Genomic DNA, 281,402 nt, shown 5'->3' on the forward strand with positions numbered 1-281,402 from the left:
CAAAGTCTTCCACAGGCCTCCTTCCTTGTTTCAAGGATCTTAACTGAAGATCAGCAGTACTCTGTCTATTGGGGTCATCATATAGGCTAGTGAGCTCTGCCAGGAACAAGGCATAGGAGTTGAGAAGCTGGTCGTTTTTCTCAAAAAGAGAATCTGCCCAGGCTCGAGGATCGCTTGATAGGTAAGAAATAATAGTACAAACCTTAATGTGATCAGTAAGGTAGGTACGAGGTTTTAGCAAAAAAAGTAACTCACATGCGTTTTTTAAATTCGCGAAATTTTTTGCGATCGCCTGTAAATACCAAAGGGGGATTTATCTTGGGTTCAGGGGTCTGAGCACAGGTAGGTGCTAAGTAAAGGTATAGTGGGCCTTGTCTGCCTAACAGCAGGGCTGTGATTTGTTTAGTCAGGGTGTCATGGTTCCCAGGTGTGCCTGCTGAAGGGGGAGTCACCCCACTGGCTCCTGTGAGAGGCTTCCCATAGGGCAGTGGAGGAAACCCAATCAGGGGACACATCCAGGCTTGTAACTACCCCAGAGGCAGATTATGCTGCAAAGGATTCTGGGAGTGGGTATAAGTCTGGGGGTGGCGCATGACACAATGTCTTTGTCCGGAGCAGAGTCCCAGGAGGGAGAGAGCGGCTGTCTCTCCTCCTGTCTGAGGAAGAGTATCTCAGGGTGTCGCCTGCAGATCCAGAGAGTGCTGAGCTAAGCTGAGGGGATCCGGTGTGCCGAGAGCCTGCGGAGAGTGAGAGGGGTCCAGTCCCAGGAAAGCCTATATAGGTCGTGAGTACTGAGGATTGCCCTTGGGGGTCTGCTTGAAGTTAGAGGGGACCACTCCAGTGGAGGTTCGGGGATCCAGTGCAAGCTAGTGGTGAAAGGGGGTACCTAGGTTGAAGACCCTGAAGTGACAGAGGGGGTACATAATCAGTGGACCCTGAAGAGTTCAAGGTTAAAGGGGGCGCCTACAGTTGGGCCCTGAATTGTACAGAGTGTGCCAGTTGGAAGTTGCAGTTTTTCCAGAATCCTACAACATACTACCTCAAGCCGGTGCATGGTGAGGGAAGTATTCAGTGACTTTGCAGTGCAGCAGTGTCAGCAGTTCTACAATTCACAGTCCTGTATCTTCTGGACTTCAAGTTGAGGATTCAGCACTTCTATTGAGGGACAGAGTGCTCTCAGAGTCAGTGAGCGTTGGCTGGCGCCGGCCGGGATCAAGGAGCGCCAACGGGCATTTTTCAGGAACCAAGTCCCAAGTGTATAAAGTTGAAGCCCAAAGGAATATCCCACTCATTCCCTTCTCCCATCCCCTTTAAATCAAATAAAACTACAAAACAAAGATGCCGGAGTTGTCGATGTCTCAGTGCTCACACCCAGGGTCGCAGCTCACATGGGAAGGAGAGGTAACCGGTACCGGTGGCAGACCCACATCAGGCCACAGGCCTGGAAAACCTGCTACAAATGCAAAAACAGATGAAAAACTGACCAATTGTCAGTTTAAATCCGTTTTTTGTCCGATTCGTTTTTTTGACAGAAGAAAAATAGAGCTTTGATCAGTTTAAAAAAATGAATGATGACGGATGCCGATGTAAATGGATGATCATCCATTTACATTAGTTTTTTCCAAAGAGATGCATTGATATCCGTTTTTCATCCATCAACAGATGGATAAAAAACGGACAAATGGACAGCATGTGTGAAAGGGGCCTTAGAATATACAAATGCAATTTTTACCCAAAATAAATATAAAATATATAAGATAAATAAATACCCAATATGTCAATTTTAGAATTGCATGTACCAGCAAAATGACAACAAATTTTAGTTGTAACGCTCCTGCGTTTCTTATATGGTGTGGATTTTCAGCTGCAGAAATAGTTCCACGTCAGTAGTCATGTAAGAGATATGCTGAGATACCATTCCCAACCTCAATGACTCATCATGTGTGGAAGGTCTTATTTCAGCCAGTAAATACACACAATTAGCAAGCTGGTTCCTAGAGTGACTTTATGTATGTGGTAACACAATGATGAAGGTTGAGGGATAGGTTGAGTGGAGGTGGTAGGTGATAGACACTTGAAGGTGAGACAGTAGCAGATGGATGCAGGAAGGTTTAGCAATGTTGTATGATAGCAGATGATAGAATAGCAGGTGGACATACAAAAGAGATCAACCCAGTGCAGAAAAGTAGCAGTAGTCTCAAGAGCTAGCAATCTAGTTATGCAGATGTGATAAACAGTCTTTACTATGCAGAGCTAGATAGTGTAAGCTTAGTATAAGTTTATAGAGAATTCCCCTGCGGGGTACTTAGCACTATTAGCGATACAGCCGAAGGGTGTTTCAGGAGAGGCGGATGATCCAGTAGCGGGATACAGGGATCAGCGCAGCGAGGTTCCGTCAGCGAAGTAAGCTTGCAAGCATGGAAGCTTCAAGCAAGGTTAGCATCCAGGTAAAGGTGTTTGAACGAACACATGTGAGTGAGAACCGGCGCTTTAAATAGCCATCTAGTCCGGCGCTGGGTGATGACAGCTCCAGTCTTAAAGGTGTATGCGCACCTTTCCAAAAAGTAAATGGTGGGGCGCATACACTTGTGGAAAGTGTAATTTAGGGTACCAAAGGTACCGGAACATTACATTAGTACCCTATATTCTTCCATTGGCGACGCTTTAAAAACCCTACAGGTCATCACTTTAGAGTTAGCCATGAATAATGGCCCTGCAATTGTTTTCACTCATGTATGTAACATGGGTAGTGCATTCAAATCAATGGGCTGAAATCGCACTGCACCCTATGAAACCATAGTGTGAACCAGCCCTTACACAGGCAATTCCACCTTCAATCTATAGGTAATGCTGATCAGACTCATCCACCTTACCAGCCGCTTAGTGTCCTACCCCTCTGCGTCAATCCCTCCACTGGCTTCCACCTGCCCACCGAATAAAATTTGAAATGCTAACGTCAACATAAAAAGCCATTCACAACTCTTCAACCAGATACATTACAAACCTAGCCTTGAAATATTGCCCTCCCAAGACCCCCTGCTCATCATGTGCAGAACGAAAAAATTTGTTTTATTTCATTTTCTTTTGATTTGTTTTTTTTTCCATCGGTTTATTAAGTTAAATTAAGTTGAATGCATTTAATTCATTTTGTTTATTTGAATTTGAATAGACTTGAACTCAATTTGACTGATTCAGAGAATTTAAATCAATTCAAATTCCATTCAAAATCAAATTTATTCTATTTGAAATTCTAATTTTGGAAGATGGTTAAATTTCTTCTATTTCCTTCTATTCTATTGTTTTTTTTTTCTATTCTATTCTTTTCTTTTCTATTCCTTTCTATTGTATTATATTCTTTTCTATTCTATTTGAAAATTAATTTATTCTATTAGAAATTCGAATTTCGGAAAACAGTTATATTGTTTTATTCTTTCTATTCTATTTGATTCTATAGTTTTTTTTTCATTTCTTTTCTATTCTTTTCTTACCTGTTCTGTTCAAATTCAAATTTATTCTATTTGAAATTCGAATTTCAGAAGGTGTATATATTCCTTCTATTTTATTCTATTCTATTATTTATTTTTATTCTATTCTATTCCTTTATATTTTATTTTATTCTGTTCTTTTTTTTTCTATTCTATTTTGTTATGTGTTACTCTATTCTTTTCTATTACATTCTTTCATTTTCTATTCATGTCCTTTATTTTAATTTCTATTCCTTTATTTTCTATTCTATTTTTTCTATTCTTTTATTTTCTATTCTGTTATTTTCTATTCTATTATTTTCTATTCTGTTATTTTCTATTCTATTGTTTTCTATTCTGTTATATTCTATTCTATTTTATTCTGGGAATTCAAATTCTAATTTGATTCTAAAATGTTTCGAATTCGATTAGAAAACATTTTTAAATTCAATTTAAAAAAGTTTCGAATTTGATTAGAAAACTATTCAAATGTGATTCTAAAACTGTTCGAATTTGAATTTCACCTGAAAAGAAATTTTTTCGTTATTTAGGAATAATTTTAATCCATTAATATTGGGATTCGGAAATTGGGATACATCCGAATTTCTGAATAACGAAAGATTGGTGTGAATTTCAATTCGGAACAAAATGAACCGCAGATGTCTACACCCTGCTCTCCAGCTCCCTTGTCACCTTCTCCCATGGTTGCCTCTATGACTTCTCCAGAGCCTCTCCTATCCTCTGAAACTCTGACTTTAGGCAATCCCTGAAAACCCATCTTTTCAGGGAAGCTTATCCCTACTCTACCCTAACAACTGAAATTGTACTTTATCTATCAGCTCATCTCTCGCCTTTTTTGTATCACTTGACCTTTCCTTTTAGATTGTGAGCTCTCATGAGCAGGGCCCTCCTAACCCTCACAGATTGAATTGTATTGTAATTGTACCATCTCCCATTATTTTTTATAATCCTGTGTAATAATATCAAAAAAATAATGAAAATTGCACTTTATCAAAAGCTGATTTAAAACCACAAAACACAAATGAACACAATAACCTCTTTAATTAAGAGCGCAAATGATAAAGAACAGCTTATTCTCTGTATAGGCCATAATAACAAAATACTTCCTCATTCCCTGTGTGCAGCCATTTATTTTACCACTTTCAATATCACATGGAACAAAGAAAAATCCCCTTTGTGGAAAGTGTGAGGTCACGGCGGTGAATATATCAGCACTGGGCCAACTGAAGTCCCTGAGCAGGAAGTAAAGCCCTACACGGTGGGCGAATTTAGGCAAATATGTTGGCACTTTCGAGAATTGTTACTATTATAATAAAAGGAAAACACAAATTTTAAAGTGACTAATATGATGGAAAAAAAAGAAATCAACAACACAGTGCTGTTCCATGAACACAGCTAATGCCTCATGCAAATGGTCCCTTTTTGGCATGCAATGTAAATTGTGGGTGTATTCCTGTGCCCAGTATACACATCTACTCCGTACAACTGTAAAAACAGCTATATGTGGGTTTATGCTGCTACGTGCGCCAACTTGCGTGCACAAATGGAGATACATCCCTAGGAGCACACAGTCTGCATCAAGACTGGAAATCCATGGAAATGCTCTTTCAATTTACTTTCCATGCCAAAAGAGCTTGTACACATAAGCCCTCCAGGCACACAGCTAAATACACAGTTCAAATACATATTTAAATGCCGGTTCACACACATGCGATGACAGACATTGCATGTGATTCACAGCGCACTGCTCTACAAATCACATGCGATGTCTGTGCGTTGCGAATTCAGCCACACAGACTGTATGGCTGAATTTGCATCGCATTCGGTCCAAAGTTGCACAGGACTCTTTTTTTTAGTCCGCACCAGAATCGGATCGCATGGATGTTCACACCTATGCGATCCGATTCATGTCCGAATTGATAGTTCGCACTGATCTGGGGGTGTCGTTAATTTTGTATTGACACCCCCACTGATTCACATATACCAGTGTGAACTGCCTGCGAGTCGAGTGCAATGCGGGAACCCGCTGTGGATTCGCAGGGTTCCCGCATTGCATGTGTGAACCGTCACCAAGGGTTGTTTTATTTGTCACAGGATTTGTATTTCTGTCTATGCATTTCTGACATTTTCACAGCTCTGCCATATAGCATAGCTCTGCCTGACCTGATTTTTGTCTGCTCCAGTCCAGTAAACAGTTACAATGCCTTAAAAAAGTATTCATACCCCTTGAAATTTTCCACATTTTGTCATATTACAACCAAAAATGTAAATGTACACAAATGTACACAATGTATGTGATAGACCAACACAAAGTGACACATAATTGTGAAGTGGGAAAAAAATGATAAATGGTTTTCAACATTTTTTACAAATAAATATCTGAAAAGTGTGGCGTGCATTTGTATTCAGCCCCTTTACTCTGATACCCCTAACTAAAATCTAGTGGAACCAATTGCCTTCAGAAGTCACCTAATTAGTAAACAGAGTCGACCTGTGTATAATTTATTCTCAGTGTAAATACAGCTGTTCTGTGAAGCCATCAGAGGCTTGTTACAAAACCTTAGTGAACAAACAGCATCATGAAGGCCAAGGAACACCCTAGACAGGTCAGGGATAAAGCTGGGGAGAAATTTAAATCAGGGTTAGGTTATAAACAATTACAAGCTTTGAACATCTCACAAGGCACTGTAAAATCCATCATGTGAAAATGGAAAGAGTGTGGTACAACTGCAAACCTACCAAGACATGGCCGTCTACCTAAACTGACAGGCCGGGCAAGGAAAGCATTAATCAGAGAAGCAGCCAAGAGGCCCATGGTAACTCTGGAGGAGCTGCAGAGATCCACAGCTCAGGTGGGAGAATCTGTCCATGAGACAACTATTAGTCGTGCACTCCACAAATCCGGCCTTTATGGAAGAGTGGCAAGAAGAAAGCCATTGTTAAAAGAAAGCCATAAGAAGTCCTGTTTGCAGTTTGCATGAAGCCATGTGGGGGGACACAGCAAACATGTGGAAGAAGGTGTTCTGCTCAGAATAGCCCAGTCAAAGTCCAGACCTATACCCAATTGAGAATCTGTGGCAAGACCTGAAAATTGCTGTTCACAGACGCTCTCCATCCAATCTGACAGCTTGAGCTATTTTGCAAAGAAGAATGGGCAAAAATTTAACTCTAGATGTGCAAAGCTGGTAGAGACATCCCCATAAAGACTTGCAGCTGTTATTGCAGTGAAAGGTGGTTCTACAATGTATTGACTCAGGGGGGCTGAATACAAATACACACCACACATTCACATTTATTTGTAAAATTTGAAAGCCATTTATCATTTTCTTTCCACTTCACAATTATGTGTCACTTTGTGTTGGTCTATCACAAAAAATCCCAATAAAATACATTTAGATTTTTGGTTGTAACATGACAAAATGTGGAATATTTCAAGGGGTATGAATTATTTTTCAAGGCACTGTACAGGTTATGTCTCTCCTCCAGGCTGAGACTAGACAGTGAAAGGAGAAGCAGCAAAATGATTAACTCCACTATAACTCAATCTTCTCTCTCCTCTTATTACCTTGTTTCTTGTAAGCAAATGAGAGTTCTTTGTGCTGCTTCACTCTTTACTAGACTGAGCTCTGCTATTCAGGGAATTGCATAAGGCTGATACCAAACCAAATTTAGATAATTAAACTGTTTGAGTTTAAAAAAATAATAATTTAATAAGGTATTAAAGATACAGAGCTTTATCAATTTGTCTTTCATATCTGCCTGCGATTCAGCTATAATACGAACTACCTGTCTGGCTGTCTCACTGCCTGCATTGCTAATCCTCTGCCCCCCCCCCCCCCACTTTAGCTCCGAAACATTTACTCCCCTTTATGACCAGGCCCTTTTTTGCGATATGGCACTGCATTACTTTACCTAACAATTGCCTGTTTGTGCAACACTGTACCCAAATAAATTTGTCTTTTTTTTCCTCACAAAACAAAAACAAAAAAATGTCCGACAATTTTGAAAAAAAGAAAAAACATTTTTTACTTTCTGCTATAAAAAATATCCAATAAAAAAATGTAAAAAATCAAATTTCTTCATCAATTTAGGCAAATTTGTATTCTGCTACATATTTTTGGTAAAACAAACAAGTTATAGCATCTACAAACTATGGGACATATTTAGGTAATATTTATTTATTTTTTCACTAGTAATGGCGTCGATCAGCGTCCTATAGCGGAACTGCAATATTGCGGCGGACAAATCGGACACTGACATCTGACAGTTCTGACACTTTTTTGGGAACCAGTGACACTAATACAGTGAACAGTGCTAAAAAAAATGCACTGTCACTGTACTAATAACACTTGCTGGGAAGGGGTTAACATCAGGGGCAATCAAAAGGTTAACTTTGTGCCTAGCTGGTGTTTTAGTGTAGTGGGGGAGGTGCTTTGCAGGAACACAGGATCCATGCCTTCTGTATTGACAGAACAGCAATCTGCCTTGTTTACATAGGCAGATCGCCGTTCTGCCTGTGTACAGAAGGATCAACGGGGGCCAGTGGACATTGGGACTGCAGGATGGCAGGACCGCAGGACCCGCTGTGCAGAATGACAACAGGAGAGAGTCACCAGTGGCGCGCACTCGCACCTAATACCCAGAAGTGCAGGATCACATATTTATATACATTGTGTGTGTGTGTTTATATATATATATATATATATATATATCTATATATATAAATTCATGCACAGCAGTAAATGTGCTATGGGGCAGTCGGCAAGCAGTTAAGTGCTGTGGTACCTTCCACCTCTCCCAACATCACTACTTTATCCTGTTGTAATGTGTGGGGGTACAGGGAGCATACAGTAGGACTAGATATCTGATTTGTCCAAAGTGTCAGATAGAGAAGTTTCCTAAAGTGTATCTAAACCCAAACACTAACATTGTAATATAGTGTGACTTACAAGTCCTCAGATGTGGTGGCTGCATTCGTTTTTATTCTTTGGGGGCTTTGATTCTCTTTATTTTTACCTACTGAACTAGTCACACTTTTTTGTCTTAGGGTGGCTATACCCATTCCTTCACTGTAACTATGGAGGAACAGTGTAGCAACCCTTGGACAGCAGCATTGTCACCCTGTGGAGAAGGCAATGTTAGGCTCCATGTACATGGGACGTTGTTAAAAGTCCCTTTGAATGCTGGAATTTTTAGGACGTTTGAAACGTCCGTTCAGTCGCGTTTGTACCCGCGTTTAGCGGGCGTTTAGCAGCTTTTGCGGGCGTTTGCGTTTAGAAGCGTTCCTAGAGGTCAAAAAAATTATTCCCCTTTAAAAGTGGAAAAACGCGAACGCTAAACGCGGGTCATCGCGTTCAGACGCGTTCGGACGCGTTTAGACGCGTTTGGACTCGTTTGTACGTTTGAAACGCCGGGAAACACACGTTCGAACGCAAATAATTGCGTTCTAAAAACAGTCCCTGAACGCAACTGCCTGCAAATGACTGTAAACGACCTGGTGTACATGGACAGATAAGATAAAATGTAGATGGGTTCAGGGGCTTCTGAAAAAAACGCCCAACTGCTCCTAAACGGCCATTTCCAGCGTCCCGTGTACATGGAGCCTTAGATGGAAGAGTAGAACATTATCTATTTCAGTCTTTTTACATAGTTACATAGTTAGTCAGGTTGAAAAAAGTAACAAGTCCATCTGGCTCAATCAATGAAAAACAAAAGAAAGTAAAGAAATCACAACCATACAATCCCATATACACAATCCTATACCCGCAGTTGATCCAGAGGAAGGCGAAAAACCCCAGCAAAGCATTATCCAGATTGCTGCAGCAGGGGAAAAAATTCCTTCCTGATTCCCTGAGAGGCAATCGGATATTCCCTGGAGCAACTTTGCCTATAAATATTAGTACCCAGTTAACTTATTTATACCTAGGAAAGAATCCAGGCTTTTTTAAAGCAATCTAGCGAGCTGACCAGAACCACCTCTGGAGGGAGTCTATTCCACATTTTCACAGCTCTTACTGTGAAGACACCTTTTTGTTTTTGGAGACAAAATCTCTTTTTATTCAAGTAAGACAAAATTCTCCCATCAGCAGAAAAAGTATAAACCACTGACTAACATTTTAAAGCTGAACTCTAGATCGGGTTTTTCAACAGGGGTGCCGCGGCACACTGGTGTGCCGCAAGGAGTCCTCGGGGTTGCCGCAGCAAGAGCACAACTAAGTAAGGCAGTTAAACATAATATTCTTTACTACACCTTAAGCTTTTTTTAATTACAGTGCTGATCTTGTGCCTTTTAAACATGCATAAAATCTGTTAGTGTACCCTGTGCTGTGTGGGCTCCCCGCCCGTGTCCTTCTGCAGGTCCCCTCTCCTAGCTTTTACCCATGCACCAGGAGGTGTTGGGCGGGACCGGAGGTGTGGCCATTTCGCACTCCTCGCACAATGACCGCTACGGCTGATGCAGCAGAAGGAGCAGAGAAAACAGCCCTGGAAGTCTCCCTCCCTCTCATCTTCAGTGGTGTGGTAAGTGTCAGATTAAAGAAGGGGAGGAACCGAAGCGCCTGAGAGGTCCCCTACGAGGGCTGTCTGGTTTGGTCTGCTGAGCCAGTTCAGTGCCGCTGGCTCCTGCTCTGAGGTGAGGCTGAGAGTCTCCTCCAACAGCTCAGCCTGAACCCGCACCCAGTGATCCTGTGGGAGGAGCTCCAGGAGCCCGGAGCAGGAGGCTGGATTCTACACTCCCATGGCGTTACTGAGAGCCGCAGAGTGGACACTCCCTGCCAGAGACTCCACTGACTGCTGCTACCATACCACTCATTGACCACCCTACCACTGTCTACTGCCTTGTCATGTCAGTACATACAACCCACATACAGTATATCTACAGCTACAAGGCAACTCTGCACATATGGCAACCTATTGAAAGATGCAATGTGCAGGAACGCACAAAAAACATGCATGTGTTCTTAATTTTGCAGAATTCTAAAGGGTGCCTTGAGTGAAAAATGTTAAGAAACACTGCTCTAGATAACACTATTTTTAGCACTTACAGAAACTTTTTTTTCACACTTTTCTGTGGCGGCCGTGAAGCAGATTGCACAAGAGTCCTGTGCATCTTTGGCTCAGTTTCAGGTTCAAATTCAGGCAAAAATTCAGGCCCGATTCGTCCCTGAAATGGAGAACAGGGATGCATCGGACCCCTGCTGTGAGCTGCATCCAATTTAGGTGTGAACCCAGCCTTTAGGGATTCAACTTGTGAGACCCCAAGTCACATGATGTGTGAAATCCCATGTTAGTCCATGACAGCTGTCATAATTAGCATTACTGGAGTTGCTCTGACTTTAGAAAAGGTTCCTGTACTACTTTAAGACGACTTCTATCCAACTTGTGCCCATAGACTTTAATGGAAGTTGCCTTCAAGTCTGATCCTCATTTTAACTGATGTGATTTGGATCCGACATTACAGGAAGATTACACATGCATTCTCTAAAATTGCTTCAAAGTCGCGCCCAAGTCACGCCAAGCGTGCAAAGTCGCACTATGAATTTAGCCAAAACACCTAAAGGTGGGCTGCAATATATTACATTTTTGGTTTTGGATTTAGATATGCTTTAAAAAAATAATAATAATAATAATAAGTTTGTGAGCAAAGTCAGGCTTTTTAATGCAGAAAAGATAAACAGAGTCTCTTCTGCCGTAAAGTATTCTTACCTGCTTGCTGGCAGTATATACTGAGCTCTGCATGCTTCCAGTACCCCTATGGTTACCTTTTCAGTACCATGAGCCTGGCACAGTGTCAGGTATTAAAGTGTATCTATAGCAAAAAAAAAAAATAATTTTGTTTTGCATAGAGTGGGAAAGTATTGGAACTCCTGCCAGGTTTTTCTACAGTTACAGGAGAGATTCCTTTACTTCCTGTCTGGTAAAAAAAAGGTTGTTCCCAGGGCAGGAAGTGAGGGGAAATCACTCCAACAGCAACACACAGAAGAAATAAATATTTTTAACTGCTTCAGGACTACCCACGGCACTTATAATGTGGCAGGGCAGCCCTGCAGCACTGGTTCATGTACATTTATGTGATTTTCTCTCGTAAAGGGAAGTCTCATGTAAGGAGGAATCTGCTGTGAAGGGTGTGATGGACATGGGTATCAGATCGCTGTCCTTCTCCCTAACTCATGACAAAGGACCAGCCAATCTCACACCATGATGTCACTTATGTAACAAAGTCACTCTCAGCTGCACCTTGCACAAATATTTTCCAGCTCGCGGGACCACAATCTAGGTGCCAGCAGGCTGAGAGTGATTGTCACTGGGCTAATTAAGCAATTAACCCTTTAAATGTCACCACTCCCGTTTGGTCTGAGCAGGAGGAAGCTCGTAATCCCAGCAATACCAATTATGATTTTAGAATAATCGTCTGTAACACACACTGTCACCACTGACAGGTATGTTCATAGGATTTATTCTGTATAGTAGCACTCTTTAGGCGACAGGTTCTTTGTTAGATTGCATTAAGAGCTTAGGGACAAGGTTAACACTTTTCAAAATATGGTTTTAATCATGAACAGGTCAAAGTTGGTGCAAATTAAATATTTACAGAAAAAACGTTTTTTTTTAAGAAATAGAGACATATATAAAGCAATTGAAAAATAAGGTAGAATTGAGGCGGAAGAATACTTGCAGTCAATGTCCTGGGTATTATCAGAGTTCAATCGAGGAGCCAGGTGTGATCGGTTCTGAAACTTGATAGATGTTCCTGCTTTGATGTTACCATGAGAACTCTAACTGGTTAGGGCTCTCTCTTTTTCTCTGGATTGACAGATGCCCCTGACCAATAAAACAGAGTGGCCATAAGCTGTCCTGAGTTTATAACAATATCAGGTCCCTCCTCTATAGACCACTATTCATATCCTCCAATATGTAACAGTTACATTTGTTAAACTTATCATTCAGCATGAAATTTCGCATCCAGGGATACTACACACGGAATATCTCAGATAAACTTGTCACCCAGGGAATATCTGACAGCTATCTTCCCTTCTATATGTGCTAGTGTGGTCATGTATGACCTTATTTCGTTAAGTACAACATTCCTCATCCAAATATATACTTATTGTTAATGTGTCATGTTCCTGTCTGAGTTTATGAATCATGTGTAGATTTGTTAAGTTTTCAATTGGGCAGGGCTCTATGATTGCCTTTTACAATCCCCATTAGTTCTGGGTATCCTTAATGGATTTGGTCATAGTTTTACGATAAATGTATATGTGGTGTGGGGTGCGCTAAACAACAAATAAATAATGAATATATAACATATATCTATGTGTGAACCAAATCAACAAAAGTAAATATATATAACATATATCAATCTGTGAAGCCAATTAATAATGCAAATCCATTGGTGCATAAACATAAAAGTTCATAAGTGTCCATAAATATTTTGCAGGTGAGTAGAATTGTATTCTATCCGAATAATACGTGTATCCACCACCGAGTGAAATTCATCCTTACCAAACGGAAATAAATAAGGTGCAACTATATTTTCTTGTGCTGAAAAAATATCCAATCTCCTTGTGAACAAACACCACGTGTAAATCACCAAGAATTAGCCTCTTACCAGATGGTAATAGGTATGCACTTGTTCAGTGAAACCACCGCCTTGCTTCCTCTTTAAAATCCTGAAGTGGGATGTAGAACCGCTCTACCTTTCTTTCTCCACTAGATGGCAACGAGTACCAGCAAGAAACACAGCCTCATCCTTCTTTACAAGCTCACAAAACCACCGGGTATTAAAGGAAAAAAGAGGGCTAATAGTGTATTACCCTTGAGATTTATTCAAAAAACAGTTGATAATGCACTTACAATTAGATGTCTTGTATTCAGCATAAACATAGGCATACGAATTCCTGCAAAGGCTTGCGGCCGGCTGCAGCACGGACCGCAAGTTGTGTGTGACGTGTGCGCCTCCTAATCTGACCGGTTTCTTCCCATAGGACTTCTACTGAAACATAGTTTTACGATAGGCCTGGACAGCAGAAACAGACATCCTGCCAGGACTCAATTAGCGGTTTACAGCTCTGCATAGGTCTAAGTGCTGGTTTTGATGTCTCTGAGTTGAGATAGTGGCTCTTTTGAAGCATAAAATCTATGCATTTCATAAATTGCAGGAGGTGGGGAGGGGGATAATATTGCTGCGTGTATAACTGTTCTGGAAGACTGTCATGGCTGACCTATAATGACTGAACAACTGGGGACTCTGATGGGAAATTTCATGTAAGGAGGTACTCTCATATAAAGGAAATTCTCATATACTGTAAGTAGGACTCTGAAGTAAGGGGGACTTTTATAGGTACTTTGAGGTAAGGGGGCTCTGATAGTTACCCTTAGGTAAGGGGAGATTGTGATGGAAACACTTATCTAAGATGGTACTTTCATGTAAAGGAAACTTTCATGTTAGGAGAACTCCAATGCAAGGGGGCTCTGATGGGGACTCTGATGTAAGGGGGGATTCTAATGGGCTTGTTCTCTGATGTAAAGGGGGGTTTCTAATGAGCTTGTTCTTTGCTTTGTTTTACTGGAGTTTTTTTTTTCTGCTGTTCTAAATCCTATCATGTACGTAGATTGCGGAAAAAAAACCTCCAAGTAAAATGTATGTATTAATTTAAAATGGATTTGTTCACTTATAAAACTTATTTTTTTCATGCCCCAATTATTTATAAAATATACAATGTGGTCATCATACTGAAAAGCTACAGGAATACAGACTCACACGGCCTCACTTTAAAGAAAGTCAGACCAGTATCCGGCTTCTAGCTCCAACAAGAATGTTGCTGCATTTTTACGATTGGTCAGTAATGACATTCGAGTCCTAAGAACCCACCCTAACAGCAATACCAACTTAAGCCCAAATGAGAAGTGAGCATTAAAAACACTGGGAGATAACAACAGGATTACCATGATGCCCTCTGAAAAGGGGGGCAACATCGTCCTTATGGACAATGATATTTACACCCACATGTGCCTACGCCTACTGACTAACACAGATTGGTACCGTCCGTTCAACAAATCCGTAGTAGCAAATTCAACCAGGAGTTTTATCTCTTGATTCATGGTGCCTACTATGAGAATATTATTCCCAAATCACATGGGACTTCATACGAACCAACTTTCCTAGAATTCCCACCTTCTACTCCCTTACATAATACCACAAAGCCCCCCGGCAGACCTATCATCTCAGGGAGGGGAGCTTTTACTGAGAATCTTAGTCGTTTGGTCAAAGAACATTTGAGACCCTTTGTCAATAGCCTACCATCGTATAGTCGCGATACCATTCACTTACTCCAAATGTTGGAGGGCATTCATGTCACGGCCAATACCATCGTGACGACGATAGACGTGGAGGCACTCTACAGCTCAATTCCTCATGACCAAGGTATCTCAGTCGTCAAACATTTTCTTTCTTAGAGTAGCCATCACCAGAAACTATACAATGATTTAATCTATGCATTGTTGGAATTCATTCATGCTGTACTCCGGCTTATGCCAACTTGTACCCGGGGAAGTGACTACTATTCATGGATGATGATTTCACGGTGTATGTGGACCACATTTTAATGTGGTACTGCTACATTGATGACATCTTTTTCTTATGGGATGGGCCAACAGAACTCTTACAAGAGTCAACCCTACTAGGACAACCTTCCGTCCTAAACACTTTGGTAACTGTAAAACCTCCAATGTTGTTTTTCTACTACAATGTAGCTGTTGATGTTTCTATGTTGGCAAAACCCAGCAGCAGTTCTGGAAGTGCATCTACCTTGTGCTTATTGTGCGTAAGCACGACCCAGAGTTGCCCCTGGGCCGCCATGTATCTTTGGTACATGCAGGCTCCTTTCCCACAGTTTGCTTTTTGGCCCTCGATCAGATACATCCAGGCTTCCGCTGAGGTGATCTTAACAAGCTTCTTCTCCAACGGGAGCTATGCTGGATTTTTGAACTTGAGGCCACCAGACCACCTGGACTTAATGAAGCCTTCAATTTTAAATCATTTTTTGAGGGCTTCTCATCTGGGGCCTTGGATAGGGACTTATAATGACCTCAATAAAGAAGATACTTACTACATTGTGAGGGTTCTCTATACCTACAGTAGGAATGTTCTCCATTGTTGTCCATTGTTGCATCTCCCTCTGTTGCAACCCCTCCCCCTCCTTTTTGCCTTCTTGGGTTCTTTCTGCTTCTCTTCTCCCAATTATGCCCTGCTCTGTCCCTGACTGAGATGACTGGGTACATACTCGTAATGTAACATTTATTTGCTTCTTTCCTCCAATAAACTGTAGGATTTCATGTTTAAAAACATTGCTTCTTTTTTTCTCCCTTGTATACTTATGTCTTTACAAAATTTTATATGTATGAATCTGTGCTCACTAGACGTAGTTGCCGCCCAGCTGCCAACCACGAGATGTCGATATTTTGCTGTTCCCCTGCACTGCCCAGCACACTAAGGCTCTCCTGGTCTTAGGGCAGTGGGAGCTGTTTGGATGGCTCAGGAGACGATGGGTGACTGACGTGTCGGCGCCTTCATGGTTGTGTATGCACTGTTACCCCCCACCCCCATGCATCGGATGACATACATAGCTAAATACCATAGCTCAGGAGATGGCTGGATACTCAACCTTCTCTTTCCTGAGCTTTATGTCATGCGCATCGCCTCTGTTTTTGTAATGGATGCTTAGCTATTCACTATAGTGTTGTGTGGGCTGCTCTGCTTGCTGACCTGTTTGCCATAGTAAGTATTCCATACATTTTGATGCAGAGCTTTTACTTTTCTACTTTCCTCTAGTTATGGTGGTTATTTCATTCCCTCTTCTCTTCCCCCCCCCCCCATCCTTATTGCTGCTGAAGGTCCCTGTATGTGTGGGGATTTACAGCTAGGCTAAATTTATATTGGCTTGCTGGGCGTGCAAATACAGCGTGTTGGAATATGCTATTGTCATACATATGTTTCTTTTACTTATGATGATCACTTGTAAGTATTGTGATAGGAAGTCAGGTAAATCTGGGAATGTAGTCACAGGCAGGAGATACATTTCCACCTGATTTAGAAAGTTCACTAATTACTATAGGGTGTTGGCTACAGAGCTAGCCAGCAAGAAGTTGAAAGGCCTTCAGCTGTTCAGAATGAGGAAATGAAGGCCTCTATAATTGTCCAAAGGAAGTCTAATGGATTGCTGCCTCCTGTCGCCGTGTGGGCTCGGAGAGGAAGGCAGACAGATGTGTGCCTCCCAACGCTGAGGACGCCTGGGAGAAGGACTGCTGCCTCCTGTCGCCATGTGGGCTGGGAGAAGGAGGACAGTCAGATGTGTGCCTCCCGACAAGCTGGTGAGCATGGGAGAAGACCCCCTGAAGTGATGTGTGCTAAGGAGGGTAACCAAGTGTGAAGACTACTCGAAGTAAGGTCTTGGATCGTCTCAAAGGTGAGAAAACAAACTATTTCTATGTGAAAGAAAGAAAGGAATGTTTGCCCTGTGAAGAGACAAGCCAAGAGACATTCTCATTGTGATGAGTTAAGCGACATGTTCAATGGACATTTGTGCTGTGTGAAGAGATTATAAATGGACTATTGAGAGTCTGCTGTATGACCAGCCAAGTCTGCCCAACAGTAGGTTGGGGACAGACTTCATTAGATAGGTTCCAGTGTGTGTGAAGGTAGCCGCCCACCGTGGCAAGGATTTATTTTGTTTTATTTTATTTTGCTGGTTTTGCCGCTCGCAGTCTGGTGAAGAAAAAATGCATTAATAAACCAAACTGTTGTTTGCAACCAATTCTCGGCTATCTTCTTGTGAAAACGCACCCCCCAAGGGGTCATCCACGCCTACCACCGAGCTAATCCCTCACATATGGTGGAGGATGCGGGCATAGAAATGTGCAGGCTCAGGTGTTCCAGTGGGAAGAATCCACTGCTCTTCTTTTTTCCGAGTTGCACAAACGCAGAGAGACTATAATGGAGAAAGATACCATCCTCATGGAAAAGGAAAGTGAAATTCAGACTTTGCAGAAGCAAAGTATGTGTGATATGTTGGAGTTGCGTAATCAGCAGGAAAAAAGTCTTCAGTCTTTGGAAGCTACAAAAATAGACCTGCAGGAGGCGCAGGAACAGAATGTCGCTCTGAAAACGACATTGTCTCTCAGCGACAACGAGAAAAGTGAAAGAGAGGCTAAATTACTGAGTATTGTGTGTGAGCTCACCACTTTGAGCAATGTGGTAGATGAATTACGTGCAGACTGTGAAAGTTGGAAAGGTGAAGCCCAACATTTCCAGCAGCAGTTAAAGGAGAAAGAAGCCTGTGTGGCAGAATTACAGTCTCATTCCCAGAAACTAGCCAATGAGGTGAAGGCTCTTCTGCAGGGAAAAGGAGATTCGGAACACAAGAGAAAAAAAGTAGAGGCACAGCTGCAGGAATCGCAAGTCAAGGTGTCAGAAGGTGACCGAGTGTGTGCTAAGCTGTCAGAGAAGGCAAACCGACTGCAGGTTGAGATGGACAATGTTACAAATCAGCTTTCTCAAGCAGACAGCAAATCTAGAGAAATTGCGGAAGATTTTTCTATCTTGGAATCGCAGCTGCAAGACACGCAGGAACTCTTACAGGAAGAGAGGTGTCAAAGGCTGAGTTTTAGCACAAAGCTCAAACAAATGGAAGGTGAGAAAAATGGATTCCTGAAACAATTAAAAGAGGAGGAGGAAGCAAAGAAAAACCTATCAGAGCAAGTCGCAACATTGCAAGCTCAGATAGCGGATGTGAAAAAACGCATGGAAGAAAGCGTTGGTTCATTAGAGTGTGTTGAAGATGTGAAAAAGAAGTTTGATCAGATGCTTGGTGAGGAGAAGACTGTGTCTGCAAAGTATGCAGAAGAACGCGACCGTGCAAAAACGGAGGCGCGTGATAACGAGAGCAAAGCCCTGTTCTTGGCTCGCTCCTTGGAGGAAGCTCTAGAGTGTAAGGTTGAACTAGAAAGAGTTAACCAACAGCTGTGTACAGAAATGGAAGAATTGGTCAGCTCCAAGGATGACGTTGTGAAAAGCGTTCAGGAGCTAGAAAAGTCTAAGCGAGCCTTAGAACAGCAAGTAGAAGAGATGAAGATTCCGTTGCAGGAACTGGAAGAGGAATTACAGGCAACAGAGGATCTGTCCCAAAGAGGGGATAGTGTGCCTGATGCAGTTTTTAAAAGGATCAGTGTTTTGGGGTCTGTCCTGAGTGAGCCTCAGAAATGTGATGACATGTGGCTTGAATCACCCCTTTGGAATAAACCGTTCCTTCAAAAACTTCAAGCATTGGAAAAAGTATCATGACGTTCAGCTCCCAGGAATCATCGCGAGGCAGGAAGTGACGGGGTGAGCTTCGGCGCTGGAGGAGGAAGTACCCTGAGGTGAGTATTTACGATCTTCGATTACAAGGTGAGTATACAAAAAAAAATAACTATCCAATTCCTTTTCAGGTTATGTGTAGCTAGCGGAGGGGCACAAAAAAAAATACCGATTTTGTGCCCGGAACTCCGCTTTAAGCGACATGTTCAATGGACATTTGTGCTGTGTGAAGAGATTATAAATGGACTATTGAGAGTCTGCTGTATGACCAGCCAAGTCTGCCCAACAGTAGGTTGGGGACAGACTTCATTAGATAGGTTCCAGTGTGTGTGAAGGTAGCCGCCCACCGTGGCAAGAATTTATTTTGTTTTATTTTATTTTGCTGGTTTTGCCGCTCGCAGTCTGGTGAAGAAAAAATGCATTAATAAACCAAACTGTTGTTTGCAACCAATTCTCGGCTATCTTCTTGTGAAAACGCAACCCCCAAGGGGTCATCCACGCCTACCACCGAGCTAATCCTTCACAGTATGTATTACATGTCTGTTCCATTGTGACATACCTGTTCTGTTTCCATGATCACATACCTTATCACCTTATTTTGAATACTGTACCATTGTATTGTAGATCTTTGCACCCTTCTCTCTACCCTCAGATAGGAATAAACACTTGTCTACAAAACGTGTTGCGTTCCCTGGTGAACAACTCTAAGAATCTGGCCTCCTACACTGTGCTTGCCAGCCTGGTGTCCCAACAGATCCGAGTCTCAGGGTGCTTTTTGTTTACAACAATATGTGTCATTATGTTTTGTGGTTTTATGATGTGATTTACTATTTGACCTTTATGCTCATGTTTTAGATTGTACAATAATAACATTTTGGTAAGTTTTATTTTACTCTTTGTCATACCTTCTTACTATTCTTTCTATCTGCCTCTAAAAGTCCCAATTGGGGTAATGTTGTTTTCGATTTGAGTTTTGCTGGGATGTTGGCAGAATTTTTTACATTTGACATAGACCAGTACCTATTCTGACTTTTCCCCCTATATCATACTGAAAAGTTTGACACCTCTCATCTGTGCTATCTAAAACTAAAAAAAAATAAAAAGTTTGCTGTATACACCTTTATAAAAAGCTTGCCATGTTAAGTCAAAGTGAAGCTGCCATTAGATCTCTATTTTCATACTAAGTGATGTGTAAGGGGAATACTTCTCCCAGAGATCACAGGACTCCCTCTGACAATGCCTTCATCTACTTTTCTCTTTTCTTTCATCTTTGTTCAGGAATTATACAGGATCAATATCTGCTTCTTGAATTGAGATGCTAACTCACAGTCCTGTAAATCCTGGTGCCTGTACAATTCTTGGTTGTATTTGCTTATGTCTGACACAGCTGCAGCTTCTCACTTCCCGACCTGCTAAAGCTACAAACTGACAATGGTGCAATCTGATCTGTGGAGGAAAGGAGACTGAGGACTTGCTTCCTCCTGCTCTGCAGCAAAGTCACCTGACTGGAGCTTAAGGACTGTTTTTTATCCACTTGCTGCCCATGTGATGTATATTTGCAGCGGAAGAGAGGGTATAGGTATGCTTTAACAATCACATGTCAAGCATACATGTCCATGGACAGCTGATGTTTCTGTACTGAGAGCATGCTCGCTGCACACTCCCAACATAGTGACCAAGTGTCATAGACAGCTCTTGGTCTCTAGTGATGATCAGGAGCTGATGGGACGGGATCTCAATCATCTGTAGCACCCTCTAGTGTTAGGTGTAATATAGGTTGGTTAGAGTACATTTGTTAGTGTAGAAAAATTCCATTTAGCTCAAGGCTTAGCCTGAGCTGTGAATCTGGGTCATGGTTCAGTGACTCAGGGCTGGATGACTCATCTGGCATCTCTCTCTTGCACTTCTCCCTGGTCTGGAAGTTTTCAGAAACTTCTAGAACTAGAGGGTGGGAGTAAGGAGGGGCTGCCATGCATATTTATGAGGCCTCGGCCAATTTCCAGCGGGGATGGGCCGGCAGGGGGCAAAGCTTACCTCATAAATTGTCATGGGCAATGCCATCAGGGGCAGTCGGTGGGAGATGGGCATATAGTGCTATGGAGGCTGTCGTTGGCCCTCTGGGCTACCCCCTAGTCTGGGGGAGGGGTACCCTTGGGCTTGGGCTAAGTTGCTGGAAGGATCCTCCCTCAACACATGGAGGAAACCCTTCCTAGAGGCACAGAGGCAAGTGAGAGAACAGCCGGAGCAGGTGGCACTACTGGGGACCTACAAAGGGGGAGACTGCCACATGTAGCCAGTTCTCCCTGAAGACAGCAGTGAGTTTAAGTCTTTATCCCTTCCCTGGGAAATCTCCTGAGAGTCAGCTGGGTGGGCTGGTGATTGTCAGTCAGGAGGACTGCAGTGGAGATGTTAGCCTGGAGGGCTAGTGAAAGGGGGCAGCTGCAGCCAGGTAGGTTGGCAGTGGCTGATAAGGCCGTGCTGAGATCTGTAGCCATAGGATGAAATGTGCAAGCTGTTTCACTACATTTTTGCTACAATACAAGGTGCCTCAGGTTCCTGCCTGTAATGGGCCATCGCTAAAACATCTGACTGTGAGCTTTATTAGATATCCAAACAGTGATTCAGTTAGGGTTTGCAAGTGTGCGCTGGAGGAAGATGTTGGACTTGGATATAGACTGTATTCATACCCCTTGAAATTTTCCAAATTTTGTCATGTTACAACCAAAAACGTAAATGTATTTTATTGGGATTTTATGTTATAGACCAACACAAAGTGGCACATAATTGTGAAGTGGAAGAAAAATGATAAATGGTTTTCAAAATGTTTTACAAATAAATATTTGAAAACTGTGGTGTGTATTTGTATTCAGCCCCCCTGAGTCAATACTTTGAAGAACCACCTTTCGCTGCAATTACTGCTGCAAGACTTTTTGGGGATGTCTCTACCAGCATTGCACATCTAGAGAGTGATGCCAATTCTTCTTTACAAAATAGCTCAAGCTCTGTCAGATTGGATGAAGAGCGTCTGTGAACAGCAATTTTTAAGTCTTGCCACATATTCTCAACTGGATTTAGGTCTGGACTTTGACTGGGCCATTCATGCCCTTTACTGACACCCATCCACTAGCCCCTTGACACAGATCTATACTCACTGTATGCAGAATCAGATCCTTTCCAGTGTCTCCCTTCTAGTCAGCTCTGCAGGAACTCCAGGTTCAGCTCCTCTCCAACTTCAGGCCCTCAGGTCGACCGGCCGAAGCCGCATGGCAACTTCTACAGAGGAGGCGCAGCCGCCCCATTCCTTCAGAGACCCCCTTCTCTAGCTGAAAAACCCAGAGCACATGTGTCCTTGACATTTATACACTATCCTAGCATGCATGAGGCACTTTCCTCTGCCAATCACCAGGGCTTTATTTAAAGCCTGTGCACTCATTTGTCAGGTTTCCTCCCACTGTCCAATATGCCTCCCTATTGGACCAATGTGAAACACTTCTAGCAATCTGAGCTGCACCTGAGCATCATGAGCAGACTTCACTAGCAGATCCTGCTCTCTGGTAGGCAGAGAACAATATAGATTTATCTTACAATCTTTCTGGTAAGCAGAAAAGATCCAAAACTATACTCTCTCTCTCTAGCACCTACCTAGAAGGGTGCTACATTTTTATACCCTGACCCTGCTTTAAACTTCTCCACAACTTTATCCCTGACCTGTCTGGTGTGTTCCTTGGCCTTCATGATGCTGTTTATTCATTAAGGTTCTCTAACAAACCTGTGAGGGCTTCACAGATCATCTGTATTTATCCTGAGATTAAATTACACACAGGTGGACTCTATTTACTAATTAGGTGACTTCTGAAGGCTATTGGTTCCACTAGATTTTAGTTAGGGGTATCAGAGTAAAGGGAGCTGAATACAAATGCACATCACACTTTTCAGAAGCTTGTGAAGATTTGGTGTGCCTGGCTGTGCTGGGTGGGGGATCTCAGTTCACCTGAGATCCCCTTAAGGGGGTGAGCTACACATGTGACAGCCAAATCATAGTGGTCATGTGACAGGCTGCAGAGCTTGATAGGTGTCACCACCTGTCAAAGGTCCTCTTCATGATCAATGAGGCTGCACTGCAACCCATATGCAAAATGCTTGGCTCGCAGTTCCAGCGCAGTCCCGCAATGTACAGTTTCTGCTCAGCTATTCAAAAAATATAGAATAAAAAAATAAAATAAAAATGTCCTGTCCCATAGCCAAAACAGGAAGTGGGTTACCAGAACTATTGTCCCATTGGAAGATTTCCCCTCTATTTCCTTCTATTCTTGTTCCGGGGACAACCCATAACTTGGGATTTTCTTTTACCCACGGTGAACAGGATAAATAGAGAGAGTGAATCTCCATAACAGCATAGCTCCCAACTGGATTAATTAAGTCCATCTGTCCCTCCTTACTCCTCATTTGTCCCTCATTGTGGTTTGATCTCTATAATTGTATATAAAATGCACTTTTTACCTCTCAAAAAGTGTTTCCCAGTGCTAAACCTTTCATCCAATTTCTAAACTGCAGCAATTGTAAATTTCAAATACCCATATTTTTTTTAATCTCTCTTTTTTATTGAGCTTTTAGGTATGGGACACATGTAACAAATGTCAGAGTAAATCAAGAAAATACAATCATATCAAAAGAACATTGATATATCCAAGCCAATACATACGCTATATTACCAAAAGTATTGGGACGCCCGCCTTTACACGCACATAAACTTTAATGTCATCCCAGTCTTAAGCCCCGTACACACAATCAGATTATCGAATGATCTGTCGTCCGTTTTTTGTGGCATGCTAGTCTGATGTGGAAAGTGAAGAGGTTATTTTTATACGAATTTTCCCGTATGACAGAATTCTACTTCAGAAGTGATTGGCTTGTTTTGTATGTGTTCTTTCGTCTCTGAGCATGCCTAGTCTTGCTCTTAAGATTTTTTTCCGTCTAAATCTGTACTAATGAGACTAAAATCGGACGTTGTTTTGACGGACGACTAAAATTATATAGCCTGCACATCAGGATTTTGTCGGCCGAAAAGTCGGAGTCGGCTGTCGAAAGCACCATACTAACAATCCGAAAATCGGCACATCGGTCGTCGGACGAAATTCCCCTTCAGATTTTCTTATTGTGTGTACGGGCCTTTAGTCTGTAGGGTTCAATATTGAGTTGGCCCACCCTTTGCAGCTATAACAGCTTTAATTCTTCTGGGAAGGCTGTTCACAAAGTTTAGGAGTGTGTCTATTGGAAAGTTTGACCATTCATCCAGAAGCGCATTTGTGAGTTCAGGCACTGATGTTGAAAGAGAAGGCCTGCCTCGCAGTCTCCGCTCTACTTCATCCCAAAGGTGTTCTGTTGGGTGTAGGTCAGGACTCTGTGCAGGCCAGTCATGTTTTTCCACACCAAACTTGCTCCTCCATGTCTTTATGGACCTTGTTTTGTGCACTTATGTACATTTATGTTGGAACAGGAAGAGGCTATCCCCAAACTGTTCCTACAAAGTTGGGAGCATGAAATTGTCCAAAATGTCCAATGGTATGCTGATGCTGTAGAGTTTCCTTCACTGAAACCAGGGGGCCAAGCCCAATATATATAAAGTGAAAGTGCAGCGCTAAACAATAGGACCAGTAAATATAAAATGTATCCAAACACTATATATCTTATAAATTATAAAGTACAAAAGTGCTGATTGTAAAAATAAACAATAGTGGTAATGAAGTCCATGTAATAACTGTAAAAGTCCATAGAAAGAGAATAAGAGTCCCAGTACAAACACAGTGATGAGAATTAACTGTACCACCGTCCGTGCTTCAATCACCAATGTGTGACAGTCCGCCACCCAATGGGGATAGTCTGCTTACCAGAGAATGTGGACTCAAATACCATCGTACTGAGTCAACAACACATGGAATGGAACCAGAGATGGTGTTCAAAAGGTAGCTCTGAGAGTCTCCAATCGTAGCTATACGATAGGACCGCCGTTCACAATGTTGTATCATACAATGCGTTGGACCGTAGGGATAAAAGAAACCTCCACATAGTGTAAAACTGTAACTTTTAGGTTTTATTTATAAAGTTAAACACTTACATCACATCCAAGGTACAAGCACCTTTAACATAATCCAACAAGAAATAATCTAATGCAATGGCCTGAGTAACGAGAAAACCTGGCCAGGCCATGAGGAGGGCAGAGGCCATATAATTAAATTTAATATAAAATTATTAGTCCAGGCAGTCCACCACCAGTCCACAGTCGACTGGTCAGGCACAGTAAGCCTAAAGAGTGAAGCAGCACAGGCAGATAGACGGGCCTGGAGGATGGAGCCAGACAGACCCCAGTGCGCCTGGGCAGGACACACCACCACCAGCCAGCCACCAGCAGCCAACCAGGCAGCACTGCAGCAGCAGCAAAGGTACCAAAAACAAAAAAAATACAAAATACGGTTACTCACAGACTCAGTCAGGACAGGTGGACTCAGGACTCAGACCCCCACCACCAGTGTGCCACACCACCACCAGCCACCACCACCAGGTACCAAAAAAAAAAAACATAAAATAGCACAGTCAGGACTATAGTGGACTCAGGAGTCAGACTCAGGTCAGGTACCACCGTACCACACTGCCAGTACCCCCACCAGTGCCTCACCACCAGCCACCACTGCCCACCACCACAACCACCAGCAGCAGCAGGTACCACTCAAGTTAAAAAAAAAAACACCACTCAATCAGGAGTCACTCAGGAGGACTCAGGTCAGGTTCCACTGCCAGTACCAGTGTACCACCACCACCACCCCGCAGCACGCCGGTAACAATCAGCAAATACCACTCAGGTACCCACTGCCAGTGTACCACGCAGCCAGCCAGTACCACTCAGCAAATACCACTTAGGTACCACCAGTGCCACTTAGCAAATACCACTCAGGTACCGTACCAGTGTACCACACAGTTAGTGCCACTCAGAAAATACCACGCAGGTACCACTCAGCAAATACCACGCAGGTACCACTCAGGAATCAGGATTCACCTCACCACATAGGTGTCTCATTGTCCCACAGCAACATTAAAATAGTGTAGATTACTGTACAATGTTTTATAATAATAAATGCTTCTATTTAGTGTTCATTTCCATCATTTAACATATTTAATATTGGGGGCATCCAAGTTATTTGACATATTTGATTATTTTCTAAAGTAACGCAATAGTTAATTTCCCTGGTAATTAGTTACTATTTTACTGATGTAACTCAGTTACTAACTCAGTTACTTTTTGTGAGAAGTAACTAACAGGCCTGGATTGGCTAATCAGGAGAACCGGGACTTCTCCCGGTGGGCCCGTCGGTGCGAGGGCCGTTATGATTCCTGTAAGTTAGTAATTCACAGCATAGTCTTTTAAGACTGAAAGGGCGAAATTCATATGTCCTGGGGAGGCGGAGCCGGAGCGCAGAAGGCTGGAGGAAGGTGGAGGGGCGGAATTCATATTTGCTGGGGAGGCGGAGTTCCGATCAGTTGCCTTAGATTTAAAAATGGCGCCACCCGGCGCCAACATGTCACCGCGCATGCGCCGCCGCCACTCAGGAAGGGCCGTACACGTTCCGCTATTCCCAGGAATAGCCATGCGCATACGAGCTTTCCCGAGCGGCGACGGCGCATGTGCAATGACGTGTTGGCGCCGCGTTGCGTCATTTTTTAATCTATGGCACCTCGGGAAAAGGTAAATGAGACTCCTCCACAGCCACACTACCTGCCATTATACAGGGCTGCAGGCATACTACAAGAGATGCAGTGCTGCGGCATGGTACACCTGTACCATGCCCACAGCACTGCATCTCCTGTAGTATGCCCGCAGCCCTGCATTCTCCTATACAATGCCCACAGCCCTGCATTCTCCTGTACCATGCCCGCAGCCCTGCATTCTCCTGTACCATGTCGGGCCACCCTGCTATTCTCCTGTACAATGCCCACAGCCCTACATTCTCCTGTACCATGTCCCCCACCCTGCATTCTCCTGTACAATGCCCACAGCCCTGCATTCTCCTGTACCATGTCCACAGCCCTGCATTCTCCTGTACCATGCCCGCAGCCCTACATTCTCCTGTACCATGTCCACAGCCCTGCATACTCCTGTGCCATGCCCGCAGCCCTTTCATTCTCCTGTACCATGCCCGCAGCCCTGCATTCTCCTGTACCATGTCCACAGCCCTGCATTCTCCTGCACCATGCCCACAGCACTGCATCTCCTGTAGTATGCCCGCAGCCCTGCATTCTCCTATACAATGCCCGCAGCCCTGCATTCTCCTGTACCATGCCCGCAGCCCTGCATTCTCCTGTACCATGTCGGCCACCCTGCATTCTCCTGTACAATGCCCAAAGCCCTGCATTCTCCTGTACCATGCCCGCAGCCCTGCATTCTCCTGTACCATGCCGCAAGCCCTTCATTCTCCTGTACCATGCTTGCATCCCTGCATTCTCCTGTACCATGCCCACAGCCCTGCATTCTCCTGTACAATGCCCGCAGCCCTGCATTCTCCTGTACCATGTCCACCACCCTGCATTCTCCTGTACAATGCCCACAGCCCTGCATTCTCCTGTACCATGTCCACAGCCCTGCATTCTCCTGTGCCATGTCCACAGCCCTGCATTCTCCTGTACCATGCCCGCAGCCCTACATTCTCCTGTACCATGTCCACAGCCCTGCATACTCCTGTGCCATGCCCGCAGCCATTTCATTCTCCTGTACCATGCCCGCAACCCTGCATTCTCCTGTACCATGTCCACAGCCCTGCATTCTCCTGTACCATGCCCGCAGCCCTGCATTCCCCTGTACCATGCCCGCAGCCCTGCATTCTCCTGTACCATGTCCACCACCCTGCATTCTCCTGTACCATACCTGCAGCCCTGCATTCTCCTGTACCATGTCCACATCCCTGCATTCTCCTGTACCATGCCTGCAGCCCTGCATTCTCCTGTACCATGCCACAAGCCCTTCATTCTCCTGTACTATGCCCGCATCCCTGCATTCTCCTCTACCATGCCCGCAGCCCTGCATTCTCCTGTACAATGCCCGCAGCCCTGCATTCTCCTGTACCATGTCCGCCACCCTGCATTCTCCTGTACCATGCCTGCAGCCCTGCATTCTCCTGTACCATGTCAGCATTCCTGCATTCTCCTGTACCATATCCGCAGCCCTGCATTCTCCTCTACCATGCCCGCAGCCCTGCATTCTCCTGTACCATGTCCACAGCCCTGCATTCACCTGTACCATGCCCGCAGCCCTGCATTCTCCCGTACCATGCCCACGGCCCTGCATTCTCCTGTACCATGTCCACAGCCCTGCATTCTCCTGTACCATGCCGCAAGCCCTGCATTCTCCTGTACCATGCCCGCAGCCCTGCATTCTCCTGTACCATACCCGCAGCCCTGCATTCTCCTGTACCATGTCCACAGCCCTGCATTCTCCTGTACCATGTCCAAATCCCTGCATTCTCCTGTACCATGTCCGCAGCCCTGCATTCTCCTGTACCATGTCCGCAGCCCTGCATTCTCCTGTACCATGCCCGCAGCCCTGCATTCTCCTGTACCATGTCCACATCCCTGCATTCTCCTGTACCATACCCACAGCCCTGTATTCTCCTGTACCATGCCCGCAGCCCTGCATTCTCCTGTACCATGCCCGCAGCCCTGCATTCTCCTGTACCATGTCCGCAGCCCTGCATTCTCCTGTACCATACCCGCAGCCCTGCATTCTCCTGTACCATGTCCACAGCCCTGCATTCTCCTGTACCATGTCCAAATCCCTGCATTCTCCTGTACCATGTCCACAGCCCTGCATTCTCCTGTACCATGTCCGCAGCCCTGCATTCTCCTGTACCATACCCGCATCCCTGCATTCTCCTGTACCATGTCCGCAGCCCTGCATTCTCCTGTACCATGTCCACAGCCCTGCATTCTCCTGTACCATGTCCACATCCCTGCATTCTCCTGTACCATGTCCGCAGCCCTGCATTCTCCTGTACCATGCCGGCAGCCCTGCATTCTCCTGTACCATGTCCGCAGCCCTGCATTCTCCTGTACCATGTCCACAGCCTTGCATTCTCCTGTACCATGTCCGCAGCCCTGAATTCTCCTGTACAATGTCCACAGCCCTGCATTCTCCTGTACCATGTCCACAGCCCTGCATTCTCCTGTACCATGTCCAAATCCCTGCATTCTCCTGTACCATGTCCACAGCCCTGCATTCTCCTGTACCATGTCCGCAGCCCTGCATTCTCCTGTACCATACCCGCATCCCTGCATTCTCCTGTACCATGTCCACAGCCCTGCATTCTCCTGTACCATGTCCACAGCCCTGCATTCTCCTGTACCATGTCCACATCCCTGCATTCTCCTGTACCATACCCACAGCCCTGTATTCTCCTGTACTATGCCCGCAGCCCTGCATTCTCCTGTACCATGTCCACAGCCCTGCATTCTCCTGTACCATGTCCACAGCCCTGCATTCTCCTGTACCATGCCTGCATCCCTGCATTCTCCTGTACCATGTCCACATCCCTGCATTCTCCTGTACCATGTCCGCAGCCCTGCATTCTCCTGTACCATGCCCGCAGCCCTGCATTCTCCTGTACCATGTCCACAGCCCTGCATTCTCCTGTACCATGTCCAAATCCCTGCATTCTCCTGTACCATGTCCACAGCCCTGCATTCTCCTGTACCATGTCCGCAGCCCTGCATTCTCCTGTACCATACCCGCATCCCTGCATTCTCCTGTACCATGTCCACAGCCCTGCATTCTCCTGTACCATGTCCACAGCCCTGCATTCTCCTGTACCATGTCCACATCCCTGCATTCTCCTGTACCATACCCACAGCCCTGTATTCTCCTGTACTATGCCCGCAGCCCTGCATTCTCCTGTACCATGTCCACAGCCCTGCATTCTCCTGTACCATGTCCACAGCCCTGCATTCTCCTGTACCATGCCTGCATCCCTGCATTCTCCTGTACCATGTCCACATCCCTGCATTCTCCTGTACCATGTCCGCAGCCCTGCATTCTCCTGTACCATGCCCGCAGCCTTGCATTCTCCTGTACCATGTCCACAGCCCTGCATTCTCCTGTACCATGCCTGCATCCCTGCATTCTCTTGTACCATGTCCACAGCCATTGCAAACTTATATTCTGAGGTTTTTAATTACATTATTTTAATATAGTCAGTCGTGAACTAAAGTGGGCCGGTCTAAGGCATGAAACTCCAGGGCTGAAAATGAGTCCCACTCCGGCCCTGGTAACTATAACTAATTACTTTTTTTAACTTACATGACCAACACTGGTCAACAGAAATGTGATTTTGGGTACAGCGTTGCATGTAATTGTCAGGTAAAGTAGTACAGTGCTGAATAGCCATTAAATGGCCTGCTCATGAATGGGGTAAACTCTTCCGGAGGTTAAAGGATCGGTAAGCTGTAATGTATTATGTTTTCGCATTGGGAAATGTTATATTCCCTTTGTTTACTCCATATGGGGGTTTATATTTCACACAGTGATTGGAGGGAGTGATTACTGCAGCCTGGAAGCACAGTTTACAGATTGATGGTGATAATGATAATAATAATGATGATGATGGAAGCACAGTTTACAGATTGATGGTGATAATGATAATAATAATGATGATGGAAGCACAGTTTACAGATTGATGGTGATAATGATAACGATGATGATGGAAGCACAGTTTACAGATTGATGGTGATAATGATAATAATAATGATGATGATGGAAGCACAGTTTACAGATTGATGGTGATAATGATAATAATAATGATGATGATGGAAGCAGCCGCTGCTTCTATCCAGATTAAAAAGGCGTGGTTGTGGCTGGGTCATGTGATCAGCAGCGCTACACAAACCCATCACACTTGCGCACTACAGACACAAGTTACGCGGGCACGCGGACGGGAGGCGCGGGAGTGTGCACGCTGAGAGGGTACCCGGAGCTCCTACAGAAGCCCCGCTGCAATTACCACCCTCGTCAAATCCCGCCCACCTGTCATTATGCGCTTCGCCAATTGGCCCAGCATTCCCTGTCTGATCCCTGATTGGTTGCACTTGCGGCGTTCATGGCTCCGTCCCGCTGTCACCGGTTTGGCTTTTCATAGGCGGATGTAATAATCAATCTGTTGAACTCAGCCACGTCATTGGTTGTCTCTATTGCACGTCAGAAGTAGGCGGAGACATGCCGTGTGTCTGATTTCTCCGCCGCTCGGTGGTGTCGAGCCCCGGGGAGGGAGGAGCTGCGTGACAGCGGCGGCGGGGGCCTGGGGCTATAGGTGAGACCGAGTTACCTACCGTGTGTACCTAGTGTGATGGACGAGATGTCTGTGTGTGACAGGACGTCCCCGGGAGGAGAGATGCGCAGAGACTGGGAGTGTGTCCGTGACGTCATGTGTGGGAGCATCCAGATGTGTGTGTGACCTCATCCGGTGATGTCATCAACCCTGAGAGCGATGCTGTCATCCTTCTGCATCATGTATATATACCTAGTGTACCTACCTCACTGCACCCCCCTCCTCTCTCTATACACACCTGAGACACTTGCCTCCCTACACCCCTCCTATATGTATACACCTGGGTCACCTACCTCACTGCACTATATATATATATATATATATGAGGCACTTACGCCCCCCCCCCCTCCTGCACCTTTCCAATATGTATATACCTGAGGCACCTACCTCACTGCACCATTTATCTATATACACACCGGAGGCAATTACCCCCCTCTTCTGCACCCCTTCTTTATGTATACCTGAGACACCCAACCCCCCTATATGTATATACCTGAGACACCTACCTCACTGCACCCCTCCTATATGTATATACCTGAGACACCTACCTCACTGCACCCCTCCTATATGTATATACCTGAGACACCTACCTCACTGCACCCCTCCTATATGTATATACCTGAGACACCTACCTCACTGCACCCCTCCTATATGTATATACCTGAGGCACCTACCTCACTGCACCATTTATCTATATACACACCGGAGGCAATTACCCCCCTCTTCTGCACCCCTTCTTTATGTATACCTGAGACACCCAACCCCCCTATATGTATATACCTGAGACACCTACCTCACTGCACCCCTCCTATATGTATATACCTGAGACACCTACCTCACTGCATCCCTCCTATATGTATATACCTGAGACACCTACCTCACTGCACCCCTCCTATATGTATATACCTGAGACACCTACCTCACTGCACCCCTCCTATATGTATATACCTGAGACACCTACCTCACTGCACCCCTCCTATATGTATATACCTGAGACACCTACCTCACTGCACCCCTCCTATATGTATATACCTGAGACACCTACCTCACTGCACCCCTCCTATATGTATATACCTGAGACACCTACCTCACTGCACCCCTCCTATATGTATATACCTGAGACACCTACCTCACTGCACCCCTCCTATATGTATATACCTGAGACACCTACCTCACTGCACCCCTCCTATATGTATATACCTCAGACGCTTACCTCACTGCACCCCTCCTATATGTATATATATGAGACGCCTACCTCACTGCACCCCTCCTATATGTATATACCTGAGACGCCTACCTCACTGCACCCCTCCTATATGTATATACCTGAGACGCCTACCTCACTGCACCCCTCCTATATGTATATACCTGAGACACCTACCTCACTGCACCCCTCCTATATGTATATACCTGAGACGCCTACCTCACTGCACCCCTCCTATATGTATATACCTGAGACGCCTACCTCACTGCACCCCTCCTATATGTATATACCTGAGACACCTACCTCACTGCACCCCTCCTATATGTATATACCTGAGACACCTACCTCACTGCACCCCTCCTATATGTATATACCTCAGACGCTTACCTCACTGCACCCCTCCTATATGTATATATATGAGACGCCTACCTCACCGCACCCCTCCTATATGTATATACCTAAAACACCTACTTCACTGCATCCCTCCTATATGTATATACCTGAGACGCCTACCTCACTGCACCCCTCCTATATGTATATACCTAAAACACCTACTTCACTGCACCCCTCCTATATGTATATACCTGAGACGCCTTCCTCACTGCACCCCTCCTATATGTATATACCTGAGACGCCTACCTCACCGCACCCCTCCTATATGTATATACCTGAGACACCTTCCTCACTGCACCCCTCCTATATGTATATACCTGAGACGCCTACCTCACTGCACCCCTCCTATATGTATATACCTGAGACGCCTACCTCACTGCACCCCTCCTATATGTATATACCTGAGACGCCTACCTCACTGCACCCCTCCTAGATGTATATACCTGAGACGCCTACCTCACTGCACCCCTCCTATATGTATATACCTGAGACGCCTTCCTCACTGCACCCCTCCTATATGTATATACCTGAGACGCCTACCTCACTGCACCCCTCCTATATGTATATACCTGAGACGCCTACCTCACCGCACCCCTCCTATATGTATATACCTGAGACGCCTACCTCACCGCACCCCTCCTATATGTATATACCTGAGACGCCTACCTCACCACACCCCTCCTATATGTATATACCTGAGACGCCTACCTCACCGCACCCCTCCTATATGTATATACCTGAGACGCCTACCTCACCGCACCCCTCCTATATGTATATACCTGAGACGCCTACCTCACCGCACCCCTCCTATATGTATATACCTGAGACGCCTACCTCACCGCACCCCTCCTATATGTATATATACCTGAGACGCCTTCCTCACTGCACCCCTCCTATATGTATATACCTGAGACGCCTTCCTCACTGCACCCCTCCTATATGTATATACCTGAGACGCCGACCTCACTGCACCCCTCCTATATGTATATACCTGAGACACCTACCTCACTGCACCCCTCCTATATGTATATACCTGAGACGCCTACCTCACTGCACCCCTCCTATATGTATATACCTGAGACGCCTACCTCACTGCACACCTCCTATATGTATATACCTTAGACGCCTACCTCACTGCACCCCTCCTATATGTATATACCTGAGACGCCTACCTCACTGCACCCCTCCTATATGTATATACCTGAGACCCCTACACTAGGGATCGACCGATTATCAGGGGCCTATATTTACTTTTTTTGAAGTATCGGCTACAAACTTGCCGATATTGCTTCAAGTGGTTGTACCGGAGTGATGCCTGCAGCTACAGGTACCACCTCGGTACAGTTTTTAAAGACCTGACAGTCGACTTCCTTGTAACACCAACTGATGCGGCTAATCAACCGCTCAGCTGTTTATTACAAGCAGTGGGAGAGGACACCTTCTGTCGCTCCGCCCCGGTCTCCCGTCCCAGCCGGAGGCCCGAGCGACCAGTTGGCACCAGAATCGGCTCTGATCGGGTCTCCGATGTAGTAACCCGGAAGCAATGTCATGACATCACATCCTGTTATTGAAACCCTAAAACATGACAGTTTCTCTTTCGTTCGTTGAGGGACACAGCTCCTGATTCAGAGAGTATTGGTTAATGAGTCTTCTTCTGAATAGTTTAAGGTTATCAATGGTGTACCCCAAGGTTCAGTGTTGGGACCCTTACTTTTTAATATCTTTATAAATGATATAGGGTCTGGGATTAACCACTTTACCACCGGAGGATTTTGCTGTCTTCCGTCCAGGCCACTTTTTGCGATTCGGCGCTGTGCGACTTCAACTGACAATTGCGCGGTCGTGCGACGCCGTACCCAAACGAAATTTACGTCCTTTTTTTCCCACAAACAGAGCTTTCTTTTGGTGGTATTTGATCACCTGTGCGATTTTTACTTTTTGCGCTATAAACAAAAAAAGAGCGTTTATTTTGAAAAAATAACAATATTTTTAACATTTTTTTATATGAAATTCCCCCCAAAAAAGATGTAAAAAACAATTTTTTTAAAAATTTTTGGCCAATTTGTTTTATGCTACATATGTTTGGTAAAAAAAATCGCAATAAGCGTATTTTGATTGGTTTGCGCAAAAGTTATTGCGTTTACTAACAAAGGGAAAGATTTCTGTCATTTTTGGTGTTTTTTTTTTTTAACGCGTAATGGCGGCGATCTGCGATTTTTTTTTTTTTTGCGGGACTGCGACATTGCGGCGGACAGATCGGACCCTTGACTGACATTTTTGACACTTTTGGGGGTACCAGTGACATTACTGCAGTAATCAGTGCTATATATATGCACTGTTACTGTAAAAATGACACTGGCAGGGAAGGGGTTAATTTTATTGGAGAGGGAGGGGTTAATGTATGCCTGGTGCTTACTGACGTGTAGGGGGGGAGGTGACTGTGTGAGTCATGGACAGATCGGATGTCCAGCTATGCTGAACAGTCCGATCTGTCACTCCCTGTCACTATGGAGATCCCCGACGATCGGGTAAGAGCAGCGGCGATCGCCGCTGCTCCTCCCCTGGCCCGACTCCCGCTGTGAATGAAAACAGCGGGAGCGAGCCTCCGGCGGCGCGCAAGCGCCGCCCAGAAGGGGGAGTGTCCAACGACGTTAATACTACGTCGCTGGACGATAACGAACCACTCTGCCGCAGTAGTATTACTGTGAGCGGTTCTAAAGTGGTTAAAAGTACAATTTCAGTCTTTGCAGATGACACCAAGATTTGCAGTGAAATAACTTCTTTACAGGAGGTCTCCAACTTACAAGATGACCTCAATGCAACTCATTGGGCAACTATGTGGCAAATGAGGTTTAATGTTGATAAATGTAAAGTTATGCACTTGGGGGCTAAGAATATGCATGCATCATACATACTAGGTGGAGTAGAACTGGGGGAATCCATAGCGGAGAAGGATCTGGGTGTTCTGGTAGATCATAAGCTTAATAATAGAATGCAATGCCAAGCTGCGGTTTCCAAAGCAAAGTCCTTTCTTGTATTAACAGAGGCATGGAGTCCAGAGAGAGAGATGTAATTTTGCCCCTGTACAAATCATTAGTAAGACCTCATCTGGAATATGCAGTTCAGTTTTGGGCACCAGTTCTTAAAAAGGATATCGGGGAACTGGAGAAAGTGCAGAGAAGGGCAACCAAACTGATAAGAGGCATGGAGGAGCTCCGCTATGAGAAAAGATTAGAGGAACTGAATTTATTCTCTCTTGAGAAGAGGAGATAAAGGGGGGATATGATAAACATTTATAAATACATAAGGGGTCCATATAGTGAACTTGGTGTTGAGTTATTCACTTTAAGGTCAACACAGAGGACAAGGGGGCACTCTTTACGTCTAGAGGAAAACAGATTTCGTCTCCAAATACGGAAAGGTTTCTTCACCGTAAGAGCTGTGACAATGTGGAATAGACTCCCTCCAGAGGTGGTTTTGGCTAGCTCACTAGATTGCTTTAAAAAAGACCTGGATTCTTTCCTGGGTGTACATAATATAAATGGGTACTAAAATTTATAGGTAAAGTTGATCCAGGGAATATCAGATTGCCTCTCGGGGGATCGGGAAGGATTTTTTTCCCCCTGCTGTAGCAAATTGGATCATGCTTTGCTGGGGTTTTTTCGCCTTCCTCTGGATCAACTGTGGTTATAGGATTGTGTATATGGGATTGTATGGTTGGGTTTTTACTGTTTTTTGTTATTGGTTGAGCCAGATGGACTTTTTTCAACCTGACTAACTATGTAATTATGATCTTCTTAACCATTGTGTTATACTGCCCCCTACAGGAGTAGGACACTGCATAGAAAAAAAAGTCTGGCTACGCCTATGGGCAGTCCTGGGGGATATGCTCCCTCTCTCTGCGATAGGTACTTTTTTCTGTTGGTAGTTTTTTCTACCTAGTCAGGAGTAAGGACCTAGTTCCTTGCTGGGATCTCTGGTCCTGGCAAATTTTTTTTCTTTTTTAGATTTTTTTTTTTTTTTTCCTCCTGTTTTTTTTCCTGTGAGATCTACAATCAACTACCAGACTTGGCGACGGGCTGGATAATCTAGATCCAGTGGTCACCCCAATCTGGTGAGTGAGCGCACGCAAATCTCAGCTCCGCGCTAGGTCAGCCACAATATAGCCCAACCGGACGGGAGCTGGCCTAAGAGTTGAATTTCTTGCGAGGTTGCATATGACTGGATCTCGGCCCGATTTGCAGCATTCCTCCTGGCCAACTGGTGCTGACTCCTGGATCCTTTCATTCACTGATCTCCGCTTGTGCAATGCAGATTCTCCTGGTGGTTGCGGTGCCTGGTTTCTGTGGGGTGGTGAGTCTGTTGGGGTCCTCTGCCTCTGCTGAGTCTTTGGAGTACATCTCCCCACCTGATCCCCTCTCTGAGGCTATGAGGCCATCCGGGTCCCCACCATCCATTGATGCACTGACGACAGTCCTAGAGTCCTTTGTCTTTGAGGTCATACACTCCAGCTGCAAGATTGCATTTCGTTCTTACCCTCCGGTAAGGTTCTTCCTTCCAACGTGCGATTGTCCCCGGTCCGCTTTCTGACCCTTTTTACTTCAAAGGGTAATTGTCCCGGTTTGCAGCTTCGATATGTTTTCAGGGGTTTTACTCAAACCTGTTTACAGTCCCCAGGAAGCAAGGCAAGGTGCGTCCAATTCTGGACCTCAAGGCGCTGAACTGCTTTGTGCAGGTGCAGAAGATCAGAATGGAGTCCATTCGCACAGTGGTGGCTTCCCTGAATCAGGGGGATTTTCTTACCTCCATCGACATCAAGGGCGCTTACCTTCACATTCCAATATGTGTCGGTCACCAGCACTTCCTCCTCTTTGCCATGGAAGAGGAGGATTATCAGTTTGCGGCATTACCCTTTGGTCTTGCCTCCGCTCCTCGGGTCGTCACTAAAGTGTTGGCCCCTGTGCTAGCATTGTTACGTCAGTGGGGGATCGCAGTCCTGGACTACTTGGACGAACTTCTTCTGCAAGCAAAGTCTCCTACTGCGCTGGTGGAAAACCTGGTAATCCCCATACGAACCCTTAAGGAGTTTGGCTGGATTCTGAATCTTCAGAAGTCTGCCTTAATCTAGCTTCGTGGAAGGAACTATCTGGGTCTGACTCTGGACCTCGGCTTTAGCCAGAGTACTCTTTCCTCTGGACAAACTCCAAAAACTGCAGACTGCAATTTGCCTCCTGCTGTCCAGCAGATGGTCATCCCTCTGGACTTGCATGCAGGTGCTGGGCCTGATGGTGTCAACCTTCGAGGCGGTCCTGTTTGCACAGTTCCATACGAGGTTCCTGCACAGGGAGATTCTGATCAAATGGGACAAGAATCTGCAATCTCTGGACAACCAAATTTAGCTGAGCTGGGGGGACAAAAGGGCAAAAGGGTCCCTGATCTGATGGCTTCATGCTCCGACAGGGCAAATCCTTCCTCCCCTTGTATTGGACGTTTGTCACCACAAATCGTCTCAAAGGATGTCCAGTGTGTATTCAATCAGACAATGCCACAACCGTGGCTTATGTCAATCACCAAGGGGGCACAAGAAGTGTCCTGGTGGCTCTGGAGGTAGCCTGCATTCTCAGGTGGGCAGAATGTTTGTTCCAGCCCTTTCCGCTGTATACATTCCCGGAGTGGAAAACTAGCAGGCGGATTGCCTCAGTCAGCAGACGTTGGACCAGGGGGAATGATCTCTTCACCTGGAGGTGTTTCATCAGTTGTGTCTCCGGTGGGGCACCCCGAGGTGGATCTGTTGGCGTCTCGGTTCAACAGAAAGGTGCAGAGGTTTGTGACCTGGTCACGGTATCCTCTGGCGAACGCCACAGACACGCTGGTGGCCCTGTGAGGTTAGTATCCTCTGATTTACGCCTTCCCTCCTCGCAAGCTTCTGCCAAGACTTCTATGCAAGATCAAGGCAGGTGGGATTCCGGTCAGTTTAGTGGCCCCGGCGTGCCTGGTTTGCTGATCTGGTGTGGCTGGTCGCCGATGTTCAATGGAAGTTTCCTCTCAGGAAGAATCTGCTGTCCCAAGGGCCAATCTTCCATCCTGCTTTAGTTGCTGGCTTTGACAGCTTGGCTGTTGAAAGCCAGGTGCTTGGGGGCAGGGTTTTTTCTGAATCAGTGATTCCAACGCTGTTAAAAGCTAGGAAATCTACTTCTAGCAAGATCTACCATCGTACGAGGAAGATGTACATTGCGTGGTGTGAATCTCTTGGGGTTCACCCTCGCTCCTTCTCGGTGACTCAGATCTTCACCTTCCTTCAACGGGGTTGAACAGAAATTGGCCTTGAGTACCATCAAGGGCCAGGTGTCGGGTTTTGCCGCCTTGGGAACTAATTTTGGTGCTTTTGGTCCTCCAGAAGCCTCCCTTTGAGAAACTTCAGGAGATTCCCTTGCTTACGCTGTCTCAGAAGGTGTTTTTTTTTTTTTTAATTGGTGGCTATAATCTCTGCGTGCAGGCTGTCAGAATTGGTGGCTTTATCCTGTCGCACTTGGTGATTCACAGAGATAATGTGGTTGTTCGCCCCTGTCCGTCAATCCTTCCAAAGGTTGTCCCTGATTTCTTTTTGAATGAAGACATCGTGTTGCCTTTCCTGTGACCCAGGCCAAAACATCTGAAGGAAATTGCCTTGCGCGCTTTAGATGTGGTTCAGGCAATTAGGGTGTACCTGGCATCTACGGAGTCTTTTAGGAAGTCATACTCGCTATTTGTGCTTACGGATGGGCCTCAGAAAGGGTTGTCCACTTCTTTGGTTACCATTTCCAGATGGATCAGAAGGAGGGTGATTCAGGCCTATTCCATTAGGGGTCAGGTTCCCCCTTATATTTGTCCCCCTTTCACTGTCGAGGCGCACTCTACTTGGGTCCTCAGTGCCTCCTGGGCCTTCCGTCATCTGGCGTCGGTGATGCAGGTTTGCAAGGTGACCACCTGGCTGTCTGTGCACACTTTCACATAGTTCTGGTGGATGTGTTGGCATCTGCGGATGCTTCTTTTGGCCGCAAGGTTTTGCAGGCTGCTGTTTAGAGGACCTGGTCCTCTTGAGGGTGTATTGTTTTTTTCAGGTGGGCTTCAGTTGTTTTGGTTGAGCCCCTGTTTACCTGGTTGGTTATAGTTAGCCTTGGGAATTTAGTTTTCGTTGTTCCCAACCCTCATGTTTAACACTGCTTTGGGATGTCACAATGGATAAGAAGATCAGTAGCTATGTCAATCAATGAACGAAAGAGAAAAACTGGATTTTTTACTTTTACGGTAAAATCCATTTCCCTGATGTTCATTGACGGACATAGCAGGGGAGTTGTAATTCTTCTGACACTGCTTGTAACAAAACGGAGTACCTATAGCAGAGAGAGGAGTATACCCCCTGAGACTGCCCAAAGGCGTAGCCAGACTTTTTTTTTTTTTTGCCTAGTGTCCTACTCGTGTAGGGGCAGTATAAACCAATGGTTAGGATGATCAAGAGCTGTGTTCATCAATGAACATCAAAGAAATTGATTTTACGGTTAGTCAAAAAATCACATTATTCACAACAGCCAAACTTGGCGTTTTTGAATGCTTTTAAGCACAGAGGAGGGGTTTGTGGTCTTATAGACCCCAGATTCCTCCATAAAGAGTAGCTGTCACTGCGTCACATGGGATGTTTACCCCCTGTGATATTTTTTTTTTTTTTTTTTGTCATCTGTGTCCCATTACAGGGGTTTCCCTTCACTTCCTGTCCCATAGCCAAACAGAAAGTGAGAGGAGATCCCTGCAGAATAGAGAGTTTTTGTGGACCCTGAGGTCACCAGAACTAGGGTCTCCATTGGAAGATTTCTCCTCTATTTTTTGGGGACAACTCGAAATTTGGGGTTTTCTTTTACTTTCACTTTCAATTATAATGGTAAACAAGACAAATGGAGATGGCGAATCTCCTTAACGGGAGCACAGACAGCAATAAAAACTGACAAGGAATCCAATCCATCTCCACTCCATCCAAAACTAAAAAAAAGTTTTGCCTTTTAGTTATACTTTAATACGGCATTTCCACGATTTATGTAACAGTGCAGAGCTGTTCCCTGCTCAGGGCTGTCAAAGAAAAAAAAAAAAAAAGGCAGCTGGCAAAGTTTATCACGACTTTGCTAAGCACTGAGAGAAAAAGAGACACATTGTATAATTTCGTTCTTTTAGATCATGGGTGTCCAACCTTTTGGCTTCTCTGGGCCACATTGAGTGTAGAGAAATTTTCTCGGGCCGCATATAAAATATATACTATAGTTAAGGTATATAAGTAATAAAATGCCGTTGCTCCCTTCCCGCGCCGCCATGCCCCCCGCACTAATTTAACACAACTAGAGGATGATCAAATGAAATGGAATCAGTATACAGAGGTTTGCTTCTTCTGAGCGATAATAAAGGAACACTCTAACCACCATGACCACTTCAGTGATTTAAAGTGGTCATGGTGGTAGGAGTCAGAAACACTGCACATGCTCTCCTCCCCCCCTCCCCTCTGAGGCAGCCTCTGCCTACCATTAGTTGGCAGCTGCTGTGGCCGTGCCCACGACCTTCCTCCCCAGCAAAAAAAAAGTCAGGGGGCAGTGGGCCGCATTGCCTGAGGTTCTGGGCCACATGCGGCCCTAGGGCCGCAGGTTGGACATGCCTGTTTTAGATCAAAGGGATGAACTTAGGTCTGCAAATGAGTTCAGTTTGACTTGCAAGTTAAAATCAGTATTTTTTGCTAGAAAATTTACTTAGAACCCCCAAACATTATATTATATATATATATCATATACACACACACGTGTATGTATGTATGTATATGTATATATATTTTATTTATTTATTCTTAGCAGAGACCCTAGAGAATAAAATGGCGGTCGTTGCAATATTTTATGTCGCACTGTATTTGCGCAGCAGTCTTTCAAATGTAATTTTTGGAGAAAGAAAATACACTTCAATGATTAAAAAAAAAAAATACTAAACAGTAAGGTTAGCCTAATTGTTTTGTATAATGTGAAAGATGATGTTCTTAGAATCGTGATGTATATTTTAAGCAAAAAAAATCTTAATTCTCATTTTATCCAGAATCGTGCAGCTTTACCCTGTGTAGGAGAATCAACAACACAAGTGCAGCGCAATCATAATCCAAGCATATACCACAAGAAATTCCACAGAATGAACTTAAAAATGGAACAAATCAGAGCAACACTGTAAAACATATACAGTCAGGTCAATAACTATTGGAACATCTACACAATTCTAATCTTTTTGGCTCTTTACACCAACACAATGGATTTGAAATGAAACAAACACAATGTGCTTTAACGGCAGTCTTTCAGCTTTAGTTTGAGGATATTTACATCCAAATCAGGTGAAAGGTGTAGGAATTACAACAGTTTGTATATGTGCATCCCACTTTTTAAGGGACCAAAAGTAATGAGACAATTGGCTGCTCAGCTGTTCCATGGCCAGGTGTGTGTTATTCCCTCATTATCCCATTTATAAGGAGCAGATAAGAGTGAATACAGAGGGTTCACCACAAGATGTAAACCAAAAACAGGAAGGCCAGATCAGAGTTTGCCAAACAACATCTAAAAAAGCTTTACAGTTCTGAAACATCCTATGGACAGATAAGACCAAGATCAACTTGTACCAGAGTGATGGGAAGAGAAAAGTATGGAGAAGGAAAGGAACTGCTCATGAGCCAAAGCATACCACCTCATCAGTGAAGTATGGTGGTGGTAGTGTCATGGCGTGGGCATGTATGGCTGCCAATGGAACTGGTCCTCTTGTATTTATTGATGATGTGACTGCTGACAAAAGCAGCAGGATGAATTCTGAAGTGTTTTGGACAATATTATCTGCTCATATTCAGCCAAATGGTTCAGAACTCATTGGACGGCGCTTCACAGTGCAGATTGACAATGACCCGAAGCATACTGCGAAAGCAACCAAAGAGTTTTTTTTAAGTGAAAGAAGTGGAATGTTATGCAATGGCCAAGTCAATCACTTGACCTGAATCCGATTGAGCATGTATTTCACTTGCTGAAGACAAAACTGAAGGGAAAATGCCCCAAGAACAAGCAGGAACTGAAGACAGTTGCAGTAGAGGCCTGGCAGAGCATCACCAGGGATGAAACCCAGCGTCTGGTGATGTCTATGCGTTCCAGACTTCAGGCTGTAATTGACTGCAAGGGATTTGTAACCAAGTTTTAAAAAGTGAAAGTTTGATTTATGATTGTTAATCTGTCCCATTACTTTTGGTCCCTTTTAAAAAGTGTGAGGCACATATACAAACTGTTGTAATTCCTACACCGTTCACCTGATTTGGATGTAAATACCCTCAAATTAAAGCTGAAAGTCTGCAGTTAAAGCACATCTCGTTTGTTTCATTTCAAATCCATTTTGGTGGTGTATGGAGCCAAAAAGATTTGAATTGTGTCGATGTCCCAATATTTATGGACCTGACTGTAGGACTGTAGCTTAATAAAGAAAGCAGATTTCAGTCTATAGAAATTGCAGTCAGGTGTGTGGAGGATTCCCCAGTGTGTAGATAGATCAAGGGACAGAATGCTGATATCAGTTCATATGATGACTTCTATAGTGCTCCTATGATCCCATAACCAAGGCTTTTTCTGCCTCTCCCATCCAGATCCAGACCCTACAGGGTCGGACAGCATGTATGAAATCAGGTCTTCATCCAATTAAGATGGCTAATCCAGACCTCTTCTGCATTCTATACATGTAGGGGAAGGAAGCAAACATCTAGTGCTCTCCGTATGGTAAACGTATTTATTTAAAAATCAAAAATAGATGCACTTGCATTAAGAAGATGTATAGTAAGCGAATGGCAAACAGGGTGTACAACTGCAACGCTGGTGTACCAAGATGGCCGCGGGTCACGTGGTATCCCCCCGTACGCGTTACGTCCTGTATGGGCGGGACTTCATCAGCCCCACCTTGTTGATGAGATCATAGGAGCACTATAGAAGTCATCATATGCATTGATATCAGCACTCTGTCCCTTGATCTCTCTACACACTGGGGAATTCTCCATACACCTGAATGCAACTTCTATAGACTGAAATCCGCTTTCTTTATTAAGCTCAGTTATAGATAGATAGATTGGCACCTATATGTTTTATAGTGTTGCTCTGATTAGTTCCATTTTTAAAGTTCATTCTGTGGAATTTCTTGCGGTAAATGCTTTGATTGTGATTGCGCTGCACTTGTGTTGTTGATTCTGTTAGAGGCTTTATGTGATTGTCCAGCCAGCAATCCCATTTTATATCAATTGTGAGTTTAGCGCTGAATATATTTCTCTATACCTGTATAGGAGAAGCCTAGCCATTTGCCCACAGGGATGGCATCCTGGTGTTGACATGAAGTGATGACTACTATACCAGCCACCTTGGGAGAGCTTGTGTCCTAACTAGTGACTTCTTAGCTAATCCCACTGCTTTATTGTTTTCACCGGACTGTAATTCTTTCTTATAGCAGTTAGATTGCAGAACTAAAAATATATCCAATCCGCTCTCAATGTGTTTAAGCCGCTACTAGAAAGAAAATTTACAGGCTGAAAAAAAAAAATGACATCTCAGCAGGGCTGTTAGAAAGGAAAAGTAGCAATTGTATAATTGTTAGGGCCCATTCAAATCTACTATGGTATGGGATTTAACACCCATCAACATGTGCACAGGTTAGCAATTGTTTTCAATGGGGCTGTTTGCGTTGCATCAATGCGCATTGTAGAAAAAAAAAAAGCTCTTGTCTGCTTTGTAACCTATGTTCATGTTGTAGTGAGTTGAGGGTCCTTAATGGAAACATTGGACTTTCATAGTACTAAAACTGAGATATCAGAAACAATTTATTTTAATACATAATTTTATATGAATAATAAAATAATTTGTACAAGGTAGGATATCAATGTTTGAATTATGGCCTCCTAGTCTACACCGGGGGTCTCCAAACTTTCTAAACAAAGTGCCAGTTGGAGGTGGAATCGTCTCTCATCATTGAGAATAAGCAGGATATACACGTAGAGTTTTTTGTTTTTTTCCATACAAGCAATATGGATGCAGGGATCTCTCCCTCTGCGCTATTTTATTCTGATATTATATCCTGCCAATAATTTAGGTGGTACTTTATAGAATCTATAAACAATATCTTTCTTGAATATTGTTTACAGATTCTATAGGTTCCACCTAAATTATTGATACATTATTATACAGGCTATCCTATTTATTTTTTGTTTCCTGAGCAAATAATTACATTCAATTGTGTGCGCCATTGCTGGGGTCGTGGGAGAACTGGTGCCCCGTTGCTGGGGTCGGTGGGAGAACTGGTGCCCCGTTGCTGGGGTCGGTGGGAGAACTGGTGCCCCGTTGCTGGGGTCGGTGGGAGAACTGGTGCCCCTTTGCTGGGGTCGGTGGGAGAACTGGTGCCCCATTGCTGGGGTCGGTGGGAGAACTGGTGCCCCATTGCTGGGGTCGGTGGGAGAACTGGTGCCCCATTGCTGGGGTCGGTGGGAGAACTGGTGCCCCATTGCTGGGGTCGGGGAGAGAACTGGTGCCCCATTGCTGGGGTCGGTGGGAGGAAACTTGCCCCAGGGGCCTGACCAAGTCAAGAAAGGGCTGCATCCAGTCTATTGCCTGAAGAAGTAGATCCTTGACCTAAAATTGTGTTGACGTTTGTATATGCCATCATGTGGACCTATCCAATCTACAGGATTAAATCCGTAAAAATTAGATGTAGCATCTAGGCCCTAAACATCGATTCCCGGGCGTAGATTCCCAAAGTCTGTGTGTTTTGAGAAGACATGAACTTGAATCAGAAAAAAAGACCACTCCAAGGGTCCCCCAGGCACACACCTCCAAAAGAGTAGTATTCCCTTAAAAGCCAGGGCCCATAGTCAGTGGGTAAGAGGCCACCCTGCAGTCCCCTCAAAAAGCCCCTGTCCTGGCTGGGTCTGTCACAGGGTTAAACGGTGGAGCATTAAATACATTTTTTTTTTTTTTTTTTCTACTTGACAGGTTGCTTTACTTAGATCTACAGATCTAAGTTCATCACTTTGATCTGTAGATGAACAGAAAGATACAAATATAACCATGTTTCTTTTTATCTTTGTTTCAGCGACTGAGCAATGTTGTTGATAACATTGCCCGGCTACTTTTTTTTTTTTTTCTTAGGCAGCTCTAATTGCTGGACTTCTTTTACACTTCAGCTGTCAACAGGGGAACCCCACTGACAGCCTAATAAGTCATCGGTTTTTAAGAATGCGGCTAACCCACTTCTTAACAACTAAAAATTCCCGTTGTGTTTTTTTTTTTTTTTTTTTTTTTACATTTCAGCTGTCAGTGGGGTAATCCCGCTGACCGTTGAAAGAACCAGGGCCTGAAAGTGTCAGTTTCATGTATCGGAGCATTCGCACGACTACCGATATTCGTGCTAATGCTTAGTATCGGCACCCATAAAGGAACCCTAATAACCGACATTTTGCAGTTTTGTCCATAGCTTGGAAGGAGGAATCTGTTAGATGAGATATCTATGCATGGCCAATCTTAGACTGCGCAAGGAACCCCAAACAACATCAGGAGGAACCCTGGTTGAGAGAGTCTGGATTGGACCTTGCCAAATTTTTATTGTCTGTGTCCCGTCTATTTTTCCCATGACCGTTGCAACCACGGCAGATGAAGTGTAGAAATCCCTAAAGAGTTGTTGGAAGCAAGAAGTGATGGGACAGAATGGGAGTCCAAGATCCAAGACCGAAGTAAAAGAAAATCTCCCCAGCAGGACATAGACCGCATCCCTTCCATACTCTACCCAAAACGGAAAAAAAAATCTTTGGTTTTACACAGTTTAACAAAGCACTGTGCTAGTAGCTTCCATCTCCAAACAGTCTCCATTTCTTCTTTCTGTTTTATATTCTCCTGTGTGTTTGTTGGCCATTCAAATGTTTATGTCCTCTATTCCGGTATACATACAATGGTAATTGATTTGCATCCAGCCCCATTGCGTGTCATCAAATGCCTACCGTGTCCCTGCAGTTCATTATAATTTTAAACTCCTGGGTTTGTCTCTCACTGCAATGTGTTATGGAATCCTCAATCCTGTACTCTTTGATGTCCGTAATGCTGTAAGTGGGTCATACACGTTATCATGTGATGAGTTTGAACGGAGTTGTTGCTATGCAGATCACTGTGGTTGGGATGAGGTGAGACTGGATCCTGGCAGTCATTCAGGTGAAAGCGAGTGAAGTCCATTGAAATGAATGATATGTGATTTATTACTAGTTTGGAGTGCACTTTAATTGCATTTTGGATGCATTCCACAGGTATGATTCCAGTGTCTATACATAATGGTATAATGTCATTCCCAAAGTGGACCTATGCTTGGCCAATGCAGAGCAATGCAACGGGCACACTTCTTTACACCTGCAAGCGTTCAGAGAAAAAAGGGAAGCCGCTCACTGTTTAAAGCCTTGTTCAAGTTTTTTGAGCTCTCCAATATACAGACTTTTCCATTTGGTTACTCTGAGTAAATTCCAGATGGAGTAAAACACCACTGGGAACCAGGTGGAATGTCCTGTATATCGGAGAGCACAATTGATTTGAACAAGACTTTTAATTAGTGAGTGAGTAGCTTCCCATTTTCTCTGAAAGTTTGCAAGTAGAAGCTATAAAGTGGGCAGCAACCATTGAGAGCCAGCACCCTTAGTCAAACCTACATACAACCAAAAGTTGTATGTAGCATCTCTGGCAGTGCGTTGCCATGCGCTGCAGGAAATATCTGTCAGCATGGTGCGGTAGTGTGCCATTTAATATTAAAGCACCACATCGCACCAAAGTATGTAACGCGCATTACTGCATTTTGTGTTTAAGGCATGCTTTGCCAAGACAAAGTTGTGTGATAGGACTCTGAAAGTCTTGTAAATACGAATTGTCATGCTGATCCAATGGCTTCAGTGCTTTGAATCACTGATGCAGATCACATATGCATCCTGCACGTTATGATTATGTTAGCTGTATGCTTCTTCCAGGTAAAAATGCAACAATCAGACCCAAGGCGCTCAACTATAGAATCGGCTAGCTGTTATATGTAGTAGTAACATGCATCCTGTTGGCCCAGTACTGTGCGGCATGCAATCCACTGGAGGAATGGAGATCCAAAACAGAAAGGCAAAGGCTATATGCTGTGCACTGGTAAAATCAAGATATCCATGAGAAACAACATTTTAGAAGATGATGAATAACTGAATAAAACATAGTTTATATGGAATCAAGAAGTAACATTTATTGTGTGGCCATAGATAAAGCACACAGTCCTGATAAAATCACAGTCATGTGTGAACGACCGTCTAATTTAAAAGGTAAAAGCCCAAGTCTCATCCATCCTGAAACACTAAATGGAGGGCTTTGTACTTGTGATGGAAACAGACTCAAGGTTCACATACCAGCTGGAAGGCTCACTGGGATCAGTTGTTGGCGTCCCGCAGGAAAAGCACACATCAGTGTGGTGTGTAGTGAGACTAGAGCCCACCAAGAAGATGGCCCACTGCTTACAGGATGGAGAGAATATTGCGGCAGGGAAAGGGAAATGGCGAGGCCACTTCAGCAGCCCGTGTCAGAGGAAGGGGAGGGACCAGGGGGGCTGTGTGTGTTATTTTTTTTTTTTTTAAAGTTTTTTTTGTTTGTTTTTTTATACATGAAATATGATATTTTTATATGGATGTTTATTCAACTGTGTATTTATTACACTCCATCGGCATTTAATTATAATTTCCTTCCTTCATTGTTTACTTTATTGTTTTATTGGATACACTTTATAATATATTTGATAATAGTATATACTGTTCTACAATTATATTGCTTCCACACTATTTTTAGATGTGTGTTTTATTAATCTTTGTGAACAGCACTTGAGGTGATGACTGAAGGGTTTAGAAAACAAATGAGCCGATGTTCTCCCGAAAACTCCAGCTCGCCAAAATCTCCAACCACATCCTTTACGGTGGCTCTCCAGTAGCACTAATTGGAGATTTTGACCAGTTGGTGTTTTCACAGAACAGCGGCAGCGTATACACTACAGTACATGACCAGTTGCCTCTTTTGACAGAACACCGTGTAAGAAGGAAAAAAGTTGCCGCCGCCTTGGAGGTGGCGATGTTGGTTAGTAGCGGGCGGAGTAACTGTCCCCTTATTAGATCGTGTACTGTAGTGTATACGCTCCCACTGTTCTGTGAAAACACCAAATGGTCGAAATCTCCAATTATTGCTGCTGGAGAGTCACCAGAAGTGACGTGGTTAGAGATTTTTGGTGAGTTGGAATTTTTGGCAGAACACTGATTCCCTTGCCCCCTACATGTAACCTCTAACCACCATTTGTCCTCTTTGCTCCCTCACCAAACTAAGTTTGATAAAGAAGCCTGGGAGCTTTGAAATGCAATATCTGATTGGAGAGAGAGAATCCCCCGTCCTCTGACATTGTCCACCAGAGTGGCCACGTCACCTCCCTTGCCCTGCCATATTATTGTCTCCATCCTGTGAGCGGCCATCTTCTTGGTGGGCTCTAGCCTTATTATGCACCGCACTGATGTCTGCCTTTTCATGCACGACACCAACAGCTGATCCCAGCGAGCCTTCCGGCTGGTATGTGACCCTTGAGCCTGTTTCAATCACAAGATGCTGGGCCCTCCATTTAGTGTTTGAGGGTGGATGAGACTTGGGCTTTTACCTTTTTAAATTAGTCTGTCGTTCACACATAACTGTGTTTTCATCTGGACGGTGGGCTTTATCTCTGGCCACACAATAAATGTTACTTCATGGTTTATATGGAAGAAAGTTTTATTCGTTAATTCATCATCGTCCAATTTGGATATCTTGACTTTTATCGGTGCACACCATATAACCTTTGCATGCTTCTTCCAGGTCAGAGGCAATTTATCGAAATCAGAGACCGCCTGAAAACTACCATTTTCCAACAGAGGCCAGCAGTTTTTTTTTCTTTCTCATGAAAGGTGTTCCTTAGCTAAATCAACAGTATAATGTAATCGTCAAAGCAACAAGGTGGCTGTTTAATACCTTTTTAAAAATGTAGGACCCGTCTGGCATTCCAAAGGCAGGATAGCTCCTCCAGAGGCAGGGTGGGCTAGCATCTCACCTCAGGGCTGTGTCCATGGCTAAAATGGGGGCTAAAATCTGTTATAAAAATAAATAAATAATGGGGGGACCGAGAAAGCATTGTATACTTTTGTCTTTTACTGCGGGATGGTTAAGGAGATGAGGGTTAGGGGTCCCAGACACCATGCAGGTCACTTACAGACTCTCTGGATCAATATCCAGCTTCACAGTGGCAGAACCTTTAAGCTGACCCAGCAACACTGTAAGCACATTCATGAATTTTAGTGTGTCCTCCAAGTGATTTACCAGGCCCTTCTGAGAGACCAGCCTTCTTCCTGGCTCTCTCCAGCTAAGGGCCTTCCATGGGTTTTCTGTTTTGCACAGCTTCCTCCAGGCCAGGCAGGACATCTTAAGGACCACTTCAGCACATGTTAAGCCCCAAAACAGGCTGAACAGCAGAGCTCCACCCAGCAGCACCTCCAAATATTTATATCCTCCCCCAGAATGCACCAGTTGCCTAAACTTCAAACTTCATTGGCTGAAGGAAATGTAAATATTTATAACCTAGTTTGTGAAATCCCATGCTATGACCAGTGATACCAGTGACGTCTATTGGCGACTGTGAGAAATGAAAAGCAAAATTAAAGTGGTGGTAAAGCGTCTTCTGTAAAAACTGCAAGAGACCCTAGAGGTCGCTTCTGCCATAAATGATCCCCCTGCCTGTAAGCATGTAATGTGATCTGAGCCACACATACGCAGCTCAGACCGCATTTACGGCCCACCCTGCATGACGCAGTGAAGTGACTCCTGTGTGCATGTGCGGGTTGATATCACTGTAGCCCTGCCATTTAAGTGGCCCAAGTTTTGCAACCCCGAAGAAAATGGAAGCTCCATGGTCCAGAGAGAGCCATGACAACCCAGTGCTGAACGGCTCCCCCTGCAGGTAGGTCTCTGATAATATACAAGTATGCAGTGCATACTCGTACATTATGACTTAAAGTGGAGTTCCACCCTATTTTTATACTTACCTCCATCTTCTCGCTCCGGGTCACCTGAAAAAGAAATGGATAATCGCATATTTTTTTTTTTTTTTACTTACCTCGTAGCGAAGAAAAAATACTTACCTTACTTCCTTCTTCCTCCTTCCTCGGCCGCGGCCCGTCGTCACTTCCTGGCTCTGCAATGATTCCTGGGAGCTGAACGTCATAGCTCCCAGGAATCATTGCGCCTGCACCGGGCCCGACGTCAGTTCCGGGTCGCGCGCGTCATCCCCTTCTAAACAGCTTCTGGGCATGCCCAGAAGCTGTAGAGGGATGACGCGCGCGACCCGGAAGTGACGTCGGGGCCGGCGCAGAGCATCGTGGGACCAAAGAAGGCGGAAGAAGACGCCGAAGGGGATCTCGCTGGCTTCAAGCTGCCCACATCTGAGATGGCAGCGCTGGACAAGACGTTTGCAAGGTAAGTATTTGTCCTAACAGGTAAGCGCAACCCGGGACAGATCAGAGGCTAGCCATTGTGGAATGCACTAGCCCTGACTGTCCCGGGGGTATTAAAAAAAAAAAAAAAAAATCCACGGTGGAACTCCGCTTTAAACGTGCAGTAGGTACGGTTTTTTTAGCCTCTTAATAAGACTTTACTACCACTTTAAGCTTAGGAAAAACCAGGTGAAAAACTAATGTTAAAAAAAAAAAAAATGAAATTGAAATAGTAGCCCCTGTTTAGGACAAGGAAGCTACACGGATAAAGCTTCACTTGAGGAGCCCCCAAACGGGACATCTGATCTGAAATACCAAAGCCATGCACAACCATCATTACACACCCCACAATGCAATGTGGGGACCTCTTCATAGTTAATGAAACCATCTGTTTTTCCTCAAAGGATATGGGGGGTGGGCATTTGTGAAACGACTGGATGAATTTCACCATGATCTTAGCCAGCGTACCTAAAAATGTAACTTGTATCTGACTTGTTACTGGAACAGCATGCCCTCCATCCCTCAAACTGATTGGATCCTGAATTTTATTTTAATTTGTCCAGTCTTTTTTTTTAAATCCACCATACCTTTTCCTTTTAATAAGTCTTGTGCTTTACCTGTCACTTTTTGTTTTTAAACTCAGCCAAGTCATTCATGTTAGTCTCTGCCATAACTTCCACTGGCTTTGTTCTACTCTTGCTCAAGCCACTGACTTGATAAATTTCCTGTTATTTCAGATGAGCATTCTGGCCCCGCTCCCTCTCGCAGACATGGCCAGTCCAGCCCTAAGCCCAGATGATTCATCTTTGTCAGCAGCCGTCAGCATCTCCCCCTCAGACTCCGAGAACCTCAGTCCAGATGAACTGGAGCTGCTCAGCAAGCTGGAGGAGCAGAACAGGTACATAATATGGGGTTGTGGTCGGCATATGTGGTTTCCTGTGCAGTCAGTATTCCTTTGTACCAATTTTCTTCTCTTTTGTCCACAATGGATTATTACATATTATGTGTTTCAAAAGTTGTTTTGTTTTACGAAGAAATATGAAGATTCTTAGATTGCTTAGGGTTATACGTACTCTCCTGTCAAAACTGAGAATTAATTTAATGCATACATAGAGCACCGCTGTCCTACTCGGGGCACCAGTTTTTATCCAGACTTTGCTGTAATTCTTCCACCTATCTGAGTCCCTTTTACCTGGAACCTCTTGATCTGGGAACCTCTCTTGCTGCAATGCAGGAGAAAAATCCCCAAACCCACCAACTCCTGGATCTGTTTTCTTTCTTACACAGAAACCTAATGTTTAAATTTTGTGAGTACTAAGAAGTTTATCACAACCACCAATCCAATTCAAGCTTAGTGGGGGGATGGGGGAGATGCGTAGTTTGGGATTTAGGAAGCAGACCCATCCATCCCAAATGTAAAGGGAGATCTCTGACATCTAGCTGTACTTGCCACATAGAAACTAGTTTGCAATGAATTGGCTGGACTCCAAAAAGAAATGTGGGATTTCAAAATAAAAAACCTACTTACCTAGGTGGATGCAGCATCGGTCCAATGTCCCCTGCTGCCTCTAAGACTCAGAACTGAGCGATCAAAGACCTCAGTTCTCAGTCTCTAGTGAGCAGAGGGCTGGTGACTGTCAGTGCCTGGCTATCGAGGGAGTTCATATGGAGCCTTAGGAGGCTGCTGACAGCCTGAGCCAGCTGTGCCTCCTAAGGCTCTCAGCAACACGCTGAGAGGCTGATCCAGCTGCCAGTCAGGCTTCTGGGTGAAGCCTGACATTTTTGGGGTCCCTGCAAAGCCTGGACTGGCTCTGTGACGTCTGCCAACAGTGGACTTTAGTTCCCAGGATTGCAGAAAGAAGTGCCTCCTGCCTTCCAAACTGTTCTGAGCAGACAGAGAGCTAATACCAGCCCTTTTTACCCCAATCATCTTCCACAGGCAAGATGTGGGGATAGAACCAAAGGAGTGACTTTTTATTGAAATTTAGACATATACTTTATACCCCACAAGAGGAGATTCCCCTCCTGATCCTATTACCCTAACAATACAAACTGTAAACAGCCAACATAAACCGTATGCTACTCCCCCCTCTAGCAACTCATGACATCACTTCTGGGTTTTTTTGCATGGAGACCCGATCAGAATGCAGCTTTGATCGGGTCTTCGGCGTCCGTGCAGGCTGGTTGCCTGGGTCTCCCAGTGGGACGGGAAACCAAGGCGAGCCACGGAAAGGGGGCGGGAGAGGGGGGCGTCCCCTCCCGCTCCTTGTAATGACAGCCGAGTGGCTTCTCAGCCGCATCGGTTGTCTTTGCAAGACAGCCGACCATCGGCTATGCACGCCAGTACTGGGTGATGCCTCTAGCTGCAGACATCACTCCGGTACAAGCAGTTTCCTGAAATATCGGCAATATCAGTAACCTCCGGGGGCCGATTCTGCTATATAGGAAAAAGTGCATATCGGCCCTCGATATATCGGTCGATCCCTAGTGTGTGTATGTGTGTGTGTGTGTGTGTGTGTGTATATATGTATGGAGGTAGGATCCTTTTTTATGTGTTCCAGCTTCTTCTTACCTACTATTGTAAAAATCCTGTTGTTCACAGAGTTTAATAGCTCAAGCAGAAATGTACACAAGGCAAAAAGTGAGAGCAGTGACTGCTCCCCTCTCCTCCCCCTCCTTACGTTTCTGACAACATGCTTGAAAGAAAGGGGCAGGGTCCCTGAAACATGTCAGTACAGTGGAGGCACTTTTATTATGTAATCTAAAACTTCGAAGCCCCCCACTTTGCACCAGATTTTTAAAAACATTTTTTTCGTTATCCGTACTATTAAGTGCACTCTGTGTTGTTGTGTTTTTTTTTTTTTTTTGTTTTTTTTTTTAAGGTTTTCGGTTTCTTATACATGCACAAACGCCCATTTGGATGTACAGTTCATACACAGAGCTTGCAAGGATATTCTGACCTGCCTTGTTGCCAGTAAAGGATGTGTTGCTTTAGATAACTAATGCAACTAACTTCTATAGAAGGCATCTTTCATCTTTCCCATATACAGTATATGATAGTGTTTGTTTTTTTACACCAAAGGGTCTGTCGTCATGAGTTTTACACAGCTCTACCAGACAGCAGAGCCATGTTTGTGACTTCATTTTTCCTACTTCAGTTAAAGTAGGGCTCCAGCTTAATTCTATGGATTCCCTCCATTTCTTATAGAACTTCCTCTTTGGTCCAGAGCTGGCAGTCCTCTTCCGGCTTATTTCCTTTGAAACCCAGTCGGCTAAAAGACTGCACTTTAAAAAGTAAATTTTAAAAATTAGGGGGGTGGGGGGGGAGAGAAGGACACAGCTAGGAGGGGTAAGCCTTAGAGTTACACTTGGAGGGCAGAGGAGAGCAACTTTAAAGGGTAACTAAAGGAAAAACTTTTTTTAAGTTTTGTATAGCCTGGAGAGAGATTAGAACACCAGTCAGTTTTTTTTTTTGCTGTCTGTTTCCCCCTTTAGGGAGATAGACCCTCTCTTTTTATCCTGCTTACTGTTAATCATCAAGGGTATAAGTAAAAGTAAATCCGAAATTTTGGATTGACATCAGAACACTAATAGTGGAAATCTTCCAAAGAGGACACTAGCTCTGGTGGCCCTGGTGACACACCAGGATTTTCTCACTTTAGAGGGATTTCTACTTGCTTCCTGTTTTAGCTATAGGATAGGAAATGATGGCAAAAAAAACTGACAGGGTTAACCCCCTTAACCCCTTCACACCTAAGGGCAAAACAAATCTAAAAGCCTAAGCACAATTTTGCAATTCTGACACGTGTTAGTAAAACACATATTTCTCTTTCGTTCATTGACGGACACAGTTCCTGTCATTCTTTACCATTGGGTTATACTGCCCCCTACAGGAGTAGGACACTAGGCAGAAAACACTTCTGGCTACACCCATGGGTGGTCCCAGGGGGTATACTTCCTCTCCCCGCTATAGTCACTCAGTTTTTGTCTGCCTTGTCAGGAGTAAGGACCTAGTTCCTTGCTGGGATCTTTGGTCCTGGCGAAAATGTTTTCCTCCTGGATTTTTCCTGTGAGATCTACTATCAACTGGCTCAATAATCTAGATCAAGAGGTCACCCCAGTCTGGCCAGCGAGCACGCGCAGGCCTCACCCCTGCGCTAGGTTGGCCGCAACATAGCCTCACTGGACAGAGGCTGGCTCTGCGAGTTAAAAGTCTCTCGTGAGGTCGCATACAACCTGGCCTTGGCCTAAATCGCAGCGTTCCTCCTGGCCGACAGCCCCCCCCCCCATTTCGATGCAGAGGAGGATCTGTCTTGAGCGGTGCCCACCTGGTTCCTGGTTTGGTGAGTAGCTGCACCCCTCTGCTCCTGGAGGGTTTTGGGCTGGACGTGGGCCCCTCCTTGGGACTGTCAGAACCCTGGGTTCCCCTCCTTCCCACAGGCACCCCCTCCTTGTCAAGTCCCTCATCCTGTCCCCCCCCCCCCTCCACCTACTCTGAGGATGTATTTTTTTTGGGTGGTCTGGCCACCTTCCTGGAGTGGGGGCAGGGCGCTAATGGCGATGGGGGCCGGGGGGGTAGGGTGTGCCACCGGTGGCCAAGCAATCAATTGTGCGGGGGGGTTGTACTTGGTGGGGGCTCCTGCCAGGGCCCCCCATTCTGCCTGGATCTGTCCTGAGGCCTGGTCCCCCCATTCTGGGTCCCTGTATGCCTCGTGGTGCCACCATTTTGTTGTAGCCTGTGTTTCTATAAACGACGGCCATGTTTGTGTAGTCAGGTGGCCATTTTCTTGTGGTTTACCATTGCAAATAGCGGCGGCCATGACAGTAAAGCCCTGTGGATGGCGATCCTGGCAGTGGGAGCCCCTCCTTATCCCCTGGTGCTGACTCCTGGATCATTTAGCTTCCTGATGGCCGCACGTGTAGTGCAGAATTTCCTGGTGCTTGCAGGTACCTGTGTCGGCCTTAATTTTGGTGTTCAGCTCTACAGCTCTCCCTTTGAAAATATTTGGGAGATTCCCCTGCTTAAGCTGTCTCAGAAGGTGGCCTTTTTGGTGGCTATCCTCTCTGCGCACAGGGTGTTGGAACTGGCTGCGTTATCCTGTCGTTCACCTTTATCTGGTGATTTACAAGGATAAGGTGGTACTTCGTCCCTGTCAGTCGTTCCTTCCTAAGGTGGTAGGTGGTCTCTAACTTTCATTTGAATGAAGTCCTTGTCTTCCCTGTGTCCCAGGCCTAAACATCGGAAGGAAATTGCCTTGCATGTGGTCCGGGCAATTAGGGTGTACCTGGCAGCTGCAGAGTGTTTCAGGAAGTCAGACTTTCTCTATTTGTGCTCATAGATGGACCTCGCAAAGGGTTGTCCACTTCCTCTGTGACCATTTCCAGATGGATCAGACAGACGGTGGTTCAGGCCTATTCTATCAGGGGTCAGGTTCCTCCTTTCCTTGTCAAGGCACACTCTACTAGGGCGCTCAGTGCCTCCTGGGCCTTCCGTCATCAAGCGTCAGTGGCGCAAGCTTGCAAGGTGGCCAACTGGTCGTCGGTGCACACTTTTTACAAAGTTTTAGAAAGTGGATGTGTTGGTGTCTGCAGATGCTTCCTTTGTCTGCAAGGTTTTACAGGCTGCTGTTTAAGAGGACCTGATCCTCTGAGGGTGTATTGTTTTTATTGTTTTTGGTGTACAGTTAGGCTCCAGTTATTTTGGTTCTGGTTGGCTAATGTTTAGCCTTGGGAATTTTTTACTGTTTCCCACGCCTCATGTTTAACACTTCTTTGGGACATCCTAATGGTCAAGAATAACAGGAGCTGTGTCCGTCAATGAACTAAAGAGAAAATGGGATTTTTGACTTACCGTAAAATCCATTTCTCTAATGTTTATTTACGGACACAGCACCCACCCCTCTGTGGAGTTATAATTCTCCTGACACTGCTTGTAACAAAACAGAGTGACTATAGCAGGGAGAGGGAGTGTACCACCTTGGGATTGCCCATGGATGTAGCCAGAAGTTTTTTTTCTGCCTAGTGTCCTACTCCTGTAGAAGAGGGGAGTATAACCAAGTGGTCAAGAATGACAGGAGCTATGTCAGTCAATGAACATCAGAGAAATACATTTTAGAGTAAGTAATTAAAAAAATCCCATTCTCTCCACAACTACTTTGTACATCCAGGTGGTTTATACCTTGGTTGTTGTGTTTTTTTTGGACAAATTTAGTTTTTATTTGGTAGTAAATAGTTATGGCTATCCCTTGATTTTATTATCAAAGGAAAACTGCCCCAAAATAATTATTTATTTTTTTAATATAGATGTGTATTTCTTGTTACCACCATAACCTACCACCACAGAACAAACTAAAATAAATTCTCCTGCTCCTGCCGATTGCAACAATGCCACATATGTGTATGTTATGAAATGGCGCCAATTTCTTTTTTTTGTCCTACCTTAAACACACGGACACTAACTGACACTGATGCTATTTAAAAAAAAATAAAAATACTCCTCAAAATATACTGACTTTTACCTTTTTATCCCTAAGGGCTCTTTCACACGGGCGATCCGATCAAATCCTCCTGTCAGTTTTTTAGGCGGATCTGATTGGATCCTCCATCCCCGCTGCCATCCGTATCCAATCCTGTCCATGAAATCCGGACGGATGGAAACCCTATTTTTCCATCCGTTCAGGGATCGGATCGGATGAGAGCGGACAGGCTGTCTGCTCTCATCCGATCCCCCATGGAGAGCAGCGGGGCTGTGACACCTCCCTCTCCGCACTGCAAGCGGAGACGGAGCTCTCATCCGCCGGCTCAGCGGGGATCGGCGGATCGATCCTTGCTGAGCAGCACGGATCCGCCTATGGAGGCGGACCGTGTGATAGAGCCCTTACTTGACTCAACAATAACCCTGGCACTGACCTATATCAAACCTTGATCTAGGTATTTTTTTTTTTTTTTTTTATCTTCTTTTTGCGTGGAAAGACAAAGATACAATGTATCTCTCTCTCTTCATAGAAAAGAGAAAAAAAAAACAGAGGCGGGCTTCACAGTGACAGGTCACTGTGGTTAGCCAATCGGAGGCTACCACAGCAATCATGTGACCGGAAATCAGGAGATCCAGGTCCCGTTTGTTAGTACAGGGCCTGGGGCTCTCGGTGAGACCCCGGTCTCTATGCTGGGAGCACGCTGTGCAGCACACTCCCAGCACAAAAGGGAAAAACACATTTATGCGGCCCCACAGAAAAAAGCCCAGTTCCCTGTGGCCGCATATATGTGTTACGTCGGCGTGAAGGGGTTCATTTATTCAAAATGTAAAATGTCTTTTAATTACACTTTAAGAAAAAAAAAAGTGGAAGGGGGCAAAGGTCTGCTTTTCACTTAAACTAAATATATTTTAATGATTTATTAAAATTAAAAAAACTTCACCTGTCTTAATAATTTAATGATGATGATGATAAACACTGTCTTGGGCTGTGTGATACTTGGCACTGAAGCATTCGAATGGAATGTGTGCCTGGGAAAAGTCACCGTGATTCTCAGTAGGACAATGATGTATAGATAGCTGAGCCAGGATGCTTTTACTTTCTGCACAATGTCCCCATTCAAACACACACCAAGCTGCATGAATAGCACAGACTGCCTTCTCTTCCAGTTACTGTCACTTTGTATTCAAGGCAAAATGTAGCTTCCTATGTTTGTCATGTATTACCCTTTTACTACCACTTTTAACTAAAACTCATATTTGTGAAAGTAAGTGTTTAAAGCCAAAAACATTTTTTGGTTAGTGACCCTTTTGAACTGTTTAGGAAGTAAGGAAACATCTGCAATAAAGGCATCGGCAGAAAAAAAAAAATGAAGTCAGATTATATATAAGTTACCGTGGAACAAAAACTATAGTGACCACCCAAGAGTGGCTAGAAAAAGAAGTCATTTGGGGCACCATGCAGTATAAAAGGTTACAAATTTAAAAAAAAGAGAGAGCGCCTCTAACTGGCTATTACAGTGATTATTCACTGTACAGTTCTTCCCTGTGTGTTTTATCCCTCTTGAATGCAGAGTAAAATAAATGTTAGTGGAGAAAAATGTAAATAAAAGTGAGTGTATAAATATTAAAATAATATTAAAGAAATAAAGCTAGATCAGGATTTGATGTAGGTTAGAATAAGGCCCCATTCACACTTGTGCGACTTGGGACTTCAAAGTCGCATGACAAGTCTTACCCCATAATTTCCAATGAGTACTGTTCATATCTGTGCGACTTCAAAGTAGTCCCTGCACTACTTTGGTCTGACTTTGATGCGACTTGAGGTCCACAGACCTCCAAGATTTTTTTTTTTTTTATTAAGAGAAAAAAAAAATCAATACAAAACGGAGCCTGTTGGGCATACCCAGGCCCAATATATTTTCCCATTTCTTGTCTCTTCTTTTTTTTTTTTTTTAATCAAGAAAAAAAGCTTTATTGAGAATGGCATAGGTTATTAAAACATTGCACTACAGGGAAAATGGGTCACTGTGAACAAAAGGTACAGCCACACGTGGTCACAGAATACAATGCTTTACAATACAAAGTAAACATAGTAAGAAAAAAAAGCAATAAAGCCATTCCATAAAGAACTCATAGTCTCTTCTTTATTAACACATAATTTTGCTACACCACCAACAAAAAAAGAAGAAAAAAAGATTCCCCAGCATATTATCACATCATAGTAACATTTCGTTATTAGCTAATTTTTATTTCCTATTTCGTCAGGCATTACTTCAAGTCGTGTCACTTTCAGGTCGCACAAGTGTGAATGGGGGTGTAAGTGTATTTTAGGTAGGATTAAAAAACATTTTTGATTTAGGCTCCATGTACACGGGACGCTGGAAATGGGCGTTTAGGAGCAGTTGGGCGTTTTTTTCAGAAGCCCCTGAACCCATCTACATTTTATCTTATCTGTCCATGTACACCAGGTCGTTTACAGTCATTTGCAGGCAGTTGCGTTCAGGGACTGTTTTTAGAAAGCAATTATTTGCGTTCGAACGTGTGTTTCCCGGCGTTTCAAACGCACAAACGCGTCCGAACGCGATGACCCGCATTTAGCGTTCGCGTTTTTCCATTTTAAAGGGGAATAATTTTTTTGACCTCTAGGAACGCTTCTAAACGCAAACGCCGCTAAACGCGCGTACAAACACGACCGAACGGACGTTTCAAACGTCCTAAAAATTCCAGCATTCAGAGGGACTTTTAACAACGTCCCGTGTACATGGAGCCTAAGTGTGAACTTGGTAAAAGCTTCTGTTCCCCACTCCGCCTTTTACAGCTATGTCTGATGGATTCCATCCTGGGTGCAGGCTGGGTAAAGAGTCCGTCTAAACTGCTTACAAGAGAGCAAAAGTAGTGAGCCACACACCGAGCAATCCTTTACAATAAAGAGATCATAGCAGGCTCAACCAACTTCACACCTCTCAATGCATTTTGCCCTGCCCATGGGGCTTATGACTAAGCTCCTTGGGCAGGGCGAAATGCGTCAAAGGGTGTGGCCGGAACAGAGACAGACTGAGGCTGCTATCATTTCTTTAAAGTATAGATAGCTCGGTGCCCGGCTTGTGGTTCACTACTTTTGCTCTCAGACAATGTCAGTGTGTTTGAGGTATGGATAAAAAAACAAAAACAAAATGCACACCATCATTTTTGGACTCTTCTATGGGTACAAATAACATGCACAAGTGGTGTTGCTGTGATCGTCAGGAGCAGGAGAATTTTTGGGGGTTTTTTTTAAGTTGCAATGGTTTTTATTGAGTTTTGTGAGAAAAAGAGTTTACAGCGCACAAAAGAGCCAACATGGCTCAACCATATTCTTTAAAGACCTTAAACTGCACGGAATACATAAAATACAGCGGTGCCAATTCAGAAAGTCACAATAGCAAAAATGAGAAACCAACAAATCAGTACAAGACATTGTATGCTCAGGCTAGTCATCCAGCAAATGAAGCGAAAATATAGAGACAGCGCCCCCTCCATATTACACTAAAGGGCAGGCGGTCCGGGCCCGAACCCCCCCCCCGGCGCCCCTACGGGAACATACTGCGCCCCTGGGGGAGGACGGCCCCCGACCCCAGTACCAAGCCCTCAACTAGTGGGGGGCGTAGCCTGTCATCCGTGCATCAGAAAGTACCAAAGGAAGAAAAGAAGAAACAGAGGGAACAGAATAAGACCAGGGAGAAAAGAGGAAACAGCAGAGGAGGGTAGCAGGAGTGGGAAAGTGGGAAAAGGATAGAAACAACAACGGCTGGTGAGAAAATAGAGGGTCGACACCCAGGTCCCGCTCACCCCTAAGGGGGAAGTTTCCCCAACATCACGTCCAAAGCGACCGAGGCGCCCGACCACCCCTATGAGGGGCCCGCCAGGTACCTTATCCAGGGGTCCCATGTTTTGTCAAACATACTCATCCTGTCATTCAACAACGCCACCATCCGTTCGTTTATCATGATCCAGGTCAGTTTGGCTTTTAAAAGCTCAAATGGCACCACTGGGGTCCGCCACGAGCGGGCTATGGCTATTTTGGCGGCCGTAAACACGAAAGCGATAAGGCGCTTAGCGGGTTTAGATGCCCCCTCCACCGGTTTACCCAAAAGAGCATTTAGGGGATCCTTTATCAAGTTGACTTGGGTCAAAGAGTAAACAAAATTGTAGACTCGGATCCAAAAGCGTCGGACTTTTGAGCAAGTCCACCATGTATGGAGTTGGGGTTTTTTTTTTTAATGGAAAGGTATGGTAATAGCAAGAAGTTATACAGCTAAATTAAAAAAAAATATATATATATATATGCTATTTTGGGCCAGGTTTCCCCGGATGATAAAAAAATAAACAAGAGATTTTCATTACCATTTTGTTTAAACCTTTTGTTTAAATTTTGGACAAAGTATGGAATAATTCAAACTCCTGGCAGATTTTTCTTCCATCTGTGTCTCATCAGGAGATTCCCCTTCACTTCCTGTCTTACATAACCGGAAGTAAGAAGAATTCTGTCCAAAGTAAGGAAAACCCCCTTTTAGTTGTCACTGGATTTATTCCCCTTTTGTAAAATCTCACCTCTATACTTTCTCTGGGGACGATGAAAAATCTTGGATTATCCATCCCTTTCAGTCCTGATCACAAAACAAGCACATATCTCTAATAGGGACACTGACAGCATTAAATAAAATGACTAGGGTTCTAACCTCTCAACGCTCCATCCAAAACTAAAAAATATACTTTTAAGACAGTATGTTAGGACATGCTTTTCCTTTTTCTGTTTTTATTATTATTTATTTATTTTTTTTATTAAGATGAAGTTCCCCCTATAAAAAACAAATCTGCCATGCTTAACCCAACCATAAATAGCAAAATGGGTGTTTCTGCGCTAAAAAAGTGATGAATCAACCTATGATAAATAAATAATAAGTGAAAAAAGCAGCTAACACAAAATCAACAGACAGTGATCAATAATGCAATAGACGACATCTTTTGATGACGAAACGTTGGCGACTCCAGACGTAACGTCCACACGCCCCCTTACCGAGCCGGCCTTTTGCTGTTTGTCTATGCTGATTGGATACACGCGGGACGCCGCGGTCGGATCTTCAGCTGTTATGTCTATGTGCCTGCTTATGTCCATACCATTGTGAGTAGTATTTTAATAAATTGTATATATGTGTTTTACGGGATTACACTATGGTCCTTTGTTTCATTTTCCTCCATACACCTATTTGATTATAACGGAGTGATTAAGAGGATTTGACTGCTTCCATGGTGTTACCTACTTTCCCTTAGATCCATTGAATCTAGTGAAAACCTCTTTGCTGGGCGAGGCTTTCTCATTCATTTGAGTAGCCATGGTGTTCTGGTAAGCTGCTCTTATTATTTGTGCACCGAGGTGTCCCCATCCTACACATTCCTTGGGTGTCACAGGAAGGAGTGTTTTTCACAACATTTTCACTTGGATTTGTTTGGACTTATACCACTTTTCTTATTGGTTGAGACTTTATTCACCATAATTCCCTTGGATTTTTTCTTACACTGTTTGAAGGATGATGCTTCATCAGTATTATATTCAATTATATTACGTTTAGCGCTACACTTTTTTATCATTATTAACCTAACCATAACCTTGACCCACTCTTGCCTTATCAGTTGCCAAAAGTACACTGTGAACCAAGATCTCAGCACCAATAACCACTAGTTCTTAAACTGATCTGGAATGATGTCCTTTTACAGCGTGTTGTTTATAGCTGATTTGAAAACCCATAAAACCAATGTGGATTTCAGAATGCAGGTAGATGTTTTTCCATGCCACACCTTTCCTCTAAACCTCTGCAGACGGAAGTGGGATCCTGTCCAGTTGGCCATTATATTTGGATACTACCCACACCGCTATTATATGTGGATTTTTAAAGATCCTGGAATAAAAAATCATATTTATTTCTTTTGAAATTAAATTTCAGGAATACTTTACTTTATGGTTTGATCAAATCTAGCATTTTAGACCTGCAATTGTCACACCATACTAAAAATACATTTTGGCAGAACCACCACCTCTGATTAATATGAACCTGTACTCTCCTTAAAGCTCGTACGGTGACCTTTATCTAAATCTGTGGTTTAAAAGGTGCCTGTAAATGCAATTTGACATCTTATGAAGAGCATGAGTTGTCATGGTACCTTGTGCAAATCTCGACTACCTACTGTGCTAAGAGCTTGCTTGGTAGCCGTGATCCTTCCTTTTAATACAAAACTGTGATTGGCTGCTTCACTGACCAGTAGTGCAAAGTAGTGGGCCTGGGTCCAAAATCTTGACCATAAAAGCTGCTCAAGACTTGCATAATTGCATACCCCAAGTTTTGTGACTCCTGGGGCACCCTGGAAGTCATTTGATGCTGGCTATAGAAACTGAAAGGTGTTTTCCTACATTTTCAGCTGCCGGTTTACTTGTTTTAAAGGATTACGCCACCAATATATGATGATTGATTTAGTTAAAGTTGGGGAATGGTGAACTGAGTTGACACCTAGCTTTATAAATACCTTTAATGCCCACACATTGAGATTCTCCTACAATAATCCTTGTTTTTGGATTCAATCCACTTTTGCCTTTAGCCTGTTCCTGCAATGTGTGAGCGTTCCAATCCGTCTTTTCTTGTTCCAGCACATGCTGGTAAATTCTCCATAATCCTTATCCTAAGTTCTATTAAAAGGGATTCAGGAGATAGCAACTCCCTGTCTTGTTGGTGAAGGATTCTGTTTCCATTTGTAAATTTAGCTGAACAAAGCTTGCTTCACCAGTAAAATACCACTCCGCAGCCGTTTTGACTTCTCTATAGTATCCAGCGGTCAGCACATCCTTTGTGCACTTCTCAATAAGATCAGAACTCCAGCATACACAACTCTTTTCCAAGAGTCCATGTTACCAGTGGAACACCCTACCCCTTTGTCACTAGTGAGATCTGCACCCCAGTGCACACAACTAACTTCATTCCATGTCTGCATGTCAGCACGTCTCTCAATATCGATATCTCCAGAGAGATTTGCACTTCAGTATACATTGCTAATTTCCCAGTATCCATCACACCAGCAAGATCTGTACCTCATTACACACAGCCCACATCCCAGTACTCGCATGACCAACGAGATCAGTACATCCAAGTTACTTCCTGATCCTCATGTCGCCAAAATGATCTACACAGCTGCACACAGCTCACTACCCAGTATCCATGTCACTGGTGGGATCAAAACACCAACACCCACAGCTCACTCCCCAGTCCATACTACTAGTGATATCTACCCCCAGCACCACAGCTCACTCCCCAGTCCTTACTACAAGTGATATCTACCCTCCAGTAACCACAGCTCACTCCCCAGTCCATACTACAAGTGATATCTACCCTCCAGTACTCACAGCTCACTCCCCAGTTCATACTACTAGTGATAGCTACCCTCCAGTACTCACAGCTCACTCCCCAGTCCATACTACTAGTGATTGTCTACCCTCCAGTAACCACAGCTCACTCCCCAGTCCATACTACTAGTGATATCTACCCCCCAGCACCACAGCTCACTCCCCAGTCTGTACTACTAGTGATATCTACCCTCCAGTAACCACAGCTTACTCCCCAGTCCATACTACTAGTGATATCTACCCTCCAGCACCACAGCTCACTCCCCAGTCCATACTACTAGTGATAGCTACCCTCCAGTACTCACAGCTCACTCCCCAGTCCATACTACTAGTGATGTCTACCCTCCAGTAACCACAGCTCACTCCCCAGTCCATACTACTAGTGATATCTACCCCCCCCCCCAGCACCATAGCTCACTCCACAGTCTGTACTACTAGTAATAGCTACCCTCCAGTACTCACAGCTCACTCCCCAGTCCATACTACTAGTGATATCTACCCCCAGCACCACAGCTCACTCCCCAGTCCTTACTACAAGTGATGTCTACCTTCCAGTAACCACAGCTCACTCCCCAGTCCATACTACAAGTGATATCTACCCTCCAGTAACCACAGCTCACTCCCCAGTCCTTACTACTAGTTATATCTACCCCCCAGCACCACAGCTCACTCCCCAGTCCATACTACTAGTGATATCTACCCTCCAGTACTCACAGCTCACTCCCCAGTCCTTACTACTAGTGATATCTACCCCCCAGCACCACAGCTCATTCCCCAGTCCATACTACTAGTGATATCTACCCCCCCCCCCCCAGCACCATAGCTCACTCCGCAGTCTGTACTACTAGTAATAGCTACCCTCCAGTACTCACAGCTCACTCCCCAGTCCGTACTACTAGTGTTAGCTGCCCGCCAGTACTCACAGCTCACTCCCCAGTCAGAACTACAAGTGATATCTACCCTCCAGCACCCACAGCTCACTTTCCAGTCTGCACTACTAGTGATAATAACAAAAGCAGAGAAGCGCCTTTTAAGTACAGTAAGGCAGTGTATTTTAATAAACCCCACAACGGGGCTACTTACAATAGATGGGTAAAAAACAGGCACATCAATAAGCGTAGGTCCGGAATGCCAGTTAGAGCGGGCTGCGGGAGCTGCTGGTACCACCAGGTGAAATGTGACAGGAGTCCCCGTTTGGAGGAGAATGCCGGCCCAAGTCCTTCCTGAAGTGGTGGAACACAGCCAGGAGCAGGATGACGTGGGCAGGGCTAAGGACCAGAATGCAATGCGTTTCAGGGGCATGCACACTCCCTTTTTAAGCAAATGTCATGCCCCTATGTGGTACAGCGCATGCTCCGAAACGCGTTGCATTCTGGTCCTGAGCCCTGCCCGTGTGATCCTGCTGTGTTCCACACTGTGCTCCACCCACTTCAGTAAAGACTTCGGCCGGCTTTCTCCTCCACACGGGGACTCCTGTCACATTTCACCTGGCGGTACCAGCAGCTCCCGCGGCCTGCTCCAACTGGCATTATGGACCTACACCTATTGACGTGCCTGTTTTTTACCCATATATTGTAAGTAGCCCTGTTGTGGGGTTTATTAAAATACACCATCTTACTGCACTTAGAGGCGCTTCTCTACTTTTGTTTTTGTCTGTATATATATATATGCAGAGTCTGCTAAACTCCACCAAGAAGCCTGCCCTAGTGCCTTGGACATTTTTGGACTTACTATAGACTAATACCTTATAACTACATTTCTTGCATTTTCGGTATTATGACCAAGCCTCTGCACCTATAACCTCCTTTTCTTGTTTGCATACTACTAGTGATATTCTACCCTCCAGTTAATACTACTAGTAATGTCTACCCTCCAGTACCCACAGCTCAACCCCCAGTCTGTACTGCTAGTGAGATCTACCCCCCAGTCTGTACTGCTAGTGAGATCTACCCCCCAGTCTGTACTGCTAGTGATGTCTACCCTCCAGCACCCACTGCTCACCCCCCAGTCTGTACTGCTAGTGATGTCTACCCCCCAGCACCCACAACTCACCCTCAAGTCTGTACTGCTAGTGATGTCTACCCTCCAGCACCCACAGCTCACCCTCAGTCTGTACTGCTAGTGATATCTACCCTCCAGTACCCACAGCTCAAACCCTAGTCTGTACTGCTAGTGAGATCTACCCCCCAGTCTGTACTGCTAGTGAGATCTACCCCCCAGTCTGTACTGCTAGTGATGTCTACCCTCCAGCACCCACTGCTCACCCCCCAGTCTGTACTGCTAGTGATGTCTACCCCCCAGCACCCACAACTCACCCTCAAGTCTGTACTGCTAGTGATGTCTACCCTCCAGCACCCACAGCTCACCCTCAGTCTGTACTGCTAGTGATATCTACCCTCCAGTACCCACAGCTCAAACCCTAGTCTGTACTGCTAGTGATGTCTACCCCCCAGCACCCACAACTCACCCTCAGTCTGTACTGCTAGTGATATCTACCCTCCAGTACCCACAGCTCAAACCCCAGTCTGTACTGCTAGTGATGTCTACCCTCCAGCACCCACAGCTCACCCCCCCCCCCCCCGATGGTTGAACATATCCTGTAACCTGCTCTGATACCCCCATTCCCCAAACAGAAGAACACATCCGGCACCACACTCTGCAATCTTTACCTCTGGTGTATTACTTTTTAATATGTTGCTGAGTGTATGCATTAAAAAAAAATATTTTATACTTTCAAATTGTAAGTCCCACAGTGTTGGTTATGATTGCTACATACTGTACATACATTACTTAGGCAGCCTATAGACAAGTCATTTTAGTTCTTTCCTTTTTTTTTTTTTTTTTTTTTTTTTTTTTTGTGTTAAACCAGCGGTCCCTGCTGAACCGGATGAATTTTGATCCATGTATGGCCAGCTTTACTCCAAATGCCCCTCATACCTTCTCTAAATAAATAAGTAGATTAGATTACTTTAAAATAGGGAAATCTATTATTTCCAGCCCTCCAGAATGACCTGTCCCTTCTATTTCTGAAGCATGTGATGTGTAACTTTCTCCCTGTATGCTGCGTGCTTGCACCATCAGTCGTGTTCTGTCTTTTATGGCAGGGTTAAAAGTGATTGCTAAATGTGAGTAATTCTCAGGTACTTGGCATTTTTTTCCCATGTAAGAAGCAACAAGGAGCCCGTAGGGGTGTTCCCAGATCACCAGAAAACAGACAAAAGGGAGAGGCATAGGCTGGCACCATGCAGTAATGTCGGGATGAAAAATTGAAGAACTTGCTCCTTGTTTGCATCATAAGAACTTGTTATCCCTTATCAGTTGGTTTGAAGTGTACCTTTTCAGCTTATCACCGGTCAACATTGTTTATAGTTGTTATGGGTCAGTGCAATTTCCATTTTATCATTGTTTGAGCTACCTTATTGCTTTATTCGTTCTGGTCTTCAGGAGGATTTCACTGTACATCATTTTAAAAGACTGATTTAAACAATGATTACATGTTTCCTTGTATGAAACACAACATTTAAAAGGGGGAAAGCCCCTCATAATGACATCAGTAGGTGTGCAAACCCACAAAATTGGCACAGAGATTTCATCAAGGGTCCCTGAGACACAGAAGAGACTGTCGGGTGGTTTAAATCTCCAACATTCCCTTTTCCCTGACTTTTATTTGCTGCATGCGTGTTCTGAGTCTTCATTGAAGCCGGGCATAACTAGGCAACTAGCATTTTCAGAAGCAGGCCAGCAGTGGCAGCCTAAAGAATTGCTCTGCGGACAGAGTAGAGGATAGGGTGGAAGGTGTTCTCATTGTGGAGTTGGGAATAAACAAAGCATCCAAGTGCAAAATCTGTAATGCATATTCAATGCAATCTAATTGTATGTCTGGTTTTAGTACAATGTGTAAACATTGGATTTCACAAAGGAATGCTTTTGCATTCATCAGCTGGGATTGTCCATGTATGCAAGCCATGTTTTCTTTTAAGTAATCTGGAACATGTCGAAATCTTGGCTGCAGTGGCCAATAGTCAATTACTTTTCCAGATAATATAATAAACAGACCATTTTAGTTGCTTTATACTTGGAAATACAAATTATCTACACTTGTTATATTGTCTAAGGCTGTAATTGTGTGTCACAGGCTCCTGGAAGCTGACTCCAAGTCACTGCGAAGTGTTACTGGATCCTGCAGGACCAGCGTTACCTCCCCGGGGCCACCACCTTTGGACCAGGACAGCTGGGAGTTATGGGGACGCATTGTCACCCACTGGGAGGAGTGGACCAGGAGAAAGGAGAAGCTGCTGAAGGTCAGTAAGAGGGGCAGGTGGTTGGAGGCTTCAGTTATGTGTGTCTACTCAAGAATTCTGTTCTGCGTTCTGCCTGATGGGTTATACACAATAGCAGAGTAATTGGTTACATCGCAGGCAATCATTAACGTGGATCATTTTAATGCTGGAGACTGGCACGTTGTACACTAACTCCTACTTGTTCTTTGAAGCAGAACTCAATTCAAATATTTAAAGCAAATTTAGTAATTTGTTCATTAAACCAATAAAGATATTTAAACGCCCAACTCCTGTAAACTGACTCCTAGCAATTTTTTTAGATAAACTGTGCCTCCAGCCTGTGAACTAAAAAAAAAAATCAGCTTTGGTTGCAGTTTTTGTCTTCAGTCTAGAGTAGTCCCTTGCAGTACATCTTTTTTTCTCTAGCGCTCATTGACAGACGTAGTCCTCGGTGATACAGCACCTTCGGGTTATGTTGCCTCCACAGGAGCAGGACTAGACAGGAAATTAAAAAGCTCTGGCCACACCCTAGGGGCAGTCCCAGAGGGTATATCCTCTCTCTCTCTGCCTCAGCAAATCAGTTATTTTCTGTCTAGTTAGGAGTAAGGACCTAGATACCTTGCTGGGATCTTAGGTCCTGGCAAGATTTTTTTCTTAAAGGATTTTTTAGACAGCTTTTTTTCTCCAGTGTTTCTGTGAGATCTTCAAGCAAGAAAGCTGAACTGGGCGACGGGCTGGATGTTGAGATCCGGTGGTCACCCCAGTTCAGCCTACGAGCGCGTGCAGGCCATAGCTCCGCGCTGGGTCGGCCGCGACAAAGTCCCATTAAAGGACTGACCCCGCGAGTTAAACGTCTCGCTGAAACGCCAAAGACCATGAGTCACGGCGTCCATATCGGTCGACAGCCCTCCCGCCCCGGTGGAGAGGGGTACTGTCAGGAGTTGGTGCCCGCCTGGTTCCGGTATGGTGAGTAGTATGTTCCCCCTTTTCCCCTGACGGGTCTTGTGGTGAACGCGGGCCCCTCTCTGTATGGTAAGATAGAGTCCCTCTCTATCCTATAAATGACACAGATCCTCCTACTTTGAGTGTGATTTTATGTGCAAAAAGCCAGGAGGCTTGGTTTGGGAGCTAACAATCTAATTGTATACATGTTAAAAAGATTATAATCTGTGGCATTCTGGGAATCTTACGGTGATAAGAATAAGCTACCTACCAGTCAGAAGCCACGGACAAGTAGACTGCCTTCCTAATCAGATCTCCAGCTATTAGCAGGCCTCCCGTATGGCCATGCGGTCCGCCAGGGCCGGTACCGCCAACCACGCCAAATCCCCATGCAGAGAGAGTGTTGTGTGCCCTGCAGCACACTGCTATTCAGTACAGGCCGCCGCCATTTTTTTTGCTGGATCGCACGAGCCGCCATTTTGGCGTAGCCTCGTGTCTCCAGCATGGGGGCGGCCATGTTTGAGGTGATCCAAACACCTCGTGGAGCTAGGGGAGGCGCCGGAAGGCGTGCAGAGGGGCGGAGCCGCCTCCTTTCTTCCTGGGCAGCCAGCCAAAAGACTTCCTGTTTGTCAAGACAGCGCTGTAACCTGTTGCAGTTAAACTCTGAGCATCAAGTGGTGAGCCTGGGGGTCTATCTCTCTCTCTCTCTCGATCGATAGGGATCCCTAGCAGGTAACACTAAGGGGCTTTTTGTGGCGCTGGGGGTCTGAAAAAAAAAAAAAAAAGTTTTTTATTTTTGAATTATATTATCCAGGAAGTGACTGGAATTATCATGGACCCTGCCACACATATTCCCCCACCTGTTTCCCTCGAGGGGGCCACGGGACCCGCCGGTGCACAGAGTGTAGAGTCATTTACAGCAATTTTGGAGTCTATGGTGGCTCGGGTGGAGGCGGCCTGTCAGGGACGGGGGTCAAGGAAGCGACCCCCGCCTACCCCTATACTATCTGACACCTCTGACTCTGATTCAGAGATGGTCACTGCAGTTGCAGGTTCCTCTGCAAGGGCTGTTATCCCAGGTAAAGCCCCCTCAGACAGTGAGGAGGACGCTTCTTCTCCTGCTATAATTCAGGAAGAAGCATTGGTGGACGCACTAGTTGTGGCAGTGCAGGAGACCTTAAAACTTGAGGCTTTACTGGCAGAGGCAACTGAAACAGAGATTCCTTTTGGTACTAATAAGCCCATCAAAACGGTGAAGGTTTTTCCTGTACCCAAATGTTTCGGTAATCAGATTAAAGGAGAATGGGAGCATTCTAAACGTACCTTTACTATTTCCAAGCGTATTGCTAGACGCTATCCGTTTGAGGAATCCATCATTAAGAAATGGACGGTACCACCAGTGGTGGATCCACCTATTTCCAGGCTGAATAAAGCCACGGTTATCCCAGTGGAGGACACTTCGTCCTTTAAGGATCCGGTGGATCGAAAGATGGAAGCAGAGTCCCGCACCATCTTCTCTCTGATAGGGTCAGCATTTAGACCAGTAATTGTTATTGGTCTAGTTTCCCAGACACTTACGGAATGGGCGAAAATGGTACGCCAAGACCTTAGGGGAAAAGATATTCCCCAGGAGACATCTGATTTGATGGAACAGATTATACAAGGGCTACAGTTTATCTGTGACGCAGCCTTGGATACTACTCCCTTATTAGGGCATGCATCTATGTCAGCGGTGATCCTCAGACGTGTGCTGTGGTTAAAATGCTGGTCAGCTGACCTAGGTTCAAAAAAGACCTTGACAAATCTCCCTTTTCAGGGGAATCGTCTATTTGGGGCCAACATAGATGAAATCATTAAGGATGCCACTGGGGGCAAGAGCACTTTTTTGCCACAGGCTGCTAAAGCTAAGGGACCTCGCAACAAGCGAGGACCTTTCTTTACCGCCCATAAAGGGCGCCCGGCTGGTACTAGCGGGAAAGGCAAGACTCCTCCAGGAGGGTTCAAGAAGGGCTGGTCGGACAAGCAGAGGACCAACCCAGCCAAACCCGAAGCAAAGGAGTACACAGCCTGAAGGTGCGCCCCCACCCGGTTTCAGGGTGGGGGGACGTTTTCACCGGTATTCAGGACATTAGATCGAGCTTCAACCACTACTACCGGTGCGATTCTTCCCTTCCAACATTTAAGTACTACAGGAAGCGGTAGTTTCCGTTCCCTGAATAGATCTTTTCCTTTACCTTTTCCTAAGTTTAGTCCCTATACCTCACAGGAATCGGATCTGGTTGACCAGATAGGCCAAGTAGCCTCTAGTCGGGTGACTTCGGTCCCTGAAGTTCAACCAGAAAAGATCACCCTTCCTGATAACAATCAGGTATCTGATAAATGTGTGGGAACAGAAAACGACCAGACTTTCTCGGATGGTCGGGGCCAGATACCTCTAGGGACGCCTGGTTCAGATTCTATCAGCGCCAGTGGTCCTAGAAATTCTAGGCTGGCCTCCTCAAGCCGGCCTGGCCGACTTGGACATGCTAGTCGCAGACGTTCCGTGGGAACTTCGTCTCAGGGAGTGTCTGTGGTCTCAAGGACCAATTTACCATCATGCTTTACAGTCGCTGGGTTTAATGGCCTGGCCATTGAGACCCAAGTACTGAAGGACAGAGGTTTGTCTACTTCAGTCATTCCTACCCTTATTAAAGCAAGGAAAGCGACTTCCAGCAAGGTCTATTATCACACATGGAAGACTTATATTGCGTGGTGCGAATCTTTAGGATTTCCTCCACGTACCTATTCGGTGACTCGAATATTGGCCTTTTTGCAACAAGGGGTTGAGCAGAAGCTAGCCTTGAGCACCATCAAGGGTCAAGTTTCAGCATTAGCAATCTTCTTTCAGAAACCTTTAGCTACCAAGTCCTTGGTGCGGAATTTCATCCAGGGGGTGCGGCACCTGGCTCCTCCAGTCCGCGCGCCCTTACCGCCCTGGGATCTTAATTTGGTTTTGTCGGTTCTACAGAAACCTCCCTTTGAAAACATCAGGGAGATTCCCTTGCTTACTTTATCCCAGAAGGTGGCCTTCTTGGTGGCTATTACTTCTGCTCGCAGGGTGTCAGAACTGGCTGCATTATCATGCCAGTCCCCATACCTAGTGATTCATAGGGATAAGGTAGTACTTCATCCTAAGCCATCTTTTCTTCCTAAGGTGGTTTCAGATTTTCATCTGAATGAAGATATTGTACTACCTTCCTTGTGTCCTCAGCCCAAGCATCATCGGGAACATGCGTTGCATTCCTTAGATGTGGTTCGGGCAATCAGGGTATACCTGAAAGCTACGGAATCATTCCGTCAGACGGATTCACTTTTTGTGATCACGGATGGCCCCAGTAAGGGTTTGCCTGCATCTGCCGCGACCATTGCCAAATGGATTAGACAAACGGTGGTACAGGCTTATTCTATTAAGGGTCAGAGTCCTCCGTTCCCTGTTAGGGCGCACTCCACTCGAGCGCTCAGTACTTCCTGGGCCTTTCGCCATCAGGCGTCAGTGGTCCAGGTATGTAAGGCGGCCACCTGGTCGTCGGTACATACCTTTACAAAATTCTATAAAATTGATGTGACGGCATCGGCGGATGCCTCATTTGGCCGCAAGGTTTTGCAGGCCGCAATTTGAGGAGACCAGTGGTCTACCTCGAGGGTTTTTTTTTCTGTTTGAAAAAAAAAAAAAAAAATTTTTCTCTTTTTTGTTGAGTCTCATCATTAAGGATGAGCATTGTAAACTTCTAGTTGGCACCGGTTGGGCCTTCTAGATTGGGATTTGATTTCATTTTCCCACCCCTCATTTGTGATACTGCTCTGGGACGTCCCGAAGGTGGTGTATCACCGAGGACTACGTCTGTCAATGAGCTAGAGAAAAATGGATTTTTGTAAAATCTTACCGTAAAATCCTTTTCTCTTAGCTCATTGACAGACGTAGTCCCCGCCCCTCTGTTTTTGAGTTGGGTTGGGTTAAAATCTCTAAAGACTGCTTTTTCACATAACTGATTTGCTGAGGCAGAGAGAGAGAGGATATACCCTCTGGGACTGCCCCTAGGGTGTGGCCAGAGCTTTTTAATTTCCTGTCTAGTCCTGCTCCTGTGGAGGCAACATAACCCGAAGGTGGTGTATCACCGAGGACTACGTCTGTCAATGAGCTAAGAGAAAAGGATTTTACGGTAAGATTTTACAAAAATCCATTTTTTACCACAAGGTGTCCTCATTTGTTTGGCATAAAGCGGTGTTCCAGCATTGGCCAGTTCATCACCTTTACCCTCAGCTTCTTTAGCAAGGCATTGGTAGTCTTGGAGGTGTGTTTGAGGTCGTTGTCATGTTGAAATATTGCCCTGTGGCCCAGTCCCTGAAGGAAGGGGATCTTGCTCTGCTTCAGTATGTCACAGTACATGTTGGCATTCGTGGTTCCCTCAATAAACTGTAGCTTCCCCTTGCTGGCAGCACTCATGCAGCCCCAGACCATGACACTCCCACCACCATGCTTGACTGTAGACAAAAAAACACACTTGTCTTTGTACTCCTCACCTGGTTGCTGCCACACACGTTTGACATCATCTGAATCAAATAAGTTTATCTTCGTCTCATCAGACCACAGGACATGGTTCCAGTAATCCATGTCCTTAGTCTGCTTGTCTTCAGCAAACTGTTTGCGGGCTTTCTTGTGCATCATCTTTAGAAGAGGCTTCCTTCTGGGATGACAACCATGCAGACCAGGTTGATGCAGTGTGCGGCGTATGATCTGAGCACTGACAGGCTGACCCCCACCCCTTTAAGCACTGCAGCAATGCTGGCAGCACTCATACGTCTATTTCCTGAAGAAAACCTCTGGATATGACGCTGAGCATGTGCACTTAACTTCTTTGGTCAACCATGACAATCCTACGCGCCCCACTTCCCACCCCACTTCCCTTCCCCTTCCTGTTCCCTTCTTTTCCTTATTGTCTTTTGGCCAATGTTGCCTAAAACATTTTTACTATCTACTGTGATTATACTAAAGCAGAGCATGATCCCCCTCCCTTCTGAGACCGGGCCGCAGGGCAGTATTCCAACATGATAACAACCCCAAACACACCTCCCAAGACGACCACTGCCTTGCTAAAGAAGCTGAGGGTAAAGGTGATGGACTGGCCACGCATTTCTCCAGACCTAAATCCTATTGAGCATCTGTGGGGCATCCTCAAAGTTGGAGGAGCGCAAGGTCTCTAACATCCACCAGCTCAGAGATTTCGTCATGAGTGAAAGAGGACTCCAGTGGCAACCTGTGAAGCTCTGGTGATCGTCATGCCCAAGAGGGTTAAGGCAGTGCTAGAAAATTAATGGTTGCCACACAAAATATTCAAACTTTGGTCCCAATTTGGACATTTTCACTTAGAAGTGTGCTCGGTTTTGTTGCCAGCGGTTTAGACATTAATGGCTGTGTGTATGTTGAGGGGACCGCAAATTTACACTGTTATGCAAGCTGTACACACTAGTTTACATTGTAGCAAAGTGTTATTTCTTCGGTGTTGTCACACGAAGATATAAAATATTTACAAAAATGTGAGGGGTGTACTCTTGTGAGATAGTGAGTGTGTGTGTATTTATCTAAGACACAAAAGGCCTATTTCTCTCAAATATTGTTCACAAATCTGTCTAAATCTGTGTTGGCACCTCTCCTTTGCCGAGATAATCCATCCACCTCACAGGTGTGGCATAGCAAGATGCTGATTAGACAGCATGATTATTGCACAGGTGTGCCTTAGGCTGGCCACAATAAAGGCCACTCTAAAATTTGCAGTTATATCACACACCACCATGCCACAGATGTCGCAAGTTTTGAGCGAGCATGCATTCGGCATGCTGACTGCAGGAATGTCCATCAGAGCTGTTGCCTGTAAATTGAATATTCATTTCTCTACCATAAGCCGTTTTCAAAGGTGTTTCAGAGAATTTGGCAGTACATCCAACCGGCCTCACAACTGCAAACCACGCCAGCCCAGGACATCCAGCATCTTAACCCCAAGATCGTCTGAGACCAGCCATTTGGACAGCTGCAGCAACAATCGGTTTGCATAACCAAAGAATTTCTGCACAAACTGTCAGAAACCGTCTCAGAAGCTCATCCGTACGCTCGTTAACCTCATTGGGGTCTTGCCTTTACACCCCCAGATCCATCCGATAGTGAGGATGATTCCTCCATGGTCGCAGCAGCGAATTGGTAGACACACTTATCACTGTAGTGCATGAGACTTTAAAAATGGAGGATGCAGCTCATGTAGTCATGGATGTGGCTGTGTCCTTTGGAACGTATAAGTCACCTCGCACTCCAAAGGGGTTTCCTTATGTGCCTTATTTTAAAAGATTTTCCTGTAAAAAATGGGAACAACCAAAATTACCCTTTGTGGTCCCCAAACGTTTTGCTGTACATTACCCTTTTGACGGGTCCCCTTTTAAAACAGTGGTCCCTCCTGTTTTCAAGGTTGAACAAGGCTACCATGATCCCAGTAGAGGAATACCCGTCCTTTAAGGGCCCGGCTGACGGGAAAGCGGAGACTGTGGCATGAAGCATATTTACTATGGCTGGTTCAACATTGTGGCCAGTCTTTGCCTCAGCCCTGGTGTCTCAGACCCTAACTGAATGGGCCAAGCTTTTGCGCCAGCGCCTGGGGGGGCAAGCAGGTCCCCACTGCTTATGTTGATTTAGTGGACCAGTTGGTCCATGAGCTGCAGTTTATTTGTGATGAAGCTTTGGATACAGCTCCTGTACTGTCCAAACTTTCTGTTTCAGCGTTGGTGATTAGGTGCGTGCTGATGTGGCTTAAGAATTGGTCCGCAGAGACCAGTTCTTGAGAAAGCTCTCATTAATCTGCCCTTTCAAGGTGATCGCCTGTTTTGGGCTACCCTGGGTGATCATTTAGGGTATCACGGGGGAGGGGGGAAGAGTACCTTCCTGCCATAGTCTAGGAAATGTAAGGAGCCTCGTCGCAGACGGGGGCCCTCCTTAGCACATGGAAAATTATTTTGTGCTTTGGGGATGGAGAATAAGGGAAATGGATCTTTCAAATTTTCCCCAGGAGGTTCCAAGCATCCTTGGTCTGGTAAGCCCAGAGCTAGCTTCTCTGAACCTGCAGACAAGACCCCTTCAGTATGAAGGTCTGCCCTCACCCATTATTGGGGTGGGGGGACATCTTCGCTGGTTTCTGGCCTCGTGGACCTCCTTCATGAGCATCAAGGGGATCAAAAAAATTATTCTTTTGGGGGTACCCAGAAAGGGGAACAAAGCTTTTCCTTTTTCAAGTTTTTTTTTTTTTTTAGGTCCTGAGTCTCCTTGTGCGGATTTAATTCCTGCAAAAGTTCAGGTGATGTCCAAACTACCTAAGGTCCCCCCTATCCCTGTCCAGGGCATTCATTTACCAAGGTCTGATTCGAATTCTGACCAGGGTGGTCTTTCCTCAGGTCAAACTTCAGGAACCACAGGCCATGATTCACCAGCTGTTGTCATACAGATAGTTCTCTCTCCCATTTTGCATACAGGTTCTGAGTCTGGTGGCATCCACCTTCAAGACAGTTCTGTTTGCACATGCAGCTCCTTTTTAACAGGTTCGGCTCCACAGAGGATACCAAGGTTTGTGGCGAGATCACTGGTTCCTCTAGCAGATGCCACAAGCACCCAAGGGCCACGGTAAGGCCAGTGTCATCCTCGACTCCGGCTGCTTCCGCAATTCCTGCAAGGAATCAAGTGCGAGGATCTTCCAAACGAATCTGGTGGCCATAAACAGCCCTTGAGGGCTTCCTATCAGAGAAGACCAATTGTCCCAAGGGCTGATCTACAATCCTGCTTTACATTCGCTAGTTTTAATAGCTTAGCTATTGAAAGCCATGAAAGATAGAGGTTTGTCTGGATCCCTGATCTCTACTATGGTGAAGGCAGGGAAGTCGTCTTCCGGCAAGATAAACCTTTTTACGTGGAAAGCGTACATTTCTTGGTATGATTCGATTGGCACTCATACTTGATCCTTTTCTGTGGATCAGATCTTAACCTTTCTTCATCAGGGCGTTGATCAGAAGTTGGCCTTGAGTACCATCAAGGGCCAGGTGTATGCCCTGGCAATCTTCTTTCAGGGACCCCTAGCCATGCACTCTTTAGTTGGTTCCTTCATTCAGGGCTTCGACATGTGGCTCCACCTGTACGGTCTCTTTTGCTGCCATGGGATTTAAATTTGGTACTTTTGGTTCTCCAGAAACCTCCATTTGAAAATATTCAGGAGATTCCCTTGCCTACGTTATCCCAGAAGGTCACAGTCTTGGTGGCTATTACCTTTACCCGCAGAGTATCGGAATTGGTGGCATTATCCTGTCGCAGTCCCTATTTAGTGGTCCATAGGGCTAAAGCGGTTCTTCGTCCCTGCCCATCATTCCTGCCCAAAGTTGTCTCTGACTTCCATTTGAATGAGGACATTGTGTTGCCTTCCTTGTGTCCCAAACGGCTCAGCCCAAGGAATTTGCTTTGCATACCTTGGATGTGGTTGGTGTGATTCTGGTGTATCTGGCAGCTAATGAGTCCTTTTGATGGTCAGACACGATTTTTGTGGTTACGGACGGACCAAGAAAAGGGCTGGTCGCTTCTTCGGCTACCAGCTCCAAATAGATCAGACAGACGGTGACTCAGGCCTATTCTATTAAAGGTCAGGTTCCACGTTTCCCTGTCATGGCGCATTCTACTCGGGCGCCGAGTGCTTCTTGGGCCTTCTGTCTTTAGGCATTAATATCGCATGTTTGCAAGGCGGCCATTTGGTCATCGGTGCATACCTTCACAAAATTCTATAGGGTAGATACTTTGGCATCTGTGGATGCTTCTTTTGGCCACAAGGTTTTGCAGGCTGCTGTTTAAGAGGAGCTGTTCCCTCTTGAGGGGTGTTTTTTTTCCTTTTTAAACTTTTTTTATTTTTCAGATGGGGCTTCTGTGACCTGGTTAAGGCTCCTATGTCCTGGTTAAGGGCTCTTATGTTTAGCCTTGGGTTATTTTCCCCACGCCTCAATTTTGCATTTGGCACTGATTTTGGACGTCCCAGTAGTTCTGTTTTTATGGAGCGCTGTGTCCATCGATGAACAAAAGAGAAAATGTGATTTTTGTACTTGCCGTAAAATCCATTTCTCTGAGGTTATCGATGGACGCAGCACCCACCCCTCTATGGAGTTCTGATACTTCTAATACAGCTTGCTACTAAACTGATTACCTAGCGCAGAGAGCTGGGGGGGGTTATATACCAGCTGAGGACGGCCCATGGGCGAAGCCAGGTGTTTTTTGTTCTGCCTAGTCCTACTCCTGGAGGAGGCAATCTAAACCCAGTAGATGTATAGGGGTAAGGAATTGGCGCTGCCCAATGGGGGTAATTGTGGTAAGGTGCAATCTGGTAAGTATCACTGGTAAAATAATATTTAATATAAGTGAAGTCCATCCACAAAGAATAAATAAGCAATATATACAAGTATTTCATAAAACTAGTTAATAACCACAATATAAATGAATAAGTACATAAAAGTATACTAAGTGTGGTGATCCAATCGGATAAAGTGCCTCTGTGGTATAAAGTGCAATAAATAGGGTGATACAGTGACTTGTGGGAGATACAGATCAATAAATAATTTTATGCCAGTATTAAAAGAAATGGTAAATAACGATGATAGTGGTGTTTGGTATAATAAACCAGATGACAATATGTGAATAAATAAATTTATTAATAAATAATATAGTGGTACTTGTAACAGTGTTCACCTAAATGGGTGTAAACACTGGGAAAGGTGCAAAGTGAATGGTGGGTAAAAGGTAAACAATATTAATTTCCAGTGTATCAAAAAAAGGAAGGGGGGTGCAAATTAAGGTATGCACAGTAGCCTCTCCTGGATTATAAGTGCATAGTTCATAAAAATTAGAAAATTCTAAAAATAAATATAGAAAATTCTAAAAATAAATATAGAAAATTCTAAAAATAAAGTTCATAAGTGAGAGTGCTTGATCCTCAAGTGGCAATCCCAAAAATCTTCGTGCACAAAAGAAGAGTGCCCAGGGTTGTTGTAAAAAAGATTGCATTCACCAGAGTGCCCAACCCCACACAGGGTTATTAGGCAGGGTATATTAAAGCTGTATACCACAGCATGGAGGTGAATGCTCCTATCGGTCCTCTGCTTCCGTGCTTCTCTGTATCAGAGGGAAGGGGAAGGGACTGTGCTGTTCTCCAGTATTCAGCTTGTTCCCAGATTAAACTCCGGTGGTGGTGTGTATGAAATGAACAAGGGGGGACATATAGTGTGATACCGTAGGGTACTTTATTAAAGCGCATAAAAAAGGTACTCACATTCATGTAGTAACATTTCCGCATATACAATGTATCCCTCTGCGGGGAGAAATTATGCAGGCAGCCAGCAGTAATATGTGTAGTTCCTGGAACGCTATGCGTTCCACGACAGCTCCTGATCGGGAAGTGTTGCAACTACGCTGTACGCGTTTCTTCATAGACGTCCTCAGCAGCGTCACTTCACTTCCCAATCCTATCCGTATATACGCTGCGGTTGCCCGGCAACTAACCAGGGAGGAACGCATAATGCGGAAGTCCGTGGTTATTGACTCTGTGGAAGCCGGGCATATATTTTATTAGTGTTTGGGTAATGTCAAAACGATGTATATGATGCCAATACCCAATAGCTGTATATAATAAATAGTCCAGATAATCCTGATAGTAAAGTGTCAAATGCATATATGTATACACTATTGCAGCGTACATAAGGTCGGCCCCATGAATTACATAATGGGATACGTGATGGATATACATTAAATTATTAAAAAATATAACAAAGTGTATATAAAATGTATTTTTATACAAAAATCATATTTAAAGAAGTAAGAAATATGGAAGTATTGTATTGGGAATATGGAAGATGGTGATTGTAATTTAATTTGAAATATGCTAAAAAAATATATAACAATTAATTAAAATATAGGTATAATATAAAATGAATTAGTTAATGAATAAGGTAGGCGGTGGGCCCACAAATAGGTGTATAAGCTATATTGGTAATGTGGGATTATGGGATCAATTGGACAATGAATATATAATGAAATTATACCCAATATATAAAGAGTGAATAACTTTTATCGTATATGTATATGGATGTACATTAATGAAATGACAAAATCTATTTTATGGAAATTATTATTGTTAGAACCTCCATCCATTTGCGATTCTGGTGTTTGATTTAGATCAAAGAGACAGGAGGAGAATTGGTAACAAGTCTCTCTTGGAGGAATTGTACTACGAGAGAGAATAATTATTATTATTATATATGTATAGGGAGGGCCCTATTGGGGGGATGATGTAAATGGGGAACCCCATTATTTAGATGAGGAGATGTTCATATGCTCATCTTTGGTATGTGGCGCATAACTTAATCTGAGGTTATTTTGTGTAGGCCTCATGTGTAAGTGGAGTAGGAGGAAAGGAGGAATAATTGACAGTTTTATAATCAAATAATATTCAAGGAGTTTAAAATGGGAAAAACCCCACTTGTTATATGAGGAGATGTTTATATACTCATCTCTAGTGGTGGCGTATAATCTAATATGAGGTTACCTGTACTTGGGCTTCGTATGTAAATTGGGTAGGGGGAAGGAGGAACAAACGGCAATTGTATTGTAATCAAATTGATAATAGAACTTATTAAAAGGTGGCGTTGTGTACTAGATCAGGTAAAAATTAAGGATATCACATGTTACGTTTTGTTAAAAAGGTATTAAAAGTTTGTGACGTATTATTAAAAAGTATTAAACTTTAAAAATTTGAAATAAACAGTTAAGATCTATATCTATATTCATTCCTTTCAGTTGTAGGGTCTCTAGTTTAAAAATCCGCGCTGTTTCGTTTCTTGAAATGCTGATTGTTTTGTTAACACCTCTCCAATGGGGTTTTTAGTGTCTATCCCATAAAATATTATTCCGCTTGGGTCTCTGTTATGGACTTCTGCGAAATGTCTGGAGAGACTATGTTTTGGGAACCTTTTGCGGATGTTGTTAATATGTTCTCGGATCCTTACATATAGAGGTCTGGTCATCCTGCCCACATATTGGAGTCGGCAGGGACATTCTATGACTTATGTAACGTGAGTGGTGTTGCAGGGGATCAGATTTTTGATGTGAAATGTTTCGTTGTTCCATCTGGATTTAAAAGTAGTCATTTTTCTTGGTAAATCTTTGTTCGTCTTACATGGTAGACAACGTTTGCACCTGACGAACCCTTTTGTATGTGGGAACATTTTCACTTCTTTGGGGGGGGGGGGTTCACCACATTGTGTACCAAATGGTTCCTTAGCATGGGTGCTCTTCTATACAATAATTTTGGCTTATTCGGGAGAAGTTTGGATAGGACCCTGTCCAATTTCATTGTAGGCATACTTTAATTTGCACCCCCCCCCTTCCTTTTTTTGATACACTGGAAATCAATATTGTTTACCTTTTACCCACAATTCACTTTGCACCTTTCCCAGTGTTTACACCTATTTAGGTGAACACTGTTAAACGTACCACTATATTATTTATTAATGTATTTATTCACATATTGTCACCTGGTTCATTATACCAAACACCACTATCATCGTTCTTTACCATTTCTTTTAATACTGGAATAAAACTATTTATTGATCTGTATCTCCTGCAAGTCACTGTATCACCATATTTATTGCACTTTATACCACAGAGTGACTTTATACAATTGGATCTCCACACATATACTTTTATGTACTTATTCATTTATATTGTGGTTATTAACTAGTTTTATTAAATACTTGTATATATTGCTTATTTATTCTTTGTGGATGGACTTCACTTATATTAATATTTTACCAGTGATACTTACTAGATTGCACCTTACCACAATTACCCCCATTGGGCAGCCCCAGTTCCCTACCCCTATACATCTACTATCTAGATATAGCTCCTGCTATATTTTAGGGAGGCTGCAGCCCTTTCATCCCTTTGTAACTCCATAGTGCGGGATTTTCTCTTTATACATATAATTTAAACACAGTACTTATGATTTATGGAGTGCTGTGTCCGTCGATTTAAATCAGAGAAATTTGTTTTGCAGTAAGTACAAAAATGCAGTTTTTTGTTAAGAGTGGAGGATTGTGTAAGAGTTTACAGATCTTGGAGTTTTTTTTTTTTTTTTTTTGCTGCAGAGGAACGGGAAATGCTTAGTATAAAGTGTTGGAGGAGGTTATACGTACAGTAGCGTATAACCCCATAGTCCCCATATCACAAGCTCTCAAGACATTTTATTATTTAAAGGTCATATTGTTTCGGTGAGTCATTTGTGTGCACAGTGGGTGAAGTTTTGCACAGCATGTATTAGGAGCACAGAGAAGATCTACACAGTATTAAAAGGATTTAAAACTGATGCACTTAAATCATGAACAGTCAATTCATGTTTACATTGAATTGAAGGCATGTTAAACCTTCCTACCTGCACCTTGTGTATTTCACCTGCATAAGATGATGATTGATCATGTAGTTTCAGTTTTGCCTTTTTGTTTCCCTGTAAGCACAGCCTAGATTAGAGTAAATCTTCACATACTGGTGCCAGAAGTTTCTGTTTGTGTTCAAACATGAGGCATGGTACTACACAAGTTATTGAATGACCTCTGTCTGTAGTCTAAGAATTCACACTTCCTACATATCCTACAATTCCTCGGTCTCTCATTCTAGTGTTCTGCAGGTGAGAGAGACACCGTAATTAGATTTGACCCATAGACAAACAGGGAGAGCAATAATGGAGGGATTACCATGCAGTCGTTCATCACATTAGCACTCCCACGTTGGTAATGCAACGCAGAGGAAATAGCAATGCTTGGATTTGACGCTGTGTGACCCAGAAAAAGAGGTCACCTGTCCCTTTAGTGAATGGGGACAAGCTGAGTCAATAAATACATGGACATAGGAGAATCGATCAAACGTGACCCTGCAAACTGCAGGCACAACATGTGAGCCCATCATTACTTGGTAAGGCAAATAAACAGCACAGGGAATATAACTACACCAATGTTTAGATATACCAAAGAAAATAATTGAAAGTGTACACTGCCTTTAAATGTTTTGTTTAGTTTTGTTACACGTGTTCATTTGTGTTATATGTCAGCCATACTGAAAGAGAATCCCTAAAGTGATTGTAAAGTCTCATTTAAAAAAACAAAAAAAAAACAAACAAGTTATACTTACCTCCTCTGTGCAGTTGGTTTTGCACAGAGCAGCCTTGATCCTCGTCTTCTCGGGTCCCTCGTTACTGCTCCTGGCCCCTCCTTCCTATCGAGTGCCCCCACAGCAAGCAGCATACTGTGGGGGCACCAAGCCAAGCTGCAGCTCCATGTGTCCATTCAGACACGGAGCTGCCGTTCGGCCCCGCCCCCTCTCTTCTGTTTAGCTAACTGGCTTTGTTGACAGCCACGGGAATGGTGCTGCTGCTGTGTCCCTGGCGGCCGAGGGACTCGTGGACATCGCTAGACAAAGAAGGACCTCGGCTAAGTATTAGGGGGTGCTGGGGGGGGGGGGGGAAGCTGCTACACCCAGAAGGTTTTTATCTTAATGCAAAGAATGCATTAAGATAAAAAAAACCTTCTGGCTTCACAACTCCTTTAAAGCGGAACTTTCCCGTAAAGGGCGCCGCTGTAAACGAGTCCTTAAAGTAAGTATACATTGTGCCCCCTGTTGTGTATTTTCTTTTTTTTTTTCTTTGAACTTGGTATTTATTACTATGCTTTCCTTACAGGAGCTGATTCGGAAGGGGATCCCACATCACTTCAGAGCCATGGTATGGCAGATGTTGTGTAACGCAACAGACATGCCAGTGAAGAAGCAATATGCCGACCTACTGAGAATGTCCTCACCCTGTGAGAAGCTTATCCGCAGAGATATTGCTCGAACCTATCCTGAACATGACTTTTTTAGGGGACAGGACAGCCTAGGGCAGGAGGGGCTGTTCAATGTCATGAAGGTAATGCTGTTATTTTGATGATCTATTTGCCACATTCCCATTCCTGGTTTTTCCCTGGTGGTCTGGCAATCTGGGTGAATTACATCAGTTTCCCATGTTCTGGCTGTCCTGTCATCCAAGTATAGAAACGCACATGCTTAGACATTTGCACCTATTCGCAGTTTCACAATTTTGTTTTTTCCATTACAGGGTGCAGTCTGTGGTAGGTTGATTATTGCCTTCTGTATCGCCGCTGGGGATATTTGCCCCTCACTATCTGCCCATTGTTCACACTAAATGTCTGTACAGGTGTGGGAACTTTATATGTACGGCTTTAATCACAAGACTGCATAGTCTTCAGTGCTTCTAGATTCACAACGTCAAATGTGTGGGGTTATGAAATATTCAGCTGTTGTGAGATTTCCTCTGAAACAAAAGGAAGTAAAAACAAAAGAAAGTAAAGCCTCATGAGCTTAGACCGTTATGCAAAAAGACATCCAGAGAATCTAAATTAACCACATCTGGACCGGAAGATTTCCCCCCTTAATGACTAGGCCATATTTTGCGATTTGGCACTGCGTTACTTTAAAGGACAATTGCGCAGTTGTGCGACGCTGTACCAAAATAAAATTGATGTCCTTTTTTCCCCACAAGTAGAGCTTTCTTTTGGTGGTATTTGATCACCTCTGCGATTTTTTTTATTTTTTGCGCTATATATCATTCTCAAAAAAAAAAAAAAATTTTAAAATCAAAATTTTTTAACATTTTAGGCCAATTTGTTTTCTGCTACTTATTTATGGTAAAAAAATTGCAATAAGCGTATTTTGATTGGTTTGTGCAAAAGTTATCGCATCTACTAACTACGGGAAAGAATTATGTAATTTTTATTTTATTTTTTTTTCTAGTAATGGCGGCGATCTGCAATTTTTAGCGGGACTTCGACATTGTGGCAGACAGATCGGACCCCTAACTGACATTTTTTACACTTTTGGGGGGATCAGTGACATTACTACAGTAATTAGTGCATATTTTTAGCACTGTTACTGTAATAATGACACTGGCAGGAAAGGGGTTAACACTGCGGGTGATCAAGGGGTTAAATTTGAGCCTAGGGGAGGGATTCGAACTGTGGCGGGGCGTGGCTTGTGAAACGATCATAGAGACCTGTGATCCTATATAGAATAATCACAGGCACTCTGTGATCATTCCAGAGAGAAGAACGCTCAGCTGTGTTTACAACAGCTGACCGTTCTTCTCTCTCAGCGGGGAGCGATCGCGAGTGGCAGGCGGCAATCGGAGCCACCTGCCTCGTGCATCGGAGTCCCCGCTGCCGATTGGGGGTGGGAGCGCTGCAGGCGTGCGACTGATGTAGACTTACGTCGGTTCGCGCAGGACGGCCAGCCTGCCGCAGTAAATATGCGGTGGGCGGTGTGGAACTGGTTTAAGTGGAATTCCAGCCTAACACTAATTATGCTTAAAAATGTAACCCCCCGCCCAACCCCCGCTGCCTATTCTGCTACCCTGTGTAAAAATGTCTATGTATGCTTGCCTATTTTCAGTCTGGTCCGGTCACGTGATCCCTTGAGTCAGCAGTGAGCAGCGGCTACAAGGGAATGCAAAGAGTGCCTGACAATGACTGGGAATTCTGGGAGGCTCTTGTATCCCAACCATTGTTGGTGCATGCTCCTCTCCTGCAGCTGCTGCTCACTGGAGCTTCAGTACAGGTGGGGGAACTTGTAATCACATTGTTGTGAATATTATTAAAAGAGAAGTATGGAAATTAAAAAAAAAAAAAAAAAAAGTATACTCCCCTAGGTGGATGAGGCATTGATCTATGCTGCACGTGTGACCTGCCAGCTCTGAGACCGAGAACTGAGCGATCAAAGACATTTCTCCGTCTTTAGTGAGCAGAGAGCCTGTGACTGTCAGTCACCTGCTCTCTGCTCTGCCCCTCCAGCACTCACTGGAGCGCTGGACTGAGGAGGGGTGGAAGCGGTTGACTCAGGCTCTCAGCAGCTCGCTGCCATTCCAGGCATCTAGACTTTAAAGTCTGGATCTTTCCTGAGCCTGGACTGGCTGAATGATGTAGCCCGCTGTTGACTGAAAATGGGCCACAGGAGTGCAGAACGAAGTGCACTCCTGACACATAGGAGGAGTATAGTCAAAATAGCTTTGGCCATACTTCTTCTTTTAACAGTTTTTAGGGCTTGATCACACCAAATACATTGAGTTGCGCTGATCAGCAATGTGAACATATACACAAAAATTCAAGATGCCGCTTCAGGCTCTAGTAGGTCCTTATATGCTGACAATTGTTGGGAGTGCAGGTAGGAAAAGAGCTTGTCTCCGCTCCAGGGAGCTGCATACCACACAAAACCCACCCGTGGGGCTTAGTCATTGGAAGCACCATAGGCGGGGGAAACAGGAAGGAAAAGAAGTCCTAGGAGCTGCATATCACACAAAACCCACCCTGCGGGGTTTAGTCATGTGAAGCACCAATGGCGGGGTGAAACGCGTCAGAGCGTGGCCTGGATGGGTCTAAGCTGAAACTGCTTCCACTCTAACATGTGGGTTTTGTGTGATGTGCGGCTCCTGGGACTTATTTCCCTCCTTCATTGATCAACACAAATTCAACGCAAGTACCCAAAGAAAAAAATTGTTTTCTTTGTGACTGTTCACGCAATACGTGTGTTGGTGTGAGTTGTTTAAAAATGCAGCATGGCTGCATATTTACAGAGTGCAAGACACAAAATTGTGCGTTGCTGCACCACAGTGCATCAAAATACGCTGTTGAATATAATGTCGCTTAGCGTCCTTTGTGATATTTCCAGAAAAAAAAAATAATCACTGCTTTACTCCTCCTCCTTTTGCATCTTCAAAGTAAATGCAAGTCTTAAAGGGATATTCCAGCCTAACACTAACTATGATTAAAACTGTTTAAGCCAGCGGTGTCTGCAGGGAAGAGGAGGGACCGTCGACAGCTGCTGCACCATTGGAGCCTATGGGTGACGTCATCGCTCTTGGCTTTCCCAGTTGTCGTTGGGGGCTCCCTCTCCACTGGCTGACACAGGCTGATGTAGGCTTGAATTCTACTTGAAGCTGGAGTTCATATATATGTGAACCGGCAAGCTGATGTCAGACACTGCTCTGCAAATCACATGCGATGTCTGTGTGTTGCAAATTCAGCAATACAGATTGTATGGCGGAATTCGCATCGCATTCGGCCCAAAGTCGCACAGGACCCTTTTTTTGGTCTGCACCAGAATTCACCCCTATGCGATCCAATTCATGTCCGAACTGACAGTTTGCACTGCAATATGCAAAATGATCTTGAGGTGTCGTTCACTTTGTATTGACACCCCCAACGATTCGCATATGGCAGTGTGAACTGCCTGTGAGTTGAGTGTGATGTGTGAAACCACAGTGGATTCGAAGGGGTTCCCACATCGCATATGTGTGAACCAGCTCTTAAACTAGATTTTTCAGTGCCTGTACTTAAACTAATGTTGGCGTCAGGTTCTCCTTAACTAATCAAAAGAGAATAAATAAAGGAAGTGTGTTGTTAGGGTTTATATCTGCTTGAATATCTGAAATGAACACAAACCACTTATTGTCATTACATCACCGCTTCTTCTTGATAGTATCAACAAATAGTGAAGTGCTTCTAAAACTCAAAACCAACAACAAACGGATGTGCAATCCTATAAAAAGATAGATAGATAGAAAGAAAACACATATACTGCAACATCAGCACATTTAGAGAACCACAAGCCTAAAACGTGCATATCATAAATAGAACACGTGTGCAGATAGTGTACCATAAACTCTATGTGATCCAAATAAATTGACAGACGTATAGATCCTTCAGTGTCCCAAAACATACCGTATTTTCCGGCGTATAAGACCACCCCCTACTTGTCAAGTTTAAACATAGGTTTTGGGCTATACTCGCTGTATAAGACTACCCCCCTTCCAAAGCAAAGCAAGGCAACACCATATACGCCAGGCATAAAAATCCCAAAGGTAATTAAGTAAGTGTACCGTAATCTATGAAAGCCCTGGCTGTCTGTGTCCTATTCATCTGCATGTGTTCTCTTATAAATCTCCAAGGTATTGTAAGTACTAAGTATTACTGGTAGATGTCCTTTTGTACTATACTGGTCTGCTGGCCCCTGTCGTTATTGTCATTTGGATTTTTACATTGAGCATTAATGTTGGTTTAGACGGGTTTCGGAGTGGAGCACAATGTATAATTGTCACGGGTAACCACTATAGCTGTGTTTTTTGTTTGATTTCTTGTGTTGTCATGCAAAAAACACAATGAAAAATACATTTTAAAAAATTTGCAAAAAGGAACTTGATGACTGCTCCTTCATGTTTAGGAGTGTCCGAGATCTCCATGATACCTAGAAAAATGGAAATCTGTAGATGCCTACAGTTACTCACCAGGGGATTCTCCAGCACAGGACATACAGTGAAGAGGAGCTAAAGATGTATATCGCGCTCCTGTCAAGGTGCTGGCTGTGCGGGATTCCTGTACCGGTATACGGTATGTGCCGTAGCTTCGGCTACATACGGTATACCGTACTGAGCCAATCACTGTGAGCGATGTATTCTAATATTGAATGCAAAGCCTGCTCAGATTGGCGGAGTCAGAGAGGCGGGATTATGTTACTCTCTCTGACTCCACCAATCCGAGCAGGCTTTGCTTTCAATAATAGAATAAATCGTTCACAGTGATTGGCTCAGTGCGGTATACTATGTAGCCAAAGCTATGGTACAGGATTCCCGCACAGCCAGCGGGAGAAGATTATACATCTACCGGTAATACTTTTACTTACAATACCTTGGAGAGTTATAAGAGAATACATTTCGGATACTTACGGTACCTAGATTACACTCACTTAATTACCTACTACTACTCAGCAACATTGAAGGAGCTGCAGGAATATCTGGCAAGTACTGGCTGTGTGGTACATGTGACAACAATCTCCCGTATTCTTCATATGTCTGGGCTATGGGGTAGACTGGCAAGACGAAAGCCTTTTCTTATGGAGAAAAAATCAGTCTGGCTAAATTTTTCAAAAACGCATCTGAAGTCTCCCAAAAGCATGTGTACAATCAAAGGGTGCTTCAACATAGTATTAGTTTAAGGGTGTGCATACTTATGCAACCATATTATTATAGTTTTTTTTTTTTTTTTTTTACTTCCCCCCCCCCCCCCCTAAAATATTTCAGTTTGCTGTTCAACTAAGTTGTACAGTTTATAGGTCACATTAAAGGTGGAAAAAGTTCTGAAATGATTTTATCATTTTTTTTTTTTTTTTTTTTTACATCACAGGAACCTGACATTTTAACAGGGGTGTGTAGACTTTTTATATCCACTGTACTTTTCAGTAAGCCAACATTTCTGTATTAAAAAACGTTTTTATTTTTTTATTGGTCTTATGTAATATTCTAATTTACTGAGATACTGGATTTTGGGTTTTCACTAGCTGTAAGCCATAATCGACAAAATTTTTAAAAGAAATGCTTTCACTTTTTTAATTGAATTAATGAAATAAATTAACTTTTTGATGATGTTTGAATTTTATGAGGTGCACTTGTATGTGTGTTCAGATTGTGCGGTAGCAGCTCCTTAAGAACAATTAGTGCACTTTTGTGTAGGAGTTGGTAGTGTTTATTTTTACACTTGGTGGACAGTATAAGGGTGTGACAGTAGCACAGAGATTTCCTGTATATATTTTTAGTAACAATAAATGTCATTTTATTTCTGTACGAATATCAAAGTTAACATAATCATGTTTTCAGTATTTTAAAAGAGTTGACATCTATAAATCTATTTATAAACCACATTTTAGAACCCTACTTGGATAAATAAAAGACCCCCCTCAGTCTTAACAGACCTTCAGGGCCAGTTAATACCACAAAAACGCCCTTCAGATCCGTTCTAGATGCGTTTCTACATAAGCTTTTTTAATGCGTTTTGGCTGCATTCCAGATGCTCTTTTTCCTCCTCCTTTTGGGGGTGTGTTGGGGGTCTTTTTTAATTGCAAAAAATTTTTTTTTTCATTAAGACAATTCTTCCAGGCCAATTTTCCAGTCAGATCACTTTCTGTTTATCCCTTGGAAGTGTCCCTTGTGTGGTGCTGTGTAGAGAAGATGGCACTGGCAGGCTTATTCATGGTGTATGGCCATTGCACTGCTGAGACTGCATGCCCGCAAGAGAAGGCGCTATTGGGTACAGCCATTGTTAATGGAGCCTATCCGTGTCCAGATACAGCCTTCTATGGTCTGCCCATCTTGTCCAGATGTGCATGAGACCAGAAGAGGAGCAAAAGAGGAGATACAATAATTTATTTTCCTATTTTCTGTTAGTGTACTGGGGTCCAGTGCATTGATGCTTTTGTGATGTGTTCCAGTACAGTTCTGTGCTGGAAAAAAGCAGCATGTTTGTACTTTTTATTTATTTTTTTCTGGCACTGTAATGCTCTGTACCTTACTGCACTGGTGTGAACTATACCAATGGAACCCATGTAACATACGTTCCATGTTTTTTTGATGCAGGAAAAAAAAAGCACTGCGCTGCATGCGGGATGAACTGTTGTGAATATTAAGATGGCACAGACCTTGTATGGAATATGTTTGCAGCTGTGCCAAGTCCCTTTTACATTTTTCCCCAGATACTCGGGTATCATTACTTCCATGTACAACACTGGCAGTTCTTATCTAATCTTCTGCAGAGAAGGATTATTCCTAGAAGTTGAAGCTGAACTCTACGCAGATATAAATGACACAAACTAATGCAGCTCTGTAATCAATAAAGTAGAATTCCAGCCTTAACCTAAGTACTTCTAAAAATGCCCCCCTCCCCTTTCCTCCTAACACCTATGCTAAAATAATCTGTGTTTTTTTACATACTTACCTATTTTTGGTCACGTGATCCCCTGTGTCAGCCAGCGGTGGCTGCAAGGGAGAGGAGGGAACATCAGCAACAATGAAGTCACTGCTTTCAGATTTCCCAGCTGTTGTCAATCGCTTTCTCCTCTCCCCTGCAGCTGTTGACTGACACAGAGGATCACGTGGACGGATTTTTGCAGGGTGAGAATAGGTAAGTAACACAGGTTAGTCAGCATAGGTTATAGGACGGAGGGGGGAAGAGACACATTTAAGAGTAGTTAGGTTGAGGCTGGAATTTCACTTTAATACATCTTTAAATGCATGGTATGAATACAAGCAGTAAGTACCTAAATGTAAGCTGGTATTTCCTCTTGTAGCCTCTGTACAGCAGGCCTAGAATGTGAGCGGAAGAACCAATAGAAGGAGCCAGTGTAGTGTATAGTAAGTACATGTGCTTACAAGAAGCTTGCGGATTGGGAGAGAAAGCAAAGTGACAGAAAGATGAGCTTATAATTGTGCTGCTTCTCCTTTTACTATCCAATTACAGGTTAGGGGTGGGTTCAGGATGACCTGGGCTCAGAGGAAGTGGGTATAATGATGCTGGCAATTAGCCTGAGGACATCTAGCTGCAGAAAAAAAAAAAATGGGATAGGGAGTGTAATATTTGCATTGAAGGTTAATGTGACCACAATTTTTAAATTTGAGTTGATTTTACGGGCAAAGATTATGACCCTGAATTATGTAGATGTGTATTCCTTTCTTCCACAGGCATACTCACTGATAGACCGGGAAGTGGGTTACTGCCAGGGCAGTGCCTTCATTGTGGGCCTTCTTCTTATGCAGGTAAAATTGTCCAGATTCTATAGATCATATTATACAGAAGCTGCATCCCACATCATTGTAATTGGACTTGTATTGTCATCTATATATAATAAAAATCTTATCGCATAAAATACAAATTATCTAGGTCAGTGGTTCTCAGCCTTAGAGAGGCCAGTGCCTTGTAAATTCGTCCAAAACCTTTCATGCCTCAAAAAAAAAAAAAAAAGGGGGGAAAAAGATTATGGCTCCCAGGGTAGAATAGTCCCTTGATTCATCTTCGATCCTCCAGCAGTCCAGTTTGAACCTGGTGTGGCATCAGCAGCTGTCGGGACAGATAGGAAGCCACAGCCCCATGGTTGACAGCCACTAATCTAGGTTCAGTATACCCATTACAGTCTGATTGTACAGTTCTAAATGTATATATATATATATATATATTGCACATATCTGGTGAATTGCATTTATAGCCATTTTTATCCAGGGGAAATTCTAATGCATGATCATAAACATAGGATGTTGTCATAAGAATACATTTTGGTAGGATGGACTTCCTTTTGGTTGTTGCTCTCCTTGAAGGACTGTTCCTCTTTCCCCTTGTGTTTTCCATCCTCCATTTATAGGAGTATGGACTATGGTGAAAATTTTGGGGACAATTTACTAATATGGTGGAACAAGGAAGGAACCAGTTATGATGCAGATTACTTACCCGACTTATAGAAACTTGGGTGTAATACCAAAGGCAATAAATAAGGATCTTGACATACAATTGTGTTATCTGTATGGGGTGTGGTTGGACAAATTGTTTACACTTTGGCTGTCCAGGTTATTTCTTAAGCCCCGTACACACGTGTCGAAAATTGGCAGGGAATTTTCGGCCAACGTCTGATCTGCCGATTTTCGGCTTGTTAGTATGATGCTTCCGACCACCAACTCCGACTTTTCGGCCGAAAAAAATCTGGTGTGCAGACTATAAAATTTTTGTTGGCCGTCAACACAATGGCCGATTTTCGTGAGTACAGATTTCGACAGGGAAAAATCTGCTAAGCAAGTCTGGGCATGCTCAGTGAAGAAAAAACACAAAGAAAAGAAAACAACACATGACATCACTTCTGAAGTAGAATTTTGTTGGCCGAGAAAATTTGTGTGCAGTCTAGGCACATTCCAACCAACAAAACACAACTTGGACAGAAGTCGGACGATCGGTCGGCCGATAATCGTTGCTTGTGTACGAGGCTTTAGAGGCAGCATTGATCCAACTGGGGGTATTGGGTTGCTCATCTCCTGGGCTGCTGTCACCAATGTGTGCTTTTTAACTATGGCTGGCTTTTCCTTGGTGACATGGTAAATTATGCATACAATGTTATACTCCTGAGGAAGTGGCTGATGTAGTCTATGAAATGCGTTGAGGACAATCTTTTCTTCCTCACTGTGTACATGGAAGATTTGTGGATATGCTTGTAGATAATTGAATTGTGTAATTATTATTCAGGAGGGATAAAAAGTGACTGGATGAAACTATATATACATTTTTTGACGTGGTTTAACAATATTGTACCAGCTTCCATACCTTTTTTAACAAAAGTCTTTTCTCTGTCGCTCATTGACAGACGCAGTCCTCTTTGATTAATATCAGTAGGGTTATACTGCCCCCTACAGGAGTAGGACACTAGGCAGGAAAAACGTTCTGGCCACACCTTAGGGGCAGTCCCATAGGGTATATCCTCTCACTTCCTGCTACAGGATGTCAGTTTTTTTCTGCCTAGTCAGGAGTAAGGACCTAAGTTCCTTGCTGGGATCTCTGGTCCTGGCAAGCTTTTTTAGATCTTCTTTAGTTAGCTTTTTTCTCTCCAGTTTTTTGTTCCTGTGAGATCTTCAAGCAATTATGCTGGAGCTGGGCGACGGGCTGGATGTTGAGATCCAGTGGTCACCCCAGCCGGCCTACGAGCGCGTGCAGGCCCTAGCTCCGCGCTGGGTCGGCCGCGACATAGTCCCACTGGACGGGGACTGGCCCTGCGAGTTAAACGTCTCGCCAGGAGGCCTACGACCAGTCGGAAACTGAGTCGCGGCGTCCGTATTGGTCGACAGCCCCCCCACCTCGGTGGAGAGGGGTTCTGTTAGGAGTGGGTGCCCGCCTGTTCCGGTATGGTGAGTAGAATGTTCCCCCTCTCCCCCTGTCGGGTTTTGGGAATGGATGCGGGCCCCTCTGTGGATGGTCGGACCCTCATGATCCCGGGTTCCCCTCTATCCTGTGACACACTCCACATATCTCCCTATTTGCAGGTATACCACTCCAGGAGGCTTGGTTTGGGAGCTGACTATCTACATGAGTCACTGCAAGGAGCCTGCATTGTAAGAGGAAGGAAGCCATGTCTGAGCTCAGTCAGGGATGGAGACAGGGCGCCGCTGGCGTTACTGTTTGAAACAGCCATGCAGAGGGGTGATACGATCTAAACACCTACCTATCGCATAGCGATGCATCTGCATGGACCGCCGTCCTTCCGCAGGCCACACGGACCGCCATCCTTCTGCAGGCCGCACGGAGCCACCATTTTGGCGTAGCCTAATGTCTCCTGCATGGGGGCGGCCATTTTGGATACACCCAGCTACCTTGTGGAGTAGCGGTGGGAGTGCCAGAAGGCGTGTAAAGGGGCGGAGCCGCCTCCTTTACCCGGGTAAATCGATCCACAAGACTTCCTGTTCTGTAAAGACAGCGCTGAGAGCAGTTCGGTAGAAGCTTCTTTGCATCAGGTGGTGAGCCCTTGGGGTCTCTCTCTCTCTCTCTCTCTCTGTGGGGGTCCGAAGCAGGTGACACTGAGGGGCGCTGTTGCGCTGGGGGATTACACAAAAAAAAAACGTTTTTTTCCTTTTGCAATCCTTGGTTGCTGGCAAGTGTTCCTGGAATTGTCATGGAACCTGCTACACATGTATCCCCACCTGATCCCCTCGAGGTGGCCGCAGGACCCTCCAGTTCCCCACTAACTATTGATGCATTGTCAGCGGTTTTGGAGTCTTTTGTATCCCGGGTGGAGGTGGCCTGTCAGGGACGAGGCGCAAAGAAGCGACCCCCGCCTACCCCTATTTCATCTGACACTTCAGATACAGATTCTGAGCCTGTCACAGCAGCTGCAGGCCTCTCTTCTGGGGCTAGTGTCTCATATCCCATCTACTCGGATAGCGAGGAAGACATTTCTCCCTCTGCTATAGCGCAGGATGAAGCGTTGGTAGACGCACTGATTGTGTCTGTGCGGGAAACTTTAAGACTTGAGCTTATACCTACGGAAGCAGTTGATATTGAAATTGCTTTTGGTACTCGCAAGCCTACCAAGATGGCAAAGGTGTTTCCTTTGCCCAAATATTTTCAAGATATAATTAAGGAAGAATGGGTCCGTTCTAAACGAGCCCCTGGTATTTCCAAATGGATTTCTAGACGCTATCCATTTGAAGAATCCCTCCTTAATAAATGGACGGTGCCACCGTCGGTGGATTCACCGATTTCCAGATTAAATAAAGCTACGGTTATCCCGGTGGAGGACGCTCCGTCCTTTCGGGATCCAGTGGACCGTAAAGCGGAATCTATATCCCGCTCTATATTTTCCCTGATAGGGTCAGCCTTAAGGCCAGTGTGTTCACCATTGCTCTGGTTGCACAAACATTGACAGAGTGGACCATGTTGTTACGCCGAGATCTGGAGGGGAGAAGTCTCCCCCCGGCAGTATCGGACTTGCTGGAGCAGATGGTACAAGCGCTACAGTTTGTCTGTGACGCCGCCCTGGACGCCGCTCCATTAATGGGGCGCGTATCGATCTCGGCGGTGGTCCTTCGGCGTATGCTGTGGTTAAAATGCTGGTCGGCGGATCAAGCTTCCAAAAAAGCTTTGACTAATCTCCCCTTTCAAGGGGATCACCTGTTTGGTGCCACCTTGGATGAGATCATCAAGGGTATCACTGGTGGCAAGAGCACCTTTTTACCACAGACTACTAAGGGGAAAGCACCGTGTCGCAGACGGGGACCTTCCTTTTTCGCTCATAAGAAGTTTTTTCGCTCCTCTGGGGCGGGCGATAAGGCGAAATCCTCCAAAGCCCCCCCAGGGGGATTCAAAGGGCGCTAGTCGAGTAAACAAAGGTTCGGCCCTGCCAGACCTGAAGATAAGACCAACACAGCCTGAAGGTGCGCCCCCACCCATATCTGGGGTGGGGGGACGTCTTCACCGGTTTCCGGACCCATGGCTCTCCAGGATTCCAGACAAATGGGTTCAAGAGGTCATACGGTCGGGATACAAGATCGAGTTTCGATCACTTCCACCGGTGCGGTTCTTCCCTTCCAATATCCGACTATCCCCGGACCGCTTAGAAGCTTTGCGGGGGGCAGTGACGGATTTAATGCAACAAGGAGTGGTGGTCCACGTTCCTTGGACAGAACGTTTTCAGGGGTTCTATTCGAACCTATTCACAATACCCAGAAAAGAGGGCAAGGTGCGTCCAATTCTGGACTTGAGAGCACTCAATCATTTTGTCCAGGTGCAAAAATTCAAGATGGAGTCCATTCGCACAGTAGTGGCCTCCCTGCATCAGGGGGATTTTCTGGCATCCATAGACATCAAGGATGCCTATCTTCACATCCCCATTTACGCAGGACATCAGCGTTTTCTTCGCTTTTCCATGGGAGAGAACCATTATCAGTTTGCGGCGTTACCCTTTGGTCTCGCCTCTGCTCCCCGGGTCTTTACAAAGGTCTTGGCCCCAGTTTTGGCACTGTTGCGACAGAGGGGCATTTTGGTTCTAGGCTACCTAGACGACCTTCTACTCCGTGCGGAGTCTCCGCAGGCTCTGTTGCTAAACTTGGAGATCACGATGATCTCTTTGGAAGAGTTCGGGTGGCTGGTGAACCGGCAGAAATCATCCCTAGTTCCCACCAGGAGACTGAACTATCTGGGCCTAACTTTGGATACATCCTTGGCAAAGGTGTTTCTCCCGGTGGAGAAACTCCGGAAGATTCAGTCGGCGACTCAGTTATTATTGACCGTCAACTGGCCTTCCCTGCGGACTCGCATGAGGGTTCTGGGACTGATGGTGGCCTCCTTCGAGGCAGTACCGTTTGCCCAGTCTCATACCCGGATACTTCAAAAGGAGATTCTTCTCAAATGGAACCGGAATCCCGATTCCCTGGACAATCGGATCCGGCTGAGCGAACGGACCAGGGAATCTCTGGTTTGGTGGCTTTGATCACCAATGCTCAGTCAGGGGAAGTCATTTCTTCCAATCTATTGGACGATTGTCACCACGGATGCCAGTCTATCCGGGTGGGGTGGGGTTCTCGGCAGACGATCTGCTCAGGGGCTCTGGTCCCTGGAAGAATCCAGGTTACCGATAAATGTATTGGAACTGAGAGCGATCAGACTTTGTCTGATTCACTGGACCGAGCAGCTCCGGGCAGCCCGTTGCGGATCCAGTCGGACAATGCCACGGCAGTGGCTTACGTCAATCACCAGGGGGGCACCAAGAGTGTCCTGGCGGCCATGGAAGTGGCCAGCATCCTTCGGAACGATTTGTTCCAGCCCTCTCCGCGGTATTCATTCCAGGGGTGGAGAATTGGCAGGCAGATTTTCTCAGCCGTCAGATTCTGGATCAAGGGGAATGGTCTCTTCATCCAGAGGTATTTCACCAACTGTGCCTTCGTTGGGGCACCCCGGATGTGGATCTGTTGGCATCTCGGCTCAACAGGAAGGTGCGGAGGTTTGTAGCTCGCTCCCGAGATCCTCTAGCAGACGCCGCAGACGCGCTGGTCGCCCCGTGGGGGCAGTATCAGCTACTGTATGCCTTCCCTCCTCTCAAGTTGCTGCCAAAACTTCTTAGCAGGATAGAGGTGGAGGGAATTCCAGTTATCCTGGTAGCTCCGGACTGGCCTCGTCGGCCTGGTACGCCGACCTAGTCCGACTGGTCGCGGACGTCCCTTGGCGACTTCCTCTCAGGGAGGATCTGCTGACTCAGGGACCGATCTTCCATCCTGCTTTACGATCGCTGGCTTTAACGGCCTGGCTGTTGAGACCCAGGTGCTGAAGACCAAGGGTTTGTCAGCTTCAGTTATTCCTACTCTAATTAAAGCGAGGAAAGCGACTTCCAGAAAAGTCTATCATCGCACATGGAAGTCTTATATCGCGTGGTGTGAATCCCTTGGGTTTCCTCCACGTTCCTACTCGGTGGCCCGAATATTGGCTTTTCTGCAAAAGGGGGTTGAGCAGAAACTGTCCTTGAGCACTATCAAGGGTCAGGTTTCAGCGTTAGCAATCTTCTTTAAGAGGCCTCTGGCTACTCATTCCTTGGTGCGGAGTTTCATCCAGGGGGTGCGGCACCTGGCTCCGCCAGTGCGCGCACCCTTGCCGCCCTGGGATCTTAATTTGGTGTTGTCGGTTCTTCAGAAACCTCCCTTTGAAAATATTAGGGAGATTCCCTTGCTTACTTTATCCCAGAAGGTGGCCTTTTTGGTGGCTATCACTTCTGCACGCAGGGTGTCAGAACTGGCCGCATTGTCCTGTCGTTCCCCATATCTGGTGGTTCATAGGGATAAGGTAGTTCTTCGTCCGAATCCATCCTTCCTTCCTAAGGTGGTTTCAGATTTCCATCTAAATGAAGATATTGTGTTACCTTCCCTGTGTCCTAAGCCCAGTCATCCTCAGGAGTTTGCGTTACACTCCTTGGATGTAGTTCGGGCGATCAGGGTGTACTTGACTACTACGGAATCTTTACGTTAGACGGATTCACTTTTTGTGATCACGGATGGCCCTAGAAAGGGGTTGCCTGCGTCTGCCGCGACCATCTCCAGATGGATCAGACAGACGGTGGTACAGGCTTATTCTATGAAGGGTCGGGTTCCTCCGTTCCCTGTTAAGGCGCACTCCACTCGGGCGCTTAGTGCTTCCTGGGCCTTCCGCCATCAGGCGTCAGTGGTTCGGGTTTGCAAGGCGGCTACCTGGTCGTCGGTTCATACCTTTACAAAATTTTATAAAGTTGATGTGCTGGCATCGGCGGATGCCTCTTTTGGCCGCAAGGTTCTGCAGGCCGCTGTTTGAGGAGACCGGTGGTCTACCTCGAGGGTTTTTTTCTGTTGGGTTTTCAGTTGAGTCTCATCCTTTTGTCCGATGAGCCTTTAAGACTTCTGGTTGGCACCGGTTGGGCCTTCTGGATTGGATTTTGATTTCAGTTATCCCACCCCTCATTTGTGGCACTGCTTTGGGACGTCCCTACTGATATTAATCAGAGAGGACTGCGTCTGTCAATGAGCGACAGAGAAAGTTGGATTTTTGTAAGAACTTACCGTAAAATCCTTTTCTCTGTCGCACATTGACAGACGCAGTACCGCCCCTCTATTTTGAGTTGGGTTGGGTTAAATTCTCTGACACTGCTTTGTGACATAACTGACATCCTGTAGCAGGAAGTGAGAGGATATACCCTATGGGACTGCCCCTAAGGTGTGGCCAGAACGTTTTTCCTGCCTAGTGTCCTACTTCTGTAGGGGGCAGTATAACCCTACTGATATTAATCAAAGAGGACTGCGTCTGTCAATGAGCGACAGAGAAAAGGATTTTACGGTAAGTTCTTACAAAAATCCAATTTTATGGAGGAGACTAAAATAATGAATTTTATGAAGTACCAAAGAAGTCTCAAATTGTTGTATTGGTGCCATAATTTCTGTAATGAATGAGAGTACCTTTCCTATAATGGATCAGATACCCTCCTGAGGTTTCTTTTTTTTTTTTTTCTCCTTATCAAATTTGCTTTTCATTTTGCTGTGATCTGTGGGGATCCACTTCTTTTTTGGAATCTCCTATCCATAAAAAAAATGACTTGCCAGAAAAATTGAAATTTTTGGGGCTGATGCATTAAAACCGTAAAATTGAAGATGTTGTCAATAGCAACCAATCAATGATATAATGTGTATAAAATATTAATGACTGAAAAGCTTTGTGGCTGTAAACCCTTACCTATACCCAGTGAAGGGACCATCCTCAGGTGATACACAAGAGATGAAACAAATTCTCCTACGTAAGTTGTACCTGTTTATCTGCAGTCTTCTCTTTTCTACATCCATTCAGTGCTGAATTTATAAGTTTGACAAAAAGGGGACGGGGAGCTGAAGTTGCACTCTACAGAGCTCGGCGAGGGGAGTTCTGAGAGCTGATTGGAGGGAAAGAACTCACCCCCCTTCACACAGCTCACTGGAACTGAGCTGAGACTGTCAATCAGCTGGAGCTCCCTACCCTGTCACCTTTTCTCTTGGTGTCAGAAAAGCTTGTCGGAAGTGATCCATGGTGCTAGCAGTGGAATGAAGCAGCAGACAGAAATTACACTTAGTGCTTTTAATTGGGACAAGTACACACTATAGAGCAGGATTTCTCAACCTGGGTTCTGTGGAAGCCTAGGGTTCCTCCTGAGGTTTCTAGGGGTTCCTTGAGCAATGGGCAATTTCTGCCTCTCAGATAAGTTTCCAATGACACCTTTGTTCCTTTCAGCTCTCTGTAAGGGGATAATTCTTCCCAATGATGACAAGAGTAAGGAGCATTCTTTCCACTGACTGTCGCACTAATGTGTCATGAGTTGTAGATTTAAAATTTTTAGCAGGGGGTCCCTGAGACCAGAATTTTATTTCAAGGGTTCCTCTGTGTTGAAAAGAGAGGCTGCTATAGAAGATTGGGCTTTGTTCATATTTCATGTCTGAGGTTTACAGCCACTTTAAAGCCCCCTCTGTCAGTTCTGCGAGCAACACTGATATGTCATTTGTCCACTCTCTGATTCAATACACTATGCATGAAAAGTGTGGTCGGAAGACCGCCTTACGGGGCGGGGGTTATGATGCCATTCATTCAAAGCAAGTACTCAGTCCAGATTCAGGACATCATGTGGAGAAAAAGTAGTAGTGTGGCTTCTCTGCATTGACTCCAAATATTGCAGTTTGAGATGCATTTTTAATTTCTCCCATGCTTGTATTTTATTATAAAAATAATCGCTGCAAACAAGAATTCAGATTGGTTGCTTAGGGCAACAACCCAAGTTTTGTGCTAATTTTTTCTTTCATCCGTGTTCAGGATTACAATAGAGTCCCAGGTGTCAATGGGGCTGAGTGTCTGAAAGTCATAAATATTTTAGTGTATTCTAATGATCTTTAAAATAACCTTTTATATGTAACCTCACACTCTTATCCCTTTTCATCATTCCCAATTATATTTTGCTGCTTTCCCTGTCAGATGCCGGAGGAAGAAGCCTTTTGTGTGTTTGTGCGGCTGATGCAGGAATATCGATTACGGGAACTCTTTAAGCCCAGTATGGCTGAGCTGGGCCTATGTATATATCAGCTGGAGTATTTGTTACAGGTGCGTTCTTTTGATTTCTTTCCTAAATAAAATTTTACTAATTGACATTGAGCCAATTAAAACGTTTTGCTAACCGTAACGATGAATTCAGCATTAAAGTCTATGGTCTGGTTCACACCTATGCCTTTTTTGGTGCTTATTGCAAAATGCACTACAGCCTATTTAACATGGTTTCCTATGGGACACGTTCTCATCTATGCTTTTTTCAGCCACTGCCTTTTTGGAAAGGGTCAGGAACTATTTTTAAATGCAACGATGCGTTTTTGGTTCAATAGACTTCAGTCAAGATGCTGCATAAAAACATGTAGTGTGATTTGATGCGTTTTTTTTTTTTTTTTTTTTGCCCAACAACAAATTGAGCAAAAAAAAAAAAATTATGAAAAACACGTGCAAAAAAAAAGCAAAACAAACCTCAAAAAGCACTGCAGAAATGGATCAAAAGCAAACTACATGGGTGTGAACCAGACCTACATGTCCTTTTGCAGCAGATGATGATCTGCAAAGGATTGGTGAATTAGGAAAAATTCTGTATTGATTATTACAGCGGTTTTGGTGTCCACCACATTTACAAGGAAGCACTGTGCTTGCAGACTAGGTTGTGAAAAGTTTGTCCATGGTAGCACTGTTCTAGAACTAAAAAATTCTACAGCACTCTGCAATGTTAACAAAGTCTAGGGATATTGTCATTAAGTGAGGTGTTTTAATATTTAGGATTTATATAGGGCCTACGGGTTGTGCAGCACTTTATTATATAAAGGGAAGACCGTACAGTTACAATACAATTCAAGGCAAGAGGGTTTGGAGGGCCCTGCGCATAAGAGCTTACAACCTGAGCGGTTTATTAACGCACATCCATTTGAACGAAATAGGGGTTCAACTCCGCAAGATGGACGGTCATATAATTCTCATCCGGATTACTATCAGGTACTTCCCCAATATCATGGTAATAGTGGTTATATGGACAGGAATGGGCAATATTCGGAACAATATCAATGGGGAACGAATCAACATTTTTTTCCCGAGGTTACCCCCAAAACAAAGAGGCCAAAAAATCTAAAAGCGGGACCCGAGGGGGGAGGAGGGTCCGAAACAAAAAGAAGGCGGCTCTGAAGGATGGTGGTCTCTTTAATCTAAGTTCCGCTGTCATGTCCTATGACGAGAGGTATGTTCTTAATCATGGCCTAAAATTTGCACCTTCCAAACCGCTCAATAAATTTGACACATTTATTGATTTGCAAAAGTACGTCCGGAAGATGAACATTAAGAGGTATTTGATGACTAACCTTTTTAGCTCTAGGCAGGATTACACCATGGGCGTTAGGACTACCACTGCTGGAATCTGCTGCTGGACTCTGCAGTATATGATACTGAAATGTGTAGACTTTTGTCAGATACGGATACCTATGTCCCTTTGGAAGGGTGACCCAACAAAAACCTATAAGAAAGATTTGGAGGCCTTGGTAAATAGTGATTTTCAGAGGAAACTTCTTACCAAAAAAGAAAAAGCATTCCTTGTGCCCTCTGCACCTAGAATCCCCGTCATCTACTATTTGCCGAAGGTGCATAAGGATCCAGTACACCCACTAGGGAGACCTATTGTCAGTGGCATTGACTCGGTCACCTCCCGGGTGGGTAAATACATAGATCGCTTTTTGCAACCGTTGGTTGTTAAAACGCCTTGCTTTCTTAAGGATTCTATGCAGGTCATTAACGAGTTAAAGAACATTACATGGAAGGATAGCTACATTCTGGCCACAGCAGATGTATCATCGCTGTACACCATCATCTCCCACCAGCATGGGCAGGAGGCAGTTTCTGATTTCTTGGGACATGATACTCTGTTGAGTTTTCAGAGAGAATATATGTTGGCTTTGTTGGATTTCGCCATGGGCCATAATTATTTTTGGTTCAAAGGTATGTTTTACCTACAGAACAGGGGGTAGCCATGGGCGCAAAATTTGCGCCCGGTATGGCTAACCTGTTCATGGCCAAGTGGGAGGAGGATGTCGTGAGGGTATAGCTAGGCCCGAACTTGTGCTCTGGCGTAGGTATATCGACGACATCCTCCTCCTATGGGATGGTGACTTCGAATCCTTGAAACAATTTATGTCCTTCTTAAATACGAATGACAGGGGCATTAGTTTACAATATGAATTTAGTAGCTCGGAAATCCACTTGGGGGATGGTCAGATTGTGACCTCTACTTTCTTTAAGGAAACTGACAGAAACGGATTTATTGATACCACCAGTTGCCATCATTCAGCATGGCTGAAATCCATTCCTGTCAGCCAGTTTTTGAGGCTCAAGTGGAATTGTTCTCACAGAAGTGGTTTTCTGTGGGAAACCTCTTTATTGAGAACTAAATTTCTGGAGAGGGGTCACAAAGAGGAGATAAAGATAAAGCATTGGTACATGCTGATCAATGGAATAGAGAGGATCTTTTGCGCCCTAGGGTTAGGGAAAGCAATGAGTCATTCCGTTAAGCTTTTTTCTCCTCATATTCAGCTCAGCATTTCTCCATCAAGAAGATCTTGTGTAGGCATTGGCACCTACTAAAGAATGATGGAGTACTTGGTTCTCTTATCCCTGATTTGCCCCAGGTAGTCTATAGGGGGGTTCCCCCTTGAAGCTGCAGGTGGCTCCCAATATCAGAGACCATCCTAGAACAGTGTCCTTCTTTCAAGAGAGAGGGGGTTTTATCCCTGTAGAAGATGCGCTACATGCAAACTTAATGTTAAGAGCAGAAGAGTGGATTTGTTTCAATCAGGTTCAACAGGCCAAAAATTTAACCTCAAACCATTTACTTCTTGCTCCACCAGATATGTTGTTTATCTTATCAGGTGTCTTTACGACCTTGATTATGTTGGCCGCACGATCCGAGAGCTACATGTTAGGTTGAAGGAGCATGTGGCCAACATAGGTAAGGGCTATCCCAAACATAGTGTGTCGCGTCGCTATGATTTGTGTCACCAGAGGGACCCTAAGGGCACTATGTTTTTGGGTATTGACAGATTCTCTGGCAGTTGGAGGGGTAGTAATATGACCCGAGGAGTGTCCAAATTAGAGACCAACTGGATATACAAAATGAAATCATATATTCCTCTTGGGTTGAACATAGATTGGGATCTGAATGCCTTCATTAATAACTCTTAAATATTTAGATTACCATCAGAGACACTGCTGGCATTTTGTTTTATCTGATTTGTTTTTTGTCTAGCCTTGGGGGTTTTATTGGTTTTATATGGAGCATGTTTTATTGTTTTGTCTTTTTCAATTTATGTGCTCTTTAGAAGTTTAAATTATTCATATTAATGATGCATTAATATTGTATGTAATTATGGAGAGACTGGAATCCGTGTTGAAGTGTTCCTCCGTGCGGTCTGATCTATGGCCACTAGATGGTGCCGTTCTCTGACCTGGTGGTTAGTAAAAGTTGATCTGGCCCAACTAGATCAGACATTACCAATCAGTTGGTAATTGTCGTGTAATAGCACTATTTTTCTAATAGGACAGATTGTGAGAGATCATTGTACTTTTTATATGGTTAAAAGAGCTAGCAGCTATTTCTGTGATCGAGTGGCTGATAGCAGTCTCTATTGTTGCATCCGGTGCCTGGAATGCATTCATCTGGCTTCCGGCTTCCTGGATATACGTATGTGCCCCGCCTGCCTCTATTAGTATAAATGTAGCGTCGGCGCCGTGAGGCCACACCCCTGACAACGTCAGCATATGACGAAACTCGTTGGGAGGAGCCTACAACGGCGGACGCTACCATGAGGAGGAGACGCGGCGGCCATCTTTTTGGTGGGTAACACACAGATGCTGACCACATACGGAGGAATCGTTCAAGGCTATCCTGACTACTAACATGTAAGCAGTTTACTTTGGCGTGTGCCAATAAATCTTTTAGACTTAATACGCTATGAGGATTGCTTTTTTTGTCTCCACCTGAGCCATCCACTTCTAGAGGGGAATTTACCTGTCACACTGTGATATTGGAGAAGTTGTGTGATCACCGGTCTGTCTGCTTTTAATAGAAATGCCTGATTTGAGCGTTTTATGAGCGTTTTGTTGCTCATAAAAAAAAATGTGACTGAATGTACACTTTAAGGGCCTATTCAGACTAGGGTTGCTACCTCATCCCTTTAATCAAGAAAACATATTAATTACACAGGTTCTGAGGCTGATATAATGCACATAAGGCACCAAGTGAGTTTAATTACCACCTTAATCAGCCACAGAACCTGTGTAATTTATATGTGTCCTGGTTTTAAGGGATGGGGTGGCAACCCTAAGGCCCCTTTCACACGGGCGGTTGTTCTCCCATTGGTAAAAGCATGTTTTGTTATTTAGAAATTCCAACACTCCTGGCACAAAGATTACTCACATTTTGTACATTGCCATTATGTGCGATTACGTGCGGCTGCGGTAGTAAATTCTTGCCTTTTGCACCTGGACGCTGTCAACTTTATTTTTCCTAAATGCACAAAACCGTATGTTATCAAAACTTTGCTAAACGCAGTGTGTGAACGGGGTCATAGGGATGCATTGTCTGCATTTAGCTGCGGTAAATAAGTTCCTCTTTCCGCAGCTAAAAGCTAAATTCTAACCATTTGGGTGAAAGGGGCCTAATTCAGACAGCAGATTACCGCTGCGCTCTGTGCAGAGCCACTGGCAGAGGAGTGTTCATCCACCTCAGATCTGGGTGCTGGCAGCCCATAGAAGTGGATGCACACACAGCACCGGAGCGAACACAATCGCATGGCAGTTTGGCATGCAGGCAGAAGCGGGTGCACAGCGCAGAGCAATTTGTGTCTGTGCCAGCGCTGCATGTGCATCCACTTCTATGGGCTGCCTGCATGCAGCTCCAAGGTGTATCTGTAAGTGGCTCTGCACAGAGGAAGGCACTAATCTGCAGTCTGAATGAGCTCTGAAACACTATTTACATTTAAACTGCCAACATCACATAGTCCCAATTTGAAATAAAAGCTAGTAGGCTACCCCAATAACCCTAAGCTCTGATCACTATTTATACTCTTTTACCTTACCTGAGGGGAAAATCTCTTTAACAGATCCCTAAACAGCTGTTAAACCTAACAGCAGTGATTGTTGTCCTTTCCCACTCTATCAATAAAAGAAGCTTTAAACGTTTGCACCTAAATAGCAAATTCTGAATATTTAGTGTAGCCCCCTTCCCCCTTGCTAAAATGCTACATTAAACTGCAAAACAAAACCTGGAGGTGGGGTGGAATTAGATAATACACCATATTACCAAAAGTAATGGAATACCTGCCTTTACACAAAAATAAACTTCAATGGCATCCCAGTCTTAGTCCGTAGGGATCAATATTGAGTTGGCCCACCCTTTGCAGCTATAACAGCTTCAACTCTTCTGGGAAGACTGTCCACAAGGTTTAGGAGTGTGTCTGGGAAAGTTTGACCATTCTTCCAGAAACGCATTTGTGAGATCAGGGACTGATGTTGGACCAAAAGACCTGGCTCACAGTCACTGCTCTAATTCATCCCAAAGGTGTTCTATCGGGTTGAGGTCAGGACTCTGTGCAGGCCAGTCAAGTTCCTGAACCCCAAACTCGCTCATTCATGTCTTTATGGACTTTGCTTTGTACACTGGTCCAAAAAATTTGGTGGAGGGGGGTGGTTTTTTTATTGGTTTAGCTTGGCCCCTTAGTTGGCCCCAGTGAAGGGAACTCTTAAGGCGTCAGCCCCGGAATGGTTTTACTCTTAAGTTCTTCGTCCAGATCAGTTCAGATAAATACCACTTTTCTGCCCTCTCTAGACTGGGGATGTCTTGATACACTGGAATTAAGAAATAGACGGCACAGCGGTTTAGTGCATTAATGTAAATGTAAAAAAAGGCTTTATAGTATAAAAAAATGTATTCACAAACACTTGGCAAAGGCATATCACCTCAATAATGGCTGCAATGTCCAAAGTATCACATCATGGATTTAACGTCCACGATGATTGGCTAACGTGTTTCGAGTTCCTGCTTCTTCTTCAGAGCCAACTGAGCAGTGCCTTAACTCTTCTACTTTTACTATCAGATATGATAAGGCAAAGGAGTGATCGGATACTTAGCCCGCCCCTATGTGGTGTATGTTCACATGATGCTCATTTGCATACTGTTGCCAAGCAACCCACCACCTCAACCCAACTCAAGTTTATGCACACAGTCCTAGTAATCTAGTGATATGAGAAACATGCTAAAAAGTATTGATATTCAAACCTCATTAATGAACAATATGCAAAATAGCAGAGTATTTAAAACATGATTGCTATTAAAAGCAAAGATGTATACTTCCTCCAATCGTGATCAGGAATGGGTGGGGGGGTTGTTGGTCGTCTGGTAACAGAGGGTATGTTACCTACCAGACGACCGACACCCCCCTTCCCCCCATTCCTGGTCACGGTTGGGGGAAGTATACATCTCTGCTTTTAATATCCATCATATGTTTTAAATACTCTACTATTTTGCATATTGTTTGTTAACGAGGTTTTGATATCAATACTTTTTAGCATGTTTCTCATATCACTAGATTACTATGACTGTGTGCATAAACGTGAGTTGGGTCGAGGTGGTGGTGGGTTAGCATAACAAGACATTTTGGACCATTTCATGCTTCCAACTTTGTGGGAACAGTTTGGGGATGGCCCCTTCCTGTTCCACCATGACTGCACACCAGTGCACAAAGCAAGGTCCATAAAGACATGAATGCTTCCATCCAGGACTCTCCCTTATGATTGGCAACGGCGCCATTGGCTCCCGCCACTGTCAGTCAAATCAGTTAGCCAATGAAGCGAGGCGGTAGGGGCTGAACCGCAGCTTCATGTCTAAATGGACACAGAGCAGTAGCTTGGCTTGGGTGCCCCCATTGCAAGCTGCTTGCTGTGGGGGCATTCGACAGGAGGGAGGGGCCAGGAGTGCAGGCGGGGGAATCGAGAAGAGGAGGATCCGGGCTGCTCTGTACAAAACCACTATACAGAGCAGGTGTTTATAACATATTTGTTATTTTTAAAGATGCAAATATGGGAATTTAGTATCACTTTAAAGGTATAAAAAGCATAAAAGAAATGTAATGTATAGAACATTTATTGGAAGAGGATAACATGCTTTTACTTCCTTGACTTTAAGGCCTCATCCATGTGTATTTCACAGGAGCAGCTCCCAGAGCTGAATCTACACTTCCGCTCGCACTGTTTCCACACATCAATGTATTCCTCTTCCTGGTTTTTAACCCTGTTTCTCACCACCTTCCCCCTGCCTGTGGCGACACGTATCTTTGATATCTTCATTTATGAGGTAAGTGGCAGCCCTTATTATTTGGTGGTAGATGGAAGCTATATGCAAGACTTGGAATTTTATGTGATTTAGCATTTTGTCAATTGTGCAGGGACTGGAGATCATATTTCGAGTAGGGATGGCAATACTGACTGTAAACCAGACGGAGCTCATGCAGCTGGACATGGAAGGGATGTCACAGGTATGCAATACATGGAGAAAGGGTAAAGAAGCCAGTCTACAGCCACACAGAAGCCAGATATATTTCACAGCGAAGTGGAAAAGTCCTTGCCTTAAAGGGATCTTTTTGCTATTTCAAAAGAGTGAAACAAAGGCACCCGGTTTTATTTAAAGTGAAATACTCGTGAGGCCTATTCTCGTCTAAATGGGTACGGCTATTGCAGCTTTCCTTATTAGAACACTGAGATTGCGTAGGTGGCTATGAGATCCTCCCATTCAGGAATCAGTGAAGATATGATAAAACAAAAAGCTGTTTCTTTAGAAAAAAGGAATAAATGAATATGCAACAAAGTTTGCTTAAGTCCTTGCATTGTATATAAATCACTGTTGCTTGTATCTTTTTGGCAACTTTGTGGTAAAGTAAGGAAACAAAATCCTGTAGTATATTGTGCTTTTACTAAAGAATGTTATATATACACAAACTATTTGCAGTTTTAGAAAAACAGTACAGGACATACATAGTACTAAAAATATGCATGCAGCGCACATGCACATGTTACCTAACATTCCTAGCATTGACGATTTAAAGTCACTTGGTTTGTGTTATAGCTGGTCCCCGATATTCGTAGTAAACAGGACTCCAAGTGTCTCGGGCAGATTGCAGGAAACTAGGTTCTTGGTATTGTTTCTCTCTTGTAGTTTATGGCTTCCAGTGTTATTCCCTCTGGCAAAGCCCTTCCTTGGTCTTGTGGAGGGGGGGTCCCCCCATTCTTCCTCGTTTGTCCCCCCCAGTCTTCCTCGTTTGTCCCCCCCAGTCTTCCTCGTTTGTCCCCCCCAGTCTTCCTCGTTTGTCCCCCCCAGTCTTCCTCGTTTGTCCCCCCCAGTCTTCCTCGTTTGTCCCCCCCAGTCTTCCTCGTTTGTCCCCCCCAGTCTTCCTCGTTTGTCCCCCCCCAGTCTTCCTTGTTTGTCCCCCCCAGTCTTCCTCGTTTGTTCCTCATTTTGTTCTGATTTGTAGGCCTTTATAGAAAATGCACTATTTATCTATCAAAAAGCGTTTTACTGAGCAAAAACGTTCATCCTGTTTCTAAAGTGTTGCATTTGTAAGTGTTAAAAGCCAGTATAATGGAACTGTAGTGGTAAAAAGCACTTGTGGGTTTAGCCAATAATTTTTTTTATTTTAATTCTCCATGTAACGGGGATGTGGCACGCGCAAATTCTTTATTTGTGAATAGTTGTCCCTTTTTTCCAACTCGGAGAGTTGGGAGGATATGCATTACCACATGGGTGTATCCGTTGCTGACTCTTCTTCCTTTCTACATCAACTTCTACGAGAGAAGCATGTTCTAACTCCAAACTCTAGATGGCACTGTAATATCCTACATGCTATAGTTCAAATATATCAAAAGCTCAAGTTATGGTTAATCCCTATTGACATAGCTTTGGGTCCAATATTTGAAAAAGCTCCCCTAAAAAATGGCAATAATTAAAAATGTGTACTTTTCCCCATTGTGTTAGATGAGAGTGTGTGCAAACATTGTTCCAATGGCATTTGTTTGAGAGATGTTCCCACAAGAAAACTGTTGTGGTTTACTCTTGTTTATAAGTCTGAAAAATCTCAGAACCTATATCACAATCACTTATGGCACTTTTCCACTGCTAGTACCAGCTCGGCACTGCTTGGCCCAGCTCAGCTCAGTTTGCTTTTCCACTGCGTGGTACGAGTCGGCACGTTTCAGCACTGTATAGACTCTACTCGGCTTGGTTTGCTTTTCCACTAAAGAAGTAAGTGGGTGGGATTACAACAATTCTCTGACCAATCAGTGGCTAGTAGTGACAAACAATCAAGGCTGCATGCAAAGGATTGTGGGATAGGGTATAGGTACGGCCCGCTTGGAACCCCAACCGAGGTGATACTGTTTAAGCGAGCCGTACCATGTAGTGGAAAAGCGCCGCTGTACCAAACTGTACCGAACCGTTCTAACACGTACCATGCAGTGGAAAAATGCCAAACCGAGCCGTACCATGTAGTGGAAAAGCGCCGCTGTACCAAACCGTTCTAACACGTACCATGTGGTACCATGCAGTGGAAAAGCGCCAAACCGAGCCGTACCATGCAGTGGAAAAGCGCCTCTAGAGAGTTTTCTTTTAGGTTCCACTTTAATGGTTTGCGTCAGAGCTGCTAAATTCATCTATGGGGAATGCAACTTATGCTTGAAGTAAACATCTAAAACTGATGTCAAAGCATGCTGCAGATCCCATTGGCACAAGCCCAAAGCCTGCCAACACAGGACTTAACGTAACCCTATCTGTATATAGTAAGAGGTCCACATGTTCATTTACAAGGTCTCTACTAGTGACCTATTTGTTAAATATATTCTTGTGAAACACTAGAGTACATTAAAGGCGAAATATGTCTACTGAGGTTTTTTGATCATTGCCATTATCCACAGATATTGCAGCCAATACAATCAAATCAGTATTTCATTTCTGTTGACCCATGATGTACTGCAGATTCCATGGAACCAAAGTTTAATTTCTGCATGTTTTCAGTATTTTCAGAAGGTTATCCCACACCAGTTTGACAGCTGCCCTGATAAACTGATCCTCAAGGCCTACCAAGTCAAGTACCACACAAAGAGAATGAAGCGGTATGAAGATGTGATTGAACTATTAATGGGGTAACTTGTTGCTCTAGAGTAGGCTTTAAAGCTGAAATATTCTGTCCTTCCCTATTTAGACTGGAAAAAGAATATGCTGCTATTAAAAGTAAGGAGATGGAGGAACAAATTGAGATTAAGGTGAGTACCTACTGGAAATTACCAAATGTGTTATCCTCTTCCCATTTGCAGTCTGTAGGTTACTGTTCTCCTGCACGATGCTACATCAATCTACTTTTCAGCATGGAGTGTGCAGCACTGGGTGCACCTAGCTTTCAGGCCACACTATCCCTGACAGTGCTACTGGTCTCAAATTTTAGGAAAGCGGCATGGAGTGTAGCACTACATAGCATTGTGCACACCTAGATTGCAGACCACGCTGTCACTGACAGTGCTACTAGTCTGAAATGTTAGCAAAGCTGGGTGGAGTGTGTAGCACTGCATAGCATTGTGTACATCTAGCTTGCAGACCATGCTGTCACCAACAATGCTACTAGTCTCAAACGTTGGGAAACCATACTGATTAGTGATCGACCAATATTGTTTTTTTAACCCCGATACCGATATTTTGGTCATCGGATATCGGTATCGGCCGATATTGGACGATATTTTCGGACATTAAACTTTTTTTTTTTTTTATGTCTACAGGTACTGTGGTGGAGGGATCTGAGGGTCTAAAAGACACCAAACCCCTCCTCGGCACTTAAAAGCATTCAAAACGCCAAGTTTGGCTGTTTTGAATGCTGTAAGTTTTTTTGAATTTGGTGATGACATGACATCGCTTCCTGGTACTCTGCGGCGCCGAATTAAAAAAAATGGAGACCCGATCAGATGTCGGCGGTGCAGGTAGGGTGGGACGGGAGACCCGGGCGAGCCGCGGGAGGGGGGGACTTCCTCTCCCGCTCCTTGTAATGACAGCCAAGTGGCTTCTCAGCCGCATCAGTTGTCATTACAAGTCAGCCGACCATCGGCTATGGACACCGGGGTGATGCCTCTTGCTGCAGGCATCACTCCGGTACAAGCACTTTCCCAAAATATCGGTAAATCCAAAGGCCGATTCCGATATATCGGGGAAAGTGCATATCGGCCCTCAATATATCGGCTTTGCCGATAATCGGTCGATCTCTAATACTGATTGTCAGTCTTTACCAACGTCAAGCAATTGGTATGGTTCTTCAGCATTTTATCACCATGTAAACTAGAACTTGGTGGTCACACGGCTTTGTAAAGGGACAGCTGCCAGTGCCTTTCTTTCTCTTTGCACTCACTGTGAACAGAGAAGCAAGGATTTTACTCTGTACAATGTTTTAAAGGGTTAGTTCACCTTTACCAAAACAAAATGCCTTTATAGACAAGGGGTGTCTGTAGATAAAACATACAATGCAGCTCTGACTAAAGTTGAATAATGTTCTTGCTGTAGGTTTAGGCCATTCATTTACCACACCTCATGAAGCCTGACTGGAATACTTCAAGGATGTTGCTAAGAGAGGCCTGCCTCTTACTGTTCACAATCACAGGACTGAGCTCTATCTCTGATTTAAACCCCCTCTCTTCCTTGATGTAGTATCTCTGAGTTCAGCATTTGAGAGCTCACTCCTGTGATGGAGGTGAGCAGTAACGAACAGGCCTCTCGTAGCAACATCCTTGCAATGTCCTGGAAGTATTCCAGTCAGGCTTAATAAATGGCCTACATCTACAACAAGGGCATTATTCAACTTTTGTCAAAACTGCATAATTTGTATCTAGAGATGCCACATATCTGCATAGGCATTTTTTTTATATTAAATAAACCCTTTTATTATTATTATTATAGGCTGAAAATAGTTTTAAAAAAAAAGAAAATGTACAACATACTGCCTCTTTAAATAAATAAATAAATAAATATATATATATATATATGGTGTGCAGCAATCCTGTACTTTTTATTTTTATATATATATATATATATATATATATATATATATATATATATATATATATATATATACACACACACACACACACACACACACACACACACACACACACACACACACACACACACACACACACACACACACATACATACATACATACTATATTGTCAAAAGTATTGGGATGCTTGCCTTTACACACACAGGAACTTTAATGACATCCCAGTCTTAGTCCGCAGGGTTCAATATTGAGTTGGCCCACCCTTTGCAGCTATAACAGCTTCAACTTTTCTGGAATGGCTGTCCACAAGGTTTAGGAGTGTGTTTATGGAAATGTTTGACCATTCTTCCAGAGGTGCATTTGTGAGGTCAGGCACTGATGTTGAAAGAGAAGACCTGGCTCGCAGTCTCCACTCTAATTCATCCCAAAGGTGTTCTATTTAATCACACAGTAAATAATTGATCTTTGTGGCCTTGAACTTAAAGGAGAAGTAAAGCCAAAGCTTGTTTGGCTGTGCTTCTTCTGTGGTTCTCAGGAGTGCAGTTTGTTCTGCACTCCTGTGACCCATTTTCTGCAGACGACGGGGGTCGGCTGACGTCACAGAGCTGATCTTGGCTCTGGCAGCATCGCTACAATGAAGTCGGGATTTGCCCACATGCCTGGACCGGCACCCGACTCAGCCTCTCAGGGAGCTGCTGAGAGATTGAGCTGGCTGCTTCTACCCCCCCCCCCCCCCCCACACACACACACACACGCAGTGCTCCAGTGAGCGCCGGGGATGGGGGGGTGGGTCGGTGACTGAGAGCAGCTCCCTGCTCAGGGAGCTCCTGGAAACCGAGAAATTGGCGGTGTTAGATCACTCGGTTCTCATAGGGGCGCCGACGGGACAGATACCACATTCGGACCGATGCTGAATCCACCTAGGTATGATTCTAAAAAAAAAAAAAACATACTTCTTTATTACATTTTTTCACCTGACATCTATTCTGTCTGTCACCACTATATGCAGAGATTAAGAACAGAGAATAGACTTCTGAAGCAACGTATTGAAACTCTAGAAAAGGTAAGATTTGTGGTGTTTTTTATATTTAGCTGTACCCTTTTTGCTCATCACGTGGTCTATGGTACTGCCATCTTGCTCCTGTCCCCTTTTTCCCTCCACACATCACATTTAAAGATGGCTGCTTAACCCTATTTGTTGCAATTTGAACTTTAATTTATCAAGCTATCAATAGCATTTTTTCTTAAATATTTGTGTATTGTATTAGAGAACAATATTCTCGTTGCCTACTCTCCCACATATTTATGGTTTTCACTCAGACCATAAAACAGCTGGTGCAAGCAAATATTGCAGTTTATATATTTAAATATAAAAGCTTACTTTAAGACCCTTTACATGATATAGATAGATTCCACCTGTCGATGTGTAAACCACAAAATGAGGTCCCTTTCTTGCCTATGAGGGGAATGTAGGAAAGGATAACTTTGTATGAAGTTGGGTCACATTTTAAAATCCAGCAAAGGACCTCAATTAAAGCAGCCATTTTTAAATCCTTTAAGGGTGATATTTCAATAATTTAATGTAGTAGCTTTTTTAGAAAGACCTGTCTAATTCAGTCCTGCTTCTTGTAGTGCGGTGGTGGTTACCTTTTTCTTTCTCTCTCTCTCTTTCTCTCTTTTTCTCTCCCCTCTGCTCTTTCTCTCTCTGGTTCTTTCTTGCTTTACTTCTTTCCTTCCCGTCTCCTCGTCCTTGTGGACTGTCTCATAGGAGAGCGCTGCATTAGCGGACAGGCTCATCCAGGTACAGTGTTCTATCTTCTTGCCTTTTAGGGGTTTAGGATCATCCCCCTATAATTTCCTTCTTTTCCCGGTGTATTTTTTCCTGTCATAACAGTAGAAAATTGGGAGCTGGGTGGCAATTCTTCCTTTAGAGCAATAACCCCACCAATTGTTAAGAGGATATAGGAAAGAAAATCTAGACATCTCAAATGTAGGCAATACTACCAATATTTACACATTTCAGACCTAGTAGGTTATGGAAAAGTGGTCAGCATAACAGCTTGGGTACCAGGGGCTAAACAGATGTCTCCCAAACATGGGCAGTGTGCGGAGTGACCATAAGGACCTATTCACACTGGTCTGCAGCCAAATCGCAGAGCAGCTGAAGCGATTCAGCGCTCTGGCTGCCCTGCGTTGCCAGCTGGCTTGGGGGAAGTAAAAAAAAAAAACAGGGACTGTGTGCTGCGCTAAATCGTGCACAACACCGTCCCCTTTTTTTTTTTTTTTACGTAAACTATGTTAAGTGTACAAAATGTACACTTCATACACTGCAATGTCGGGTGGCGCAGTGCAATTTAGGCCAGTGCTTGGTGCTCTGTGATAAAATGCAGCAGGTCTGCATTTGATCACAGCGTGCTGCAGCGCAACACTGGGCTGCATTGCAGTGTGAATGGGACACACAGGAAACATTTGTTTCCTGTGTGTCCCTCTGGTGACATGTTTTACAATGCAGTAAAATGTCTGTCACTTCATATAGTGTGGATTGTCCCCAAATCTTAAGGATAGTCAGACCAGGAGGTATGGTCAAATCTCCCTTAGACAGGATGGATACCAACATGTTTAATAGATTATAAGCTTATCTTAGCCAAAAGTAGTAAAGAATGGGAAGACCAATTTAGCATCAGCTTACAGTATCTCACAAAAGGAACTACACCCCTCACATTTTTGTAAATATTTTATTATATCTTTTCATGTGACAACACTGAAGAATTGACACTTTGCTACAATGTAAAGTAGTGAGTGTACAACTTGTATAACAGTGTAAATGTGCTGTCCCCTCAAAATAACTCAACACACAGCCATTAATGTCTAAACGGCTGGCAACAAAAGTGAGTATCCCCCTAAGTTAAAATGTCCTCCCCGGTGTCATGTGACTCGTTAGTGTTACAAGGTCTCAGGTGTGAATGGTGAGCAGGGGTGTTAAATTTGGTGGTATCGCTCTCACTCTCTCATACTGGTCACTGGAAGTTCAACATGGCACCTCATGGCAAAAAACTCTCTGAGGATCTGGGAAAAAAAAATCTTGCTATACATAAACATGAAAGAGAAAGCTTATGCACTCACCGAAACCTATAATAAGCTGACCCAAGGGCTGAATGAGGACAAATAAATATAGTAAGAGATGGCAATGCAGCTACTTAACCTACATAAATGTACACAATGGATAAACAGAAGGTATTCCACAATAACTTCTAAATGAACCAGTAGCGCAAACTTAGCAAAAAGTAAGTGCCATAAACATATATGTATAAAGATACAACTAGTAAGACTACACAAAGTCAAACACTGCACAGATGTCACAATAGCATCAGGAAATAATCATATTGATATTAATCAGTCCATGATCCTTCAATATTTCTCCTGGGATAATTTGATATACAGGTGTAGTTCTCAAAAGGGTCACCACCACCACCGTGCTCCAAGGGGGGAGGAGAAATGCCCACTCAATAAATGCTGTGGCCCAAGACACTTTCGTGTTTGAGCACTAAAGCCTGTAGGGTTAGTCAATGATCCGTGTCATCCACACCGGGCATCACACCAACTCAGACCGTAAAGGCATCATAAGCTGGATCTGCAGACAGCAGCTAATTTGTTCACCTGAGATGGAATGAGTGATCACAAAAATCTGGACTGGTCATGTCTTCAAAGGATTGCATTGGACAAATCACCTCTAAACGCAACACATGAGTGTATAATCACTTGTCTTAATGGATCACATTCCCAACACACGCATCTCACACTGCCATATGTCATATGTCACATATGGCAGTGTGAGATGCGTGTGTTGGGAATGTGATCCATTAAGACAAGTGATTATACACTCATGTGTTGCGATTAGAGGTGATTTGTCCAATGCAATCCTTTGAAGACATGACCAGTCCAGATTTTTGTGATCACTCATTCCATCTCAGGTGAACAAATTAGCTGCTGTCTGCAGATCCAGCTTATGATGCCTTTACGGTCTGAGTTGGTGTGATGCCCGGTGTGAATGACACGGATCATTGACTAACCCTACAGGCTTTATTGCTCAAACACGAAAGTGTCTTGGGCCACAGCATTTGGTGAGTGGGCATTTCTCCTCCCCCCTTGGAGCAAGGTGGTGGTGGTGACCCTTTTGAGAACTACACCTGTATATCAAATTATCCCAGGAGAAATATTGAAGGATCATGGACTGATTAATATCAATATGATTTTTTCCTGATGCTATTGTGACATCTGTGCAGTGTTTGACTTTGTGTAGTCTTACTAGTTGTATCTTTATACATATATGTTTATGGCACTTATTTTTGCTAAGTATACATAAAGATGGCCTAGGTTATAAGAAGATTGCCAAGACCCTGAAACTTAGCTGCAGCACGGTGGCCAAGACCATACAGCGGTTTAACAGGACGGGTTCCACTCCGAACAGGCCTCTCCATGGTCGACCAAAGAAGTTATGTGCACATGCTCAACGTCATATCCAGAAGTTGTCTTTGAGAAATAGACGTATGAGTGCTGCCAGCATTGCTGCAGAAGTTGAAGGGGTGGGGGGTCAGCCTCTGTCAGTGCTCAGACCATACGCCACACACTGCATCAAATTGGTCTGTATGGCTGTCATCCCAGAAGGAAGCCTCTTCAAAAGATGATGCACAAGAAAGCACACAAACAGTTTGCTGAAGACAAGCAGACTAAGGGCATGGATTACTGGAACCATGTCCTGTGATCTGATGAGACCGAGATAAACCTATTTGTTTCCAATGGTGTCAGGTTTGTGTGGCGGCAACCAGGTGAGGAGTACAAAGACAAGTGTGTCTTGCCTACAGTCAAGCATGGTGGTTGGAGTGTCATGGTCTGGGGCTGCATGAGTGCTGTCAGCACTGGGGAGCTACAGTTCATTGAGGGTACCATGAATGCCAACGTGTACTGTGACATACTGAATCAGAGCATGAGCCCCTTCCTTCAGAGACTTGGCCACAAGGCAGTATTCAAACATTACAACCCCATACACACCTCCAAGACGACCACTGCCTTGCTAAAGAAGCTGAGGGTCAAGGTGATGGACTGGCCAAGCATGTCTCCAGACCTAAATCCTATTAGCATTTGTGGGGAATCCTCAAACGGAAGGTGGAGGAGCGAAAGGTCTCTAACATTCACCAGCACCGTGATGTCGTCATGGAGAAGTGAAGGAAGACTCCAGTCGCAACCTGTGAAGCTCTGGTGAACTCCATGCCCAAGAGGGTTAAGGCAGTTCTGGAAAATAATGGTGGCCACACAAAATATTGACACTTTGGACCCAATTTGGACATTTTCACTTAGGGGTGTACTCACTTTTGTTGCCAGCAGTTTAGACATTATTGGCTGTGTGTTAAGTTATTTGGAGGGGACAGCAAATTTACACTGTTATACAAGCTGTTCATTCACTACTTTATATTGTAGCAGAGTGTCATTTCTTGAGTGTTGTCACATGAAAACATATAATAAAATATTTACAAAAATGTGAGGGGTGTACTCACTTTTGTGAGATACTGTATATGCAGGGGTAAAGTAAAAATGAATCCTTCATTGCTAAGGCTTTCAGAACATGCCACAGACATAACGTTTGCCTCGCTTTTTGTTAGGCATTGGCTAGATCAGAAGTGTATCTCATGTTTACAACCAGGTTCATGGATATAGCCGTTCTGGATATTGCTAGAGCAGATTCAGATAGTAGGCAAATAAACTCCAGGAATTATACTAGGAAAATGAGTGGGACACTAGTAACCTGTAAAAAGTCCACCATCCTAAAGCCTTGAACACATGGGCTTTATTGCATATATGCATGTAGGAAATATTTGTACAATGCACTCAAATGAAGCATTTCTTGCATTGCATATCAGACCATCAGTTTCCCACAAACAGATCTTTGGTAGGGATGCCTTTTCAAAAAGGGGTAGTTGGTGATCTGCAAAAAAATGATAAACTTAGGAAAAATTGTTGCAGAATAAGGCGAGTCAAATCCTAATGTACTGTATCAGGACTATAAAAAAAAAAAATTTACTTGGTTTTACTGGCTACCTCCATCAGGGTCAGGTGACACGGGCGCAGGAGGCAGAGGAGAACTACGCCATAAAGCGAGAGCTGGCTGTAGTAAAGCAGCAATATTACACAGCAACTGAAAATCTACAGAGTGCCCAGAACCAAATCCGCCAGCTACAGGATAAACAGGTGAGACACACATCGGAGGCAAGACTTTGTAACTAGACTCCCAAGTAAGTGGGTGAACTGTCATTTTATATAAAGAAGCGTTTTTTTGTGTAAAATCAACAAATAACACAGCACATAATATATATTGTTTTTATAAAACCTACAAATCAGTGAAAAATACATTGATTATGCTTCTTACATCATAAACTGTATACCCGCAACCTACACATAGTACACCCTGTACATCATAACCGGTATAATTACAACATACACCTAGTTCACCCTGTACACCATAACCTGTATACCCAAACCTACACATAGTGCACCCTGTACATCATACCTGTTAAAATTGTCAACATACACATAGTGCACCTTGTACATTATAACCTGTATAACTACAAAATAAACAAAGTACATCCTGTACAACAAAAATTTGTATAACAATACCCTACACATAGTGCACCCTGTACATCAAACAATGTATAACAACATCATACACAAAGTACAGCCTGCATGCTATAACCTCTATAACTACAACATGTACAATTTATGATTTACAGGGTGAACTATGTATATGTTGTAGTTATACAGGTCATAATGTACAGGGTACACTATGTGTAGGTTGTAGTTAAACACGCTATGGTGTGCAGGATGTACTTTGTTTATTTTTATAGTTACACAGGTTAAGATGTAGAAGGTGTACAATTTGTGGGTTGTGGGTATAAAGTTTATGATGTACAGGGTGTACCAAGTGTAGGTTAAAGTTATACAAGTTATGATGTACAGGGTGAACTATGTGTAACTACAACCTACACTTGGTACGCCCTGTACATCATAAACTCTGTACCCACAACCCACACATAGTACACCTTCTACATCTTAACCTGTGTAACTACAAAATAAATAAAGTTCATCCTGTACACCATAGCCTGTATAACTACAACCTACAGGTTGTGTACCCTGTACATTATGACCTGTATAACTACAACATTTACAGGTTATAACGTGCAGGGTGTACTTTGTGTAACCACAACCTACACATAGTACATCCTACACACCATACCTTGTATAACTACAACCTACACAAACTACACCCATATATTATGACCTGTATAATTACAACATACACGAAGTACACCCTGCATGTTATAACCTGTATGCCCACAACCTACACCCAGTACACATTTTACACAATAACTTGTATATCTACACCTTGTACATCATAAGCTGTATAATTACAACCTACACACAGTGCACCTTCAACCTCATAACCTGTAGAAGTACAGCATGCACCATGTACATCATAATCTGTATAATACCCTACACATAATACACCCTGTACATGCTATAACCTGTATAACCACAACCTACACATAGTACACCTTGTACGTCATAACCTGTACAATTACAACCTACACATACTGTACACCATAACCTGTATACTTACAACATACACATAGTACATCATACCCTGTATAACTACAGCCTACCTGTATTACACAATATAAATCATAACGTAGTACATAAGTACAGCATACACTATATACTTCAAAACCTGTATGATTACAGCATGCACACAGTGCACCCTGTACATCATAACCTCTTTACCCACAACCTACACACACATAGTACACCCTGTACATCATAACCTGTATAACTTCAACCTACACATAGTACAAAACAATACCAGAGAAATTCCCTGCTCAACTTGCCGACCAGCCTGCAACCAACCAAATTATCCTGTCTTCCAGTATGTGTTAAAAACAGGGGTTTACTCTGCACACATTTGCGAATACATGTGTAAGCTACAGAGCCCCGTCAAGACACCCCAGTATTTTTTGTAGCCCTACCTCTAAATTTTGAGAGCCTCCACAATGGAAGCACATGCATTATAATTGATAGGTAGAGGGCAGGTTAGCCGGAGGGGGCCCACCCCTCCTTAACCACTTCTGGACCGGAAGATTTTCCCCCTTAATGACTAGGCCATTTTTTGTGATTTGGCACTGCTTTACTTTAATTGATAATTGCGCGGTCCTTTTTTCTCACAAATAGAGCTTTCTTTTGGTGGTATTTGATCACCTGCAATTTTTATTTTTGCACTATAAACAAAAAAAAAAAAAAAGAGAGACCATTCTGATAAAACAAACAAACTATATTTTATCATAATCTGTATAATTACAGCCTACACATAGCACACCCTGTACATCATAACCTGTATAATAACCACAACATACACAAAATACACCATGCATCTAATAACCTGTATAACTATATCCTACACATAGTACACCCTGTACATGATAACCCTTATAATTACAATATAGTGCACCCTGTACATAATGATTTGTAGAAATATATAATATATATATATACATACAAGCACTGAACTTATTCTCTCTGGAGAAGAGACGATTGAGGGGGGATATGATATCGATGTACAAATACTGTACTGGCGACCCTAGCATAAGGAACAAACTATTCAGAGAAAGGGAATACAATAAGACACGTGGCCACTCACTAAAACTAGAGGAAAGGCGGTTTAACCTTAAAGTACGTAGGGGGTTCTTTATTGTCAGAGCAGTAAGGATGTGGAATTCTCTTCCGCAAACAGTCGTATCAGCAGGGAGCATCGATAGTTTCAAAAAACTATTAGATGGGCACCTTAAAGACCAAACATACAGGGGTATACAATTTACGGTTAGCAGCAAACACACACACATCACAGGTTGAACTGGATGGACTGATGTCTTTTTTTCAACCTCACTAACTATGTAACTATTGTTTATAATGTGCAGGGTGTACTTTGTGTAACTGCAACCTACACATAGTACACCATGTTCATCATAACATGTAGTATTATTATTATTTATGTAGCACCAACAGTTTGCGAGGTGCTTTAGAACATGAGAGAACACAGTACAGTTACAATACAATTCAATACAGGAGGAATCCAAGGGCCCTGCTTGTTAGAGCTTACAATCTAGAAGGGAGCGTCAAGAAATTCAAAGGTAGTAACTGTTGGGGGTGATCTGATGGAGAAAAGAAAAGTACTGTTATTAGGTAGGGGCAGAATAGGCTTCTTTAAATAGTAGGGTTTTCAGGGATCGTCTAAAAGCAAATGGAGTAGAATATAGTCAGACAGATTGGGGTAGGGCATTCCATAGGATGGGAGAAGCTCAGGAAAAGTCCTGGAAAAAAGCGTGGGAGGAGGTGACGAGGGAGCTAGAGAGCAGGACGTCTTGGGAGGAACAAAGAAAATGAGAAATTGTTATTTTGAGACTAAGTTAGTGATGTTGCTGGGGGCCGAGTTGTGGATGGGTTTGTAGGTTGTTGTTAGTATTTTGAATTTAATTTGTTGGGTGAGTGGAAGCCAGTGGAGGGATTGGCAGAGAGGGGTGGAGGACACTGAGTTGTTGGTAAGGTGGATGAGCCTAGAAGGAGCATATATGATGGACTGAAGGGGGAATAGCCTATGTAAAGTTAATCCTGTAAGGGAGTTGCAGTAATCGAGGCGAGAGATGACCAGGAAGTGAATTTGGCGCTTTGTAGTGTCATTGGTTAGGAAGGGGTGTATTCTGGAGATGTTGCAGAGGTTGAGGCGGTAAGATTCGGGTAGTGATTCGATGTGGGGTTTAAAGGATAGTTCAGAGTCCAGGATTACACCTAGAATCTTAACATGCAGGGACGGGCTGATGATAGTGCTATCGATCTTGACAGAAAAATCAGGGTAAGAGGCACATGTGGGAGGAAAAATTATGAGCTTGGTTATGGATAGATTAAGTTTGAGGAAGTGGTGTGACATCCAGGCTGACATGTCTGTTAGTAAAGTAGTGATACCTGAGGAGACTGAAGGATGGAGCTGAGGGCTGGGTGTCGTCTGCATAGAAATGGTTTTGGAAGCCATGGGAGGCTATTACCTGACCCGGGAGGAGGTGTAGATGGAGAATAAGAGAGGTCCAAGAACAGAACCTTGGGGAACCCTTACTGAGAAGAGAAGAGGAGAGGAGGAAATAGAATTGTAAATAACGCTAAAGGTGCGGTTTGATATTAGGATGACAATCAGCGAAGAGCACAGTCACTGAGACCAAAGGAGTACATATATTTTTGTGAGGAGGGGGTGGTTCACCATATCAAAGGCAGCAGAGAGGTCCAGAGGTGGGAGTACAGAATAAGGTCTATTGGATTTAGCCATTAGTAGATAGTTTGAGTTTTTTTTTAAAAGCAGTTTCAGTGGAGTGTTGAGGGTGGAATCCAGACCTAAAGGTTATTCTCTCGATGTGGTCGCTTGTTGGTTGTAGACCAGCCATTTACGGAGTTTGTATAAAAAGGGGAGCAAGGAGGTGGGGCCCAGGTTGTTAAGACTGCTGGGGTCTAGTGAGGGCTTTTTAAGTATGGGGTTGACTTGTGCATGTTTTAGAGAGTTGGGGGAAGATGCCAGAAGAGAAGGAGAGATTGAAGATGGGAGTTAGAGAGTGTAGGATAGAGCCAGAGGGTGACCGTAGCATTTGTGAGGGAACAAGGTCCAGGGGGCAGGGGGTTAGGTGGTCGTTAGAAAAAGTTTAGCAACCTCGTCTATAATGGTGGGGTTGAATGAGGGAAGTATTGATTGTACCTGTGGACATGGAGTGTTAAGTGGAGAAGGTATCTGTACAGTGGAAATCTCCTTATGAATTGTATCAATCTTATGTTTGAAGTGATTGGCGATCTCCTGGGAGTTGACAGGGACAGGATAAGTTGCTAATGAGAATGATAAAGTAGGTCTGCTTGACAGTGAGGAGGCAGGAACTGTACTTTTGGAGGGCAGATTTATATTGGTTGAAATCTTTGAGTCTTACGCCACAGGCGGTCAAGAGAGCTGCTATATTTTTTCAGACTTCTGATGTCATATGTTTGCCAAGGTTGTAGGGTTTGGACCTGATTCTGTGTGTAGTAAGGGGGGCCAGTGTGTCCAGGGAGGATGACAGTGAAGTGTCGTAGACCGAAGTGGCTAGGTTGGGGCAGGACAGGGGTGAGATTTTGTCATAGAGGTGATCAGTAGAGGAGTAGAGAAGAGGATTGAGGTGGGGAAGGTTTTTATACAGGTAATTGTTAGACGGTTGGAGGTTGAGGAGACGGAGAGAGTAAAACTGATAAAGTAGTGGTCAGAGAGGGAAATGTTTGTTGTAGAGGTTGCACAAAGTGCATAGGTGGGAGAAGGTCAAGGGTATTGCTGTCAGAGTGATTAGAAGTCTGTATCCATTGCTTCAGGTCAAAGGAGGATGTTAGATTGAGAAGTAAGTAGCAGGAGTGTTAGTGTTAACAGGGATGTTGAAGTCACCGAGAATGATGGTGGAGATTTCAGAAGTAGGGTAGCCAGGCAGAGAAGTCAAGAAAGGCTGATACCGGTTCAGGGGGGCCGTAGATCACAGAGGTCCTTAGAGAAACTGGAGAGAAAAGATGAATGCAATGTGCCTCAAATGAAGAGGGTGACAGAAAGAGGTGGGTGAAGTACCTGAAAGGTGCTATGTGGGGCTAGAAGTATTCCCACTCCCCCTCCCTTCCATCCACTGGGTGATTCCAGAGCGGGCAGCAGGAGAAGCAGTGTCGGATTCATGAAGCCAGGTTTCAGTAATGGCGAGAAAATTAAATGGGTTGGCGATAAAGAGGTTGTGGAGAGAAGTGAGTTTGTTACAGACGGAGCAGGCATTCCAAAGGGAGCAAGAGAATGGGATTCTGGTCTTGGGAAGAAGAGGAATGGAAACTAAATTGTGTGGATTGCGACTGCTGCCAGAGGGTGCAGGCCAGGTGATGGGTGCACCCTGTACATCATAATGAATAAAAGTACTGCATACATCATAACCTGTATAATTACAACATACACATAATGCACCCAGTATACCCACAACCTCCACATAGTACACCTAGTACATCATAATCTGTATAACTAAAACCTACATAAAGTACACCCTGTACATCATGACCTAATTTAGCTACAAAATATATGGGTTATAATGTGCAGGGTGTACTTTCTGTAACTACAACCTACACATTGTGCACCATGTACAACCTAACTTGTATGATTACAACATTCACACAGTGCACCCTGTACATCATAATCTGTATAACTACAACCTACACATAGTGCACCCTGTACATTTTGACCTGTATAACTACAACATATACAGGTTATAACGTGCAGGGTGTAATTTGTGTAGGTACAGCCTACACGTATGTACAACATAAACTGTATAATTACAAAATAAACAAAGTACATCCTATACACCCCAACTTGTATAACTACTATACACAAAGTACATCATGTACAATACATCATAATCTGTATAATTACAACCTACACATAGTATACCCTGTACATTATAATCTGTGTACTTATCTACACATGGTGAACCCTCAGCATCATAACCTATAGAAGTACAGCATAGATCACGTACATTGTAACCTGTATAATTACAACCTACACATAGTACTTCCTGTATATCATAGCCTGTATAATTACAGCCTACACAAAGTGCACACTTTACATCATGACCTGTGTAACTAGAACCTACACAAAGCACAGTCTGTACATAATGATCTGTATAATTACCACATATACAGGTTTTAACGTGCAGGGTGTACTTTGTGTAACTACAACCAGCAGAACACCATTTACATCATAACCTGTATAATTACAAGGTAACCATAATGCACCATGTACAACATAACCTGTATAGCTACAACTTACACATAGTACACCCTGTACACCATACCATGAATAATGACAAAATAACAAAACACCCTGAATAGTATAACCTGAATAACTACAACCTACACATAGTACACCATGTACATCATAATCTGTGTAATTACAACATGCACATAGTGTACCCTCAACATCATAACCTGTATACCCACAACCTACACATAGTACACCCTGTACACTATAATCTTTATAATAACCTACACATAGTACACTCTGTACACTATAATCTTTATAATAACCTACACATAGTACACCCTGTACACTATAATCTTTATAATAACCTACACATAGTACACCCTGTATACTATAATCTTTATAATAACCTACACATAGTACACCCTGTACACTATAATCTTTATAATAACCTACACATAGTACACCCTGTACACTATAATCTTTATAATAACCTACACATAGTACACCCTGTACACTATAATCTTTATAATAACCTACACATAGTACACTCTGTACACTATAATCTTTATAATAACCTACACATAGTACACCCTTTACACTATAATCTTTATAATAACCTACACATAGTACACTCTGTACACTATAATCTTTATAATAACCTACACATAGCACACCCTGTACACTATAATCTTTATAATAACCTACACATAGTACACCCTTTACACTATAATCTTTATAGTAACCTACACATAGTACACCCTGTACACTATAATCTTTATAATAACCTACACATAGCACACCCTGTACACTATAATCTTTATAATAACCTACACATAGCACACCCTGTACACTATAATCTTTATAATAACCTACACATAGTACACCCTTTACACTATAATCTTTATAATAACCTACACATAGTGCACCCTGTACACTATAATCTTTATAATAACCTACACATAGCACACTCTGTACACTATAATCTTTATAATAACCTACACATAGCACACCCTGTACACTATAATCTTTATAATAACCTACACATAGTACACTCTGTACACTATAATCTTTATAATAACCTACACATAGTACACCCTGTACACTATAATCTTTATAATAACCTACACATAGTACACTCTGTACACTATAATCTTTATAATAACCTACACATAGTACACCCTTTACACTATAATCTTTATAATAACCTACACATAGTACACTCTGTACACTATAATCTTTATAATAACCTACACATAGCACACCCTGTACACTATAATCTTTATAATAACCTACACATAGTACACCCTTTACACTATAATCTTTATAATAACCTACACATAGTACACCCTGTACACTATAATCTTTATAATAACCTACACATAGCACACTCTGTACACTATAATCTTTATAATAACCTACACATAGCACACCCTGTACACTATAATCTTTATAATAACCTACACATAGTACACCCTTTACACTATAATCTTTATAATAACCTACACATAGTGCACCCTGTACACTATAATCTTTATAATAACCTACACATAGCACACCCTGTACACTATAATCTTTATAATAACCTACACATAGCACACTCTGTACACTATAATCTTTATAATAACCTACACATAGCACACCCTGTACACTATAATCTTTATAATAACCTACACATAGTACACCCTTTACACTATAATCTTTATAATAACCTACACATAGTACACCCTGTACACTATAATCTTTATAATAACCTACACATAGCACACTCTGTACACTATAATCTTTATAATAACCTACACATAGCACACCCTGTACACTATAATCTTTATAATAACCTACACATAGTACACCCTTTACACTATAATCTTTATAATAACCTACACATAGTGCACCCTGTACACTATAATCTTTATAATAACCTACACATAGCACACTCTGTACACTATAATCTTTATAATAACCTACACATAGCACACCCTGTACACTATAATCTTTATAATAACCTACACATAGTGCACCCTGTACACTATAATCTTTATAATAACCTACACATAGCACACTCTGTACACTATAATCTTTATAATAACCTACACATAGCACACCCTGTACACTATAATCTTTATAATAACCTACACATAGTACACTCTGTACACTATAATCTTTATAATAACCTACACATAGCACACCCTGTACACTATAATCTTTATAATAATCTACACATAGTGCACCCTGTACACCAAACCCTGTATAGTAACAACACACACAAAGTTCACTAGTACATTATGACCTGTATAACTGTAACATACACAAAGTAACACCCGTATATCTTAACCTCTATTACTGCAACCTACACATAGTGCACCTGCACCCTGTATAACTATAACTATAACCTATGCATAGTGCACCCTGTACCTACATTGTGTACCTGTATACCTACAACATAAACAAAGTACACCTTGCATGTTCTAACCTGTATACTACAATAACCTATGCATAGTGCACCCTGTACATAATAACCTGTATAATTACAATCTACACATGGTACACCATAACCTGTATAACTAAAATATAAAGAAACTACATTTTGCAAGTTATAACCTGTATAACTATGTGGACCATGTATATCATAACCTGTATAACTACAACCTACACATATTACAACCTGTACATTATGACCTGTATAAATACAGCCTACACATATAACACCCTGTACATTATAACCTGTATAATTACAACCTAAACACAGTACACCCTGTACACCATAACCTGTATAACTACAACCTACACATCCTACACGCTGTACATCATAACCTCTTTACCCACATCCTACACCTATATTTTTACAAAACTACACTATAAACAAAGTACATCCTGTAAACCATACCTTGTATAACTACAACCTACACGTAGTGCACTCTGTACATCATAACCTGTATAAGTGCAGCATACATCATGTACGTCATTACCTGTAACGTAAGAACCTACAGATAGTGCATCCTGTACACCATAACCTGCATATTAGTGACTGTGTTTGGTTGCTGTTGTTTAATTAGCATGTTAAACTTTGTGTACGCATTACAGATTGATCCAAGGGTGACTTCGGAGTTAGTCAGCCATTTGGAATCGGAGCTGGAGAAGTCACGGCTAAGAGAATCAGAGACTTTGGAAGCCCTGAGAGAAATGCAGGAGAAAGTGGTTGAGCTGGAAAAGGTAAAACACTGTCACAACAAGTACATAATAGAGATTGACAGAAATTCCCCACTGCCTCCATTATACAATTTTAGAACCAGATGGTGTGTCAGACCTCTACACAGAGCCGATCTCTACAGCATGCCGGCAGGGGATTGTGGCTGCTTTCTAAATAAAATGATCTGTAAGGCTTAGCACATCTTTTGTTGTGATGCACCTGGAATTTATCCTTTACACAAGTCTAATTGAGATTTAAATGTTTAAAATGGAGTTCACTTTTATAATCTCATCCACATGGCAAACCCATCTGCTGGGCCCAAAATACACCTGGAAGCTTTAGTGCAGATGCTCAGCATGCTCCTCTGTTGTCACAAAGTGCTGTAGTAGAGCACAGTAACTTTTTTTTTATTTGCCTTTGTTCTGGAATAAAAGACAATTGACAAATCGGGAGGATTATATAGAATACGAACATTCTAGATTATTAAAGTAATCTGTGGCCAGGCTATAGAACTCCTACATACACTTACAATGAAGTAAATGAGCTATAAAAATGAGCCCTTACTGACCTGTGTGGCTGCAGACACTGTCGACTAGTTCATAGTAAAATGTTTGGAACAGAAGTTGTGCAAGTCAGAAGCTCTGCTTTTTGTGATCCCTACCTTCTCAGTACACCTACTGTGTGTCTACATTGGAGATTAGAAGGCTTGAAATCAGCTGATTGATTGCTGAGAGGGCTAATCAAGTTGTCTGGGCTGCAAATTCACTGCTGAAAATTGGAAACAGGGTGAGCCAAGCTGCCTGAGTCTTTGCCAGGGTGAGCCGAGCTGCCTGAGTCTTTGCCAGGGTGAGCCGAGCTGCCTGAGTCTTTGCCAGGGTGAGCCGAGCTGCCTGAGTCTTTGCCAGGGTGAGCCGAGCTGCCTGAGAACTTCGAGAGTGAATTTCTTCACAGAGCTTGCAGCTACAGAGGTTGGTGAGGGCTTATTTTAAAGCTCATTTATTGCTTGTTAAGCTCTTCCTTCCAGCTGAACTCCTATATGTGGCAGTGCAGAGGGGGACCTTATTCCATGCTGCCACATATGTGTCTATATTGTGTGCTTGGAGCACCACAGCGGCAGCTCCCGATCACACAATGACCATCAGGAGCCAGAATAACCAGTTGTAAATGCTAACAATTAAGCGTGTGTACGTGTGACCAGATTTATACTCCGCCTCCTGAATGTCAGGAGCTGGTCATTTTAGCTTCTAAGTGCTGATGACTGACAGCCATTGGTTCCAGCGCTAATACTTGAATGGGTGGGAGATTTGAACCTCTGTCAGGTTTTTATTGCTTCCTTTTGTCCTCTCTATTGGCCCTAATGACTATTGCCACTGGGACAGAAAGTGATGGGAAACCTCCCTAACATGACGCAGATCACATAACAACTAAACTAAATACACCTAATGGAGTTTTAACGCTTTACTACTCTGTTCAAGACTAAAAATAAATATATATATATTTTTTTGCTTTAAATATAGATAATTAACTAACAAGCATCTGACTAGTGTGAGAATGTTTAATTTCATTTCTGCCTGACCCTTTAACCTTGATAGAAAAATTTACTTTTCTGCAGCGGAACAGCGCTCTCCCAGATGAGAACAATGTTGCGCTGCTCCAGGAGGAAGTCCAGGTTCTGCGGAGAAGAGAGGCCCATGCTCTACAGGTCATGCGTGAGGGACAGCAACAAGTGACTGAACTGACAGACCGTTGGCAGGCAAGTTCTCCGTTATCGTATATTCCAGTACACCGAACCTTCCACTCTCATCCACTTAAATAGATACAAATGACTCCCTAGTTATAACGGAAAGAGGATATTGCTGTCTACTTTGCTGGCTTGCAGGCACCTCAGTCTTCATTTTACTGCCCATTCTTTAAATGCAGACCATTGTATGGAGTCTGCAGTGCCCCACAGAGCCCTCTCTGCCTTACGTAAGACAGCAGAGAGAGCTCCATTATTGGAGAAGAGCCAGCCATGTGACGTTGACTGGCTTTTTCTTTTGTTTGTAAACTGTCTATTCATTTTAATAGTCTCCACTGGCATACGAGTCCTTGGCAGGCAGAGCAGTAAGCACATGGCTGTGCTTTTATAAATATGTGGTATTTTATTTTTTTGAAGGAGCTGTATGACCATGGTAAGGCTATACCACTGCTTTGTAGACAGTCCTCTGAATGACATTCATTTTAGAATCTAAATGTACCAACAGACCTCACTCCAGACAGTCTTTTGGCTAAATCGGGCCCTTTTATACCCGATGCACCAAATGTAAACATACAAAGCCACATCTCTGTCATGGTTTTCTTTTTTTTTTATTTCAAAAGCTTCATTGGCACTTGAATAGATGTATAGCAAGTCAAGGCACATAGCACCCCATGGGACCTCCCCCACTACAAAACTCAAATTTGTACAGGGGCAACTGTTCAACTGTTACCAGACCAACCCCTTTCCCCCTCCCCGGTGAAAACCAGAATACATAGAGCCCCTCTAAAAGGAACACTAACCGCTTACACTCACCGGGCCACTTTATTAGGTACACCTGTTAAATTGCTTGGTAACACAAATTACTAATTAGCCAATCACACGGCAGCAGCTCGGTGCATTTGGGCATCTAGACGTGGTGAAGAGGACTTGCTGAAGTTCAAACCAAGCATCTGAATAAGGGGGAAAAAGGGGATTTAAGTGTCTATGAACGTGACATGGTTGTTAGTGCCAGATGGGCTGGTTTGAGTATTTCAAAAACTGCTGATCTACTGGGATTTTCACGTACAACCATCTCTAGGGTTTACAGAGAATGGTCCGAAAAAGAGAAAATATCCAGTGAGCGGGAGTTGTGTGGACAAAAATGCCTTGTGGATGTCAGAGGAGAATGGGCAGACTGGTTCCATTTGATAGAAAGGCAACAAATAACCACTCGTTACAGCCAGGGTATGCAGAATACCATCTCTAAGCGCACAACACATCGACCCTCGAAGCAGATGGGCTACAGCACCAGAAGACCACACCAGGTGCCACTCCTGTCAGCCAAGAACAGAAAACTAAGGCTACAATTTCCACAGGCTCACCAAAATTGGACAGTACTGACTGACCACCTCATTAAGAATAACCTTCTTGATCCTCTTCAGTCTGGATTTCGCCCTCAGCACTCCACAGAAACTGCTCTTTTAAAATTCACAAATTACTAACAGCAAAATGCAATGGACACTATTCTGTACTCCTACTTTTACTTCTGGACCTTTCGGCTGCCTTTGATACAGTTGACCACCCTCTCCTACTCAAAAAATCTTTACTCCTTTGGTCTCTCTGACTGTGCTCTTCACTGGCTCTCATCCTACCTATCCCAGCGCAACTTCAGTGTCACAATTCTACGTCCTCCTCTCTTTCTCCATTGGGGTCCCCCAAGGTTCTGTTCTTGGTCCTCTCCTATTTTCAATCTACACCTCCTCCCTGGGTCAGCTGATAGCCTCCCATGGCTTTCAATATAATTTCTACGCTGACGACACCCAAATCGATCTCTCCATCCCTCATCTCATTCCATCAGTCTCCTCACGTATCACTAACTTACTTAGACATATCTGTCTGGATGTCACACTACTTCCTCAAACTTAACTTGTCCAAAACCGAGCTCATAATATTTCCTCCCCCACATGCCTCTTCCCCTGACTTCTCTGTCATGAGCAATGGCACAACCATTCACCCATCCCCGCATGCCAGGGTGCTAGATGTTAACCTGAACTCTCCTTTCTGCCCCACATCCAATCTTTTTCCAAGGCTTGCCGCCTCAGCCCCCCACTACATCTATAAAATACGTCCCTTCCTAACCAATGAAACCAAGCTCCTGGTTCAGTCCCTGGTTATCTCTCGCCTCGACTACTGCAACTCCCTTCTCATTGTCTTACCTTTAAATAGACTATTTTCCCTTCAGTCCATCACGAATGCCTCTGCCAGACTCGTCCACCTTACAAATCGCTCAGCGTCTGCTGCCCCTCTCTGCCAATGCCTCCACTGGCTTCCACTCACCTAACAAATTGAATTTAAAAAAAACTAACAACTTACAAAGCCACCCACGACTTGGTCCCCATCTACATTACTAACTTAGTCTCAAAATACCAACTAAATTACTCCTCTCTGTTCCTCCCAAGACCTTCTGCTCTCTAGCTCCCTCAACACCTCCTCCCATACTCACCTCCAGGACTTCCCCCGAGCCTCTCCCATCCTTTGGCAATCCCGATCCTAATCTATCCGACTATCTCCAACTCTATCCACTTTTCAGAGAAGCCTATCCTGCCCCTACCTAACAACTTTTATTTTCATTAGCTCATCCCCCAAAGTTATTACCTTTTGTATCACTTGACCCTCCCGCTTAGATTGTAAGCTTGAACGAGCAGGGCCCTCTGATTCCTCCTGTATTGAATTGTATTGTAACTGTACTGTCTGCCCTAACTTTGTAAAGCGCTGCGCAAACTGTTGGCGCTATATATATATAAATCCTGTATAATAATAAAAAGTTGCCTGGTCTGATGAGTCTTTCAGCTGCAACATTCATATGGCAGGGTCATAACCAACATGAAAGCATGGATCCATCCTGCCTTGTATCAACAGTTTGGTCTGGTGGTGATGGTGTAATGGTGTGGGGATATTTTCTTGGCACACTTTGGGCTTCTTAGTACCAGCTGAGCATCGTTTAAATACCATGGCTTACCTGAATATTGTTGCTGACCATATCCATCCCTTTATGACTACAGTGTACCCATCTTCTGATGGCTACTTCCAGCAGGATAATGTCACAAAGCTCAAATCATCTCACCACTGGTTTTCTGAACATGACAAGGGGTTTACTCTACTCCAATAGTCTCCACAGTCACCAGATCTCAGTCCAATAGAGCACCTTTGTGATGTGGTGGAACGGGAGATTCGCATCATGGATGTGCATCCGACAAATCTGCAGCAATTGCGTGATGCTATCATGTCAATATGGACCAAAATCTCTGAGGAATGTTTCCAACACGTTGTTGAAGGAATAGGCAGTTCTGAAGGCAAAAGTGGGTCCTACCCGGTACTAGCAGGGTGTACCTAATAAAGTGACCGGTGAGTGTATGTCATAATTGGGGTTACATACAGTGTAACTGAATCTTTATATTGTACCCTATGGTAGATGTGTTCCCTTATATGACTGAAGTTCATGTATACTTTTTTTTTTTATTCGGATTATATAATACGTGATCAAAAAAATATATTGAAACAGAGAAAGACTAGACGGTGGTGTGGCTTTTTTAATTTACTTAGGGTTCATCTACTTTAAGATGCCAGTAGTATGCACCTGGCGGTGTCTTCTCTCCCTGTGTATGGTAATTTATGAAAATCATTTTGGCGACCGATTTGATCTAATAACTATGTTCTTCACCAATCCACAAATGTGTGATTTTACCTGTAAGTTGTCTCTTAAATAAATTCTATGTTTTTCTACAACACTTTTTGTAGCATAATTCTACTTGCTCTACTGTTTTGTAGTTGGCTTTCTGTGTTGGCAATTTATTGAGATCAATTTATTGAGATCCATTCCCAAAACAAAAAGAAAATGTTCTCTGCTGAATAAAGGAAAAAAGTCAATACAAGTTTTAAGCGATTCCATAGCTGCAAGGAACCTGGAAACATTCTTTATTCATTCTTTAATTCTTTTATCTATTTATTCTCTTTCTCTTCTTCATGTAGGCCCTGTCTTCACGGGGAGGTGGCATTTGGAAAGACTCGCCTCGTAAGAGCGCCACTGGGGACCTGCAGGATGAAGTCATGTCTTCTCGGTTACGAGAAGTCCAGGCTCAGAGTGAAACACGTGAACTTCGCCAGAGGGTACTCATTCTGGAAAGTCAGGTGACCTCGCACTTCCCGTCAGTGGTCGTCTGCTGTATTGAACTCTGTGTAGTATATTTCATTCATGCAGGGCTCAGACGGAATTACATGGACAGGTCAAATAGGATTGATTTTGTAATAAGCTGCTGCTAAGTAAAAGCATTGGAGCCAGAATACAATACATGAACTTGTTTATTGGATTAAATGTGCAGGAAATTCATGCAAGTTTAAGAAAGGTATACAACTTGGATAACCATAAATAAGTGATATGCTAAAACAGGTTGCTTACACATAACATACACTATGTGGGCAGAAGTTTGTAGGTTTCTGGACCTCTTCCCATCACTTATTTGAGTTTGTTGGACATTCCGTTCCAAAGCAGTAGGTATTAATATAGAGTTGCATCCGTCCCTGAAACCCATATTGTGGTTACTATAGGCCTTTCAAAAGTTTAGGATGACTTTCCACAGGATTTTTTAGTGTGCCTGTAAAAATTTATGGCTATTCAGCAAAAAAATAAAAAATCTGCAAAAATTTGTAAGATCAGGTACTTGTTATCTGAGAAGGCCTGGGCTCACAATAAAGACTTCAATTCACCCAAAGGTGTTTAGTGGGGTTGAGGTCGGGGCTCTCTGCAGGAAAGTTGAGTTTCTCCACACCAAGCTCATCAAAGCATGTCTTTATAGATCTAACTTTGGGTAAAAAAAGCACAGTAATGCTGGGACAGAAAATGGGTTCCCAGGTCTCCAGCAAAAAGGAAGTCAACTGGATTGGTGCTCTAAAACAATGCATGGATAGAAAGGGCCCAGAAAAGGCTCAATTTAAAGCCGTAGTAAAGTCCTATAAAAAAAAAAAAAAAAAAGTGGGCCCCTGAGTGGTTTAAGCCACAATTTGCCAGTATGCAAGGCCCACTAACACATTATGACAGACGACGTCATACCATGGTGCACGGTCACCGCTGTCTGTGCTTCCATCTTCACCTGGCCTTACTTCCTGGTTTGTGCTCTCCGGCTGTTTGAATGGCTGGGCTGCCATGACGTCACTGTCGCTTCATATCGCTCTCAATGGATGGCTTATTTGAGTGTTCCATTCATTCAGAGCATAGTGCTGCACATGCATTGGTGATGTCATCAGTTGCTACAAATTTGAATATCTCCTAACAGGTACCCGTTTAGGAGATATTCACTGTAACTACAGGTAAGCCTTATTATAGGCTTACCTGTAAGGTACAAGTCATAAAGCTGACTTTACTACTGCCTTAGGCAGATGTCAATCTTTAACCACTTCCCAACCAAGGACGTACCCATACGTCCTTGGGTTTCAGTGGTTCTACCAGGCTGATGTCTGCACCTACAGGCATCATCCCGGTAGCATTATTTTCAGTTGGCGATTCTGTAGAAGGCAAAAGTGATCTAAGTGGTTAATTAGCCACCCCCCTCCTGCCGCCATCTCTCCCCGCTCTCCGGTCCCATCGTGGAGGCCAGGAGTGGTGCGGCTGGCGGCGGTGGCATCCTGGGACAGAGAGATGGGGAACGACAACATTATGTTTAAAGCCTGAAATGTGGCAAAAGGTCGCAAAGTTCAAGGGGGCCGAATACTTCCGCAAGGCACTGTATATTGTGTATATTATTTATATATAGTAACATTGCCCCATGCTGTACCTAAATAACTATGTAAAAATATACCATGCCTGAGATTTTTCTTTCCTAAGATAAGTCATGCTGACATGGAATGGTTGTTACCAGAGGTACTGTGATGGGTACCTTTTGTAGCATCATCTCCCCAACAAGCATCAAGCCTTGGAACTGGTAAAAATTCCAAAATTCCTCGTAAAAATTCCATAAAGATGAAAGATAAACTACCTGTTTATAGTGTTTATTCTGTCTGAACTCGGTAAGGATGAAATCCTTCCCACTGATGTAACTAGTGTGAAGCAGTTCTTGAGTTTGGGTCTGATGAAGCAATTCAATTGGCTGACGGTCTGTGCTCTTTTCAGGAGTTGATGCATGAGAAACAGCTATCCCGGCTGGAGAAGGAGTGTAAGGAGCTCAGAGAGCGGTTGCAAAGTGAGGCAGCACAGAACAAGACCCTGCAGACGCAAATAAATGAAGATAAGAGAAGACATGCAGTGACCGAGTGCAAGGTGAGACACGATATAATGGGAACTCTGTAGAACATAGATGTATGTCTTTGGAGCAATTCTGTTTAATTTATTCATAAATGAAATAGAGGATGGAATAAATAGCTCAATCTCAGTGTTTGTGGACAGCAGAAAAATAAGCAGGGCAATAACATCACATCAGGATATAGAAATGTTACAGAAAGACCTGAACAAAAAAATGGGGTGGGCAATTACATGGTAAATGAGGTGTAATGTGGAGAAATGTAAGGTAATGCACTTTGGGGCTAAAAATATAAGTGCTCACTAGGGAAGAACCTATGGGTGAATCAAGGATGGAGAAAGAGCTGGGGGTCCTTGTAGAAGGTAGACTAAGCAATAGCATACAATGTTAAGCTGCAGCTACCAAAGCCGGCAGAATATTAGCATGCATAAAAAAACGCTATTTACTCCAGAGATAAAATTATAATCCTGCCACTTTATAAAACTCTGGTTAGGCCACATCTAGAGTATTCCGTACGGTTTTGGTCACTAGTCCTCAGAAGGGATGTGCTGGAGAGAGTACAAAGAAGGGCAGGGGCAGACTGGCAACTTTCAGCCCAGGGGGCAAGTACAAAAACCAGAGGCCCATGGTGCAGCGACTCAGCCCCCCTCCCACTCTCCCTCTTCCTGTCCTCCTCCTTACCCCCATTCCAGGCTAAAGCCCTGCTCACCACTCTACTCACCGGCTGCATCCGGGTTCCCAACCTGGACAACAGGGGGCTATTGGAGGGAGCTGGGACAGCTCAGATGGGACTGGCCAGGGGAGAAGAGTATCAAGTGATGCATGGAACCGACCTCTGCTCAGACACAGTGTACACCATCCATGCTAGGGAGAGAGGCCTGCGCTCTGTCCTTGTCTTCATCCCGCACTCAGTAGGTCAGTGGCAGGGACTTTTTACTTCTCTTAACCAGGAATCCTTTAGGCATATCTGGGATAGAAGTGGTGAAGCCTTTTTTACAGGACGTCAGAGCGGCCCAGGGGGCAATTGCCCTCCTGCCCCCTGGCCCAGTCCTCCCCTGAAGAAGGGCAACAAAATTAATAAGGGGATTGGAGGACCTCAATTACGAGAAATGACTACAAGTACTACATTTATTCTCCCTGGAAAAGAGACGCTTAAAGGGGGACATGATAGCGATTTTACAAATACCTTAATGGTGATCCCAGTTTAGGAAAAAACTTTTCAGTCTCAGGGAGTGTAAGAGGACACAGGGCCACACAATAAGATTGGAGGAGAAGTGGTTTAACCTTAAGCTGTGCAGGGATTTTTCACTGTCAAGGCGATAAGGAAGGATGTGGACTCTCTTCCACAATTGGTGGTGTTAGTGGGGAGTATTGATATTTTTAAAAGACTCTTGGACTTGCATCTTAAAAACACAACTTACAGGGATATAGGAAATGATTATCGACATGTACACCTACACAGGTTGAACTGGATGGACTATTGTCTTTATTCAACCTTATCAAGTATGTAATTATATGTATGCAATATTCATTAAAAAGACCACATTGCTGTTTTTAAATCACAAGCCAAAGCCATGCCTGCAAAAAAAATGGACATGTGTCTACCCAACCCACTACTAATATGTCTTCAGGAGCTACACTGACTGAAAAATGTTTTGCATCCCACACTTATGACTGTGTTGGATGACTGGTCCCTTAGTGTGCACCCTGTTTCTATCCTCCAAGCTCTGTGTCACGAATGTGTCCTGTAGTGATGGAGGTCCAAAGGAAGAGTACCAGGCATCTGACACACCCAGAAGTGTAAGATGCAGAAGATTTTTTTGTTGCCGTTGCTGCTCCTTAAAACAGCAGAAACACTGGCAGGAGGAGTGGTAATTTTTTTTTGTGGGCATGTCTTTCGTTTTGGGGTTTGAACATGGTAACGGGGTCTCTTCAGGAGGAAATCCAGGTAAATGGCTAAATACACAAACATGTAAGTGAACTGTTACTATCAAAGGCTTCTACTGCTTCCTATTTCGGTATTGCAGCTGCATACTCATTGGACAATGAATGGGTATCATCACATTGCTGCAGGCAGGTTAAACATGAAGCTGAATAGGAAATGGACTTGTCTGCCTGGCTGTGCAGTATGTGAAGAGGGTGTGCATTTTAGGCTAAATGTACATGGGACGTTTGTAAAACTCCTTTGAACGCTGGAATGTAAACGTTTAAAACGTCTGTTGTGTCGCGTTTGCTTGCCGAGTTTAGCGGGCGTTTGCGCTCATATCCGTTTTTAGAGGTCAAAAAATCATTCCCTTTTAAACACGCAAGCGCTGAACGTGGGTGACTGCGTTTCGTCGCATTCGGTTGCGTTTGAAACACCAGTAAACACACGTTCTGCACATCCTGAACGCAAATAATTGCTTTCCTAACTACACTGAACTCAACTGCCTCTAAATGACTGTAAATGACTCAATGTACATGGACAGATAAGATAACATAGAGGAGGGTTCAGGGGCTGCTGAAAAAAACACCCAACTGCTCCTAAATGTCCGTTTATCAGCAGCAGTGTACATGAGGCCTTAGGATTAAACAGAATTACACAGATATGAACGGTTGACCTGCCCAAAAGTTTGTTTCTCTAGCGCTCATTGACAGACGTAGTCCTCGGTGATACAGCACCTTCGGGTTATGTTGCCTCCACAGGAGCAGAACTAGACAGGAAATTAAAATGCTCTGGCCACACCCTAGGGGCAGTCCCAGAGGGTATATCCTCTCTCTCTGCCTCAGCAAATCAGTTATTTTCTGTCTAGTTAGGAGTTAGGACCTAGATACCTTGCTGGGATCTTCGGTCCTGGCAAGATTTTTTTCTTAAAAGATTTTTTAGACAGCTTTTCTTCTCCAGTGTTCCTGTGAGATCTTCAAGCAAGAAAGCTGAACTGGGCGACGGGCTGGATGTTGAGATCCGGTGGTCACCCCAGTTCAGCCTACGAGCGCGTGCAGGCCATAGCTCCGCGCTGGGTCGGCCGCGACAAAGTCCCATTAAGGGACTGACCCCGCGAGTTAAACGTCTCGCTGAAACGCCAAAGACCATGAGTCACGGCGTCCGTATTGGTCGACAGCCCTCCCGCCCCGGTGGAGAGGGGTACTGTCAGGAGTTGGTGCCCGCCTGGTTCCGGTATGGTGAGTAGTATGTTCCCCCTTTTCCCCTGACGGGTCTTGTGGTGAACGCGGGCCCCTCTCTGTATGGTAAGATAGAGTCCCTCTCTATCCTATAACATGACACAGATCCTCCTACTTTGAGTGTGATTTTATGTGCAAAAAGCCAGGAGGCTTGGTTTGGGAGCTAACAATCTAATTGTATACATGTTTGAAAGATTGTAATCAGTGGCATTCTGGGAATCTTACTGTGATAAGAATAAGCTACCTACCAGTCAGAAGCCACGGACATGTAGACTGCCTTCCTAAATCAGATCTCCAGCTATAAGCAGGCCTCCCGAACGGCCATGCGGTCCGCCAGGGCCGGTACCGCCAACCACGCCAAATCCCCATGCAGAGAGAGTGTTGTGTGCCCTGCAGCACACCGCTATTCAGTACAGGCCGCCGCCATTTTTTTTTGCTGGATCGCACGAGCCGCCATTTTGGCGTAGCCTCGTGTCTCCAGCATGGGGGCGGCCATGTTTGAGGTGATCCAAACACCTCGTGGAGCTAGGGGAGGCGCCGGAAGGCGTGCAGAGGGGCGGAGCCGCCTCCTTTCTTCCTGGGCAGCCAGCCAAAAGACTTCCTGTTTGTCAAGACAGCGCTGTAACCTGTTGCAGTTAAACTCTGAGCATCAAGTGGTGAGCCTGGGGGTCTATCTCTCTCTCTCTCGATCGATAGGGATCCCTAGCAGGTAACACTAAGGGGCTTTTTGTGGCGCTGGGGGTCTGGGAAAAAAAAAAAAAAGTTTTTTATTTTTGAATTATATTATCCAGGAAGTGACTGGAATTATCATGGACCCTGCCACACATATTCCCCCACCTGTTTCCCTCGAGGGGGCCACGGGACCCGCCGGTGCACAGAGTGTAGAGTCATTTACAGCAATTTTGGAGTCTATGGTGGCTCGGGTGGAGGCGGCCTGTCAGGGACGGGGGTCAAGGAAGCGACCCCCGCCTACCCCTATACTATCTGACACCTCTGGCTCAGATTCAGAGATGGTCACTGCAGTTGCAGGTCCCTCTGCAAGGGCTGTTATCTCAGGTAAAGCTCCCTCAGACAGTGAGGAGGACGTTTCTTCTCCCGCTATAATTCAGGAAGAAGCATTGGTGGACGCACTAGTTGTGGCAGTGCAGGAAACCTTAAAACTTGAGGTTTTACCAGCAGAGGCAACTGAAGCAGAGATTCCTTTTGGTACTAATAAGCCCATCAAAACGGTGACGGTTTTTCCTGTACCCAAGTGTTTCGGTAATAAGATTAAAGGAGAATGGGAGCATTCTAAACGTACCTATTACTATTTCCAAGCGTATTGCTAGACGCTATCCGTTTGAGGAATCCATCATTAAGAAATGGACGGTACCACCAGTGGTGGATCCACCTATTTCCAGGCTGAATAAAGCCACGGTTATCCCAGTGGAGGACACTTCGTCCTTTAAGGATCCGGTGGATCGAAAGATGGAAGCAGAGTCCCGCACCATCTTCTCTCTGATAGGGTCAGCATTTAGACCAGTAATTGTTATTGGTCTAGTTCCCAGACACTTACGGAATGGGCGAGAATGGTACGCCAAGACCTTAGGGGAAAAGATATTCCCCAGGAGACATCTGATTTGATGGAACAGATTATACAAGGGCTACAGTTTATCTGTGACGCAGCCTTGGACACTACTCCCCTATTAGGGCATGCATCTATGTCAGCGGTCATCCTCAGACGTGTGCTGTGGTTAATATGCTGGTCAGCTGACCTAGGTTCCAAAAAGACCTTGACAAATCTCCCCTTTCAGGGGAATCGTCTATTTGGGGCCAACCTAGATGAAATCATTAAGGATGCCACTGGGGGCAAGAGCACTTTTTTGCCACAGGCTGCTAAAGCTAAGGGACCTCGCAACAAGCGAGGACCTTTCTTTACCGCCCATAAAGGGCGCCCGGCTGGAACAAGCGGGAAAGGCAAGACTCCTCCAGGAGGGTTCAAGAAGGGCTGGTCGGACAAACAGAGGACCAACCCAGCCAAACCCGAAGCAAAGGAGTACACAGCCTGAAGGTGCGCCCCCACCCGGTTTCAGGGTGGGGGGACGTTTTCACCGGTATTCAGGACATTAGATCGATCATCAACCACTACTACCGGTGCGATTCTTCCCTTCCAACATTTAAGTACTACAGGAAGCGGTAGTTACCGTTCCCTGAATAGATCTTTTCCTTTACCTTTTCCTAAGATTAGTCCCTATACCTCACAGGAATCGGATCTGGTTGACCAGATAGGCCAAGAAGCCTCTAGTCGGGTGACTTCGGTCCCTGAGGTTCAACCAGAAAAGATCACCCTTCCTGATAACAATCAGGTATCTGATAAATGTGTGGGAACAGAAAACGACCAGACTTTCTCAGGTGGTCGGGGCCAGATACCTCTAGGGACGCCTGGTTCAGATCCAATCAGCGCCAGTGGTCCTAGAAATTCTAGGCTGGCCTCGTCAAGCCGGCCTGGCCGACTTGGACATGCTAGTCGCAGACGTTCCGTGGGAACTTCGTCTCAGGGAGTGTCTGTGGTCTCAAGGACCAATTTACCATCGTGCTTTACAGTCGCTGGTTTTAATGGCCTGGCCATTGAGACCCAAGTACTGAAGGACAGAGGTTTGTCTACTTCAGTCATTCCTACCCTTATTAAAGCAAGGAAAGCGACTTCCAGCAAGGTCTATTATCACACATGGAAGACTTATATTGCATGGTGCGAATCTTTAGGATTTCCTCCACGTACCTATTCGGTGACTCGAATATTGGCCTTTTTGCAACAAGGGGTTGAGCAGAAGCTAGCCTTGAGCACCATCAAGGGTCAAGTTTCAGCATTAGCAATCTTCTTTCAGAAGCCTTTAGCTACCAAGTACTTGGTGCGGAATTTCATCCAGGGGGTGCGGCACCTGGCTCCACCAGTCCGCGCGCCCTCACCGCCCTGGGATCTTAATTTGGTTTTGTCGGTTCTACAGAAACCTCCCTTTGAAAACATCAGGGAGATTCCCTTGCTTACTTTATCCCAGAAGGTGGCCTTCTTGGTGGCTATCACTTCTGCTCGCAGGGTGTCAGAACTGGCTGCATTATCATGCCAGTCCCCATACCTAGTGATTCATAGGGATAAGGTAGTACTTCATCCTAAGCCATCTTTTCTTCCTAAGGTGGTTTCAGATTTTCATCTGAATGAAGATATTGTACTACCTTCCTTGTGTCCTCAGCCCAAGCATCATCAGGAACATGCGTTGCATTCCTTAGATGTGGTTCGGGCAATCAGGGTATACCTGAAAGCTACGGAATCATTCCGTAAGACGGATTCACTTTTTGTGATCACGGATGGCCCCAGAAAGGGTTTGCCTGCATCTGCCGCGACCATTGCCAAATGGATTAGACAAACGGTGGTACAGGCTTATTCTATTAAGGGTCAGAGTCCTCCGTTCCCTGTTAGGGCGCACTCCACTCGAGCGCTCAGTACTTCCTGGGCCTTTCGCCATCAGGCGTCAGTGGTCCAGGTATGTAAGGCGGCCACCTGGTCGTCGGTACATACCTTTACAAAATTCTATAAAATTGATGTGACGGCATTGGCGGATGCCTCATTTGGCCGCAAGGTTTTGCAGGCCGCAATTTGAGGAGACCGGTGGTCTACCTCGAGGGTTTTTTTCTGTTTGAAAAAAAAAAAAAAAAAAAATTTTTCTTTTTTGTTGAGTCTCATCATTAAGGATGAGCATTGTAAACTTCTAGTTGGCACCGGTTGGGCCTTCTAGATTGGGATTTGATTTTCATTTTCCCACCCCTCATTTGTGATACTGCTCTGGGACGTCCCGAAGGTGCTGTATCACCGAGGACTACGTCTGTCAATGAGCGCTAGAGAAAAATGGATTTTTGTAAAATCTTACCGTAAAATCCTTTTCTCTTAGCTCATTGACAGACGTAGTCCCCGCCCCTCTGTTTTTTGAGTTGGGTTAAAATCTCTAAAGACTGCTTTTTCACATAACTGATTTGCTGAGGCAGAGAGAGAGAGGATATACCCTCTGGGACTGCCCCTAGGGTGTGGCCAGAGCTTTTTAATTTCCTGTCTAGTCCTGCTCCTGTGGAGGCAACATAACCCGAAGGTGCTGTATCACCGAGGACTACGTCTGTCAATGAGCTAAGAGAAAAGGATTTTACGGTAAGATTTTACAAAAATCCATTTATTTCAGTCCTGTGTTCAGAAGGTTGCCAGGAGTTTTCATAAAATCCAGTTTTATACATTCATTTCTATTTTATATACTGAAATATGTTTAACCCCTTCACACCTAAGGGTAAAACAAATCTACATACGTAAGCTCAATTTTTCAACTTTTACTGACGTGTACAGTAAAACTGTACATATCGTCACAACTACTTAGTGTAGCCAGGTGATTTACACCTTTGTTTTTTTGTTTTTTTATAAGGACAAACTGGGCTTACTTTTAGTTGTATATGGTAATGGATAACTCCTTTTTTATTTTATTTTTTATCAAAGGAAAACTGCCTCAAATAGTAAAAATAAAAAAAAAATAAAAATTTCTCTTTCGTTTGACGGACACAGCTCCTGGTATTCATAACCATTGGGTTATACTGCCCCCTACAGGAGTAGGACACTAGGAAGGAAAAAATTCTGGCTATACCCATGGTCAGTCCCAGGGGGTATACTCCCTCTCTCTGCTATAGCCACTCAGTTTTTTTTCTGCCTAGTCAGGAGTCAGGACCTAGTTCCTTGCTGGAATCTTTGGTCCTGGTCATTTTTTCTTTTTAGATAGAAATTTTTTTCTCCTGCGAGATCTACAATCAACTACTGGGCTGAATAATCTAGATCCAGTGGTCACCGCAGTCTAGCCAGCGAGTGCGCAGACCTCAGCTCCACGCTAGGTCAGCCGCGTCCTAGCCCCACTGGATGGGGGCTGGCCTGCGAGTCAAATACCTTGCGAGGTCGCATACAATCAGGTCTTGGCCCAAGTCGCAGCGTTCCTCCTGGCCGACAGCTCCCCCATTTCAATGGAGAGAGGTTCTGTTTGGAGCGGTGTCCCTCCTTCCCAAAGGCAACCCCCCTCCCTTGCTGAGTCCCTTATCCTGCCCCCCCTTCCGCATACGCTGGGGCTGTTTGGGTGTCTCTGGCCACTTTCCTGGGGTGGGGGCAGGGCGCTGACTGGCGATGGGCGCTGGGAGGGTGCACTGCCAGCGACCGGATGTTTGACTGTGTGGGGCAGGGTGTTGTACCTGGTGGGGGCTCCTGCCAGGGCTCCCCAGCCTGCCTGGATTTGTCCTTGAAACCTGGTCTCCCAATCCTGGCTCCCTGTATGCCTTGTGGTGCCGTGATTTTGTTGTAGCTTGTGTCTTCTATACACGGAGGCCATGTTTGTGTAGTCAGGCAGCCATTTTACTGTGATTTGCCATTGAAAACAGCGGCGGCCATGACAATGGAGCCCTCAGGGCGTCGATTTCGGCGGTGGGAGCCCTTCCTCATCCCCTGATGCTGACTCCTGGATCATTTTACTCCCTAATCGTCGCACTTATGATGCAGATTATCCTGCGGGTGGTGATTCTGGTGGGGTCCTCTCCCTCTCTGCTGAGGATCCCTGGTGCTTTGTGCCTGGCGTCTGGGTGGTGCTACCAGCGTGGTGGAGGTTGTCCCTTGGCAGTGTCTTACACTTTTTTGTGGGGTCCCCCTGGTGACTCATGAAGTCTTTGGAGTGCATTTCCCGCCTGATCCCCTCTAAGGCTGCGGGGCCCTCCGAGTCCCAACCATCCATCCATGCACTGGCATCAGTACTTCAGTCCCTTTTGTTGCAGGTGGAGGTGGCTTGCAACAAAAGCTAGCAAAAAGCGCCCCCCACCTTCCCCCTGCCTCATCTGTATGATCAGAGCCTGAATTTGATTTGGCCGCCGCGGATGTTGGTCACCATGCTGGGTCTGTACCCCACGCGCCTGCACGTCTGCGACCGTGCACGAAAGGCGCTGGTGGATGCACTGATTGTATCTGTGCGTGAGACCCTGAAGATGGACCTATCTGAAGCTGCGACAGAGGCGCAGGTACCCTTTGACACTCACAAGCCATCCAGAGCGGCAAAGGTATTTCCTTTCCCTACCTATTTTGACAGAATTGTCGCTAAAGAGTGGGGACAACCAAAGCATCCATGTGGGGTCCCTAAGCGCTATACCATTTGAGCAGTCCCTTTTTAAGAAGTGGACTGTGCTCCTGGTGGTGGATCCTCTGGTTTCCAGATTAAACAAGGCAACCATGATTCCGATTGAAGAGACCCCGGCCTTTAAGGATCTGGCTGCCCAGAAGGCAGAGGCTTTGGCCCGCCATATGTACACTCTCTAGTTGGTTCCGCAATGCGACCGGTATTCACCATTGCTCTAGTGTCGCAAACTCTAACCGAGTGGGCTAAGCTCTTACGCCGTGACGTGACCCCCCCCCCCCCCCGCCTTTGCCGAGCTGGCGGACTAGCTGGTCCAGGGGCTGCAGTTTATCTGTGATGCCTCTTTGAATGCGGCTCCCCTGATGGCTCGCCTCTCTGTTTTTGACAGTGATCCTTTGGCGTGTCTTTTGGCTCAAGTGCTGGTCTGCAGACCAGACTTCTAAAAAGGCCTTGACTCATCTTCCTTTCCAAGGAGATCGTCTGTTTGGAGCTACCCTGGATGACATCATTCGAGGTCTCACAGGGGGGGAAGAGTACTTTTCCTCCCGCAGGCTACATAGGGCAGGGAACCTTGTCGTTGACATGGGCACTCCTCAGCTCAAGTTTTTTTTCGTCCCTTAGCTTGACTGACAAGGGCTTAAAGACTTTCATGACCTCTTCAGGAGGATCCAAACTAACCTGGTCTGGCAAGCCAAGATCAGGCTTCTCCAGACCCGTGGACAAGGTTTCTTCAGCATGAAGGTGCACCCTCACCTGTATCGGGGAGGGGGGGGGGTGTCTTCACTGGTTTCCTGGCCCGTGGACTTCCCTGGTACAAGTCAGGGTACACAAAGTCATTCGGTCCAGCTACAAGATCGAGTTTAGCTCGGCAAGATTTTTTCCTTCCAACTTGCGCCTGTCCCCAGACCGCTTACAGGGCCTGTTTGGGGTGGTACAAGACCTGTTCCTTCAAGGGGTGATTGTCCCGGTTTTTACTCAAACCTGTTCACAGTCCCCAGGAAGGGAGGCAAAGTGTGTCCAATCCTGGACCTCAAGGTGCTAAACTGCTTTGTGCGGGTACAGAAGTTCAGAATGGAGTCCATTTGAACGGTGGTGGCATCCCTGCGTCGGGGATTTCCTTGCCTCTATCGATATCAAGGATGCTTCCTTTCACATTCCAATATGTGCCAGTAAACAGCGTTTTCTCCTCTTTGCTGTGGGAGAGGAGCATTATCAGTTTGTGGCGTTACCCTTTGGTCTCGCCTCTGCTCCTCAGGTCTTCAAAAAAAATGTTAGCCCCGGTGCTACCCTTGCTATACCAACGAGGGGGTCGCGGTACTGGGCTACTGGGACGATCACCTTCTGTGAGCCGAGTCTCCCTTTGCTCTGGTGGACAACCTGGAGATCACAATACGAACTCTGCAGGAGGTCGGCTGGATTCTGAACTTTTCAGAAGTCTACTCTGGTTCCATCCATGAAGCTGGACTATCTGGGCCTGACTGGACTAGGCCTTAGCCAAAGTGCTCCTTCCATTGGACAAACTCCTAGAATTGCAGGCTTCTGTCCAACAGATGGTCGTCCCTCCGGACTTGCATGCGGGTGCTGGGCCTGATTGTGTCTACCTTTTTGAGGCGGTTCTGTTTGCACAGTTACATACGTGGTCCCTGCGATGGGAGATTCTGACCAAATGGGACAGTCTCTGGAAAATCCGATCCGGCTGAGTTGGGGAACGAGGGAGTCCATGATGTGGTGGCTTCATTCCCTGGCGCTTCGGCTGAGAAAATCCTTCCTCCCCTTGTAGTGGACAGTGGTCACCACGGATGACAGCCTGTCCGGCTTGGGAGGCGTCCTCGGCAAGTATTCTGCTCAGGGAAACCGGACGCTGGAAGAGTCCAGAACACCGATCAATGTCTTGAGACTCCGAGCGATCAGACTGTGTCTGGATCATTGGACGGATTGTCTTCAGGGTTGTCCAGTGCGCATTCAATCGGACAATGCGACGGCCGTGGCTTATGTCAATCATCAAGGGGGCACAAGAAGTGTCCTGGTGGCTCTGGAGGTAGCCGGCTTTCTAAGGTGGGTAGAACGGTTCGTTCCAGCCCTCTCTGCCATACACGTTCCTGGGGTTAAATATTGGCAAGCTGATTATCTCAGACGGCAGGCGTTGAACTAGGTGGAGTAGTCCCTTCATCCGGAGGGGTTTCATCAGCTCAACAGGTGCAGAGGTTTGTAGCTCGGTCAAGGGATCCTCTGGTAGACGCCACAGACTTCAGTGTCGGCTAATTTACGTCTACCCTCTTCTCAGGATTCTGCCCAGACTTCTACGCAGGATCAAGGCAGAAGGGATTCCGGTCATCTTAGTGACTCCGTGCTTGCCTCGCCGGGCTTGGTACGTCGATCTGGTGCGGCTGGTTGCTGACATTCCTTGGAAGCTTCCTCTCAGGGAGTATTATCTGTCCCAAGGGCTGATCTTCCAACCTGCTATACAGTCACTGGCTTTGACAGCTTGGCTGTTGAACACCAGGTGCTGAAATATAGGGGTTTATCTGAGTCTGGGATTTCTACCCTGTTGAAAGGTAGGAAATCTACTTCTAGGAAGATCTACCATCGTATGTAGAAGATGTACATTGCGTGGTATGAGTCTCTTGGGGTTTCTCCTCGCTCCTTCTCGGTGGCTCGGGTCTTAGCCTTCTTTCAAGGGGGGTTGAACAGAAATTGGCCTTGAGTATCATCAAGAACCAGGTGTCGGCCTTGGCAGTCTTCTTCCAACGACCTGGTGGGTACCTTTTCTTCAGGGTGTCCGACATTTGGTTCCTCCAGTGCGGGCTCCGTTGCTGCCTTGGAATCTTAATTTGGTGCTTTCAGCTCTGCAGAAGCCTCCTTTTGAAAATATTCGGGAGATTCCCCTGCTAATGTTGTCCCAGAAGGGGGCATCTTTAGTGGCTATTACTTCTGCGCGCAGGGTGTCGGAAGCGTTATACTGTCGTTCACCCTACCTGGTGATTCACAGGGATAAGGTGGTTCTTCGCCTCTGTCCGTTGTTCCTTCCAAAGGTTGTCTCTGATTTTCATTTGAATGAAGACATTGCGTTGCTTTCCTTGTGTCCAAGGCCTAAACACCAGAAGGAAATTGCCTTGCATGCCTTGGATGTGGTCTGGGCAATTGGGGTGCACCTGGCAGCTACGGAGTCTTTCAGGAAGTCTGACTCTTTGTGCTCACAGATGGACTAAAAGGGTCCTCTGTGACCATTTCCAGATGGATCAGACAGATGGTGGTTCAGGCCCTTTTCCATTAAGGGTCAGGTTCCTCCTTTCCCTGTCAAGGCACACTCTACTAGGGTGCTTAGTGCCTCCTGGGCCTTCCGTCATCAGGCGTCAGTGAGGCAGGTTTGCCTCACTGGCTGGTCATCGGTGCACACTTTTATAAAGTTTAAAAAGTGGATGTGTTTGGCATCTGCGGATGCTTCCTTTTAGCAGCAAGGTTTTACAGGCTGCTATAGGGAAGGAAACTCAGGGGCGGGCTTACAGTGACTGATCACTGTGATAGCCAATCAGAGGCTATCACAGTGATCAGGTGATCTGGAAACCGACAGCCCCAGTCGTTAGTACAAGACCCGGGGCTCTCAGTGAGACTCTGGTGCTCCCAGCACAAAGGGAGGTACGCATGTATGCAGCCCCACGGAAAAAAAAAAAACCCACTTCAGTGAGGCTGCATATGTGTGCAGTCGGCGCATAGGGGTTAAATGGTGAAATGTTGTGGGATTTCTAGTGCTTGAATAAAAACATCAGTAATCCTTCTTCCTCTATGTCACAATATTCTTTTCCCTCAGGTATGCATCCATTCGCTCAAATTTAGAAATGTTTGGCTGCCTTTTAGGGCTCATTCACACTTCTGTAATTAAAGAGCATATGAAAAAAAAAAAAACGTTGTGGTTGTAAGTGGCAGGCAGCAAGGGGTATGCATACATGCAACCCCTTCCAAATCTCTCTCTGCTAAAGCCTAGCTATCTTGGTAGTCAACGCTTCAGCACTTACTGATCATGCAGAAGCTTGCCTGCCCCTTACTGCTTTCTCTGCATTCCTACTGAGCAGTGAGACTGCTCATCACACTAATGGGCCAATAGGAATGTGAGGGGAGGGTGTATCAGAATTGCATACTAACAGCTTTTTCTAATTTTATTTGATGACAGGGTCTCTTTATATTCTTTGGTGGTAAAGTATGACAATAGCAAGAAATTATAAAATATATATATATATATATATATATATATATATATATATATATATATATATAATATACACAGTATCTCACAAAAGTGAGTACACCCCTGACATTTTTGTAAATATTTTATTATATCTTTTCATGTGACAACACTGAAGAAATGACACTTTGCTACAATGTAAAGTAGTGCGTGTACAGCTTGTATAACAGTGTAAATTTTCTGTCCCCTCAAAAAAACTCAACACACAGCTCACAACTCACAGCCATTTATGTCTAAAACGCTGGCAACAAAAGTGAGTACACCCCTAAGTGAAAATATCCAAATTGGGCCCAATTAGCCATTTTCCCTCCCCTGTGTCATGTGACTCGTTAGTGTTACAAGGTCTCAGGTGTGAATGGGGAGCAGGTGTATTAAATTTGGTGTTATCGCTTTCACTCTCTGATACTGGTCACTGGAAGTTCAACTCTGAGGATCTGAAAAAAAGAATTGTTGCTCTAAATACTGTAAAGATGGCCTAGGCTATTAGAAGATTGCCAAGACCCTGAAACTGAGCTGCAGCACAGTGGCCAAGACGACTATACAGCGGTTTAACAGGACAGGTTCCACTCAGAACAGGCCTCCCCATGATCGACCAAATAACTTGAGTGCACATGCTCAGCGTCATATCCAGAGGTTGCCTTTGGGAAATAGACTTATGAGTACTGCCAGCATTGCTGCAGAGGTTGAAGAAGTGGGGGGGTCAGCCTGTCAGTGCTCAGACTATACACTGCATCAAATTGGTCTACATGGCTGTCGTCCCAGAAGGAAGGCACTTCTAACGATGATGCACAAGAAAGCCAGCAAACAGTTTGCTGAAGACAAGCAGACTAAGGACATGGATTACTGGAACCATGTCCTGTGGTCTGATGAGACCAAGATAAACTTATTTGGTTCAGATGGTGTCAATCGTGTGTGGCGTCAACCAGTTGAGAAGTACAAAGACAAGTGTGTCTTGCCTAAAGTCAAGCATGGTGGTGGGAGTGTCATGATTTGGGGCTGTATGAGTGCTGTTGGCACTGGGGAGCTACAGTTCATTGAGGGAACCATGAATGCAGACATGTACTGTGACATACTGAAGCACAGCATGAACCTCTCCCTTCGGAGACTGGCCCCAGGCCAGTATTCTAACACGATAATGACCCCAAGAAGCTGAGGGTAAAGGTGATGTTCTGGCCAAGCATGTCTCCCGACCTAAACCCTATTGAGCATCTTTGGGACAGCCTCAAATGGAAGGTGGAGGAGTGTAAGGTCTCTAACATCCACCAACTCCATGATGTCATCATGGAGGAGTGGAAGAGGCAACCTGCGAAGCTCTGGTGAACTCCATGCCCAAGAGGGTTAAGGCAGTGCTGGAACATAATGGTGGGCACACAAAATATTGACACTTAGGGGTGTACTCACTTTTGTTGCCAGCGGTTTAGACATTAATGGCTGTGTGTGGAGTTATTTTGAGGGGACAGCAAATTTACACTGTTATACAAGCTGTACACTTATTACTTTAAAGGGTGAAGGGTGTTCTCACTTTTGGGAGATACTGTGTGTGTGTGTATATATATATATATATATATATATATATATATATATATATATATATATATATATATATAATATACAGCTCAGCCTTGCATGGTATTGTTTGTCAGAAAGATCATTTTCCGTTACTTTGTGTGTTTCCTATTAGAATAAAGAGGAGGTGATGGCGGTACGGCTGAGAGAAGCAGACAGCATGGCCGCCGTGGCTGAGATGCGTCAGAGGATAGCGGATCTGGAGATTCAGGTGAGACATTTGTACGATAAGTTTCCTAGATCTATGACAATTTCCCACATTTCCAACAGATCATAGAGCTAAGATAAATATATGTCATCCACAAGTGATTGAGCCATTGATTGTTCATTTAAAGAATATACAATCTTTGTTGGTGATTCTCTTCACAGCTAGTACTTTTTTTTTTTTTTTTTTTATAACACTTGAAAAAGGAAGCGAGGCACACCACATGCAAATGTAGTCAGCAAAACCTGAAAATCAGGTCATTATTTATTTTCTTTGTTAAAAAAAATAAATTCCTGAAATTATGAATCTTCACAAATCCCTTCAGTAGGCAGTTGTTGGGAAGCAGTGATTGTGGTATGGCACTGCTGCTACTGCTCTGCTTTCAACCACCTGCCTATCTTTAGTCTTTCGCTGTAAGTGCAGAATGATCATTCCTTAACCACCTCCTTCCCAAGCCTATTCTGACACTTCACTCCTACATGTAAAAATCTACTTTTTTTGTTTTGCTAGAAAATTACTTGGAACCCCCAAACATTATATTTATATTTTGTTTAGCGGAGTCCCTATAGAATGAAATGGTGTGTGTTGCAATCTGTCATACGGTATTTGAGCATCGGTTTTTCAAATGCAATTTTCTTTATCCTACATCATCACGGGACATAGAGCTGGTAATAATGACTATCTGGGCTATACGCTACCTTTAGGTGATTGGACACTGGCAACCAATAGAAAGGAAGTTCCTCCCATATAACCCCCCCCCCATACAGGAAGAAGCTCACTTTATTTACCAGTGTCTTGAAGGTGGTGGTCATGGCTGTTAAAGCTCTTCAATCCTAAGAATGATGTCCCAGTTTAGGGGCATTCTGACCGTATCCAAGCGCTAAAAGGATGGTACCCTGAAGAAGAACCAAGGTTTTGCCTGTAATGTGACCCATCTGGGTGCTGGACCCTGATAAATGAAACCCTGGTTATTTATTATCCCAAGGAGTTTTCTAGCAGGGTGCTCTACAGGTCTGAGGGTGTGGGCCCCATTAAAAAGGGGGAACCAGTCCCCGAAGGTCCAATGACTGACAAAGCCCAACGTGATGGGTAGAGTTTGGGTCCTTTAGGAATCCTGCGGCAGGACTGGTAAGTTTTCCCTCTCTTTTTTTAGAAAAAAAAAAGAGCTGTCATTCTTGTCTTTCTCCCAGTGGCCACTGGGGGCAGTGTACTGTTCATGCCCTGTGTACTTCTCAGGAGTATTGGACTGCAGTGTCTCCTCCAGCCACTGGAGGGCGCAGGTTTCGCTCAGTATGGCCTACTCCAGGAAATAAAAGGGCGGCCATTTTTGGTGGACCATGTGGGCTAAAGGATCAGCAAGGCCTCTGAGACAGAACTTCAGCCCATGGCTACATTTCTATGGGAGAGCTAGGTGACCAGTCAAGGCATAAAGGTATACTTGTAAACTTACTGCTTAATCCGGGGGGCTTGTACAACTGTCTGTCGATACACCCCTGTACGAGTATCAGTGCACTTTAAGGAGTTATGTCTCCAGAATAGTGTGCATTTGGTCTGCAGGGATTTATTTTTAGGCTGTTTTGAAGCAGAATTAAGGCTGTATTGGAGCCTATATGCTTGGTGTATCCTGCAAAAATCAGTTGGGGCCAATAGCAGTTGATCTGGTGCAGCATAGCAAACATGTTCATGCCTGCTTACCTGCATAAACACATGCCTGCTTACCTGCATAAACACATGCCTGCTTACCTGCATAAAATACATGCCTGCTTACCTGCATAAAATACATGCCTGCTTACCTGCATAAAATACATGCCTGCTTACCTGCATAAAATACATGCCTGCTTATGTGCATAAACACATGCCTTCTTGCTTGCATAAGTGCGTTATTTCATAGGCGAGTGTTTGCATGGGCACATGCTTACTTACATACATGTTTGCATAAATTCATATTGCATAAATGCATGGCCATGTGTTTGTATAAGCGCGTTTGCATAAGCACGTGTTTGCATAAGCGCGTCTTTGCATAAGCGCATGGTTGCAAAGACGCATGTTGGCTGGTCCTCAGCAACCTAAGCAAGGGGAAATCTCTTCTGCCTGTGACCTGGAAGGTAGTAACCACAAATGCCAGTCTTGTCAGCTGGGGAGCAGTCCTGGAGGAAATCTCCTATCCAGGGAAGGTGGTCTCAGGTAGAAAAGGTTTTACCCATCAGCATCTTGGAGGTCTGAGCAGCCCGTTTGGCGCTGGTTTCTTGGACAACCAGACTGCGGGGTTGTCCTGTCAGGATTCAGTCTGACAACGCGACTTTGGTGGCTTATATCAACCATCAGGGTTGAACCAGAAGCCAATCGGTGCAGAAGGAGATGAACCACACCCTGTCTTGGTCAGAGAGACATGTTCCATGTCTGTCAGCAGTTTTCATCCTGGGGGTGGACAACTGGCAGGCAGACTTTCTAGGTTGCCAGCAGTTGTTTCCAGGGGAGTGGTCCCTGCATCCTGAGGTATTTCAGCTGATCTGCCAACGTTTGGGTACTCCCGATGTAGATCTATTGGCGTCCAGGTTCAACAACCAGCTCGACAGGTTTGTTTCCAGAACCAAGGATGCGATCGTGATCAGAATGGATGCCTTAGTGATTCCTTAATCTGATCTATGCGTTCCCTCCGGTCCAGCTTTTGCCTCGTCTGTTGAGCAGAATTCAGGTGGAGGGGGAAGCCTGGTATCCTAGTGGCTCCGGCTTGGCCCAGGAGATCTTGGTACGTGGAAATCGATAAATTAGCAGTAGGGGAGCCATGGTTGCTTCCATGTCATCCAGACCTGCTCTCCTAAGGTCCCATGTTTCACCCTACCTTAGGGCAGCTTGATTTGACGGTTTGGCTATTTAAGACCAGAATCTTAATAGATTGTGGAGTTTCTGGTCCAGCTCTGGCTACGTTGATAAATGCCAGAAAAACATGATAGGGTCTGGAGATCCTAAATTTCTTGGTGTGAATCCAAGAGATGGCTTCCTTAGTAAGTATGTCATTGGAATAATTATTTTCTTCAAATAGGAGTGGACTTGAAGCTGGCATTGAGAACCATTAACCTCCCTTAACCTCTATTGGTTGCCAGTGTCCAATCACCTAAAGGTAGCGTATAATCCAGATAGTCATTATTACCAGCTTTTTGTCCCACGATGTACTCCAAGAAAAGGATTTTACAGGTAAGTTGAAAGAAAAATCCTTATTTTTTGGGGGGAAAAAAACACTGTAAAGTTAGTCCAATTTTTTTGTATAATGTGAAAGATGTTACGTCGAGTAAATAGATACCTAATATGTCACGCTTTAAAATTGCGTCTGTCTATGGAATGGCGGCAAACTACGGTGCTTAAAATTCTCCATTGGCGACACTTTAAACGCCTTTATCGGTTACCAGTTTAGAGTGTTATAGGAGGTCTGGTGCTAGAATTATTGCTCTCACACTGATGTTCATGACAGTGCCTTACATGTGTGGTGCGATCACTGTTTACATATGCGTGCTGGAGTAATGTATGCGTTCGCGTGTAAGCACGGTGGGACAGTGGCGCTTTTAAATTTTATTTATTTTATACAAACTTTTTTTACATTTTTATTTTATTTTTTTTGTACAAACTTTATTGCTATCACAAGGGATGAACAACAACCCTTGTGATAGCATGGACTGTGACAGGTATTAGACCCCAAATCTCTCCTCTGGCCCCCCATACAGCGGTCAGATCAGCTGCTTCTCTGGTGGTCAGGTAAACAAAGGGTTTGAACCAGAAGTGACGAATACTCGTCACTCCCGATTTCCAGGGTTACAGAGAGAGGGGAACGATGTCAGTTCCTCTTTCTCCGTCCCAGGCAGCCATCGCCACCGGCCGCATCGGTCTCAGCCTCTGAGATGGGACCGAAGAGTCGGGACCCCCTTCTGCCACCCGCAGAAGTGATTGGGTGGCTAATTAGCCACTCAGATCACTTTTGCCTGAAAGGGTATCGCCGGCGGAAAACAATGGTACCGGGATGATGCCTGTAGGTGCAGGCATCATCCCGGTATAACCACTGAAACCCAAGGACATACCCAAGGTGGTAAGGGGTTAAAGGGTAACTTCACTTTTGTGGGGAGAGGGGAGCAAATAATAAAAAAACAAGCCATATTGTAATTGAATGTTATCCTAAAAATTATCTTTCCTTTTACTGCTGTAATTTTGCAATATTGCAACCATACACCATTTGGTGTACAGAACATCCTCCGATATGTCATTTCCTGCTTGTGTGATAAATTGTGGGATAAATTAGAAAATTGCAAGTGCATCAGCTGAATAATAATGAAAAAGTCACACCGATTCAATCTGCAGGCAACAAAAATCCGTGCAATGTACATGATCACCCAGTGGGGTTTGTTTGTTTTTTCTCAACAAAAGTGCAGTTACTATTTAACCATTTAAGCCCCGGAAGATTTTACCCCCTTCCTGACCAGGTCCTATTTTGCGACTTTAACGGACAAATGCGCGGTTGTGCGATGCTGTACCCAAATGAAATTGACGTTCTTTTTTTTTTCCACAAACAGAGCTTTCTTTTGGTGGTATTTGATCACCTGTGCGATTTTTTTTTTTTTTTTTTTGATCATGTGCTATAAACAAAAAATGAGCGACAATTTTGCAAAAATAATATTTTTCTCATTTTTTTATATGATATTCCCCAAAAAAAATGTAAAAATCAAAATTTTTTAATTTTTATTTAACACTTTTGGGGGTACCAGTGACATTACTACAGTAATCAGTGCTATACATATGCACTGTTACTATAAAAATGACACTGGCCGGGAAGGGGTTAACTTTATTTGAGAAGGAGGGGTTAAGTGTGTCCCTAGGGGCGTGCTTCTAACTGTGATTGGATGTGTCTTGTGATGTAACAGCAGAGATCAACAGTCCTACATAGCAGGACCGTATGATCTGTGCTGTTACTCAGGGGAGAATGACAGGCGGCTTTGTTTACATTAGCCGCCTGCCTTTCTCCCGGCGTAACCAACGATCGCGAGTGTCCGGCGGAGATCGGGTCCGCCGGTCACTCGCGCGGGGGGGGGGGGTCTGTGAGCGAGCGGGAGCGCGTCTCCAGCGGCGCACACTCGCTCCCTAGAGCCATAGACCTACGTCACTTTGCCTGTGAGGGGCTGACTGCCAACGTAAATCGTCATTAGGCAGTCGGCAAGTGGTTATTAAAGTCAAGCTCCAGGGAAAATAATTGCAGTGGGCCTCCCCTTCAGGATTAAATGCTCATTGATGCCCAGGGTACCTTTTAAAAAAAAAAGCAGGAATACTTACCTTACTCTTCACTCCCACAGGATGCTCTTTCTGTGACTGGTCTCCTAAACCCACTTCTCTTCGGTGCTCTGTAAGTCGCAGACACTCTGATGTCATTACATACAATGCAGAACCAGCAGTCCAGCATTGTAAGTAAGGACACCGAGAGCTTACTCACATCCCCCTTTGTCCGAGAGAGAAGGAGAGTGCCGGCTAGAAGGGATGGGGCAAGCATTACTGCTTTTAAATGGTAACCTAGACAAAAATTACCATTTAACCTTACATTTTGGGGAATGTAAGAGTAACGGGAAAAGTTCTGCTTTAATTTAACCACTTAAGCCCCAGCCCTATTTCGGACACTTTTTGTTCACAAGTTAAAACCAGTATTTTTTCCTAGAAAACTACTTAGAACCCCCAAACATTATATATATTTTTTTAGCAAAGACTCTGGAGAATAAAATGTCGGTCATTGCAAAATTTTTTGTCACGCGGTATTTGCGCAGCGGTCTTTAAAACGCCATTTTTTTAGAAAAAATTAGAAAAATCACATTTCACTGCATTTAAAAAATACTAAACAGTAAAGTTAGCCCATCTTTTTGTATATTCTGAAAGATGATGTCACGCCGAGTAAATAGATACCCAACATGTTACGGTTTAAAATTGCGACCCCGCCCCCGTGGGATGGCGACAAACTACGGTCAATAGAGATCCTAATCTGCGACGCTTTAAATTTATTTAACAGTTACCAGTTTAGAGTTAGAGTGTAGCTCTTTTTTTAAAATTATTGCCCACGCTCTGGCGATCGCGGCGATACCTCACGTGTGGTTTGAACAGCGATTTCATTCGCGGCTCGACTTGCGTATACCTTTTTTTTGTGCGCGAGCTAACGGTGACGGGGGCGGCTAAATTTCTTTTTTTTTTTCCTATTTATTTTTTCTTTTTTTTTTTAACTTTATTACAGGTTTAAAAAAAAAAAAAAAAAATCTGATCACTTTTATTGCTGTCACAAGCAATGTAAACATCCCTTGTGACACCAATATGTAGTGACAGGTACACTTTATGAAGGGATCGAGGGTCTAAAAGACCCTAGACCCCTCCACTACACTTCCCTGTATGCAAAACGCAGAAAACGGCATTTTTGCATACAGCAGTTTTTCAAATCTGCCGCCTTTTGCAGCACAGTAACCTGGAAGTGACGTCATGGACGCCGCCTCCGGGTTACGTCATCGGAGACCCGATCGATGCCGTTTCCGGCATTCATCGGGACTCCATCCAGCCGGCGGACGTGCCGGCTGGGTGCTCGGGGCTCCCGGTGGGACGGGAGCCCCGAGCAAAGCCACGGAAGCCGGGTAACGATCGAGCTGCTCCCGAGCCGCATCGATCGTTACCGACGGAAAGCCGACCGTCGGCTTCAAACAACGGTACCGGGATAAGTGGTTATACCGGGATAGAGGCATCATCCCGGTATAACCACTCAAAGTCAGCCGACGTAGATCTACGTGGCTGGTCGTTAAGTGGTTAAGACTCTCATTCATGTGCTGTACGGTGCATCAAATGGACATACAAAGTTATCTAACTGGATGACTGACTTTTATTAAAGTGGTTCTAAAGCCTAAATTTTATATTTTTACCAAAGTGATTGTAAACCTTAGACATGAAATATAAACAAAGCATATCCCTCTATAGTGTGTAATTGTTTCCATTAAGAGCATTAAGTGTCAATTTTGTCTGCTGCTTTGTTCCTCTGCTATCGGCATGAATCTCTTCTGACAAGTTTTCCTGACCGCAATAGAAAAATGATGAAAAGGGAGGGACCTCCAGTAGATTGACAGCCTTAGCTTTCTTCCTGTATGGAGGGATTTGTGTCTCTTTCCTCCAATCAGCTGTCCGAGCTCTCCTCACTGAGCTCTGCAGTGTGTAACATCAGCTCTCCGCCCCCTTTTTTCTGAACTCTCAAACAAGCTTTAAAATTCAACACTTTGAACAGATGTAGAGAAGAAAGGGAAGCAGATAAACAGGTACAACCTATGTATCAGGATTTGTTTAATCTCTGTGTAATGCCTAAGGCCAGTCACTTTACTGGGTATATGTAAGGGTTTACAACCTTCTTAATGCATTCCCTGCAGTAAGTTAAAAAATGTTTTAGTAGTAATATTGCACCCCCTCACCTTATACTTACCTGAGTCCTCACTTGAACCTGAGCTGTGCCTACCTGTAGTGGCTCTCCCTCTTCTCACAGGCTTTGCTGAAGCAGTGGGTGCCATTGGCTCCCGCTACTGTCAGGCAGCTCCTGAGGAAGCAGGGGGAGGAGCCAAGCCGCGCTCTCTGTGTCTATGGCATCGCGGCTCGAGATCGATTCTGCAGGTGTGCCACAATAGGAAGCGGCTTCCTATAGTGGCACACCAAGAAAAGGGGCCAGGAGGGGGGAAACCAGAAGAAGATGATCTGGGCTGCTATGTGCAATTCTATTGCACAGTGTAGGTAAATGTAACATGTTTGTTATTTATTTAATTCAAATTTTACAGTCACTTTAAAGTCCTTTATGGCTGCTCACATCAGGGGCTGACTGGCAACTTTCGGCCCAGGGGGCAAGTACAAACCAGAGGTCCATGGTGCAGCGACTTGACTCCCCTCCCACTCTCCCTCTTCCAAGCCTCCTCCTGTCCTCTATTTCAGACTGAAGGTCCGCTCCAGGTACTCTCTACTCACCAACCAAATCTGGGTTCTGACCTGGCCAGCAGGGGGCAGTTGGGGCGAGCTGGGACAGCTTGGTTGGGGCTGTCTGGGGGGAGGAGAGCCTCCAGTGCGGCATGGAACAGGCCTCTGCTCAGTCACAGTTTACACCATCTATGCTGGGGGGGGAGGCCTGCGCTCTTTCTTTGTCTTCATCCCGCACTCAGTAGGTCAGAAGTGGGGACTTTTTACTTCACCAGGAATCCTTTAGGCATGTCTGTGGTAGAACTGGTGCAGCCTTTTTACGGGGCATCAGAGCGGCCCGGGGGGCAATTGCTCCCTTGCCCAGTTCTCCTCTGGCTGACATGCTATACACACGGTGACAGTCATCGATCTCTCCTCTTTCATCTCCTGTCTTTGGGTTCCTTTCACTCTGTTACACTAATTTCTCCCACCTACCCTAGTCTCATTTCTGACATTCTCTTGACGTTATCTTCCAGAAAGAAGAGGGGATGATCCAGGGAAAACTAAATGACTCCGACTTTTCACAGTACATCCGAGAACTGAAGGATCAAATTGATGAGCTGAGGCACGAGGTGAGCACCTTGAGAAACCTCCAGAGTGGAACCAGATAGAACCAAAGTATTTGGCAGATTAACAGTAGCATATTCTTCTGTGTGGGTTTCTATACTCACTGTATATGAGTAGCAGACAAGCTGTAATTGTCAGTGGGAAGCAACAAAAATCTTAAATACGGATTGCAAAGTTCTTTCAGCCAGATGGTCTTGTTAGAATGCAATCATAAAAAAACAAAACAAAAAAAAAAATCGGGCTTGTCGAAGAGAAAGCAGTTATTTGAAATTATGCACTTTACCATTGAAGGAAAGATATTCTCAAGTGAAAAAAGCTTTCCACAGTCAAGTAGTTATTGGATCTCACTAATTATGAAAGTTCTCTTTGAACTGATCTAGTATCTGGATAGAAAGCACAATAAGCCAGTCTAAACTGACCAGTCCCAACTTGCCAGGTTTCATGATTATACTGGCAGTAGACTAAGGGTCCTTTCACACGGGTATGTCCGTTTTTCCTCCCATCCGTTTGTAGATGAAAAACGGACATAATTCATGTCAATGGGATTGCGGATGTTAGCGGATGACCATCTGCTGACATCCGATTTGCGTCCTTTCCGTTCAGTCTCGTTTTTTGGAAACGGAAGAGAACCCTATTTTTCTTCCGTTTAAAAAATGGAACGGACGCAAAAACGGATGTCAGCGGTGTCATCCGCTGACATCCGCAATCCCATTGACTTACATTATCTCCGTTTATCATCCGCAAACGGATGGGATGATAAACGGACAAACGGAATGGACCCTCCAAAAGTGCTTCCATGTCCATTTAAAAAAAAAAAAAAAAGTCACCGAGCGGAGGAAAAAACTGAAAGGACCCATAGGGAGATTGGATGTGCAGACACAATTTGACCCTCTGATGGTTGGCTGTGCCATGAAAATTTAGTGTGTGGGTAGGTGTGTACCGCGCTCAGGAAAAATTGAATAAATAGTAACTGAAATAATAGTGAACTTAAATGCAGCTGTTCAAAATGGTAATGACCAAATCTGTTAAAGTGCAGTGCAAATACAGCGCAAAGATAAGTGAAAAAACTAATGACAATATTAAAATTTCTAGAATGCAGCTGTTCATAAATAGTGGTAACCCAAAATTCACAAATACGAGAAAAATAAATCACAGCGCAAACAATAGTGAATCATGTATAATAGTTAAGTGATTACGTTCTACTCAAAAAACTCATAAAGTGCACCGTGCAATTATGTGCAAAAAATGGGGTGTAGAAACCATGTAAACGTATACTATATAAATAAAGTATATAAATATAAAGTGCCAGTCCAGATGTAATAGTTCTTTAAGATCTCAGTAGATGATAAGATGTACACAGTCCCAAAAAATATCTCACGAAAGTGCTGGAGTGCCAGGAAGAAAGTGCACAAAACATGCAATCTTTTGTGGTGCAGTGAGCAAGTGCCGGACCTCCCCCTTTGGGTGTTCACTTACCGGACAATGGTGACCCCTATGCTGTATAGCAATAGAGATCGACAGGGCTTATGTCCTAGTAAGGAACCGGCTATCACAACTCCTCCAAGGCGAATGTATCTCCACAGATGTAAATGCCCCGATACATGTATTGGAGAAAAGGATGCTCATATAGTGTAAATCCGATATAAGGTTTTTATTGTGCAAATAATAAAAATAAACTCACATTTTGTTGCTAAGTTAAAGGCATATATGATAAAATTCTCGTCCTTCCTGGTAGCTGGTGCCGCTAGAACGCCCCGTGGTTTCAGCGTGCGTTCCACCGCACCGGAAGTGACGTATCGCTAGGACGTAGACCGGAAGTGCGTCGACGCGTTTCGCCCTCCTCTTCCGGGCGTCTTCACAGACGTATTTCCGGTCTGCGGCGATGGGCAGTGTTTAAGTATTGCTCCATCTGATTGGCAAATGATGAACTTCCTGTTCCTGATGGGTGTATGCGGCTTCATCTCCACCCAACAGGAAATACTGGAGCCGCCATATTTCTATTTCCTCGTCACAATAAACAAATACAAACATACAATAGTTTCTAAAATCAATGAAATACGGGCCAAAGTTTTACAAATATGCAGCTTAAATATACAACAGGACACTTATCAAAAAAACATGGTAATGGTTTTTTGTTTTTTGGGGCAACAATCGACCATACATTATCGACATCCAAAAGACACCAAGTGTGTTGATTTTTTGGTCCTCATAACACACATTTCCATTTTTTCAATTTCCATTACAAATATGTGACAATTGAAGAAGAATGGAATATTAAATGGAAAATATATTACCCTAATTAAATATTCCATTGTGGATCCCTATTAAAAACACATAAAATATATAAAAAAATATAAAAATGTAAATTCAATAATTATTCCAAACTTAGTTAAAAATCATTTTAAAATATTTTAAAATATTTTAAAACGTAAAAGAGCATGGGGGACTAATTTGGAAATTTGTGTTACCAGTTTGACAGAAAACAATTTAGGTCAAATTCCACATTCAATCCTTCAGGCTGCATAGTTTTTAATAAAAAAATCCATTTGCCCTCATTCTGTGAAATTCCCTGTTTCATATTACCTCCCCTCCAATTGGGTTTAACTCTGTCAATCCCACAAAATTTTAAAACTGAGGGGTCTTTGTTATGTACCATTCTAAAATGGTTAGACAAACTATGTTTTCTGAAACCGGTTTTAATATTTGTTACATGTTCCCTTAAACGTGTCCTTAGCTCACGGGTTGTACGACCCACATATTGGAGTTTGCATGGACACTCCAATAAATATGTTACGTGGGTAGACATGCACGAAATGAATTTATCTATTTTAAAGTTTTTCCCTCTACTAGTGGATGTGAATTGTGTGGTTTTACGGGTTCTGTGTTTTGATGTTTTACATATTACACAACGCCCACATGTAAAGAAACCAGTTTGATCTAAAAATGTTTGCATGGTTTTAGGTGGGTTTACTACGTTCTTGGCTAGTTTGTTTCTCAAAGTGGTGGGTTTTGTGTAGATAAAGACAGGCTTTTTGGGTAGTACTTTTTCAAGAATGGGGTCTCTCTGTAAAATATGCCAATGTTTTTTAATTATGTGTTCTAGTTGTTTATGTTGCCTAGAGAAACCAGTCATAAAAGCTGTCCCATACTGTTTGTCCGAACTTTTTGGGCGGGTTTCCAACATTTGTTGTCTGTTGGATTTCTTGACTTCTTCTTTTAGTTTTTTCAAGGCCTTCATCTTGTATCCCTTCTCTTCAAATCTCTTTAGGATCGTGTCAGCCTGGATTTCATAATCCTCATCATTATCACAGTTACGTCTAATTCTTATTAGCTGACTTTTTGGAACTGTATTCAGCCATCTTGGATGGTGACAACTGTGTAACGGAATATATCCGTTCCGATCCACTTCCTTGAAGTAGGTTTTTGTGCACAGTTTTGTATCCTTTTTGTATATCACCAAATCCAGGAAGTTTACATGTTCCTTATTCCACTGATCCGAGAAGGAGATATCATATTCATTTGTTCTAATTTCTGACATAAATTCTTGGAATGACTCCATGTCTCCATCCCAAATGATCAGAATATCGTCAATGTAGCGTTTGTATAACCGTAATTCCGGTCTGGGTTTGCTAAAAATTACTTCTTCCTCCCATTTGCTTAGGAAGATATTAGCCACGAAGGGGCATATTTTGCCCCCATCGCCACCCCTTTGATCTGCCTGAAATAATCACCACTATGCCAAAAAAAGTTTTCACTCATGGCCGATTCCAATGCCTGTAGTAAAAATTCAACTTGTTCTTGCTCCATGTCTGAGCCTTCCAGGGCCCACCTAATAGCTTGTAATGCATGTTCCTGACAAATGTTCATATACAATGAATCCACATCCACACTGGCCACACCAATCCCCAACAGATATTGGCCAGTGTGGATGTGGATTCATTGTATACGAACATTTGTCAGGAACATGCATTACAAGCTATTAGGTGGGCCCTGGAAGGCTCAGACATGGAGCAAGAACAAGTTGAATTTTTACTACAGGCATTGGAATTGGCCATGAGTGAAAACTTTTTTTGGCATAGTGGTGATTATTTCAGGCAGATCAAAGGGGTGGCGATGGGGGCAAAATATGCCCCTTCGGTGGCTAATATCTTCCTAAGCAAATGGGAGGAAGAAGTAATTTTTAGCAAACCCAGACCGGAATTACAGTTATACAAACGCTACATTGACGATATTCTGATCATTTGGGATGGAGACATGGAGTCATTCCAAGAATTTATGTCAGAAATTAGAACAAATGAATATGATATCTCCTTCTCGGATCAGTGGAATAAGGAACATGTAAACTTCCTGGATTTGGTGATATACAAAAAGGATACAAAACTGTGCACAAAAACCTACTTCAAGGAAGTGGATCGGAACGGATATATTCCGTTACACAGTTGTCACCATCCAAGATGGCTGAATACAGTTCCAAAAAGTCAGCTAATAAGAATTAGACGTAACTGTGATAATGATGAGGATTATGAAATCCAGGCTGACACGATCCTAAAGAGATTTGAAGAGAAGGGATACAAGATGAAGGCCTTGAAAAAACTAAAAGAAGAAGTCAAGAAATCCAACAGACAACAAATGTTGGAAACCCGCCCAAAAAGTTCGGACAAACAGTATGGGACAGCTTTTATGACTGGTTTCTCTAGGCAACATAAACAACTAGAACACATAATTAAAAAACATTGGCATATTTTACAGAGAGACCCCATTCTTGAAAAAGTACTACCCAAAAAGCCTGTCTTTATCTACACAAAACCCACCACTTTGAGAAACAAACTAGCCAAGAACGTAGTAAACCCACCTAAAACCATGCAAACATTTTTAGATCAAACTGGTTTCTTTACATGTGGGCGTTGTGTAATATGTAAAACATCAAAACACAGAACCCGTAAAACCACACAATTCACATCCACTAGTAGAGGGAAAAACTTTAAAATAGATAAATTCATTTCGTGCATGTCTACCCACGTAACATATTTATTGGAGTGTCCATGCAAACTCCAATATGTGGGTCGTACAACCCGTGAGCTAAGGACACGTTTAAGGGAACATGTAACAAATATTAAAACCGGTTTCAGAAAACATAGTTTGTCTAACCATTTTAGAATGGTACATAACAAAGACCCCTCAGTTTTAAAATTTTGTGGGATTGACAGAGTTAAACCCAATTGGAGGGGAGGTAATATGAAACAGGGAATTTCACAGAATGAGGGCAAATGGATTTTTTTATTAAAAACTATGCAGCCTGAAGGATTGAATGTGGAATTTGACCTAAATTGTTTTCTGTCAAACTGGTAACACAAATTTCCAAATTAGTCCCCCATGCTCTTTTACGTTTTAAAATATTTTAAAATGATTTTTAACTAAGTTTGGAATAATTATTGAATTTACATTTTTATATTTTTTTATATATTTTATGTGTTTTTAATAGGGATCCACAATGGAATATTTAATTAGGGTAATATATTTTCCATTTAATATTCCATTCTTCTTCAATTGTCACATATTTGTAATGGAAATTGAAAAAATGGAAATGTGTGTTATGAGGACCAAAAAATCAACACACTTGGTGTCTTTTGGATGTCGATAATGTATGGTCGATTGTTGCCCCAAAAAACCATTACCATGTTTTTTTGATAAGTGTCCTGTTGTATATTTAAGCTGCATATTTGTAAAACTTTGGCCCGTATTTCATTGATTTTAGAAACTATTGTATGTTTGTATTTGTTTATTGTGACGAGGAAATAGAAATATGGCGGCTCCAGTATTTCCTGTTGGGTGGAGATGAAGCCGCATACACCCATCAGGAACAGGAAGTTCGTCATTTGCCAATCAGATGGAGCAATACTTAAACACTGCCCATCGCCGCAGACCGGAAATACGTCTGTGAAAACGCCCGGAAGAGGAGGGCGAAACGCGTCGACGCACTTCCGGTCTACGTCCTAGCGATACGTCACTTCCGGTGCGGTGGAACGCACGCCGAAACCACGGGGCGTTCTAGCGGCACCAGCTACCAGGAAGGACGAGAATTTTATCATATATGCCTTTAACTTAGCAACAAAATGTGAGTTTATTTTTATTATTTGCACAATAAAAACCTTATATCGGATTTACACTATATGAGCATCCTTTTCTCCAATACATGTATCGGGGCATTTACATCTGTGGAGATACATTCGCCTTGGAGGAGTTGTGATAGCCGGTTCCTTACTAGGACATAAGCCCTGTCGATCTCTATTGCTATACAGCATAGGGGTCACCATTGTCCGGTAAGTGAACACCCAAAGGGGGAGGTCCGGCACTTGCTCACTGCACCACAAAAGATTGCATGTTTTGTGCACTTTCTTCCTGGCACTCCAGCACTTTCGTGAGATATTTTTTGGGACTGTGTACATCTTATCATCTACTGAGATCTTAAAGAACTATTACATCTGGACTGGCACTTTATATTTATATACTTTATTTATATAGTATACGTTTACATGGTTTCTACACCCCATTTTTTGCACATAATTGCACGGTGCACTTTATGAGTTTTTTGAGTAGAACGTAATCACTTAACTATTATACATGATTCACTATTGTTTGCGCTGTGATTTATTTTTCTCGTATTTGTGAATTTTGGGTTACCACTATTTATGAACAGCTGCATTCTAGAAATTTTAATATTGTCATTAGTTTTTTCACTTATCTTTGCGCTGTATTTGCACTGCACATGAAAATTTAGGGCTCGTTTACACCAGGTGCTGCATTAAATGTCAGTTCAACGCAAGTACATTGCAAAAACACTTGTTTTTCTTTCGTTCCTCGACAAACACAGTGCAACATAAATCATAACTAGTGGGTTATATTGCCTGCAGAACAAAAAACACCTGGCTATGCCCATGGGCCATCCTCTGCTGGTATGTAAACACCCCCCCCCCCCCCCCCCGCTCTAGGTAATCAGTTTTAAGTTTAGAAGGGCTGGCCGCTTCTTCAGCTACCATCTCCAGATGAATCAGACAGACTGTGACTCGGGCCTATTCCATTAAAGATCAAGTTCCACCTTTCCCTGTCACGGCGCATTCTACTCGGGCGCTGAGTGCTTCTTGGGCCTTCCGTCATCAGGCTACAATATCACAAGTTTGCAAGGCGGCCACTTGGTCACCCGTGCATACCTACACAAAATTTTATAAGGTCGATACTTTGGCATATGCAGATGCTTCTTTTGGCCGCAAAGTTTTGCAGTCTGCTGTTTAGGAGGGGCTGTTCCCTCTTGTTTTTTCTTTAAACCTTTATTTTTCAGATGGGGCTCCTGTGACCCAGTTAAGGCTCCTGTGTCCTGGTTAAGGGTTTTTTGTTTAGCCTTGGGTTTTTCTCTTACGTCCTCCGACAGTCGCCGCCATCTTCATATTCGTCACAATGGGGTATTAGACTTTGCTCCGAAGGAGTAGCTAGGCAACAGAATATGTTAATATAAAGGCTTTTAACATATCCCACCCCCAGGGGGTGGTCACCTCAGTCAATACCCTCCTACTTCCTGTATCCATACTTCAGTTTCAATGTCTAGCTTGTCAGGAGTAGCTGGATGTCTCTATGCTGGGGCATTTTTTGTCTCAGCTTTTCTTTTCTCTTTTGATTTTCCTTGAGTTTTTTTCTCTTGCTTTACTTAGCTGTTATTTTTTTCAGCGTTAGTTCTTCTGATGAAGAGGATTTGTGCGGGCTGGGTCTCGGGCTGATCCCCCTGGTCGCAGGTTGTGGGTCAGTGGCTTCCCGGCCTGCCATCGAGCGTTCAGCCAGGTATCGCTCCTGGCACAGTGAACGACCCATCCCTGTTCGGTGCAGGGATGCTTGGTGAGGTGGCTACCTCACTGGACGCTGTGCGGTTTCTTAACCCCGGTTTAGTGCGTCCTGGATGCGACTCTCCCTGCCTCATGTGCTGCGGTTTGTTCGCCTGTGCGGGTTCCCCACGCTATTAGGAGGTAAGTGTACTTATGTGGGGACCTGTCTGTCGGGGGGGTGTCCGTCTGGGACTGTGTAACCTTCCTCTGTTCACACTGTTTGGCTCCCTGTCATTCTGCCTGCACGCTGTGGGCTGCAGGGGGGGGGGGGGGGGCTGTGTGGCACTGTGTGTCTGCCTGTGTACTGTGTGAAGGGCTGTGTGCTGTGGGGCATGCTTTTGGTCATGTTGGGGCACTATACAGCGGTCGCTGCGGCGATCCGCCATGTTTTTTACATGGGTGGTGTTTTGTAGTACATCACAGAGCGGGGGAGCGGCGTTTTCGGCGCCAAACTGCGCCATTTTGCCTGCACTCGCCCCAGCCGCATGTTTTCACTGCGGGCGGCCATTTTCTTGTAGCCTTCCATAGGCTTTAACAGAGCGCCCTGATTGCATCACTTCCTCTTTCCTGATGTGCACCGATCGAGGCGGCAGCTACAGCAGGGGTCTCCTCAGGTTTTAACCTTTCTGTCTTCCTATATCCTTTGCCTGTGTTCTGTGTTATCCCTGTGGGGGTCTCATTGTGCTTGTGTGTGTGGCGGTGGGCTGCGCTCGCCGCGCTTGTTAAAGGGGCCGTTAACCCTTTCTTTGCCAGCATATTTTTTTGGGGCAATGGATTCTCAGGAGGGAAAATTTCCTGCCACATTGGTGGGTAGCCAGGGGACTGCTGTTTCCCCCCCAGGGGGGGATTTGGCTGCGATTGTGGCTAATCTTGCTGCCCTGGTGCAAATGTTGGTGGCTGCTCAATCCACAAAAAGGTCCAGAGCTTCAATTTCCTCTGGTTCAGAGGGTGATGGTGCGGGGGCTGATATGGCCGGGGTCTAATTATCAGGGTCCCGTTCCTCCCTGGATCTTGTGGGGTCCGAGGTGGAGGCTGAGGTTGAAGGGGTGGATGATTCTCCTCCTGGCTCGTCTGAAGAGCTTGCACTCATGGATGAAATGGTTGCTTCCATCAAGCAAACGCTGCGCTTGCAGGATGAACCGTGTCCGCCTGCTGCCTTGGCAGCTTATGGGACAAAGAGAAGACGCAAAACATCGCAGGTTTTTCCCTGCACTGATGATTTTCAGAGCGCTGTTAAGGAACAATGGCGTAATATAATCGCAAGCCTTTTGCTGTACCCAGTAGGTTCAAACTGCGTTATCCTTTCACGCCCGCTACTGACGAGCGTTGGTGTGTACCACCTCCAGTGGATCACGCGATCGCGGTTCTGAATAAGTCCACTGCGATTCCTGCTGAGGATACCCCGGTGTTCCGGGATGCCACAGACAAGAGGCTGGAGTCTCTTGCCCGTCATACCTATTTTATTATGGGTTCTATGCTGAAAGCTCTGTTTGCTTCCCTTATGGCGGCCCAGGCGGTCGCGAGTTGGACGCAGGTGCTTAGACGCGTTTTGGTGGCTGATTCCGCCCCACAGGCGACATTGGACATGGTGGATCAAATCCATCAGGGTGTCATGTATTTGTGCGATGCGGACTTGGATATGGTCCCATTGGCCGCACGTGTACACGGTGTGGCGGTGTTGTCTCGCCGTTTGGTTTGGTTGAAGTGTTGGTCGGTGGACCAATCTTCGCGCAAGACCTTAGCCAATCTACCTTATGACGGTTCTCGCCTTTTTGGCGAATCCTTGGATACTCTGATAAAGGGGATCACAGGGGGTAAGAGCACGCTCTTGCCCCAATCCCAAAAGGCTAAGGCGGCTCCTGGTAAGAAGCATGCTTCCTTTCGGCCCTCTCAGGGGTCCTTTCGTGCCTTTCGGCCGCACTATAAGGGCAAGCTGTTCAAAGGTCAGGGCTCCAAAAAGAAGCCGTGGACAGGTAAGCAGAAGTCCGGCCAGTCCAGATCCGCTGCCCACAACAGTGCGGCCTGAAGGGGCGCCCTCACCCGGTTCTGGGGTGGGGGACGCTTGCTCGGTTTTCCTCAACCATGGCTGACCCGTGTTCGGGACAGGTGGGTTCAGGAAATCGTTCGATCTGGTTACAAGATCGAGTTTCTCTCTCGGCCGGAGAGCAGATTTTTTCCCTCAAATCTTCAACTGTCTCCGGAGCGTTTGCGGGATCTGCACCTAGCGGTGCGGGACCTGAGGGCTCAGGGAGTGGTGGTCCCGGGGGCCTCATCGGGACAGATTTCGGGGGTTCTATTCCAATCTGTTCACCGTGCCCAGGAAGGAGGGCAAGGTACGTCCAATTCTGGACTTAAAGGCTCTGAACCGCTTTGTGCGGGTTCGCAAGTTCCGCATGGAATCTCTGCGGTCGGTGGTGGCTGCCCTGGTTCCGGGGGAATTCATGGCCTCCATCGACTTGAAGGATGCGTACCTACACATCCCCATTTTCGAGGGTCACCAGAGGTACCTTCGATTCGCCATTGCAGAGGATCACTACCAATTCGTGGCGTTACCTTTTGGCCTCGCTTCGGCTCCGCGGGTTTTCACCAAGGTGCTTGCACCACTGCTGGTCTTGTTGAGGGCCCAGGGCATATCTGTCCTGGGGTATCTGGACGATATTCTGGTTCGGTCTGCGACCAGCCAGGGTCTGGAGACGGATCTGTCCATCACGGTGCAGACGCTACAGGAGTTTGGTTGGACGATAAATTATCCAAAATCGACGCTGTGTCCGACGGTTCGTCTTCCCTATTTGGAAATGATCCTGGACTCGGTCCAAGCGAAGGTCTTCCTACCGGACGACAAACTCAAGATTCTTCAGGGAGAAGTCCAGTCCCTCAGGGACGTTCCGTGCTCATCCCTGCGGAAGTGCATGCGGTGTCTGGGACTGATGGTCTCGGCTTTCGAGGCAATTCCCTTTGCCCAGTTTCACACGAGGGGTCTCCAAGCGGAGATCCTGTCCAGGTGGGACGGGCGTCCGCAATCTCTGGATATCCAGATTTCGTTGAGCCATCACACCAGAAGGGATCTTCTGTGGTGGCTCCAGTCCCCGGCGGTGTCGGGGGGGGGAAGTCTTTTCGTCCTCTTTCATGGACGGTGATCACCACGGATGCCAGCCTGTCGGGCTGGGGTGGTGTTCTGGGCGTTCTGTCCACCCAGGGGACTTGGTCGGAGGAGGAATCCTCCCTTCCGATCAACATTCTGGAGTTGCGTGCGATAAATCTCTGCCTTCAACGTTGGACGGACAGGCTGCGCGGCTGTCCGGTTCGGGTGCAGACGGACAATGCCACGGCGGTGGCTTACGTCAATCACCAAGGGGGCACCAGGAGTGCCCGAGCGGCTCGGGAAGTGGCCGACATTCTTTCTTGGGCCGAGACTCATGTCCCGGCGATATCGGCGGTACACATTCCGGGGGTGGAGAACTGGCAGGCGGATTATCTGAAGCCGCCAGACCCTGGATCAGGGGGAATGGTCTCTCCACCCGGCTGTCTTCCAGATGTTGTGCGCGAAGTGGGGTCTTCCGGATGTGGACCTGTTCGCGTCTCGTCTGAACAACAAGGTGAAAAGGTTCGTGGCAAGGACGCGCGATCCTCGGGCAGACGCGTCAGACGCGTTAATAGCCCCGTGGCATCAGTATCGGCTGCTGTATGCGTTTCCGCCGATTCAATTGCTGCCCAGGTTCCTTCGCAGGTTGAACTCGGAACCACACACAGTGATTCTTGTGGCGTCGGACTGGCCTCGCTGGTCCTGGTACGCGGACCTCGTGAACCTGGCGGTCGACGCTCCTTGGCGTCTGCCTCTTCGAGAAGATCTCCTGTCTCAAGGGCCGATATTCCATCCTGCTTTACAGTCGCTGGCTTTGACGGCCTGGCTGTTGAAACTGAGGTCCTGAAAGATAGGGGTCTTTCTCCGGAGGTCATTCACACTTTGATTAACACGAGGAAGTCTTCCTCGGGGAAGGTCTATCACCGTACTTGGAAGGCCTATTTTGCCTGGTGTGAGTCCAGGGGGTTTTCACCTCGCACATACTCTGTGTCTAGGGTGTTGTCCTTCCTTCAGACGGGTGTCGACCAGCGTCTGGCGCTGGCTACGGTCAAGGGTCAGGTGTCTGCGCTGGCCGTTCTCTTTCAACGTCCTGTAGCGTCTAACTCTTTGGTTAGTACCTTTGTTCAAGGGGTGCGACATCTGGTCCCTCCTAGGAGGGAACCTTTACCTCCTTGGGACTTGAATCTTGTTCTGTCCGTGCTACAACATGCTCCCTTTGAACAGATCAGGAAGATCTCGTTGTCCATGTTGTCCAAAAAAGTCGCTTTTTTGGTGGCGATCACTTCGGCTCGCAGGGTTTCGGAGCTGGCAGCTTTGTCCTGCAAGTCTCCGTATCTGGTCATTCATCTGGATAAGGTGGTCTTGCGACCTAACCCTTCTTTTCTTCCGAAGAGAGTTTCGGATTTTCACATCAATGAGGACATTGTCCTGCCTTCGCTCTGCGCGAAGCCCAGACATCCGAAGGAGGTGGAGCTGCATTCCTTGGATGTTGTTCGGGCGATTAGGGTTTACCTAAAATCGACTGAATCTTTCCGCAAGTCGGATTCCTTGTTTGTCCTTCCTGAGGGACCTCGGAAGGGCATGGCTGCTTCGGCCTCTACCATCGCCAAATGGATCAGACAGACTGTTGAACAGGCTTATGCTTTGAAGGGGAAAGTTCCCCCTGTGCCTGTGAAGGCGCACTCTACCAGATCTCTGAGTACGTCTTGGGCCTGTCGGCATGGGGCTTCTGTGGCCCAGGTGTGTAAGGCGGCGACTTGGTCGACCGTGCACACTTTCACGAAATTCTACAGAGTGGATGTTCAGGCATCGGCAGATGCTTCCTTTGGCCGCAAGGTTCTTAGTGCGGCAGTTCCTTAGAGCTCCTTGTATGGGCTCCTTGGCTGTTTGGGATACATGTTGTTATCCCTAGGTTATTTGTTTTCCTGGGTTATTGCTTCTGTTGAGCAAGTTTTTTCTCCTGTTGCCCAGCTGGTTTCCTTCCTTTGGTAAGGTTCTTTTCTCTGATGTGGAGACTGCGTTGCCTTTAGGCGCGGCTGCGTTTCCCACCCCTCATGTTTGCACTGCTTTGGGACGTCCCCATTGTGACGAATATGAAGATGGCGGCGACTGTCGGAGGACGTAAGAGAAAACGGAATTTTTGTAAAATCTTACCTGTAAAATTCCTTTCTCTGAGTCCTCCGACAGTCGCCGCCCCCGCCCCTCTTTTGGGGTTTGGTTGTATACTCTACTGCTATTCCACTGAAACTGAAGTATGGATACAGGAAGTAGGAGGGTATTGACTGAGGGGACCACCCCCTGGGGGTGGGATATGTTAAAAGCCTTTATATTAACATATTCTGTTGCCTAGCTACTCCTTCGGTGCAAAGTCTAATACCCCATTGTGACGAATATGAAGATGGCGGCGACTGTCGGAGGACTCAGAGAAAGGAATTTTACAGGTAAGATTTTACAATAATTCAGTTTTTTCCCCACCCCTCATTTTTCTTTTGCCACTGCTTTTGGATGTCCCACTAGTTATGATTTATGGAGTGCTATGTCCGTCGATGAACAAAAGAGAAAATGGGATTTTTGTACTTATCGTAAAATTAATTTCTCTGAGTTCATAGATGGACACAGCACCCACCCCTCTTTGGAGTTGTTATACTTCTAAAACTGCTTGCTACTAAACTGATTACCTTGAACAGAGAGGGGGGGGGGGGTTTATATACCAAGCTGAGGAGGGCCCATCGACGTAGCCAGGTGTTTTTTGTTCTGCCTAGTCCTATTCCTGGAGGAGGCAATATAACCCACTAGTTATGATTTATGGAGCGCTTTTTCTCTGTCGATGCACTACGAGAAATGGATTTTACAGTAAGTACAAAAATCCAATTTTTTTGCCTTGTTCACACCAGACAAGTGTGCCTAAAAATGGAGCACATCTGCATTTTTATGCAGCATACAACAACACACATCAGTGTATCGCCATAAACGCGCCTATGCCATTTACCTGTGTGTTTAAGGTGCGGTTGCAAAGTATTAAAAGTAATTATTTCACATTTTAGCCTTGTAAAAAATACATTTAAAAAATTTCACAGGGCATTTGAGAAGCATTGCATGATGTGATCGGAATGCTTCTGCAAAGTGTACAAAATGCTCATTAATGCTATAGTTGCATTAATGGGAGTTAAAGGCTGCTTTAGAATTCAGTGCCTGTGTAAAAGAGCCCTAAAAGTGTGACTGTTTCAGCACACATTATGCCAGCATAGTCCACTGTTGTGACTGTCAGAAGACCATCACAGTGTGTTCAGGAGGAGAGTGACTGTAGCACTGAGATGCAACAAAATATGAAAAAAAGGGGAAAACAAGTATTCTGCTAAACAAAAGGTATCTGTCAATGACAACAGTGTTTAAGTAACCCAAATGTTATAGTTTACCTCTACTTTAACGGTTAATTTCAATTTGACCTCCATGCCAGTGCACATCTCCAAACACAAGCAGTATGTGTTGGGAGCCATGCTCCCACACGGATGTCATATTAATAGCGGTTGTCTCCATGCAGCCACCGCGCCTTAATTGACATGACTGGGACTGCCTACATGGGGATGCACACAACACCCGTGCATCCCTGTGCAGGTAAACACTGCCTTCGCATGGGTGTACGCTGTAGTATGCCTGTGTAAACGAGGCTCAATTTTCATGTAAAAATATATGTTGTCTTTGATGGCTCTCTAATCTCCACAGATTCTTCTTCTTCGAGGTCACAAACCTTATTCCGACCCGATGGCCTTTGATGGACTGCACCTCTCCTCTCATTCAGGACGGGAGGATGATGACTCTCTTCCTTCCTCCGATGAAGAGCTTCTTTCTCGCCCTCTTGGAGCTTTGCAAGATGCCCTCTATTCTCATTCACCCCACAAGTCCTGTTTCTTAAGGCCCATGAGAAGTTCTGTCAGCTCTGACAGTGAAGAAGGTGTAGAAACCAATGGAGCCACTTCTGATACACCCCCTGAGCCCGCTGAAGAGGAATAACACAGGGAAAAGAGGAGGCTGAAGCTCACAAGGGGGGAATCCATGTTGGAATCTCCTTTTGATGCTATGGAAAGACAGATGCCTTGAAAATAGCAGGAGCTTGGTTGTTCCATGCTGAATAAGCAACCTAAGGGTACGTAATGGGTGCTTTAACTGCTCCATATCTCTCCAAAAAGGGGACAAGAAGAGTAAACACTCCTAATAAGCAAGTACGCCAACCTGTGCTCGACTGTTGCAAGGGAGCTTGGAAAACAGACCCAAAGGGGTCGTATTGACATTCTTGAAATAATTCTGTATAGTGTTTTATTTTCACATCTAACACTAACCTGAAAAGCAAATCAGCACTGTTTATAAGCTTTACATCCACAGAACACTAACCAGCACGTCTACTGGAGGTAAGCAGTGGCAAACTGGAATCTAACACGTTAACACTTGCGATATTTCAGGTCTGTAATTTCAGTATTATATGGATCCTATTCCAGCTGCTTATCTCTCTAGTTCTTAGGATGCAGAGTATAGAATCAGGATCAATGCAGACCAATGTGACTGCCGGGACAGTATACAGGACAGTATTGGTGTCGGATATAATGATGAAAACTAGTGTCATGCTAGACCAATGCCTGGTGTTGCAGCCAGCTGCTTTTTATAAGAAACCTTACAGGCCCCAAACACTCTTCCTCCAATGGTTTTCAAACTTGGTAGTGCCTCATGTAAAATTAGCCTGTCATTATTAGAGTTTGACAGAAGTCGCTAAAAGAGCCACACCTTATCTGTTTAAAGTGGAATGCCAGGTATAACCTTTTTTTTCGGCTTTGCAATATTATGGTTGTTCTAACCCTTCTTCACTCAATCTAAGACGTATTGGGAAACAAAAGTTTTGGGATTGATTTCCACTTAAGGCCCGTACACACGTACCGATCGTCGGCATACAAACGTCGGTGGACGAAGGATCTGCCGATTGTACGCGTGTTAGTATGGTGCCTCCGACAGATGTCTGCGCACAATCCGCGGACAAAAGTCTTTCGTGCAAACATGAAAATATTTGTATGCCGACACCAGAACGGACGATTGTTCGCCTGTCAGTACACAATTCGGCCGACAGACCGCAGATTTGCAAGACTGGGCATGCTCAGAAAATAGAAAACACAGGGAAAGTTAACCATTACATGACATCACTTCTGCAGTCGGCGGACAAAATTCTTGTGCTGTCCTTGTGCTGTCTTTGCACTTTTCAGCAGACACCGACATCCCGGGGAGAAAAGAGGAACATTTGTATGCCGACCATCGGTACGTGTGTACGGGGCTTTAGACCTGACTAAAGATAGTAATTGCAGGGCTCTCTAAAAATGCAAATGCAGAAGGGTGTGCTGGAACGGATTTGGATCCAAAATTTGCTTAAAGTTCACAGCTGGGTATTGAATAGGGGAGGACTTGGAACCTTTGGTCTTGGTGACAACCAAGCTGTCCTTTTATGAAGGGGCAGATGTATTTTACAGGGTCTGCTTTCTTTGCAGCTCAACATATTCAGTCATGAAATCTTTGATCACTGCTAGGAACTGTGATTGCAGGTCTGAAAAGGTAGCTTTATAATGCCAAATATGTGTTACTGACTGCATATCCTACTTTGATCAATGTCTGAATGGTGAAGTATGTCCATTTAGGGCCATCAGCCCAACATATCTTACTAGACCTGGCCTAGGGGAAAAATGCCCTCTTGACCCCCAGCCTGGTCCTCCCCTAGCATTGGCCCTTGAGGGACATTCAGAAGGATTATAGAATACTGGTATGTGTCATTGTTACTACTGAATACATCAGTAGGGCACAGCACAGGAAGTGTAGCAGAGAGTTCTTTCATCTGGAGTCCCAGAGAAATATAGTCAGCTGTAATCCACCTTGTGTAAATAAATCCGTTTTGGGTAGACTTTGCCTTTAACTTCCACTACAAATTAGGAGGTAAACACTGTAGCCCCCAGAGCTCTTTAGAAATGTAAGAAGGAAATATAAATGTCATTACTGAGCCCCATTTAAAACATACACTTTTTTTTTCAGGTCAGTGATGCAAAGTATTAAAGTAAGAGCCTTGGCATGACAGCCAGTTATCTAGTATTTAGCTTCGCAATGGCAGCCTCCCTGTTTACCTCATGGTTTTATTTAAAGCAACCTCTAATGTATGCATTGCGTTAATACAACACATTACATTTAAGTTGCATTTTTCCTTAAGCAGGGAGCCACACATACATTGTAGTGCACGACAGTTCTGGTGCATTTCCCACCATTGTAACTGTGCATTAGTGTCATTCAAAAATATTGTTATTGCAATGCTGCTCAGTGCATACATTGCACTAGCACAGGTTTTTCCACACCAAACCTTACTATAACCATAACATACCAATCTGAATAAGCCCTAAAGAAAACTTTTCCTGAGAGGATCATTAAGGCTTAGATTTGCCAACTTTGCCTGCTGAAATGCTTACCTGGCTGTCTTATCCATTCAAAGAGTTTACAGATTAAGAATTGGGTGATTCATAATAACTGGCAGCGCATCACACCAGTGTGTATGAGCAGGCCGAACCTGGAGTTAAATATGGGGATCAGGAGTTAACTCTAAAAGCATTTGTCTCAGTATAGATCTGTACTTGGCACTTCCAGATAGAAAACCAGAAAGCAGCTGGGAGCCTGGGCAATGCTTTTAGTGCTTGCTGTACCTTATTCAGTCTGGCATATACAAGCTAATGCCTATGTACCCTGGGCATTATTTTCTGTCTGTCTCTCAAGAATTGACTGTCAATTTACCTGTCAAATTTGCCTTTAACCTTCTTCCATATTTAGACAACACTAGGCACCCTCGTAGATGGTGGCAGAGAAACCATTAAGGTTAAACTGTCACAAACTTGAGAAATTGACAGTAAACAATGCAAAAAGTGGGAAGTTATTGTCAGTAAAAGCCACATCAGGACCAGTAGTTCTAGAGATATGGGCAACTAAAAGGATTGTGGTACTTATTCCAAAGCATTTTCTAGAAGTCTTTGTACCATAAAGCATTTCTGACCCCATATTCCTCCATAGAAAATTGAGTGTTTTTTTTTTAACATGTACTGTATGTGATGTGTTATAGGGTTACCTGCATTAACTACATGGATGTGCATTGGGGGCCCATAAAAATTAAGCCTATCCCTAAAACACATGCACAGTGCATATGTCCAACACACATTACAACAGGTACACATAGGTGCAAAGCCAGCCTAAAAGTCTACCTTAACCTCTAAGCCCTTCCACCATCCAAGCTTTCCTATTAGCCCTCTAAGGAATGATCGGCCTTACAGACCATTATGGAGGCTTGAAATGGTGTTGGGTCATGCTTGACTTTTACAGGAAAAAGATTTGCATCTATTTAGCTGCCTAAATCTCTGGAGCTATTGATTCTCGCAAGCAGTTTTCACTGAAGGTAACCTATGCCTGTGCCTTTTTGGCTCTTGGGTCTATGTTACTCAGGCTTTTAACAGATTTGTTCTAACAGAATGGGGCATAGTACATGTCTGATGTGTTCCCTAGCTACCAGTTAAACCTTCCTCACCTCCACTATCAGCGTTCCGCACATGGAACCAATGTACCTCTATTTATCAGACTGGGTGTGCCAAACCTACCGACATGCCTCTATCCAATAAACCAGCCCACTACATCAACCACTTACCTGAAGTGTTACCCAAACTCCGACACTAAAGATCAAATAGCGTTTGTGTACATATTTGTATATGATTATTTTGTTGTAAATGCCTCAGTGTCCGAAAACTAAACCAGTAAGATGTATTTGATTTTATTGTTTTTAATGATTATTTCTTTAAACGTGCAAGACTCCAAGATGCCACTATAGATTTACAGATGTGATAGGTCCTGTTGTTACAAATGTCTGTGCTACTGTTTAAATCTTAGAAAAGTCCTCTTTACCGTCCCTTTAGGAGGTAGCTGCCTTTTTTTCTTCTGCTTGTTCTTGCTGTCAATCACGTTTCAAGGTGTTTGAAGAAGATCTCCACCCCTAAATAACTATTTAAAGTAAAGTGTGATGAGGTAAAGAGAACTCTGAACCATTTTATTTAGTGGTGACCTACTCTCATATAGGGGTCCTGAAGTGTAGCCCCTGATGTCACCAAAGAGCCACACATCGGGGTTAAATTACTAAAACTGGAGAGTGCAAAATCTAGTGCAGCTCTGCATAGAAACCAATCAGCTTCCAGGTTTTTTTTTTTGTCAAAGCTTAATTGAACAAGCTGATTGGCTACCATGCACAGCTGCACCAGATTTTGCACTCTCCAGTTTTAGTAAATCAACTCTATTATTCAGTGAATGTAATACAAGAGAAAACCGCCAGAGAGAGTAGACGTTTACGGGCATGATACAAGAGTTTGTCAGAGACTCCAAATTTGCTGTAGAAGTTGTTGGAGACTGGGGGCGTGCTTTAAAAGAAATTCATACACTGAAGTCACATTTTAAAATAACCGTTTTACTTGATTGAAAAAACATTACACGAGACTGAAAGATCACTGCTATCGTTGCCCCTTTACAAATCTGTGCTTTAGCATTTGTGCTCCCTACAACTGCATTAAAAATTAATTGTTCCCCATTTCTCTCAGCAAGATCCACTATATAAGATCTAGGAATAAAAACATAAAAATAGAAAAGGGATAGATAACACCGAAAAAGTAAGATTAGTGTGGGGAAAAAAATAAACCAAGTCACCTAAATACTAGAAGCCAGTCTAAAGAAAATACCTTTCTCATTCATTAGGGACACAGGATTAAACGTAAATCATAGACAACTGGGTTATATTTCTGCCTTTTGAGAAGAATTGGACACTGGCAAACAAAAAAAGATAGCCAGTGAATTATAACCCATCCTACACCCATTGTTAGAGATGGTGAATGAGACGCTACTACTGGCAATAATCATTTAAGTTCCTACTTAAATTGAAGGCAGCTCTACGCAGAGTACCGAATATATAAGAAAGGGGAGGTGCTAATTTCTCAATAACATTTCCTACTACCATTGTGTTTGTTCTTTTTGCTAGTGTTCTAAGAGGATGGACGTCTTTTTGTCTTAGGAGAAAAAGTTTATAGTTGCTAGAAGTTTTTGATATTGTGGTTTCTTTTTTCATCAATCAAACTTTTATTGCTACACGGCCGAGTCTCACTCTTAATGCAGTTAATCTGTAGAACTGCTTTGGTAGCCACAAGTTGAACCCTGCTGGACTGCAGATTGCAGGGCCTGCCTGTAATGTGACCCTCTTCCTATACCTCTAATGTATGGGTTTGTTTGCCACAAAGCACTTTACGGGTCCAGGGCCGTGGCACAGCCTCTGGTGTGACCCAGTTCCTGAAGACTCACTAGTGTGTATAGACAAGGCCAGAGTATAAGTAAACTAGAATTTGGGCCCTGAATGTGGTGCTTTCCAGTCTCCTGGTACTGTTTGTTAACCCGCAGACCACTCTCTGGGGCCACAATCTTGGCGAGTCTCCAAAGCAGTGAGCAAAATCTCTATCATGATAGCTGACTTAGAATGCAGGAGCTGTAAGCATACCCCATCCCCTCCCAAGTCTCTAATGTAGGCTTTCCTGCGGTTGCATCGTCTCAAAGCCTTCTGCTGTGGTTAAGCTGTGGGATGAGAAGTCTCACAAATCTATTCTGGACTAGTTTGTACTTGGGAGTCTCAGCCTGCTGATATAGCTCCCAAGTTTAACAACTTAAGCCCCGGAGGATTTGGCTGCTAAACGACAAGGGGGTATTTTGCGATTCGGCACTGTGTGACTTTAACGGACAATTGCGCGGTCGTGCGACGCTGTACCTAAACGAATTTGGCGTCCTTTTTTTCTCACAAACAGAGCTTTCTTTTGGTGGTATTTGATCACCTGTGCGATTTTTTGATCACGCGCTATAAACAAAAAAAGAGCGTCAATTTTGCAAAAATAACAATATTTTTCACATTTTTTTATATGAAATTCCCCCAAAAAAAATGTAAAAATCAAAATTTTTTTAACATTTTCGGCCAATTTGTTATGCTACCTGTGTTTGGTAAAAAAAATCGCAAAAAGCGTATTTTTATTGGTTTGCGCAAAAGTTATCGCGTTTACTAACAAAGGGAAAGATTTCTGTCATTTTTGTTGTTTTCTTTTTTAACGCGTAATGGCGGCGATCTGCGATTTTTTTTTTTTTTTTTTTTTTGCGGTACTGCGACATTGGGGCGGACAGATCGGACCCTTGACTGCCATTTTTACACTTTTGGGGTTACCAGTGACATTTCTACAGTAATCAGTGCTATACATATGCACTGTTACTGTAAAATTACACTGGTAGTGAAGGGGTTAACTTTATTTGGGAGGGAGGGGCTGTGTGTGTCCCTAGGGGCGTGCTTTCTACTGTGATTGGCTGTGGCTTGAGCTGTAAGGACACTGATCAACGGATCTACATACTAGATCCGTGTGATCAGTGTCTTTACACCGAGGAGAATGACAGGCAGCTTGTTTACACAAGCTGCCTGACTTTCTCCCTCTCCCCCGCCGATCGCAGAGTGGCCGGCGGACATCGGGTCCGCCGGTCACACGCGCGGGGGGGTCCGTGACCGCGCGGGAGCGCGCCGCCGGCGGCGCGCGCTCGCTCCCCAGACCCTCCCAGGCTAGTGACGTACCGCTACGTCACTCTGCCTGTGAGGGGCTGACCGCCGCAGTATATAGTCGTGCGGCGGTCGGCAAGCGGTTAAAGATACAAAAAAGATTTAATTGACGGAGTGTGCACATATTTACAGACAGAACCGCCTGTGGCCAAAACCGCTACTATTGTGGGTCTGGGTTCAATAAAAGGTTCAAAGACTGTCAAAATCTTTTTAACACATTCAAACTATTCCTTACAGAGACTGGATTGCTCTTGATAAGCCATTCTCTCCTCTCAAACATTTTTCTGAACAAAATCAGTTTGGGAAGGCTTATATTACAAGGTGCTGCTCCCACTTTTCCAGCTATATTCGGTCCTAATTAGACATTGATTGTTCCTATTAAGGATGTCCCTGTATTTAGGGATCAGGTTGACAAAGGTCCAGAGGCTCTTTCCAAATCCTTGTTCTCCCATGCAACCTGCCATGGCTGTAACGTCAATCTGTTAGATATCAGAGGGATGGATCAAAAATATATGTTTGAGTAACCCAAAACTATCCTTACTAAATTTTTACTTTTTACCATTCGGAGCACATGCTTGATGCAAAAAACTGTTGAGTTAATGAGTATCACCTGTCTCATTTGCTGTATGTCTCCTATCTGTTAATATGTGGAGAAATCTCTGGACAAAATGTTGGGCTCTGGAACATCGCAAAAAAACAAAACACCTATTGTTATTTTTTTTGTATGCCTTTTAACAGCGAACATCTCTTTGGTGCTTCTTGCAACAAACTTTCAAAGATGTAACTGGTAGTAGGAGTACCTTTTTACCTCTGCAAAAGAAGCTTAAACCTCAAACTGGAAGAACTTTCCCCACCTCTGGTGCTAAAAAGCATAATTTCTTCAATTCTCACAAGCCTCCAATTCCAAACCCAGACTTAAGCCAGAGACCCAGTTGAACTGCAAGCCCTGGGTTACCAAATCTTCCAAACCCGCAAACAAGTCCCCTTCCCAATAAAGGGATGCATGCCCATCCAAAGTGGAGGGGCCTTCAGGTATCTTTTGCAGACACCTTGGCAATAATCATCTCGGATGCAAGGATAAAAGACTTTGTGTTAAGAGGCTACAAGCTCAGTACCTTTGATTTTTTTTTATCTGCTCTGCTTATGCTGCCATCTAACCTACCTGTGCTTCCACACAGGCTGGCGAACCTCCATGCTGCTATTAAAGATCTATTGAGTCAGGTAGTCGTTACCATTATTCCGGAAGCAGAAAGGTATCCGGGTTTTTACTCAAACTTGTTCTCTGTTCCCAAACTAAAAGGGGTCATTCACTCCATCTTGGATCAAAAAGCTCTAAATTTCTTGATTTATTTCCTAATTATTTTGCATTAAATCAAACAAGTCTGTGTCAGCTTCTCTCCACCAAGGAGCTTTTAATGCATGTGTGGACATGAAGGAAACATACTTGCATGTCCCCATAATTAAAGGTTACTAACACTATCTGTGTTTTTAGGTGCGCACAAATCACTTTGTTGCCCCTTTTTTTAGTTTTTCTTCTGCACCTTGATTGTTCACCAAAGTACTTGTTTCAATACTTGCTTAATTACAACCTTACAGCATTTCCATTGAAGGATACTTGGATGATCTCCTGTTGAGGGAGCAGTTGGCTCAGGCTTTTTACGATAATGTGGTGCAGACTTTTGCAGACCTTTCCAATTGGATGGATCCTGAACCTTCAGAAATCAATCAGTTTATCATTTGGAGTATCTGGGTTTCACCCTGGATACTGCTGAGTCCAGAGTTTTTCTCACGCAAGACAAGCACACAAGACCCTACAATCCATGACCCATCCAAGACCAGGTTATCGCTAGTCTGGTGCCTCAGGAGTCTAGACCTGGATCTCCTGCCTTCCATAATAAACCACAAACTGACGAAATGTGTCCCCAAATCCATTGGTGGTAACCGTGGATGCTCTGGTGGCTCCGTGGGATCAAGTACATCCTTCTCTATGCTCTTGCTCTGAAACACCTTCCTCATCTACTCCACAGAATTGAGATGAAGAGCATCCTGCTGATTACCATGTCACCAAATTGGCCCACATGGATGTGGTAATCAGACTTCATCCGACTTGCCACCTACCCAACCACCCGTGACTATTGGATCAAAAAAGGGTTCTTTTAGCTCTCCAAAAACTGCCTTTACAACCCATCAGGGATAATCCCCTTTTTCGCCGTTACACACAGGGTTGTCTTTTTTTTTTTTTCTTGCCAGCACCTGTGCAAGGCATAAGCTTGCTGGCTTATCTTGTAAGGCACTTTTAATGATCTTCCACAAGAACAAGGTCGTCCTGAGGCCCAAAACCACCTTTCTTCCTAAGATAGTTTCTGCTTTTTCCCACAACCAGGACACCCTGCTTCCATCTCTCTGGCTTGCCTGTTCATCCTAAGGATATTTCCCCTCATTGTCTGGATGTAGACTGGAGCATTGTGTGTTCACCTTCTAGCCACTGCTTTCAAAAGAGAGACTGATTCTTTTTGCCATTCATTTTTTTTTTTTCCAAACCAGCTTCTCATGCCACCATCTCTTAATGGCTCAGACAGATCATCATTCAATCCCTTAGGCTCAAAGATAAGCTATAGCCTTTTCCTGTCAAGACCCACTCTACTAGGTCTGTAATGATTAATACAATACCAAAGGCATGTAAGTTTTAACGCCCGATTAAGTCCCAGAACTAGATATGCAGGTAGTGAGACACTGGGGTTGATTTACTAAAGACAAGTAGACTGTGCACTTTGAAATTGCTACAGAGTTTAGTAAATGAGGTGAAGCTTCACTTTGCAAAGAATACCCAATTACGTGCAAGGAGGATTTAAAGGGTAACTCCACTTTTGTTGATAAAAAAAACATTCCCCTCTGGGTGATCTCTGTACATTACAAGGATTTTGACAAACTTTGTTGCAGATTCCTATCTTTTGTTATTCTGAAGAAACCATTGTTTGTTCCTCTGTTCTGAGTGGGTCTAATGAGTGATTTCATATCTATCAGCTGTGGCAGCTGCAAAGCTCTGAGAAAAGCTGCTGGGCCTGCATCCCTTTAGACGTGTTCCTATTGAGAGTATCTCACCAAAAAAAAAAAAAAAAATATATATATATATATATAGATTGTTTTTTTCTTTGTTTGCTGATTTTTATTTTTTTCCCCACGAAAGTGGGGTCACCCTTTTTAAAAAAAAGCATTTTTTCTTGCATGAAAGCAGGCAGTATATTTCAAGTAAGATAAAAACTTATTTAAAACATTTAATTCTCTCTCCTCTCTCCCCCCCCCCCCCCATATCTATAACCAGAAAGCAATGGGAAGGAGTTTTCATGTCAAAGCCTTGTAGAAGAACTTAATATAGCACTTGGTAGCTGTTTCTGCTTAGACTGTAGTTCTTTAAAATAAAAAAAGTTAGACCTGTTACTTAGAGGTTTTCAATCAGGGTTTTTTGTCCATTGGTCCCACTAGGACAGGGAAATCTGTTACCATAAATACTTCACAAGAACCACAAGAAAAATGTCCTGAGCAATATAAAGATGTTTGCTGGCGTATGCTATACTAAACCGATTTCTGTTCAACTTTATTACCGAACACCTTTGTTTTGGTCCACCTAGCCTTCCTTGGCTGCACAGTGACATCATAGGTGGCTAGAATTCTTTGGTACCACCTCCACAAACACACAGCTTTTCAGTGCTCCACCTCTTAACGTATGAATAATTTCATAGACCGTAAATGTGTAAATCCAGAGATGGTAAGATGAGTTTCATGTTTTCTCTTTACCGCATTATTCTTTAACCAAGTGCTTTAGGTGGAGTTAGGTAAAAGCTATAATGAAAATTAGATTGGAATTCGCTTTGGCTCAACAGCTGCTGTGGAGATGAAACTTCCAGGATGCCTTGTCAGCCCTTGGCTGAAATTTGTTATTCCACAGTAGTTGAAGGCCCAAAAGGAGCTGCACATCAGCCAAAACACTTATGTAAATCGTGAAAGCCACCTCAGCCTAGACTCCATGCAAGCCACTCCCCTGACATATTTCACCCCACCCACGGGGCTTAGTCATGGGAAACCCACAACTAAGCCCCGTGGGCAGGGGTTTGGCCTGGAGAGAGTCTAGGCCATTGATGGCGAACCTTGGCACCCCAGATGTTTTGGAACTTAATTTCCCATGATGCTCATGCGCTCTGCAGTGTAGTTGAGCATCATGGGAAATGTAGTTCCAAAACATCTGGGGTTCCAAGGTTCGCCATCACTGGTCTAGGCTGAAGTTGCTTCCACTCTTTACATGAGAGTTTTGTGTGATGTGTGGCTCCTGGGATGACTTTTCCTTCCTTATTTTCTGTTGGTCCTGGTGATGGGTCATGAGAATATATAGTGCCTGTACATACACTAAAAAAGGCATATGAGCACATCGGATGTGGGTGAAAATTGGTATCAGCAGGCACAGCTTCTGATGACCTTGCTGTAGGCCAGTGTGTTCCCTAACCTGTGTTCAGATGTGCCAATTCCCAATCAATTCAGAGTAAAGGTTCTATGGAACTTTTTCTGCAGGTGCAAATATTAGACTTGAGGGGCACCCATCTACCCAAGCCTTATGGTACTGGTAAATGTTAGCATTTGAATGGAATGTCTGGATTTGTCATTGGTGTAACCTTTGACTTGCTCCTTAGAAGGTCAGAATAAACAAATACAATAAGTATTCTATATACAGTATAAATATATATATATAAAACATATATTTTGTTTACGTTAAAGTGCAATAACTGCCCGCACAAGGTCACTACAGATTCATATAGTAAAATATTTCTCTGAATATGTAACTGGTGTATTGGGAAGGCCTAGAGCTGTATAATGTCAGCAGACCTTCCCCTAATATTGTTCTGAACAGTGCACTATGTTCTGTGCTGGGAGCTCCCAGCATAGCTGTTGTGTATATGTGTATAGTATGTAAATAGTAGTAGATGTTTCTGTCTAGCTGTGCTGAGTGGCAGACGTACAAGGAGTACCCACTGAGGGGACAGGGTGACTATGGTTCTTGCTGCAAAGTGCCTGCAGAGGAGGCTGGCAAAATATTACTGCTAGCTTCATAAGAAACCTAAGGGAATCTGTCTGGAATCAAGGCACCCTGGTGCAAAGCCTTTGATAAAAGCTGAGAGTCTTTGACATCCTGTGCTGCATACTAGCACCACAAGCTGATTTATGGGAGCGACATTGCGGGCCTAGATTAGTATACTAGTGTAATACAGAAAGTTCCTTGCTAGAAATAGCAATAAAACCTGGAGAGAGTCTAGGCCATTGATGGCGAACCTTGGCACCCCAGATGCCAAGATATGTGAATATTCATATAGGTACAACAAACCAAGTAACTTGAATAAAAATAAACCAAAAGTGTGGAAGTGACACAAAAGGTCCCAAATAGTGCAAACACGACTAGATGGAAGTCTTGATCCACACTAATAATAAGTGCAGCAGACACAAAGACATCTCAAATGCTCCGCCACCTGGTGTATAATACAACTCTTACCGGAGCAAATGGGCTCTCTAAGATATACAGTCAAATACGCTTCTGGGTGGGTTTGGTCCCCTGCTGAGAATCATATGCCTCCCCTTGGTTCTGCTACAGCCTCATCAATGAACAGCCAGTATAGGAGCATGGTAAAGGAAAACGCTGAGGAGTCACATAGTGTAAAACTGCATATATAATAAATTCATTGTAAAAAGCCTCTAATTCCAATATAAAAGAAAGATGAGCGCTCAACAGTAAAAATCCAATCCGGGGGAATCAAACCAACAACTTCCTGGCTGTAGAGTGCGTGGTGACGTCACAAGTGGAGCTATCGCTCGTGACGTCACCACGGACTCTACAACCGGGAAGTTGTTGGTCTGATTCCCGGGATTGACTTTTTACCGATGATCGCTTATCTTTCTTTTATATTGTAATTAGAGGCTTTTTACTATTATTTTTTTATATATGCGGTTTTACACTGTGGCTTCCTTGGCTTTTTCCTATAGCATGCTCCTATACTGGCTGTTCATTGATGTTGCTGTAGTTGAACCATGGGGAGGCATATGATTCTGAGCAGGGGACCAAACCAATACACAAGTGCATTTGACTGTATATCTTAGAGAGTCCATTTGCTCCAGTAAGAATTGTATTGTACACCAGGTGGAGGAGCATGTGAGATGTCTTTGTGTCTGCTGCACTAATTATTAGTGTGGATCAAGACTTCCATCCATTTGTGTTTGCACTATTTGGGACTGTTTGTGTCACTTTACGCATTTTTTGTTTTTTTTGGACTTTTATTCCAGTCCCCTGGTTTGTTGCACCTATATAAATATTCATATATATTTAATTTATTCATGTTTTATTGCCATTTCTAGCATGTCACTTTTTGTATTACACTATCCGTATCGATGGTTGTGCCAGAAGCCTTTTTAAGCCCATGTAGCGCGATTTCATTTTTAGGCTTAGTATACTGACAAGGAGTCAGGTAGTGGCAGCTTTCATTTCATGCTTCTCACACAGGTAGTTTGCTTTGTAAAAAGTAGACTAGCTAATTAGTGCTGTGCATATTTCTAAAGGTGGGGGTGATAGTTTGCAGAGACTTTTTCAGACTCGGTCTTGTAATGCTTTGTAGACATTATCAGCTGTCTTCAATGTGAAGAATCATGCTAGAAATTGATAGGGAAGCAGCAATGCAGTCCTATCCTGCAGGCGTGTGTAGAACAGTATTTCATAGACCATACAGTGTACTTGCACCATGCGGGAATCCGGTGGCAGAGTAATGTTTAGCAGACACTAAGGGACACAGTAGAGTGATGATCTGCAGCTACATGAAATGCTGTAAGATGATGCTCTATAGGCTTTGGGGGGGGGGGGGGGGTTAATACTGAAGTGATGCTCTGCAGCCACAGTAAGGGTCATAGCTAGAATGATGCTCTGCAGCCACAGTATGGGCTCATTCACACGAGTGGCTGTGGGGGGTATGGGGACAGTAAAAACAGGTGGCTGATGCATTTTTAACACTCCCGACCATTCACATAAACCAAAGGATCCAGCCACTCTGGCCTGTACGGATGCCATAGCCACAGCAAAAATGAAGCCGCATGTTTCTTTCAGCAGGCAGTACCGCCTGAATGGAGCTACGCCACAACTTGTAATGAATGCTGAATAATTATTCTGTATTTTGAAGGTTAAAGCAGGATGTGAAGAGGAGACATATTTCCTCCCTACTGCCTATCAAACACCTTCACAATAGTGATCCACAACAAATTGCTTTTCAGAGGGGCAATGGTATAGCAGCACATGTGAATGAGCCCTAAGGGTTGTTGCACTGGAGTGATACCCTACAGTGACATGAAGGCTAGTGGCTCTAGAGTGATGCTCTGCAGCCACAGGCAGGGTTATGGGGGAGAGGAGTGAAACTCTGCAGGCAGGACTAGGTGGCACTTGATGAAGGCTTTGCAGCCATCAGACTGCGCATTTTTTTTTTTTTTAATATTTTAATACTTTGCACTTCTTTTCCTATTTGTAAGATAAATGAAATCTTCTCCAAGGTGTCTTTGCAGCTAATGAACATTGTACAAATATTGTGTTTCTATCTGTTGTGTTATAATGGTGCCATACTGCGCTTCCTCTGAATTTCACATGTGACTGGAGGAATTGTATCATGCCCCTCGCCGGGGATATTGTAGTGGCTCCAGTGCCACACTTTCACTTTACCCAATAAATTCATTCACTCTTCTTAATAAACTTTGTGTCAGTTTGTACGGGGCAGAACCCTTAACGCATATGTGTCAAACACAAGGCCCGTGGGCGGAATCCGGCCCTCAAGTCCATTTTATGTGGCCCTCGCACCTCTCCTGCAGATGCAGAAGAGCTCCAGCCCTCCTCTGGTCCTCCTCCAGACCCTGTACTTTCTGCTTTCCAGTAATGCTCCAGCTTCTTCCCAGCAGCAGCACAAGGTAATGGGGGTGCACTATGATGCAAGGGAGACTCGGCGACTCAACTTCCTATGGTGGGGAGGGTCTTGACATCTAGTCTTACAGATACAACTGGTCCTTTTAAGGGCAATCGTAATGCTGATGCGGCCCACGATTAAATTGACACCCCTGCCTAATGTGTAAATCTTTCCGATCAGGATCTGAGGGTAACAAGATGATCTACAATAATAAAGCTGAGACTTTGAATTCATGATGGTGATCCTATGACTCAAATGTTTTTTTTTTTTTATTCAGTCTCTGCTGCTTTTATTTGATAGCGGTAGTGTGTAATAACCCCCAGCAACCAATCAGCTTTCCTTCACTTTCCCACAGCTGAAATCTAAGCAACCCATTGGCTGCCCTGGGACACCATACGGGGACTGGAAGCAGTGCTGTGCACTAAATGTACTCTCCCCATTCAAAGATGAAGCCTTCCAGTGCATGCAGGACAACCTCCCATCCAAGATTGTAACCTTTGCTTCCATGTGAGAAGAACTCAGAAAATTAAAACCTCAAATCTCTCCAATTGCTCTGGAAAAACCACAAATGTATCGGCGGCCACGCTTCACTCCTCACTTTAGCTCCTTTGTCATATGCATTAGTTCTCGACACAATGACTGCATACAGCAATGTCTCCACCTGGGAACCAACCTTCCTTGATGTGCTTCACCACTCCTGGTTTATCTAAAAGGATAGGGGATATTTTTCTCCACCATTCAGGCTGGGTTCACACTGATGGGGCCACGGCTCACAGCAGGGGTCTGGTGCGTCTCTGTTCAGCGATTCAGGTCCTAATTTTTGCCTGAATTTGCACCTGAAACAGCCAAAGATGCACAGGACACTTTTCCAATGCAGACCGTGGCTGCCCCAGGGCTGTGGGAATCGGGTCCATAGAGAGCCGGTCACACTCTCCTGTCATACAAATTGGATGTGGGGAAAACTGCATCCAATTCGCATCAGTGTGAAGCCAGCCTTAATTGTTACCACATAAATATTTCTATAAAATTTCAATTTTACTAGACCTATAAATTAGTGATCGACCGATATCATTTTTTAATACCGATATTTTGGTCATCGGATATCGGTATCTATTTTTTTTATTTATATATTTTTTTTAGGTACTCCTTGTGGAGGGATCTGGGGGTCTAAAAAAACCCCAAACCCCTCCTCGGCACTGAAAAGCATTCAAAACACCAAGTTTGGCTGTTTTGAATGCTGTCAGTTTTTTTAATTTGGCGCCAAGTTTTTTACATGGAGAACCGGGTCTTCTCTTCGGTGGCGGCGGTGGAGGTAGGATGCCCGGGACCGGTGGGACATGAGACCCGGGTGAGCCATGGAAGGCAGCGGGAGGGGGGGGTGTCCCCTCCCGCTCCTTGGAATGACAGCCAAGCGGCTTCTCAGCCGCATTGGTTGTCATTACAAGACAGCCGACTGTCGGCTATGGACACCAGTACCAGGGCGATGCCTCTAGCTGCAGGCATCACTCCGGTACAAGCACTTTCCCTAACTATCGGCAAATCCAAACGCCGATACAGATATATCGGGGAAAGTGCATATCGGCACCTGATAATTGGTGGATTTCTACTATCGATATAAAAGACATTATTATATTACAAGCTCCCAGTAACTTTAATAGTAAAGCAGAATAATGCATGTACTCATACAGAGAACTATAAACCATCCATCCAACCATCAAACACCTTGCCGCAGGCTGAATCTGGCCCACCAGGCAATTTCATGAGGCCCTTGCACCTATTCAGCTACAGCACCACCCCTAGTCTCCATAGTCCGCAGCAGAGAGGATGGCAGAAATCTCTCTACAGATCCTGTGCAGCTGCAGCACTCCCTCGTCTCCCCCTCCCCTTCTCTCAGCATTCAGAAGATTCCGGCAGCTGACTCCAACCCTCCTCTGGTGCTCCTCCAGACCCTGCACTTTTTGCTTCCCAGCAGCAATTGAAAAGCAGGGTTGCACAACTCTGGTATCCACAAGAAACTTTATTGGAGATTGCTCAGCCAGAACACCATGGCAGAACCATGTTCTCCAATAAAGTTTCTTGTGGATGATACCAACGGTGGGTGACCCTCCTTTTCAGACTTGCATCATCTGCTACAGGAGTGCACCAGTCTGCACCTGCCCTTCACAGCTTAAAGCGTTTGTTACCCCAACACTTCATATTCCTGATATGTGTCTGCTGTACCATGTATCTGTATGGGAAAGTATCCTGTTCTCTTTGTATTGCTTCTTTTATGTGAAATCCCTGGTGTTCTTGTCAGTCCCTCTGCTTTCCTATTAAAAACTGACCACACTAAGCAGGAGAGCACACCCTAGTCAGTTCTCTAGCTGTGCTAGAAACTCAGTGTACTCTCCTCCAATGATCATGACTCCTGACACATCACCGCTGCACAGCCATGCACTAAGAAGCTCAGTGTGCTGCTGCTTCTCTTCCCCCAGCTCTTATGCAGCTGAGAACAGAGGGAATGTGGGAATGAAAAAAGGTATTTATAAAGCTTTTTTTTTTTTATTTCTTTACAAATGTTTTGCCTTTTTATTTCGATTTTAAACTGAATGGGTTGTTTTACAAGGTGATTGTTTACAATCACTTTAAGTCTTACTAAAACCAGTGATTGTCAAATGCAAAGGCAATTATTTAGTATGATAAAGAGTAGATACATTTTATATAGTCTTACAGATACAACCGACCCTTTGAGGGTGACAATAATGCTGATGTGGCCCACAATGAAATTGAGTTTGACACCCCTGACCTATCTAGTTTGTCTTTCCAGAATATGCTGGTATTCCAGCAGTGGTGGTACTCCTTAACATGTTTCTCAGAAATGAGGCAGTGTGTCTCATGACTGCATTTGATGACATACTGAATTAGAGGTCGTTATGGAAACTTTAATGTTATGATTTACAGGTACATCTGAAACAATTAGAATATCATCAAAAAGTTAATTTATTTTAGTAATTCAATTCAAAAAGTGAAACGTATACACTGCTCAAAAAAATCTATACTGGATATCTATACTGATATGGACTGGGTAACATGTTAGGAACGAAAAGATGCCACATCGTTTGATGGAAATAAAAATGATCAACCCACAGAGGGCTGAATTCAAAGACACCCCAAAAATTAAAGTGAAAAAATGATGCAGCAGGCCAGTCCATTTTGCTGAAATTTCATTGCAGCAACTCAAAATGGTACTCAGTAGTTTTTCGATGGGCCCCACGTGCTTCTATGCATGCCTGAACATGTTGGGGCATGCTCCTAATGAGACGACAGGTGGTGTCCTGGGGTATTTCCTCCCAGATCTGGACCAGGGCATCAATGAGCTCCTGAACAGACTGAAGTGCAACCTGGCAGCGTCGGATGGAGCAAAACATAATGTCCCAGAGGTGTTCTTTTGGATTTAGGTCAAGCGAGCATGGGGGCAATTCAGTGGTATCAATTCCTTCATTCTCCAGGAACTGGCTGCATACTCTTCCCACATGAGGCTGGGCATTGTCGTGTACCAGGAGGAACCCAGGACCCACTGCACCAGTGTAGGGTCTGACAATGGGTCCAAGGATTTTCTCCCGATACCTAATGGCAGTCAGGGTGCCATTGTCTAGCCTGTAGAGGTCTGTGTGTCCCTCCATGGATATGTCTCCTCAGACCATCATTGACCCAAACCGGTCATGCTGAACGATATTACAGGCAGCATAACGGCTTCTCCAGACTCCTTCATGTCTGTCACCTGTGCTCAAGGTGAATCTGCTCTCATCCGTGAAAAGCACAGGGCGACAGTGGTGGACCTGCCAATTCTGGTGTTCAATGGTAAATGCCAATTGAGCTTCACAGTGCTGGGCAGTGAGCATCAAGCCCACTAGAGGATGTCAGGCCTCCCTCATGAAGTCTGTTTCTGATTGTTTGATCAGAGACATTCACAGCAGTGGCCTGCTGGAGGTAATTTTGTACGGCTGTGGCAGTGCTCATCCTGTTCCTCCTTGCACAAAGGAGCAGATACCAGTCCTGCTGATGGGTTAGGGACCTTCTACGGTCCTGTTCAGCTATTCCTCTGTTCCTAGAGTAATTACCTGTCTCCTGGAATCTCTTCAATGTTCTCCAGACTGTGCTGGGAGACACAGAAAACCTTCTGGCAATGGCACGTATTGATATGCCATACTTGAGGAGTTGAACTGTCTGTGCAACCTCTATAGGGTCCATGTATCGCCTCATGCTACCAGTAATGACACTAACCCTAGCCAAATGCAAAACTAGTGAAAAACAGTCAGAAAAGATGAGTAAGGAAAAAAATGTTAGTGGCCTCCACTTGTAAAACCATTCCTGTTTTGGAAGTTGTCTCATTGTTGCCCATCTAGTGCACCTATTATTGATTTCATTAACACCAAAGCAGCTGAAACTGATTAACAACCCCCTTTGCTATTTAACTGACCTGATCAATATCCCAGGAGCTTGCTTGACTTGTTGCTATACTCTGATTAAAAAGTGTTCCTTTAATTTTTTTGGGCAGTGTATTATATAGATTCATTACACACAGAGTGATCTACTTCAGGCATTTCTTTATTTTATGATGATTATGGCTTAAGGCTAATGAAAACCCAAACTTCAGTATCTAAGAAAATATTGTGAAAAAGTTCAATATTGTAGACTCATTGTGTCACACTCTAATCAGCTAATTAACTCAAAATGCCTGTAAATGTTTCCTGAGCCTTTAAATGGTCTCTCAGTCTGGTTCAGTAGGTTACACAATTATGGGGAAGACTGCTGGCTTGATAGTTGTCCAGAAGACAGTCATTGACAATCTCCACAAGGAGGGTAAGTCACAAAAGGTCATTGCTAAAGAAAATGGCTGTTTACAGAGTGCTGTATCCAAGCATATTAATGGAAAATTGAGTGGAAGGCAAAAGGGTGCACAGGCAACAGGGATAACCGTAGCCTTGAGAGGATTGTGAAGCAAGGGCCATTCAAGAATTTGGGGGAGATTCACAAGGAGTGGACTTCGGCTGGTGTCAGAGCCACCACACACAGATGTATGCAGGACATGGCTACAACTGTTGAATTCCTTGTGTCAAGCCACTCCTTAACCAGAGACAACTTTAAAAGAGTCTTACTAGAAAAAGGACTGGACTGTTGCTCTTTTCAGATGAAAGTACATTTTGCATTTCATTTGTAAATTAAGGTCCCAGAGTCTGGAGGAAGAATGGAGAGGCACAGAATCCAAGTTGCATGTGGCCCAGTGTGAAGTTTCCACAATCAGTGATGATTTGGGGAGCCTTGTCATCTGCTGGTGTTGGTCCGCTGTGTTTTATCAAGTCCAAAGTCAGCGCAGCCCTCTACCAGGAAATTCTAGAGCACCTTATGCTTCCCTCTGCTTACCAGCTTTATGGAGATGCTGATTTAATTTTCCAGCAGGACTTGGCACCTGCCCACACTGCAAAAAGTACCACTACCTGGTTTAATGATCATGGTATCTCTGTGCTTGATTGGGCAGAAAACTCGCCTGACCTAAATCCTATAGAGAATCTGTGGGGTATTGTCAAGAGGAAGATGACAGACACCAGACCTAACAATACAGACGAGCTGAAGGCCACTGTCAAAGCCAGCTGGGCTTCCATAACACCTCAGCAGTGCCACAGGCTAATTGCCTCCATGCCACACTGCATTGATGCAGTAATTCATGCAATAGGTACTATACTGTACATGGACATACTTTTCAATAAGCCAACATTTCTATATTAAAAATCCTTTTTCTCTTTCGTTCATTGACAGACACAGCTCCTGATCTTCTTAAACATTGGGTTATACTGCCCCCTACACTAGGACACTAGGCAGAAAAAAGTCTAGCTACACCTATGGGCAGGCCCAGGGGGTATACTCCCTCTCTTTGCTATAGTTTTTTTTCTGCCTAGTCAGGAGTAAGGACCTAGTTCCTTGCTGGGATCTCTGGTCCTGGCAATATTTTTCTTTTATATAGAATTTTTTTTTCCTGTGAGATCTACAATCAACTAGTGGACTGGACGACGGGCTGGATAATCTAGATCCAGTGGTCACCCCAGTCTGGCCAGCGAGTGTGTGCAGACCTCAGCTATGCGCTAGGTCGGCCGCGACATAGCCCCACCCAACAGGGCTGGCCTGTGAGTTAAATGCCTCGCAGGGTCACATACGATTGGGTCTCGGCCCGAGACGCAGCTTTCCTCCTGGTCGACAGCCCCCCATTTCGATGGTGAGGGGTTCTGTTTGGAGCGGTGTCTGCCTGGTTTAAGGTATGGTGAGTAGCTGTGCCCCCTTTCCCCCTGGAGGGTTTTGGGGTGGATGTGAGCCCCTCCTTGGGATGGTCAGACCCCCAAGTTCCCCTTCTTCCTGCCAGGCACCCCCCTCCATCTGTCTCCCCATCCTACCCCCCCCCCCTCCACTTATGCTGGGGCGTAGGTGGACTGGTCCACCTCCTGGGGTGGGAGCAGGGTGCTAAGCTGGACGATCAGTTGTGTGGGGGGGGGGGGGTTGTACCTTGTGGGGCTCCTGCCTGGGCCTGTCCTTGAGCCCTAGGACTCCTGGGTCCCTGTGAGCCTCATGGTGCCGTCATTTTCTTGTAGCCATTTTGCGGTGGTTTGCCTTTGAAAATAGTGGCAGTGTAGCCCTCTGGGCGGTGATTTTGGCTGTGGGAAGTTCCTCCACATCCCCTGGTGTTGACTCCTGGATCCTTTCGTTTCCTGATCGCCGCTTGTGCAGTGCAGATTCTCCTGCTGGCTGCGCTGGTGGGGTCCTCTCTCTCTCTGCTGAGGATCGATTGGTGGGGGTTGTCCCTTAGCAGTGTCTTACACTTTTTTGTGGGGTCCCCCTGGTGACTCCTGGTGTAGTCTTTGGAGCGCATCTCCCCACTTTATCCCCTCTCTGGGGCTGCGGGGCCCTCCGGGTCCCATACATCCATTGATGCACTGACAGCGGTCCTGGAGTTCCTTGTATCCCGGGTGGAGGGGGTTTAGGGGTGACAGGCTGGCATGAAGTGCTCCCCCCCCCCTTCCCCTGCCTCATCTGTCTGCTCAGATCCTTAATCTGATTCCACCACTGTGGACGTGGGTCACCCTGCTGGGTCTGCGACCACACGCCATAATTCGCAGACAGTGAGGATGATTCCTTACGCTTCTGCAACCGCGCACGAAAAGACGCTGGTGGACGCACTGATTGTTCTCTGTGCTTGAGACTTAGTTGGAGGACGCAGCTTGAGACTTAGTTGGAGGAAGCAGCTGCAACAGAGGTGCAGGTTCCCTTTGTCACTCCCAAGCCACCCAGAGCAGCAAAGGAGTTCCTTTCCCCTCCTATTTTGACAGAAGTGTCACTAAAGAGTGGGAATGACCAAAGCGTCCCCTTGGGTTTTACAAAGCGAGTTACTAGGTGATACCCCTATGAGTCTTGTCTTAACCACTTTAAGACCAGAAGATTTTGCTGCTTAATGACCAGGGGGTTTTTTGCGATTTTTCTTTTTTTTTTTACTGCGTGACTTTTAACAGACAATTGCGCGGTCGTGCGACGCTGTACCTTAACGAATTTCACGTCCTTTTTTTCCCACAAAAAGAGCTTTCTTTTGGTGGTATTTGATCACCTGTGAGATTTTTTGATCATGCGCTATAAACAAAAAAAGAGCGTAATTTTTCCAAAAATAGCAATATTTTTCACTTTTTTTTTTTATATGAAATTCCCCCCCAAAAAAATGAAAAAATCTAAATTTTTTTAAATTTTCGGCCAAATTGTTTTACGCTACATATGTTTGGTAAAAAAAAATCGCAAAAAGCGTATTTTGATTGGTTTGCGCAAAAGTTATCGCGTTTACTAACAAAGGGAAAGATTTTTGTCATTTTTGGTGTTTTTTTTTTAACGAGTAATGGTGGCGATCTGCAATTTTTTTTTTTTTTTTGCGGTACTGCGACATTGCGGCGGACAGATCGGACCCTTGACTGACATTTTTGACACTTTTGGGGGTACCAGTGACATTACTGCAGTAATCGGTGCTATATATATATGCACTGTTACTGCAAAAATGACACTGGCAGGGAAGGGGTTAACTGTATTGGACAGGGAGGGGTTAAGTGTGTCCTAGGGGTGTGTTTCTAACTGTAGGGGGGACAGGTCTCCTAGTGTAAAAACAAAGATCAACGGTTCTACATAGTAGAACCGTCTGATCTTCATTTTTACACAGGGGAGAATGAAAGGCGGCTTGTTTACATCAGCCGCTCTGTCTTTCTCCCGCTGTACCGTCAATCGTAGTGTGACCGGCGGACATCGGGTCCGCCAGTCACACTCCCGCACTCCTCTGTGAACGAGCCGAGGCGGGCGCGCGCTCGCCCGCTATTGGCTCTAAAAGGAGTGACAGGCGAGCGACGTAGACCTACGTCACTCTGCCTGGCCGGGGCCGACTGCCGCAGTAAATATACTGTGAGCAGTCGGCAAGTGGTTAAGAAGTGGACTGTTTCAGCGGTGGTGGACCCTCTGGTTTCCAGATTAAACAAGTCAACCATGATTCCGGTTGAAGAGTTCCTGGCCCTAAAGGACCCAGGTGACAGGAAGATGGAGGCCGTGGCCCGCAATTTGTACACCCTGGCTGGTTCGGCACTGAGGCCGATTTTTCACCATTGCCCTGGTTTTACAGATACTGACCGAGTGCGATAAGCTTTTACGCCGTGACCTGGAGAGGAAGTAGCCCCCCTGCCTTTGCTGAGCATGCGAACCAGCTGGTCCAGGGGCTGCAGTTTATCTGTAATGCCTCTTTGGACGTAGCTCTCGTAGGCTTCTCCAGACCCACGGAAAAGGCACCCTTAGCAGGAAGGTGCACCCTCACCCATATCTGGGGTGAGTGGAAGTCTTCGCTGGTTCCCGGACCCATGGATTCCCCTGGTACAAGAACAAGTGGGTCCACGAGGTAATTCGGCCTGGCTACAAGATCTAGTTTTACCCTCAGGTAAGGTTCTTCCTTCTGACGTGCGACTGTCCCCGGTTTGCTTACAGGCTCTTTTTGGAGGTAGCTGAAATTCTAAGGTGGTCAGAACGGTTCATTCCAGCCTTCTCCGCTGTACACATTCCCGGCTTGGCAGGCGGATTAACTAAGTCGGCAGGTGTTGGACCAAGGGGAGTGGTCTCTTCATCCGGAGGTGTTTCATCAGTTGTGGCTCCGGTGAGGCATTCCCGAGGTGGATCTGTTGGCTTCCCGGCTCAACAGAAAGGTGCAGAGGATCCTCTGGCGGATGCCACAGATGTGCTTTTGGCCCGGTGGGGTCAGTATCATCTGATTTATGCCTTTCCTCCTCTCAAGCTTTTGCCAAGACTTCTACACAGAATCTAGGCAAAAGGGATTCTAGTCATTGTAGTGGCCCCAGACTGGCCTCGCCAATTTGGTGCGGCTGGTCGCCGATGTTCCTTGGGAGCTTCCTATCAGGGAGGATCTGCTGTCCCAAGGACCAATCTTCAAAAAAGATAAATTCGGAGTCTGTGTTTTAAACCTGGAATCTTGCCAACATCCCTGGTAAATATGGAACAATAAATAACCCCTAAGGATTGGGACTTTCAATGGCAAGAACCAGGACTTGAGTATGAAAATATATACATTTTATTACAAATATTGCAAAAATTACAAAAATGAAACATACAAAATCACAAATGAGATATGTAATAAAAACATGGTCATAGATACGTCTTGGAACCCAGAGGGTCTGAGGTGTCTGGATCAGACTAGACGCGTTTCGGTCCAATTGCCTTTCTCGATAGTCCAGAAAACACCAGAGCTCAGACTAGGAGCATAAAAGGTAACAGTAAGTATGGTGCATATGGTAAGTATAGAGTTAGATTTCAAAAGTGTTAGACAATACTTAAACAATACATCACATAACTCATTGTACACAGTGTTTGTTGTATTTAGATGTAAAAAGGGGCGAAAAATGCCTCTATAATTACGTACCAGATATGTAAGACCTCTATGGAATCCAGGACGATAGACCAAATGGATGGGCCTTAGTGGATGAAAAAAAAGCCTTCAGATATCACTGGCCGCGTGTAGTATGTGCCAATTTAGCTGGGTCTATATAAGATAGGCCCAGAGCAATTTATGTATATTGTATGGGCTTCCAAGGGGAATTTGAATGGTTATAAGCCAAATATACAGTGGCTTGGCAGATGACAGTGAAAAAAGAGAGAGCTCGCCGATCAGAAATTCCCACGAGGATCTCCAAAGTAAGGTCAAAAACACACAGGTCATCTAGATAGTTGTAGAAAAGAAAAAATAAAAGGAAAATTATATAGAATATACCCATAATAGGGACTAAAATAGGAAATGGGAAAAGATATTGTTAATAGTAACTACCTGTAAATTAGTGATGGAGTAGAGATATCTCCCAATGAATGTATGGTGCTGGGACGTATCCAGCATTAAATCCCTGTTGACATAAAACATGTCAAACATACAAATTGTATGGAGTATAAATATTGGCAGGTAGAAGGCAAGAGTAAAGATAGAGAAAACCTCATTTCCCAGCATAAATCCTTGTGATTTAAAAGAGAAGAAGGGAGAAAGAGAGCTTGGTAGTGAGGAGGAATATTGGAGCGATATATAGCAGGGAATGAACATCACCAAGTAAGGGAGAGATGGTACTATTGGAAGTCACAAAGGGTGCCAGGTAAAGGAATGGATGGTAGGTGAAAACCTATGGCAAGTGCAAGTATCCTAAGAAAAATACGTGGTGTCCAGAGAAAAAGGATCCCTTACCTGTACAGCCCTGTGTGTGTTTGAATAATGGCGGCGCGCTCTGAATAGAATTACTCCTGGACTGTGTTCACTCCATGAATAGGAATAGTTTTAATCTTTCATTTACCCTAAATTACAATAGTGAGTCCATTGACTTCCTGGACATCACAATTAATAAAAATCGATCAGGCAATATCACGACCACATTGTTTAGAAAACCCACTGCTGCCAATACAGTACTGTACGCAACCAGTGCTCATCCAGCCCCATTAATAAGGTCCATCCCTTACGGGCAATACTTGCGACTCAGGCGCAATTGCTCTGAAGACCCCATTTTCAAGTTGGAAGCAGACAAACTTAGAACAAGATTGACCACCAGAGGCTATACACAAACTTGTCTTAAGAAGGCCTATCGCAGGGCTAAATCGCAACAAAGACAAGACCTCATTTTCAAAAAATCGATTAAAACTTCACGTGACAGCAACCAGATTCAACATCAGGCACGTATCATAACCCCTTACACGAAACAACATGATAGAGTTTACAATGTCCTTGACAAATATTGGCATTTACTTACATGTGATCCACATCTCAATCCTTTTGTTACCGACAAACCGGCGATAACCTATCGCAAGGCTCGTTCACTCAAGGATAAATTAGTCAAAAGCGAATATACAGGTGAATTTCGCCAAGATCCTTGTAAACGCTTAGGAACTTTCAAATGTGGAGGGTGCAATATATGTCAATATATCTGCACAGATCCTAATATACTTCTTCCCAATGGGTCCCCATATAGACCCTTACATTTTTCTAATTGCCAAACAATAGGTGTAGTCTATCTCCTCCTCTGCTGCTGTGGGTGCTTCTATGTCGGGAAGACGAAAAATGAATTTCATAAACGAGCTCAACGACATATTACATGTATGCGTCAACGCAACCCTGATCTCCCTTTAGGGAGACATGTTCTAACCACACACAGTGGCATTTTTCCACGTTGCTTTTTTGTCATCCTCGACCGGGTGCACCCCAGCAGCAGAGGAGGAGATTGGGACAAGACTCTTTTACAAAGGGAATCTAGATGGATTCATAACCTTAGGGCTACCATCCCTCCAGGACTCAATGAAAGCATTAGCTTTAAGCCCTTTCTTGAGGGCTTTTCATCAGGAGGATGGGATCCATGATACAAGCCCCCTAGGATATGATTCAGTGACTGCACTATGGGGCAATATGTTTAAATGTAATATGTGCTCCACTTTAAAATTATTTAATATATTCATCTCTAACAACAGTATATCCACAACATATGGGATATGATTTTTCTTTTTTTTTTTTTTCTTTTCTTTTTTTTTTTTTTCACATATACATAACAAACTTCTCCACACTGTACAGATTCATTTCGGTATGGATCTTGCACGACAGATAAAACATCGATCTGTTTTTCTAATTGATCTAATTATTTCATATGGTTCCATTTTGTCCCAGTCCCAATATTTGTGGACCCCATTGTTTATGTACACTTCTGTCCTAGTTTTTCTGGATTACTTACCCTTTTCCCTCATTTTGTATCATATATCACATGTTACAGTATATAAGTAGCACTGTGTGGCTAGTAAATATGTCCTGATTGCTTCCGCTTTTGCTTCTTTTCTAATAGAGTGCCACCCCAGATATCTTAGATCAATTGTATTCTATTTTTAGTGTCTGCTTTCCCATGTAAACACAGAGTTTGTTTTGCTTTGATGTCTCTTTTTGGTTCTGCCCCCTCAGCCGCAGCTCTATACCACCCACAGTGATGCTCGCCCGACGGACCTTCCCCCGGCGCACACAGGGGCGTTCATTCGCCCCACTACCGGTCACCTGATCCCGCTGTGGGCGGAGATTCGGGCCCGGATGTTGTGCGTCGGCGTGCCCGGAACGCACGTCGCGGCCAACCTTGTGTGGGCGGCGTTCGTGCGTTCCGGACACGGGGGACCTCCATTGGTCCACACACGTCTTGGGAGGAGTTTAGACGCAGGCTCCGGCGCATGCGCCGGCGTACTTAATGGCGGACCGCGCTCTATTCAGAGCGCGCCGCCATTATTCAAACACACACAGGGCTGTACAGGTAAGGGATCTTTTTTCTCTGGACACCACGTATTTTTCTTAGGATACTTGCACTTGCCATAGGTTTTCACCTACCATCCATTCCTTTACCTGGCACCCTTTGTGACTTCCAATAGTACCATCTCTCCCTTACTTGGTGATGTTCATTCCCTGCTATATATCGCTCCAATATTCCTCCTCACTACCAAGCTCTCTTTCTCCCTTCTTCTCTTTTAAATCACAAGGATTTATGCTGGGAAATGAGGTTTTCTCTATCTTTACTCTTGCCTTCTACCTGCCAATATTTATACTCCATACAATTTGTATGTTTGACATGTTTTATGTCAACAGGGATTTAATGCTGGATACGTCCCAGCACCATACATTCATTGGGAGATATCTCTACTCCATCACTAATTTACAGGTAGTTACTATTAACAATATCTTTTCCCATTTCCTATTTTAGTCCCTATTATGGGTATATTCTATATAATTTTCCTTTTATTTTTTCTTTTCTACAACTATCTAGATGACCTGTGTGTTTTTGACCTTACTTTGGAGATCCTCGTGGGAATTTCTGATCGGCGAGCTCTCTCTTTTTTCACTGTCATCTGCCAAGCCACTGTATATTTGGCTTATAACCATTCAAATTCCCCTTGGAAGCCCATACAATATACATAAATTGCTCTGGGCCTATCTTATATAGACCCAGCTAAATTGGCACATACTACACACGGCCAGTGATATCTGAAGGCTTTTTTTTCATCCACTAAGGCCCATCCATTTGGTCTATCGTCCTGGATTCCATAGAGGTCTTACATATCTGGTACGTAATTATAGAGGCATTTTTCGCCCCTTTTTACATCTAAATACAACAAACACTGTGTACAATGAGTTATGTGATGTATTGTTTAAGTATTGTCTAACACTTTTGAAATCTAACTCTATACTTACCATATGCACCATACTTACTGTTACCTTTTATGCTCCTAGTCTGAGCTCTGGTGTTTTCTGGACTATCAAGAAAGGCAATTGGACCGAAACGCGTCTAGTCCGATCCAGACACCTCAGACCCTCTGGGTTCCAAGACGTATCTATGACCATGTTTTTATTACATATCTCATTTGTGATTTTGTATGTTTCATTTTTGTAATTTTTGCAATATTTGTAATAAAATTTATATATTTTCATACTCAAGTCCTGGTTCTTGCCGTTGAAAGTCCCAATCCTTAGGGGTTATTTATTGTTCCACAAGGACCAATCTTCCATCCTGCTTTACAGTCATAAGTCAGTGTTTCCAATGCTGTTAAAAGCGAAGAAACCTACTTCTAGGAATATCTACCATAATACGTGGAACACGTACATTGTGTGGTGTGAGTCTCTTGGGGTTCATCCTCGCTCTTGTTCAGTGACTCAGATCTTGACCTTCCTTCAACGGGGGGTAGAGCAGAAACTGGCCTTGAATACTGTCAAGGGTCAGGTGTCGGCCTTAGCGCTCCTATTTCAACGGCCCTTGGTCCGTACTTTTCTTCAGGGAGTTAGGCACTTGACGCTTCCAGTGCAGTCTCTGTTGCCGCTTTGGGACCTTGATTTGGTGCTCTGTCCTCCAGAAGCCTCTTTATGAGAATCTTCGGGAGATTCCCCTTATTACGCTGTCCCAGAAGGTGGCCTTTTTGGTGGCTTTCACCTCTGCACGCAGGGTGTCGGAATTGGCAGCGTTATCCTGTTATTCACCTTACTGGTGGTTCATAATGATTAGGTAGTTCTTCGCCCCTGTCTGTCGTTTCTTCCTCAGGTTGTCTCTGATTTTCATTGAATGAAGACATTGTGTTGCCTTCCCTTTGCCCCAGGCCAACACATGTAAATAAAAATTGCTTTGCATGCCCTGGATGTGGACCGGCAATTAGGGTGTACCTGGCAGCTATGGAGTTTTATAGGAAGTCAGACTCACTATTTGTGCTCACCGAAGAACTTCGGAAAGGGTTGTCCATTTCGTCTGTGACCATTTACAGATGGATTAGACAGACGGTGGTTCAGGTCTTTTCCATCCAGGGTCTGGTTCCTCCTTTCCCTGTCAAGGTGCATTATACTCGGGCGCTCAGTGCATCCTGGGCTTTCCGTCTTTAGGTGTCAGTGACACAAAATTGCAAGGCAGCCTCCTGGTTGTCGGTGTACACTTTCACAAAGTTCTATGAAGTGGATGTGTTGGCATCTGTGGATGCTTCCTTTTGCAGGCTGCTGTTTAGAGGATCTGGTCCTCTTTGAGGTTGTATTCTTTTTTTCAGGTGAGCTCCAGTCGTTTTGGTGGAGCTCCTGTTTACCTGGTTGGCTATAATTAGTTATATCCGATATAACGTTAACTGCCAATAAAAGATACTCTCTCTTATGTAAATGTGAAACCTTCTGTTTTTTTAAACTAATTTCCTTATCGCTAAATGGCTTGACTGAAGACTTGGAAACCCATAGTGTTATTTAGTTAATATTTTATTTTTATTAACACAAATAGTTTTTTTTATGGATGGAGGCATTGGAAACAATGTTGTAACTAATTGCGAATAATCCCCTCCCCTAATAGGGTTCTCCGCCCCATCCATTTATCCACCCCACCCTTTTTCCTTTAACCACTTTACCAGCGGAGGATTTTGCTGTCTTACGTCCAGGCCACTTTTTGTGATTCAGCACTGTGCGAATTTAACTGACAATTGCGTGGTCATGCAACGCCGTACCCAAACAAAATTTCCGTCCTTTTTTTCCCACAAACAGAGCTTTCTTTTGGTGGTATTTGATCACCTCTGCGCTTTTATTTTTTGCGATATTAATAAAAAAAATGTTGTCATATATTTAGGCCAAAATGTATTTCTTTTGGTGGTATTTGATCACCTGTGCGATTTTTACTTTTTGCGCTATAAACAAAAAAAGAGCGACAATTTAAAAAAAAAAAATTATATTTTCACATTTTTATATAAACCCCCCCCCCCCCAAAAAAAATGTAAAAAATCTAATTTTTTTATCATTTTAGGCCAATTTGTTTTCTGCTACATATATTGGTAAAAAAAAAAAAAACAAAAAGCGTATTTTGATTGGTGATGACACTGGCAGGGAAGAGGTTAATTTTTATTGGAGAGGGAGGGGTTAATGTATGCCTGGTGCTTACTAACGTGTGTGGGGGGAGGTGACTAAGTGACACAGGGACAGATCGCAGGTTCAGCTATGCTGAACCCTGTAATCTGTCCCTGCCTGTCACTTAGGAGATCCACCCGCTTTGTTTATACAAGCGGGCGGAATTCCACACAAGATCCCCGACGATCGGGGAATAGCGGCGGTGATCACCGCTGCTCCTCCCCTGGCCCGACTCCCGCTGTAACTGAATACAGCGGGAGCGAGCCTCCGACGGCGTGTGCGCGCCGCCCACAAGGGGAGGAGTCCAGCGACGTAGGTCTACGTCGCTGGACGGGAACAAGCCACTTTGCCGCAGTACAGTCAGCGTGACTGGTCGACAAGTGGTTAAATAGTAGTCTCACCAGTGGGTCAATGACATGATTTGGTAAGGCTCGTTGCAGCGAAACGCATTGTCATGGCAACCACCCAAAAGTCCTTCTTGCCCACATTGTTGATCCTGCACCTCTAGCAAGCCCGCAGCCAGTGACGCCAACCCCAGGACTGCTCTTGCCGGTTTATGCTGCACACAGTGTTGGCTCCTCCCTTCCACCTCTCTCCTGGGCCCTGGATTGTAGTATCCACGGAGATTGTAAATGTTTTTTTACACCATTTCCCGCCGGGACCTGCGCTAGTGATGTCATCTCTAGGCTGCAGTGTCTGACTTCTCTCGTCATCGCTGGAGGCTTCCCCGTCCCTCTGCCCAGACGGTGAGGACAGCAGGCTACTGCAGCTCCCCTGCCATCTGGTCTGCTGATACCAGACAACAGCAGGTGACACAGCAGCGGCCATCCTCCATCCTCCTCTGTGGTTACCCGGCAACCAAACTTCCCCTTTCCCCCTCAATACATGCCATTGACTTGCTGCACACCAGCCACAGGATTGGTCTCCAACTGGCTCCATCCATCAATCTGGGCATGTGGCTTTTATTTTGGGGTACGCCAGGCAGGCTTTTGTGGTAATGGACCTTTGATATTTGGCATTCTCTAGTGGTTTATACCATCCTGGAATTTGTGACTAATAAAAATTTTTTTATTTGAAGTTAATACCAACTCCAGCAGACTCATTGATTTTAACCCCAAGAGCTTATTGTGTAATCGTGTTCCACCGATAGTTAGCCTTGGGAATTTCTTTTTGCTGTTCCCACCCCTCATGTTCAACACTGCTCTGGGACGTCCCAATGGTTAAGAAGATCAGAAGCTGTATCCGTCAATGAACGAAAGAGAAAATGGGATTTTTGACTTACCGTAAAATCCTTTTCTCTGATGTTCATTAAACGGACACAACACCCACCCATCTGTGGAGTTGTAATTCTTCTGACACTGCTTGTAACAAAACTGAGTACCGTACCTATAGAAGAGGGAGTATACCCCCTGTGACTGCCCATAGGCATAGCCAGATTTGTTTTTCTGCCTAGTGTCCTATTCTTGTAGGGGGCAGTATAACCCAATGGTTAAGAAGATCAGGGGCTGTGTCCATCAATGAACACCAGAGAAATAGAAAATTCCCATTTTTTTTTTTTTTTTTTTTTCTTTTTTTATTGGTCTAATGTAATTTTCTGAGATACTGAATTTGGGGTTTTCACCAGCTGTAAGCCATAATGCTCAAAATTAAAAAAGAAATGCTTGAAATATATCACTCTGTGTGTAACACATCTATACAGTATATAATATAGGAGTTTCACTTTTTGAATTGAATTACTGAAACAAAAGCCTAACCTGCAGCCCTTTGGTATGTGATATGCAGCCTTTAGACTTCAGCAGTCTGTAGTGGGAACATTAATGAATGAAAAAAGTCTGGTGTGCTAAAAAGTGAATTATCACAAACAAGGTGTGATGAAAAAGCATATACCTAATTATGTATCAATGATATACATATTAACTAAAACAAATTATATATAAATGATATACGTATTAGCTAAAACAAAGTGTTTATCCTAATGGTGAATATATATTATCCCAATTGGGAGTGATACAATTGGTCCCAAAAAGTCCAAATGTAAGTGATCTAATTGATCCCAAAGATTCAACTCCATGTCCACTTGTGCTGGGTGTGATAAACGTGAAAAATGATTAAATAAACTGGTGCTGAAAAAAAGCAAAAAGTGTTCCAACGTAGAGTGTGACCGTTTCCCACCACCTCACAGGTTTGCTTCTTACCAGCAGATGCAGTATAAAGGGCATATAGAAAGGCAGAAATCAATCCAGGGAGAACCTCTTGTGACAAACCAAAAATAAGAGTGATCAATTCCCACACCTTTATACAGAGGGGCTTCTTACCAGATCCCAAATGTTTAGGGTTTTGAGGTATATTCTTTCCGTCTCTCCTAAAGCTTTTGGTTGTATGAGAAGAAGGTCTCCTGGCACATACGCACGATTCAATGTCCAATATTCACATATATGGAGCAAGAACAGAGGGAGGCCGATAGTGCATTATCCCCAAACATTTATTAGAAATAAGGTAGAGCACTTAATTATGAAGATACAGTCTGCCTATTGATACAGATGTCCGCGGTTGTCTGCAGTGCAAGCCGCGGTAAAGTGAGTGACAGCGCGGCTCCTCCTTGCCCTGACGCGTTTGTAGTGGGAACATTGATTAGGGTAATAGCATTGATTTCTATTAGCCTTTATGTGACATGTTCCTAGTTTTTATTGTCTTCTTCAGCATATCCAGAGCCTAAAATGCAGGGCCGTCTTTAATATTAATTGGGCCCTGGGCAAACATTTTCTTGGGCCCCAGCAGATCATGCAGGGATTAAAATTGGTTGACAGAGGTTAAACCCTTACCTTACCACTCACTGACTTGTTAGCGGTTACAATACATAATTTCTGCTAGGGGCTACTGCACATTCTTACCGCTCACTGATTGTTAGAGATTACTGCAGATCACTACTGTTCACTGATTGATTTGCAGGTTATTGCACATCATTACCACTCACTGAGCAGTGGAGCAATCCCAAATAATTGAGCAAGTAAAGCGGCACATTAATACACATACTACAGGAGGGGGTCAGAGACTGCAAACATGCATACAGGAGAGCATCAGAGACTGCAAACATACTACAAGAGACGGTTAGAGACTGTGGACATACTACAGGAGACGGTCAGAGACTGCGGACATAGCACAGGAGACGGTCAGAAAACTTTCAACACTGCACACCTTTGCAGTTGAATAACACAGCTCAGGGTTTCAGAATAGCAAGCGTTCTATGGGTGTAAGGACACACCCGGCCCGCTTTCAGTGGTCCGTGGGCAGGGCTCCCACTCTGATCTTACTTCAGCTGCTCACTCCCGAGCATATAGGCTGCATGGAGTGGGGTAAGAGCGTCAGTGGAGCTCTTGGCCTCGCTCCCCCTCTTATGGCTTCCCATGTCCTCTGTGCACTCTGCAATAACGTCATCGGGGCCCCAATTCGCGGGCAGCGTGGGTTTAAGTGGCAGCTGCTTTGGGCCCCCCAACAAAGATTGGGCCCAGGGCAATTGTCCCGTTTGCCCCACGTTAAAGAGGGCCCTTCTAAAATGTATCCTATCCACACTCTCGGCCCCTCATTTCCTCTATTAGATCTGCAGTCCTCTCATGCATTACATATTGTGACAGGAAGTCAGGTAAATCTGTGGATGTAGTCACAGACAGGAGATACATTTCCACCTGGTTTAGAAAATTCACCAATTACTATAGGGTGTCGGCTGCAAAGGCAGCAGAAAAGGTAGCCAGGACGGCTTAAGGAAGTTGAAAGGCCTTCAGCTGTTCGGAATGAGGAAGTTAAGGCCTCTATAATTTGTCCAAAGGAAGTCTATTGATTGCTGCCTCCTGACGCTGTGTGAGCTGTGGAGAGGAGGACAGTCAGATGTGTGCCTCCCGACGCTGTGTGGGCATGGGAGAAGGAATGCCCCCTGAAGCTGTGTGAGCATGGGGAAGACCTCCTGAAGCGATGTGCGCTGAGGAGGGTAACAAGTGTGAAGACTACTAAAGGTGAGGTCTTGGATCGTTTCTATGTGAAAAGAAACCAATGGACATTTCCTGTGTGAAGGGGAAATTAATTAAGACTGAAGACTACTCAAGGTGAGGTCTTGGACTATTTCTATGTGAAAAGAAATAAATGAACTGTTTGCTATGTGAAGAGACGAGCAAAGGAATGTCCTCTATGTGAAGAGAAAAGGGACATGTTCAATGGACATTTGTTGTGTGAAGAGAAAATAAATAGACTATTGATGGTCTGCTGTAGGATCAGCAAAGTCTGCCCAACAGTAGGTTGGAGACAGACTTCTGTAGGTAGGTTCCTGTATGTGAGAAGGTAGCCGCCCACAGTGGCAAGGATTTATTTTGTGTTTTATTTTTATTTTGGTGTTCTTGAGGCTTGCACTTGTGTGAAGAAAATTGCAAGAATAAACCAAACTGCTGTTTGCAACCACCTCTCGGCTATCTCCCTGTGTAAACGCACCCCCCAAAGGGGTCATCCATACCCGCCACCGAGCTAGTCCCCTCACAATATGTTGAACATTATTTGTGGCCCTTTGGTGATGTCAGGGGCTACATTTGAGGGCCCCTTAAGCTCATGTCTAGACAACCACTGATTTATATTGTCCATATATTTGTACCAGAGCTTCTGATGAAACCGAATAATTTCTAAGAAATTAATCATGAGTACTGCTGGTTCACTGCTTGAATATCAGGATATTCTGGAAAACGAACTACAGTATATAATATACAGTAGTTACAAAGTTACATAGTTAGTGAGGTTGAAAAAGTCACCAGTCCATCCAGTTCAACCTATGGTGTGTGTGTTTGCGGTTAGCAGTACATTGTATACCCCTGTATGTTGTGCTCATTAAGGTGCCTATCTAATAGACCTATCTAATAGACTAATCCCTGCTGATACTACTGCTTGGTAAGCACATCCTTCTTTAAGGTTAAACCGCTTCTCTTTTAATTGTAGTGAATGACCGCATGTCTTTTTAAATTCCCTATCGCTGAAAAGTTTGTTCCCTATGCTAGGGGCACCAGTACGTTTTTTTGAACATTGATATCATATCTCCTCGCAAGCTTCTCTTCTCCAGAGAGGATAAGTTCAGTGCTTGTAGTCTTTTCTAATAGCTGTTGTCCTCCATTGCCCTAATTATCTTTGCTGCCCTTCTCTGGACTCTCTCCAGTTCCAGCACATCCTTCGTTAGGACGGGTGCCCAGAACTGAACAGCATACTTGAGATGTGGCCGGACCAGAGTCTTGTGTTGAGTGGGAGAATAATGGCTTTATCTCTGGAGTGAATCCCCTTTTTTTATACATGCTAGTAATATTCTGTTGGCTTTGCTTGCAGCAGCTTGGCATTGCTGAGCTTGTTGTCTACTAGGACCGCTAGGTCATTTTCCATGTTAGATTCCCCCAGAGGTTCTCCCCCCCAATCCCCCCCCCCCCAGTGAGTAACTTGCTTTCGTATTTCTGGCACCCAAATGCATTACCTTACATTTTGCAACATTAAACCTCATTTGCCATGTAGTTGCACACCCCAATATTTTGTTCAGGTCTTCTTCTATGGTTTCCACGTCCTGTGAAGAAGATATTGCCCTGCATAGCTTAGTATCGTTCGCAAGTACGGAGATTTGGCTGGTCATTCCATCCTCCTGTGAATAAATTAAACAGGATTGGTCCCAGGACAGATCATTGGGGGACCCCACTTTCCACACCTGACCAATCCGAGTACTCCCCATGTATCACCACCCACTGGACTCGCCCCTGAAGCCAGTTTTTAATCTAGGTACCCACCCTATGGTCCATACCTACGTACCTTAGTTTGTACAGTAAGCGTTTGTGGGGAACTCTATCAAATAATAGCTGGGTGGTAGATGGTTTAAGGTTATCCATTAATACATGCTTTATATTCTTTACGATCAGTTTTACAGCTACTGGGAGGTTACAATATTTTAATATCTTTTATATTTATATGTCTAATTAAATTTACATTTTATGGAAATACTGCATTTATGTGTGGTAACAACTTAATGATACCTAAAAAAAAAAAACTTTCCCTATACTTTTAAGCAAGCCCGGAGTGGTGAAACACATCAAGGAAGGTAAGTTCCTAGGTGGAGACATTGCTGTATTCAGTCAAATAATAAATATGGCAAAATGAGTTGGGAGTAAAGTGTGGCTGATACTTTTTTTTTTTTTTTTCAAATTCTGATTCGAAAGAGTAGAGATGGACTACATTGGACACCACCCAGATTGTCCTTGTACAGAAGGCGTGAGTCTTGACTGGAGTTGTGGATTTGGGTAACAGTTTAATGACACCTAATAAAATCCCATTGCTGCACAGAATGTGGTTTTTCAATCTTCCGTCCAGGCAGAGCTGTGGTGCACCAGCCCACCCCTCTACCTTGGTCATTTGAGAACCCCTTGCTTGTAATACAGAAAAGTTGTTCCCAAACACAGCCTACTGCAGACTTAATGCTGTCCAATTTCTGAAAATCTGATGCATCAAAATATCAGAACTAAGGAGTTTCTCACTACCAAAGTTAGACTTGCCTTGGAAGTTCAAATTTGGTGATACGGCAAAGAGAGAGAGGGAAAAACTTTTACAGCCTCGACATGATAAAGAAAGCACATCTACAGCATGTGGGGTTCACTATGAAATATGGCTTCAGTAAATTAAGGTAAATCAGTGGGCCTTCTGAATTTAGCACAGTTGCAGTGTTTGCCGAATAGCTAGAGGTTCATAAATTTGTTTTAGTTGTTGCCTGAATTACAGTTCAGGCCCCTTTCACACCTATGTGTTGCAGTGACGTGCGTTCAAACATGTTTTAATGTGTTACTGCAACACGTCAGCACAACTGTCCTACTGCAGGGTGTTGCTGTGCCATTCATGGCTTTCCTTTAGCCCAGGTATATAATTTACAACAAACCAAAAAAACTGAATGCAGACTTTTATTTGGGACTATCATCTAATGAACAATATTATGGACCCAGTCAGTTACATTGTTGCCTCTTGTGCTGGTATGTCAGGAATCTTGAAGTCCTCAGGAGCTCTGCGTCCCTTGATAGTTGGGAACTGTAGAAAAATGTAATTGTCATATTAACAGAAGCTGTGGGACACATGGTATACAGGAGACACTTCTACTGTCAAGAAAGTTATCTTTAGAACTTTGCCCTTCGTGTATAAAAGTGAATTATTTGTGTGTTGTCTGTAGTAAGGGCCCTTTCACACAGGCTGTCCGATTAGGTCCGACTGTCAGTTTTTCAGGCCGACCTGATCAGACCCTCCATTGACCCCTATGGAGCAGGGTATGTCAGTGGTGACATGCCCACTGCCATCTGCCGCTATACGATCGGATCGGCAAAATCCAGACCGATGGTGGTCCTATTTTCCATCCATGTGGCGGATCAGATATGATCTGATGAAAATGGACAGGCGGTCTGTTTTCACCCGATCTTTCTATAGAGGAGATCAGGACTCTGTCCATCTCCGCTCTGCACAGTGAGCGGAGACAGACCTGTCACCCGAAGGCGCCCATGTAAAAGGGGCCTAATGCTATATTTATTTTTACTGTAGAAACAGTATGCTACAGACAGTTTTTAGAATACCTTAAGGACATATCTAGGGATCCTAAAGTGAATTTCTAATGGTATCTAAGGGGGACAGTGCTAAAGTGCAGCCGGGTACCTCCAACTACCCATGATGGTCTTCAGGCTGGTCCCAGTGCCCAGTGGAGCCCTTTTTATCCAAAGACCAATTTGTTGATGAAGCCTTGACTTCTGCCCCTATGAAGAATGTATGACATCGCTGGCATAATGTTAACCAACCCCCCCTTAAAAAAATAGACACTGGTTTAAAAAAAATAATTAAACACCCTTTTTACTTGAATAAAGCCATGGTCACATGACACACCAGTCCTGAGCCTTCTCTTCTTTTCACATCCAGTGTAGTCCTTTGTCGGGTGTTCACATCACTTTGGTCTGGTGACCATTGTCACTGGGACTGTAGTTGAGGACTAATCGAAAAATTTGAGTTGTCGCCAGGAAAAGGATAGAGGGGGGATCTTCCAGTGTGATTCTTGTTATAGTAACAACTAAGAAGAAATTTGCTCTCATTTCCTGTGGTGTCTACAGCACAATTGAAGAGAAATCTCTTGCATGAGACAAAGATGGTGGGGGCTTTAAAGTTTATCTCCAGACTCCCCCTGTCTTTCCCCCCACCCCACTCTAACTAATCACTGACCATAAATGCCTTTTTTACTCAACTAAATCTGCAGTTATGGTACACTCCAGTCCAGAAACTCCTCTCTTCTATTTACAGGAAGCAGGGTCCTTCTTCACGTGTCCATGTCACGCCTGTGTGATATGGACATGAGATATAGGCTGTGCAGAGGTAGGGGCCTCTCAAGATCCAGAAGAGGAATTCCAGTGGTGACAGCATAAGGGGTCAAATTCACAGTAAGTAATTGGCAAGTTCAAGTAAACTGTGAATTTATTGAAGAAAAACAAGTCTATTTCTTTCTTAAAATAAGCACACAGTTGGCACCATACACATGCCTATTTGATGTATCTGGAAGCTTAGTTGTAATATAATTGGGCATTATCCGGGTTATTTTGGTTGGAAAAAAGCAGGGTTTTTTGGTTGGAAAAAAAGCATTCGTATTCATACTGGTGAGCACTGACTTATTTCTATAGTTAAAATGTATCCCTAGGCAAATTGTATTATTTTAGTTTTGGTTAGGTCTAGTACACAAGATTAATAGGTTACTAAAGAACAAAAATTCTCGTAAGACAGAATAGAAATTTGAAAGTGACAAAAATTGTACTGATTAACAAAAACTGTACGATCTGGTATCCTACAAGAAAAATTTTGTGTTTGTTCTTTCAAAAAATTTTGGACGAAAGCTGTATACGAACGATCAAATTATTGTACGATGATGTCAAAAGTGGTCTTTTTTGTATGATATTCTGATTGTGTGGGGGTGGGGAAAGCTTAGACCCTCTGTCAAGTTTATTTTTCTGTTTTTGTCCCCACAGGAGATATTCATCCTCTATTAATTTGTTCTGGAGAGGATTGTCAAAACAGAAAGTGGGGAGATATCCAACATTTTAGAGCTGTCTCCAGAACAACAGGTTGGGGGGAAATCTTCCAATGGGGACAACTGTCTAAGAGGGTAATTTCTCTCAATTTGAGAGATCTCTTGAACTTCCCGCTGCATCTTTGGGGCAGGTACTATGGAAAACTTCCTCAATTATACAGAGACTGAAAAAAAATAAAATAAAAAATTAACCACCTGACAGTGGTTTTAACCCTTCTCTACTCAATCCAAAACTGCAAAAAAAAATTAATACACACATAATAACGTATGAGGATCGTTGTAGCTCACCAGTCTTATTGTGAATGCACCAAAGTCCGATTGTCAGCATCATCCCAAGAAAGAAGGAACAGAGAGTAACTCCTATCACTGCAACAACTCCAACTTCCTGCACTGAGTACTCTGTAAACGCACACAAAAAAAGTGTTCTTACACTTATGGCTCATCATGTCTTTGTTAATGCTCGACTGAACCCTTTTTATTTATTACTGAAGTGCAGTAGAGTCCCCATTCAATAGTACTCCCCCCTCCCTGAGCAGCCCTTTTGATTAGAGGAGCGTTCGGATGGGGGGAAATAAAGGTGCCTCTAAGTGCAGCATTAAAAGATTTAGTGACAAGCACAAGGGGATTAAAAACTAAAAACACTTACAAGATCGTAGTAGGAATCAGGCATGTAACTGAGAATCCTCATGTGAATCGTTTAATCTTTCGTCCATCTGCGGCGAGAGAGCCGTCCAGCAGCTGTCAGAGTCCCTGGTGACGTGGAGGAACGAGGAAGCCAAGAAGCAGCGAGGCAGTACAGGTTCCAGAACCAAGCTGAAACGCACGCGGCCGATGTGACGTCAGACGAGGGTGGAGGGCGGTAATGCGTTTTGGAGCATGTGCGGCTCCATCGTCAGGTGAAGGTGCCGCACACGCTCCAAAACGCGTTACCACCCTCACCTGACCTCACATCAGTCACGTGCATTCCAGCTTGGTTCCAGAACCTGGGCCGCCTCACTGCCTCCTTGCTTCCTCCATGTCACCTGGGACTCTGATAGCTGCTGGACAGCTCTCACTCCCCACCCTGCAGATGGATGAAAGATTAAGTGGTTCACATGAGGATTCTCTGTTACATGCCTAATTCCTAATCTTGTAAAGGTTTTTAATGCCCCTGTGGTTGTGAATAAATCTTTTAATGCTGCACTTATAGGCACCTTTCTTTTCTTTCTGATCCTTCAGAGCTGCTTCTCCTCAAAAAGTGCTGCCTTAAATGCCACCTCTCCACTGCTGCCCAGGACCTGCCATCAACCCTCACCAAAGCGCCCGCATCTCTCCTTTTTCCTAGTGTTCAGCAGGGACATGTTGGAACAATGGCGTCAGACCACTGCTTTGTGTGAAAGAGCTGCTGTCTGAATCTCCTATGTACTGCCAGTACAGGGCAATTTAACCCTTACTACAGCATTTGGTTAAAAATGCAGCATGACTACATTACAGTATTAAAAAGAAAACAGTATTAAAAAGAAAGGGTTAATTCGGGCTTTGGAAGGAAGGAAACAAGAGATGGAGGACAGAGCGAAGTAGTCTGTCCACTTTGGCCTCAAAATTGTATATGATAGTCAGAAGAGCGGTATGTAAAGCAAGCACTTACAAAGCTTTTAGCCAGTTTCAAACATCTTTTTCAGAATACCAGTCAAGTTTTTATTGCTGTCTCTGCCCTTGTGAAACCTCAACCTGTCTGTTTGTACTTGTGGCAATTATCACCAAGAGTGAAAGAAAATCCCAAATTTTGAGTGGTCACCAGAACAGGAATATATTGAGATTTACAGCTCAGGGGCCCATGTGCAAGGTCTGTGTTTAACACCCGTAAACTGGAACTATATGGCTATAACAGCCGCTATCAATAATCGCATGTACAATCCAGCAGGCCGGTTGTGCCCAAGTTAATCAATTGGGTACGTTCAGCCTGTCCATACATGGTTTGAATCTCGGCCTGTTCCTGCTGAACTGGCCGAGATTCGAACCCTCTATAGCCAGCTTTAGGGTATGTACAGGCAAACAGTTTTTCCATAGCTTTGGAAGTAATTTTTGTATTTTTTCTAACCCAGTAATGGTTGTGCCCCCATGCACATTTGGTCAAAGAAAGAGAATACTGGTGTCTGCAAGTAGTGGTTAACACCTTTTAATTTTTTGGTTTGGGTTTAACTATGTTTTTTCTGTTTTTTTTTTTTTTCTAATAAGTTATGTTAAATCAATTCTGTTGAGTATTTATTTTGTCCCTCCTGCGCCCACCATAAGACTTCTCAAGGCAGAAGTACACATTTATTTTGTATCTGTTCATGGCCACCTCACATAAGCATGAAAGGGAGAAGAGGGTAACTGTTTGAACAAAACCGTACTACCACGTGGCTCACCTCTGCCTGTAGAAAGCGGAGATCTCTTGTGACCTGAAAAGAATCACAAAAAGTCCTATCACAATGGTTCGTTTATAGGGGAGCCATGTTAGGTATGAGCAGTGGTAGGTTTGCTCACCAGGTAGGGATTGGAGATGATTGCGGGAAGGAGCAGAGATGGTAACCAGCAGTGGCTGGGTCACAGTTCGATGGAACACTGGCCTCAAGAAGGAAGGTGAAGCAGTGAAGGGGGTGCAGGGCACACCAGGAATGTGACACTGAACAAAGGGCGGTTAAAGTAAAGAAATACATTTGTTATATTACTTTATTTCAGGACCTTACATAGCGCTGTCTATTTACACAGCGCTTTACATATACATTGTACATTCACATCAGTACCTACCCTTAAGGAGCTTACAATCTAAGGTCCCTAACTCACATTCATACATACACATAGTAGGGCCAATTTAGACCGGATCCAATTAACCTACCAGCATGTCTTTGGAGTGTGGGAGGAAACCAGAGTACCCGGAGGAAACCCACGCAGGCACAGGGAGCACATGCAAACTCCAGACAGGTAGTGTCATGGTTGGGATGCGAACCAGTGACCCCTTTGCTGCTAGGTGAAAGTGCTAACCACTACACCACTGTGCCATGTATCACTTATACATGAGATAAAATTTCTCAGCTCCAACATATAGCAGTCATATTATTTTAATAACAGAATAATAATACTAGATAATAAAACAAGGGTATAGTCATCCAGATTTTTATATTCCTGTATTATGGTACCACCCAGGTCTGGGGCACCTGTGTGTGTTCCCTCCCAAGTCACCCTCTCTGCATCTATTGACGCAGAGCGGGCGGCCCTGCCCCACCCCCCACTCCCTCATCACATCATTTGATAAACAGCAGTGCGAGCCAATGACTTCCGCTGCTAACTTTCTGCCTAGCTAGGAGGGAGACAACAGCGAGAGCCACTGCTCTTGTGCACGTCACTGGATCAGATCGGGCCCAGGTAAGAATAAAGGGGGGAAGAGGGGGTTCTGCAGCACAGAAGGTTTTAGAAAATAGAAATGCAATTATTTTAGTGAATATAAACTGCTAAGTAAATTACTTTACTCATCAGCAGTATATAGCAGTCTTGTCACTTCTATCAGTGTCTGCCTAAAGCATATAGGAGGAGTTTTCATTCTACTCTGACTGTCCTATGAGGCTGCAGAATCCCATACCCCCTCTGCACAGGGCTGATTGGCCCTGTGCTGATCATATGCACCCTCCTAAGAAAAGAAAATGTACCTGGTAACTCTTTTTCTGAGAAGCCATCTAGGGCAGCATCTGAGAGATAGGCTCCTCCCACCTGAAACAGGAAACACAATAGTGCACCATTTTAAAACTGTCAGTCATACCTGCATGCCTCAGTATTAGTAAAGCCCCGAAGGAACCCTCAGTAAGATTATGAATCTGAGGAAATATTTTGTACTGTTGTTTAGGGCGGGAATGAGTGCTACCCTGGAAGACTTCTCAGAAAAAGTTACCAGGTACCTAACTCTGTTTTCTCCAATTGTCTTCCAGGGCAGCATCTGAGAGGATGTATCAAGCAATACTTACAATGGAGGATATAAGGTCTGGAGCACCTTGTGGCCAAATGTCTGGTCCTGACTGGACAGCTGGATGATACGGTAATGCCTTGCGAAGGCATTGAAGCTCGACCACGTCGCTGCCCTGCAGATCTGTTCCAGTTTTGCCCCGCCCTTCTCTGAGCTTGAGGATGCCCAAGCTCTGATTGAGTGGGCTTTGACTCCGCTCATTGGGGCAAGGTATTGTGCTTGGTAGGCTTCCATCTGGCTATCATACTTTTCGAGGCCTGCTTTCCCTTGTTGACTTCTGCATGGAGAATGTATAGTGGGTTCCTTTTGCGCCAGTCCTTAGTCCTCTCGAGGTAAGCTATGAGAATTTTTCTTGCATCTTGCTTTTTGATCTTGCTTTTTGTACATGTCTCTTTCCTTGCTATCCGTGGAAGGGAGGGGATAACCACATTCTGTGTTCTGTGGAAAGTTGAAGAGACTTTTGGTAGAAAAGCTGGGTCTGGGGGCGCGGGTTATCTTATCCATCTGAATCAGACAGTAGATAGAGCCTGTATTTTTCGCTTACTCTCCTGGCTGACAAAGGTTCAAAGGGTAGAGAGAAAAATCCTTTAAGTACCGTGAAGCGGTCCCATGTCGGGATTCTGTGGAGCTTCGTGGGTCTAGCTCTTAACAGGAGAAGGAATCTTCTGCCACCCTGATGTCTAGGCAGGAAGATAGAGCTGCCACTTGAACCTTCAACGTGCTATGTAAAATGTTTTTGTCCACTAATTCCTGTAAGAAATCTAAAATTGCTGGAATAGTCCCCTTGTCGGGGTCTCTTTTGCTCCTGTAATAGAAGACGAACTCTTTGCTCCCTTTCTCGTAGATGGCTCTAATTACAGGTTTTCTACTGGCTAAAATGGTGTCTATCACCATGTGTTGGATGTGGTCGAACACGGAGGTTTTTCAGGTGACTGAACCACGGCCTCTGAGTCCAATGGGGTGCAATAAGTATCACTATTGTCCTGTCTTCCCTGATCTTTTGTACTACCTTTGGTATTAGGGCGGTTGGCAGAAATGCATAACACAGCTGGTATGCCCAGCTGTGGTTGAACGAATCTACACCGATGTTGTCATGGTCATATGTGGGGTCCAGGGAGAAGAACTTTGAGAGTTTCATATTTATTTTCAACGCAAACAGATCTACCTGGGCACCCCCCAGGCTTGGGTGATCCACGAGAAGGTTGCTTGATTTAAGGACCATTCCATCTGTTTTATGGATTTTCGGCTTAAGAAGTCTGCCAGCATGTGGTCAGTTCCCTTTAGATGGATGGCGGAGATGGATCTGATGTTTCTTTCGGCCCATGACAGCGTAGTTTCTATCTGGCCCATTAAGTGAGTAGATTTTGTCCCCCCTTGTCTGTTCAGGTATGCCACAGTTGTGGCGTTGTCTGAATCCGGACATCTCTGCCCTGAATGGCCAGATGGAATGCTTTTAGCGCCTCCACTACGGTTTTTAATTCCCTTATGTTTGAGGAGGCTTGGGACCAATGGGGGTTCCATTCACCTTGTGCGCAGCGATCCACCATATGCGCTCCCCATCCCAGAGTGCTGGCGTGGTGATCCGCACCAGATCGGTCAGACTCCCTCCTGACTCTTTTGTACCTTATCTTTTTGCTGAGAGGTTTGAGGTTCAGTATGAGCCTTAGCTTGCCTGATGGTTTCTTCCTCGCAAATATGAATAAACTCCTGTTTTTGCCTCTTCCGGCGGGACAAATCCCTTTCTGCTTCAGTAGGTTTTCTAGTGTGGATAGAAAGGCCTCTGGGTGGTCTGTGTCTTTTGGGAGTGTCCTCACCAGTCACTTGGTTGGGGGATGAGTGGAAAACTTTATCGAGTAACCTTCTGCTACTGTGCAAAAGACAAATCCGTTTTTCGTGGCCTTTCTCCACTGATGAGTCTGATTCACTGCCCCTGCTTCCCAAGCTCTCTTTAGCAGCACTTCTATCTTCTTGCCCATGGGATCATTAAGGGTCCCGGAGGCGTCGAAGGCTAAGTCGGACTTATTTGTGACTCTGGCGAGGGAGGCATCTACATAAGGGCATTTTGCTCAGGATTTCATATCCTTCTCTGGGAAGGGATATCTGCACTTGATTGTGACTGGCGTGAAGAGCTTCTTTTCCAGCTCTTCCCATTCCTTCTCGAAAATGTTGGTCCCCCCCCACAAAAAAAAAATATGCTCCTGTCCCTTTAATGTGCAAGCTGTGGCATAGTGCTTTTGTTTTTTAATTTTCCTTTTGTATCTCCTACAGTACCTGTTTGATACTGCCTGGTCCTGACTTCCCCCTGAGAGCAGACCACGTTTATCATGGCTGCTGCGCTATGGGATCGTGGTCAGGCTACATGTCCTCCTCCCCCCTCCACTCCCTGCCTGTCAGGTCTGTATGTGTGTGTAAGCTGCCCCTCCCCTCCGCTCCCTTGCTATTAGTATTTATTTAAACATTTTAAAAAAAATTACTGCCAGACCCCCTTTTGTATTCAGCTATAACACACTATTTAAGTGTATGTGGAAAACAAAGCTTGTAAATACCATTTTTGCAGATAGCTTCAGGCCGGTCACGTGACTCTGCTCTCCGCCCACATCTAAGGGGGTGGAGAGCAGAAGCCGAGCAGCCAGCAGCCAGTACAGCGGTCATGTGACCTCCCGGCTGACATCAACGGGAGATCTCTGGTCTTTCTGCTGTAGCCCTTAATCAGACTAGAAGAGCGGCCGGGAGTCACGTGACCGGCCTGAAGATATCTGCAAAAATGATATTTAGAAGCTTAGTTTTCCACATACACTTACATAATGTGTTATACCTGAATACAAGTGAGGAGCTGGCAGCATATGCCAACGTAAGGTTACAAACACTTTAATTATGTTTTTCAGAGTCTGATGTTCTCGTTTTTTTTGGGTGTAAGCCATTATAGATCTTATCTTGTAAGGAAAGCTCCGCAATTTTATGCTCTTTGATGCCCAGCGTATCTGCTATGGCTTTCAGCAAAAGTCTGTGTCTTCCAAAGAAAAAAGGGTGCCTTCTCATTCTGGGTCTTCATCGTCGAAATCCGAGCATAGGCCGTCCTCGGATTCTGAGTCATCCGAATCAGCTTCCTGCTCTGCTTGGTCGACCTCTTCCCCGCAGCACGAGGGGATGGATGGCCTGCTGGTAGACTGGGTACTGATCTGGCTGGAATTTGCTGGAACCTCCAGCTTTTCTATAGCTGAGCGGAATGGCCCAATCGTGCTTTTTATTTCTTTTTTTAAGGAGTTTAGCATGTCTTTAAAGGAAACTCTGTAATTCCTTAGCCACCATTTTGTTGATGCATTTCTGGCACAATAATTTTTCCATTCTGGAGGAAACCTGTGACCGCAAGTGGTGCATGCCTTGCTGCTAGTCTTTGTCTGTAAGTAAGCACAAGGGATCCAGTGAGATAGGCAGTTGCCGTACACAAATATAGAGAACCGTTTGTAGTGAGGTAAAGAGAGAGGAAACTCCAAAGTGCTCTGGCTTTTTTTTAGAGCTGTCCTGACATGTAGGATCTGCAAGGCATGGTGGGGAAGCTTCCGACATGGTCAGCCCCTCGGAGCCCCTGCTTAGGGACTTTTAAACTGCTACCTGCTTCAGCTGCAGCCTCACCCCCAGCTGACCCCGTGCAGGTTAGTGGACATACTTGCACTGCCATGCTCTCCTGGTGTCCTCCCAGCCTGATGCTCCATAGGGGAGGGAGTCCTCAGCTGACCCCGTGCAGGTTGGTGGACATACCTTTACTGCCACTGCTCTCCTGGTGTCCTCCCAGCCTGATGCTCCATTGGGGAGGGAGTCCATCTATCTTTTTCGCCTTTTCTTCTGCTTTTTTATTTTTTGAACATTGCGCGGTCGCCTGGAAATGATATCACTGGAAGTGCCCAGCTCTATCGTCCAGGACTAGGGCTCCAGCCTACACCAAAATGGCTGCCGACCGGAAATGCGTCACCAGAAGTGACACGAGCTGCCGGAAATGATACGCCCGCCGCTATCTTGCTCCTCCAGGCAGCATGGATTGCCTCCAGTTTGCCAGGACGACAGATCTGTCGGGCGAGAAGCTGCCCACATTGTGAGCATGGGATCCGGGCAGACGGGCGGTGCCAGATGCAGATGCGGCCATTCTGTGGGGGAATTCTACCGGCACTCAGTGATGCTGGGAGGATGGTTGCATGCCCCTCAGTAGGGGTGAAACCTCAGGCAGAGGCCAGCTTGGCCCGGATTGCTGCCTCTGGCCTGCACTACCCAAAGCCCGCTGGGCTGGATGGGAGGCTGGCCAGGGAGTCCCCTGCAGTTAGCACAGGGACTTGGAAAAAAATAAACTGCTGCAGCTCCTGTGGATCTGGAAGAAACACAATAAAACTTAGATCTGACAGTTTTATAATGGTGGACTATTGTGTTTCCTGTTCCAGGTGGGAGGAACCTATCTCTCAGATGCTGCCCTGGAAGACCATTAGAGAAAACTCTCTAGCAATACACACTAGTGATCGACCGATATCGGTTTTTCGTTACCGATACCGATATTTTGGCCAATGCATATCAGTACTCTTGTGGAGGGATTTGGGGGTCTAAAAGACCCCAAACCCCTCCTCTGCACTTAAAAGCATTCAAAATGCCAAGTTAGGCTGTTTTGAATGCTGTCATTTTTTTTTTAATCGGGCGCCAGTACCCGCATGGAGACCCGATCAGAGCCGAATGCGGCTTTGATCGGGTATTCGGCGGCCGTGCAGGCTGGTTGCCCAGGTCTCCCAGTGGGAAGGGAGACACAGGCGAGCCGCGGGAGGCGTCCCCTCCCGCTCCTTGTAATGACAGCCCAGCGGCTTCTCAGCCACATTGGTTGTTATTACAAGACAGCTGACCGTCGGCTATGGATGCCAGTACCGGGGTGATGCCTCTAGCTGCAGGCATCACTCCGATACAAGCACTTTCCCGAAATACCGGCAATATCGGTCACCTTGGTGGCCGATTTCCGAAATATCGGGAAAAGTGCATATCGGTCCTCAATATATCGGCTTTGCCGATAATCGGTCGTTCCCTAATACACACCAAACTAAACATCTGCAGAGTGACTCCAAAGGCTCTGTTCTATCAGGAGATAGATTGAGGACAGTGGAAGAAGGGGAGGATCAGAGAAGACAGGATCAAGCAGCCTTTTTACACAATGCAGAGGGTTACCCCTTAGGTTCCGCAGTGAGTATAACAAGCATGCTTTACTGCATATACAGACTGATTTTACTTTTGTGGGTTAGTAACACTTTAAGCCTGAACACTATCTTTATTTACTAAAGGCAAATATACTGTGCACTGCAAGTTCACTTGCTCCAGAGCTTAGTAAATGAGGTAAAGCTTCACTTTGCAAAGAATACCCAATCACATGCAGGGAAAAAAAAACAGAATTTTTGCTTGCACATGATTGGATGATAGAAATCAGAAGAACTTCTCCTCATTTCAGAGCTTCCCCTCAGATCTAGAGCAACTGCACTCACCGGGCACAGTATATCTGCCTTTAATAAATTAACCTCTATGTCTGTGTACTTGCTTCAGATCAGTGATTCAAAGTATTTAGGCCATTGGAATAGCATAAGAATCAGACAGGGATGGTCAGCATTTTTTTTCAGCACAGATCTTCTTACACAAATACATAAATGCACAATATGTGACCAAGGTTTTGTATATTACTGGAATTCTCATAGCAATTCTTTTGAGACACAATTAAAAAGGAGCCACAGTAAATGGCCTAGTGTATGCTTGCATGACCAATAGGTGAATGCTGCAAAAGGAAACCTACAAGATGCTATACCTGTTGTAGTTTGGTAACACCAGTGCTAGTGCCACACTGAGTTCCCTGCAGACACAGCTCCACTCTACAGTGCAGAAATTGAATGGAGCTGTTGTAGAAATGATCAAGCTGGAAACTGAAGCTCTTTCTGGGTGGGGTCTTGATGCAAGTCTTGGGTGTGTCCAATGTGAATGTCACACCAGCTGTGTATGGGCAGTCATTCACTAGAATCGGGATATAGGATTGGTTGAATGGATCGGAGGAAGCAGAGAGAGAACACAGAGCCAAAGAGAGTCCAAGAGACGTCGGAGCAGCAGATAGAGACACCTAGAAGACATAAATTGCTGAAATAACCAAAAAAGACCTAGGCCAAGATGGTGAACTGACTAAATGAGGTTTGCTAATTTATTTATTGCTTTCGGTTTAGGAAAAACATTTAGTAATTAACCTAATAGGAAAGAAAAAAGAGTCATGCAGGTCACCTGACCTCAGCCTGAACTCGGCTCCCAACTCTCATGCTGCATATGCCTCCACGTTGACATTGCTTGTCAGGGCCACGAACGAGCAACTGCACAACTGCGGAGTCCATGAGGCTACGTTCTGATACTTCCATGGACATACATGGAGACTAGGAGGAATGAAAAAAGGATATTATTAGAAAAGCTGTAATGGAGGCCAACAACTTTGTCCCTTGTAGGTGTCGTAATTGTAAAGTTCAGTCTGATTCATATTTTTATATGAATTTCTTGTTGCAGGGAATGAACATACCCATTGATATGACTGCCCTTATGGCAAACGGAGCAATTGTACTATGGTCTCTTCTAACCCTTCACCTTCTGTTATCTGCACTACAAAATGCAATAAACTGATCTCACTGTACAGTTTTTTGTTAGGCACAGAGCTTGGGATCTGGGATATTTTTAGTGTCTGAAAAGGAGGGAAAATTGAAAAATATGAGTTGACCCATAATTTCCACCCTCTCAAGAACACTACACTTCTTTAAATGGCAACAGGAACCTCTGATCATGGAATTGTTTCTGTTCATGTTGCAGTGTTCACCTTGTCCTTCTACCAGTGCTCAGCAGGGACTTTGCTATGGGCTCATGCCAATACCTGGAAACTTTAACCACTTGCCTACCGGGCACTTTCACCCCCTTCCTGCCCAGGCCAATTTTCAGCTTTCAGTGCTCTCACGCTTTGAATGACAATTGCGCGGTCATGCTACACTGTACCCATATGAAATTTTTATCATTTTTTTCACACAAATAGAGCTTTCTTTTGGTGATATTTAATCACCTCTGGGTTTTTTATTTCTTACAAAAAAAAGAAAAAGACAGAAAATTTTGAAAAAAAAAAAAAGTTTTTCTTATTTTCTGCGAGTAAATTTTGAAAATAAATACATTTTTCTCCTTCACTGATGTGCGCTGATGAGGCGGCACTTATGGGCACTGATGAGGTGGCACTGATGAGGAGGTACTAATATGCCGCACTGATGAGCACTGATAGGCGGCACTGATGAGCACTGATAGGCAGCACTGCTGGGCACTGAGAGGTGGCACTGCTGGGCACTGAGAGGCAGCACTGATGGGCACAGAGAGGCGGCACTGCTGGACACTGACGGGTGGCACTGATGGACACTGACGGGTGGCACTGATGGACACTGACGGGTGGCACTGACGAGCACTGATGAGCACTGATGGGCAGCACCATCATGCCCACACTCAGTGCCCATAGTGCTGCCAGTCAGTGCTCATCAGTGCCTAGATGAGCAGGCACTGACTGGCAGCACTATGGGCACTGATTGTGGGCACTGATGAAGGGCATGGTGGGCACATTGTATTTTATTTACCTCTGTTGTAATCAGGGCACTGGTGATCAGTGCCCTGATTACATTCCTCTGTGTCCCCCGAACGGCTGATCGGCTCTGCTCCTTCCTCACACGCAGTCTCTGTGTGAGGAAGGAGAGCTGGCGATGAGAGATGATCTCAAATGTTTACATATAAGATCACCTCTCATTGCATGGTCCGATCACGTGGTAAATGGCCGCTGTTATTGGCCATTTACCATGATCTGTGATTGGCTGTGTCCAAGGGACACGGCTGACACAGATTTTCCCCGATGCGTGCTCGCGGGAGCGTGCGGGGAGCCTGTCTCTGGGAGGCCGTATAAAGACGGCCTCCCAGAAATTAGAGCCCGCGCTGTAGCCATACTTCGGCTATAGCGCGGGCCGGAAGAAGTTAAGAAATTCATGAGTCTGGGATTCCAGGGATGGGATTAAAGCAGAGTGGGTAGTGAATCATAGCAAATGATGGACATAACAGCAGCAATCATGGGAGGTGTTAATAGAATCATTTTGTATTTCAATATTTTTATTGAAGTAATAAGACAATGTCGTATAAGGCACAATCTTTTGAACAATAGTGCAAACAGATGTTAAACCAAACACAAATACAGGAATGTTTTTTCCTCAAAATATTCATAGAAATAAGACCTCCTAATATTAAGGAATATATGTCCAATCCACTATATCTCTCCCCTGTTCCCCACCCCATATCTCTTTTTCCCGTGACATAGCTATTACCAGTGGTATCGATATCCCATTGAGCCATTTCGATTTGTGATACTGGGAATAGCTATGTCACGGGGAAAAGATATAGGGGGTGGGGAACAGGGGAGAGAGGAAAAAAAAGGGGGGGGTTGGAAAATAGGGAAGGAAAAGGAAACCCCAGTGTACATTCCCATGAGTATCATCGGCATAGAACTATATATTCTATCAGAACATCTTGCAATTATTAACGAAATCAGACAAACCCAAAAAAAAATGTGTAAGAAAGAAAAGGAGGGGGAAAAACAAAAGGCGTAGATCAAGGAAAGGCAAAGAAAAGGAAGGAAAGAAAGAGAGGAAAAGGAGGGCCAGCCAGAAATGTATTAAGTTACAGATAAGTATTGTATCCATGGATCCCATGTCGCATTAAATTTCTTAGTAGAATTGCGGAGAATACAGGTAAGTCTATCATTAACCATGATCCATTTAAGTTTATTATTCACATATTCAAGGGGAACCATCGACTGCTTCCAATATTTAGCAATAGTTTTTCTAGCTGCTAAAAGTATATATGTAATGAGTTTTATTGATTTTTTTTTTTTTGGGAACCCCATCAGGAAACTTTTGAAAAACCGCTGGTTCTGGGGATCTACAGATATTAACCCCTGTCACAGAATGTATCAAATTAAATATTCAAATCCAAAATATGGGCACTTCAGGGCAGTGCCAATATAATAATTTTGATATTAGGGCAGGGCCAATACCTTGCAGGTTTAGAGGCATTTGATTTGTCTGCAGGAGTTTAAATTATATTAATATGGTCCTCTAAATAATCTGCACTAATATGATAATACAAAAGCACAAAAATGTCAATCCTGACAATACATGGGCAACAAAAGGCCAATCATTACAATACATGGGCAACAAACGGCCAATTGTAATATTATACAGATAACATATGGGCAATCATATTGTGTGGACAATGACAATACCATTGGCAATAACTGGAACAGTCTTCCTTCCCTCCCTCACCACCACTACCCTCCCCTTACGCCACACATCTGGTTCAGTAGTAAACTGTAGTTTTCTTCCTTCTAGCCACACATATTCTCAGTGGCTGTAGGGAGTAGTGGAGAACAGATCACAGCCCAAGCCTCCTCCTAAGTCTGTACTTCTCTCCAGTACTGGCTTAATGCTCTGCCTGCTGGATAATCTAAATAGTAACCCCCGCTAACTAATCAGTGGCTAAGCTGGAGGGAAAGCCCAGTGGCTCCAAAACCCTGTAATTTTTAGTAATTATTTATTTTTTTAAGGGATCCTGTGATTTTGGTAGGTCATTGATGGACAGATGTCATGATAGATCAGAAGACATTTTCCAGACTTACTGAGAACAGTGGGTATATGTTCATTTTACAAGGGTAATGCAAATATTACCCTTCTTACAGTACTACTTACTCCATCCAAAGTGGCACTTGTGATGTTGTGGACATTTTGACATGTAGTGGAGAATGACTCTGGAGGTAGAGCCTGTGGGAATTTTTTTAAGTGGAATGATCTGAAAACATCAAAGCTGATCGATGGTGGAGGTCCTAAAAAGAAAACAAAAAGTCTCTTCATTTGAGAGTCACGTAACTTTGTTTGAGAAGATGTGTTCGCGTGTAAAACAATTCATAGGTGAAGAGGGGAATTCCGGGTTAGAACTTTGTGTTATTTATAAACAAATACTAAATATAACATACATTAAGGAAATTTCACACAGCATTAACATAGCAAATAGGGCGGCCGTCACTAAATGGCGGCCCGCGGTCCATTGGCGGCCCGCACGATGCTTCCACCCGGACCGCGAGGCTGCCTCCTGTTATCAGTCACTGGTTTGCTGGGACCGCGGGTGTCCCAGCAACCAGTGACGTGCTGTGTGTGCTCCACGCCCCCTCCTTACACCGGCTCACTCCCAGCCGGTGTCCTGCCGGGCCGCGAGTAGGGGCGTGATGTCACGTGCGCGCCCCGCCCCCTGCTCCTTACTGCGGCTTCCATTCAGCCGGGCAGCGAGTTGGGGCGTAACATTATGTGCGCGCCCCGCCCCCTGCTGCTCGTGGCTCCTGGCTCGACTACTGGCTTCAGGTATGTGGAGCACAAGGGGAAAAAGCAATGTGGTCCCCAATTTTAAAGCTGCACTTAAAGCTGATGAGAGTTTTTTAAAGTGATGGGCATATTTTGTAGTGTTCATTGGAGTGCCCCATAAAAAAAAAAATGTGCCCATCAGAGTGCCCCCTAACATAAAATGTGCCCATCAGTGTGCCCCTTATTTTACGCTGATGGGCATTTTTTATGTTAAGGGGCACTCTAATGGGCATATTTTATGTTAAGGGTCACACTGATGGGCATATTTTATGTTAAGGGGCACTCTAATGGGCATATTTTATGTCAAGGGTCACGCTGATGGGCATATTTTATGTTAAGGGGCACTTTAATGGGCATATTTTATGTTAAGAGCAACGCTGATTTACATGTTTTGTTTTGACCATCAGAGTGCCCCCTAACATAAAATGTGCCCATCAGAGTGCCCCTTAACATAAAATGCCCATCAGAGTGCCCCCTAACATAAAATGTGCCCATCAGCGTGCCCCTTATTTTATGTTAAGCGTCACGCTGATGGGCAAATTTTATGCTAAGGGGCACGCTGATGGGCACATTTTATGTTAGGGGGCACATTTTACACATTTTATGTTAGGGTGCACTCTAATGGGCATATTTTATATTAAGAGCAACGCTGATGGACACGTTTTGTTTTGCCCATCAGAGTGCCCCCTAACATAAAATATGCCCATCAGAGTGCCCCCTAACAAAAAATGTGTAAAATGTGCCCATCAGAGTGCCCCCTAACAAAATGTGCCCATCAGAGTGCCCCTTATTTTATGTTAAGGGTCACGCTGATGGACACATTTTATGTTAAGGGGCACGCTGATGGACACATTTTATGTTAAGGGTCACGCTGATGGACACATTTTATGTTAAGGAGCACTCTAATGGGCATATTTTATGTTAAGAGCAACGCTGATGGACAAGTTTTGTTTTGCCCATCTTTCTGAGTCAAAGCACAGACTTCAGATTCGGACCTCGGCCCAAAGAAAATTTTGGCGACCGGACCTCCTTGAATTTTAATTCATTACCCCTGAAATAGGGTCTTTAATTCTTTTATTTTAGTCATGTGACTGGAACTTTCAACTCTCATTGGGCTCAACAGAAAATAACTGTCCCTTTTTTTGTAATAGTAATTTTTATCCCAGTGTGTTCCATTTGCAAAATAATCCTATATTGTTAAGCCAATGACACTGCAAGAGGAGAGATAAAGTTTGTTACCCATAAGGAAACCATTTGTATTGCTATCAACAGTCCTTAAGTATTGTTGTCGGGGGGGGGGGGGGGCTCCAAAATGTACAAACAGTGCTAACTTTTTCCTCATTTTGTATCTGTTATCCTGAAAGAGCGGAAAGATATCCCACCTTGTGCGTGACCGACTGTCCAATTTCTTTATTGAATGCCCACATAAAAATATTCACCAAAATATTATCTATGTGGTTACTACCCCTTAGTCTCTCTTCCATCTGAACTAGGTGGCCTTTATATCTGCTAAAAGGCTAAGGAAAACACCATTAGAGTCCTTGAGGCATTTAACCTTGCCCACGCTTGGAAGACCCCTATATGCCCACTCTCTACGGATGCTAAAAAAAGCACTTGATAGGGTAGACTGGCAACTTCTGAAAGCTACCTCTCACCATACTGAGCTAAAAGGGATCGTATGCACAAATGACTGAAAATCATCTACTTGACTTACTCCACAGCAGTTCAGTCCAACAAAGTTTTTTCTCCTGTCTTACCTCCTACTAATGGAAAAAGACAAAGCTGCCCTTTACCACCACTTATTTTCTTTCTTGTGCTTGAACCCTTCCTACGACACCAAAATGTGAACATCACAGGTCTCCCAGTTCAAGCTACACAATAGAAAGTGGTAGCTTTTGATGATGACCTTTTTTTTTGTTTCCTTCCCCTCAGATCACCCTTCCTATTTTAATAGGGTAATTGAATTGATATGGGGAGCTGTTACATTTTAAGATGAACTTCCATAAATCAGAAGCCCTCAATGCCACCTCTTTTCTCTAGTTTTCTCTTCCACTGGGCCACCACTAACATACTTACCTAGAAACAAAAATCACTCCCACAATCAAAAAATTTGAGGCCAATTTCCCTCCTCTTCTTCCTCCCCTTAAACAAGACCTTAAGTGTAAATCTGCATATGATTGGTTTGGAAGAAATGCCGTTTTTAAAATGGATATTATGCCCAGAGTGCAAACCCTCCTAATTTTCAGACAAATGTCTTTCTTGAATTTGGTACACTGAAAACTTTTACAATTTATATGGTCCCATACTCACCCAAGAATAGCCGGAAAACTTCTTGCCTTACCTTACCTTACATAAAGCACATGTGGGGATAGCTTTTCTTGACTCTCTAAAACACCATCTGGCAACCCACCTCTCCAGAGTCTTGGACTGGTGTAAAAATACTAAACAAAAACAATGGACGGCCACACACTGAACAACAATACCACCTGTCCAGCAAGGGAATTTTGATCACTGTATGGCCAGCTTTTTAGACTTCCTCCATGCCGTAAAGCTAAAAACCCCAGTAGACAATCAGTCAATTGTATTATAAACAAATATGTATACAGTGCTATATAAAATCAAATAAAGTGACAATGTGCATCATATAAATCAATAAACTCGCTTGAAGTGCAATATATATTCCTCTTAAGTGCAATATATAATGTCCATAAAGTGCATTCAAACTAAAGTGCATAAGAGTCAGTCAATCAGTCAATTGTATACCTTCGAAAAGACAGCCGATTACTTCAGCAACTCCTCTATTTTCTCTCTGCTACCCTAAAAACAAGACGCAACTCGCACTATTAGAGTGACTGTGCTCTGAGTCTGGCCCTCCCTGTCACTCAGTCTCCTTAAATCCTCATATGACCACCTAAATCTTTTACGACCCCCTTCTTGCTTAAATGGAAGAAAGAGCTTGGCACTTTGTTTTTATCTAGTCAATGAGATGATATCCTATATATATTTCCATAGCCATTACATTTCAAGAATTAGGTTATAAGATCCCGACCAGGTGGTATTAGGAAGTGGTCCTCAACCCTGGTCCTCAGGGCCCACTAACAGGCCAGATTTTAAGTATTACCTTGGGGAGATGCAGACTAGAGTACTGCAATCACTGAGCAGCAAATGAGATCACCGGAGTTGAGGACCACTGCTATAAAGGTACTAACAATCCCAGCAAAAGATACCCCTAGAATTCTCGCATGTGCTGATGATGTGGTACTGCAGAAAATATGATTCTCTGTATCTTTTTGGTCATGCATCAAACTTAGGGGCTACTGGATGCAAGTGAAGGAAATAAACATTTGACCAACACTAATCTGAAAGATAACCTTGCAGCTTATTTACTACACCATTCAATTCTACCCAGGAGCAGGTATAAAAGATCCCTCTAGATTAAATTGGACCAGTGCTTGCATCCCTGTCTTTTGGAAGCAGAAAGGCAGAAATACCCCACCACCACCTTCTCACAGTCTTTCACTTTGTGGTTCTCCAAAATAAATCAAATCAAGCACATGGAGGACCTTGCAGCCTCCTTTAGGAAATCAGGATGAACATTTTCCTGGTTTTACTGGTAGGAATATAACTTTTCAACAGAACAAACACCAATGCTTCTAGCATTCAAGGTAGTAATTGCGAATCCAGACCCTTTCTCTTCTTTCCTTGGGAGATAGGGGGTGGAGAGGACACACTCCAGCACACTCCTTCACACTTACCCCTAATACTGACCTTCCTGCCCCTTTCCTCCTCCTTTTTAAAACTTGCCAAATATTCCTGGACTGACTTTCAGCCTTCTCCAATTAGAATATTGCTATCCTAGTACTCCTCTGAAAACAAAAGACTGGGATGATGACACATACTACACTGAGATTACTACCGCCAATGGTATGCAATTTCTGTCTGTAGTTATTTGGTGTCAAGCTGCTGGGGCCAATTTACTATTTTTACTGCTTTGATTGCATTCTAAAGCCCCGTACACATGCAACAATTATCGGCCGACCGATCGTCCATCTTATGTCCAGAGTTGTGTTTTGTTGGTTGGAATGTGCCTAGACTGCACATGAATTTTCTCGCCCAACAAAATTCTTCTTCAGAAGTGATGTCATGTGTTGGTTTGCTTTCTTTGTGTTCTTTCTTCTCTGAGCATGCCCAGACTTGCTCATCAGATTTTTCCCTGTCGAAATCTGTACTGACTACACGAAAATCGTCCGTTATGTTGACGGCCAACAAAAATTTTAGTCTGCACACCAGATTTTTTTCGGCCAAAAAGTCGGAGTTGGTTGTCGGAAGCATCATACTAACAAGCCGAAAATCAGCAAATCGGTCGTCGGATGAAAATTCCCTGTTTTTCCCCAATTTTCGACGCGTGTGTACGGGGCTTTACTGTGGCATAAGACAAGTTGTTTATTTTTTTTCTAGCATATACCCTGTCCATGTACTGCTCTGTTGCATGCTGTAACCATATATATGTCACTGGCAAATGCTTAAAATAAAGAACTGACAAAAAAAAAAAAGACAATTTAAAAAAAAAAAAAAGGAGCTATTAAATTAAAAATGATTACATCTAATAAAAAAAAAAAAATCTAATTAAAACTAAGATCAAATAAATACAACCTAATTAAAGAAAACTAATGAAAAACGATTCCAATTAATTAAAACTAATTAAAGAAAACATAATTGAAAAACCATATAAATCTAACCTAATTAAAGAAAGCTAAATAAAAACAGTAACACAAATTAAAATCTATTCCAACTAATTAAAGAAAAAAATGTAATTAATTAAAAACTATTAAAACTAATGAAATAATTTTACTGTAAAAAAAAAAAAAAAAAACAAATTCAAGAAAAAAACATGGTGCAATGCTTGTCATTTTACAGCTACCTCTAAGTGAGATTGTGTTTCAGGGAATGAAAAAAAAAAAAAACAGAGGGCATAGCATAAATTGCATGCTATCTAAAGCTGTTTTTTTTTTTTTTTGTTTTTTTTTTTACTATCTTTGGCATATGAAACCACGTAGTAGGAGGGGTGGAAAATTGTCTGAGCCATATTCATGTACTAGCTCTGCATTTGTACCTGCAGTTGAATAAATAGATGCTATACAGTATGTTGTAACACACAGATTCATAAGTTCTCTATGCAAGCTGATACTGTGTAGCCATTGCTGTATCTATAATCACATATGTTCAAAATATACAGTTTCCAAAGAATATCAAGAAAATTTGATTTCTACTATCTTTCCTAACCCACCTTTCCTAAACACCTACCTGCCTCATGCCACCGATCCAGCGCTGTCTCAGCTGCTGCACTCCCCTCGCTTCCTGGTCTCATCGGAGACACTTAGGGCAATGGGAGTCATGCTGTCAAATTCCTGTGTGGAGGAAGTGGGGTGGTGGCTTATGAGGGCTGTGTGTATCTATGGATGCACACAGGCCTGCTCGAGAGCATACACACACAAGATGCCGGCAGAACAGGGTGCTTTATCACCAATATCACTGCACAAAGCAGGTGGGAATTAACTTTTTTTTTTTGTAGACGTTAGTTTCACTTTAAATTGGAGTTTACATTAACTTTAAGAGCAGAGCAGGAAAAATAGATAATATAAAAAAGGCCAAGAGTTCAGCACTGTGTACCTTGCACCAGTCGCAGACAAAGGGTGATGAGAATCAGTAGCTGCATCCCGTTTGCACTTGAACAGATCTTGTACAGTGGAATCTGTAAGATAACAGAAAAGAGTTCTTTTGAAAACGGAGGAATAACAGTTTAACGAAAAGATAGCAGCTTTCCCCATCAGATATGAATCACATTTGAAATTAAAATGCTAAAATCATTTATTTTAAACTAATCATTGATTTTGAAATGATGAGAATCAGTATACAGCCTACAGACAAGCAAGCATACTACAGTAAATGATTTTACCTGATGGAGCGGAGCTGTAGAACTAAGCGGCAGGTTGTCTAAATTCAATAACCAAACAGTTCATATTTCACCTTAGATCCACTGTACAGAAATTGTGCACCTCCCACCATCCAGGCATCACCCCACTACCAGCGTCCTGTCCTTCAACCTCTTCTTCCATTTCCATCAACACAAGAGCAAGCAGCATTGTCCAGACGGAGTAGATCAGACACAACAAAACGTACACAAGCTGACATGGCGTATGTAAGATGATCATATGGGTGGAGGACAAGTAATCCAGCTCACCTTGATGCACAGTATGAGGCATGGGTAGAGTATTAGCTGGAGTAGTGGCTCTAAGTCAGGCCTCATTGGAAGGGATGAACAAATCAATTCAGGTGAGTATACAGTGCCTTGCGAAAGGATTCGCCCCCCTTGAACTTTGCGACCTTTTGCCACATTTCAGGCTTCAAACATAAAGATATAAAACTGTAATTTTTTGTGAAGAATCAACAAGTGGGACACAATCATGAAGTGGAACGAAATTTATTGAATATTTCAAACTTTTTTAACAAATAAAAAACGAAAAAATTGGGCGTGCAAAATTATTCAGCCCCCTTAAGTTAATACTTTGTAGCGCCACCTTTTGCTGCGATTACAGCTGTAAGTCGCTTGGGGTATGTCTCTATCAGTTTTGCACATCGAGAGACTGAAAGTTTTGCCCATTCCTCCTTGCAAAACAGCTCGAGCTCAGTGAGGCTGGATGGAGAGCGTTTGTGAACAGCGGTTTTCAGTTCTTTCCACAGATTCTCAATTGGATTCAGGTCTGGACTTTAAATTGGCCATTCTAACACCTGGATATGTTTATTTGTGAACCATTCCATTGTAGATTTTGCTTTATGTTTTGGATCATTGTCTTGTTGGAAGACAAATCTCCGTCCCAGTCTCCAGATCTTTTGCAGACTCCATCAGGTTTTCTTCGAGAATGGTCCTGTATTTGGCTCCATCCATCTTCCCATCAATTTTAACCATCTTCCCTGTCCCTGCTGAAGAAAAGCAGGCCCGAACCATGATGCTGCCACCACCATGTTTGACAGTGGGGATGGTGTGTTCAGGGTGATGAGCTGTGTTGCTTTTACGCCAAACATAACGACACTTTTTATGGATATCTTTAACCACTTCCTTACCGAGTCATGTAAAATGACGTCGGCAAGGTGGTTGTCTAGATCCGGGCCGCCGTCATATGACGTCGGCCCGTTCTAGCTGCTACTGCGCGCCCCCGGCGGCGCGCAGCGGCGCGATCAGGGATGAGGCTCGTCCCTCGGACATAGCCCATCACTGATCAAGGTAAACAGCCAATAGAAATTGGCTGTTTACCACGTGATCGGCTGTGTCAATCACAGCCGATCACATGAGCGGCTCCAGCACGAGCCGCTCGTTCTCTCTGCAATGCGCGCCCCCGGGGGCGCGCAGAGCAGCGATCGGGGACGAGGCTCGTCCCTCGGACAGAGTCGATCCCCGATCTAGGTAAAGAGCCAATGAAATTGGCTCTTTACCACGTGACCGGCTGTGTCCAATCACAGCCGGTCACAAATGTCAACAGAGAACACGGTAACTAGCTGTCACCGTGTTCTCCTCCTCACACACTGATCCTGTGTGAGGAGAAGATTGTGGTAACAGCTAGTTACCAACTACAGTGCACCCCAAACACACTGATTGCCCCCCCCCCAATAAAGAGCACCTGTCACTAGCCCATCAAAGTACCCGAGTACCTGTCATCAGGTACTCAGATGACAGGTACTCGGGTACTCTGATGGGCTGGTGACAGGTATTCGGGTACTCTGATGACAGGTACTCGGGTACTCTGATGACGGATACTCTGATGACAGGTACTCGGGTACTCTGACGGGTACTCGGGTACTCTGATGACGGGTACTCGGGTACTCTGATGACGGGTACTCGGGTACTCTGATGACAGGTACTCGGGTACTCTGATGACGGGTACTCGGGTACTCTGATGACAGGTACTCGAGTACTCTGATGACGGGTACTCGGGTACTCTGATGACAGGTACTCGGGTACTCTGATGACGGGTACTCGGGTACTCTGATGACGGGTACTCGGGTACTCTGATGACGGGTACTCGGGTACTCTGATGACAGGTACTCGGGTACTCTGATGACAGGTACTCGGGTACTCTGATGACAGGTACTCGGGTACTCTGATGACAGGTACTCGGGTACTTTGAGTACCTGTCAACGGAGTACCCGTCATCAGAGTACCTGAGTACCTGTCACCTACCCATCAGAGTACCCGAGTACCTTCCACCTGCTCATCAGAGTACCTGACGCCTGAAGTACCCAAGTACTTGCCGCCTGCTCATCAGTACCCATCACTACTCATCAGTACTCATCAGTACCTATCACGTATCAGTACTGATCATCAGTACCCATCAGTACAGTATCACCTATCACCTATCAGTCAGTGAGTACTACTCATCAGTACCTATCACCTGCCTGTCACCTGCCCATCAGAGTACCCGAGTACCTGTCACCTGCCTATCGGAGTACCCGAGTACCTGCCACCTGCTCATCAGTACCAGAGTACCTGTCACCTGCCCAACAAAGTACCCGAGTACCTGTCACCCTTCATACAGCCACCATGTCCAAGTCCAAAAAGGTTTATATACGTCGTCCGTTTAAACCTAAATACCGGTGTTATGGTAGCAGATAGCTGCCATAACCCTGGTATTTTTTTAAACGGTGGACAGTTGGCTTTCCGATAAGGGTGGTCCCAGCGGCGGATTCGCCATGGGATCACCCTTCCGGGATGGCGGAAGAGGCGCCCCCCCCCCCTCCCGACGCGTTCCGGTCCTTTTCCCCGCTTACCGGACCCGCCGGCAGCGGGGAAAACGATCCGGTCCCGAATCCTCACAGACAGGATGTCGAGTGAGGGTAAGCTTGCCCTCACTTGACTCTATGGTCTTGGAGGACCGGAGCTACGGAAAATGTTGTTGCCTAGCAACCAGTTTAAAGGTCCTTTTTTTTTTTTTTTTCATTTTATATTATAATTATTATTTTTTTTTTTTTTTTTCTATCTTTTAGTGTACTTGTGAGATCTGAGGACTTTTTGACCCCAGATCTCACAAAAAAGAGGTCCTGTCGTGCCTATTTCTATTACGAGGAATATTTACATTTCTTTTAATAGAAATAAAAATGATCAATTTTTTTTTTTTTTTTTAAACGGTGTAAAAATAAAAAATAATAAATAAAATAAATAGTAAAAAAAAAAAAAAAAAAAAAATTAAAGCGCCCTGTCCCCGTTAGCTCGCGCGCAGAAGCGAATGCATACAGAAACCCCGCCCACATATGTAAACGGTGTTCAAACCACACATGTGAGGTATCGCCGCGATCGTTAGAGCAAGGGGAATAATTTGAGCCCTAGACCTCCTCTGTAACTCAAAGATGGCAACCTGTAGAAATTTTTAAATTGTCGCCTATGGGGATTTTTAAGTACCAAAGTTTGTCACCATTCCGTGAGCGTGCGCAATTTTGAAACATGACATGTTGGGTATCTATTTACTCGGCGTAACATTATCTTTCACATTATGGAAAAAAATTGGGCTAACTTTACTGGTTTCTTATTTTTTAATTAAAAAAAGTGAATTTTTTCCAAAAAAACTGCGTTCGGAAGACCGCTACGCAAATACGGTGTGATAAAAAATAGTGCAATAATCTCCATTTTATTCTCTAGGGTCTCTGCTAAAAAAAATATATAATGTTTGGGGGTTCTAAGCTGTTTTCTAGCAAAACAACTGATTTTAGCTTGTAAACACCAAATGTCAAAAATAGGCCTAGGCAAGTGGCTAGGATGCATGATGATGCTCCTTGGATGTTCGGCCCCTCTATATGGCTAGGCTGTGAAAAAGTCTCACACATGTGGTATTGCCATACTCAGGAGGAGTGGCAGAATGTATTTTGGGGTGTCATTTTTGCTGTGTACATGCTATGTGTTAGGAATATCCTATAAATTGACAACTTTGTGTAAAAAAAAAAAAGTTTTCATTTTTTTCCCACATTTTCCAAAAACCTGTGGAAAAAAATGATATGTTCAAACGACCCATAATGCCTCATAGAATATACGTTGGAGTGTTTGCTTTCCAAAATGGGGTCATTTTGTGGACTTTTCCATTGTATTGGTGCTCTAGGGCCTTGAAAAGTGTGATAGGTAGTAAGAAAGTTTTATGTGTATTTATGCTCCTAGAACGCCTGAATGTGCTTCTTGGACGTGGAGTCTCTTTTTGTGGCCAGGCTGTGTAAAAGTCTCACACATGTGGTATCGCCATACTCGGAAGGAGTAGCAGAATGTATTTTTGGGTGTAATTTTTGCTGTGTACATGCTATGTGTTAGAAATAGCTTATAAATTGACAACTTTGTGGGAAAAAAAAGAAAAAAAAATTTTTTTCTTCATTTTCCCAAGAATTGTGGGAAAAAATTACAACTTCAAAAAACTCACCATGCCTCTTACTAAATACCTTGGACTGTCTACTTTACAAAAAGGGGTCATTTGGTCGGTATTTGTACTGTCCTGACATTTCTGGGCCTCAAGAAAGGAGATAGGCAGTCAGTACATCTGGTGTGATCAATTTTCAGTAATTGGTACCATAGCTTCTAGACTCAATAACTTTCACACAGACTAAATAATATACACTAATTTGGGTTAATTTTACCAGAGACATGTAGCAGTATACATTTTGGCCCAAATGTATGAAGAAAAATTTATTTTTTGCAAAATTTCATAATTGAAACTAAAAAAAAGTGTTTTTTTTTCAAAATTTTTGCTCTTTTTTTGCATATATCACGAAAAAAAAAAACCCCAGTTGTGATCAAATACCACCAAAAGAAAGCTCTATTTGTGTGAAAAAAATGATAAAAATTTTGTTTGGTTATAGTGTAGCATGACTGAGCAATTGTCATTCAAAATGTGAGAGCGCTGAAAGCTGAAAATTGGTCTGGGCAGGAAGGGTGTTTAACTGCTCTGTATGGAAGCGGTTAAAAAATGGCTTTCTTCTTGCCACTCTTCCATAAAGGCCAGATTTGTGCAGTATACGACAAATTGTTGTCCTATGGACAGAGTCTCCCACCTCAGCTGCAGATCTCTGCAGTTCATCCAGAGTGATCATGGGCCTCTTGGCTGCATCTCTGATCAGTCTTCTCCTTGTATGAGCTGAACGTTTAGAGGGACGGCCAGGTCTTCGTAGATTTGCAGTGGTCTGATACTCCTTCCATTTCAATATTATCGCTTGGCACAGTGCTCCTTGGGATGTTTAAAGCTTGGGAAATCTTTTTGTATCCAAATCCGGCTTTAAACTTCTCCACAACAGTATCTCGGACCTGCCTGGTGTGTTCCTTGTTCTTCATGATGCTCTCTGCGCTTTAAATGGACCTCTGAGACTATCACAGTGCAGGTGCATTTATACGGAGACTTGATTACACACAGGTGGATTCTATTTATCATCATTAGTCATTTAGGTCAACATTGGATCATTCAGAGATCCTCACTGAACTTCTGGAGAGAGTTTGCTGCACTGAAAGTAAAGGGGCTGAATAATTTTGCACGCCCAATTTTTCAGTTTTTTATTTGTTAACAAAGTTTGAAATATCCAATAAATTTCGTTCCACTTCATGATTGTGTCCCACTTGTTGATTCTTCACAAAAAATTACAGTTTTATATCTTTATGTTTGAAGCCTGAAATGTGGCAAAAGGTCGCAAAGTTCAAGGGGGCCGAATACTTTCGCAAGGCACTGTATTTACATAAGAAAATGTGCACTGAAGGAAATGTGGACTTGGAAATTGCAGATCTCTTGTTCTGAAAATGCTGATCTGAAGTATGCAGATTAGATGTTCCGACATACTTTATTGCATTCCTGTTCTGGGTCACTCCAAGGTCAGAGCCACCTAGGTAACAAGTCATTTCAGTAATGACAACCCCCATACTTATCTCTGTACAGATCTCCTTTAAAAACCTACTCCGGGATAAACCTAATTATTGACCATCTCCTCCCTCTCACCCCCTCTGACCCATGCTGATATACAATTTTTTCTCCTTACCTTGTGATGCCAGATAAACATGCCTAAATCCCTCCTACAGGTCCCTCTAAGCTGCTTGTTCCACGTGGGGGAGACCGCTGATCCACTGATGGGGGAGTGCTCTGATCCCCCCCCCCACCCCCAGGATTGCTGGTCCCCTGTTATACCCCCACTGAAGGCATTGTCTTCTTCTGGATCCTGAGAGGATTCCATTGTTGGACTTCCAATAGGAACTGTCCATGTCATGCAGGCACTGCTGTAGACACCCAAAGAAGGACCTCAAGCAGGAATTAGATGAGAAGACTTGGGGCTGCAGCATCACATTAAAGTGTTACTAAACCCACAACATTAAAATAAGTCTATATATACAGTAAAGCATGCTTGTTATACTCTTTGTGGAACCTAAGGGGTAATCCCCTGCATTGCATTAAAAAAGCTGTTTGATCCTGTCTTCTCTGATCCTCCCCTTCTTCCACTGTCCCCAATCCATCTCCTGATAGTACAGAGCCCTTGGAGTCACTCTGCACATGCTCAGTTTGGTGTGTATTGCTAGAGAGGTGTTTTTTTTTTTTTCTTGGGAGAGTGCCTGTGATCAGCACAGGGCCAATCAGCACGGTCCAAACAGAGGGCCAGGGGTCCTGCAGCCTCATAGGACAGCCAGAGTAGAATGAAAACTTCTGCAAGCTTTAACCAGACACTGACAGAAGTCACAAGACTGCTATATACTACTGATGAGAAAAGGTATTTAGCAGTTTATATTTACTAAAAAAATTGCATTTCTATGTTCTCTGTACTGTGGGAGACCAGATATATTGAATGCACAGTCCTGTGTTTAGTAACACTTTCAGGTATGAGGGATCTTTTTGAAATCCAGCAGTCAGAGGGAAGGGTGAGTGGGGGGGGGGGGTTGTTTATCCCAGAGTGGGGCTTTAAAACTGAACTCGGGGCATAAAAAGTTTTGTTTGTGTTCGGGTCGGTACAGTTTGGAAGGGTTAGAATGGTCCAGTCTATTCAGGTGAGCGTTTCCACTGCAAGTCGGGCCACCAGGGACCATGCGGTGTTTACACCAAATGAGGTGTTTGTTTTGCTCTTTCATATGCCGTCAATCAGTGGACTCTATCGTGTGACGCCAGTAGCTCCGCCCTAACCGTACCGTACCATTTCCTATGGCCCTACATCTGAAGCAGGACCAGGAATGGTGCGGTTTGGTTTGGTTGTATGGGCCACTTTCATAATGGAAACACTCAAATTAGCGTACCGAACCGACCCGATCCACTCAGTGGAAACGAGGCATAAGTGTGCCCTAAATGCCCCAAAATGCTTGTCAATGTAGTAAACAAGGCCGGCAGCCACACTAACCCACTGAACTGCTGCTACACTTCCCTCCAGCCTCAATCAACGGTGTGATTGTAACCTAAGGGACTCTGATTTTGTTGCATTGAAATTTACTGCTTATTTGGGTTACCAATTATTGTTAGTTGCCTTTGGCTATGTGTACAGATGCAGCTGATCTTTTTGTTGTGTGAAGCTGGCCATGTACTAGTAGATCTTCGTACAAACGTTCATATGAAAAACGTTATCAGTACATTCAATAATGGCAACAGAGACTTGACAAAGGTCCATTGAAAGCACCTCCAAATTTAATTTGCTTTTAACATTCAAGATTAATAATACAACTATCAGTCCCTCCCCTCATGCCAGGGTGCTAGGTGTAATCCTGGACTCCTTTCTGCCCCAAATCCAATCACTGTTCAAATCTTGTAGACTTCACCACCGTAACATCTCCAAAATACGCCCCTTTTTAACCGTTGAAACCACTAAGCAACTTATTCACTCCCTCGTTATCTCTCAGCTTGACTATTGTAACTCCCTCCTCATAGGCCTACCTCTACATAGGCTATCCCCCTCTTCAGTCTGTGGAATGCTGCTTCCAGACTCATCCACCTTACCTTCCGCTCAGTGTTTGCCACCCCTCTCTGCCTATCCTTCCACTGGGTTTCCATTGCCCAATGAATACATTTCAAAACATTAACAATAACATACAAAGCCATTTACAACTCTGCCCCGAGCAACATCACCAATCTTGTCTCCAAATATCACCCAAAAGATCCCCAAGACCTCCTGCTCTCTAGCTCCTTTGTCTCCTCCTCCCATGCTCATCTCCAGGACTTCTCCAGACCCTCCCCCATCCTCTGGATTTCCCTACCACAAACTGTCAGGCTATCTCCTACTCTGTCTAATTTTAGGTGATCCCTACAAACTCATCTCTAGGGAAGCCTATCCCGCTTACAGCTACAGGGCCAATCTTAGAATGTTTGGGCTTAGGGCAGAGTGAAGGCAACACAATGTCTTCATTCAGATGAAAATCAGAAGAAGAAACGACTGATTAGGTTGAAGTACCACTTTATCTCTGTGTATCACCAGATAAGGTGAGCGGCAGGACAACGCCGCCAGTTCAGTTACTCTGCGAGCGGACGTGATAGCCACCAAGAAGGCAACCTTCTGGGACAACGAATGCAGAGAAATCTCCCGACTGTTCTCAAAAGGAGGCTTTTGAAGAACAGAGAATACCAAATTGAGATCCAAAGGCGGTAGTGGGGACCTTCTCGGAGGAGCCATATGGAGCACTCCCTGTATAAAGGTACGAATCAAAGCATGCGTAGCAAACAGGCGTTGGAAATATATAGCCAAAGCCGACACTTGGCCTTTAATAGTGCCCAAAGCCAACTGCTGTTCAACTCCTTTCTGCAGAAAAGCCAAGACCCTAGCTATCAAAAACAAGCGAGGGTGCACCTTCAGTGATTCACACCATGAAATATACCGTTTCCACTTACGATGCTATATCTTCCTAGGAGTCGACTTCCTAGCCTTTAAGAGCGTAGGAATCACAGAGTCAGAAAGACCTCTATCTCTCAACACCTGGCTTTCAACAGCCATGCCGTTAAAGCCAGCGACTGTAAAGCAGATGGAAGCTCGGACCTAAAGACAGCAAATCTTCCCTGAGAGGAAGTCTCTAAGGAGCACCGACGACCAACCTTACTAGGTCTGTGTACCAAGATCCGCGACGCAAGTCCGGAGCCACCATAATGAACAGAATCCCTTCCACCTCTATCCTGCGCAGAAGGCTTGGCAGGAGTATCAAGGGAGGAAAGGCATAAATTAGCCGATACTGACCCCAAAGAGCCACCAGAGCGTCTGTGGCGTCGGCCAGAGGATTTTGAGACCTGGCTATGAATCTCTGAACCTTCTTGTTGAGGTGAGAAGCAAACAGATCGACCTCGAGAGTCCCCCATCGAAACACACAGGAGATGAAACACCTCCGGGTGCAGGGACCACTCCCCTTGATCCAACGCCTGACGACTCAGGTAATCAGCTTGCCAGTTCTCCACACCTTGAATGTGTACAGCAGAGAGGGCAGGATAACATTTTTTCGCCCATGCCAGAATCCTGGCCACCTCCTTGTCTGCCAAGCTACTATTGGTGCCCCCCTGGTGATTGATGTAAGCCACAGTAGTGGAGTTATCTGATTGAATCCGAACCAGGCAATCTTGCAGACAAGTCGTCCAATGGCTCAGACAAAGCTTTAATGCTCTGAGCTCCAAAACATTTATCGGTAGTTTCGACTTTTCCATTGTCTAGGTACCCTGGGCACAAAGCTTCCCCAGCACCCCGCCCCCAGCACGATAGGCTGGCGTCCGTGGTCACCACCTTCCAAAACAACAGGAGGAAGGACTTGCCCTGGCATAATGCTGGAGACCACCACAACAGAGCAGACTTTGTGTTGTGGCTTAACCGAATCAAAGAGTCCAAGGACTTTAGATCCTTGTTCCATTTGACAAGAATCTCCCTTTGCAAAGGTCTGGTATGGAACTGAGCAAACGGAACCGCCTCGAAGGTTGATACCATCAGACCCCAGGCACGCATGCAAATTCGGAGAGAGGACAGATTGTTCGCCAACAACAACCAAATCGCCTCCTGCAACTTTTGCAGCTTGTTTGGGGGAAGAAACACTTTGGCCAAGGCTGAATCCAGAGTCAAACCCAGATAATACAGTCTCAAGACAGGTGTCAGTGCGAATTTCTTGAAATTGATGTTCCAACTGAAATTCTGCAGAGTTCTGGCAATGACCGTCAGATCTCCCAACAAGACTGAAGGAGAGTCCGCTCTCAACAGGAGATCGTCTAGGTACCTCAGTACCACAATCCCCCACTGGCACAGCAATGCCAATACCGGTGCTAAGACCTTGGTAAACACTCTGGGAGCTGAGCAGAGACCAAAGGGTAATGCCACAAATTGATAATGCTTCTCTGCGACCGCAAAGCAAAGAAACCGCTGGTGTCCAGCGTAAATAGGGATGTGTAGAAATGCGTCCTTGATATCTATGGAGGCTAAGAAATCTCCCTGGTGTAGTAACGCCACTACCGTGCGGATGGATTCCATTCTAAGCTTCTGTACCCGCACAAAGCGGTTCAGAGGGCCTTGAGATCCAGGATGGGATGCACCTTGCCTTTTTTCCTGGGCACGGTGAAGAGGTTTGAATAAAACCCTTGAAAACATTCCTGAAAAGGAACCGGTACAATCACTCCTTGCAACAGCAAATCGTGTACTGCCCCTTGCAAGTCCCTTAACCAGACTGGGGATAGTCAAAGATTGGACGGGAAGAACCTGTCCGACGGGCGAGACCAGATTTCGATCTTGTACCCAGATCGGATCAGTTCCTGAACCCATTTGTCCTGAATCAAGGAGGTTCAGGGTTCCAGAAAGAAACGAAGGTGCCCTCCCACCCCAGAATCGGGTGAGGGCGCCCTTCATGCAGACGAGGACTTATCTGCAGATCTAGACTGGCCGACCAGGGCTTCTTGAAACCCCCAGAAGACCTGAATCATTTACCCTTTTCTTGCAACCCTGAGGCACAAAAAAGAGGTTTATGAGCATTAAAGGAAGGCCCCCGCCTAGGACGTGGCGCCTTGCCCTTAGAGGATTTGGGGAGATGAGTGCTCTTACTCCCCGTGATACCTTTGATCAACTCGTCCAGAGAGGATCCAAACAGCCTCTCCCCTGAGAAGGGAAGATCAGTCAAAGCCTTTTTAGAAGCCTGGTCCGTCGACCATGTTTTTAGCCACACCATGCGCCTTTTAGCAATCCCCACTGCCGACACCCTGGCCACCAATGGGGCTGAATCAAGGGACATATCACACATGAACACCAGGGCTTGAGCCAACTTGTCCAGTAGTTCCAACACCGCAGGGGGGAGCCGTTCAGCTTCCAAGTTACTTTTAAGTAACTTCACCAATTCTGTACTAGTTTGTGCTACCAAAACATTCACAAAGGTAGTCTTTAATGTGACCTGCTACCACGTGTAAATGGCGGAACAAGGCTTCCACCCGTCTATCCACGGGGTCCCCAAAAGTTGGAGACTCTTCCACCGGTGCCAGAGTCGCTTTATTCAACCTGGAGACGGGGGGGATCCACTTTTGGTGGTACAGTCCACCTAGTGGACACTGCCTCCGCAAAGGGGTAACGGCTTGCAAAATGCTTAGGCACCACTAACGTGCTTACTGCACCACCATTGTTCATCCACAATAGTATGAAACAATTTTGGACAAGGGAACACCTTGCCCGATTTACGGGATTTTCGGGAGCCAAAAGACACCTGCGTACCCGGCGCTGTCGGTTCATCAGCCAATTTTAAACTATCAGAGCTTCCACCAAAGTGCGTTCCTGCGCAGGGGCTGATGTGGATAGGTCCTCTTCACCGTCAAAATGCGACGACACCGACCCCTCAGGGTGGGCTGTGTCTGCAGTGGCCATGTCTATCTCAGAGTCCGAAGACCCTGCTGATGGAGGTGAGGGCGGAGGACGTTTGCGGCTGGTAGCACTAGCAATGACAAAATCTACCTTAGACATCGGATTTCTGGCTCAGACTGTGAACCAGAAGGTCCCATAATCGCTCCCAAGGGGAGGTGAAATATTATCCTGGGACTCCATGTTACACGTTTTAAAATATTTGGGCAGTGTCTCTTCAAGACCACCAAAAACGTGGTCCCGCTGCTATAAGTGTGGGCTCACAATCCCTGGTTATTATAAGATAATAGCAGAGTGAATGAAGAAAAACCCACAGGGAACCCCAGGAAAACGTTACCAGACCACAGAGGAGACTTCCAGTACGATCTGTGCAAAAACAAAATTGACACTGACTGTACAGGAACAGCAAGAGAAAACTCAGCCTCTATATTTAAAAAGCCATGCCGTATGCCTGTCCAGCCTATGAACCTCAGGAAAAAGGCCACTTATGCATTATCAATGGGCAATTATAGACAATGGCTGCCAATATAATCTAATGGGAATATAAAAATCATGATCCACAGCAAAATGGCACCCCCACAGCACGCCATGCGGTCTCCAGGACCCCCAAAAGGGGGCCCAGAACATTAGGCATTAGGGACCCACAGACCATCGCTGACCCACCATCAAACTGGCCATGCTGAACAATGTAACAGGCAGCATAACGTTCTCCACGGCTTCTCCAGACCCTTTCACGTCTGTCACATGTGCTCAGGGTGAACCTAATCTCATCTGTGAAAAGCACAGGGCACCAGTGGTGGACCTGCCAATTCTGGTATTCAATGGCAAATGCCAATCAAGCTCCACAGTGCCGGGCAGTGAGCACAGGGCCCACTAGAGGACACTGGGCCCTCAGGCCACCCTCATGAAGTCTGTTTCTGATTGTTTGGGTCAGACATTCACACCAGTGGCCTGCTGGATGTTATTTTGTAGGGCTCTGGCAGTGCTCATTGTGTTCCTCTGTGCACAAATGAGCAGATACCGGTCCTGCTAATGGGTTAAGGACCTTCTCCCTCCCTGTCCAGCTCTCCTAGAGTACCTGCCTGTCTCCTGGAATCTCCCCCATGCTCTTGAGACTGCTGGGTGACACAGCAAACCTTCTGGCAATGGCACATTTTGATGTGGTTGGTCTGCCTGTGCAACCTCTATAGGGTCCAGGTATCACCTCAAGATATCAGTAGTGACACTGTCACTAGCCAAATGCACAACTAGTGAAAAACAGTCAGAAACATTAGTAGGGAAAAAGAAAATTCAGTGGCCTCCAGCCGTAAAACCATTCCTGTTTTGGGGGTTGTTTCATTGTTGGCCATCTAGTGCACCTGTTAATTTCATTAACTCCAAAGCAGCTGAAACTGATTAACAACCCCCTCTACTACTTAACTGACCAGATCAATATCCCAGGATTTTAATTGACTTGATGCTGTACTCTGAATAAAAAGTGTTCCTTTAATTTTTTGAGCAGTGTATATACACACAGGTGCATCTCATAAAATTAGAATACAGTCAAAAAGGTAATTTATTTCAGTAATTCAATTCAAAAAGTAAATATATTTCAAGCATTTCTTTCTTTTATTTTTGATGATTATGGTTTACAGCTAGTGAAAGCCCAAAATTCAGTATCTCAGAAAATTATATTAAATAAGAGCAATAAAAAAAAAAAAAGGATTTTTAATACAGAAATGTTGGCTTACTGAAAAGTATGTCCATTGTACAGTATAGTATGCACTCTGCAATACTTTGTTGGGGTTCCTTTTGCATGAATTACTGCATCATTGCAGCGTGAAATTGAGGCGACCAGCCTGTGGCATTGCCGAGGTGTTATGGAAGCACAGGTTTGATAGTGGCCTTTAGCTTGTCTGCATTGTTCGGTCTGGTGTCTCCCATCTTCCTCTTGACAATACCCCACAGATTCTCTATGGGGTTTAGGTCAGGTGAGTTTGCTGACCAATCAAGTACAGTGATACCATAATCAATAAACCAGTTATTGGTACTTTTGGCAGTGTGGGCAGGTGCCAAGTCCTGCTGGAAAATGAAATCAGCATCTCCATAAAGCTGGTCAGCAGAGGAAAGCATGAAGTGCTCTAGAATTTCCTGGTTGAGGGCTGCGTTGACTTTGGACCTGATAAAACACAGTGAACCAACACCAGCAGATGACATGGCTCCCAAATCATCACAGACTGTGAAAAATTCTGCATTTCATTTAGAAATCAAGGTCCCAGAGTCTGGAGGAAGTGGAGAGGCACAGAGGTCCAGCGTGAAGTTTCCACAGACGGTGATGATGCATACTGTACTGTAATGGTCATACTTTTCAGTAAGTCAACATTTTTGTATTAAAAAACTTTTTTTTATTGATCTTATGTACCATAATTTTCAAATTTTCATCAAAATTTAAAAAAAAAAAAAAAAAAAAATGGTTGAAATATATCACTCTGTGTGCAACACATCTATATAAAATATATGAGTTTCACTTTTTGAATTTAATTATTAAAATAAACTTTTTGACGATATTCTAATTTTATGAAATGCACCTGTATATATAAAAAAAAGGTGGTGACAGTGGCAGACTAAAACAAGTGGAGAAGGGGAACCAACCCAGACAATACTGACAATTTCAGCTCTGTGTGGTTTCAGAATATTAACAATAGTTCCTCATTCTGAGTATACAGACTTTCTGTGGTATTTCTTTTTATCCTCAGACTATACTAAAGAAATGACCTGTTTGCCCTCAGAGATCTTCTATCCCCAAAAGGACGTAGGATGGTTGAAAAATAGCATCAAGTGTAAGCTAAAAGAAGGTCCATCTACTATAATTCTATTACATGTACATTTTAGCTTGTTCTCAGTGACTAGGATGGTTACTACCTGGCCTTTCTTTAAAGTAATCTAAAACAAAAACTTTTCCTTTCCATTTTGGCTAGAGATGAGAATGGTTAAAGCCCAACTCTGGGCACCTGAAAAAAAAAAATATATATATAAATATATATATATATATTACAGTGGCACTTTACTGTACTGCAAGGGATAATTGCTTGGCAAGTCTAGAGGACGAGGAATAAGGTGTAACACACATTATTCCTCATTCTGGTAGGCTTTCATAAAGCTGCAACTGGTCTCCTGAAGCCTCCTCTCTTCATTTTCCTGCTGATGTTCTCAAGTACAATGCAGAGGCAAGTCCTGCATTATATTTGGGGTTAGCGAGAGGCCCCCCCTTCAACCTAGCGCAGGAATCCTCAACTACGGCCCTCCAACTGTTGCAGAACTACACACCCCACAGCCCTCCAGCTGTTGCAGAACTACACAGCCCATGAGGCATTGCAAAACTCTGACATTCACAGATATTACTAGGCATGATGGGAATTGTAGTTCCCGAACAACTGGAGGGCCATAGTTTGAAGACCCCTGACCTAGAGTGTTAGACAGAAGAGGAGAGCAGTAGAAACCTACCAGTGTGAGGAATAAAGTACGTATTACAGATCATTTCTATAACCTTAAACTGGTCAAACATTGATCGAAAGTGGGGTAGTTCAGCAGGGACCAGACGAATTTCGACCCGTGTGTGGCCCCTGCAGTTGAACAGAAGTCGATCTACCAATCGACTTCTGTTCAATAACTCTGTCAGATAAAAGCCTTTCAATTAGCAATGCAGGCAATAGGCTGTAGCGCTGCTCTGTGTATTCTGAAAGGGAGGAAGTCTCTCCACTGTCAAGAGAGCAACAGGGAGAGTTCCCCCATCCACACATTCTCTCCCTGCTCAATGCCACTATCCAAAGAAAACACAAACTTGCGGGGGGCTACGCCCACCTGGCCACACCATCCATTTACAGTGTTCTGTGAATTGGAAAACTGCAAGTCCCAACAGCCTTTGCAACTCTTGGCTTGTAGTTCTCAATGAACTACCAGGGTGCTGTTGCGCGCTCTGGTAGTTCATTCAATGTGTATCTGCATGTCCATAGGTGGTACAAGCAGACAGACACACGGACAAGTCTGCAAAAGTCCTGCATGGCACCAGCGATCTGCTGCTCGCAGGTGCAATGCTTTACAGGCTCCAAGTAAAAAAAATAATAATAATTTTTATATATATATATATATATATATATATATATATATATATATATATATATTAACCACTTTAAGACTGGAAGGATTTCCCCCCTTAATGACCAGGCCCTATTTTGCGATTCGGCACTGCGTTACTTTAACGGACAATTTTGTGGTTGTGCGACACTGTACCCAAACAAAATTGATGTCCTTTTTTTCCCACAATTAGAGGTTTCTTTTACAAACAAACAAAGAGCGGGGGGGGGGGGGGCACACCCTGAACATGCATTTCTAAAGCTGGTGCAGCTATGAACCAAGCAACATGCATATTTACAGAGAATTTGATATAGTGTGCCCAAAATCCTTGTTTTCCCAATCCTTCCACTTTGAATTTACAGAGAATAGCTTTTTTTGGTGGTATTTGATCACCTGTGGGATTTTTATTTTTTGCGCTGTAAACAAAAAAAAAAAAAGCAACAATTTTGAAAAAAAAAAAAAAAAAACAATATCTTTCACATTCTGTTATGACATTCTTAAAAAAAAAAATTTAAAAATGAAAATTTTTTAACATTTTATTAGGCCAATTTGTTTTCTGCTACATATCTTTGGTAAAAATAGAATTGCAATAAGGGTATTTTGATTGGTTTGCGCAAAAGTTATCGCATCCACTAACTACGGGAAAGATTTAGTTCGTTTTTATTGTTTTCTTTTTTTTTTTTTTTTTTTTACTAGTAATGACAGCGATCTGAGATTTTTAGTGGGATTGTGACATTGCGGTGGACAGATCGGACCCCTGACTGACATTTTTGGGGGTACCAGTGACATTTTCCGCACGCAACCGATGTAGGTCTACGCCGGTTTGCGCAGGAGAGCCACCCTGCCGCAGTAAAAAGACGGCAGGTGGTCGGGAAGTGGTTAAATGTACAACATAGTATAACCACTATCAAGACCTTGTCTAAATGAGCAAAGCTTGTAGTAGCAACTAGTTTTTGTAGTGAGGAGAATCCCTGTCCAATTTTAACTGTCTCCACTAAAACTGGAATAGAAAGGAAATCTACCAAAGGGCTACCAGATCTAGTGATAACTGTCAAAAGAGAATTCCCTCCTTTTCCTTAGGGAAAGGAAGGAAAAAGAAATCTCGCCAATAGGGCTTAGGCGGCAAAAATCCACAGGAGTTGTATTAATTTCTCACTATCTCAAAAGAAAAAAAAATAAATAAATAAATAAAACTTTCTGGTTTTCGATATACTTTGTTTAGGCATGATTTTTCTTGCATAGTTACATTGGTCCAGTTTGCATATGTGATACCTGACCAATCCCTATGCAAGCTGCAAATCGCAGGTCATAGTTGCCACTACTACAACTGCTCATCCAATCAACTTGTACAGTGCCTTGCGAAAGTATTCGGCCCCCTTGAACTTTTGCCACATTTCAGGCTTCAAACAGATATAAAACTGTAATTTTTTGTGAAGAATCAACAAGTGGGACACAATCATGATGTGGAACGAAATTTATTGGATATTTCAAACTTTAACAAATAAAAAACTGAAAAATTGGGCGTGCAAAATTATTCAGCCCCCTTAAGTTATTACTTTGTAGCGCCACCTTTTGCTGCGATTAAAGCTGTAAGTCGCTTGGGGTATGTCTCTATCAGTTTTGCACATCGAGAGACTGAAACTTTTGCCCATTCCTCCTTGCAAAACAGCTCGAGCTCAGTGAGGTTGGATGGAGTGCGATTGTGAACAGCAGTTTTCAGTTCTTTCCACAGATTCTCGATTGGATTCAGGTCTGGACTTTGACTTGGCCATTCTAACACCTGGATATGTTTATTTGTGAACCATTCCATTGTAGATTTTGCTTTATGTTTTGGATCATTGTCCTGTTGGAAGACAAATCTCCGTCCCAGTCTCAGGTCTTTTGCAGACTCCATCAAGTTTTCTTCCAGAATGGTCCTGTATTTGGCTCCATCCATCCTCCCATCAATTTTAACCATCTTCCCTGTGCCTGCTGAAGAAAAGCAGGCCCAAACCATGATGCTGCCACACCATGTTTGACGGTGGGGATGGTGTGTTCATGGTGATGAGCTGTGTTGCTTTTACGGCAAACCTAACGTTTTGCATTGTTGCCAAAAAGTTAGATTTTGGTTTCATCTGACCAGAGCACCTTCTTCCACATGTTTGGTGTGTCTCCCAGGTGGCTTGTGGCAAACTTTAAACGTCACTTTTTATGGATATCTTTAAGAAATGGCTTTCTTCTTGCCACTCTTGCATAAAGGCCAGATTTGTGCAGTATACAACTGATTGTTGTCCTATGGACAGAGTCTCCCACCTCAGCTGTAGATCTCTGCAGTTCATCCAGAGTGATCATGGGCCTCTTGGCTGCGTCTCTGATCAGTCTTCTCCTTGTATGAGCTGAAAGTTTAGAGGCACGGCCAGGTCTTCGTAGATTTGCAGTGGTCTGATACTCCTTCCATTTCAATATTATCGCTTGCACAGTGCTCCTTGGGATGTTTAAAGCTTAAGAAATCTTTTTGTATCCAAATCCGGCTTTAAACTTCTCCACAACAGTATCTTGGACCTGCCTGGTGTGTTCCTTGTTCTTCATGATGCTCTCTGCGCTTTAAATGGACCTCTGAGACTATCACAGTGCAGGTGCATTTATACGGAGACTTGATTACACACAGGTGGATTCTATTTATCATCATTAGTCATTTAGGTCAACATTGGATCATTCAGAGGTCCACACTGAACTTCTGGAGAGAGTTTGCTGCACTGAAAGTAAAGGGGCTGAATAATTTTGCACGCCCAATTTTTCAGTTTTTTATTTGTTAAAGTTTGAAATATCCAATAAATTTCATTCCACTTCATGATTGTGTCCCACTTGTTGTTGATTCTTCACAAAAAATTACAGTTTTATATCTTTATGTTTGAAGCCTGAAATGTGGCAAAAGGTCGCAATGTTCAAGGGGGCTGAATACTTTCGCAAGGCACTGTATGTAAAGCCAAAACTTTCATTTTTAGAAACAACGCATGGAGTAGGCAAACGTTAAAAACTATGTTCATTTTTTTCTATCCCGTTGGGGAGATTTCAGTTCACCTCTTGTGCCAAAGGAGCAGGAGGAAATCTCTACAAAATTCTTGTCTTAAGACAGTTGTCACTGAAACAAATGTCTCCATTGAAGATTCACCCTCACCTATTATTCTGGTGACAACTGGGGTGAATCTGCCAAGCAAGAACACAGACAGCAATATAAACCTGACACGGGTTTTATTCTTTCCTTACTCTATCCAAAACTAAAAAAAATTATTTTTGGTTTACCTGTAAAAATGGGATTTTTGACTTAATGTAAAATCCCTTTCTCTGATGTTCATTGACGGACACAGCTCCTGATCGTCTTAACCATTGGGCTATACTGCCCCCTCCAGGAGTAGGACACTAGGCAGAAAAATAGTCTGGCTATGCCTATGGGCAGTCCCAGGGGCTGTACTCCCTCTCTCTGCTATAGGAACTCAGTTTTGTTGCAAGCAGAGACAGAAGAATTACAACTGCACAGAAGGATGGGTGCTGTGTCGGTCAATGAACATCAGAGAAATGGATTTTACGGTAAATCCCTGCAAAATGGTTGCAGTCCATCCGTAAGCACAAATAGTGAGTCTGACTTCCTAAAAGACGCCGTAGCTGCCAGGTGCACCCTAATTGCCCAAACCACATCCAATGCATATTTCCTATGGATGTTTTGGCCTAAATAATAAGAAAAGAGCTTTTAAAAAATATAAAAATTAAGGAACACTATCATTGTTTAATTGTTACAAAGAATATAATAGAATATGTAAAAATGAAATCAAGGACGCAAAAATTCAAAATTAAAGACAGATTGCAAAAGATAGAACAAACCCCAAAAAATTCTTCAAATATATTAATAGTAAAAAAGGTTAGGTCTGAGCATGTAGGCCCTTTAAAAAATAATCAGGAGTGGGTGACTGGGGACAAAGAGAAGGCAAATGTATTAAATACTTTCTTCAGCTCTGTGTATACAAAGGAGTATGGGTGAGCTCATGACCATAATAGGAATGGTCTTGACACAGTCCCAAATGATCCACAATGGCTCAAAAGTGATATGGTCCAGAAATATTTAGACAGATTAAGGGTGGATAAAGTGCCTGAACCAAATGGCATCCACCCACGCATCCTAAAAGAATTGAGTGCTGTAATTTCAAAGCCTTTGTTTCTAATTTTCAGGGACTCGTTAAGGACTGGAATAGTACCACTGGATTGGTGTAGGGCCAATGTGGTGCCTATATTTAAAAGGCATCAAAGTCTTTGTCAAGTAACTATAGACCTGTTAGTTTAACTTCTATAGTCGGGAAGATACTGGATAAAAGACCACATAGTTGAGTTCTTGCTGGAAAAAAAAATTAAGCAACAGACAGCATGGATTCATGAAAGAGAGAAGTTGTCAAACAAACCAGATTTCTTTTCATGAGGTGGTAAGTAAAACCTTGGACAGAGGGGTGGCTGTGGACGTAGTATACTTATGCCTCGTTTCCACTGAGCGGATCGGTTCGGGTCGGTTCGGTACGGTACGCTAATTTGAGTGTTTCCATTATGAAAGTGGCCCATACAACCGAACCAAACCGCACCATTCCTGGTCCTGCTTCAGATGTAGGGCCATAGGAAATGGTACGGTACGGTTAGGGCGGAGCTACTGGCGTCACACGATAGAGTCCTCTGATTGGCGGACAGGAAACCATCAATGCTCACGTCAAATGAAAGAGCAAAACAAACACCTCATTTGGTGTAAACCCCGCATGGCCCCTGGTGGCCCGACTTGCAGTGGAAACGCTCACCTGAATAGACCGGACCATTCTAACCCTTCCAAACTGTACCGACCCGAACCGTTCCGCTCAGTGGAAACGAGGCATTAGATTTTGCAAAAGTGTTTGACACAGTTTCCAACACAGATAATGTGTAAGGTAAAGTCTACAGGCTTGGAAAGATCAGTTTGTAAATGGATAGAAAATTGGCTAAAAGATAGAATTCAGAGAGTAGTGGTTAATGATTCTTACTCTGAATGGTCTAAGGTTATCAGTGGTGTATTGTACCCCAAGGTTTAGTGTTGGGACCCTTACTTTTTAATATCTTTATAAATTATATAGGGTCTGGGATTAAAAGTACCATTTCAATCTTTGCAGAGGACATCAATCTTTGCAGTAGAATAACTTCCTTACAGGATGTCTCCAACCTACAAGCTGACCTCAATGCACTGCTTCATTGGTAAACTATGTGGGAAATGAGGTTTATTGTTGATAAATGTAAAGTTATGCACTTGGGGGCTAAGAATATGCATGCATCATACATACTAAGGGGAGTAGAACTGGGGGAATCCATAGCAGAGAAAGATCTGGGTGTTCTTGTAGATCCCTAAGCTTAATAATAGCATGCAATGCCAAGCTGCGATTTCCAAAACAAGCAAAGTCCTTTCTGTTATTAAAAGATGCATGGACTCCAGAGAGAGAGAGAGAGATATAATTTTGCCCTGCTGTAGCAAATTGGATCATGCTTTGCTTGGGTTTTTTTCACCTTCCTCTGGATCAACTGCTGGTATAGGATTGTATGGTTGGGTTTTCTTTACTGTTTTTTTTTTTTTGTTTTGTTTTTTTATTGGTCGAGCCAGATGGACTTGTGTCTTTTTTCAACCTATGTAACTATGTTAACGACAGGATAACACTGCCAATTCCGACACCCTGTGCGCAGAAGTAACAGCTACCAAGGCCACATTTTGGGACAGCGTAAGCAGGGGAAGAGGCTTCTGAAGGACTGAGAGCACCAAATTGAGGTTGCAAGGTGGGAACTGAGACTGCACAGGAGGGGCCAAGTGCCTAACACCGCGAAGAAAAATACACACCAGGGAGGGAGTTGCCAAGGGCCATTAAAAGACGACTGCGAAGGCCAACACCTGACCCTTGATAGTACTTAAAGCCAGTTTCTGCTCCGTTGAAGGCAGGCCAAGATCCGAGCCTCCGAGAAAGAGCGAGGATGAACCCCAAGAGATTCACACCACGCAATTTCTTTTGCACGTACGATGGTAAATCTTCCTAGAAGTAGATTTCCTAGCTTTTAACAGCGTTGAAATCACCAACGCAGACAAACCTCTATCCATTAGCATTTGGCGTTAAACAGCCTAGCTGTCAAAGCCAGCACCTGAAAAGCAGGATGGAAGATTGGTCCTTTGGACAGCAGATCCTCCCTGAGAGAAAGCCTCCATGGAACGTCGGCGACCAGCCCCACTAGATCGGGGTACAAAGCCCGGCGAGGTCAGTCCGGAGCCACTAAGATGACCGGAATTCCTTCTGCCTCATCCTGCGTAGAAGTCTTGGCAGAAGCTGGAGAGGAGGGAAGGCGTAAATCAGACAATACTGACCCCACAGGGCACCGCCGTGTCTGTGGCATCTGCCAGAGGATCCCATGACTGAGCCACAAACCTCTGCACCTTTCTGTTGAGCCGAAACACCAACAGATCCTCCTTGGGGATGTCCCACCGGAGACACAACTGATGAAACGCCCTCTAGATTAAGGGACCACTCCCCTTGGTCCAACGCCTGCCGACTGAGATAATCCGCCTGTCAGTTTTCCACCCCTGGAATGTGTACGGCGGGGGGGGGGGGCAAGAACAAACTGCTCTGCCCACCTTAGAATGCCAGCTACCCCCAGATCTGCCAGGACACTTCTTGTGCCCCCCTGGTGATTGATATAAGCCACGGTCGTGGCATTGTCCAATTGAAGGCACATTGGACAACCCTGAAGACGATCCGTCCAATGGTCAAGACAGTCTGATTCCCCAGAGTTCCAAGACATTGATCTGTAGTCTGAACTCGTCCAAAGCCCCTCAGCAGAATTTTTGCCGAGGACGCCTCCACAGCCAGACAGGCTGGCACCCGTGGTGACCATTGTCCAATACAAGGGGAGGAAGGATTTGCCCAGCTGAAGCCCCGGAGAACAAAGCCACCATATCAGGGACTCCATATTGGAATGTGAAGGTAAGCATTCTTGATAGAGGCAGGAAAATGCCCCTGATGCAGGGATGCCACTACCGTGCGAATGGACTCCATTCCGAACTTCTGCACCCGCACACAACAGTTCAAAGCCTTGAGGTCCTGGATAGAACGCACCTTGCCTTCCTTCCTGGGAACTGTAAACAGGTATGAGTAAAAACCCTGAAAACGTTCCGAAGTCGGAACCGGGACAATCACCCCTTCAAGTAACAGGTCTTGTACCGCCCCAAACAGACCCTGTAAGCGGTCTGGAGACAGGCACAAGATGGAAGGAAAGAACCTTTCCGGGGGACAAGAGCAAAACTCGATCTTGTAGCCAGACCGAACAAATTTGTGGACGCACCTGTCTTGTACCAGGGAAGTTCACAGGTCCGGAAACCAAAGACGTTCCCCTACCCCCGATATGATGAAGGCGTACCTTCATGCTGAAGGAGCCTTGTCCACGGGTCTGGAGAAGCCCACTCTCTGCTTGCCAGACCAGGTTTGTTTGGATCCTCCAGAGGCAGCCCTGAAAGGCTTCGAGCTCTTGTCAGTAGACCCTAAGGGTTGAAAAAACTTCTCATGAGCCGAGGAAGGCCCACGTCAACGACGAGGGTCCTCGCTCTTAGTAGTCTGTGGAAGAAAGGTACTCTTTCCCCCTGCGAGACCTTTAATGGGGTCATCCAGGGTAGCTCCAAACAGGCGATCACCTTGAAAGGGAAGATCAGTCAAGGCCTTTTTTGAAGTCTGGTCCGCAGACAAGTATTTGAGCCAAAAGACACGCCAAAGGACCACTGCCGAAACAGAGAGCCAAGCCACTAGGGAAGCCGCATCCAAAGAGGCATCACAGATAAACTGCAGCCCCTGGACCAGCTGGTGCGCCAGCTCAGCACAAGCAGAGGGGAGCTGTTCTCCCTCATGGTCACAGCATGAAAAAGCTTACCCACTGAGTCAGAGTTTGCGACACCAGGGAAATGGTGAATACCGGCCTCAGTGCGGAACCAGCCAGAGTGTACATATTGCAGGCCACGGCCTCCGCCTTCCTGTCAACCAGATTTTTAAAAGGCAGAGGACTCTTCAACCGGAATCATGGTTGCCTTGTTCAATCTGGAAACCGCAGGGTCCACCACCGGTGTAACAGTCCACTTCTTAAGAAGGGACTCCTCATAGGGGTATCCCCTAGCAAATCGATTAGGGACCCCAAGATGACGCTTTGGCTGTCCCCACTCTTTAATGACATTTCTGTCAAAATAGGGGGGGGGGAGGGAACACCTTTGCTGCGCTTGATGGCTTGTAAGTGCCAAAGAGAACCTGCGCCTCCGTTGCATCCTCCATTTTTTAAGGTCTCATGCACAGATACAATCATTGCTTCCACCAGCGCCTTTTCGTTTGCAGTTGCAGATGTGAATTATCCTCACTATCTGAGGATTCCAGGCGCTTGGTCACAGACCCTGCAAGGAGACCCACGTATGCCGAATCAGATTCAGGAGATGAGACAAATGAGGCAGGGGGGGACGCTTTTTGCTAGCCCATTGCCCGAAAACCCCCTCCACCCGGGACACAAAGGACTCCAGGACCGCCGTCAGTGCATCGATGGATGGTTGGAACCCGGAGGGCCCCGCTGCCTCAGAGAGAGGATCAGGGTGGGAGAAGAGCCCCAAAAAGAGCCTACAAAAAGTGTAACCCTGCAAAGGGACAACCCCCACCACGCTGGCAGCACCACGTGGTCGCCAGGCACAAAGCGATCCTCAGCAGAGAGAAGAGGACCCCACTAGACTCACCACCCAGCAGAAACAGGCACAGGCAGCCACCAGGATAATCTGCACTCCACATGCAGCGATCAGGAAGTGAAAACATCCAGGAGTCAGCACCAGGGGATAAGGAGGGGTTCCCACCGCCAAAATTGCTGCCCTCAGGGCTCCACAGTCACGGCCGCCACTATTTTCAATGGCAAACCACTGCAAAATGGCCACCGGTCTACACAAACATGGCCACCGTGCATTGAGCACAGCGACTACAACAAAATGGAGGCAGCGCGCAGCACCAGAAGGGATCGCTAGGCCTCAAGGTCAGGCCCAGACAGGACGGGGGGGCCCTGGCAGGAGCCCCCCCCTGCACAGCCCATCGTCTAGTAGCGGCGGCGCACCCCCCCCCCCCACTGGCAGCATAGCGCCCTACCCTCACCCCAGGAGGTGGACCAGAACACACACAGCCCCAGCATAAGTGGAGGGGGGATGGGATGGGGGAACAGATGAAGGGGGGTGCCTGATGGGAAGTAGGGGGAACCCGGGGGTCCAACCATCTCAAGGAGGGGCCCATGTCCACCCCAGGGGGGAAAGCTACTCACCATACCAGGAACCAGGCGGGCACCATTCCAGACAGAACCCCTCGCCATTGAAATGGGGGGGCTGTCGGCCAGGAGGAACGCTGTGACTCGGGCCAAGACATGGTCATTTGCGACCTCGCGAGGCATTTAACTCGCAGTCCAGCTCCCATTCGGTGGGGCTACATTGGAGCTGAGGTCTGCGCATGCTCGTTGGCCAGATTGGGGTGACCACTGAATCTAGATTATTCAGCCCATTGCCCAATCCGGCAATTGACTGTAGATCTCACAGAAAAAAAAAATTTCTAAAAAATAAAAAATTGCTAGGACAAGAGATCCCAGGAAGGAACTAGGCCCTTACTCCTGACGAGGCAGAAAGAAGAGTACCTATAGCAGAGAGAGGGAGTTTATCCCTTGGAACTGCCCATAGGCGTAGCCAGACTTTTTTCTGCCTAGTGTCCTACTCCTGTAGGGGGCCGTATAACCCAATGGTTAAGATGATCAGGAGCTGTGTCCGTCAATGAACGAAAGAGAAATCCTTTTTTTTTTCAGGAGTACATCATGGAAAAACAGAGGACTTAATATTCGCGACTAATTGGATTATGCTGCTGCATTGAGGTAAATGGACACTGTCAGGGATCCCAACCCAGGTATAATCCCGAGTTTTGTAGCAAGTAATGAGAAACAGACAAGAGGGGAGCAATCTGTGTCCTGTGATGTACTGTTGTACTCCCAAGGGTTTTACAAGTAAATCAAATTCTCTAGTTTCTTGATTGTACAGTGACAGGTCACAAATCACTTTAAATTAACAAAATGAACATGAGGGGTGGGCAACACAGTAGGGCTGCAATTAACAATTTTCATAATCGATCAGCTAGCCGATTATTATTTTGATTAATCGAGTAATTGGATAATAACCTTTAAAAAAAAGTGTGGTGTATAATTTAGTTAATATGTAAAGGTTTAAAAAAAAAAAAAAGGCAATTTATTCCTAAATATCCATATACAGTGGTAAATCTAAATAACCAACTATATGGTTAGGAGGCAAAATCTCTAATCCACTCTGAGAATAACAGACAGAAGGATATACTGTATATACAATTAGAGGGTGAATCTGGTAAATATCATCTAAATCAGAGATCATTTTTTTTTTTTTTTTGCCATCTTTTAGACAGAACTGTACTATATTATGTATAACAGACTCCCTTGTCATAGGCAGGTGGCTTGATAAAAGCTACCTGCGCCTGCGGTCACTTATGCTGGCCATAAAAAAAACAATGTCTTCCTTCAAAAAAGTCTAATTTTAAGAACATTTGTTCGATTTTCTAATCGTTAGTGGGGTTGAATCGATGTTTGTTTTCGACCACAATGACGGGAACATTCGAAAGAGAAGAAGAATAGAAAACTTCTTGGTCAAAGGAAATTTCAGACAGGGTATTTGGTTTTCATTCAGAAATTACATTAATTTTAAAACTGAATGTAAAATGCAAGTGAAATTTTCAAACGACATTCTTTAATTCAGCGAATGTACAATGATTTTTCGTATGAATATTCTCGTCCAAAAATCAATGTGTATGGCTAGCATAAGGCTCAGTTCACACCTATGCAGTTTGCTTTACATGCTTTTTGCTGTGTGTTTTGCGCATGCGATTTTGCGGCGCTTTGCATTTTTTATGCTTTTTTTGGCCAATTTGTTGTTTGGCAGATTAAAAAAAAGCAACAAACATGTTATACGTACCTGCTCTGTGTAATGGTTTTGCACAGAGCAGTCCTGATTTTTCTCTTCTGGGGTCCCCCACTGACGCTTCTGGCTCCTCATGCCTTCAGCGTGCCCCAATAGGAAGCTGCAAAGTATAGTATAGCGTGCCCCTATAGCAAGGTAAAAAAAAACATGCCTTTAGAAACACTCACTTCCTGCCCAGGACTATATGTCCCATGAGGCATTGCGCACACATTCACAAGTTCTAAGGCACTTATTGACATGTATGGATGGTGTACTGAGCTGTATGTGTGCTGCACTGTCTTCTGATTAAGGTAAACAAATAATGCATTCTGTATGCAAGCCAACTAATCAGCTGAGCAACTAATCGATTATGAAAATAGTTAACTATTTTTATAATCGATTAGTTGTTTCGGCCCTACAACACAGAAACAAGGCCAAACATGCTCAAAACCCAAAAACAGAACAGGTTGGAACCCCACTACAAAGCCACCTGCAAGACCTTTTACCCAAGAGAAGACCAAGTAGCAGTTTTACAAACTTGAACAACAGAAACTTGAAGCTAAATCGTCCAGGAAGCAATGACAGGCCTTGACCTGGAAAGAAGGAATCTTGCAATTGATACCATAGGCCTGAGAAATGAGCTTGACAAATCCACCAAGAAATAGTTAATGGAGAAGCAGCCTGACCCTTGAGAGGACCCTCAGGCAGAACAAATAAATGAATCTACAGACTTTAAATAAACTCATCCAGAGTGAAACACTTTCTCCTTTGGATGCTTAGAGTTAAATCAAAAACATGGTAACACAATATCCTGGTTCAGGTGGAACAAAGAAACCAACTCGAGTAAGAAAGAGGACAGAGGCCTCAAACATCTTACAGTATCCTGGTAAAGAACCAGGAAACATTCCTTACGGGAAATCGCAGCCAACACAGAGACCCTGCGAGCCAAGGTACGGGTCACTAAAAAGGACATCCTTGCACGTAAGGAGCAACAAGGGAATTTGTGCAAAACAGAAAATACTAAATAAAATGTCTAATAAGGGACAAGGGAAAGCCACACAGGCAGAAACATTTATGTGACACCCCGCACAAAGGCTTTTACCAGGGAATATGAAGCAATAGATTGTTGAAACAAACAGCCAAGGCTGGGTCCCTTGATGGCCAGAGACAATGTCACACCAGGACATACTGTGGGGGGTAAAATAAAAATGTATGAGCCTCAAATCAGGTGAAAAAGGCTTTATATGTACAGTGGTACACCTATCTGGGTCGACCTCCTTTGCTTGAGAAGGGCAGGGAACTTTCCTTTAGGACTTGTGATTCAACAGTCATGCCTGAAAGCCAGCAACCATAAAAGCAAGATGTGGGATCACACCCTGCAAAAGTAAATCTGCCTGATCTGCCAAGAGACTTATGAAGTCTGCATACCAAATCCTTCTTGGCCAACCAGAATTAGAGGAACACCCTCAGCTTTATCCTGTGCAATAGGCGAGGTAGAAGCTGCAGTGGAGAAGACCAGGGGAAACTGATCCTAGGGAGTCACCAGGGTATCCACCAAACACCTAAGGATCCCTGCTTCAGACAACAAACCTGTCCAGTTTGTTGTTTATTCTAGACACCAAGAGATTCACATCTGGCGTCCCTCATCACAGGCAAATCTCCCAGATTCAGCAGGGGACAGCTGAGAAATTCCACCTGCCAGTTTTCTATACTGTGGTGTGCATGGCATAGAGGGATGGAACATGAAGTTCTGCTCAAGACAAAATCAGATCAGCTTCACCCTGAGTAGTGACTTCTTGTCCTACCTTGATGGTTGAGGCTTCCCATGGCTGAGGCACTGTGACTGCACCCTAATTCGGAGACTTTGAAAGCAGACCAGTATAGGAGAACCAGCTAAATCTCCCAAAGTTCCAGGATCTTGATCAGCACTTTCCACTTCTCTGGAAACCACGTTCCCCGAACCAAGGGGGTCTCCAGAACACCTTTCAAGACCAATAGGCTGAGATCCACGAACAGAGCTTCCAATTTAATTGGAATGTCCCTGCATCCAGCATCTGTGTGGATATTCACCATTTTAGAACAGGCCTCGTCTTGGGAGAAAGGTGCATCAGCAGACCTAAGAAGTTCTGATGTTCATTCCACACCTCTATTCAACGGAAGACCTCTGAAGTGAAACTGGCCATAAAGGATTATAATAAAAGGTGGCTACCACAATTATACAGGTCCAAATTCAGGGACTTTCTAATGACCTTAGGACTTCCCGAGATTGAAGAGCAAGACATTTAAACCTAAGTACTCCAGACGTTGAGTCCGAATTAAAGCAGACATCTGAAGGTTCAGCACCCAACCAAACTTTTCCACAACATGTAGTGTCTAATGCACATTTGAAGTTCAATTCTAAACTGATCTCTCCCTGAGAAGCAGGTTGTCCAGTTACCCCACGGTAGGGATACCCTGGGTCTTTAACAACTCTAGTACCAGAGGCAACACCTTGGAAAACACTACAGGCAGTGTACAGGAGAAAAGGAAAAACTATACACTGCTAATTGAAATCATTGGTGTAGCTGGAAATTCAGGGTGTGTAAGTAGGCATCCTTGATATCCACTGATGCCAGGAAGTCCCCCCTGACTAAAGGAAGCAACCTGGTCAGGTAAATTGCACCCTGAATTTCTATAAATTTCAGCAATTTTTTTTTTTAAAACTGGTTTTATTGTATGCACAGTAAACATATGCAAATATACATTTGCAAGATGAAAAAAAAAAAAAAAGGGGGGGGGGGGGTAAATAATAACAGTACATACATGGCATCACAGGACATATCTCCCAGCAATGTAATGGAACATATGACAAACAGAACCTGACCCAGAACATCATTGTACTTCTGACACCCTTGAGATACAGAATAGGCTGGAAGTCTAATGCCCCGTACACACGTGCAGATTGTCTGCAGACTTACCTTTTCTATGTAGTGCAAGGGCCTGCCGGATTGCATACAAATTGAAAGTGTTTAGGTTTGACCTCATATTATATGGTTTTGGTAAGTCTGCAGACAAAAGTCTGCAGATAATCTGCACGTGTGTATGGGGCATAAGGCTTGAGAACCAAACAATTTGGAATAGAAGCCGTAAGACCTCTCTGGGATGCATTAAGGTAAAAAAAACTTCTGTCTTTAGAACAACTTTAAAGGTAACCTGACCTTTCGGGAAGCTATTGCAGTACGCACTGTGTAGAGGGTCCTCCTTGCCTGGGATTGATTTGGGAACCTAGACCTTTGTCCTACTCCTCACTTCTCTGCTTGCACAAGGCTAAGGGCTCTTTCACACGGCCGCTCCGTGTGAGAGCTCCGCTGCGGGACTTTTTTTTTTTTTTCCCACGGAGCAGATGACATTTCTGTCATCCGCTCCGTGTGCCCGCATATCATCCAATCCGTTTGCGGATGATATGCGGACATAATGTAAGTATATGGCATTGTGGATGTCAGCGGATGACACCGCTGACATCCGATTTTCCTTCCTTTCCGTTTTTTTACACGGATGGAAAAATAGGGTTCTGTTCCGTTCCAAAAAACGGAACATAACTGAAAGGAAGAAAATCGGATGTCAGCGGATGGTATTCCGCTGACATCCGCAGTGCCATTCACTTACATTATGTCCGCAAATCATCCGCAAAAAAATAGGATGATTTGCGGACACACGGAGCGGCCGTGTGAAAGAGCCCTACGGCTTGCTGAGGATCTGTAAGCCCATTATATCCTCACTATATCCAAAATACACAGAAAAATAAATATATCCAATGATTATAAAAGTAAAGTTAAAGCTGAACTCAAGGCAACATTTTTTTGTATCCAATGCAGTGGGGCTGTACCTGCACTGCCTGGGTTAACTGCTCATTTTTTTCTAGGGGAGAAAACAGCGGAAATATACTTACCTGATCCACTGATCCTCCCCACTCAAGACCTGTCCAGCCACCCGCTTTGTGCAGTGCAGAAAAACCACCTAACACAAAATGGTTGTTGTGGTTGTAGTCTCCCCCCCCACCCCTTCTTCATCCTGTCTGTATTCAGAATATAGCACAGAATGGTCACAGATTAGGACTGTACAGAGTTTGAATTCCGCCCCCACCCAGAAATGTTGCTGCAGGGACAGGAGTAGTGTGTGAAAAGAGAGTGGTGGGTGGTAATCAAACCCTGTAGAGTCTGTATATAGGTGTTAACACAGAGCAGATCAGACAGGATTTAGAGCACAGCCCACACCTCCTCCTGGCTCTCCTCCGCTCTGCTGCTATCTTTACTCCTGTTGGCAACCCAGAATGCTGTGTGGGTGCCTGGCATGTCGTTAACGGATTACATCATCATTTGGTAGGATGTGGGCAGACGGTTTTGCACAGTGTTCTCGGTTGCTGACAGGAGTATAGATAGCAGCAGAGAAGAGGACATGCATGCTTGTGCTCTCTCCATCCTGTCTGTATACAAGAATTAACACAGAATGTCTTGGATCAGACTGACCAGTTTTGTGTCTTTTTACCACAGGACCCTGGTTGAGAAACGCTGGGCTAGACAACTGGGTCATAGAATCTCCAACACTGCAGCTCTTGTAGGATGTGCCCAGTCTGCAGTGGTCAGGATCTACCAAAAGTGGTTCAAAGAAAAATCAAATAAACGTCACCATGGTCATGGGCAGACAAGGCTCAATAATGCATGTGAGGAGTGATGGGTGGCCGTGTAGTCCAATCTAATAAAAAGAGCTACTGTAGTTCAAATTGCTATAAAAATTGAATTTTTTGTAAGAACTTACCGTAAAATTATTTTCTCTGAGTCCTCTGACAGTCACCACCCACTCATACAGTCTGCACTTCTGGGTATTGGTCTTATCCACAGGAGTAAGCTAGGCATAAGATTTTGTTAGAAAACATTCACAAAACCTTTGTATAGACACACCTACAGGGGGCTGTCCCTCTGGTCTAATACCCCCAGCTAGCAGCATTCCCAAATCAGTTTGGTAGCAAGCAGTATAGAGATCCATGAACCCCAAAAGAGGGGTGGGGGGCGGCGACTGAATTTTACGGTAAGTTGTTACAAAAAAATTATATTTTCTCTTACGTCCTCCGACAGTCGCCACCCACTCATACAGTCTGCACTTCTGGGACGTCCCAAAGCAGTGTAGATGTGAGGGGTGGGAAACGTAACCATCAAAAAGACAACGCAGCACCCAGGTCACAGAAAAACGGAATTTTTGTAAAATCTTACCTGTAAAATTCCTTTCTCTGAGTCCTCCGACAGTCGCCGCCCTCTTCATATTCGTCACAATGGGGTATTAGACTTTGCTCCGAAGGAGTAGCTAGGCAACAGAATATGTTAATATAAAAGTTTTAACACATCCCACCCCCAGGGGGTGGTCCCCTCAGTCAATACCCTCCTACTTCCTGTATCCATACTCCAGTTTCAGTGGAATAGCAGTAGAGAGTACATTCAACCCCAAAAGAGGGGCGGGGGCGGCGACTGTCGGAGGACTCCGAGAAAGGAATTTTACAGGTGAGATTTTACAAAAATTCCGTTTTCTCTTACGTCCTCCGACAGTCGCCGCCCTCTTCATATTAGTCACAATGGGGACGTCCCAAAGCAGTGCAAACATGAGGGGTGGGAAACGCAGCCGCGCCCAAGGCAACGCCGTCTCCACAGCAGAGAAAGGAACCTTACCAAAGGAAGGAAACCCTCTGGGCAACAGAAGAAAAAACTTGCTCAACAGAAGCAAAAATCCCAGGAAAACAAATAACCCAGGGATAACAACATGTATCCCAAACAGCCAAGGAGCCCATACAAGAGGCTCTAAGGAACTGCCGCACTAAGAACCTTGCGGCCAAAGGAAGCATCTGCCGATGCCTGAACATCCACTCTGTAGAATTTTGTGAAGGTGTGAACGGACGACCAAGTCGCCGCCTTACACACCTGGGCCACAGAAGCCCCATGACGACAGGCCCAAGACGTACTCAGAGATCTTGTAGAGTGCGCCTTCACAGGCACAGGGGGAACTTTCCCCTTCAAAGCATAGGCCTGTTCCACAGTCTGTCTGATCCATTTGGCAATGGTAGAGGCCGATGCAGCCAAGCCCTTCCGAGGTCCCTCAGGAAGGACAAACAAGGAATCCGACTTGCGGAAAGATTCAGTCGATTTCAGGTAAACCCTGATCGCCCGAACAACATCCAAGGAATGCAGCTCCACCTCCTTCGGATGCTTGGGCTTCGCGCAGAGCGAAGGCAGGACAACATCCTCATTGATGTGAAAATCCGAAACCCTCTTCAGGAGAAAAGAAGGGTTAGGTCGTAAGACCACCTTATCTAGATGAAGGACCAGATACGGAGACTTGCATGACAAAGCTGCCAGCTCCGAAACCCTGCGAGCCGAAGTGATCGCCACCAAAAAAGCGACTTTTTTGGACAACATGGACAACGAGATCTTCCTGATCTGTTCAAAAGGAGCATGTTGTAGCACGGACAGAACAAGATTCAAGTCCCAAGGAGGTAAAGGTTCCCTCCTAGGAGGGACCAGATGTCGCACCCCTTGAACAAAGGTACTAACCAAAGAGTTAGACGCCACAGGACGTTGAAAAAGAACGGCCAGCGCAGACACCTGACCCTTGACCGTAGCCAGCGCCAAACGCTGGTCGACACCCGTCTGAAGGAAGGACAACACCCTAGACACCGAGTAAGTGCGAGGTGAAAACCCCCTGGACTCACACCAGGCCAAATAGGCCTTCCAAGTACGGGGATAGACCTTCCCCGAGGAAGACTTCCTCGCGTTAATCAAAGTGTGAATGACCTCCGGAGAGAGACCCCTATCCTTCAGGACCTCGGTTTCAACAGCCAGGCCGTCAAAGCCAGCGACTGTAAAGCAGGATGGAATATCGGCCCTTGAGACAAGAGATCTTCTCGAAGAGGCAGACGCCAAGGAGCGTCGACCGCCAGGTTCACGAGATCCGCGTACCAGGACCGGCGAGGCCAGTCCGGTGCCACAAGAATCACCGTGTGTGGTTCCGAGTTCAACCTGCGAAGGAACCTGGGCAGCAATTGGATCGGCGGGAACGCATACAGCAGCCGATACTGGTGCCACGGGGCCACCAACGCGTCGGACGCGTCTGCCCGAGGATCGCGCGTACTTGCCACGAACCTTTTTACCTTGTTGTTCAGACGAGACGCGAACAGGTCCACTTCCGGAAGACCCCACTTCGCGCACAACATCTGGAAGACAGCCGGGTGGAGAGACCATTCCCCCTGATCCAGGGTCTGGCGACTCAGATAATCCGCCTGCCAGTTCTCCACCCCTGGAATGTGTACCGCCGATATCGCCGGGACATGAGTCTCGGCCCAAGAAAGAATGCCGGCCACTTCCCGAGCCGCTCGGGCACTCCTGGTGCCCCCTTGGTGATTGACGTAAGCCACCGCCGTGGCATTGTCCGTCTGCACCCGAACCGGACAGCCGCGCAGCCTGTCCGTCCAACGGTGAAGGCAGAGATTTATCGCGCGCAACTCCAGAATGTTGATCGGAAGGGAGGATTCCTCCTCCGACCAAGTCCCCTGGGCGGACAGATTGCCCAGAACACCACCCCAGCCCGACAGGCTGGCGTCCGTGGTGATCACCGTCCATGAAAGAGGACCAAAAGACTTTCCCCCCGACACCACCGGGGACTGGAGCCACCACAGAAGATCCCTTCTGGTGCGACGGCTCAACGAAACCTCGACATCCAGAGACTGCGGACGCCTGTCCCACTTGGACAGAATCTCCGCTTGGAGACCCCTCGTGTGAAACTGGGCAAAGGGAATTGCCTCGAAAGCCGAGACCATCAGACCCAGACACCGCATGCACTTCCGCAGGGATGAGCACGGAACGTCTCTGAGGGACTGGACTTCTCCCTGAAGAACCTTGATTTTGTCGTCCAGTAGGAAGACCTTCGCTTGGACCGGAGTCCAGGATCATTCCCAAATAGGGAAGACGAACCGCCGGGCACAGTGTCGATTTTGGATAATTTATCGTCCAACCAAACTCCTGCAGAGTCTGCACCGTGACGGACAGATCCTTCTCCAGACCCTGGCTGGTCGCAGACCGAACCAGAATGTCATCCAGATACCCCAGGACAGAGGTGCCCTGGGCCCTCAACAAGGCCAGCAGTGGCGCAATCCTTCAGATCGATGGAGGCCATGAATTCCCCCGGAACCAGGGCAGCCACCACCGACCGCAGAGATTCCATGCGGAACTTGCGAACCCGCACAAAGCGGTTTAGAGCCTTCAGGTCCAGAATTGGACGAACCTTGCCCTCCTTCCTGGGTACAGTGAACAGATTTGAATAGAACCCCCGAAATCTGTCCCGATGAGGCACCGGGACCACCACTCCCTGAGCTCTCCGGTCCCGCACCGCCAGGTGCAGATCCCGCAAACGCTCCGGAGACAGTTGAAGATTTGAGGGAAAAAATCTGCTCTCCGGCCGAGAGAGAAACTCGATCTTGTAACCAGATCGAACGATTTCCTGAACCCACCTGTCCCGAACACGGGCCAGCCAAGGTTGTAGAAAACCGAGCAAGCGTCCCCCCACCCCAGAACCGGGTGAGGGCGCCCCTTCAGGCCGCACTGTTGTGGGCAGCGGATCCGGATTGGCCGGACTTCTGCTTACCTGTCCACGGCTTCTTTTGAGAGCCCTGACCTTTGAACGGTTTGCCCTTAAAGTGCGGCCGAAAGGCACGAAAGGACCCCTGAGAGGGCCGAAAGGAAGCATGCTTCTTACCAGGAGCCGACTTAGCCTTCTGGGATTGGGGCAAGAGAGTGCTCTTACCACCCGTGATCCCCTTTATCAGTGTATCCAAGGATTCGCCAAAAAGGCGAGAACCGTCATAAGGAAGATTGGCTAAAGTCTTGCGAGAAGATTGGTCCACCGACCAACACTTCAACCAAACCAAACGGCGAGACAACACCGCCACACCGTGTACACATGCGGCCATTGGGACCATATCCAAGTCTGCATCGCACAAATACATGACACCCTGATGGATTTGATCCACCATGTCCAATGTCGCCTGTGGGGCTGAGTCAGCCACCAAAACGCGTCTAAGCACCTGCGTCCAACTCGCGACCGCCTGGGCCGCCATAAGGGAAGCAAACAGAGCTTTTAGCATAGAACCCATAATAGAATAGGTATGACGGGCAAGAGACTCCAGCCTCTTGTCCGTGGCATCCCGGAATCGCAGTGGACTTATTCAGAACCGCGATCGCGTGATCCACAGGAGGTGGTACACACCAACGCTCGTCAGTAGCGGGCGTGAAAGGATAACGCAGTTTAAACCTACTGGGTACCGCAAAAGGTTTGCGAATATTACGCCATTGTTCCTTAACGGCGCTCTGAAAATCATCAGTGCAGGGAAAAACCTGCGATGTTTTGCGCCTTCTCTTTGTCCCATAAGCTGCCAAAGCAGCCGGCGGATACGGTTCATCTTGCAAGCGCAGCGTTTGTTTGATGGAAGCAACCAAGTCATCCATGAGCGCAAGCTCTTCAGACGAGCCAGGGGGAGAATTATCCACCCCTTCAACCTCAGCCTCCACCTCGGACCCCACAAGATCCAGGGAGGAACGGGACCCCGACAAGGAGACCCCGGCCATATCAGCCCCCGCACCATCACCCTCTGAACCAGAGGAAATTGAAACTCTGGACCTTTTTGTGGATTGAGCAGCCACCAACATTTGCACCTGGGCAGCAAGATTAGCCACAATCACAGCCAAATCCCCCCCTGGGGGAGAAACAGCAGTCCCCTGGCTACCCACCAATGTGGCAGGAAATTTGCCCTCCTGAGAATCCATTGCCCCACAAAACTTATGCTGACAAGAAAGGGTCACTGCCCCCTTAACAAGCGCAGCGAGCGCAGCCCACCGCCACACACACAAGCCTAATGAGACCCCCACAGGGAGAGCACAGAAAAACAGGCAATGGATACAGGCAGATAGGAAAGTTAAAAAACCTGAGGGGACCCCTGTAGTAGCTGCTGCTGCGATCGGTGCACATCAGGAAAGAGGAAGTGATGCAATCAGGGCGCTCTTGTAAAGCCTATGAGAGGCTACAAGAAAATGGCCGCCCGCATTGAAAAAATGCGGCCGGGGTGATGCAGGCAAAATGGCGGCGCTTGGCGCCGAAAACGCCGCTCCCCCGCTCTGCGATGTAACACATCGCCCATGTAAAAATGAACATGGCAGGTCGCCGCAGCGACCGCTGTACAGTGCCCCCAACATGACCACAGGCATGCCCCACAGCACACAGCGCTTCACACAGTAACAGGCAGACACACAGTGCCACACAGCCCCCCCTCCTACAGCCCACAGCGTGCAGGCAGAATGACAGGGAGCCCAATAGTGTGAATAGAGGCAGGTTACACAGTCCCAGACTGACACCCCCCCCCGACAGACAGGTCCCCACATAAGTTCACTTACCTGCTAATGGCGTGGGGGACCCGCACTGGCGAACAAACCGCAGCACATGAGGCAGGGAGAGTCGCAACCAGGACGCACGAAACCGGGGTTAAGAAACCACACAGCGTCCAGTGAGGTACTCGCCTCACCAAGCATCCCTGCACCGAACAGGGATGGGTCGTTCACTGTGCCAGGAGCAATACCTGGCTGAACGCTCGATGGCAGGCCGGGAAAACCACTGACCCACAACCTGCGACCAGGGGGATCAGCCCGAGTCCCAGCCCGCACGAATCCTCTTCATCAGAAGAACTAACTAACGCTGACAAAATGAACAGCTAAGCAAACAGAGAGAAAAAACTCAAACAAAATCAAAAAAGAATAGAGAAAAGGCTGAGACAAATGCCCCAGCATAGAGACATCCAGCTACTCCTGACAAGCTAGACATTGAAACTGGAGTATGGATACAGGAAGTAGGAGGGTATTGACTGAGGGGACCACCCCCTGGGGGTGGGATGTGTTAAAACTTTTATATTAACATATTCTGTTGCCTAGCTACTCCTTCGGAGCAAAGTCTAATACCCCATTGTGACGAATATGAAGAGGGCGGCGACTGTCGGAGGACGTAAGAGAAATAACCTTTTCTGAACCAGAAAGGTAAACACTGGGTACACAGGAAAGCTCAACAGAAGCGAACAAACCCAGGAAAGCAAAATAACAAAGGGGGAAAAACCACAACAGGAGGAGACAGGCTAAAAACTGCCATGTCTCCCCTAAGGCACTGCCACACTCAGAACTTTGCTGCCAAAAGAGGCATCTGCCGATGCCAGAACATCAAGTTTGTAAAATTTTGTAAAGGTATGCACGGACGACCAGGTCGCCGCTTTGCACACCTAGGCCTGATGGCGGAAGGCCCAAGACGCACTAACCGCTCTGGTAGAGTGCGCCGTTACAGGGAAAGGTGGAACCTGATCCCTAATTGAATAGGCCTGTTACAATCGTCTGTCTGATCCATTTGGAAATGGTTGCCGCAGACGCAGCCGTACCCTTCCGAGGTCCCTCAGGAAGGACAAAAAAGAGAATCCGACTTTCTGAAGGATTCAGTAGACGACACGTAAACCCTGATCGCCCTCACCACATCCAAGGAATGCAAGGCAAACTCCTTAGGATGATGCTTAGGCTTCGCACACAGCGAAGGCAAGACAATGTCCTCGTTGAGATGGAAATCCGAAACCACTTTCGGAAGAAAGGACTGATGAGGTCGCAAGACCACTTTTTCCCTATGAACAACCAGATAGGGAGAGCGGCAGGACAGAGCCGCCAACTCCGACACTCTGCGAACAGATGTGATCGCCACCAGAAAGGCAACTTTCCATGACAGCACCGGCAGAGGAATCTCCCGGATGTTGTCAAAGGGAGGACGTTGCAAAACGGACAAAACCAAATTCAGGTCCCAAGGAGGCAAGGGTGCCCTCCTAGGGGGAGCCAGATGACGCACCCCTTAAATGAAAGTGCAGATCAAGGAATTCGATGCCAGAGGGCATTGAAAAAGAATGGCCCGCGCAGATAACTGGCCTTTAATAGTGGTCAGCGCCAGACGCTGCTCCACACCAGTTTGCAGAAAAGCTAACACTCTCGCCACCCAAAAGGAGCGGGGATGGAACCCCTGGGATTCACACCAGGCGAAATAAGCCTTCCAGGTACGATAATAAATCTTACCGGACAAGGCCTTCCTAGCCTTGAGTAAGGTAGGAATGACCGCCAACGAGAGACCCCCGTCTCTCAGAACCTGGCTTTCAACAGCCACACCTTCAAAGCCAGCGAATGTAAAGCAGGATGGAAGATCGGCCCGAGACAGAAGATCGTCTCGTAGTGGGAGTCCCCAGGGAGGCTCGACGACCAGTTGCATGATGTCCAGGTACCAAGACTGGCGCAGCCAGTCTGGAGCCACTAGAATCACCAACCTCGGTTCCAAGACCAACCTGCGAAGAAACCTGGACAACTAATCGGGGGAAGGGCATAAATCAGGCGATACCGATTCCAAGGCACTATAAACGCGTCTGAGGCGTCCGCCAGAGGGTTGCGTGTTCTTGCCACGAACCTTCCCACCTTGTTGTTTAGCCGAGACGCGAACAGATCCACATCTGGGGATCCCCACCGCGCACACAGCATCTGAAACCGCTCCGGGGAGTAGGGATCATTCCCCCTGGTCCAGGGTCTGGCGACTCAGATAGTCCGCCTGCCAGTTTTCCACACCTGGAAAGAACTGCCGAAATCGCCAGGACCTGCGTCTTGGCCCAAGACAGAATCTCGGCCACTTCCTTGGCCGCCCAGACACTCCTGGTGCCCCCTTGGTGATTGATGTAAGCCACCGCAGTTGCGTTGTCCGTCTGCACACGCACAGGGCGGCCCTGAAGACGATCCGACCAACGGAGCAAACAGAGCCTGATTGCTTGCAGTTCCAAGACATTTATCGGAAGGGAGGACTCCCCCTCCGACCAAGTGCCCTGGGCAGACAGATTGCCCAGACGCCACCCCAGCCCGACAGACTGGCGTACGTGGTTACCACAGTCCAAAGCAACGGTCGAAAGGATTTTCCTTTCGTCAGAGCCGGAGACTGGAGCCACCACAGAAGATCCGATCTGACTTGGGGGCTCAAAGAGATCCTCCTTTCCAAGGAGTGAGGATGCCTGTCCCACCTGGTCAGAATCTCCGCTTGCAGAGATCGTATGTGGAACTGTGCAAATGGTACCGCCTCGAAAGCCGACACCATCAAGCCCAGGGACCGCATGGAGATCCGGAGCGAAGAGAACTCGTTGTCCCTGAGGGACTTGACCTCGTCCTGCAGAGTTCGGAGTTTGTCCTCCGGAAGAAAGACCTTCGCCTGGGCGGAGTCCAGAATTATCCCCAGGTAAGGGAGACGAACAGAAGGGGACAATGTCGACTTCTGAAAATTGATGGTCCACCCGAACTCCTGGAGCGTCTGAACCGTGGTTGACAGATCGCGCAACAGAGTGGCACTGGAACTCGACCTTAAAAAGGAGATTGTCCAGGTACCCCAGGATGGCAATCCCCTGTACCCACAACAAGGCAAGAACAGAAGCCAACACTTTGGTAAAAACCCTTGGAGCTGAAGCGAGGCCGAAAGGCAACGAACTGATAGTGCTCTTCCGCAATTGCAAAACGGAGGTACCTCTGATGACCCTCGTATATAGGATGTGTAGATAAGCATCCTTGAGGTCGATGGAAGCCAGGAAATCCCCTGGACTCAGGGATGCCACCACTGACCGGAGGGACTCCATCCGGAATTTCTGGACCCGCACAAAACGGTTCAGAAACTTTAAGTCCAGAATCGGACGCACCTTGCCCTCTTTTCTGGGCACTGTGAACAGATTTGAGTAAAAACCCAGAAACCTATCCCGATGTGGCACCGGGACAACCACCCCCTGGGCGAGGAGATACTGAACCGCCCAATGGAGATCTCGGAAACGATCTGGGGTCAAATGAAGATGAGGGAAAGAATCTGTCTGCTGGGCGTGATCGAAACTCGATCTTGTACCCTGACCGAATGAGTTCTTGAACCCACCTGTCCTGAATCTTGGCCAGCCAAGGTTCGGGAAAACAGCGCAGACGTCCCCCCACCCCTGAAATGGGTGAGGGCGACCCTTCAGGTCGAGGAGGACTGGGCCGCTGTGCCCGTGTGGGCGGCTTTAGGCTTGCCCGCCCAAGGCTTCTTCTGGCCACCAGAGGCCCTGAAGGACTTACCCTCGTCCTGTGCCTTGAAGGCACGAAAGTACCCCTGGTTAGGTTTAAATACCGGGGGCCCGCTTACCGCGGAAGGATCTTCCCCTTGACACCTGGGGCAGCAGCGTGCTCTTACCCCCAGTGACCCCCTTCACCAGTTCATCCAGAGAGTCCCCAAAAAGACGACTCCCTGCATAAGGGATGTCAGACACCGTCTTATTGGAAGACTGGTCGGCCGACCAGCTTTTCAACCAAACGATGCGACGAATCGTCACTGCAACTGCAGACAGGCGTGAGACTAAAAAGGGCCTCATCCAAGGCCGCATCACGCAGATATAAAACAGCCTGAATAATTTGATCCACCATTTGATCCACCATCTACAGAGTAGCAGGAGGGGCGGAGACAGCAATAAGGGTGCGTTTAAGCTCCTTGGCCCACTCCACAACAGCCTGAGAGACCATTACGGAAGCGAACACGGGTTTCATTAAGGAACCCGCTACCATGTCGATGTGGCGGGTAAGAGTTTCCACCCACCTATCCGCCGGGTCTTTAAACACCGGAGAATCCTCTGCGGGCATTAAAGTGGCTTTATTTAACCTGGACACAGTGTGGTCCACCTTAGGAGCCACAGTCCAGCGCGAATCCACCAGAGCCACAAAGGGATAACGGTACTGAAATCGTTTGGGCACCACAAAATTGCGCTTTAAATTGCGCCATTGGTCATTCACAGTCTCGTGAAACTCAGCGGGGCAGGGAAAACCTGACCCGATTTCTGGGCTTTGCGGGTCCCAAAGGAAGACCGCTTACCCAAAAGGTGGGGCTCATGATCTAAATTTAGCGTGTCTTTCACAGAGCTAATAAGCGCAGACATTGCAACGCGTTCTCTTGCTGAACCGGAGGTGGAATCCTCCTCCTCCACATCCGACCGAGAGGACTGAGATCCCTCAGGGGGTACACTGTCCGTGGCAATCATATCTGGCTCTGAATCAGAAGACTGAGAAAGCCTGGGCCTTTTCCTAGGAGCCCGTTCAGACATGAACAAATCCACTTTTGATGCTAAAGCCGCAAGCGCAGCAGTAAGTGAGACTATAGCAGAGGATTCAGGGGTACCTGAACCCTCCACCAGAGCAGGGGGCAATTTGCTATCCTGGGACTCCATCATAGCACTTCAAAATTGAAATGGCGCTGGCCCTTTAAATCGGCGATTACTGCGGTTCCCACCGCAAATGCACCGCAATGAGGAACTAAGCCTGTGCTACTAAAAACTGCAAAAGAATGAACGCCAGCAGGAATGCAGCCCAGGAAACACCATAAAATCCCCTAAAAAAGTGTGCCTATACTTGCCACACGCTGCCAGCTCGATCTGCATGTGAGAAGGACACAGAACACAGCTCTGAGCCACAAGAAAATGGTTGCCAATACAAGTCTATGGAGAAGGCTCTGGGAAAATGGCCGCTGTTCACATAAAGAACATAGCGTCCACACTAAAGATGGCGCCCACAGAATTGCAGAAAATGGCTGCTGCCCTCACAATGAGGCCAAACAGCCTGCCCACACCTAAAATGGCGGCCCCGCGGTTTTACACCGATTGCGGCCCCCACACACTAGGTCTGTACCCCCAAAACGTTGCCGAAGCACCTCAGGGACAGGGAAGGGACACACAGGGACCGCACTGACAGACATGAGGGGGATATTACACAGCCATGTGCACTGCCATCCCCATAAACAGAGGGCCCACATACACACCTCGACAGACAATGCCATAGACAGAGGGGTAGCATGGTACTCAACGGTCCAGCGAAACGTGGGTACCACTCTGTGACTGGAAACCTCCCACTCTGGGTGGTGGTGCCATCAGCCGAAAAGGACGCTAGCAACACGCGGCGTACCGTAGTTGAGACATCCCAGCGAAGTAGCCACTTCGCAGGCTCGTCCCTGAGGGCAGGGACATGGTCGTTTGCGAGGCCTGGGCGTACGCATAGCCTGCCAACGCTCGATGGCAGGCTGGGATTCCATAAGCCCCTAGGATAACCAGTGCGATTCCCAGCCCACAAACGCTGTAGTCTTCCAAAGTCCAAATAAGCGCTGGAACAAAATAAAAAGCTATTATTGTAAAGAAAAATCACTTTCTCAGAGAGAAAAAATAATAACAAGTAAAAAGGCTGAGACTGCAGCCCCAGCCAGGGAAAAGCCAGCCTACTCCTATGCTAGGCAAAGACAAACTGATTTGGGAATGCTGCTAGTTGGGGGTATTGGACCAGAGGGACAGCCCCCTGTAGGTGTGTCTATACAAAGGTTTTGTGAATGTTTTCTAACAAAATCTTATGCCTAGCTTACTTCTGTGGATAAGACCAACACCCAGAAGTGCAGACTGTATGAGTGGGCAGCGACTGTCAGAGGACGCAAGAGAAAAATAAATGCTGGTTTTGATAGAAATGTGTCAGAACACAGAGTGCATAGCGG

General features: G+C 44.6%; 2 protein-coding genes across 2 annotated transcripts; one reads left to right on the plus strand and one right to left on the minus strand.

Moving 5' to 3' along the window:
• Positions 1-31,069: 31,069 nt before the first annotated feature.
• Positions 31,070-178,339, plus strand: EVI5L (ecotropic viral integration site 5 like). Its single transcript, XM_082253297.1, has 20 exons — positions 31,070-31,184; positions 52,144-52,304; positions 69,446-69,611; positions 85,358-85,582; positions 93,230-93,304; positions 102,522-102,647; positions 109,825-109,968; positions 110,060-110,149; positions 112,678-112,775; positions 112,865-112,925; positions 115,708-115,761; positions 116,467-116,499; positions 120,801-120,941; positions 130,660-130,788; positions 132,378-132,518; positions 136,512-136,670; positions 138,646-138,792; positions 154,026-154,121; positions 162,581-162,676; positions 177,348-178,339. The coding sequence occupies exons 2-20, from the start codon at positions 52,144-52,146 to the stop codon at positions 177,633-177,635; spliced, it is 2,430 nt and encodes an 809-aa protein (XP_082109423.1). The 5' UTR covers positions 31,070-31,184; the 3' UTR covers positions 177,636-178,339.
• Positions 178,340-215,162: 36,823 nt separating this feature from the next.
• TGFBR3L (transforming growth factor beta receptor 3 like) lies at positions 215,163-237,516 on the minus strand. Its single transcript, XM_082255481.1, has 8 exons — positions 237,440-237,516; positions 231,104-231,237; positions 227,591-227,731; positions 227,125-227,430; positions 219,836-219,974; positions 219,718-219,750; positions 217,616-217,726; positions 215,163-215,304 (listed from the first exon to the last, which is right to left on the minus strand). Exons 1-8 carry the CDS (start codon positions 237,483-237,485, stop codon positions 215,273-215,275), a joined length of 942 nt encoding a protein of 313 aa, XP_082111607.1. The 5' UTR covers positions 237,486-237,516; the 3' UTR covers positions 215,163-215,272.
• Positions 237,517-281,402: the final 43,886 nt, after the last annotated feature.

Source organism: Pelophylax lessonae (genome assembly GCF_965119305.1).
Source record: "Pelophylax lessonae genome assembly, chromosome: 4".
Lineage (NCBI taxonomy): Eukaryota > Metazoa > Chordata > Amphibia > Anura > Ranidae > Pelophylax > Pelophylax lessonae.

What these genes read in the sequence shown, in the direction of transcription:
- EVI5L (XM_082253297.1), top strand. Translation starts at nt 52,144, where the DNA reads ATGAGCATTCTGGCCCCGCTCCCTCTCGCAGACATGGCCAGTCCAGCC. An exon ending in AAGCTGGAGGAGCAGAACAG is followed by an intron (nt 52,305 to 69,445) that starts GTACATAATATG and finishes TGTGTGTCACAG; the next exon opens with GCTCCTGGAAGCTGACTCCA. An exon ending in TAGCGGACAGGCTCATCCAG is followed by an intron (nt 116,500 to 120,800) that starts GTACAGTGTTCT and finishes TACCTCCATCAG; the next exon opens with GGTCAGGTGACACGGGCGCA.
- TGFBR3L (XM_082255481.1), bottom strand. Translation starts at nt 237,485, where the DNA reads ATGCAGCTACTGATTCTCATCACCCTTTGTCTGCGACTGGTGCAAG. An exon ending in TCCGCTTTCTACAGGCAGAG is followed by an intron (nt 217,727 to 219,717) that starts GTGAGCCACGTG and finishes GTGCGTTTACAG; the next exon opens with AGTACTCAGTGCAGGAAGTT. An exon ending in GTGCATTCACAATAAGACTG is followed by an intron (nt 215,305 to 217,615) that starts GTGAGCTACAAC and finishes ATTTTTCTACAG; the next exon opens with TTCCCAACTATCAAGGGACG.